The sequence below is a fragment of the Trichosurus vulpecula genome, chromosome 9 (genome assembly GCF_011100635.1).
Source record: "Trichosurus vulpecula isolate mTriVul1 chromosome 9, mTriVul1.pri, whole genome shotgun sequence".
In the NCBI taxonomy this organism is placed as follows: domain Eukaryota; kingdom Metazoa; phylum Chordata; class Mammalia; order Diprotodontia; family Phalangeridae; genus Trichosurus; species Trichosurus vulpecula.
The window spans coordinates 75,603,415-75,847,207 of record NC_050581.1 but is presented as its reverse complement, the minus strand read 5'-3'; the positions used below and the strand labels follow the sequence as shown (position 1 = coordinate 75,847,207).

General features: G+C 39.3%; 4 protein-coding genes and 1 pseudogene across 6 annotated transcripts; 2 read left to right on the top strand and 3 right to left on the bottom strand.

The window, feature by feature from the left end:
* The first annotated feature begins 8,099 nt into the window (after positions 1-8,099).
* Positions 8,100-183,222, top strand: IFT140 (intraflagellar transport 140). Its single transcript, XM_036738510.1, has 29 exons — positions 8,100-8,246; positions 15,587-15,808; positions 38,165-38,286; positions 38,454-38,614; positions 42,320-42,495; positions 44,029-44,120; positions 44,751-44,857; positions 48,565-48,713; positions 52,667-52,870; positions 53,260-53,332; positions 66,433-66,524; positions 71,455-71,582; positions 74,987-75,104; positions 82,040-82,170; positions 86,152-86,320; positions 93,059-93,190; positions 106,539-106,738; positions 165,804-165,981; positions 171,519-171,709; positions 172,715-172,810; positions 173,546-173,678; positions 173,760-173,903; positions 174,047-174,175; positions 175,721-175,903; positions 176,886-177,092; positions 178,155-178,367; positions 178,454-178,620; positions 179,751-179,892; positions 182,748-183,222. Exons 1-29 carry the CDS (start codon positions 8,100-8,102, stop codon positions 182,952-182,954), a joined length of 4,413 nt encoding a protein of 1,470 aa, XP_036594405.1. The 3' UTR covers positions 182,955-183,222.
* Positions 98,416-99,127, bottom strand: LOC118831063 (annotated as a pseudogene).
* TMEM204 (transmembrane protein 204) lies at positions 107,618-159,557 on the bottom strand. Of its 2 annotated transcripts, XM_036738509.1 has the most exons (4): positions 159,355-159,557; positions 150,428-151,079; positions 124,811-124,966; positions 107,618-109,653 (listed from the first exon to the last, which is right to left on the bottom strand). In XM_036738509.1, exons 2-4 carry the CDS (start codon positions 150,705-150,707, stop codon positions 109,409-109,411), a joined length of 681 nt encoding a protein of 226 aa, XP_036594404.1. In that variant the 5' UTR covers positions 150,708-151,079; positions 159,355-159,557; the 3' UTR covers positions 107,618-109,408. The 2 variants fall into 2 exon arrangements, with proteins under 2 accessions (XP_036594404.1, XP_036594403.1); XM_036738508.1 differs by lacking the exon at positions 159,355-159,557 and having other exon boundaries at positions 150,428-151,368.
* A 1,585-nt stretch (positions 183,223-184,807) lies between the features above and the next one.
* Positions 184,808-217,196, bottom strand: TELO2 (telomere maintenance 2). 2 transcript variants are annotated; one of them, XM_036738506.1, is made up of 21 exons: positions 217,123-217,196; positions 214,729-215,080; positions 211,174-211,451; positions 208,362-208,430; positions 201,981-202,128; positions 200,778-200,880; positions 198,972-199,040; positions 198,398-198,539; positions 198,071-198,207; positions 197,061-197,140; positions 196,721-196,837; positions 196,409-196,497; positions 195,742-195,833; positions 195,001-195,117; positions 193,575-193,646; positions 192,480-192,671; positions 191,772-191,863; positions 190,359-190,458; positions 189,665-189,729; positions 188,982-189,097; positions 184,808-185,448 (listed from the first exon to the last, which is right to left on the bottom strand). In XM_036738506.1, exons 2-21 carry the CDS (start codon positions 215,061-215,063, stop codon positions 185,345-185,347), a joined length of 2,517 nt encoding a protein of 838 aa, XP_036594401.1. In that variant the 5' UTR covers positions 215,064-215,080; positions 217,123-217,196; the 3' UTR covers positions 184,808-185,344. The 2 variants fall into 2 exon arrangements, with proteins under 2 accessions (XP_036594401.1, XP_036594402.1); XM_036738507.1 differs by having other exon boundaries at positions 201,981-202,125.
* An 11,771-nt stretch (positions 217,197-228,967) lies between these two features.
* On the top strand, positions 228,968-233,512 carry PTX4 (pentraxin 4). Its single transcript, XM_036737602.1, has 3 exons — positions 228,968-229,108; positions 229,876-230,635; positions 232,872-233,512. Exons 1-3 carry the CDS (start codon positions 228,968-228,970, stop codon positions 233,510-233,512), a joined length of 1,542 nt encoding a protein of 513 aa, XP_036593497.1.
* Positions 233,513-243,793: the final 10,281 nt, after the last annotated feature.

Below are 243,793 nucleotides of genomic sequence, written 5' to 3'. Positions count from 1 at the left end.
AAACAGGAGAGAAAAGTATCCCAAAAGTATCCAGGAGGAGCAGGTGGTACAGTGTCAAATGCGGCAGGAAGATCTAGGATAAGGATTGAGAAGAGCCCACTAGATTTGGCAGTTAGAAGAAACAGTTGGTAATTGGTGAGACCAGTTTCAGTTGGATGAAGCCAGTTTCCAGGCAGTTTAAAAAAAAAAAAAAAAGGAAGTTGAGGTATCTCCTTTAGAAGACTTTTCTGAGGAGTTTGGCTAGAAAGAGAGAGAGCTGTAAGACTGGAAACTTGGTGGTGAATATTTATAATAAATGCCATAATGATATCCATAAAAGTGTTAAATCAATCTCAGCATGATGTGTATGAAACTTGGTCTTTGGTGGAGTCATTTCAGTTTCATTCAAGTATGTTAATAAATCACTCCCTTTGCTACTAGATGACTGAGCCAACTAAGTAACCTCAGAGGTCAGGAAGTGGTGAAGTCATGGTCCCGCACACTATAGTGCATTTGAATCAGAGGGCCGGAGTTTGAAATATGACTTTGCTACTTTTTACCCGCATGACTTCCAATCCTGTTTGGGCCTCCATTTCCTCTCAAGGTCCCTTCCAGTTTTAAATCTATAATTCTATAAGGCATGTACCCCCCACCCACCTTTTTTTTTTTTTTTGGTCTGTACCTCTGATTTCATGGGGGAGGGAAATTCCAAAAGAAAACTCCAGCTACCAAGGCAGTTCAGCAAGAGTTCATTAACTTACAGTCTGAAAGAACTGCCTACATCTCTGAGAAGACTTGCAGAGGGTCACACAGCGACTGGATTTGAACCCAAGTGTCCCATACTCAGGAGCTGCCACTCTGTCTAATTAGCTTGCTGCCTCTCACCTGTAAAGCCCACAGTGAATCAGATGAGGGGATTGCCCATTGCTTCGACTAGACCAAAGGCCGGCAGGTCGGCGCAATGGATGGAGTGCTGAGCCTGGAGTCAGGAAGCAATGAGTTCAAATCCAACCTCAGATACTAAGGCCATTCATATGCCTCAGCTGTAAAATCAGGCTAATAATAGCACCTACTTCCCAGAGTAGTGAGGATTAAGTAAGATGGGATTTTAAAGCTCTTGGAACAGTAACACATCATAGGCTTCTAACAAATGCTCCTTCCTTTCCTCCCCCCCTCCCTTTTTCGTCTTCTTTCTCCTTCCTTCATTTTTCTTCTTCCCCTCTCTTTCCTTCTTCCTTCTATGCTTTCTTCTTTCTCCTCCCTTCTTCCTTTCTCCTCTCTCCCTTTTTCTTCCTTCTCTCTCCCTTCTCCTTCCCTTCTTTCCTTCTCCTCCCTTCCTTCTCCTCCCTCCCTTCTCTCCTTCCTCCCTCCTTCCCCTCCTTGGGTTGTAACTGTTCTGCTACTTCCATCCTTCTCCTTCCTGCACCCCCCGCCCCGACCCTGCCCGGTAGCAGACCTTCCACCTCTAAAGGCTGTACCTGGGCACGCCGTGCCACTTCCAGCACTATGACCCGCCCCTCCCATCACCTCGCCGCGTCTGGGCGAAGGAAGCCGATCGGTTTCGGTACTTCCCGGCATTTTCCGTCGAGGCTTCGTGGTCCTTCGTGTCCACATCCTCTCTCTTCGGCTGTTTCCGCTCTCCGCCCCCAGCCGTTGTCAGGGGTAACGGCCAGCATCGTCTTTCGGTTGAGCGCGGTCACACAGCCGAGGGGAGCCCGAGCCGAGCGAACCCTCCTTCCCCCCTCCCCAGTCCCTCTCTACTCCGCCCAGTCGCAGGCGCTGCCCCTAGCGCGTTCCTCACCAGCCGGGGAGGGGGTCCGGGGCGGGATTGCGCCCCCGCCCTGAGGAGGGGGCTGCAGAGGCCGGAAGCTGAGGAGCGGGGCCACGCTGCAGCAGGAGCCAGAGCCGTCGGTTCTGGGAGCCCGCGCCGCCCGCCTCCTTCCCTCCGCCCCCGCTCCCGAACGGCCTCCTAGGCTCCCCGGGCCACGGGCCCCGCATCGCCTCTCTCAGCCCTCCCGGAGCGGCCGCCCGCTGCCCCAGCCCGGCGCGGACCCTCGGCGGGCCCCGGCGCGGCCTTGCAGCTCTCCCCCGCGCTGCTCTTCTCCGGCCTCCGCGGGACTAACTGATGCCCGGGGCGCCGCTGCGCTCCCGCAGGTAGCCAGGCAGCCCCCTAGGGAGGAGCGCTTTGCTCCTTCCTCCCCGACTTTCGTTACTTTCCTACTCTGTGTTCCAAAGGTTAACGACCTCCCTAGAAGCGCACGTCGTCAGAGGCCCAGCAGGCCGGCGCCTAGGACCCCGAGGGCGCACCCTCCTGCGGGAATGATAACTACGCTAGGCTTTTAAGGTTTACAGAGCCCTTCCTCCCGACGCCCCTGTTTATTAGTCTTGTATTGCAGATGAAGAAACAGGGTGCACCTCTTAGAAGTGAGGCGTCGTTCCCAGGGCTCAGCAGGGTACAGCAAGGGACCTTGGAGTCAGCAAGACCTGAGTTCAGAGGTGTCCTCAGACACTACCAGTGTGACCGTGGGCAAGTCACTTAACCCGTATCTTCCTCCATTTCCTCACCCGTAAAATGGAGGTGATGGTATCTCCTAACTCCCAGGGTTATTGTGAGATCAAATGGAATATTGGTAATGGATTTGGCGGCGCACCAGCACATAGTAGGAGCTATATAAATGCTAGCCATTATCATCGTCATTATTAAAGTGCCGTTAAATGGTGGCTGTTATTATGATCGCGGTACACTCACAACCAGGAAGAGAGCAAAACCTACCCCCTAAATTTGCAAGCTGAGTGACCACCTCAAGGTTTTGCATTCATTCTAGTAGCCGCTTGGCTTGGCTTGGCTTGGCTCTCATAACGTAGCGCCTATGAACCTGTAATACCTACCTCATAGGGTAGGTTTCGAATCTCAGAAATAATGTATGTAAAGTGGCTTGCGAACTCTTTTATGAATGTCTCTCGTTGCTGTTGTTATCAGTATTGTTAAGCTCCAGGCACAGACAGACAGGCACTCTCAAAATTTACCTTAGCACAGCAGGTGATGTCGTTGCAAGGGGAAAGCTGGACAGGCATTTTAGGAATCAGCTAAGTTCATCTTTTGACAATTGAGGGAAACTGAAACTCAGAGATTTTTGTCTGCCCAAGGCTTTCTGATGGTTTTTCCTCTAGTGCCCATGCAATTTCAACTCCTAGGAGGGACCATGAAGACCATTTAGTCTCGTCCCTACCCCAGACTCCTTTTCCATAGCAGCTAAACTAAGGTCCAGAGAAGGGGCAAAGATATACACTGTTCAATTAATTTTATTCTAAAGACAATCCTTCACTAAAGTGCTTCACTGATGCTGTATTTGGTGTGGAAGTAACCCCTAGCTATTAATAGCTGCGCCACAAAATGTAACCTCTGGCAGGTCCCTGTCAAGCTGCAAAGGCTTCCAGTAGGGTCCAGTGATGGACCGGCTGACTTATGTATGTCTTCTGTCTGAGGACCAGTCTACCTGAGTTCAGAGAACCTCATCACAAAGCAAAACATTAACAAAGCAAAACAAACAAAAAACGCTTGTAACTTCGGGACGTTGGCATTTTTCAGTTAATCTGTGGTTCTATTTGGTGGGGACTCTGGAAGAAAAAATTTCACATTCAGTTCACCTCAGCCTTTAATGTTATGTACCAGCAAAGATTTTGAGAGAATAAAACATTTTACATGTAAGTATGAAGGTGACCCTAAGTTCTCAAAGACTATGGCAGCAAAGCATAGTCATCCACAAACCCTATTAAAGTAGAAAGTTGAGTATAGGTCCAACAGACAGATGGCAATGTGTCTGTTATCTGGAAGGACCAGCCTGTAGATAGGTTCAGAGAGGGACCCTACCAGAATTCTGGCCACCAGGCAATTACTTTTTTGTCCATAGCAGGGAAGAGATGGGACTAAGCAGTTATATTGTCCCTACTATGTGCTAGGTGCTGGACTGAATGCTTTTTACAAATAATATCTAATTGGTTTCTCACAACAAGCCTGCAAAGTGGATGTTATTATCTCAATTTTACGGTTGAAGAAATTGAGGTTAATAATAATAGTTTACATTTATATAGCACTTACTACATGCCAGGCACTTTACAATGATCTCATTTTATCCTCACAACAAATCCAGGAAGTAGGGACTCTTTTGTGCCCATTTTACAGTTGATAAAACTGAGGCAGGCAGGTTAAGAGACTTGCCCAGGATCATCCAGCTAGTAGGTGTCTTAAGGCTGGATTTGAACTCACATCTTCCTGACTCTAGGTCCAATGCTCTAATCCACTTCACCACCAGCTGCCTCTTAGCAATTGGCTAAGGTATGGATACATTGCTGCATGTATTCGTAAAGAGAATTCTTACGGATGAAATAACAGGTCTTTTGAAAAATTTAAGTAACAGGACATTGTAACTAAATTTATACAATCCCACTTCACTCAATCCCATTTTAACAAATTACTAGTAAACTACAGTTGCCCAGTGTGATCAATCTTTCTTGCATAATGATCACCTAAATAGTGGTTTTTCCCTCAGAGACCTTCTAAAAAACAGTTTGTTCTAAAGAAAATAATGTTTTAGCGTACGAGTTATTAGTTACTGAACCAAGTTAATTTTTAAGTTCATCTGAATAATGCTTATTCTCTAATGTGTTACCAAAGTCTTTATTTTGATAACTTACAAACTTTAAAAATCCTGGGTATACATAATTATTTTCTCTTCATGTGTTTATGTATGAAAAAGTCATGTTTGTTTGTAACGTGTTTTTCCAAAGGAAACTCATAAAAGAATTCAGTGGTCAAGTCTTAAAAACCAAAGTAAATTGGAGATAGTCAATGGCTAAGGGGTGGGGAAGAGAATAAGCATTAATATAGCACCTACATGTGCTAGACACTGTGCTAAGCGTTTACCATCTCACTTGATCCTCACGATAATCCTGGGAGGTAGGTGGTGCTGTTATCCCCATTTTACAGTCGAGGAAACTGAGATAAACAGAGGTAAATTGATTTACCTAGGGTCAAACAGCTAATAAGGATCTGAGGACATATTTGAATTCAGGTCATCCTGACCCCAGGCCCAGCACTCTGTTCACTCACAGCCTACTTTAAGTGCTAGTGATCAATAGAAAGTCTAAACCATAGTCCCTCTGTTCTCAGAGCTCACATTCCCATGGGTGAGATAACCTGCAAATAACTATGGATGTGTGTGGGGTATATAAATCATCTATTAAATTTAGAGCAGTATAGATTTTTGATTTGGGTGAGATATAGTCCCCCCTCTCCCCCTCCCCCAATCCAGATATTTCAAAATTAACAGCTGCTCAGTCATGTAGCTTTAACTGTCTCTGGCTCTTGGGGCATTTCCACACCTGCCATAGCGAAAGTGGAGTATTGACTGCTACTCTAGTGCAGGGGCCTCCCTGTTATGTCTATCTTGATCAAATTCAAGAGTTAATGTCCTCTTCTTCCAACTTGAGCACTGGAACCAACTGCCCGTCTCTTCAGCACACTTCAAAATTAGCTTCCCCATGCCCATCTGGTTTCCCAGCCAACTCCTGTGACCCAGTTTAAGGGTTGTATGAAAGGCATGCAGTGGGGTGAATTACTATGTAGAGTAAATGGTTCATGAATGCACCACTGTTTGGGGGCCTTCACTACCATTCCCTTTAAGGCGACTGAGAATTGATTGTAACTAAAATTTGTAGCCCTAGGCAAAAAAAAATACACTTGCCCAATAGTTCTTCACCTAAGGTCAAGGGCATACTTTCTTTTAGCTGTTTTTCTTCCAGATCAGTCTCCCCATTAATTAGTAATTCTATAGATAGAGTGGCAAAAAGTTGGTTTTCTGTGGTCACCTATCTGTTTCCTGGGACCAAAAAAATTTGTTGGTCTGTGCCTGACCAGATAACAGTAATCCTTATGTGACTATAGAGTTCTGGACAAGTTACTTGTCCTCTCTTGGCCTCAGTTTTCTTGTCTGCAAAGAGAGGGCATTGGACTGGACCACCTCCAAGTGTCCTTTTGAGTTTTAAAGCAATGATTCTATGATTTGTTCAAACTGCCTTTTTTCCCCTTTGGACACAGTTGAAAACTTACACTACTGTAAATTTTACAAAGGTATGTGGAACATATAGTTCCTACTTAATAGTATTTTGCTTTCCAATTATATGTAAAGACAGTGTTCAGCATTTTGAGTCCCAAATTTTTTTCTCCCTTCCTCCTTCTCTTCCCCCTCCCCAAGAAGGCAAGCAATCTCATACATGTATAGTCAACATACAGAGTTTCTAACAGTGTACAGAAAATTGTATTTTGAATCAAAGAATTCATAAGAAATTAATAGTTGAAATAATAATACCTACCATAATTTTTTCTGTTATTAAAATGAACAAAATGAATGATTCCACAAGTATACCACAGATATTAACTAGTGAATCAAAGTATAAGATTAGTAAATAAAATGAATCTCAATATTATATGAATTGAATTAAGTAGCTCTCATAAAGAATAAAAGTTTTAAATGATAATTTTAATAATTTAGAATTTGAAACAGTGACTATAGTAGGTAAAGAGAACATTAAAAATTTTATTTAAACCTTGGGCTTGCATTAATCTTACAGTTGTATACACTTTATTTAACTGCTTATATTTTTTAGATTTACATAGTCTATAAAAATCAACAACAATAATTAGTGCTAAACTTGATTTGTTAAATACTGAAGATACAGCAATAGTGTATCTCATGAATTCCTTATGGCTTCAATCTTATCTATACTTCTTTTTTTGCATGTGTTATTTCACTGACCACCTTTGCCTGCAAAGTGCCATATTCAGTGCCACAAAAGATTTTTTTGGCTACTCTTTCAAATCACAGAAATCACTGATTGAATCACCATGTGAGAAAATTTTGGATTTTTCAAGTTTCTATGTCATTGTATATATTTAAGATTTCCTTCTAGTGGTTTTAATTTGATCTCCATTCCCAGTTTGAAATTTGAGGTTCCATTTTTTCCCTTCTTTTGCAGTTGCTAATGTTTCAGAAAATAGAAGCTCAATTCCTTTTCCCCACTCTGGGTGGTAGTGCTCTCTATGGCCTCAATAGCTTAAAAAAGGTTTTCTCCACCAGGCAGCTCCCACAAGTTCCATCTGAGAGGTAGAGGAATAACTAAGGTACAGACAGTTGTGATCTGCTCAACCGAGCTTCTCCAATTCCAGCAAAGCCAGATGTTCTCCCTTTGTTTACCTTCCAAAAGGATTTAATTTAAAAGATTCTGCCCAAATTCAGGATCTTAATCAACCTTACTTAAATCTTAATCAGAAATAAATTAGTTCTTGACAACTTGGGAACATTGAGCTGTGACCAAATGTCTTCTGTAACATTATAATCAAATGAACATAGATGATTTAAGAGGATAAAAGACTTTAAGCCCTACCCCATCCTGTTTTCCTCCTTCCTTGGTCCAGTGTTCTCTAGGTGGAGAAAAAACTTCTGATTCCTATTCAGATGTGGCCATAAATTTGTGACCTTGGTCTAATTACCTTACTTCTCTGGACCTTAATTTCCTCATCTGTAAAATTCACAGTTTGAACTATCTCTGGCATTCAATGATTTTATTATTCTGAGTTTAACTTTCCTCTGAATAGAAATAAATTGGCCATATTTCCTAGACCATTCTTTTCTGTGAAGGTTATGCCTTCCTTCTTTCTACTTTGTGGTCCTGAGAATAGAAGATGTAGAAATAACCTTAGGTTGCTTTCAAAAAAAACAAAGATAGCTAATTCGGGTTCAGTTTTACATCTGTGAAACTGCTTGACTTTGTAAATATCCATAAATAATAGCTACATTAAGTGCAAAATTTCCTTGTTGCACATTTAACCAAAATTAGCAAAGATTATTTACTGTCTGTGTCACTTCCATTTATTTGTAGTAAAGACACTACTGATGTGACGATTTGAGTTTTTGAATGCTTTTACTAAAGAATGTTGGCAATATTTCCTTTTTATAAGAGGTATTTCTAAGTCTATACACAATCTGTTTTGTTTGTTTTTAATAATATGCTTGAATTTTTTTCCCTGCAGGTTTAGATACTGACCAGGTTGATACTTTACCATGGCACTCTACTTTGATCACCGGATAAAGGCTCCTGACTCAGCTGGGTCTCCTTCCCATATAACGTGGCATCCTCTTCATCCCTTGTTGGCAGTTGCTTCTGTCAGCACGACTTCTGGAGGAAGTGTAGATGTATACCTAGAACAGGTGACTTAAGTTTCCATTTTCACCTAAGCATCTTTTTCATTCAACAAATATTTATTGAGTTCCTATGATATACTCAATGCAGCTTCATACTGTGCGGAATAGAAAAAAGTTAAGACATCGATTTTGTTATTAAAAAATTTAAAATGTACCAGGGAAAAGAAAGTTAAACTGTTTGAATCAATTAGAGATAAATTAAGTGCTAAACTGTGTCTATAACATAATATGGTAATTCTTCTGTTATCCAGCATGATTTGGGCATGTTTCCACATTTTCTGATGGCAAGCTTTGAAATACACACACACACATATATATGTATAGATATAGCGCACATATATGTAGTGTGTGTATGCATATATGTGTGTGTGTGTGTGTGTATTACAATGTTCCTGTCTTGATAAACTTAAGATACTAACTACAAATTGGGCTTTTATGATGAGCCAGGGGAATCAGCTAATGGATTGTCTTATCAATTAGATAAAATGCCATTGGGCTGAATTTTTATTAATTGCAGGATATATTCTAAGACTTGCATTCTTGAACAAATCCCTGATATCAATATGAAGTTTTACTTTTTGCATTTTTCTCATAAAAATGGAGGGTAGCATGTGTAGCAACATGACTTCCCAGTCTGTAAAACTGGGATTACCTTTTTCTAAAATTAATCAGTTATCTTTAAAATTGTTTTCTTCCCACAATAAAATTATTCTTTCTTGTCTTTATTAGTATTCTTTGATTCTTTCAAAGGAATGACATGGTCACGCCAGAGCCTGGGAAGGATTCTTTTGGCTGCTATATGGTAGAGGAATTATAGAGGGGAGAGACTGGAATTGTTGAGGTTTGGGGGTGCTTGGGCCCTGAAATAGCAACACACAGGTCCTGCCCGAGTGAATTCGACCTAATTCTTCTTTCAGCCAAAGAAAAACAAAGTTTATTAAAAATCTGCTGCATTGACCAGACTCTTAAGGAATCTGAGCATTTGTAAACAGGCCAGATTGAATCTGAGCACCTTAATGAAGGGCGAAATGGATCTTGCGTACAGAAAGACTATGGGACAGAAAGACTATGGGACGGATCTTGGGTTGTCCAAGTAGTCTGGATTAGTGATTAGAGGAGGGGTCTAGGGAGGATTTTGACAGAAATGGCCAATAGGCTAGGGTGACGATGAATTAACAGAGAAGGGCCTGGAAGACCTGGGACCTGGACCACGTGGCCAAGGGAGAATGAGGATAGGATTAAGGGCAGGGAAGTAGACAGAGGCAACCTCGAGGCAACAGGACAATGAAGGCCTGGGCTAGGTGGAGTATTGGGAACATTATAGCCGCAGGCAGAAGATTCAAGGAAAGTTCAAGGGGGTTTCCAGAGCCTGTACCAGGTCAGAATCAGAGAGATGAACTGGTAGGCTCTTATGATAATACCTTTGAGGGTGATGAGGGCCTGAACTAAGGTGGTAGACACATGAGTGGACATGAAAGAATAAATGTGAGAAATTTGGGGGAGCTGGAATTGATTGGACTTGGCAACTGACTCAATATGGTGTGATGAAGAAAGGGTTTACTTAGATAGTTTATATTTCCTTATCTGTGTACGTAAGAAGGTGTATTCTGTGGGAGGCTCCTTGAGAGCAGGGGCAGTTTTAATCTTTTCTTTGCATTTCAAGTGCCCAGCACATAGTGCTTGATACATAGTTGATACTTAGCAAATACTTGTTTAATTGAGCTAAGTTCAAGTTTTGAGAGTGACTGTAAGATTATAAACTTGAGGGACAGGGCAGATGGCAGCTCAATAAAAACATGGACATTTGGAGAAGGGATAAATTGAGGAGGTGGGAAGATAATGAGTTCTACTTTAGAGAAGCAGAGTTTAAGGTGCTTATCAGGCATCCAGGAGATGTCTGACAAGTAGTTGGTGATGTGAGTGTAAAGTTCTAGAAAAATATTAGGTAGGGCTGAATTTAGGAGTCACTTGCACAGAATGGTAAGTAAACTTTTGAGAAGAGAGCTGATCATTAACAAAGAGCCTGTAGAAGGAAGAGAAAAGTGCTTAGGACAGAGCTCTAAGGGATACTCATACCTGAGAGTAGAGAAGTTAAATAATGACCTGAGGCTATAGCAGAGCAACAATAAAGGTTTTTTAGGAATGAGGTAAACTTGATTGTAGGCTGTGAGAAAGTAGTGATTATGGTAAAAGAAATAGAGGAGATGATTGATGAATTAGGTTATTGGAGGAGAATGGTTGGTGACGGGGTTGAGGGCATAAGTAGAGGGGTTCTCCCTGGCACGGAGAAAAGCTACCTTTTTCCCAGAGACCACAGTAAAAGAGGGGGAAATGAAAATGGGTGAAGTTGTAGAGAGGTTTTGCGTTGTGAAAATAAGAGCGCTCTTGCGGGATAACCTCTTGAGAGGAAGGGAGGTGTTGGAGGAAGATAAGGTTTGGAACATCCACTGAGGGGAGTGGGAAAGAAAATAAGCCAAGGATCAGTTAAAGGACGTTTATGCAGTAGTAAGAGCCCTTTTCAAACAGGTAACATGAATTTATAGTGAGACCAGTGAGCAGAGGGAGTTGATATGGTGTCAGTCCAGGCTTGAGCACTAGATGTGTATGAATTGCAAAGGAGTCTGGGATGTAGGGCAAGGTATAGGAGAACTGATTTCTATTCCAGCCTCCTCCAGAATAAGCTGATAAAATGAAATCTCATCACCATGCAGATTGATGTGCAAATTGATTGGCTTTTCATACTTACCCATCTCCTCCCAGATCCTTTCTTTAGAGAGGGCTCAGAATTTTTCAGGTAATTACCATATTTTCCATTGGTGACTCTGCTTGATTTCCCTACTTCCCACCCCATCCTTTTTAGTTTTCTTTTGTGTATTATCTTCCCCTTTAGATTGCAGGCTCCTGGAGGGATGAAGACAATTTTTCTTTTCTTACTTATATCCCTTGTACTTAGCACAATTGCTGGTACCTAGTAGTTAATAAATGTTTGTTTAATTGAACTGAATTAGAATACTATAGGTTCCATACCCTGAAATTTGGAAAATGAGGCCAGAGCAGAATTGTGTAGCACCTCAGATTTGGAAGGGACCCCAAAGGCCATCTAGTTTAAATCCTCCCTAGACATGTATCCCTAGAATGCCTAGGTAACCATCCAGCTTTGAAGACCTCCTGGGAGGAGGACCCTAATACGTGGAGAGGCCACCTAGGCAGCTTTTGGATAGCCCTAAGTTAGCAGTTGGTTCTTTAAACTGAACTTAAATCTGTCTTTCTTCAACTTTCCCCCATTGCTTGTAGTCCTGCTCTCTAGGACTAAACCAAACAGACATTCCACATGACAGCCCTTCAGAAACTTGAAGACAGCAGTTACATTTTCTCTTTTCTAAATGAAGCATCTTCAGTTCCTTCAACTGTCATCCATATGACATCTTCTCAAGACTGTTCACCATCAGATTGCATTCATCAGAATGTTCTCTAGCTGATCAATGTCTGTCCTAAAATGTGCTGCTCGGAATTGAATATTTAATAATCCAGATGTGGTCTGACCTGGTGTTTCAACAATCCAGCTAGCAGCTGTTGTGGGGGTGAAAGACCAACGGAAGCCCAACAACAAGCACATTACCAGCATACTGCAAAAGCACAGGTTCTTTTGATCTACTTAACTAAGGAAAGCAAGGTTAAGGGGTTGACAAGCTTACTTTAATTCAGCATAGAAATATCATTCACTTAGTTCAGGGGAAAAGACCAGCACACTGAACTTCAGAGCAAATTACAAACAAATTACAGACATCAACAGACAAACCAAATACAGATTCATAGTTACCAACATCTAGGTTCAGCCTGGAAGTTCAGAACAAGGGCTGGCCTAGAGTCACCCGAGCCACCACTGCTGTGGGTAAGAGCTCCAGGGAATAGAAAGCCAACCCCTGGTTTTATATCTTTTTCAGGGTCAAGGGTGAGTCACATGACCTAAAATCGGCACAAAGAGGCTACTTAAACCCAGGTGGTCTAAGAGCCTCTGATGTCCCAAACCTATCACTCCAACTCATTTGTAAACTAGGCCCTCCCCTGAGTTAGCCCCACCTTGTGCCCCACCTTAGTTATCAATCCTCACCCACATAGGTTTTACACCTAATAGGGGTTTGGCCCTGGGGCTTAGCACCTAGTTAGGCTCAATGAAATACACTGAATTACTCAAAGGAAACAAAAGCCAAACTCTTCAAGGGCCCTTGGTTGAACTAAGTGCTAAGAGCCCATTTTGCTTACCATCACACCTGGACAGAGTGTTGTGGAATTATATCACCTCTGACCCAGAATACCAAGTCTCTCTTAATGTAGCCTAAGATCACATAGACTTTTTGGGGTGCTTATGTGCTTTCAGGGCACTAAATCTCCCAGAACTTTTTCAGATAAACTGCTTTCTAGCCCTGCCTCTTCTCTCCTGTAGTTGTGAAGCTCATCTTTTGAACCCGGGTATAAGACTTTACAATGAATCCATGTTCAATTTCATCTTGAAAATATTTGACCTGATGTTGTAGCCTTTCAAGATATTTTTGTATCCTAACATGTAACCTAACATATTATCTATCCCTCCTAGATTTGTGTCATCTTCTTGAATTATTTTACCCTTTTTCTATCATACTTGGACAAGTGTGTCACCTAAACCTTTATTAACCAAGTCATTGATAAAAATTTTAAATGCATCGGGCCAAGCACAGATCTTTGGGGCACTCTAGGGACAGAGAATCCATTAATAACTATTGTTTGGCCATGTAACCATTTCCAAATCCATCTCAGTAGTCTATTGTTTTTCATATATCTCATCAACTTTTGCACAATATTATCATGAAAAAATTTTTAGATACTTTGCTAAAACCTAGTTAAACTATAGTTACTATAGACTATAGATTAAACTACATAAACTATAGTTATAGCATTCTCTTGACCTACCAACTTAGTTATTTTTTTTAATAATGGAAATGAAATTAGTCTAGCATTATCTGCTTTTGATGAAGCTCTCTAGATTTTGCTGTTCACTGCTTCCTTTTCTAGATGCTCACTAACAGTTGCTTTAATGATATGAGCTAGAATTCTGCCAAGAAAGAAAGTCAAGCTAGCTGGCCTATAGTTTACAATTATCATTTTCTTAAAAAAAAATTGAGATGTTTGCCCTTTTCCAGGCCTGTGGTCCCTATGCCATTCTCTGTCATCTCTTAAAGATCTCTCATAATTTCCTTAGTAATAAAACATCTGGTTCTTTCATTACCTTAAGATGTATTTCATCTGTGCCTTGAACTCATTGAAGGCAACTAGGTACTCTCTTACCCTCTGTCTACGTATTTTTTATTTCATTGGCCACTTTTGTTCTGTCCTTTGCCGTCCAATAATATTTTTAGCAGAGAGGACAACATGAAGTGGAACTCATAGTTCTTTATTATCATTCTGTTGTCCGCTGTGACTAGCTGTCCTGTGTCTTCCTTGATGCTTTTCTTTCCTCCAGTAGAGACTTAAAATAAAACAACTCTAAACAACATTTTAATCATCTTTTGTTGTTGTTGTTAGGTCATGTCTGACTCTTTGTGAACCCGTTGGGGTTTTCTTGGCAAAGATATTGGAGTGGTTTGTCATTTCCTTCTCCAGCTCATTTTATAGATAAGCTAACGGAGGCAAACGGGGTTAAGTAACTTGCCTAGGTTTACATAGCTACTAAGTGACTGAGGCTGAATTTGGACTCAAGTCTTCTTGACTCCAGACCCAGTGTTCTATCTGCTGCACCAATTAGCTTCCCCTTTTATTGTTCCTGACATTATTCATGTTTTTTATATTTAATCCTCTCTTACTTGCTGGTGAATCCATCCTTAAGTGTTTTTTAAATATCTGTTTGTCTGTGACCTCTCTGTGCATCCACATGGATCTCTTTACATGATGTTCCCTTTACCTCTTAATCATAAGTACTGAGGCATTGGGTTCAGGGATGGAGGTGATGGGAAGTGTGGACTAGATGTATTGATTCCCAGGGACTCTGTCTTCTGAATTTTATTTTTGAGGGCCTCCTGTCCCTTTCGGGCTGGTTTCTTCTGAGTCTGTAGTCTCCTGCATACCGTTTCACTAAATTCTTTGAAACCTGCTCTCCTCAAAGCTAGAGTGCATGTCAGACTCTGTCCAGATTTCCCTTGCTTCTCTATCACAAATTCTAATATAGAATGGTCACACCACTCTTAGATTCCTCTGATTTCACTTTCAGTAACCAATTCCTTCTTGGTGGAAATCAGGTCCAGAATAGTAGTTCTTTTTGGTTCTTCTCCCGTTTTGCAGAATGAAATTATTGTTAGGTGGGGATGAGCTTGGATAATAAGGAATTAACTAGAAAAGGTGGCAATAAAACATTTTCTCCATAAATCTGGAGCATACTTCACTGCAAATACCTATATCGTTGAAACTAGTGGATACTTATGGTGCAAGTACGTAAAAGAATAGACTTTAGTGTGATTTCGGTTGCCTGGGGCACTGAGAGGTTACACGACTTGACTTGCCTTGGGTCACCTAGCCAATATGTATTGGAACTTGAACCTAGGTCTTCCCATCTCTGAGCCTAGCTCTCTGTATGTTGCACCATGCTATCTACCTCTAACTAATTCCACTGACATTTACTATATTTGGTAAATCGCTGTGATATTTGTCTAGTTTTAAAAAAAATTTTTCTCGGTTTTTAATATTCAAGCTTTTAATCCTATGGTACTTAATGCTTATATTGTTCATTTGGGCACGTAATGTTAGATTTTTAAAAATACTTTGTTATTAAGTGATTTGAATTCAGCTAATGGTCAGATGGCACCTGAACCTTTTCTCACCAAATTTGGCATTTGTGAAGTTTATTTTTTTTCCTAAATGAACTAAGATCCTTTAGATTCTGATTCTTTTCAGTAATATTTTGGCCATGGCATTTCCTTTCTATGATCTATAACAGTTATAGCTGAACTGTTTTATGTTAGCATTTAGTCACATATGTCATCATGCTGTTATTTAATTGCTTCACATTTATGTCTTATATCCCTAGTGAGGTCACAATAACCCTTGCGGGAAAGGACTATGTTCTTTCTGTTTCCCATAGTACCAGGCATAGAGCTGAACATATTCAAAGTCTTTTTGAACTGAAACATTACAAGTTAAATTTGAATTGATACATTGAAGTTAATGAGCATTTTTATTTAACATTGATACGTTATTAAACCATCATTAGGCACGTTAGGCATATTTAACCTCAGGTTGATCCATTGATTCCTAGTGTTTTTGTACTGTAGCAGCTGATTGTTTTTTCAGTATGAGTTATTATTTTTTTTCCTGTGTAGGGTGAGCATGTGCCTGAAACACACATTGAGAGATCATTCCGAGCCATGTCTTTGAGCTGGCATCCAACTCGAATGATCCTGGCTATTGGCTGGGAAGCTGGAGAAGTCATAGTATTTAACAAGCAAGATAAAGAACAGCACACAGTCCCCACCACCCATGCTGCTGATATTACAGTCCTAAACTGGAGCACAAATGGAAATTGCCTTGTGTCTGGGGATAGGGTAAGTAAGCCAAATTTTCACTTTATTTCACATAACTTTAAAACTCCCAAAGATACTAAGCCATAGAAAAGAAGGTGTAGCATAATCTAATCTGTCAGAACTGGTGAAAAACATGAGGGCTAAGATGTGATCTCTTGTTTCCTATACTCCCTTCATTGTGAAAGTTACCTCTAAGGTTTAAGTATTGATATTCTTTCATATTCAGACCTATGGTGGGTGTGTGTCCTATGAGATACTTTTGGTACAGGAATAGTTGCCCAGGCTCACATCACCTTGTACCCTACCTTCCATAAGCTCAGGGACAGACCAGCTATCATTTTATTGTTAATCAGTAAATGAATGAGTGAATAGCAGTTATTAAGCCTTTACTATATGCTATGCACTGTGCTAAACACATGGCATACAAGTAGAAAAGACAGTCCTTTCCCTGAGGGACCTTACATTTGAGGAGCTTACAAAAAGCTTGGAAGTCAACACAAATAAGGGCATGAAGGCCAAGTAATAGTGTTTTGATTGGAGAAGTCACAAAAATGGTATGTAGAACCATAGGAGAATTAACAAATCCTTTCCAGACGTAATAGTAACATTTATTTTATTATTGTTCCCAGAGCAAGATGTGGAAAGTAAGGGATGGGGTAGTGGGAGAAAATTATGCATGTGGTAGCCAGATAGATGGCAAAGAAAATGGCTGGGTTGGTTAGTCAGATGGAATATGAAGTGTTGCCTGGATTCTAGGGCCAGCTAGATATAGTTAGTTATGTGTATTTGTGCTGTCTGATTCACCAGTCAGGATAGCCAAGGCCCAGGTTGGTGATTCCAAAGATGAGCATACCTCCCATAGCAGACCAGTGAAAAATATAGCCAGGGTTGATGGGATGAGAAATAAGAGAGTGTTCATAATTTTCCACCAGATGGCAGTGTACTCCAGCCCCCAGGCCAGTGGTCTCCTCTAGGTCTCTTGACATATATGCAAAAGAATATTTCTTTTTCTCCTGACACCTTGACCCATTGGCTTCAAAGAACTAGGCAAAAAAAAACCCCAAAAAACCAAACCCAAACCTTTGTTGCCTGGATTCTGAATTAATTCTAGGGGATGAAACGTAAAATATTGCTTCAGGATATTTAGGATATGATATCTATGGCTGTTTCTACCCCACCTCAGGGAAATTTTCTGCTTTCGGTTTTGTGATTTTGTGAAAAACCACCACATCCGTAAGATTTAGGTAAACAGCAATCATTGGCCACTTGGTTTGTTCAGCATGTTGAAAGACTAGGGAAAAGTTCAATCTTCCTACATAGACATGCCACTCAATCATATCCTGCATCTCTACTTGTACCTGCAACTTATAGAAATGGAATAATGGATTGGTGTTGGGTCTTAGCTTTGGATCCTGGACTGAAGAAGAAGAACACAAAAGTAAAAATGAGGAGGTCCAGGGGAGAGAGAGAAGGCTAGCAGGTTCTTCTCCATAGCCTCTAACATTTTTGGAAGCCTCTCTGGTTCCTAGTTATGCTTGCTCTATGACTGCTACCTCTGCCTGGTTTAACATAGATACCTGCAACAGGGAGTTCTTAAACTGACAGCTGCAATGATTTTCCCTGCCCCTGTGCCTGAATGGCTGCTAGGAAGTTTCTCTCAGGCTGTGCCTACATTGGCCGCCATGACCACATTGCAAGAGTTCCAGTGGCCAAACTCAGTTGCCATTAGGCCACCTGGGAGTCATCCACTTGGGCTTCACCTAGAAGCAACCAGATGTCCCCAAAGGAAAGAAGGATTCATCGATTTAAAGCAAATGGGATTCCTCCCATTTGAGAGAGAGAAACCATTCCCCTATGTCTGTGTACTGCTCTGTCACTAATCTAATCCTTTGATGGTATCCTCTGATGGTGTCTTGTTCACTTTGAATTCATGCTTTTCTGAAATTCTGAAAGGTGAGAGAGAAGCAGTGCCAAGTCACCAAGGGATGGGGGATAGGAATAGGGGCTCTGGGGGAGAGGCTCCATTTCCTTCCCTCTTGTTTCCAACAACCGTGGCCTGGGGCACGTGCCAGCTCAGCACAGATGAAGGAGCCTGGCATAGGCACCAGTTACAGAACAAGACTAGGAAGCTTTATTCCAGATCTTTCTCTACCATGGTATAGCCATATTATCAAGACCCTGATGATAAACCACACTCATACAGATAGATAACAGTAAAAGCTATCAATACTCCTACTTCTAGAGCAGCCCTCTTCTTTCTCCATCATTCACCAACCATATCTGCACATCTGTTAATACATTTACAAATACTTTTCCTATTTACTCCTACGATCCATTTTCTTTACTCCCATGTTATTAGTACTTTGCTGATACTTCCTATCATCCTTAAAGAGTCAGAATCGTTAAGTGTCGTTATGCATTAGTTGTATTAAGAATCCTTCATAAATTAGGCAACTTAACAGAACAGTTTCTGAGACATACACATGATACAACTTATGCATGTGTGTTGGTATTTTCTCAGTGATAGAAATACATGTACCTAATCTTTTAAAAAAATCCCAAATTATGAAGGTGTCATTTAATGAGAGCTTCTGGAGAGAAATGTTATGAATGTACCAAATGTAAAAAACCACCTTTATTATTTTTAGTCTAATTCCTATTGGCCTCTTTAGAATTCATGCTACAGAAAATCCTTATGAATATATTCAGTGTGGGAAAGCTTTAAGACATAGCCAAAACCTTACTACACACCAGAAAATCCATAGTAGGGAGAAAACTTTCAAATATTAGGAACAAGGGAATGTTTCCTCTCCAGCAGCCTTGCCAGTCACCTAATGTATCTTTTCCTTCCTCTTTGCCCCCTCTATTATGAAACCATGCACCAAAATCAAGTCAACTATGTCATTGAGCGCTACTCCCCATGCCTGTAACTTTCCAGGGCAAAGTGCCCTTCCCCTATTTGTATTCTTTCTCCTAATAGAATGTAACTCCTTGAGGGCAGGAACCATCTTTGCTTTTATATTTGTATTCCTTTCACTTAGCACAATGTGTGTTCATTCATTCATTCATTCATTCAAGTAAAAAAAATTGTTTAATAATGAGCTAAAAGGAAATAGCCCTGGCAAAAGATACTTTACAACCAGGACAGATTTTCTATTAGGTTATTTATTTCTTTCCAGTCATTTCCATAATTAAAGAAAATAGGTGAATTAGAAGAGGGGCCAGTTAATCAATTCTTTATTAATCCTAATATATCTGGGTATATGGGGCAAATGTTTCCAGGTATAAATATAAATAATATAATAAATATAAATATAAATTTTAAAATGGCAAGTTCTTTTCTCTCAAATTTTAAATTATTAACCAATGAGGACTTCGGGCATCTGGAACTTTTCCCACTAACTTTTGATATGATATGTGCAAATGGAAGTAATAGGATCATAGAACTAGAAGGTACCTTAGAGGTCATTCTATGCCGCTGTGCACCACCCGCCACTCCCCCCCACCCCGGCAATTTAACGTAAGGAAACCAAGGGCTAGAGAGGGAGAATGACTTGACCAGAGTTGTGCTGGAAGATATGATCTGAATCCAGATTGTCTGACTCCGAATCCAGCACTCTCCCTACTAATCCTTGCTGCCTCTTTGCTGTCCTGCATACCATAACTTTACTGAAGCTACTCAATACAGCTAAACCCCTCAATGTACCCCTAGGTTAACCTGTTTCTTCAGAGTTCTTTCACATGTACTTATATTTTATGGGTAAGTTTTGACTAAAAAATGTGTTATATAATCAGATTTTGTCATATATGTAGGACAAAATTATGAGGTCAATCAAGGTATATACAGATACATATATATATATATAATCATATGATATAACTTTAGCCACATATATTTTAGAAGTCTCGAGATCTTTCATTTAACTCCCTCAAGTTTATTAATATACTGCTAAATGAAAGTGAATGGCCAAGTCTTAAATAGATCCAATTTAAATTTGAGACCACAATGATACCAGGACTATTATTTTAAAATAAATTTTTATTTATATCTCTTGCTTCTTACATTACTTATGTTGTCTGTGTGAACTCTGATTGTCCTTATCTCACTTTCCATTCACACCAGCAAGTCAGATCCCCAGAAGCAGCTATATTACCTCCCCAGGGATGTAGGGGTACCCCTGAGGAGTTAAGATAGCTTTCTAATGCAATTTCAATCTCTGAGGATTACTGCCCCTCGACTCACTAGTATCTCCACTGTATTGCTGATAAACAGTTTACATCATTTATCTCTTACAAAAGTCTTTTTACTGAGAAGAAACAGTGAGCACAGAAGCATAAAACAAGCCCTCCAAACTGGGGTACACTTCCTCCTCTACCTCCTCAGGCTCTGGGGAGAGTGAGATCAGACTTAAAATGGTTGCTACACAGTATTTTCCTCACTCAGTTCACTTCCAAATACTCTGCAATCCTGAGGGATAGAGTTGCTTGCTAGACCTGTTCCAGCAGGTCGTTCCTCAGGGCTGGTTCCTTCTCAAGGTTGGCCTCTGGACATCTCATGGCCTGAAACAAAGGAAAGAAGATAAAAACAGCTGCATCCCTCACAGAAGCTTGCCTCAGAAGCCATGTGTTCCCTGGTCAGTCCAGTGAGGAGGGGGGAAGTAAGGAGGAGAAGGGTTTACATCTTTGCATCAACAGGAAGGAAAGAATGACCTCTATTTAAGCTTTTTGTATTCACTCTGTGTTCTGGCTCAGCAGCCAACCAAAAGGCCCTCTTCACCACTCATTAAGTGGATAGGAAACAGTCACCAAATACTTTTCATACATTTCGTGTCTTCACACATTCCAGAAGTAGGTTTATAAAACACATTTACTTCTGGAACTGGGCCCTCATTGGCCACCTCCCTCCCCCCCTTACATTTCCCACTTTATTCTTCTCCCCGCCCCCTCCCAGAGAGCTGTCCCTTATAATAATGAATAAAGAGGAAAAAGTTCAGCAAAACTAACCAACATAGCAAAAAAAAATTTCATTTTATGTAATATTCCACATCCATGGACCCCACCACCTACAAAGAGGGAAGGGGAAGTTTTATCTTATATCTCTTCTCTGGGGGCTAGGCTTGGTTATTATAACTTTGATGCATATAGTTTTAAATATATTATTATTGTTTATGTTCTTTCCATTTACATTATTGTAGTCATCATGTATATAATTTTCCTGGTTCTGCTTTCTTCATTTTGTTTATATAAGGCTTTCCCTGCTTCTCTCTATTCACATTCCATTACCCTTTTTTTTCCCCTAATTTTTCCTCAACCTCTCTTCTTTGATTTTTAAAGTCCTTTTTGAGCTCTTCCAAGGACTCTTTTTGGGCTTGTAACCTTTTATATTTTCTTGATTTTTTTTTCTTGATGGGGAAAGGCAGGGCAATTGGGGTTAAGTGACGTGCCCAAGGTCACACAGCTAGTAAGTGTGTCAAGTGTGTCAGTTCCTCCTGACTCCAGGGCCAGTGCTCTACTCACTGCGCCACCTAGCTGCCCCATTTTATATTTTTCTTTGAAACTTTACTAGTAGTTGTCTTGACTTCACTATCTTCTTCTAAGTTTGAATCCTGATTTTCTCTGTGAAAGTAGTATCTGTCTATGGCCGGGTTCTTTCTCTTTTACTTACTCAATTTTTTCTTTTTTTTTTTTTATTGGCTTATTTCTTGGCTGTTAACTTTATGTTAGAATCAAGCCATAGTCCCAAGGTGTAGGGGATAGTGTCTTAGTGAAGAGGTTTAAGTCAAAATGATGATGGTAGGGAACCATAGGTTTCTAGGGGTGCTCAAGACCCCAAAATACCTACATGCCGGGTCCTGCCGAAAGAATTCGACTCAAGCCTTCTCAGCCAAGCAAAAAGAGAAAGTTTATTAGGGATTCACCATAATAGGTTGTCTTAAGAAATCCCACCCTTTGAGACGCCTGTTTTCACAAGTGGGCCAGATTCAATCTAAGCTGAGCTAGATTGAACTTGAGCGCCTTCATGGAGGCAAGATGGAGATTATATACACAAAGACTGTAGGAGGGATTGAGGGGTGGTCTGGGGTGACTAGAAGAGGGGTCCAGGGAGGGTCTTGAGGAGGAGTCTAAGGAGGGCAAGATGAGGTCAGAGTCCAAGAACCAAGAGAATGGAATTAAGGGTTGGAAGTAGCAGAAGGCATGGATATTAACAGTATCAAGGGTGGGAAGTAGCTGGACAATAAAGGGCGAGGCTAGGTAGAGATTTGGGCCTAATGAGAATGTAAGGCTTATGGCCTTAGGGAAAGGCCAGATCTAGTTGGAAGATTCAAGGACAGTTCAAGAGGGCTCCCAGAGACTGTATTCCAGATTCAAGGGGGTTCCCAGAGACTGTGCCCTCATCATTAGGCTTCAGGTCTTTCATTCTGGTTTGTTTGGGTTTTTTTTTTGGTTTTTTTTTTTTGAGCTCTATCTGGGGACCTGACTTAGATACTCTTCTCTGCCCCTGAGCTGTGACCAGGGCTCCCAGCAATGCTGTCACTGAAAATGCTGTTACTCCCTGTAGTCTCTCCTTAAGCTATAAGCTTCAGCTCACCCCTCTGTCCTGGAACCAAAATCTGGGACTCTGCTTTCTTTCTAGTGACCACAGCCAACAAGGCCCTGGCCCTCTGCAACTGTGGAGTCACCAGCATATACTTGCTAGTCACCTACAGCCATAGCCTGGGACCTCATCTGGTCAGTGCACCTGCCCCCCCACCCCCACCCCCCAGTCCAGTGCCATCAAAGGGCCCTGCAGTCTTTCCCTGATCAACTGTGACCACAGCTGTCTGTAGGGTGAAAGTTCCTGCCACAAACACAGCTGCCCCAGGGCTTGTTTGTTGATTCAGTGGTCTCTGCCTGGAGGTATCTACACTTCAATTAGACCAGACTACCGCCCCTGGAGGTCTGGTCCTTCCTAATATCCTCCCAAGTTATTTTAGGCTAGACAACTGTTTTACCTTGAGTTTTAATCCTTTTTGCCACTTTAAAATTCACTTTGAGGCCTTATTTTAAATTATTTGTGGGCAAATTTAGGAGAGCCAGTTAATTTACTGCCTTATTCTGTCATCTTCTGTTTGTGGTCTTTTACCTAGAGATCATACTACTGGGCGTATACCCTAAGGTCAAAGATAGAAAGAAGGCCCCCGTATGTACCAAAATATCAGTATGCTTGAGAAAGCTAGTAAACAAAGAAAACAAAGTTGTTCCCCATTAATGGAAGAGTGACTGAACAAATTGCGGCAAATGAATTTAATGGAATATTAAATGTTAAATATGAGTGATTCAGAGAAACATACTTGTATGAATTGATGTAGAGAAGAAAGCTGAATCAGGAGAACAACATGCACAGTGACCACAATAATATAAATGAAAGCAATACTGTAAGACAGCAGAATTCAGATTAAACACAATGACTAATCTTGATTCTAGATTACTGATGATGAAATATATATTTTTTGTTCTGAGTAAAGAGAGGATGGACTACAGATACAGAATGTTATACACATTGCCAGTTGCAGTTGCTGCTACAATTTATTGGGCTTAACTGTTTTTTCTTTGTTACAAAGGAGGGTCTTTGGAGGGATGGCTATTGGAAAGTGATGGTATATAAAACCAAAATCATAAATTAAACATTAAAAAAAATGTATTTACCACAATTATTACCACTCCCTATAGAAGTTTAATGGATATAAAGTATTCACTGCAATGAGAAGGCCAAAAAAAAAATGTAGAAACCACTTCAGCCAGAAAATACATGATTTCTTTGTCAAGCAAAGATACATGATAGCTAAAGACAGCTTATTTATGGCATGATAGCTAAAGGCAACCTATTTGTGATTTAACCCATTTGTGAAATTATTAAGGAAGATAGTGGAAGATTATAATTGACTTCTCAAAGTTATCCCTGTGGCAATATCTCAGAGATCTCTACTGCCAGGATGGATGGAAGAGAATCCCAAATGTATTACCTTCATGAAGAGTTCCCAGTGTCTAGCCTAGTTACTAAAGAAAATCTGATTTAGAAAAGAGGGATAAATTTAAAGGGGAAGGTAAGGAAAGGGAAAGAATAGGTGTTTGGCCTCTGGGAGTCTCTTTGTAGGAATATCACTCTTATGGAGTAGGTGCTTGTTGATTGATGCTTGGTCACCAGCACCATCAAGAGTACTAGGCCTTGTGGTCTAGAGGACAGGAGGACAGGAAATCGATAGCAAATGGTAGAAGAGAGGACAACAGCACTGGGAATCTGAAATAGAAAGGATTAATGGTACAAGCATGGCTTTAATAAGAATACCATGTAAAACTTAGCACTTAATAATGAAGACAAAAGTAAGAAATTAATAAAAATCAAAGAAAAGAGATATCTCAATGGACAAATACAACAAAGGAAACTGAGTAAAGATCCCATGTGAAACATGAAGGTAGTGCAAAAATTCTGCAAGAAACTTACCCTACTACAGTGATAATGGAGCAACTTTAAAATGATTTGGAAGAGAATAAAATGATAAATGAAAATAAGAAACAAAGATATTAAATTTCTTAAGCAAGAAATCAGCAAAACTAACCAGACTTTAGAACAAAATACACATTTCACAATGGCATGTTCTTTTAAAAAAGAACAGAATTGAAACACAAAAAACAGGTAAGAGAAGTAATGTACCAGAAACCTCCAATAAGATTAAAATACAGAAGAGTTCAACAAAATAAAAACATGGAACTTGAAGATAAAATGTTAAGATATAATCTAAAATAATAGGCCTTCCTGAAAATCTGAATTTCTACTAAGAGAAATCATACAGAAAAATTGCCCATAAAGTATTGGAAGGAGATAAGAAAGTACAGATTATCATATTCAACACTAAAAGAAAGAAATTCCATGTTAAGATGACCAAGTAACAACTTTGTTAAATTTCAGAACTACAGGACAAAAGAACGAATTTTGAAGGTAGCAAGAAAAAAAAAAACCCTTTCCATTATGAAGAGTAAATGCAGGATTTTTCCAGGCTTACAAGAAACTAAAGGAAATATTGAAACATGATATTCTGAAGAGCAATAGAGATGGAAAAAATCTATAAAGCTAAGCTAAGGCTAAAATATCAATGAAAATAATTGGGCTTCAAAGGGAAAGATTTAAATTATTTCTTCAGAAGAGAGCAGGGTACGTACAGTATTCCAAATGACCAAGCAGCATAAAGTAAGATATTTCTAGATGTTAATGAAAACCAAAGAAATGAAGTGTTTGTTTTCATAAAGCTAGATAAAGAATTGAATGTGGGATGGGAGAGTCTGTCTGTTGGTTGATCATCTTTAAAATTTGCATACTTATTGGAATTCTTTAGGAAGGCAAAGGGGACATTCTTGGGCTAAAGAATCTAGGTAGCAGCTCAGATTCAATCTGACCTGCTTGTCAATACCAGCATCACAAAGGCTCAGATTTCTCAAGAGTCTAGCCAAGGCTCAGGCTCCTTAAGAGTCTATCCGATATGGTGAATCTTTAATAAACTTTGTTTTTCTCTATGACTGAAAGAAGGCTTGTGTAGAATTCATTCGGGCAGGACCCATGTCCTGTCAGTATTTTGGGGTCCCAAGTGCCCCTAAACCTCAACAATTGGTTAATGTGAAAAATGGAAAAGCAGCCCCCAAAATTTGATTCCTTCTAGTTCTATATCCTTAGATTCCAATAGAGTTGCAAACAACTAAGAGAAAAAAGGTGATCCTCAAGGAATTGTTTAGATAACCCCCGAAGTCCCTTTTAGCTCTAGATTTATGATCTTAATGGTTCCTGTGGAACAGGCAGCAGTTCCTGTCCAAAGATCATTATAGTTTCATCTCCTTGCCCATCAAGCAAGACTGACACACCACTTAATCAGAATGTATGTGATGAGGCTCAGGGAATAAATGGAAAAGCACCAATTAAAGTGAACCCATATTCAGTTGCAAGTCTAAAGCCAAAAGTACCTCCAAAACCATTACATCTGCAGAATTCACCTTCATCCAATAAATGCCAGACACCCAAACATAAAGTTTTACCTAGTATAAAACCAAGGATGGAGGAAGTTAAGCTTGCCCCTGCTTCTTTTATCTCAAAAGAAAAACCCTGTAAGGTATCAGAGCACATCATCCATTTTCTGCTGATATGAAGAAAGAACCTTCTGTTAGTCATAGTGCTTCTAGAGCTCAAGGAAGACGTGAGTTGACAACAGCCCTTCAGCCCAAACTCCTATCCCAACATCCACCACAGAAATAGGAAACTGATACAGACCAAACTCAGGATGTACAGAAACACACAGCCAGTGGTGTGATTGGAGCACAAAAACATATAGAATGCAAAGACAATAAATTCCCCACTGTCAGACCTGATGCTTCTAATCAAACTTTGGAACCAGTCATCTATAATAGCTTAGCAAATGGAGAAAAGGACAGAATAGCTACCGGTTCCTCTTTACCCAAAACAAATATCTGCAGACGAAGTACTGTAAATAGTTGTTGCAGGACTTCAAGTAGGAACCCCTTGCTTTTGTTGGAAGAACACATGGAAATGAAAGCCACTCTGGAAGAGAAAAAAGATGAAGAAAGCCCACTTGAACTTGAAAAGCACAATCAATCCATAGAAACCAAGGTAATTAGCATTGTAGACATGGGGCATATCCTACTAAAGAATGATTTCAAGATTCCTTTTAAAAAGGTTTATGTCAGTGTATTCTATAGAATTGTCATTACCATATTCACTAATGAATATGGATCAAAGTCAGACTGCCAGTGGATGTCTAACGTATGTAAACTCCTGTCCCTTAAAGAGAAATTACAATTCTCTGTTTATGAAGTTGACCCTGGTAGTATCTATTTTAAGATTCCAGAAGCTAGAACATTGAGATAGGCTGTGCTGCCTGAAGGCTATACATAATAGACAAAAAGAAAATGTGATTATATGGTCTAGATGTTGATTTAATAGGTAGAGCTTGTTGAGTACACGTTGTCTGTGCAATAAGGTGATAAGCACTTAGGATTTATATGGTTTCTTCCCTCAAAGAATTTATAATCCATTGAAGGGAGATAGCATTTATGAAAAAAATATCAAGCATCATTTGCAAAGTTATGTTACCCAAAAAGATTTGTTTATGGAAACATTCAAGGGACCCAGTAGACAAACCGTGGTTCCTACCATGCCTGCAACATCTTTGTCTTAATGTTCTAGTAAATATTAGACTCTTAAAAAAAATCTAAGGAGCAAAAGACCTAATGGGAAAATTCAGAACAGTAGTTGGAAGAAGTGGGATAGCTAAGTGGTACAATACGTGGAGTGCTGGACTTAGAGGCAAGAGAAGATCCTGCTTCAGACATTTTACCTGTGTGACTCTAGTCAAGTCACATACCTCTCTGAACCTGTTTCCTCATCTGTAAAATGGGGATAATAGTAGTACTTTCCTTATAGAGTAGTTGTTGTTATCAAATGAGATACCAAGTTATAAATTCATAAATTTATAGTGCTATATAAATTCTAGCTTTTGTTATAATAATAGTATCTTAGGAGGAAAAACTTCATTCCCTCATTGCCAATCAATATTATAAGTACATAGGATAATACAGAGGAACACCTTCTAGGTATAGAGAAGGTTGAAAGGTTCAGGCAATCCATGGCCAGGACTTAAGAGGAGAGTGAGGCATTCCGTTTTTCCTCCTGCCCTTAGGATGGTGGGAGAGTCAGGACAGAACACTGGGAACAGATCAAAGAAGGAGGAAGGAGAGTTGGACAGCAGTGTGGACAGAAAGGACAGCACTGTGAAGCATTCACACCGGGACTGGAAGGGGTGAAATGTAATGAACTCTGCTTTGATGAAGTGTCTGAGTAGTTGTTATCACTAGGAGAGAGAAACTGGTTGGCACACCATGGCCATATGATTTGGAAAGGGTGGAACTGGGTGACATGGATTTAAATGGAAGATGGCATGACATTAAAAGAGACAGACAGTGAGGGAAAAGGCAAAGAATAGAATCAGCCCTCTCCTGCCCCAGAATACTGTCATAAAACACTTCCTGCTGTACCCTACTGCCTATATCAAGAATTAACATTCCTGGGAATAGATTTCTAGAGTATCCCAGAAAGGAAAAGTAGTAAGAAAGAAGTTGGCATAGCATTTACAAATTAACATAACTGAAATAAGAGAATAGATGATGCACAGGCTTAAGAAAGACGGCATGGGGTTGGGGGTGGGAGGGGAGTAGACACTTCAAATCAGTCGACTAGCATTTATTAAGTATCTGCTATGTGCCGGGCATTATGGTAAGTACAGGCATACTTCATTTTATTGCGCTTCTCAGATATTGCATTTTTTTTTTACAAATTGAACGTTTGTGGCATCCCCACATTAAGAGAGTCTGTCAGTGCCCTTTTTCCACCAGCATGTGCTCGCATTGTGTCTCTGTGTCCCATTTAGGCAATTCTTGAAATATTTCAAACTTTTTCATTATTATGTTATGGTGATCTTTGATGCTAATATTGTAATTGTTTTGGGACATCACAAACTGCACCCATATAAGATGGCAAACTTAATCAATAAATGTATGTGTTTTGACTACTTTGCCAGCTGGCAGTTCCCTGTCTCTTTACCTCCTTGGGCCTCCCTATTCCCTGAGACGCAACAATACTGAAATTAGGCCAATTAATAACCTTACAATGGTCTCTAAGTGTTCAAGTGAAAGAAAGAATTGTACATCTCTCACTTTAAATTGTAAGCTAAAAATGATTAAGTTTAGTGAGGAAGGCATTTTGAAAGCTGAGATAGGTTGAAATCTAGGCCACCATCCTGATAAGTCAGCAGCCATTAACATCAAGACAAGACCCTCCACCAACATAAAGACTCACAGAAGGCTCAGATGATGGTTAGCATTTTCTTTTTTAGCAATAAAGTGTTTTTTAATTAAGGTATATACATTTTTTAGACATAATAATATTGCACACTTAATAGACTACAGTATAGTGTAAACTTTTATGTGCACTGGGAAACCAAAAAATTTGTGTGGCTTGCTTTATTGTGAAATTCACTTAATTGTGGTAGTCTGGAACCAAAACTGCAGTATCTCCAAGTTATACCTGTGCTGGAGATACAAAGAAAGGTATGCTCTCCAAGAATTCGTGGTCTAATGGTGCAGCACTAATATGAGCTGAGAAAAAGGAAAAGGAAAAATGAGAGAATCAAATAGCCTTTATTAAGTGCCTATTCTATGCCAAATTGGGCACTGGGGACACAAGTGCAAAAGTCACAGCCCTCTCCCTCAAGGAGTTATTATTCTAAAATAATTTTAAAAATAAGCTGAAGGAATTTAGGATTGGGCAGATTAATAGTAAGGAAGGACACTGGGGAGGGATCAAGTTAAAGATGAAAATGAGGGGCTAGAACAAAATCTGTTATACTTCATGTTATGATTATGACCTCAGATAAGGTACTAATAAAGACTGATAAGTAAAGAGAAATAAATAGGGAGACTATATTATGTTCAGAACCACCTCAGTCAGTGAAAAATAATATTAAACGTATCTATACCAAGTGGCATAGAGGCTGAGTTCTTAAAAGGAACACTAGATGAATTGCAAAAAGACATTGGTTAATATAAGAGTAGGAGACGTTAATATTCCTCTCATTGAGCTAAAAGAATACAAAAGAAAGATAAGCAAGAAGAAAAATATAGACCTGGGTCAGTGGTTGGAAAGATAATATTTAATAATAATAATAGCTAACATTTATATAGAATCTATGTACCAGGCACTGTGTTAAGCGCTTTACAATTATTTCATTTAATCCTCAAAACAATCCTGGGAGAGAGGTGCTATTATTGTCTCTATTTTACAGGTGAGGAATCTGAGGCAAACGGAGGTTAAATGACTTGTCCAGGGTCACCTAGCTAACAAGTATCTAAGGCAGGATTTAAACTCAGGTCTTCCTGACTCCAGGCTGTATCAGTAAGGCAAGATGCATGACCTTGAGGCTGACCATGAACATGCCTGTATGGTTCGGAATCACAAAGTATGAAAAACTCTAGGTAGAAGGCAGAGGAAATATAACATTTATTTAGACACCAAAGGATCCAATCCCAAAACCAATGAGTCCAATTCGCTATAGCAGTAATTATATTCCAAAACCAGTAAGCCCACCTCGATGTAGCAACAAGGAAATTATAACACAGTATTATAGCAAGGAATCAAGTCATCCGGTAACCTTCGCCCCTGCTAGGGCCTTCCTATAAACAATCAGTCATGAATCCTAACTATCTGTTTGCCTGCCTCCTCTCCTGCAGTTCTGAAAGCCCTGGCAGTTCTCAGAGTCCATGCAGTCTCCTGGATTCCCTGGATTCTCAGTTCTCCAATCTCTTGATGCTATAGATTCTCAGCTGTTTGATCTCTGCAACTTTCTTGTCTGCACTCTCCACTCTGCAGTCTCTCTTGACACTGGCTCTCTCGATGTCTGCACTTCAGCATCTTCTTGATGTTTGCTTCTCAGTTCTGCTGCTGTCACACTCTGGGCTCCCTTTATATAGAGTCTTAGCCAGCATCTGATTGGTTAGAACTCAGTGCACATACAATTGGCTCTGGTCTGAGCACCTCTCCTCAGGGCCCTGAGAGTTTTACACCTCTCATGACCTAAATAGCAAAAGGATATGGGCCTGGGGCCTCGGACCTAGTAAGTCAAGGGTGTAAACCTGCCTACAATCAAGCCTCTTCTAACCAAGTTTCCCTTAACTGGCTCCACCTGAGGAACTTCCCTTAACTAGCTCTACCTGAGGCTTATTGAATAGGCAGGAAAGATCTTTAATCACATTATCAACACACAGGCCCAGCACGCTATCCATTGGGCCTTGGTTACTTCTAAATGGGAATTTTAAAGAGTATACATATTTCTCCCCAGCTTTTACTTAAATCATGTTTTAGGGCACAAAGGAATCTAAGATAAATGTAGAAAGAAAGATATAATAAATACATCCTTTGTGGGCCATAATGCAATTAAACAGTAATGAACAAATAAAATATGAGCAGAAGTTATAGCCCTTAGTGAAGACCAATTATATTCTAAATACTGACTACACAGCAAATTACAGAAAAACTGATTTGCAAAGGATAACAAATCTAGGAACTTTATGCTATTTCTAGGATAAAATATAAACACCTCTTTGGGACACTTAAAGGCCCTTACAGCCTGGCTCCAATCTATTTTTTCCAGACTCATGTTCTCCTTCATGTGGTTCCTGGTCCAGTCAAACTAACCTTTTTGCTGTTCCTCAAAAACAGCATTCCATATTCCATTTGAGCTTTTGTACCAGCTGTCCCTATGCCTGAAATGTACTCCCTCATCATTTCAGTCTCTTGACCTCCCTAGTCTCCTTCAAAATTCAGCTCAAGCACCATCTTCTACATGAGATTTTTCTTAATCTCCGAAGTTATGAGTACCCCAATCCAATTACCTTATATTTATTTTGTATGTATTTTGTATCTACTAATATGTGTATATGTTATGTCCTCTGCTAGAATGTAGGCTCCATGAGGGCAAATTCTGTTTTGTTTTTGTCTTTGCATTTCCATGCTTAGCACAGTGCCTGGCAAATGGTAGGTGGTGCTTATTGATAAGGAAAAACATACAAGACTTTGTGATATAGCTAATACAGTCTTAAGAGGGAAATTCATTTCTCTGAAAAGTTTTATCAACTAAATAGAAAAAGAAGAGGTGGAATTTAAAAAACTAGAGAATGATATTGATGTAGAAATTTTAAATTTTTAAATACAGAAAAGCATCCAGAAAATAATGCACTATAATGAAATTGGATTTATGTAAGAAATGCATGCACGGTTCGGTATTAAGCAAATAATTTGTGTAATTAATCATATAAAAATGATAACAAAAACTCCATGATTACTTCAATAGGTAAAATAGGAAAAAAACCTTTGAAAAAATACAACAGATTTACATTATAATCCCCCACGAAAAAAAAGTAAGCATTGAAGGATTCTTATTTCCTATGATCAAAAGTACATATTTAAATCAAGAGGTAGCATTGTTTGCAATGGAGAAACACTAAAGCATTGCCAATAAAAATAAAGTAAAAAGTTAACCTCCCCATTACTTTTTGAAAAAAGTTCTAGGAATGCTAACTACTAGCCTAAGAATATGGAAGTAACTGAATAAAATAAGAAAGCTTTCCCACTGGGTAAGATTAATAATGGCTGCCAAATGGGAATGGTTGCCAGGTAAGAGTTAAAGTACAAGAGAGCAATAGGTAGGAGAAGCCACTAATGTGGACAAAAAGCAATGCAAGCAGTGGGACCCACTGAGCATACCTGCAGGGATTGAGACTTTCCCATGGGGTATCATGAGACTATTGAGACATTCAATCAGTTAGTGACATTTAGTGCCTGCTGTGTATCAGGGACTGTGTTGGGCATTGAGAATACAAAAACAAAAATGAAAGGAACTGTAAGAAAGCCCTTTAGTGGATACCCTTTCACACCAAGTGTGCTTCATCTGGTTCTTTTATGGGTGAAGTGTAGTATTCCATGAGTTGATTTTCAAAAAGCTGATTTGGCTAGTGGGCATACGGTGGAATAATGAATAATAAGACTGGAAAGATAGTTTGGGACCAGTTTGTGAAATATTTTAAATGCTAAACGGGGATTATATTTGATCCTGGAGATAATAGGTAGCTGCTGGGATTTACCGAATTGAAGAGTAATGTAATCATACTTGTGTTTTAAGAACGTTAGTTTGTCAGCTTTGTGAAGGACAGATCAGAAAGGAGAGCAACAGAGCAGAGACACCAATTAGGAGATGATTACAGAGGTCCAGAAAAGAAATGAGGAGGCATGCTGACCTAGGGTGGATACAGAATAGAGATCCAGGACAGGTGCAACAGAGGTAGCAATAGAAACGATAAGATTTGGCAACTCCTTTTATGTAGGCATTTGAGAATTTGAAGATGACCTTAAGATTGTGAAACAAGGTAACTGGAAAGATTGTGGTGCTCTTAAAAGAACTGGGAATTTCAGGTGAGAGGTAGGTTTGGGAAAAGATGATGAATTCAGTTTTAGATATCCTTAGGTTAAGGTTTCTCTGGTATAGCCAATATAAAATGTCTAATTGGCAGGGACTGGAACTCAGGAGAAAGAGTAGGACTGGAAATACAGTCAGTTCTGCTATAATGTGACATATGTGTTCCCAGAAATCATGCTGCAATGCAAAATTAAGCAATAAAAGCCACAAGGCTTATGGGAAAATAGGCCAGGGAAACAACACTTAAAAACTTTGTCAGTGACACAGTAAAAGAAAGATTAATCTAATAAAAATGGTAGCAGTTTTCTACATGTTATGGTTAAGAAATACTTAAGTACTACAGGAAATAGTGGTGACATCTGAGGCCTCCACCTGCCACTTGGTCTGTTCCCCAGTTACCACGGGGTCTGGACTGGCAAAGTTGAAGTGGATGACTGCAGATGAGGGTGACCCTGGCAGGCCATGGCAGAAAGTGGGGTTGGAGTACATTTGTGAAGATGAGTCCTCTTCCATCCACAGCTCCTACTACACCAGAAGATAAACAATAAATAGGCACTTTACTTGGAAAAGACCCAAAATTTTCTTGTGAAAGTGGACATTGGAAGGGTTGCAGCTTGTGAATTATTGTGAGGCAGTACAGTTTTCTGCATTCTCACTGTTTCTCATGGATGAAATTCCACATGAGAAATATGAAATTCATATTATGCTTAAATTGTTCCCTCATATTGAAACAAATTTGCTTTTTCAAAACAAGAATTACAGCAGAACTGACTGTATAGAAGAACATGCTTTTTAATTTGTTGTTGTAATTTTTAAGGGGATTGCGAGTTTTCACAATGGGGAAAAATTATTACCCTCATTGGGAACATGAATTGTGATTACTTTCTGTTGCATTGCTCTTAAATTCTAACTAGAAAAGAAGGAAGTAGGAAAAAATAAGTATAATCATCAGTGTCAAGAAGACAAAATGATCCCTATTTGCAGATAACATTCTACCATACTTAGAAAGAGATGGCTAGGTAGCACAGTAGATAAGAGTGCTGGACCTGGAGTCAGGAAAACCTGAGTTCAAATCCAGCCTTGGATACTTACTAACTGTGTGGCCTTGGGCAAGTCATATAACCCTGTATGCCTCATTTTCTTCATTTATAAAATGAGCAGAAGGAAATATCAAACCACTCCAGTATCTTGGCCAAGAAAACGCCAGATGGGGCCATGAAGAGTTGAATATGACTGAAAAACAACAATACTTAGAAAACTTCCAGAATCAGCAAAGGAACTGAGATGATTTAGTAACTTCACTAAGGTGGCAGGATACAGAATAAATCCACAAAATCATCAGTGTTTCTTTATAGTACTAACAAATACCAGGAAAAAAAATAAGAGAAGTTCCATTTAAAATGCGTAAAACATCTATGAATTAACCTGCCAAGATACAGTCAAGATTTATTTAAATACAACAAACTCTCACTGAAGAAGAGTTAAGAAGACTTAAGTAATTGGAGACACATTTATAGCCCCTGATTGAGCTATGCCAATATAACAAAAATGACAATACTGCCTAAATTTATTTACATGTTTAGTGCTATATCAATCAAATTATATAAAAGAATATCTTCAGAATAAGATGAAACACCAAAACTTGTTTGGAAAAAATAAAAGTCCTAGAATCTCAAAGGAAATAATGAAGAAAAAGTAAGAATAAGATCTCAAACTTTATCAAAAGATGTAGTCATAAGAACTTTTTGGTACCAGTTAATAAAAGAGAGAGAAAAGTATATCAATGAACAGACTAGATATGAAACAAATAATTTGAAACAATAAGTCAGTGTTTGGCAAGCCCAAAAATAAATTGTTGTAAGGACTGACTCCCCATTTGACAAGAACTACTGGGAAAATGAAAAAGTAGTTTGACAGAAATTAGATTTAGATGAAAATCTTATACCATGTATTACAAAAAATTCAGTGTTGTTGTACTTCAGTCATGTCTGACTCTTTGTCACCTCATTTGGGGTTTTCTTGGCAAAGATACTAGAGTGGTTTGCCATTTCCTTTTCTAGCTCATTTTACAGATGAGGAAACGGAGGTAAACAGGATTAAGTGACTTGCCCAGGGTCACACAGCTAGTAAGTGTCTGCCCAGTACTCTATCCACTATGCCACCTAGCTACCCCAGTAAGTTCAATAATTTTATCCAACTTGAATAAAAAAGGTTAATGCCATTAAAAAAACTAAAGAGAATATGATCAGGTACCTTTCGCAATTATTTTAATAAACAAGTCCTTAATCAAATAATTGATAGAAGAAATCAAAAGATAAAATAGATAATTTTGATTGTAAATTTTAAAAGATTTTACGAGAATGAAGTTAACAATAACAGGATTAGAAGGGAAACAATAGAGTGGAAATGAAATATTTGTATCAGATAGCTCTAAAATATGTTTGATATCTAAAATATATGGGAAGTTGACACAAATATATAGTACCAAGAGTCATTCCCTAGCGGTTGTCAAAGAACATGAACAAAACTTTTATTACCCACTCCTATAGTTTAATGCAATGTTTTAGGCTTAATGGTCCTCACCTTTCCAAGGAAGAGAGGGGTTAAGTTTTCTTATCTCACCCTTAGGATCAAGTATAGTCATTATAATTACACAATTTTCAGTTTCCTTTTTAAGTGGCCTCTTTACAGAAGAAGATGGCATGCTGTAATTGACCACGTAATACATGCTCAAGATCGCTAATCATAAGAGAAATACAAATTAAAACAACTCTGAGGTTTCACCTCACACCATGAAAAGTGGCAAAGGTGATAACAGATAGAAGGCAGTATTGGAGGGCTTGTGTGAGGATAGATGCAGTGAAGCATTGTTAGTAGAGTTATGAAGTAGTCCAAATATTCTGGATTTCTATGTGGAATTATACCAAAAAAGTGACTAAATTGACTATACCCATTACTCTGGCAAATCCACTATTGGGCATGTTTTCCAATTAAATCAGGGACAAAAACAAAGGTCTAATACATACCAAAATATTCACAGCATTGCTCTTTGTAGTAACAAAGCACTATAAAATAAATAGGTAACTATCAATTAGAAATTGGCTGAAAAATTACATTAAATGTAATAAAATATTGTACAGTAAGAAATTACAAATATTAGGAATTCAGAGAAACAGTGAAAGATTTTTACGAGTGGATGCAGAGCAAAATAAGAACCAAAAGGAAATAGGCACAGTAACGATGTTAAAATATAAATGAAATGATTGATGAAACTAAGTTAAATTGAGTCATTGAAAAACCAGGGGGATCTCAGAGTAGAAATAATGAAACACACTTTTTCTTTCATAGTAGAGAAGTAGAGAACTGTTTGAACAGAATATTGTATAAATTACATAGCTATATCAGATATTTGCTTAATTATTTTTCATTGTTTCAGGGGAAAGTATAATATGGAGAGTTTTGGGGAAATAATTGTGATGTAGACATAAAGCTTATCATTTTTTTTAAAAGTAGCTATTATGAAGAACTGAAAACAAAATAGAAATCTTTCAGTTTAAGGAATGAATGACTAAATAAATTGTGGTTTGTTGTTGAGTTATTTCAGTTGTGTTCAATTCTCTTTGACTCCATTTGGGGTTTTCTTGGCAAAGATACTGGAGTGTTTTGCCATTTCCTTCTTCAGCTCATTTTACTGAGGCAGACAGGGTTAAAGACTTGCCCAGTGTCACATTAAAATAAATTTTGGCACATAAATTTTTTTAAATGTCCCATTCTAAGAAACAATAAGCATGAAGAAAGGAGATGTGTATGGGAATATGTGAATTGATGCATGATGAAATCAACAGAACCTGGAAAACAGTAATGGCAGTTGCTATAACAATGTAAATGAAAAGAATAAAAAAGCAAAACTGAATGCAAAGTAGTTGTAATGATCAAACAATTGAGAAAATGTACTTCTCTCCCTTTTTTATAGAGGTGAGGAACTACAAGTGTGAAGTATTGCACATACTCGCATACTGTTGATATGTTGATTGGTTTTGTTGAACTGCTTTTTTTTCTTTCATTTAAAAATCTTTATTATAATGGATGGCTTGCTGGGTGGGGAAGGGATATATTCATAATGTAATATGATGTAAACACAAAAGATACTGAATTTTTAAAAATTAAAACAACTATTATCATTAAGAAAATTTGTGATTAGAAAAGGAAGTAAGCCAGTCAATGTGGGATAACAGATGGAAAGCCAGAGTACAGTCCTCATACTTACTAAATGTTAGAAGTCCTGGAGGAAGCTTCCCAGAATGATGGGTAGATTTCATATGGAAGATTTATGGGAGTACACTATTTAAAGGAGTACCCACATTGGTAAAATCATGGATCCAGTGAAACATTAGAGTGTATTATATTTGTCTTATGTCCTAAATTGTCATCTCCTACCTGCACTTAAAATCATAGATTCAGTCATAGAAACATGAGAGTGTGTGTGTCCATATATATGTAAAGATATCCATATATGTTTATCTATATGTTTTTCCTCCTCAATTGTTATCTACTGGAGTGAAGGAACCGTGTTTTATATACTTTTGTATCATCCACAGCACCTTACATATAGTAAGTGCTTAGTAAAGATTAGGTGAGAATCATAATGATCATTAGCAACTCCCAGTGTAGGCATAGCAACAGTTAAGTGCTTCAAAGTTAGGATCTAGAACTAATTATAACTTCCATGGTAAAACATTGAACAGCCCTCTTCTCCATGAGTGTAAAAAGGGCTCTGTTCAGTGAAGTCACCTGACAAGGCATTTTTTTTTTTGAGTTTTGTTCTGACAGCTCAATTCGGTTTTTTTGTTCCACATAGTTTCTGTGTTGATACTAGTTAGTCGCATTTTTATTCAGCTTCTAGGATGAAGATACTGGGGAGAAATTCTAAATTGTCAGTCTTAAAAGTTAATAAGGTATTAAGCAAAACAGCTTTTGCTGTATTTGACATCTTTGTTTGGCGGAACTTAAAACGTTCTCTGAAGAGTTCTTGGCATTAATAGCACTATGAGGGAAGTGGTTGGCAAGTACATTTATCCTAATTTGTTAATGATGACACTGAAGCACAAGTTAATAATTTGGTGAGGGGTATACTAAATTATTTGTAGGGCTAGGACTAAAACCTAGGTTTTCTGATTTCAAGGCTATTGTTATACCTACCAATATCTATAATGATTTTTTAAAAAACGCTCTTGCAGAAGTGTTATCTTAGCTACCAAATTTCTCCATTTTCAGAAATATATTCATTAATGACTTTTAAATTTTTCCTTAGCTTGGTGTTCTGGTATTATGGAGGTTAGACCAAAGAGGCAGAGTACAAGGAACACCTTTACTGAAACATGAGTATGGAAAACATTTGACTCATTGCATCTTTCGGCTTCCCCCACCTGGCGAGTGAGTACATTAAAAGTTTCACATCTTCTCTCTTAACAAATTATTTCTCACTTTGGGTCAGAGTGAAAAGAGCAGTATCATTGTGCTTAATAAGAAATTAAATCACAGGATAACATAAATGAGACAGCTAAAATAATCTTGAAACTGTGTATCTTAATTGTTTGCAGGGACTTGGTTCAGTTGGCAAAAGCAGCTGTGAGTGGTGATGAAAAAGCACTGGACATGTTTAATTGGAGAAAAAGTGGCTTTGGCGGTTTCCTAAAAATGGGATCTCAGGAGGGATTATCCTTCTTTGTCAGCCTGGTGGATGGTGAGAATCAAAATTTAGGTATAAACCTACAGCATTATGCAATTCATTTCTTAGCATTTTACTGGGGGATTTTTTTAAGCCTAAGAAATCATGTTGCAGGTTATAATAATATACTGTTCATCCCTCAACCAAAGGGGAGAAGTTAACTGATAGACACAATCTAGAGTGACTTGTTAACTAGTTTTTTATGTTTATTAACTCAAATGATTTTTTCACACAAATCTTAGTTCTTCATTCTCATCATGTAAACGGTTCATCTTCTTTTTCAATTAGACATTTCTTCAGTGACATCTTTTTCTCTGTTTTTTCTTTATAGTTTCTTACTTTTTGTGTATTGTGCTTTGCTTACCTATAGCCTTGCCTCTGCTTCTTGCAGTGATGGTCGATTTTAATTTTTTGAAGACCGTCATTTTTCATGATTCTTAGCATATAGCAATACAGGCAGAAAGACACATAAAAAGACAAATAAATATACAAAGTAATACATAACTAAGTGTCAAATAAGTGGTATAGAATTTCAGGGCTGAGAATGACCACTGAGAGCTGGAAAGTCAACAGAGACTTTATGGAGGAGGTAGGCTTTGGACTGGGCCCATAATAATAATAATAGTAATAATGATAATAATAAGAATGTCAATTGAGCTTAACAACAGTCCTATGAAATAGCTACCCATTTTACAAATGAAGAAACTGAAGTTGAGAGATGTTAAGTGATTGGTTGATTAATTAATAACTTAGCTATGGCATCACATAGAAAGTAAGAATCAGGAAAAATTTGAATTTAGGTCTTCATGACTCCATGTCCAAAATTTTGTCCACTGTATCTGGGAAAGTTGGAGACTCAGATAATTTTGATGGTGGTTAGAGATATAATATAAGCTGTTTTGAAAGGCCTCAGAAAAGGTTTTGCATTTGTTGTTATTCAGTCATTCAGTCGTGTCTGACTCTTCATGACTACATGGACCATAGCACACCAGGCCCTTCTATCCTCCACTATCTTCTGAAGTCTGTCCAAACTCATGTTCCTTGCTTCCATGACACTATCTATCCATTTCATCCTGTGCTGTCCCCTTCTCCTTTTGCTTTCAATCTTTCCCAATATCAGGCTCTTTTCTAATGAGTCCTGTCTTCTCATTATTGGGCCAAAGCATTTAAGCTTCAGCTTCAGTATTTGACCTTCCCGGGAATAGCCTGAATTATTGCAATAAAGCAACTTGAAAAATGGATATTGTAAGTTTTGATTTATGGTTTTTGTCCATGATCTGTGGTTTTGTCAATATAGAAAACTCCCTGTGATGAAATTCCTCCTATATTTCTAGGGTTGTAACTATTCTAAAATTTCTATCCTTAGGAGGATCCTCGGGGGCATTGAGAGGTACAGCAGCTTGCCCAGATTTACACAGTGTCAGAGGCAGGGCTTGATCCTGCATGTCCATGACTCAGAGATCAGCTCTCTATAGACTCTATCATATTGCCTCTGTGTATTCTAGTATCCTGCATACATTGATCACAATTGTGGGATAATCAATGCTTATTTCCGCTACGTTTTTCTCTGTTGGCCTCATTAGAATAGAGTTCTAGAACTAACCCAATGGGAAAATGTCGTTCAATTTTTTAAAAATGTAACAGAGAGAAATGAGACACAGCATGATATGGTAGGAGAAAGCACTGTACTTGGAGTCAGACTATCTGAATTTGTGCCTTAATTCCATCACTCACTTGTCCTGTGATATGATTTAAATGATGACATTTTACAGATCTCTCTGGTCCCATCAGGTCATTTAACTTTAATAAGATTCCATCTCCTCCTTTGTAAACTGGAGATATTAATGCTTGCCTTATGTACCTCCCAGGACTGTTGTGAGGAAAGCACTTTATAAATTGTAAAGGGCTATATGAATATGAACTTAAAAGTAAAAATGTGGTTTTGTACCTGTAAATAAATTTGTAGGTGAAGGGTGGTGAGGATGGAAAGTAATAGATAATTTTAATGAAATTATATGAATAATTGGATGCCTGCCTACCTACTTGGCATGTGTTTCACTTACAATTTTCCTACTCCCCTTTTAGAGTCCAATTTCATGTAAGATAAACAGTGTTAACCTGAAAGTTTGGTTAAAGGAGGCAAACAAGCTAGGTGATAGAGAAATCCATATTGTTTATTATTTTCCCTTAAAGCATAGCAGAGCTAGCTTACTTGTACGTAAGAGGAGCCAGAGCACAAGTTCTGACCACCTGAACAAAGAAATGAGAAAGCTTCTATACATTATTTTTAGCAGACTCAGCAAGCCTGTGTTACTTCACTTTTATGATCCCCATGTATGTTTAACCATGATACAAGAAGAGGATTTTCCTTAATGGAATAGGTTGCAAATACAATAAGTCAAGATAGTTGACAAAGTGTCAATTGAAATTACAACCCAGGATCTCTGTGTTTAATTTACCATTAACATTCCATAACATAGTGTATGCCCATAAAATATTAAGATAAGAAAAGTCACATAATTCAAGATAATTCCTCAGGGCTAAAGGTCTCATCCTTAATGGCCATGGACAGAGGAAAGAATGCTCCATCTGGGCTTGTTGACATAAGATTGAGGTATTCTGAGTTTACTCAGAGAACAAAGAGACTGTTAGGATCTGGCTTTTCTTCTGATTAATCAGTTCAGACTCTGAGTCTTATTGAAATTACAAAAATTTGATATAAAATGTTCATCAACAGTAAAGTTGCAGCCTGCAGCCTGAGAGGGAGAAGTCAGGATAGAAAATTGCAACATATATAGAGAGAGACAAGATAGCATTTGTTGTTATTATTTCAAGTATGACTTGTCATGTCCTTTATTGCTAACAGATTTTATCTTTTGCTTTTCTTGGTCTTGAAAAGGAATTATCTGTATTGTCTTTGCATTTGTCTGAAGTTGTTTTTAATTAATTCTATTGTTTTTCATTCTAATATAATTCTGTTGTTTTTCTACTGATTTTAATTATTTATGTTATATATGAGTGTTACTGAAATATATACTTTGTACCTTTTTGGTCATAACTACGTCTATAAGATATAATTTAATTATAGATAATGAGTTTTGCTTACATATTACAAGTTCAAAGAGTGTAAACACTGTGTGGTTTATCTTGCTTTGTAAGAAATCTAACACAGTAGCACATGTATACAAACATTTGATAAAATATTAGTTATAGCTTTTCCTCTTACTCACAGACTTCTATCATCTTAAACTATTTCTTGGTTTTTTTGTTACATAGAAACAATAAAATATGTACTTTTTACTAGTTTTGATACATACAAAAAAACAAATTAAGGTTAACTTATATGACTTTATTTTAAACTGACTTGCTATTACTGTTATTTAAAATAGATCATTAAAGTAAGAGAGGTAGCATGGCATGGTAGAGAGAGGGCTGACTTTGGAGTCAGGGAAACTGGGGTTCAAATTCTTCCTCTAACAAACACAGGCTATCCGCCCAAAGGGAAGTCTTCTGATTTCCCACAGATCCTGGGCAAGTCACTAGTGTTATAAGTGACAGGTTTTTGGATCAGTAAAGGAAACTTCTAATCAGTAGTTCCCTTACACTGAAGGACTCATAGATCTAGATAATAAAAAAATTAAAACATCTATGGTTTAATAGAGTAGTAGTATCTCTAATATTTGTAATCCTTATCTGTTCATCTAGATGTCCCCATCAATGATGGTGTTTTGTCTTTAGGAACAGTGCACTATGTGGATGAAAAAGGGAAGACTACGCGTGTAGTGTCTGTCGACAGTCCGATCCAAATGATGTTTTATATCGAGAAGAGAGAGGTATTGGTGGTGGTGACGGAGAATCTTCTCTTGTCACTTTATACGATCACTCCCGAGGGGGAAGCTGAAGAGATCTTGAAGGTAAGACAAGGAGGATGAAGGACATAGGAAAGAAGAGGTCGTGAAGAGTGTAACATAATAATATTTAGATTCATCAATTTTCTCCTTTTTTGTTGAGCATAAATACTACAGTTATCATCGTAGTCAATAGGTATATTACATTATTATTTTAATATAGTTATTATTTGGAGCATAGGTTACTTGTTTGGGGTCAACATACTTTAAGGGCCAAATCCAGTCTGCTATCTGTTTTTATACAGCCAGCAAGCTAACAATAGTTTTTAAATTTGGGGCGGGGGCGCGGGTGGGGGGAGAGGGGGAGAAGCAATCAGAGTTAACTAGGGTCATGTAATCTAGCTGTCTGAGGCTGGATTTAAACTCAGGTCCTTCTTACTCCAGGGCCTGTGCTTTATCCACTGTGCCACATAGCTGACCTTAGTTTTTACATTTTTAAATAAAGTTTTATTGTATCTAAAAATGTAAAAACCACTTGTAGCTCAGTTTGTACAAAAACAAACAGATTTGGCCCTCAGGCTATAGTTTACCAACTCCTACTTTAAATTATTACTTGTAGCATAGGGAACCAGAGACAAAAAGAGAATGAAATTTTTCCAATTTCTCATGGCAAATCAAAGAAAAAAATGAAAAAGAGGACTTTACGCTCAACCCTGTAACATATTTTAATTCTTATTGGTTTACCTAGTTCTTATGTAAAATCTAGATTGAACCTCAGGCAGTTTGCTAGAATTGGGAGATATAGATAAACACTTGTAAGTGTCTAGAATGTTGTAGCCATTATCTTATTTAGGAGATGAGCTTACCATTTGGGAATCCCTGAAATATAGAAAATTTTGTTTTTATAGTGTCAGATGATGACTTTACTCATCCAGTTTGCCGTTCTCCCCATCCCATTTGCAGTTAGCCCATGCATTTCCTCTAATGTGTAGATTTTGCTATTATTGAAACTGTAGTTATATGCACTTTATTCATTTCCTATTTGTACTACAGTGCAATGTATTTTTGTTATCTTTGGAGAACACTTAGATGTCTAGAACAGGGGTTCTTAACTTGGGGACTGTGAACTTGGTTTTAAAAAATATTTCCACAAATATATTTCATTATAATTTATTTCCTTTGCAGTCCTACATTTTATTCAGTATTAAAAACATTATTCTGAGAAGAGATCCATAAGTTTCACCATGGGCCAAAGAGACACATGACACAAAAAGGGTTAAGAAGGCCTGATCTAGAGCATGCTCTATGAATTTGAATGTTTTGTGATCTGGTAGGGTTTCCTGATTGAATCTGAGTTCAAGTAAGGATATCACTTTTGATTTGTTAAATTTGTTTGCAGTTGAACTTTTCTAGCTTGAAAGGTATTTCCTTAATCACATTGTGCACTCACAAAAATCAGCTACTGTATAATCAGTGCACACATGCACACACACATACACAAATATTCAGTATGGAAAAAATCATTCTAGTCTTTATGTGAATTAGCTACTCTTATTTATGAGTAATGTGTTTTCTGCTCATTGTTGGTTCTGTATACAGGTCAAATTGAGTGGAAAAACAGGTCACTCTGCAGACATAATTTTGATTGAAGGTAGTCTTCTCATTACAGCAATTGGGGAAACAGTCCTCAGGTAAGTCCTTCATTTTTTGGTGAATATTCTTTCAGTGAACAGTCTTTTTAGTCTTGTTTACTTCCTTTATAAATATAAAATAGTAACAAAAGTATATGTTTTCTTTTAATGAAGGAAGTTTCTATAATGCCAATTTTTTTCTCTTACTTTGAAGATTTTCCCTATGAGTTCATTGATATAAAACTAACCCAACGAAACTGAAGGAGAATTCCTTGATACAGATAGATAAAGCACTTATTATCCTCTTACTATGTGCCTGGTGCTGTGCTAAGTGCTGAGACTATAAATACATAAAAACAAAAGGGGTCTGACTTTCAAGGAACCTGCATTTTAATATGGGAAGACAAAATATAAAGGGGAACAGGAATGAGGATGGGTAGAAGGAAGGGCTGGTGGGAAGTATGGCCATCAGTCTGGAATACATGTACGGCTGGCAGTGAAGATAGCAGTATGGCTGGGGCCGTTAAAGAAATGGCAATCATGGCCAGGGATTCACCAGTCAGGAGAGTAGGCCTCAGCTGAAGCCCTCTACCAGATAGCTGGTGGCAAGGTTGAGTAGTCTAGACTTCTGGATTCTGTCATTAACAAAGTAGCTTAATTCCAATAATTGTTTCTTTTTGTTACTCTTAGATTATGGGACTTGGAACGAGGAGAGAATTACGTGCTTAGTCCAGAGGAGAAGTTTGGTTTTGAGACAGGGGTAAACATAAACTGTGTCTCTTACTGCAAGGCTAAAGGTGAGAATTTTTGCTTTTCCTGGAGAGACTAATTGACTTATCCTCATGTATTACGATCATAGTGAAAACCTGGAGATTTTCAAGGAGTATCTAACATAGTTAAAGCTGGTCACATAGCTAAAGTCCACCCAGACTCAGGAAAGTACAGTAAAATCCTTGGGATCCAGCATGTCAGAGAATAAGATTTATCAAAAACTCCGGTTCACAAAAATTTAATTTGTACTGTACCACATGATTCCACTGTCATTGCTACCCTCTTTAGAAGGAAAGAGAAGTGATCTACACATTGGTAAATTGTAGCTTTACCTGTAGACATTAGAGGTAATTTAGACTAACCCCCTCATTTTACAGATGAGAAAACAGAGAGATTAAATGTCCAGGGTATCACAAATAATGGATAGAGCTATCTTTGTTTGTTAAAAGCCCTAGAGTTACTTTTCTCCCCTGAATAACAGTCTTCTAATGATTCTATGAACTGTAACACACCCAAGCTCTTCTGATTCATCTTAGAGGGATACTATTAAAGATTCGTTTGGAAAAATATTGGTTCATAAAGCTTTCTGGCTGTTATAGTGCTGTCTATACCATGTTAGTTTTTTTCATTTTGACAATATTAAATTATTTTCCTCAAATGAATTGTCTTTTTAATTTATAATGGCCACAGGCTTCATTATCAGCTCTTAGGTCAACAAAATGATATTTGTTGAACTTAACATTAGTAAATTGTAATTGTATTTATGCTGCTGTTCTAAAGGCCAGTCATTGGTCTCTTTTTTAAATATTTGGTGCTATTCTTAAGAAGTTGCTATTCACAAGAGCTATTTATGAGTCCAATTAAATTAACCATTCTTTTGACAATAGTACTGCTAGAATTGGAAAATAATTTGCTGACCAAATGCAAGTTCTTTATAAATTTTTAGTTGGAGCATAATCTATACTTAGTATAGTGTTGCATATAAATATTTGGTATTAACATGTAACATTCAATAAGTTTAGGTTAAAGTTTGTTAAAGCTTAAACTTCATTAAGACTTTTGAGATGCTCAGTATTATGTGCAATAATGCAGACATGTTTTAAGTTTCTCAAATTTTTATTTGTATCCTAGTTGCCTATAAGTAGAGGAAGTCCTCAGAAGCTCAAGGACTTAATAGAAATATTTGTCTATAACTAACTTCAAAGAGTAAAAAGTGGGATTGGCACATAGGTGCAATGCCTCTGAAACTGAGCCACTTTAAAGGTTCATATGGATAGGCTGTCAAAGTATTATATAAAACTAATTTACTTATTCAATGCCAGTTTGACTGGTAGTCAAACTACCAAAAATTCTTTTATAGAGCTAGAAAGTATCATAACAATACATCTGGAAGAACAAAATTTCAAGAATATCAGGGAATCAATGAAAAAAATGCGAAGGAAGATGGCCTAGCCAAACCAGATCTCAAACTGTTTTATAAAGTGGTAATCATCAAAACAATCTGGTATTGGCTAAGAGATAGAGTGGTGGATCAGTGTAATAGATTAGATGCATAATACATTGTAGTAAATGACCATAGTAATTTAGTGTTTGATAAACCCAAAGAACCAAGCTTTGGAGACAAAAACTCACTATTTGACAAAAATGCTGGGAAAACTGGAAAACAGTATGGCAAAAACTAGCTATCGACCAATACCTCACACTGTGTACCAAAGTATGGCCAAAGTGGGTACACAATTTAGACATAAAGGGTGATACCACAAGCAAATTAGGGGAGCATGGAATAGTTTACTTGTCAGATCTATGAATAGGGGGAGAATTTAGGACCAAACAAGAGACAGAGAGCATTACAAAATGTAAAATGGACAATTCTGATTATATTAAATTAAAAAGAGTTTTGTACAAACAAAATGAATGCAACCAAAATTAGAAGGAAAGTAGAAAACTGAACAAAATTTTATAGCAAGTGTCTCTGATAAAGGCCTCATTTCTCAAATATATAGAGAATTAAGTCAGATTTATAAGACTACAAGTCATTCCCTAATTGATAAATGGTCAAAGGATATGAACAAGTAGTTTTCAGACAAAGAAATCAAAGCTACCTATAGTCACATGAAAAAATGCTCTAAATCACTATTGATGAGAAAAATGCAAATTAAAACAACTCTGAGGTGTCACCTTACACCTATCAGATTGGCTAATGTGACAAAAAAGGAAAATAAATGTTGGAGGGGTTGTAGGAAAACTGGGACACTGATCTAACCATTCTGGGGAGCAATTTGGAACTATGTCTGAAGAAGCTATAAAACTCTGCATACCCTTTGATCCAGCACTACCACTACTAGGTCTGTATCCCAAAGAGACTTTTTTTAAAAAGGGAAAGACTTATTTGTACAAAAAATATCTATAGCAGCTCTTTTTGTGGTGCCCATCAATCGAGGGGATGCCCATCAGTTGGGGAAAGGCTGTACAAGTTGTGATACATGATTGTAATGGAATATTATTGTGCTATAAGAAATTATGAAAAGGGCGATTTCAGAAAAGCCTGGAAAGACTTACACGAACTGATGGATTGTAAAGTTAGCAGAACCAGGGAAACATTGTACATAGTAGCAGCAGTATTATATGACAAACAACTGTGAATCACATACTATTCTCAGTATTACAATAATCTAAGACAATCCCAAAGGACTTGTGATGAAAAATGCTATCCACCTCCAGAGAAAGAATTGATGAATCCTGAATACAGATTGAAGTATACTCTTCCTTCCTTCCTTCCTTCCTTCCTTCCTTCCTTCCTTCCTTCCTTCCTTCCTTCCTTCCTCTTTTCTTTCTTTCCTTCTTTCTTTCTTTCTTCTTTTCTTTCCTTTCTTTTCTTTATTTCTTGTTTTCTTCTATAAAATGACTAACATGGAAATATGTTTTACATGATTTTACATGTGTAACCTATATCAGATTGCTTACTATCTTAGGGAGCGGAGAAGGAATGGAAGAAGGAATAGAATTTGAAACTTAAACCTTAAAAAAACACGAATGTTAAAATTTGTTTTTACATGTAATTGGGGAAAAATAAAATATTACTTTAAAAATATTATACATTATATAAAACTTCAGTACTTATAATAATATTAAGTGACCTCTGAACTAAGAATCCAATCATTTGGGGTTTAGTCTTCAAGTTCTGTGACTTCTATGACTTTAACAAGTTATATCCACTTTCTGAGCCTCATGAATAGAATCAAGAAATGAGATGATCTCTTATGTTCCTTCCAATTCTTAAATGTTAGGATTCTAATTATTAGCCCTCTTGCCAATAGCCTTTCTAATTTCACTACATTTTTCACCAAGAAAATATTTCATCCTTTGGCAGGTAAGCAGAATTTTTTATAAAAATACCATTTATCAAAACAATGAGTTGTCATCTTAGAGTTCTAGAGCCACACAAATTTAGATTTGGAAGAAATATTCAAGATAATCTGGTCCAACCCACTCATTTCATAGAAAAGAGAACTGAAGCCCAAAGGGGGGAATTGACTTGCTTAGGGTCACAAAACTAACTGGTGGCAAAGTAAGAACTACTAATGACAGCTGACAACTGTGTGTCATCTTTGCAACGACCTTATGGGGTCAATGGTAAAAAGCCAAGCATTCTTGACTCCCACTTCAGCTCATCTTCTTGTTTACTTTTTTCCTTGTGTTTATTTTTTTAACCAAATTTTTTTTTTAACCACAGGTCTTCTGGCAGCAGGTACCAATAAAGGACAGGTTGCTATGTGGAAGAAAGTACCAGTGGGCAGCCAGAACTTTCATGTCCTAGAAGGCAAGGACAAGTGGACTTTGCAAACCCCAACTGAGCTGGAAGGGAATATCACTCAGATAAAGGTCGCTGAAATGTCTATTTCCAGTCTATGTATTTGAGATAAAGGATATCTTTTTTCAGGCTATCTAGTTGAAAAACATAACTCCTTGAAGATAAATTAAATTTTAATTTCACAGTTACTAATTCCTATGTAAATCATTCTGTAAAGTTTTTAACCAACCAGAATGTAGCCTAAACGGCTTTTCCTTTCAATGTCTCTATGTGTATGTCTGCATATATATATGTTCCATGCCCTCCCAACCTCCCACTTCCACCCCCCACCCAAATTGTCAAAATACACTTTTTTGCTTTCCTGGATACTAGCAGAATGAGGTAACTGGTCAGCTCTGGAGATTGTTTGCCAATTGAAATGAAAATGCAAAGCTGAGGTTGATTAAATTGCAACCTGATGGTGATGCCAATAGTGAAGTCAACAAAGCGCCTACTTTATGCCAGGCACTGTGTTAAGCACTGGAAGTACAAAGACAGGCAAAGGGCAATCCTTGTCCTCAAGGAGCTTGCAATCTAATGGGGGAGACAACATGCAAACAACTATGTATATGCAAGATATACACAGGGTAAATTGGAGGTAATTTCAGATGGAAGTTACTGGTATTAAAGGAAACTTGGAAAGGCTTCTTGGAGAAGGTGGGATTTGAGGAAGCCAAGGAAGGAAAGAGGTGGAAACTAGGGGGGAAAGAATTTTAGGCATGAGGCAAAGTCAGTGAAAATGCACAATTGGGAAGTGGTGTTTCTTATACAAGGAACAGACAAGGAGGTCAGTGTCATGGGATCACAAGGTAAATGGAACAAGTAGGTGTTGGTTGTTGTCCTTCATTCTCGAAGAGGACCAAAATGACATCACTATGTAGGAAGGAGAAAGACCACCTCTTCATATGAGACAGGAGGGTTGGAGGAGATAATGGTAGAAGGCATCTGAGTAATATAAGATTAGGAGGAGGGGAGAAGTAGCTCTTGGTGAATATTTTTTTTCAGTAAAATATGAGGCAGAGTTCTCATCAGAATCAATTTTTTTCAGTAAAATATGAGGCAGAGTTCTCAGCTGGGATGGTGGGGTAATACAGAACTATGGGATATTTAAGGAGAGATGAAAAGGTTTGGAAAAGTCGCTGTGGTAAATGGGAAAGTAAATCCATTAGGGAGTTGTAAAAAGATTGCCTTGCCAGTCAGGGCCCAGTTGAGATTATGTAACATAAATTTGTAGTAGACACAGGCCACACAATTTTGTGATTTTTCTCCAGCCTCATTCAGCAGCGCATGAATAGAAACAAAGGCAGCAAGTAATGGGACTAATCCTAGTCTAGGACTTGGCAGGGTAAGATTGACAGTAGGATAAGGGGACAAGGAACTCCGGAGTATAGTGCAGAATTAAACTGGTTCATCATGATGTTAAGATGGAAAAGGAAGTAGAATATAGCTAGTGCAAGGGTGATGGCCTAGGAAAGAATTTAGGGAGGGAGAGACTGGAAGTCACAGTGAGGATGAAGAATAGCATCTTAAGGCAAAAGGAGAGCTGGAATGACAGTAGGTTATGATCATATACAAGGAATTCCAGATTCCATAAACATGGAAGCAGAACACTTGTGGGTGACGGCAAGATCAATGGTATGACCATCTCTGTATGTAGTTAAGGTAGAATGGAGAAACTGGTCGTGGGAAAATGAGCTTTTAGAGGAACTGAGAAATTAGGGAGTTTTAAGGAAAATCAGTATATATGCCGAAGTCCCCTAGCATGAGGGTAGGAGTTGGAAAGAGGCACTAAACTTATTGAGGAAAGAAGGAAAGTATCCTGGAAACTGGTAAATAACAAGAAGGAAAATATGAGCAAGTAGTCTCTTTCCCTTCAAGCCTGTGCAACTGTGTAACAGAGGGAAGCTATTTTATGTCAAATGGTTCCTGATAAACCTTTAAATCATAACGAGAGACGAATTTGCTTTTGAAGAAAGAAATTTTAAAAATCCATGTCCCTCGAGGTGTTTTTTTTATCTTTTAAAACTGGAAAACACTTAAGCCACAGGTTTAAAATTGTATCATATTACAAATAACACAAATTTGTAGACATTCATTCCCATTTTTTAACCTCTTGATCTGACTTCATCTTCTATTATATTGATGAAACATTGTGATATCCATTAATGGACTGTGAGTCAAAGGTATATGAAAAGATCCTATCATATGGATGACTAACAATAGGGAAAATACTTTTATACTATCCAGGTGTCTATTAGGCACTTGAACCTGTATGCTTAAAGCTGAATTTCCCAAATTTCCATTTGAACCCTACCCATTGTTTGGAGAAAGATTCTGTTAGACAGTTAGTGGTGGTGATCTTAAATTAAGGGTTCTTCACCTGAATACATGAACTTAAAAAAAAATTCTGACAACTGAATTTCAGCACAATTGGTTTCCTTTGTAATTTTGTGAATTTTGTGCATTTAAAGACATTCTGAGAAGTGATTTGTAGGCTTCACCATATTTTTTATAGAGAACGTGAAAAAGGTTAACAATAAATTTGTGTACTTTTAAATACAAAGGAAAGTATTTAGTTCTGATTTGAAGAGGCAACCATATGAGTTAAATTTTGTTTTTTTTTCTTTGCTTTTTGGCAGGGCAGTTGGGGTTAAGTGACTTGCCCAAGGTCACACAGCTAGTACATGTGTCATGTGTCTGAGGCTGGGCTTGAACTCAGGTCCTCCTGACTCCAGGGCCGGTGCTGTATTCACTGCACCACCTAGCTGCCCCTGAGTTAAGTTTTTTAAAAAGCTAAAGAAATTAAAACAACAAATCACAACCTATTCAATTGTTACATGTATATATCAGTTCCATTATTTATGACATTTCTAAAGCAGAACTATAGCATTCATTTACATGTTAGCATGTGCTTATGATTATTATAGGCATTTGCAACTATATATTTTAGGAGACTAAACAAAGGAACATTTTCATCAACAATATAGTTTCTGTACAAAATTGGAAAATTATACATCAGAGATAGGATTTTATTGATTAAGAACTCAACTACATCTTTGTATATCCACAGTGTTATCGATCTAAATTTTAAGAGACATTTTAAAGATTTTTTTTTAGAGAATACAGCTTGCCCAGTCATTTGTCTACCATGTGGCTGCTTTCCTGGGATCACAAATGTGCACTATATAACTTGAAACGGTGACATAGTAGCAGTTATAAAGTGAAGGAATTACTTGTGAGATAATTTTGTTTATTTAGACATAAAAGCTTATCTTATTCTGGTACACTAGTTGGGCTCAGCTTTGGCTGACCATAATCTCAGAAGAGGCCTGGTGATGATCTCTAGAATAGATGCTTAGTCTAAATTCTTTGTACTCTCTGTTGCCACATTGGTGGAGACTTTGGGTATTATATTGAGTGTTATACACCATATTGAGAGTGGTAATTTTTACAGTAATGACCCTTCTCATTTTTAGAGGTGATTAAATGGTGCAGCAGAGTATGCTGGGTTTAATCGTGCTTTGTCACTCACTAGCTGTGTGATGTTGAGCAAGGCACTTCATCTCTGTTTGCTTCAGTCTCTGTAAAGATGGGGATAGTAATAGCACCTACTCCTAGGGTTTTTATGAGGCTCAAACAAGCTTAGATTAGTACAGTACCTAGCACAGCACCTGGCACAGAGTAAACACTAAATGCTTATTTCCTTTATGAATATCTATTGAAGTGAAAAAATCCCTTCATCACTACTTCTGTTTTTTTCTTAGCTGCTTCCCCATTTGTGTCTTGAAATCAAGAAACAGTTTTCCTAGGGTAAAATTCTTGGTTATCCTAAGTTTGGAGTAAACATCAGTCAGAAAATCTATTTTTTCTAATCCCTAGAAAATTATTTATTAACTATAGATGTTAGTAATCAAGCATTTTCCTCTTAGTATCTCCCTATTCTTTTTCAAATTCCTCCTGTTTCTCTTTCACTATTTGAATGCAGTGGGGTTCCAGGAAGAACCTTCTGGCAGTGAATAGCATCAGCTCTGTGGTCATCCTCAGTGAGCAGGCGATGTCATCCCACTTCCACCAGCAGGTGGCAGTGGTTCAGGTGTCACCGAATCTGCTGAATGTGACCTTCTTCTTCACTGGAATGACATACAGCCTGCGCACGGAGATGCACATCAGTGGGGCTTTTGCCACCAAGGTAATAAGAGTGATCCTTCATCTTGGATTAAATGGAATACATTCAATTTAGACTAGATTCCATTTGGAGTATGAGTCTCTCTAAGGATGACAAGTGGCCATTCCTGATTCTGTTCTTGAAATTTCTCATGCTCTTCCTACATCTCAGTTAGCATCTTTTCATGGATGCACACCTAATCTACCACCTCTGCACTGAAAATAATATTTTAAAAAATGGGACTTATTTTGAGTATTGTAAACACAGGCTTAGCGTCTGCTCTCAGAGAACATGCAAATAATAAGATAAAGAATGGGAAGGAATTACTGAATAAAACATGGAGAGAAAAAAGTTTCCAATGTAAGGGCAGAGTCTCACTTTAAAAAAATTTTTCCCTTAATTATTCTTTTCAGGATGCTGTTGCAGTCTGGAATGGGAAGCAGGTTGCCATCTTTGAGCCCTCTGGAGCCACATTACGAAATGCAGGTAAAGTCCATTTCTTTTCAAAAATGAATAGAGTTCCAGGCTAATCATTTTACCTTTCTGACGAAGGTCAGATGGGTGTGTTTTTGCAAGATGATCTCTACATAAGAGAAGAGAGCAGGGAATGGTGTCAGGGGTTTCAAGATAAAGAAAAGGGGAGAAGAAAAGCTTACATCAAATGACCTAAATTTTCAGTAAAGCAAAGTTTTAGCCAAGGTGGGGTTGGAGAGAGAAAGAAAGAGGCTTAAAAAGGAAAAGAAGATTTGGAATAATTTCTGTGAAGACTTGAAAGGGAATCATGGAAGTTAAAACATTGCCTTGCTGCAAGGAGGGGCTAGCTGAAGTTGAGTAACATTCCCAGTCAAAATGGTTATTTGATTTCCTTTAGTTCTATTCAGCAGCATGTGATTAAAAGTGGAGGAGGCAGATGGTGATGGTAATCCAGGTTTGCCAAGGAATCAGCAGTGATAGGGCAAGGGGGTGAGGGCTTCAAGAGTATATGACAATGAGAAATTGAATTGGCTAACTCTAGGGTCAAGATTTGAAACAAAGAAAAGTGAAGCTAGTCCAGGGTTAAGCTCAGAGAAAATTCTGAGTGTTAGAGGGATTAGAGGTCACAGTGAGGGCAAGTAATAGGTTTAGGAGTGATGTCACAGAGAGAGATTAAATGATGGGAAGTTATGGTCATATACAGGAATGTCAGTTTTTGGTTAAGGAAGTAAAACATTTGTGGTTAATGGTGAAATTCAAAGTGTAAACATCCCTATGTGTGGCTGAGGTAGAATGAAGGAATAGATTTTGGGATCTAAGAAGACTGAGGAATGGGAAGGTTAGAGAATTTATGAAAGCATCAGTATTGATGTCGAAGTCCCCTAGTAAAAGGCTAGGAGTTGAGGAAGAAAGGAAGATAGTAAGCCAGGTGCTAAATTCCTTGAGAAAGGAAGATAAAGTTGGTAATAGGAGGTTCTAGAAGTGGCTGTGTGGATAGTGTGACCCCTCAAGTACCAGTAGTGTGGGATGGGAGGAAAGGGAGAGGTGAGGGAAAGTATAGCCTTTGCTAGAAAGAATGGCCGGGGATGGAGTACTATCACAGCAGAGCCAGTTGTCATTGAGGGCTAGTAGAGGGAAGGAGGGAGTGTAAGAGAAAGAGATACAGAATAAAGGTAGATTTGTTCACAATTGTATGGCAGTTCCAAAAGATACAGAAGGGTTGGATCAGGTTGGAATTGGGCATGAGTGTACTTTAGAGTTGAAGAGGATGGAGATAAGAGAACAGAAGGTAAGGGTGTCCTAGTGCTTCCTCGGCATACATGTAAACATATCTATTATGTGTATACCTAGATAGGTACAGGTGGAGAAGCAATTTGATGTAATGGATAGAGGGCAAACCTTAGAACCAAGACAACCTGGCTTCAGGTCCCACCTCTGTCCCTAGAGATTTCACTCAATCTCCCAGTGCTCTAAGCAACTCTCAGTAACATCTGAAGGTGCTGACTTGCATTGCTATAAGGAGTTTCCTTGTCCAGGAGTTTTTTATAACAATGAAATCATAGGTCCAGTCCCTGTTCCCATTCCCTGTGTACATGTTGTTTTCCTCCAGCTAGACTGTAAGCTCTTTAAGGGCAAGTACTCTTTGCTTTTATCTTTGTATCTCTAGAGACTAGCATAGTGCCTGGCACACAGTAGGCACTTAATTAATGTTTGTGGATTGGTTAAAGTATAATTAAACAAAAATTTAGCCCACTAGCTGTTTCTGGAAATTCCTATCTTATTCTGTACTGCTAGTCCATGACTTTTTTTCCTAAGACGTTGCTGCTATGTATTACCATTTGTCTTCTGAAATCATGATTGGTTACTGTGCTGATCAGAATTCTGTAGTCTTTCAAAGTCATTTTCCTTTTCATTGTTGTGGTCACCGTGTAAATTATCCTCCTGGTCTTGCTCATTTCACTCTAAATCAGTTCAAGCCTTTGTAAAAATGTTACTTGCAGCTACTGTGGCTGTGTAAGGCCAATAACACCAGCACACAGGAGGTCTGCTAGCACAGGTTCTTTGATCTGCTTTTCTAAGGAAAGCAACTTTAAGGGGTTTACAATCTCACTTTAATGAAACATACATATATGATTCACTTAGTTCAGGGAGAAAAGCCAGCACCCTGAACTTCAGAGAAAACATAAATAGAAATTACAAGCAGAAATTATATAAACAGAGCAAATTAACACAAATCAACAGTCCTCTAACTGTCCGACAATAGCAATACATACACAGTTACCAGAGAGAGAAGCACCAATATCTGGGTTTTCAAAGCTGGGGGGCTCCTTAAGGGCTACCCAGAGTCTTGTCTGGCAAAATCACAAGAATGCTCTTCCAGTGAGTGAACCCCAGAGCAAAAAGTTAACCTCTGAGTATATGTGTGTATATCTATCTATCTATCTATCTATCTATCTATCTATCTATCTATCTATTATCTATATCTATATGCTTCTTCAGGGTCAGAGGGCTTCACAACCATGTGACTCAAACTCATGTGACTTAGGCTTTCTTGTGACTTAAGCAAGTCATCAAAGACTCTTGATTCAGTCAGACTCTTGATTGAAACAAAGGCAAGACTTGAAGGTACTTGATTGCCTTGCTGCTGAGAAGCACTCCAAAACAAAAAACAACAAAAAGTCCTGCTTTGCTTGCCATTACAGTCTTGCCAGATTTTTCTGAATTTGTCATATTCTGTATTTCTTATGGAACAAAAATATCCCATTACATTCATGTGCCTCAGCCATTCTCCAGCTGATGAATACCTACTTGGTTTCCAATTCATTTTGCTACAACAAAAAAAATGATGATATAAATATTTTTGTACATATTAGTCCTATCTCCTTACTTTCTGCCTCTATGGGAGTATTTGCCTACTACTCTTATTGCTGGGTCAAAGGGTATGCACAGTTTAGTGACTTTTAGTGTATAGTTTCATATTATTTTTCAGAATGATTGGACTAATTCATAGCACCCTCAATAGTGAGTGCAATACTATTCTTGTCTTCCTGTGGCCCCTCCAAGAACTGCCATTTTCATCTTTTGTCATCTTTGCCAGTCTGTTTGGTGTGTGATGGAACCTCACATTTGTTTTAATTAATACATTCTTGAAGAAGAAAGTTGAAAGGTATTGGATATGGTGAAAACCAAATGACACTTAAAAAATAAAATTGACTGTATTTTAACTGACAGAAAACAACTGATTATAGACATAGAAGTCAGTTCAGAATCAGTGTCTGTGAGCAGTCAGAATATCAGCGGGTGAGTATAAAGGTAAAAGTCTATACCAGACTGGGATAAAGCATAAGATGAGAAGAAAACAAAAGTTGTCAATGTAGACAAAGCTATTGACTTTGTATAATGAGGAATGGACAAAAGTCAAGACATTGATTGTTATCATCACCATTTCTTAGAGAGGTTAAACCACAACAAAAAGGCCAAAAGAGCTGAGAATCCCCTTTGCCAAGCAGAGTCATGTGGCAACCAAGGGCAACAATAGTTTGGAGTACATACTCATTTGTAAAACATAGAAGAATATGATGGAAAATTGTGGGTGGCATCACCTTCTAAAACCGTGTAAAGCAGGGAAGATGTGATTGCAAAGAGCTTGGCACAAGGCTTGGCTAAGCCAGATAATCCCAAGAGTATTTGTAGATTACAGTGGAAGGAGAACAACCAATAGACATAAAATGAAAGAGAGCTTTTGATATTGCTATGGTCTCCTCTATGATTATCGTGAAATGACTTCATTTGGATTCTGCTGCTACGGTGCCTGATTCATGTTGAGCTTACAGTCTGTCAGAACCCTCAGATCTTTTTCTTTTATGTGGTGATGCTGAGTTATACCTTCCCTAGCCTGTCCTTATGCAGTTGTTTTTTTTTTACCCAAATGTAGAACTTGACTTTTACTCCCTTTTAAGTTTTATCTTACTAGACTCAGCCTATTATTTTAGCCTGTCATATCTTTTTGGAATCCCACTCTGTTATGAAGAAACAATGCCTCTTAAGATAAAATCATGAACAGCATATGGACGTAACAAAATACATTCAGAAGAAATATGAGCTGTAGTTAGAGGCACACAGGACTTGATTTTCAAGATCTCAAAAATAGATCTTTTCCCAAAGAGAAGATCCTACATGATTTTTTGAAAGGTGACTAAGAAGGCAGCAAATGCTAAAAAACAAGTTTACCATCTTATCTTTATGAAATATTTGAGAATGTTCTGTGTGTGTATCTAGTGATGCCAAGGGAACAATCAGTTTTTAGCAGTTGATTTTCTACAGATTACATATTCTGCAAGTCTGCATATTCATAATCACACTACCAACTTAAAAGAAGAAATAATGTAATATTCCTCTATGTCTATTGTTTGTTGATTTTTTAAAAGATGGATTTGGTAGAACAAAATGGAAGCTTAAACTCTCTTTCCAGACACATTTGTCAAAATCATATGAGGGAATCCGCAACAAATTCAACCATAGAGATAATTTTGGTCATTGATCCAATCAATAATATAAAAATTCAGGCAAGTCATAAAATAGGGAAGTTTATTCACCTAAGGTATCCAGCAGTATCATGAAGGATATCCTAAGCCAAATCCAAATCAACCCTAAGTGATAGCAAGGATCTTCAAATCCTCCTATTCACAAATGACATTGTACTAACTTTGCCAAGTCTTAGAACAGCATTTATTCTCTACAGCGACATCCATATTTATTTGATTTGGCCTAACCAAACTAATTTAATTTAGAAGACATTTGCCTAAATACTAAAAAAAAGATGAAAAATTAACACTCAAATTACAGCATGTAGCTGTCCCTTTGAGTTAGTGACTAGTCCATTAGAATATAGCTATCTTGAAAATGTGCTACAGATAGTCAATGACCTGGGCCCAATATTGGATAGGAGAGGGAAATATGGACAGATTTCATTTGGAGGATTTTCAGTAATCCAAGTTGCTCACTACCACAAAACCCATATTTTAAAATAACTGTATCCTCCTATAGCTATATGACTGTGAGTCATGCAATATGATTTTCTGAGGACAGTTCTATTCTGGGTGGCACATTTTAGAAAGTATGTTGACAGCTTAAAACATGTCCTGAGAAAGACAGCTAGGATGGTGAGAGGATTGGGTGGCATGTCATACGCAAATTGGTTAAAGGAACTGCCAGTGTCTATTTGCCTGTAGAAGAGAAGTCTTAGTGAGTGCATTACAACCACCTTCAAGCCAAGTTCAAAAGAGATTAAAGTTGTTCTGCTTGGTCCCAGAGAACAGTAGATAGATTTGGAATTTATTGAAATAAACATGTTTATTGGAACCAAACCAAATGGAAGGCTCTTGTGTAGGAACCTAAGGATCTGGATTTATGCATCGGTGCTATTTCACATTTTTATGAATGACTTGATGAAGGCATAGTTAGTATGATTAAAGCCAAAATGTGTAGATAACATGTTGAACACCAGAGCCACATCCTAGAAAGATCTCTATGGGCTAGAAATTTGGGGTATGTCTAATAAAAAAAAAATAACAGGAATAACTGTAAAGTCCTCCACTGAGGTTCAAAGCATCATCTGTGAAAGTTCAGCATGGGTAGTTGAGGGAAATGTAGCCAGACGATTGATCAGACAACAAGAATTTATTAAATACCTATATGCCAGGCAGTGTGCTATGTTGTGGGAATACAGATACAATGAATGAAACAACCTCTGCTCACAGGGAGCTTACATGCTAACAGTACAAGTGCATCTGTAAGTATATACCAAATGTCAAGATAATAGATACAAAGTAGTTAAACGTCAGGGAGAGACAGAGACAGACAGAGAGTGAGTGCACGCCTTGGTAGTCATGGGAATCAGGAAAGTCTTCATGTAAAAGATGGTGCTAGAACTTCATCTTAAAGGAAGAAAGGTCTTCTGTGAAGCCTAAAGGAGGGAGGAATAACTTCGAGGCAAGAGAGATAGCCTGGGCAAGGCCTGGAGACAGGAGATGAACGGTCCAGTGTGAGGAGCAGAGGAAAGGCCAGTTTTCACTGGATTCTAGAATGCAAGAAAGGGACTAATACTTGGTGAGGCTAAAATAATAGGTTGGGATGAGATTTGTAAAAAGCTTTAGAAGCGAAAGAGACTTTATATTTTATCCTGGAGATGTAGGGAACTACTGGAGTTGTTTGAGTAGAGGAGTGACATGATGTAGCAGCAATTTCGAGTTGAAGATCTTTCCTACCCATTAATAGGCCATGTGACCTACCTAAGTCACATGTGGTGGGAGGAGCTTCCTGACAGGAAAAGGAAATTATATCGTAGGAGGTTGGGGGCGGGGGAAGAGAGAAAGAGAGAGAAAGAGAGCAGTTATGGTGCTAATGGCTGCTAATGGCCACCATCATGATAGTTAGAGCTGAACAAGCTGACTGAGCTGTACTGTGAGCTTGTTTTTGGGAAGGCCCCAGCAGGGGGTCGGAGAGGTTTTGGGATGGCTAGGCTCCGTGTTGTGATATTATGTGTGAATGTTTTACTGCTCTGATAGATTGGATAAATGGCTTGTGGGATCTGGTTCTCTGGTGTCTGAATAAATACTTCTTCTACCTTCTATGTGGAGAGTCTCGTGTACTTTGTGATACAGAACTACATAGGCATTTTGACAATTGTCATCTACATTATTATTCTTGCCTTGCTGATATGTATGGTCAAATCTGCACTTAAAGGCAAGCATGTAGAAGATAGACTGGAGTACGTGGATATTTGAGGCCAGGAGACTGATTCCTTAGTAGGATGCTGTAATCATCTAGGCGAGAGCTGGGAAGGAGCTGAACTCAGGTAGTGGCTGAGGGACCAGAAAGAAGAGGTCAAATGTGAGAGATGCTGTGAGATAGAAACAGCAACATTTGGCACCTGGTTGGATGGATGGGGTGAGTAGAGTGAAGAGTCAAGGATAATACTAAGATTACAAAACTGAGAGAGCAGGAAGATACTGGTTTCTTTGAGAGAAATAGAGCAGTTTAGAAGCATGGATTTGAGGGGGGAATATAATGAATTACTTTTGGAAATGTTGAGTTTGAGATATCTCTAAGATATAACATTTGAAGCATCTAATAGGCAGTTGGTAATACAGAACTGCCACTTAGAGAGATCAGACTGGAAATATAGACCTATAATTCTGTGTAGACATGATATTTAAAGCCATGAAAACTAATGACATAGCCAAGAGAAAGTTGCCGAGATTGACAACCAATTTAATTTGGGTTAAGGAAGAGTGAGGCATTAAGGATAGTTACCAGATTACAAACCTAGGATATTGGAAAGTTGGTGGTGCCTCCATGACATAGGGAGGTTTAGAAGAGAGATCAATTTTGTGGAGAAAGAAAATGAGATCTGGGGGTTTGGGTGGACAGAAAACTCAGTATAAGTTAGCAGTTTGACATGGGGTCTAAGAAAGCTAAAGATCTTATGCACCATTTAAAAAAGACATTTTCCAGAATAAGGAGGGTAATAGTTCTGCTTGTACTCTGCCTTGGTCTGACTGCATCTGAAATATTGTGTTTATTTCTGGTAGACATTTTTGGAAAGACATGGATAAGCTGGATTGTGTCCAGTAGGGTGACTGAGATAGTGACGGTGCTTGAGTCCATGCTATAGGAGAAGCATTTAAAAAAATTGGGAATGTTTAGGCAAGAGAAGAAAAAACTTAATGGAGTCATGATAGCTATTTTTGCAAGGCGATCTTTGGAAGAGGAATAAGACTTGTTCTTATTGGCTCCAAAGGGCAGAGTAGAAACAGTGAGCTGAAGTTGCAGAGAGATAGATTTTAGCTCAATTCTAGGAGAATCTTCCTAATAATTAGAGCTGTGACAACCAGATGCATGCCTTGATTAAGGGACTTACTAGAGGTAAAATGGCTTGGCAGATGTCAGAACTGGGACTCAAACCCAGATCTGTTGACTGCCTGCCACTTACATCCACCCCTCACACACTTTTGTAAGCCTATCCTGCCTAAAATAAGAGTTGTTCCTACCACAGTACAATCCCCTGTGTGTTCCTTGTTCCTGTCTACTTGCCTGTCCTTGCTAATGCTTTTCCTTCCTCCCCAGTTGCTTTGCTCCCTTACTTATCCAAGCACACTTTGACCATGAAATCTCAATAAAATGTTGCAATTCACATTTATCTCTCTCTTCTAGCCAGAGTATGAAAAGTATGCACTTAAACTATGCACTTAATAAATGTTTGTTAAATTGAATTTTATCATGAACCATACAACAGATGGTCTGTATCATATAATGCTAGAGACCATGCCTTTATATTTCTGACAGGAACTACTCAGATGTTTTGCATATAATAGATATTCAACTTATATCTGTTGAATCTATTTCAGTTAATTATATGACACCTTGTATTTTTTTTCTCTTTCATGGACATTAGTGTTATTTCCAAATTATTTTCCCCAACTGTAGTCTTTTTGAAGGTGTAGAGCATTTCTTACACATTTTTAATATCCATCATAGCATGTAGCACTTTTCAGCAAATTTTAGTAGAAAAATAGAATCTGAGGGCAGAGCCAATATGGCAGCAGGAAAACAGGGACTCGCTTAAGCTCTCCCCCAAATCCCTCCAAACACCTGCAAAAAATGGCTCTGAACAAATTCTAGAGCTACAGAACCCACGAAATAACAGAGGGAAGTGGGTCTCCAGCCCGAGAGAGCCTGGATGGTCACTGGGAAGTATCTATTGCACTGTACAGGGAGTGGAGCGTAGCCCAGCATAGGCTGCACCAGGACGGACCAGGTGCTGAGGAGATCAGACAGAAGAAGCCATAGGGCCCTGAATCAATGAGCTATGGCAGCTACCAGACTTCTCAACCACAAACATGAAAGACAACTTAGCAGGTCAGTGGGAAAACCTCTGGACTGGGGTGAGAGGAGTGTGCGGTCAGCCCCAGCCCCGGGGGCAGTGGAGGTGGTGTGGTGCAGCAGCTGCAGCCACACGAAGCTCCTGCAGCTGCTTCCAGAGCTCCAGCTGCAGTTGCTTCTGGCCCCAGGCCCACCCAGTGGGAGGAATCAAGTGGCCAATCAGAGTGGGAGTGCAGGGAGCACTTTACTGGTGCAGAGTCGGGATTCTCTTGCTTTGCCCTGCTTGGATCTGGGTCATGGTCCTGGTTGGTGGTTCTTGGGGGAGGAGAAGCACTGGTGTGGCAGAGCTTGCCGTGTAGAAGTAGCTCTGAAAACCGTAGCACAATGCCTCTGAAGCTTGGAACAAAGCACTCGGCATTCTGAAGGCAGTCCAAAAGCTCAAAGGTCAAGTACTTGGCTGGGAACATGAGCAAGCAGCAAAAAACTCAGACTATTGAATCTATTTTTGGTGGCAAAGAAGATCAAAACATATAGCCAGAAAAAGTCAACAAAGTCAAAGAGGCCACATCAGAAGTCTCCAAGAAAAATATGAATTGGTCTCAGGCTGTGGAAGAGCGCAAAAAAGATTTGGAAAGGCAAGTAAGAGAAGTAAAGGAAAAATTGGGAATAGAAATGAGAGTGATGCAAGAAAATCATGAAAAACAAGTCAATGACTTGCTTAAGGTGACCCAAAAAAAATACTGAAGAAAATAACACCTTAAAGATAGACAAAAGAGCTACAAAAAGCCAATGAGGAGAAGAATGGCTTAAAAGGCAGAATTAGCCAAGTGGAAAAAGAGGTCCAAAAGACCACTGAACAAAATACCACCTTAAAAATTAGAACGGAACAAGTGTAAGCTGGTGACTTTATGAGAAATCAAGATATTATGAAACAGAACCAAAAGAATGAAAAAATGGAAGACTGTGAAATATCTCATTGAAAAAACCACTGACCTGGAGAACAGATCCAGGAGAGATAATTTAAAAATTATTTGCACTACCTGAAAGCCATGATCAAAAAAAGAGCCTAGACATCATCTTTCAAGAAATTATCAAGGAAAACTGCCCTGATATTCTAGAGCCAGAAGGTAAAATAGAAATTGAAAGAATCCACTGGTCGCCTCTTGAAAAAGATCCCAAAAAGAAAACTCTTAGGAATATTGTCACCAAATTCCAGAGTTCCCAAGTCAAGGAGAAAATGTTGCAAGCAGCCAGAAAGAAACAATTTGAGTATTGTGGAAACACAATAAGGATAGCACAAGATCTAGCAGCTTCTACATTAAGGGACTGAAGGGCTTGGAATATGATATTCCAGAGGGCAAAGGAGCTAGGATTAAAACCAAGAATCACCTAACCAGCAAAACTGAGTATCACACTCTGGGACAAAATATGGATTTTCAATAAAATAGAGGACTTTTAAGCATTCTTGAAAAAGAAAAGACCAGAGCTGAATAGAAAATTTGACTTTCAAACACAAGAATTAAGAGAAGCATGAAAAGGTAAACAAGAAAGAGAAATCATAAGGGACTTAGTAAAGTTGAACTGTTTTGGTTACATTCCTACATGGAAAGATGATGTGTGTAATTCATGAGACCTTTCTCAGTATTAGGGTAGTTGAAGGGAATACACATATATATATATAGACAGAGGGCACAGGGTGAGTTGAATATGAAGGGGTGATATCTAAAAAAATAAAATTAAGGGGTGAGAGAGGAATATATTAGGAGAAAGAGAAAGGGAGAGATAGAATGGAGCAAATTATCTCATATAAAAGTGGCAAGAAAAAGCAGTTCTGTAGGAAGGGAAGAGGGGGCAGGTGAGGGGGAATGAGTGAATCTTGCTCTCATCAGATTTGACCTGAAGAAGGAATAACATACACACTCAACTGGGTATCTTACCCCACAGGAAAGTAGGGGAAGGGGATAAAAAAGGGGGGATGATGGAAGGGAGGGCAAATAGGGGGAGGAGGTAATCAAAAGCAAACATTTTTGAAAAAGAACCGGGTCAAGGAAGAAAACTGAATAAAGGGGGACAGGATAGGATGGAGGGAAATATAGTTAGTCTTTCACAACATGACTGTTATGCAAGTGCTTTGCATAGTAACACATGTGTGGCCATGTTGAATTGCTTGCCTTCTCAGGGAGGGTGGGTGGGAAGGGAAGAGGGGAGAGAATTTGGAACTCAAAGCTTTAAAATCAGATGCTCAAAAAAAGACAAGTTGTTTTTGCATGCAACTGAGAAATAAGATATATAGGTAATGGGGCATAGAAACCTATCCTGCCCTACAAGAAAGTAAGGGGGGTAGGGATAAGGAGGGGGGAGTGGGGCGACAGAAGGGAGGGCTGACTGGGGAATGGAGCAATCAGAATATATGCCATCGGAGTGGGGGGGAGGGTAGAAATGGGGAGAAAATTTGTAACTCAAAATCTTGTGGAAATTAATGTTGAAAGCTAAAAAATAGTTTTAACAATTATTTTATTTAATATTTTATTTTTAACAATTTTATTATTTAATATTTTAGTTTTTAACAATTATTTTATTATTTAATATTTGAGTTTTTAACAATTATTGTATTATTTAATATATTAGTTTTTAACAATTATTTTATTATTTAATATTTTAGTTTTCAACATTTCTTGAAAGATGATGTCTAGGCTCTTTTTTTTGATCATGGCTTTCAGGTAGTCCAAATAAATTCTCTCTCCTGGATCTGTTCTCCAGGTCAGTGGTTTTTCCAATGAGATATTTCACATTGTCTTCCATTTTTTCATTCCTTTGGTTTTGTTTTATAATATCTTGATTTCTCATAAAGTCACCAGCTTAGACTTGTTCCGTTTTAATTTTTAAGGTAGTATTTTGTTCAGTGGTCTTTTGGACCTCTTTTTCCATTTGGCTAATTCTGCCTTTCAAGGCATTCTTCTCCTCATTGGCTTTTTGGAGCTCTTTTGCCATTTGGGTAAGTCTATTTTTAAGGTATTGTTTTCTTTAGTATTTTTTTGGGTCTCCTTTAGCAAGATATTGACTTGTTTTTCATGGTTTTCTTGCATCATTCTCATTTTTCTTCTCAATTTTTCCTCTACTTCTCTTACTTGCTTTTCCAAATCTTTTTTGAACTCTTCCACGTCCTGAGACCACTTAGTATTTTTCTTGGAGGCTTTTGATATAGGCTGTTTGATTTTGTTGATTTCTTTTGCCTGTATGCTTTGATCTTCTTTGTTACCAAAAAAAGATTCTAGAATCTGAGTCTGAGTCTGAATCTGTGTCCTTTTTCTCTGCCTGGCCATGTTCCCAGCCACCTACTTGACCTTTGAGCTTTTTGTCAGGGTATGACTGCTTGTAGAGTAGATAAAGCTTTGTCCCAAGCTTTAGGGGCTGTGCTGCTGTTTTCAGAGCTACTTCTACGCCACCATCACTGCAAGTGGTGCCACAGCAGGTGCCAACCAGGATTGCGACCCAGATCCAAGCAGGGCAAAGCAAGCCCTGCACTTCCCCTCTGGTCTGCTGCTTGATACTTCTCAATGTGTGAGCCATGGACCCTGGTAGCAGCTGACGCTGGAGCTCCACTGCCACATCACCTCCGCCACCCCCAGGGCTGGTGGCCAGACCGTTCTCTAATGCTGTAGCAGTTTACCCACTAACCTGTTCCATGATCTTTGGCGTTTGTGGTTTGAGAAGTCTGGTAATTGCCGCAGCTCAATGATTCATGGCCCTAAGGCCTGCTCTGGCCAACTCCCAGTCTGGTCTGTCCTGGTGCGGTCCACGTTGGGCTGTGCTCTGCTCCCAGCACTGTGTGATAGACCCTTCCCAGCCATAATCCAGGCTCTCTTGGGCTAGAGACCTGCTTCCCTCTGCTATTTCATGGGTTCTGCAGCTCTAGAATTTGTTCAAAGCCATTTTTTACAGGTGTTTGGAGGGATTTGTGGGAGAGCTTAAGCAAGTCCCTGCTTTCCAGCCACCATCTTGGCTCTGCCCCCCGAAAACTAAAAAATATTAAATAAAGAAATGAAGAAAAAAATAGAATCTAAGACTTGGAAAGGACCTGATTGATCATCTCATCCATTCCTTATCTGAAAGCCTGATTGACTGATTGATAATGCCTTTGTAACTGCACCATATTTCAAAAGAGAAATAAAAAGAGGTCTTGATTAATGAATCATTGCAGTTCTAACATACTATTTTTGTTTTTTAAGGGTCCTTCCCATGTGAGTCTCCTGTGCTGGCAATGCATGAAGAAAATGTTTATACGGTGGAGCCAAACCGAGTTCAAGTTCGCACTTGGCAGGTAAATTGCTGATAAGATGGAAGTGGGAAGTGCTAATAGGGAATATTAGACAGAGTAGGAACCTGCTTCTGAATTATACCAAAACCTTATTTATATTTTCTCACATCCAGTTCACCCCATTGTGTTTCAATCTTTAAAATTTATTCTCGGTGGGGGCAGCTAGGTGGCGCAGTGAGTAGAGCACTGGCCCTGGAGTCAGGAGGGCCTGAGTTCAAATCCAGTCTCAGACACTTGACACATGTACTAGCTGTGTGACCTTGGGCAAGTCACTTAACCCCAATTGCCTTGCCAAAAAAAAAAAAAGAACAGAAAAAAAATTTATACTAGGTGACTGCTTTAGACAAGACAAACATCTATTTCTTTTTAGTAAATTATAGTTTACATCCATTCATCATTAATTTGCACCTGATATTTTATAAAATTGCCTTTGCCACACAGTTATACCTTACACAAGAAACTTACTTTTTGTAAAACACAAATGGTCACGTTTCCTTAAAATACTGGTTCTTAACCTTTTTTTGATTAGCAGATTACTCTATGAGGGCAAAAGACCCCCTAGGTCACCTATACCTTATGTGGCTTCTGCAAAGAGTTGAATGTCAGGACTGAAACTATAGTTGGCCCTGGGGCTGGAGCCTTTTCTAGCGGAAGGGAAGATATCTTCTGTCCCTTAAGTAGGAACTTTTCTAACGTGGGTCTTTCCTCCCCTAACCTTCAAGGTACTAATATCCTTTAAATTGGTGCTTCTGGTTGAGCACAGAATGTCTGGCTTTGTTTGTCCAGTGAGAAATTGAAGGGAAGAGAGAGGCTGAATTCTGGATGGGTCAGAACTAGCGGTTTGAAGGAAGCAGCTCATTTTTTAAAAGGGCAATGTTTGAGGGAGTAGAAGAGGTTGGGGGAGAGAGAAACAGTAATTCATCAAGTTTTTACTATGTGCCAGGCACTGTGCTAAGCAGTTTACAAATGTGATTTCATTTCATCCTCACAAGAGGAAAGTGATATGAACTCCATTTTGCAGATGAGACCACAGTTAAGTGTTTAAGGCAGGATTTGAACTCAGATCTTTCTGTCTCCCAGGCCCAATGATCTGTCAACTGTGCCTCTAGCTGCTTCTAAACTCCCATGTTTGGGGTTGCCTTCTGTATACATATCTGAACCTTCACAGGCAGTACAGGGCCAGCCATTTTTCCCATATCTGCCCTCCACCCTTAACAAAACACACCATTAAAATGGAGGCACTGCCGTATGGAGCAGTAACAGATATAGCCATGTGCTGACAGATGCCTACTGCTTTTACATCGAGGAACTTGCCTACTGGATTGAGGTGATGGAGGATCTGATATCTCCTCTCTGGTCTCCATTCCTATAACATGTTATGCTTCAACTGTCTTCCTAACTTATGAGAAGTGATAGGTAAAAATCATAAAAAGCGAAGTCAGTAAACAGGGTTTAATGATACCAAATAGCATTTGATCATTTGTATAGAAGGACACCACGTAGTTTTCTACTTTTAGAAGGTGGAAAAGAGACCAGCAGAGGCTTACAACCCCTTGAGATGACAACTTGGCATCATGAGAGTTTGTGTCGCTTGCATTGTGGAAGCCTCAGTCTAACTGTGGTAGGATTCAGACTGCCCAATCTGCTTTATACTACTTCTAGTTCCTCTCTATAATGCTCTTGGAAAATGTTAGCTTACCTAGAGTTTTTTAATTGACATATTACCTTCTATTCATCTTCCTGATTCTACTCTCTTTAGAACCAGCCTGTATTGGATAGCAATCTAGAGAAGGAAGATCATTTGGGTCACTTAATCTGATGTGATAATTACTAGAAGTTTATCACTTATGCATTTTTCTTACCACCATAATCATGGGCTTTCATATTATTCTTTTTTATGATAGAGAATCTCATGAAATGTAAGGGCGATGGAATAGTTTTTTTCTTTTAGACTTCAAGAAGGCTGAATGTAAGGGGCAAAAACAGACATTAAAATATGAAGGGAAAACTCTTTTGGGAGGCAAGCATTCTACACCCTCGAAATAGTGTGAGACTTGAATAGCTCAACTATATATGAAATAATTCATTTGCCCTCTGTGCACAGACTACTTCAGTAGCTGTATTCCCAGATATTCCTCTGCATAAAATCCGACAGGAACTTGAACCCTTGGGTGGTCATCATAAATAAGGTGGAATCCCTCATTGAAGGAAAATACTTTTGACCATGATGGTGTGTTTAATAGGACAGGCTAGACCTCTTAAACCCCTGACTGAAGATGACAAACCTCAGAACAGGTAAAAGAGGAGGTTTTCTTCTGCCAATTCTGGGCCAGGTGTCATCAGTCTGAAAAGCATGTTGTAACATTCCAACTGAAAAGAGAGTAACACCTTGCTAAGCCACAGGCTCAAGGTCATACAGACTCCTGCTGTCCTTCGAAGACCGCGCCCAGAGAATCTAGCAGATGGACCCATTTTGCAGAAAAATTATGCATTGAGAAGAACCCAGTGACTAAGCAATCTGTCTGGCCCAGTCAAGGAAGCTGCAGGCCAGCACCTCAGTGTCCTACCTGTCCTAATATGGCAGTATCTGCCCAGCATCTGAGGGTCCGGCCTGTCCCAGCCCAGGAACAAATGAGCCCAGGGGAATGCCAGTGGCAAACAGACCACAAGCTCAGCCTCACCCTGCAATAGCTCCCTGTCCAGCAGAGAGGCTGTGTCCTTCAAGGAAGGAGCTAGCCAGCAAAGCAACCAAGGGACTTACTGATTGCTCCCAAAATGCCCCAAAGAGAATTGTGTGAGAATTCCCCAGAAAAGGAGACCATTGAGGTCCTAAAGTTATAGAGTTGTGAGTCACCAAGACCATTGTGTGTTCCCCAAATCTGTGCTTCACTACCATTGTTCTTGAAGTTCATGTCAACTCTTCCCTTCACATACTCTGTGTGGATTTGTGGGATTCTTCACCTCAGGTTTTAGGGAAAACATCTTGTAACTATTGTTCTTGCTAAGACATTTGAGTAATTGGCTTTAATGGAAAACTAATTGAGTCTATTGGCTGACTTTTAAGGGGGAACATACAAATGAGAGTTCATGAGCTACAGTGTTAGGGTCATCCCTAGAACCCTGAGAATGGTAGTAGCCATCCATCGGGGGACCCAACCTGTCATTGCTGGGGGGTGGGATTGGGGGTGAGGAGACCAGCCCAGAGAGAGATATAGTTATTTTTACAAAAAAACCTGATAAAATCTAATATTGAGTAAACTAAAATGTAAAGAAAATGCATTATTTTAAATGAACTACAAAACTGCATACAAGAGATTATTTTGAAATCATGGGCAAACCAAGATTAGAAGGAAATCAGAAAGCTGGGAAACAATTTTTACAGCAAGTGTCTCTGCTAAAGGCTTTATTTCTCAGCTATATAGAGAATGAGTCAAATTTCAAAGAATACAAGTCATTCCCCAATTGATAAATGGTCAAAAGATATGAACAGGTAGTTTTCAGACAAAAACATCAAAGTTGTCTACAGTCATATGAAAAAATGCTCTAAATCACAGTTGATTAGAGAAATGCAAATTAAAACAACTCTGAGGTATTACCTCTTGCCTATCAGATTGGCTAATATGACATAAAAGGAAAATAATAGATGTTGGTGAGGATGTGGGAAAACCAGGATGCTAATATACTGTTGGTAGAGTTGTGAACTGATCCAGCCATTCTGGAGAACAATTTGGAACTGTGGCCAAAGGACAATCAAATTGTGCATATGCCTTGATCCAGCAACACCACTACTAGGTCTGTATCCCAAAAAGATTTTTTAAAAAAGGGAAAAGGACCTATTTGTACAAAAATATTTATAGCAGTTCTTTTTGTGGTAGCAGAGAATCAGAAATTGAGGGGATGCCCATCAGTTGGGGAATGGCTGAACAAACTGTGGTGTATGAATGTAATGGAAGAATAAGAAATGAAGAGCAGGTGGATTTTCAGAAAAACCTGGAAAGACAGTTCGTATGTGAACTGATGCTGAGTAAAGTGAGCAGAACTGGGAGAACATGGTACACAGTAACTCTCAGCAATACAGTGATCCAAGGCAATTTGAAAGGACTCGTGATGAAAGATACTAAAAACATCCAGAGAGAGAACTTGATGGAGGCTGCATGCAGATTGAAGCCTACTGTTTTCAATTTTTTTTGTAGTTTTTTTCCTTTTGGTCTGTTTTTTCTTTCACTATATGACTAATATGGAAATATGTTTTATGTGATTATACATATATAGCGTATCAAATTGCTTACCATCTTAGGGAGGGTGGGAGAAAATTTGGAACTCAAATTTTTTTTTTAAATGTATGCTAAAAGTTGTCTTCACATGTAATTGGAAAAAATAAAATACTATTTAAAAAATCACTGGCATTATATAGAATAATGAGATGTAGATTTTAAAAAATGTTTCTTCTGTCTCAAAAATAATTGAATTTCAAAAGTATTCATACTAGTAGATCATAGGAAACATACATAAATATGGCTAAAATAACATGAACCTAAATTAAGCTCTGGTGCTAAAAGAAATTGAAGCAAATATGTAATTACCTTTTTCTTATTACTTTCTAATAATCTTTGTTAAAACACACATATGCCCATCAGTCAAATTAAAGTGAACCCTGAGGAGCAGTATCAGTCAACTTAAAAAGGAGCTGCCTCATTTCACCTTAAAAAGAGAAAAGAATTGCCTTAAATTGCAAAGAAATGTCATACCCACACCCCACACACACCCCTACCAAGTATTTAGTCTCACTCTCATAGTGGTGTGGAGCATTAACAGTAAAACCCACGTGCCTAGAGAGTCGAATGAAGTAGAATTTCCTGACTGACTGATAAGAATACAATGCACCCTTCCTTAAGTTCCTCCAATGATTTTTTCTTTTTTCTTTTTTCCTCAGGGAACTGTCAAACAGCTGCTAATGTTTTCAGAGACAGAGGGAAACCCATGCTCCTTGGATGTCTGTGGGAATTTCCTGGTTGTAGGAACAGACTTGGCTCACTTTAAAAGTTTTGATCTCTCCCGAAGGTACTGTTGATGCCCAAATAAGAGTTTATATATTGTTTGAACTTGGTTAGGAGACAGGAGAAAAAAAACTGGGAGATAAGTCAGGGCAGCTAGGTGGCTCAGTGGGCAGAGTGCTGGGCCAGACTCTCTTCCTGAATTCAAATCCAGCCTCAGACACTTAGTAGCTGTGTGACTCTGGACAAGTCTCTTAACCCTGTTTGTCTCAGTTTCCTCCTCTGTAAAATGAGCTGGAAAAGGAAATGGCAAACCACTTCAAAATTTTTTGCCAAGAATACCCCAAAAGGGGTCACAAAGCGTTGGAGACTATTGAAAATGACTCAACAAGGAGACAGAAGGGAAAAAAGACTGGGAGATAAGCCAGGAACAGACCTTTCAGTTTTGGGAGCCGCTTTTGACTTCCTGTGTAATTTTTACCTCTTCGCTTAAGTTCTCAATCTTTTCACCTGTGTGAGATAATCTGAAGACTTTGACAGAGAGCCAGTATTGTATGATGGAAATAGTTCTGGACTAGGAGTGAGGAGGTCTGGGTTCTAGTTCTGGTTCTGTGAACTAGCTAACTACTGTCTTAGGCAAACACTTAACCTATTTGGGCCTCAGTTTTCTGATCTGAAAAATGATAATGGAGTTTAGATCGCACTTGAAGGTTTTTAAAGTACTTTACGAGTATCTCATTTGATTCTCACAACAACCTTCCTAGATAGCTGTTATTGTCCCCATTTTATAGGTGAGGAGCAGTTAGAGGTTAAATGACTTGCCCAGGGTCACATAGCTAGCATGACTTCAAGTCTAGTACTTCATCCACTGGCTCCCTGGCTGTCTTCATGAGAGAACTGGACTAAATGATCTCTCCTTCTATCTTAACATACTACGTATCTACTTGGATTCTAGGCAAGGTTTGCAGGTTGTATAAATACTTGACTTTTTGTACTGTTCATTCGAATTATCTCAGTACTAACATGACCACAGTCATAGATTAGAAATCTATGGCTGTGGACAGTCTCTTGACTCATCTACATCTTCCAAATTTGTGCTGTTGTTAATGAGGGGACAGAGACAAAAAACTGGATAACTATAAACTTATCACTGCTGGAAAAATAACTCCAAGTCTAGACTTAATAAATCTTAGGATGAGACCTAGAAGGGATCTCAGAGCTCAACTCCCTACCTTGACAGAAAAGGAAATTGAGTCCAGTCAGGTTCAGTCACTTGTCTGGAGTCAGAGAAGTAGTACAGAGAGCCAGTTTTTAGACCTCTGTCCTCTGAATCCACATTTAGCATTCTTTCCACTACCAGAAGTGTTGAACATACAATGCCCACGATTCTCCTAGGCATGGCCTAAATCAGATTAAAATGTAATTGGGAAATAGTTGACAAGATAAATAAAAATACAATAAAATACAGATTAAATTACATTTTAAAACTGTCAATGTGTGGCTCTCAAGTACACTTATCAAAGATCAGTGGCCCCTGTTTCTATCTGAGTTTGACATCACTGCCTTCCACCATGCTGCCGTCTTTATATTTAAAACAGCACAGTAACCCATTTATGGTTTCCTTCATTTTGCTTTCCATCTTTTCCAGTCTTTGTTTTTTCTAAAAACAAAACAGAGTGCATAATTGCATGTATGAATCTATAAGTATCTAATTTCTTATGTAGTATGACATAATCAGATTATCTAACAGTTATTAATCAGTTGCAATTTTAGAAGCAAATATGCATGTGTTTTTCCTTTAAATAAATTTATTTAATTTTAGTTTTCAACATTCACTTCCATAAGATTTTTAGTTTTAAATTTTCTCCACCCCTCTCCAAGACAGTGGCATGCAATCTGATAAAGGCTCTACATATACATTCTTATTAAACGTATTTTCACATTAGTCATGTTGTAAAGGAGAATTAGAATGAATGGGAGAAACCATGAGAAAGAAAAAACAAAACGAAAAAAGTGTAAGCAAATAGTATGGTTTGATCTGCATTCAGACTCTGTAGTTCTTTCTCTGATATGCGTGGCATTTTCCATCATGAGTCTTTTGGAGTTGTCTTAGACCCTTGCATTGCTGAGAAGAGCTAAGCCTATCAAAGTCAGTCATCGCACAATGTGGCTGTTACTGTGTACAGTGTTCTCTTGTTTCTGCTCATTTCACTTAGTATCAATTCATATAAGTCTTTCTAGAATTTTCCGAAGTCCACCTGCTCAGTGGATTTGGTTTTAAAACTAAGTATTAGTTTTTATGTCAGAGGAGTGAGATATCCTTGAGGGTGGAAAGATAAAACAAAGAATATTTTCATGACACATTTTAAGATGGGTATTACAGTTTTAAACATAAACTCATTTTGTCTTCTGATGTTGGTATGTTGGTGGGCACATAGCTACCACTCAGAATTTAGAGACTGATTTGTTGACAGGCTCCCAGCCCAATGAAAAAAAGCCCCATACTGTCCAGATGAACAGCTATTTTGTTCTGTGACCTAATATTTGGATACCTCACTGGGTCTGTGCTCTCATCATAGATGCTCTCTACTCCCCATCTAAACCCGGTCATCATTTGCAGCTCTTGTCTTTGATATCCCTTAAATCTTCCATAGAGTGTCAACCCAGCCTGCTGGGTTCCTTCCTGTAATAATGATAACAGTAATATAAAGTTCTCTAAGATTTACACAGTGCTCATTTGTACTTTTGTTTACTACTTACAACAACCTTTTTAGGTTTTGCTATACATATCACCCCCATTTTACAGGTGTAAAGGTTAAGCAACATGCCCAGAGTCATTCTGAGATGTGCACTCAGGTCTTCCCATTTCCATGCCCAGCACCCTGTCCACTGTACCATGGTGCCTTCTGATTCCTTGACATTGCATAGCCACCAAAGGAGTCTATGGAGTGCTCTATGGGTCATCTCTCACTCCTGCTGCAAAGCCAGCTCATCTTCTTTTCTGATCCTACATCTTTCTGATTATCTTTTATACCACCTGGCCTGTGCAGCTTTTGGTAGTTCACACCCACCATGCACTTCTTCCTTGCCTTTTAAGTGACTGTCAGTTATATTTTGTAGAAAACTGATATTCCATGAGGTATAGCTATACAACTGCCCTGAAATAAGATTGTTGCTTAAAAGGTGAGCTTTTGATTCAATAGACAGTTTGGGGCCATTAAAAACATGGTGCCATTTCCCAGAGTGGCCTGTTCCCACGGTCTGTTCAGATTTGAGCCCTTAGGCGTTTTCAGGGTCTGCAAGAACTAATGTACTGATAAGTTAGTCCTGTGCATCATCCATCCACCTAGTGTCCTAGTATAGCCAGTGGGCATTCTTCATCTACTGAGTTGTTACCCATCGTTGAATAATAAGTATTAAATACACATGACAGTAACAGTTGTGTTGAAGTAATTTTGTTTGATTCCACAGAGAGGCCAAAGTGCATTGCAACTGCAAGAACCTGGCGGAGTTAATTCCAGGCATAGGCGGCATTTCTTCCATCAAATGTAACTCCAATGGTAACAAAATCAGCATCCTCCTCCACAAGGTGAGGCCGGAGGCCACAGTGGATTCAGTGCAGAGAGATTCCACTGAGGAAGTGACATGAGGAAATGGGTCCTTACTTCTCTGCTTATTCTTACTTCTCTGCTTCTTATATTCTTGCTTGTTTCAACATGACTTTCACCTCTTTTTCTCTTTGCCTTTTCTTGTATGTCCCCTTTGCATCTTGCTTTCTCCCAACTTTTCTCATTCATCTGTAGCCTTTTCATTTCACTTTCTGTCTTCAACATTCTTCTCAGTTTCTAGCCTACCTCTCCTCTCCCCTCCTCCATTCTGCTTCTTTAGCACATTTTTTCCATGTCTGTGGTGCCTTCCTACTTTCTGAATTGATTGCTCAGCTCCTTCAAAATGGTGTCTTCTGTATCCATGTACTTGGTCTTGTCTAGCTGTCCTGCTAATCTTCATTTATTCCACTACCATTTCTATTTCCTGATGTAGCATAACAATGTGATATTAGAGAAAAGTGTGGTAGTATCTCTTCTTTTTTTGATGGTGAAGATTTTGTTTTAGAAATCATTAAGTATGTCAATACTCTCACTCCTCCATGGCCCAACCCACCATCCCTGTGAATTTGCAAACCAAAACACCCCTCCCAGGTCACCAACCACTGGTATGTGTTATCTCTCCCAATTGGAGTTGGGCTTTTTGAGGGCAGGGACTTTTGTGTTGGTGTGCTTTGAAATGGTAAATGCTTTAAAAATGCTTTTTCATTCAAAAGAAAATAAGAAAGAAATCTTTAGCGGTCTTTTCTACCATTCATTTCTTTTTTGCCTTCTTTCCTGTTTCATCCTTTAATACTCTCCGGAGCACTTTGCTTCGTTGGGGCCCACACCAAGCTCTCTCCAAACTTGTCTATTCCACCACTGATTTTGACTTTTATAAGGCCATACTATTCATGATCTTCCACTGGTATTCTCCATTAGATCTTACAAATTGACGTGCTAAATCACTCTTGTCTTGCCTTGCCATATGTCTTTGCTTAGCTAAGAGCTCAAATGTTTCCTAGTTGAGGAGCGCTCAAAGCTCTTTTTTTCACATTCATAAAACTTCATACATCTTTTGAACTAATAGATATTTATACTACTAAAATCAAACATGCATCACTTTCAAACATTCTGATATCATGATTTATATGTTACATCATGTAACACCATTCTTCCCCAAAACAAATTTTAATCATACATTTGCACCATTCTCTTTGGATTTTTGATCTCTCTCTTCATTCTTCTTCTTATCCTTCTTAAGAACAGTATGAATCTCATCTATAACTGTGGATAAATTTTTGATTGTCTTATTTTAGTTGATTCTCAAATGGCAAATTTGCATTTTCTGAAGTCTTCAGGTTTTCCTGTAGCTGACTGAGGTCCCTTTTGATTTTTCTGAGTTCACAAGTTGGGCTTTTGTTAGAATTTTCCAAATGTAAAAGGTCTTCTCATTCTCACCTGTTTTATCCTCCAGTAACTAGAGCTTCCGCCTATTTCAGCTCTGATCAGAGTTCTTTTACTGTTGGTTGAACTTCTTTAAGAAATTTTTATAAATCTGTGTCAATGTCTATTCCATTCATTTCCTGTTTTTATTTTCAGTTTGTTTACGAGTTGAAAGCTAGGTAATTAATTAGAAAGATGTCAGTGTAGTTGTTTTCCGTATATGTCCCCCACTCCATAAACAAATTACATCAAGAACTGTACCAAAATCTATAGTAATTAAAGATGTAGCAAGAAGAGAAAAAGATGGTAACAACTCCACATAATGTAATGCCTTCAGATAGAATGGTGTCCAACTACTTGACATTCCCATTCATCCTAAACACCCCAAGGGTACATGTACAATTGCCAACAGTCTAAGAGGCTTTACCGAAGTAGTTCCTCTCTGTTCGTGTCAGGAACTTAATATAAAACCCCTGTATAAAATAGCTGTCTATTAACAGAACAGAAAGGGAACATGGCAGGAAAGAACAGATAAGTGGAAAGGAGCTTCTGTACAGAGGAAAAGGCAGCTAAAAACTGAGGTGTATTCCTCTCCCCATAACAGGAACCCAGACAACCTTCACACTTTAACTCCAACTTAAAAAGGCTGAGAGGCCAACTAGCCCTAAGATCTGTACAGGAGAATACATAAACCAGGACTATGGAAGAATAAGGAGCCAAATACTGAGAATGACTGATTCGGGGTATCAGGAATAGAAAAGAAAGGGGTGGGGGAGAGACCTAAAAGAGAAAACTTGGTATAGTCTCTTCCTCCAAGAAGATAAACCAATAACAAGAGTCATAAAATGGAAGGGAAAATGAGCAAGCATTCTAGAAGAGATCACAACATAGTGAATAAAAATTACGTTTTGAAGGAAAGGGGGAAAAAATCCCTAGTAAAAAAAAATGAGCAAGAAAATATATTCTGTATGTTCCCAAAGATCATGGAATAATTGTAAATTCCAGAATGGTTCAAAAGAGAAATTTTAAAGGAAGATATAGATTGGTCAGAAATCAGTAGACAACTTGGAACACAAAATGGAGAATCTCTCCAAAATCTGAAAAACAGATTTGGAACTCAGAAATGTAGAGGTGGAAGAAAATTTGGCAGAACAAAAACAAAAGACAACAACTGGGGAAGAACAGAGGAACAGACTAATACAACTGACCTTGAAGACTGAATGTATAAGGAGAGTCTTAGCATCATCTATCTCTCAGAAAATAATGAAATTTTAAAATTGTAAGTACTACATTGAAGAAAATAATATAAGAAAATTGTCTAGAAGTATGAAAAACAGAAAGCAAGGCTCTAATGGGTAGAATCCCCAGATCACTGGCAAAGAGAACCCCCTGAAACATATAGTGGTTAAATTCCAGAGTTTCAGTGCCAAACAACAGTTATGGAGGCAGCTGAGTGGTGAGGTGGATATAGTGCTAAACATGGAAGCAAGACAACCTTAGTTGCAATCCTTCCTCAGACACTTGCTAGCTGACTGACCCTGGGCAGGTCATTTAACCTCTGCCTGCCTCAGTTTCCTGATCTGTACAATGGGGATAATAACAACACCTGCCAGACAGGGTTTATTTGTGAAGATCAAATGAGTTAACATATATAAAGAACTTTGCGAATCTTAAAGTGCTATATAAATGCTACCTGCTATTAGTAATAAGCTACCAAGTCCTTCAGCTGTGAAGGAAAGTCAATACTAATATCCTAGTTCTACTCCTCACCTATGTTATGATGTCAAAACAGAAATTGGAATTTGCTCTTCTGAAAATCAAAGCAAGATACACTCCAAAATAGCATCCTGAAAAGCTGAACCTAGCAGTCAATTTTTAAAAATACCCCTTCAACAGAGGAGAGGCCTTTGAATCATTCATCCAGAATGTAACAAAGATAAGCAGAACATTTGCCTTAGCCAGTATACCCAAGCAAGGGAAATACAAGAAAGTAAGTAAATATACTGTTAACAAAACTAAGCAACGAATTCAGTTCTCATCCTTCCAGAGTAAGATGAATCTGTTAAAGAGAAAACAAGGAAGAAGCACCAAAGGACAAAAGGATATAAGAGGCTGAAGAGATTTAGTGGAAGAGAAGAAGGAAGAGTTGAATTCATATTCTGTGGGCTAAAATCTAAATTCTCCTAAAGTGAATGTTTTTTTTTTAATGGAAGGACTAACAAAGAAATCATAGGAGGAGAGGCACTACATAGAGGAAAGCTAGAGATATCCTTCCACTTGGCTTGAGTGAAAAGAAAAAAGAGGATAGAATTTCTTCAGTCTCTCACTGAGCATAGGGAGCTTCAGGTGAAATCAATGGAAAAGAGGGACAAAGGGCAGACGAAATGGGCAGGTTGTCTCTTTGTAGAATGGGGAATGATGTAGCACCACTGAAGCATATTCCCATGGAATAGAGTGACAGGAGTTCCGTACTAGCTTTTGTTTTGGGTGTATGGGAAACTTAAGAGACCATCTTCTTTAAGGAAGGGCCATGCTTCTCATGGTTGCCTCCTACCCAGGAAGCTTCTGGACCCAAGTCCAGAACAACCTCAGGAGAACCAATTGTTAAATTTTCAATGTGAGCACTTTGAAAGTATACAAAGTATACAATGAGTACACTTTGAAAATTGACAAATGCTACAAATCAGGGCTTAATTTTTTATTTTTTGGTTGATTGTCTAGTTTTGCGAAAGTGATGGAGAAAATGGTAATAATGCAGATTAAACTTCAAAGTCTGTCCTGCTTACTTTTTTCCCTTTGGAGATCAAGTTGTTAAACATTTACTAGCATACCCCTGATCCTACTCCACAAGAAAAGATATATGGGTCCCTGTTGGTCATCAGCAGCTGTGTGGTAAGGGACCACAGATCCAAAAGTAGGTTGTACTAGCCATTGCAGAGGTGAATGGTGAAGGTAAAGGGAGGGAGTCAGCTTGAGCTTCATAACTCAGGACATAAAACAACAAATCCCACTACACCACACAATCTCCTTAAATTGATATTCATGGGAAGGAAGTCTAGTACTAGAAACTGCATAGTGGAATGGATTAGATTAAGCAACTTCTATTCACCACACCTTGTCTCTCTCAATGCATGCTTATTAAGTAATTGTTTGAGGAGATAGTGAATTTGGAGACAGCAGATGTGGAATGTTGCTACATGGTCAGATGCAGTAACTCTTTGGGCATTTTACATGGAAGGGGTGTGCATATCAGGAAGTGCCTATGTTCTAAAAACAAATGATAGCAATAAAACTTATTTTAACTAGAGGCTGTGGCTTTTTTTTTTCTTCATATAGTTTGGCATTCATTTTGCTCTTTCCTCTAGTGAGCGGGAGTTGCAACAAATATCTAACAGATGTGACTCCCACATTGACGTTGTCTTCTATTCCAGTCTTTTATGTTTCAGTTTTGTTACTTGTTTTTGCCATGTCTGAGGCCTCCTCACCATTTATGTAAATGGAATTTTCAAGCTGTGTAGGCCTGAGGCTTTTGTGTAGTCTTCAAATCTTTGGCCTCTCCCTTTTATTTTTTTTAACCATTGAACCACATTTTACAACTTTGTAAAACCACTTTTCGATGTGCCCACAATTATGTTAAAGTCTCTAGATCTCAGAATATGTATTGATTTACTTTGGAGGCTTTTGTTACCTTTTTAATAGAATTTCTCTACTTCCTCTGCAATAGATGTTGGAGCATAAGCTGCAATTATTCTTATGGTAATATTTTTGCATATATATATATATATTATGAGCATTGCAATATAAATTGACCAAAACACCTCATGAAATGATGCTTCTTGTTGCCTCAGGATACACAGTAAAGTCAATTCCACCACCTCTTTTATTAGGCTTTCCTAGGAGGACCTGTAAACCATTCTTCCATTTTGCTGTTAACTTCCTTTTGTCTTCTGGTTTCCTTTTTAGTGAGAATGCCCAGATTCTTACAATTCAGTTCCTCCAGTACTATGTCAACTCACATGTCATTTTATGAGTATATCACACTTACCAACAGCTAAATGCTTTTGATAGTCTAAAACAGGGTTTCTTAATCTAGGGTCTGTGAACTTAGGGTATTGTATACTTTGATAACTATCTCAGTATAATTAGTTTCTTGGTAATCCTGCATATTTTATTTTATGCATTTAAGAACATTATTCTGAGAAAAGGTCCATAAAGTCCATAGCATAAAAATTGCTAAACACCCATCTAAAATGTGTAATTCTTAGTACTCAGCCCATGTCAGAAGCAGAAGACTGCCACATGGCTCTAACGGCCATTTTGTGTTCTTTCTTTCATAGGTTGTCACGTATAAATAATTCATCATTAAATGGGCATCCTAAAGGTGATCTCTCCATACTTAGCTAGGTTGGTTCTTGGAAAACAATGTAATTGGGACCTTCTGTGAAGCCTTTCTTGCAAGAGAAAACCTGTGAAAGCTTGGCCTTGCAGAACCCAAGGTTACCTCTCCTGCCGCAATGGGGCCTTGGGATAGGACTAGGGTGTAGGGGTTGTGATGTCTTCAAATCTCAGAAAATAGAGTTTTCAAATGTCTATTCGTTTCTGGTTTTCACTCTAGTTTTGCATTTTTTTTGGTGGGGGGGGAGCGGCATAACCCAAGGACTTCATCTGACTGCGTTTTGATTGTATTAGTTTTCACAGCTGTGTCTGAGACTTATATTTTGTACACAAACTCTGGTTATTTTGATGCCATTTGGGGATGGGAGGAAGAAATGTAAAAACAGGGAAAAAAGATCTTGTCCAAATCAACCTAGTTCCCTTTTTTTTTTAGTTTCAATTCATACACATGCACATACACAAATGCACATGTACACACACAGACAAGGAACAGGAATGTAATAAAGTAATGTGAGGAGTAAAATAGGACTGTGATAAGTAATAGACATAGTCATAGGGACGTAGTAAAGAAGACAATAGAGGAAGAAGTGGAAGGATGCCAAAGAGTGGGGACATAGGTAAAAGAGGGTGGGGAAAAGAGTAAAGAATTCCTAATTGTCATAGCTCTTAAGCCCTAGGGAATAAATGTCTCTGGCCATGTTGAACCAAAACCCACAATTTTTTATGTCCCTTTGATTCTAGCCACTTCCACTGGAAAAACATCCCAAATAAGTTGTGATAATAGTTTAATGAACTAGTTTGATATTCAGAAATCTTCAGTCTGTTTTCTTATTCATTGTAAACCATGATCAGTTATGAAAAATAATAATTTAATGACTATAAGGAGTAATTTAAGGCTTAAAATGTGAAAGGCACCAGATGTACCTGAATGTTGTTCCCTGAAAGTCCTGAGTACTCAGTGGGCCAAAATAATGTAAAACATGTCTCTTCTATCCTCAGGATTGATCTCCTTTTAATTTGAAGCACAAAGACCTAGAACAAATGCACTTAGGTAATGGAATCAGCATACATGAGCTTTTTTTTTTCTTTTTCCCAATAGCCTGACAATAGTCTTGATTCCAAAATGTGCTTCTATGATGTTGAAATGGACACAGTCACTGTTTTTGACTTCAAGACTGGACAAACTGATGGAAAAGAAGCATTCTCCTTTATAGGAGAAGAGAATAAAAAGTAAGAAATCTTGGTTTGAGTGTATTAAACTGTTTAATTTTTAGAATATTACAATCTACCATTTTCCAACCTCCAGACAGTGTGTCTTGTTTAAAACCTTTTTTTTTTTTGCACTTTGCTATAGAGACAGGCATTAGTTGGCCTCTGTTGGCCAACTACTAGTGTGTCTACTAGACTCCCACCAGAAGGAATAATAATAATACAAGTAATAATAGTTAACATTTGTATGGTGCTTTACAGTTTGCAAAGCCCTGTGCATGTGTGTGTGTGTGTGTGTGTGTGTGTGTGTGTGTGTATGTATATGTATACACATACATACACAAATATATATGTGGGTATATATACATATATAATTTAAATATATATATATATGTATATATGTGTATATATATGTATAATGTGGGGGGGGATGTGATTCGAACCTCACAATAATCATGTGAATCAGCTACCGTAGATATTATACCTATTTTACAAATATAAGAAACCAAGTTTCAGAAAGGCTAAATGATTTGCCTACAAAAAAGATAGTGAGTGTCAGAGGTAAACTTAAACCCAGTTCTGCATGACCACAGCCCCTTCTGTTATGCCACACCATCTCTGTAGGGAAGGAAGCCTGAAACTGCTGTTGGGAAGAGTCTGTGGGTACATGTCTCTGCCCCTGAACTATGATAGATAAAAGCCAAGATACTGGCCCTAAAAGAACATGATATTCCAGATATGGCTTTACTAGAGCCCAGTACAAGCAGAACTGTCACCATCCTTGTTCTGGACTACCCACCTCTTCTAATGTAGCCTGTGATTACAGATAATACAGCTAAGTGGCGCAGTGGATAGAGCACTGAGTCTAGAGTCAGGAAGCCCTGAGTTCAAATCCAGCCTCAGACACTTACTAGATCTATAACCCTAGAAGAGTGATTTAATCTTTGATTGCTCCAATTTCCTCAGCTGTACAATGGGGATCATAATAGCACCTCTAGGGGTTGTTGTGAGGATCACATGAAATAATATTTGTAAAGCACATAGTAGGTCCTATGCAAATGATAATATTATTATTTTTTTTGTAGCCTCTTTGACTCATTGAGTTTTCAGGTAACCAAAACTCCCAGGTCTTTTTCAACCCTGCGTCCCCTCATATCTTGGACATATATACTTGATTTTTCAACCCAACTGTAGGACTTTGCATTAATCCCTATTAAATTCCTTATGATCACATTTCTAACCCCATAGCTCTATAGCCTGTTGAGATCTTTCTGGATCGTGTTTTCAGCATGTTATCTCTCCTTTCAGGTTTCATGTCATCTGCAGCTTTGATAAACATACTACTATGCTTTAATTCAAGTCTTTAATAAAAATGTTAACAGCACAGAAGTAAATGAAGATCTTTGGGTCCTACAATATTGGTGACTTTCAACCTTGACCCATTAATGACCTTCTTTGCTTCAGGTCATTCAACCAAGTCCAAATCCACCCAACCATACTAAGCCCACATTTCTATCTTGTTCTTGGCAAGGATAGCATAAGAAATTTTTGCCAAATCCCTTACTGAAATCCAGGCATCTTGTGTTACTTCTAATAACACTGTCAAAGAAAAAGAAAAGAAGAAGTAATATAGCAGGTGTGACATTGTTGCTGAAACCATACAAGTCCTTAAGGATTGCCACAAACTATCCTTTTCACAAAACTCCCTAGAATTTCCCTAGGAATCTAAGTAAAGCTACCAAGGCCCAGAGGAGCTAAATGGATCATATGAGATCTCATGGCTAGTTAGGGAAGCTAGTTAACTGGGTAGCAGACCTTCATCTTCCTTCTCCTAATTTAGTGTTTTTTCCATTGCATCTTAGGAGCTAAATATCTTATTTAAGTTAAGATCTCTTGGAAAGGAAGAAAATATGCAGGCATATATTAAAAATGATTATATAAAATTACTGTATTTCAAAAATGTTAAAAATTTCAGTTTAAATACAAATATTTTGTTCTTTTTTATCACTGCTTTCTTTGTCACCTCTCTCATCATCATTCTCTTCTTCCCTGTCTTCTCACAGTGTTATTTTCTTTTTTCTATATAAATGTTTATTGTTATCTTTTTTACCTCACCTAAATTTTCTTCCATACCGCTTCCCCTTTCTAGAAAGTCATCCATTATAATAATTTTTAATGGGGGGAGAAGAAGAGCACCAATGGCCCTTCCCTTCTTCTCCTCCCCCTGCCATCTGCCCCCATCCACATCCACAGGAAAATGAGAGGAACTGTTTTTTCATATGTCTTCTTTTGGGGCTAAGCTTGCCGCAGTGTCATTTTCACACCATTCTCTAACTAAAATTGGCCTTATTTTTTATCCAAACCATTTGGAGGGGGAAGGGGAGAGTAAAGGTGGGAGTGAAGGACTATGTTTTATATACTTGATGAAGTTGAAAGCCCTGAGCTGTAGCATTAAATATTGCCCAGCAGAGTTCACTGTACAACTGAGTGTTTGTACCAGCTGGTCCTGGGAAACGAAAACTCTCAGATCTTCAGCCTTAAAGCAAGGTTCACCTATAGAGACAATGTGGCATAATTGATAAAAGCATTGGACCTGGGCTCAGGGAGAGTCTACCTCATTTCAAATCCTGCCTCTTATACTTATTTGACCCTTAACTAACCTTGAAAAAAATTTGACCCTTGGAAAGTCTCTTAAACTCTCTCAGTCCCAGTTTCCTCATCTGTAAAACTGGGACAGTAACATTAGTATTTTTCTTTCAAGGTACATTTAAGGTCAAATGTTATAATGTATGCAATAAGTTAGGTAACTTGAAAGTGCTATATAAGTGCCTATGTTTTTATTATAACATTTCAGAGAAGCATTTGTGTTATTAAAAAAAATTAATTCTCAATTTAACAAATACAAAAAATGAGCATTTTCTTATACACAGTAGAATAGGAGAGGATATGCATAAGACTGCAAATATTCAATATATAGAACCTAATTTTATTTAAAAGTACATAGGTTCAGTATGTACCTTTCAAAGCTGCCCTGCTTGTCTGTGATTCCTTTTGGCCTTTTTTGTCTCTGCTGTGCATTTTAAAAAATGCTTCAATAAACCTTCCTTCTCCTTTTTTTTTTTGGCAGCTCTATCCTTATTCCCCTGTTCTATTCCCTATTGAAAAAAAAGAAAAGCAAAACCCTTAAAGAAAATAGACATAGTTAAGAAAAACAGATTTCTATATTGTCAATGGCCAAAAAAGTGTGTCTCATTCTGCATCTTGAATCACCCCTCTATTAAAAGGCATGCCTCATAATCAGTACTATAGAATCATGGTTGGACGTTGGCATTGATCAGAGTTCTTAAATTTTTAAAAGTTACTTTTTATTATCATGATTTTTATATTGTTGATATATAAGTTGTTCTGGCTCTGCTCACTTCACTCAGCATCAGTTCATACAAGTCTTCCCAGGTTTCTCTGAAACGATTCCTTTTGTCATTTCTTATATGATATTTCATTACATTCATGTGCCATTATTTGTTCAGCCATTATCCAATAAGTGGGTCCCTTTTTATTCTAATGTTCTCATAATTATCCAAAAGGGAATAGAAATAAATACATTGTAATGATGGCTATAGCCTTAATTTACACTGTATAATTAATTACTGTACAATAGTACTACTACAATAATGTATGTAAAGTGCTGGTAAACTTTAAGGTGCTTTATAAGTGCCCAGTATTAGTACACCATTCCAGATAAACATCTAATATGTTCTTCTACATTTTTTATTCTTAATTTAACAAACACTAGATTTTCATAATTTTATTACTTTTGGCTAAAAGTAATAAAGGGAGGATCACTACAACACATAGAATCTGAGTGTCTAAGTTGATAGTCTTTGGAAAAGATAAGACTATGTTATATTGCTATTTAGTTTAGGCCTTGTTGAAGTTCATGAAGCGAATGTAGTAGTAATGTTCTTCCTGGTATTACAGATATTTCTTCCTTTTTCCATCTAGAAATCCTATTTTGGGGGATCTGAGTCTACTTGATCATATTCCAATCAGCCACTTCTGGGATCAGAGTGAGCCAAGACTTTTTGTATGTGAAGCAGTCCAGGAAGCTATTACTCCCCATCAACAACCTGCTGAAAAGAAACAACCACCCACAGAGAATTCTAGCAGCATGGTACTCCTCTCCCCTGTCTCACTGACTTAGTCTTGCAAGGAGCTAGTGTCATTTGGTAATGTGATTTGTGAGTATGAAAGTAGGCAACCTAGAAAGTGTTAATGATTGTTAGTGATAAAGGTAATTTTATTTGTGGCGTTCTGGATTCACCGTAACAAAGAGAGTAAAGATCAGAAGGTGTTGGTTATAAAGATCAAATTGAAAGATGACCAAAGAGTTGATAAGGGGTTTATAGGTGTGAACCACCATCTGACCAGCATTTTTCTTGCTCCTCATCCCCTATTTTCCTACTGATTGACTTGACCTTGCCAACAGGAAAAAACTAGAGTGTAACTAACATTAGCCAATTTGTGACACAGGCATAAAGACAGACACGCAAACTAGGACATCCTACCTTATTGGCCTGAAGCTTGAAAAAGGCAGACTTGAGGAAAATAAATGGAATTACTAGTTTATACAATAGGTACTAAACTAACATGACTCATCACTATAAGAAGCATTGTAAATGAAGACAGGTGAGATGGTCCATTTGTCCTTCAGTCACACATCTGGCCCCTTCCATCATCTAGAACAGAGCAGAAGCCACAAGTAAGCAGAAGGAAAAAAAATGCAGTTTATTCCTTAAGTGAGAAAATCAAATATTCTCTCAACCCCCTTGAAAATATTAGATAAAAAAGCCTTATTATAGCTTCCAAAAATGATTTGGGTCAATTCATAGATGACAAATCATGCCCTTCCACAAAATATCTATTTGTATTTGAAAAATTTTAGTTTCAAAGATGAGCAATAGATTGTTATGTTGGATGTACCATCCATTGACCCAGTAGGGAAGTTCTTACATAATGTAATCTCAGACATCATACCATCATATTGTTTTCCTGTGTGGTAGGAAGTGGCAAGGGTTCTTTTTATGTTTTAATGATTTGATTAATGATTCAAATACCATACTTTTCAAAAAATAATGTCCCTTTTCAATTTTCTTTCACTCACAATTTCTCATCTGAATGACTTCTTAAAATTTCAGGAATTCTTAGCTGTCAGAGAGGTAGTTTTGTGCTAAGTATTAGGTTCTATATAGTTAAGGGTCCTTGGTGGTCAACTAATTTAGCTAACCCTATTATTTTATTTTTTAAATCATTTTTTCATTTCATTTTTTTGGAGGGGGGAAGGAAGGGCAATTGGGGTTAAGTGACTTGCCCAAGGTCACATGGCTAGTAAGTGTGTCAAATGTCTCAGGTTGGATTTGAACTCAGGTCCTCCTGACTCCAGGGCCCGTGTTCTACTCCCTGTGCCACCTAGCTACCCCTAAATCATTTTTTTTAATCAACAGTATTCTGCCTCCCACCCTCAATTGAGAAAGAAAAAGAAAACACCTATACATAGTCAAGCAAAAAAAAAAAATCTAGCATTGTCCATCTCCAAAAAAGTCTTAATCTGCACTCTGAGTCCATCACCTCTCCATCAGGAGGTGGCAAGTATGTTTCATTATGAGTTCTCTGCAATCATTGTTGGTCATTGTGATGAGTCTTTGAGAGTTTTGTTTTTACGATATTGTTGTCATTATACAAATTGTTCTCCTAGTTCGGCTTACTTCATTTTGTATCAGTTCATGAACATCCTCCCAGGTTTCTCTAAAATCATCCCTGTCATCATTTCTTATGATAAAATAGTATTCCATAACATTTATTTACCATAACTTCTTCAGCCATTCCCTAGTTGATAGGAATTTGCTCAGGTTCCAGTGCTTTACCACTACAACAAAGCTTCTATAAATATTTTTGCATATCCTTGTTAAGAGTTTGTTTTGCTTAGGACTAATACCTTATTTAATTTACTCTCCCTCTTATTCTCCCATTTCCCTTCTTCCCTTACCCTGCTGTGTTGAGTGAAATGTATTTCCATACCTAACTGTGTGTGTGTATATTCTTCCCTCCTTTGGACCAAGTCAGATGAGAGTGACGTCCAAGTGCAGCTGTTCACTCACCCCTTCTTCCATGTTTACATAAACATACTTGTGAATCTCAATTATGTGAGACGATTTTCCCCATCTCTTTTATGCCCCCTTTTATTCCTCTTCCTCTCTATTCTTCTTTTAAGATCATCAAAACATAAGAGAACCACTCCTAGATCCTTTGTCTATTTAGACTCTATGACCTCTGATGGAGTTCTGAGGGAGCACATGTATCATCTCCCCCATATTATAATGTAAACAGTTTATTCTTGTTTAGTCTTTTACAATTGTCCATTCATATTTATGTATCGCTTGACTCTTGGGTTTGCACTTCAAAGTTTCTACTCAGCTCTGGTCTTCTCATCAGAGATACCTGGGAGTCCTCTGTTTAATTAACAATCCATTTTTTTCCCCTGTAGGATTATACTCAGTTTTGCTGGGTAAGTTATTTTTGGTTGTAATCCTATATTCTTTGCCTTCTGGAATATCATATTCTTAGCTCACCATTCCTTTATAGTAATGGCTGCTAAATATGATACAGTCCTGATTGTGGCTGCTCAATTCTTAAATCCTTTCTTTCTTTTCTTTCTTTGTCTTAGGTTGCTTGTGCAATATTTTTACTTTTACCTTGAATTTCTAGATTTTGGATATAATGTTCCTAGCAGCGTTTATTTTGGGATTTCTTTCGGGAAGACAGCAGTGGATTCTTTCTATTTCTACTTTGCCTTCTGGTTCTAAGAGATCTGGGCAGTTTTCCCTAAAGAGTTCTTGCAATATGATGTCTAGGCTCTTTATTTGGTCATGGCTTTCAGGTAGCCCAGTGATTCTTAAACAATCTTTCTTCAATCTCTTTTCCAGGTCAGTTGTTTTCGCTGTGAGATACTTTACATTTTCTTCTATTTTTTTCAGTCTTTTGACTTCGTTTTAATATTACTTGTTGTCTTGCAGTCATAATCTCTTTGGGCTGTTCCAATTTTCAAGGAGTTTATACAGCTTAGGCAAGGTTTTGTGTCTCTTGTGCCAGGGTGTTAAATTCTTTTCCAGTTTTTTCTTCCATAGCTTTCATTTCTTTTCCAGATTTTTTTTAGCAGTTTTATTTATAAAAATATTTGAAACTTTTTTAAACTCTGCTTCATCCCTCCCAGGAATCCTAATTGAATTTTTCCGAAGCTGCGTTTTTCTTGTAGTCTTTATATGTAGATCTTTTGAAGTCATTTTCTTCATCTGGGTTTATGTCTTGAGTGTCCCTGTCACCGTAATAGCTCTTTATGGTGGGATTCTTTTTTTTATTTGCTCATTTTTCCACCCTACTTTCTGACTTTAGATTTTATGTTAGGGTCAGACTCTTCACTTTTTTGGAGGAAATCTTGGGTCTGAGCTTGTGTCCTCTAGGGTCTTGCTGCTGCTTTCTTAGAGCATTAAATGTTGTGTTATTCCAGAATCTCAGGGACTAGTCAAGCTGAAGACCTACAAGCTAGGCTTCAAAATAGTCTAGTCCTAGCAAAGTCTGATCCCTGACCTTTTGGTGTGAACTCTATAAGTTCCTGACCTGGATTTTGGTTTGAGCAACACAACTGTGGGTTTATTCCTAGACTCAGCTACTAACAGTTAACTGGAAAGCTGTGCTGGTTCAGAATGAAAGAATTGCAGGCTTCCCTTTGTTCTGGGATTCCTGCCTGGTTTATTCCACTGAAGGCTTCAGACTGGGATAGGAACTAGAACTAAGACCCCACTCACCTCGTGAGGTCAGAGTCATGTGACTGTAGTTTGCTTCTGAAATTGCTTCTTTCTCAGTATACAGTTTAAGGCCTAGAACTTCTTCTCACTCTGGAACACCACTCCTAGGTACAGGTACCCTCCTCATTCAGTCCTGGATCTATGACTCAATATTGAGTAGTAGAAAATAAACCTGCCAGTTGGCACTCTGCACAAATTTAGGCCCCTATAAGTTGTGTTCACAATCTTTTTGCCCTGGGACACTGCCTCTCCCTGAACTGAAGTGTTCCTTGCTGCTATTATTGATGAAACCCAGGTCTGAGAGTTCTCGTGACCCTCTTTCTCCCTGTTATAATCTTGAGTTGCTGAGATCTCCCTATGAAGACTCTAGGGTGTTTTCTAAATCTGTTTTGAGGAGTTGTGGTATAAAGGTCAGCCTTGCTTCTTCCTGCTACTTCACCATTTTGGCTTCATCTTGCCAATGGTTCTTAAAAAGATGAATTTGAGAAGGATAGGTAAACCTGACAGGCTGCACATGGAAAAATAATCCATGCTGGAAGTATATAATTTTATTTTTTAATAATTTTTTTCTAATTACATATAAAAACAATTTTGAACATTCATTTTTTTTTTGGAGGGGGGAAGGCAGGGCGATTGGGGTTAAGTAACTTGCCCAAAGACACACAAGTGTGTCAAGTGTCAAACATTCATTTTTTAAAATTTTGAGTTCCAAATTCTCTCTCCCAATCCCTACCCTTTCCCTTCCCTAAGATGGTAAGCAATTTGATACAGGTTATACATGTGTAATCATGCAAAACATCTTGGAAGTATATAATTTTAAATGTGCTTAACGACTGACTTTCAAGATGTCTCCAATAGTGGAAGATTTCCAAAAAATGCAAAATACTAAAAGGTGGTATTTTTATTATTTTTTAAAGTGACCAAAGACATTAGCAAGTGACCCATATGTCTACTTTCTGACCTCTATAATATTTTGGTAAGAATGAACTATACACACATCAAAGGTATCCTTGATGAAAAAGAGAAGGCAGCAGCAACTAATTTTCTTCCACAAGTCTACATCTTCAGTTACATAATTTCCTGAGACTTACAGAGTCAATCACTCAAGAAATATTTACTAAGTGCCAACATGTGTCAGGCACTGTGCTAAATGCTAGGGATACAAAGAAAGGCAAAAAGATAGTCCTTGCCCTCAAGGAGCTCAAATTCTAGTGAGGGAGACAAAATGCAAACAACTATGGACAAAAAATATAGATACAGGCATACACACACACACACACACACACACGAAATAATCAGCAGAGGGAAGGCACTAGAATTAACAGGTATTTCTGTAGAAGGTGGGTTTTCAACTGGGACTTGAAAGAAGCCAGGAGGCAGAGATGGGGAAGGAGAACATTACGGGAAAGATCATTCCAGGAATTGGGAACTGCCAGGGAACATGCCCAGAATCAGAATATGGAATGTCTTATGAGAAGAACAGTCAGGAAGTCTGTTGTTTGGTGTCACTGCACCAAAAAGATTGTGTGGTGGTATGAAAAGACTAGAAAGGGGGTGGGGGTGGGTCCCTGAGTTATACAGGGCTTTAAAGGCCAAACAGGATTTTGTATTTGATCCTGGAGATGTGATAGAGATCCACTGGAGTTTACTGAGTAGGGAGATGACATGATCAGACTTGTGCTTTAGGAAGATCACTTTTCACAGTGGAGTGGAGGGTAGACTTGAGTAGGGAGAGACTTGTGGCAGGCTAGTGTAAGAATCCAGGCAGGCAGAAATGAAGGTCTGCACTAGGGTGGTGGCAGTATCAGAGGAGAGAAGGGGGCGTATTCGAAAGATGTTAGGAAACAACAAGCCTTGCCAGCACTCCTTGGCAACTGATGTTGTGTTGATTGCATCAAAACCTTTAACAATGCAGTACCTCCTCGGCAAGATCCACAGCCACTTAAAAAACAATTTGGCCAAGCCAGCTACACAAGGAAAAACAAATTAGGTGAAGAGTACATATTTCCCAAATTATGGCATGTCGTTAAATAGGTGACCACCAGTACATATGTCTTGACAGGTAAAGACTTTGACAAGATGTTGGTCTTTTCCCAGAATTGAATAGGATAAGAATATCAAGCTATATTTAACTTGGAAAATTATGCAAACTTTTCAGTGATTTCAAGTGTCTCACTGACAAAAGCCTGTCTTTTTTTAAACACCAATATTCTCTAATGATGCTATATGGCTACAAATCATGATCTCAGAAGAATTACAATTTCAGGTGACTCAAAGGGCAATGGTAAGTATAAGTAGGTTGTGGCAAATTACCAGTGATGACTGGTATGTGACAAATGTCACAGTGAAGGGTGTGTATGACTAGAAGAGGAAGTGGGTTAGTCTTGTAGAGAGAATAAGAGTGAACAGATGGATAGACAATACAAGTATTGCACTGAAACTACACCTACGTGTATCTATAATATGCATGTATGTATGCACATATACCTGTGTGTATACATATGTATGCATATATCTTTTTTCAAAACAGTGGAAGACCTCTAGTATCTTGGGTATGTCTACGTATACGGAATCTATGAAAAGGAACAGAAAAGAACCGTTGAGAATGAGAAGGCAGAGGTGGATTGTAATTCACAAACCAGTGGAGGGAATATTGACACTAGTCTGAAATCATGGGGGCATGGAAGTATGGAAGGAAAAAAGACTTAGGAATAGATATCCATTTGAAAACAAAATAGAAGGTCTTGACAGGAAATAAGACTCAAGTTTGCTTATGTTTTTTCTCTTCAGAGAGATCATTCCTTTTGCTCTAAGGGGAAAAAATGTAGAATGATGTTTTGGCCCTTTGCTTTAATGAGGAAGCTGTGTGTGTGCGTGTACATGTGCATGTGTGTGCATGTGTGCGTGTGTGTGTGTGCGTGTGTGTGTGTGTGTGTGTGTTTTCCTTTTAAGTGGATTCTGGGAAGTGAAAATAATGGAAAATAAAAACAAAATTTAAAAAGAATATTGCCACATCAAAACCAAAACAATACTTTTTCTCCCCCTTCTAGGCAGATGTTTTGATTATATCATTCTTCAGCACTGAAGAACATGGCCTCTTGCTTCAAGATAGCTTTCCACGGCCTTCTACCTACCAGGCTCTTCTGGGTATTGAGGTGCCACATTATTACTTCACAAAAAAAGTGAGTCTTCCATTGAAAAGATTAATTTTCTGATCTTTTATTTCCCTGGCTAAGCCCTGGTCAATACCAAGTTTTCCATTGTTCTAAAATATGAGTTGGCTCCACAGCGTTTATTATTTTGAAGACCATATGCCATAATTTAGCACCCAAAATGTACGGCAAATACTAAGGATTTCATTTTAGAAGTCTTATAATGAAAGAGTACTGAAGTGGGAGGAGTGAGGCTTTGGTTCTAGGCCTGGGACAGGTTGAGTGCTGGAGTGGAGAGAAGGCTCACCATCCAGAGAGGCTCCAGCTTAAATCCCACTGGATAACCAAGGGCAGCTCCTTTGATCTTTCTACACATTAGCTTTATCATTTGTAAAATGGGAATAATCAATCCTACCCACCTCTTGGCCTGTTGTGATGCTTCAATTAAATAATATTTGGAAAGCCACATGGAAACCTTGGTGTGCTGTCCAAGTGCCAGCTATTCTCCTCCACCCTCCACATAGAGCTGTTATTAAGCTCTATGATCTCAAGGATCCCTTTCTGGATCCTCAGTTTCCTTACTGTTCAGATGAAGGGAGTTGAACAAGGTGTCCCCTAAGGTCCCCTACACCTCTAGTTTTCTGTGAGTCTATGATTCCTATGTTTTTGGCTAATTTAAAGGATATAAAATGTCCACAAGGAATGTGGACACATATTCATAGATGGCCATGAGAGATTTATGAAACCAAACAGGCATGTCTAGGAGGTATACAATATAGGTGTATAATTGTTGTGAAGTCCCTGAGGAATGTAGTGTATACATCTTCTTTGGGCTGTTCCTTTCTCCTTCAGAGAACTCTAACCCTGTCCCTCTGACTCTAACTACCCTAAATTCTAATGCTGCTCTACCTCCTGAAATAAACTTGTGGGAGGCTTTCTCTTCTGATCATTTTTTCTTTATTCTCCTAATGGAAAAAAAGAGTTTTTAAAAATCTGTATAGGCCTTTGCCTGCCTGTTAGGAGAAGGTACTTTATAATTGGCTTAAGAAAAATTTCTATCACATCTGGAACCAAGTGTCCAAAATGATTCTTCGGCTGTCCATTGGACTTCCTTCCAGAAGTCACTAAGTGCTTAGTATCAAATGATCCTGGTTATCATCAGAAAGATGTAGTTTGACTTCTTAATTTGTGAGAGCACCTTGGCTTGCCTAAGCTGAGCCGTATCATAATGTTTCATTATAGATTAGGATATATCTTTTTAAAACAAAAAATCTATATATAGATTCAGCATATCCAAATTTTCTCATGTCTGTAGATGAAAAAAATCACAAAAATGACCAAAGTATGTTTACATTTTAGAATAGCGTTTGCATAAAAAAATCAGATTAAGTTGTACTTATGGATATTTTGGATAAGAGAAAAAAATATTGAAATTAACCGAATAAAGAGATGTGCTAGTCTTAGTCTCTCAAGCTTTTTGCTCACAGTGTAGGTAGAAGAGGTGTCATTAGATGGCATCCATTAGAATTTCATTTAATTTTTCTGCACCCTTTTTCCTCGTATTTTAATTAGAAAACAAAAAAAATATTAAATACTCTTAGCGCATTTCATCCAGGACTTTTCATCATTTCTAAACAGCATATCTTTTTTCATATTTATACATTACTTGGTTTTTTTTCCCCTTTTCTCACTTTTCCTTTTTTATTTCCAATGCTCATAGTTGTTGTTCCACAGAGGATGTATTTATAAGGCATTTGTAAGTATGCACTGTCTTGTTTGTTTGTTTTGTACCTTTCATTTTTCTGTTTTATCCAAGATTTTTATTTTAAAGTGTAACAGTCCCGTTTGACATATTCTTGTGTTTAGCAGCCATGTCTAGTTTTAGCCATATATTCAAAGAAACTAATATGAACATTTTTCTTCAGTTGAGGTGTCATAACTCAATCAAAATTTAATTGAATGTCCTGTCATTTCTAGCTCTACACTTGGTGTATGACTTTGAACAAATTAACTTCACTTAATTTAATTCCTGTGCTTCTCTATTTATAAAAGAGAAAATTACTAGTAATTTTCCCCACAAAATGATTTTGAGGAATAACCAATAAGAATTATATGCCTTTTTTTTCTCAGTTATTAGGCTATGCCCCATTTTATCAGCTCAGTATTTCTGTTTTGGTTCAACCTTATTGCCTTCACCTTTATGTAGGAGTTAAGGAACTAGGGGAATATGAATGAATGAGTGAATGAATGAATAAATGAATGAGTCAAAAAGCATTTATTGCTTACTATGGGCTAAGCACTGTACTAAGTTCTGGGGATACAAATACAAAAGTAAAAGCTGTCCCTGCTCTTAGAGAATTTATATTCTAATAAGGGTTGGCTGCACAAATATGGGAGTGGAGGCCCAGGTTGGGTATGATGGTTTGAAAATTTGCAGAGATGGTGTGTTGACAGGGAAATAGAAAGGAAAGTAGATGAGAAGAATAGATTAACATACCCTGATTTGATTATGATTCTGGTTTGATTATGATACTGATTTGATTATGGTTCTGTAACTAAAACTGGCAAGAGAAGGAACTCCAAAGGATATAGAATTGAGAGTCTAAAGGGTATGTATGTGTCAGGAGATGAGAAGATGGTATGGGAGAATTGTGAAATATGGTGGAATACACTTAGACATGGCAGGCTATGTGAGGGACTTGAGAAAAGTCCTTAATAAGAATTATTTTCTGGCGGTGACTTAGTATCAGAAAATATATGGTATAGTGGAGAGAGTGCTGCAATTGGAGTCAAGAACAGACCTGGGTTACAATGCCATCTCTGACACTTGACTAGCTGTGTGACCAGGGGGAAGTCCTTTAATCTTTCTTAGCTTCAGCTTACTTATCTCTAAAATGGAAAAAAATATAATGCCTGTTTTTCTGCCTCACTGGATTGTGGAAGGATTAGAGGAGATAATGTGCTTAAAGTGCTTTTCAACCTTTAAAACATTATGTAAATGTCAGTTATTGATATCAATCAAAGCCACATTACAATTAATATTATTGTATGTAGCAAATTATCCTTGAAAATAAATTCTGCTTGCCTGTAGGGCAAGCTGGTGAGCTTTAGTGATAATTAAAGTCCTTTTGTCACTTTATTATGACTTTCAGTGACATGATTCCAGTCTATCTCCTAATCTTCTAGTTTCTTCTTCCCTATTTATCCACATTTACCACACTATGGGTGAAATCTTATCTACTTTGCCTTATCATAATTCAGAACTGTTCCACCTCTTAAGATATTGAACTCCGAACATCTCTTCTCAGACTAGGGTTTCTATCATCATCATCTGTTCCTGTTCCATTATTCCTACTGAAATGATTCTTCACTTTCATCATGATCTCAACCACTCCCTTCCCCCCATTATCTTAATCTATCAGCTCTCTTCTGGATTGGGTTGCTTTTTTACCTTTTCCAGGCCACTTGGTTAGCGATTTCAACAGTATTCTCACTAGCTCGCTAGAATCCTTTACTCACTCTAACCTTGTGTGGTGCCGGCCATTTCAACCCCCAAGCACTAGTAACTTCTACCATCAGCTTTTTTTTTATTTCTACTCAGAGCTAGAGAGTGTTGCTTAGAGCAAATTATTTTTTTTCTTTAATTTAGTATTTTCCCCCATTTACTTCTAAAAACAATTTTTAACATTTGTTTTTAAAACTTTGAGTTCCAAATTCTCTCCCTTCCCACCCACAGCCCCCCCATTGAGAAGGCAAGCAATTTGATATAGGTTATATATGTGTAGTCATGCAAAACATTTCTATAGTAATCATGTTGTAAAGGAAAACATAGACAAAAAACTCAAGAAAAATAAAGTTAAAGAAAAGTATGCTTCAATCTGTATTTAGACACCATCAGTTCTTTCTCTGGGGATGGATAGCATTTTTCATCATAAGGCCTTCAGAGTTGTCTTGGATCATTATCTTTCTGAGAATAGCTATGTTATTTGCAGCCGATCATCTTACAATATTGCTGTTACTTTGTACACAATACATTTCATTTTGTCTCATCCCATGCAAGTCTTTCTGGGTTTTTCTGAGAGAATCCTCGAGCAAGTTGTTAAATCATGTGTACTGTAGTCTACAAAGTCATGCACATTGTTACTCATCGATCCTTTTACACATTTTTTTATTTAAGAATGGCAAAATAACCTTTATTTAGAATATTAAACAATACAAGAGTCTATGGGATTTACTATAATGACTTTTCCTAAAAACTTCCAAGACAAAAGCCATAACTCTACTAAAGCTTTTCAAGGATGTGTTCCAACAGGAGATTTATGGTCTGGTAGTGGCAGTGACATAATGCACTGTTTCAGAGTACAGTTCATTTACTTACACTTCTATAGTGAAAATCTTGCCCATATTAATCTTTGATCCAGCTTAAATGGATATAGAAATATGCAATTTGAATTACACTCACATTCAATGCCAAGTGTGAAGTAATCATAATACATCTGTGGGTATTTTTTGTTTGTTATGTTCTGTTTTTTTTTTTTTTTACAAATAGGCTCAAAGCATCTTGTCAACTCATAAAAGTAGGAATGCCTTATTTTGTGGTGTTCAATAAAAAGATGCTCCTCTTGAAAATAAAAGTCAAGGGATCTATGGCCTGATAGAAACAATTTCAGCTATTGACAACATGTTGAATTAACACCTCTCATCACTAAGATCCCAAGAATGCATGTACGGGACAAACACTATTCAATTGCATGGTAGCATCTATGATAATTTTAAACATGGACATGAATCCTTAGCATAGAACTTTGTTAAGAGAATTAAGACTCTAAGGCAAAGTTTGTTTCTTACTATTTATAAAGGACCACTATTTCTCCCCACTGTCTATGACTCTTAGAAAATAAACTGTGCCTCCATTATTGCTTATTTAAAATTACATTTTATAGTACTATTTAGTACCTGACACAGAAAAACAACTACAAGTAATTTATTTTTAAGAATCATTTAACATGAAATTATACAAATGAAATTTGTATAAACACAAATTCACATTTGTCATAACAGATGGCAAAGGACAAAGCAAAAACAAGAAAACTAAATCTCTGCTATGCACAGTTGGACACGGTTACGTCATATACCCTAAAAGTCTTTTACAAAATAGTCATCTCAGATCAATAGAAAACCACTCTCGTTTCAGTGTCTTCATCCTGCAAGGCAGCCTGCTGCAGTCTCTGCAGCTGTTTTCTCCATATCCTCCTTTAATATGGCCAGTGATTGTTTGGGTGATTACCACCCCTTCGGGATGCTTTGCCATACATCCAGCAGCTGCAGAGCCCCTCTCTCCTCTCTGTTGTTGCTGTTGCTGCCTATATACCTCTTTGGGCTGGCAACTTTGATTTCACACTTCCCAGAACCAATCTGATGACATCTGTTTTCTAATAATTTCTTTACTGGTTCTCCATCTATATATGGGATAAAACAAAATCCTCTTCTTTCATTTGTTTTTGTGTCCAGAGTTCAGTATTCTCAATCTCACCAAATACTCCAAAATATTCTTTGATTTGTTCTTCAAATGTATCTGGGCTCAATCTAACAACAAATACCTTTTTAGAGGGCTCCTTTCCCTTTAAAGCTTTGACCTTCTTGGAGTCTAGGTTGCAAGATTTATTGCCACTGGCAACATCTTTGAAAAGCGCAAATCCGAATCCCCTTGATTTTCCCATGAAGTAATCTAATTTAATTGTGCAATGTACAATCTCTCTGAAAAGAGACAGATATTCAGTGAGATCTTTCTTGTTCATCCCAGTTTGACCCTCCAATAAACATTTTACTGTCATCCTGCTAGTTCTTGCTCGAATTGATTTTGGAGCCCTCAACGAATTCCTCCATGTTGCTATGTGTGGTGGTGGGGCTGTTGACCAGGGACAGGTGGCTTGGAGAGGGAGGAGCCACAGACTTCTCCCTCTTCATAGCCTCCTTCCCACTGAATTATTTGCCAGGTTGAGATAGTTTTTTTCCGCAATGTTTTCCTCATCTTTTCCTTAAAAAAATTCTACTGTCACTACATCGATGCATGATTTTATTGCATCTTACCTGCACCATTGCATTAGCTTCCTGAGTGGTATCCACTGATGTAGTCCCTTCTCCTTCCCAATGCAAAACAATTGAGCTCTACTATGTGAAAGTTAGGGATGCAAAGACAAAAACAGTGTTTGCCCTCCAGGAGCTTACATTCTACTGGAAGCTGAAAATATGTAAACGGATAAGTACATACATGGTTATTTGATGAGAGAGAGAGAGAGAACCCTACCAATTTGGATGGAAAAGGCTTTTCATAGGCAGTGACACATGAGCTGAACCTCAAAAGAAGATAAGAAATATAAGAGTCAGAGGGGAGGCTCATACAATCAATCAATAAATAAATGATAGGATACAAAAAGAGGCAAAAGACAGTTTCTGTCCTCAAGGAGCTCCCAATCTAATGGGAAGTATATTCAAGTCCCAGAGGTGGAATGCTGAGTTTGGGGAAAAGCAATTTGACTGGAACATAGAAAGCATGGAAAAGAATAATATAAAATATTCCCATGAAGGTTGCCTAGAGACACGATGTGAAAAGCTTTCAATGTGCATTTGAGGAGTATTTTACCTTAAAGGCAATAGGGAGGTTCTTGAGAAGTGGAGTGACATGATCAGACTTGTGCTTTAGGAAAATTTTTTAAATAATATTTTTTATTATGATCTTAACAAACATCAAATAAAATGAATGTTTCCATATACGGAGTATAACAGGAAGAAAAGATCATGCATGAAGTTATGAATATCTTATTATATGCAACTCACTTTTCTTGTAGAATATATAAAAAATCCAACATGTAACTTTTTTTTGAGAGGGGAAGGCAGGGCAATTGGGGTTAAGTGACTTGCCCAAGGTCACACAGCTAGTAAATGTGTCAAGTGTTTGAGGCCGGATTTGAACTCAGGTCCTCCTGACTCCAGGACCAGTGCTCTACTCACTGCACCATCTGGCTGCTCCTGACATGTAACTTTCAAAGCAATGCTGCTTGTCTGTGATTCCTTCTATTCTTCCTTTTCTATTGTCAGCACTAAAAAATTGTTTCAGTGGCCTGCTTTTCTTTCTTTTCCTTTTTTTTCTTGGATTCATTTCTAAGAATCTAAACTCCAAGGGGGTCAGGTTTGCCCCCTAGCTCTCCCCATCACTCCAGGGGAAAACTCCACGGAAATCCCTAAAACAAAGCTTAGATGTGGCTCATATCTAGGATTTCCTCCTACAAAGATACTTATGTACTATGTGGTTATTGGGTATGGGACAGCTTTTTATTTCCTTCACCACAGAAACAGTATAAGATGTGTTATTTAATATATTTAGTTTTCAGCATTGATTTTCACAAGAGTTTGAATTACAAATTTTCTCCCCATTTCTACCCTCCCACCCACTCCAAGATGGCGTATATTCTGGTTGCCCCGTTCCCCACTCAGCCCTACCTTCTGTCACCCCACTCACCTCCCATCCTCTTTTCCCTCACTTTCTTGTAGGGCAAGATAAATTTCTATGCCCCGTTGCCTGTGTATCTTATTTCTAGTTGCATGCAAAAACTTTTTTTTTGTTGTTGTTTTTGAACGTCTGTTTTTAAAACTTTGAGTTCCAAATTCTCTCCCCTCTTCCCTCCCCACCTACCCTCCCTAAGAAGGCAAGCAGTTCAACATAGGCCACATGTGTATCATTATGTAAAACCCTTCTACAATACTCATGTTGTGAAAGACTAACTATATTTTGCTCCTTCCTATCCTATCCCCCTTTATTCAGTTTTCTCCCTTGACCCTGTCCTTTTTTGAAAGTGTTTGTTTTTGATTACCTCCTCCCACTATCTGCCCTCCCTTCTATCATCCCCCCTTTTTTGTCTTCTTCCTCCTTCTTTCCTGTGTGGTAAGATACCCAATTGAGTGTGTATAGTATTCCCTCCTCAGGTCAAATCCAGTGAGAGCAAGATTCACTCATTCCCCTTCACCTGCCCCCGTTTCCCTTCCTACAGAACTGCTTTTTCTTGCCACTTTTATGCAAGATAATTTACCCCATTCTATCTCTCCCTTTCTCCTTCTCTCAATATATTCCTCTCTCATCCCTTAATTTGATTTTTTTTTTTAGATATCATCCCTTCATATTCAAGTCACCCTGTGCCCTCTATATATATATACACACACCTGTACATATATATATGTGTGTGTGTATATATATATATATATATATTTATATTCCCTTCAGCTACCCTAATACTGAGGTCTCATGAATCATACACATCATCTTTCCATGTAGGAATGTAAACAAAACAGTTCAACTTTAGTAAGTCCCTTATGATTTCTCTTTCTTGTTTACCTTTTCATATATATATATACACACACGTATTTATATTCCCTTCAGCTACCCTAATACTGAGGTCTCATGAATCATACACATCATCTTTCCATGTAGGAATGTAAACAAAACAGTTCAACTTTAGTAAGTCCCTTATGATTTCTCTTTCTTGTTTACCTTTTCATGCTTCTCTTCATTCTTGTGTTTGAAAGTCAAATTTTCTATTCAGCTCTGGTCTTTTCACTGAGAAAGCTTGAAAGTCCTCTATTTTATTGAAAATCCATATTTTGCCTTGGACCATGATACTCACTTTTGCTGGGTAGGTGATTCTTGGTTTTAATCCTACCTCCATTGACCTCTGGAATATCATATTCCAAGCCCTTCAGTCCCTTAATGTGGAAGCTGCCAGATCCTGTGTTATCCTGATTGTTTCTCCACAATATTCAAATTGTTTCTTTCTGGCTGCTTGCAGTATTTTCTCCTTGACCTTGGAGCTCTGGAATTTGGCAACAATGTTCCTACAAGTTTTCTTTTTGGGATTTTTGAGGAGACGATCTGTGGATTCTTTCAATTTCTATTTTACCCTCTGGCTCTAGAATATCAGGGCAGTTCTCCTTGATAATTTCTTGAAAGATGACATCCAGGCTCTTTTTTTGATCATGCCTTTCAGGTAGTCCAGTAATTTTTAAATTATCTCTCCTGGATCTGTTTTCCAGGTCAGTGGTTTTTCCAGTGAGATATTTCACATTGTCTTCCACTTTTTCATTCCTTTGGTTCTGTTTTATAATATCTTGATTTCTCATAAAGTCACTAGCTTCCATTTCCTCCAATCTAATTTTTAAGGTGGTATTTTCTTCAGTGGTCTTTTGGACCTCCTTTTCCATTTGTGTAATTCTGCCTTTCAAGGCATTCTTCTCCTCATTGGTTTTTGGGAGCTCATTTGCCATTTGGCTTAGTCTATTTTTTAAGTTGCTATTTTCTTCAGTATTTTTTTGGACCTCTGTTAGCCAGTCATTGACTTGTTTTTCATGGTTTTCTTGCATCCTTCTCATTTCTCTTCCCAATTTTTCCTCTACTTCTCTAACTTGCTTTTCCAAATCCTTTTTGAGCTCTTCCATGGCCTGAGACCAGTTCCTGTTTTTCTTGGAGGCTTTTGATGTAGGCTCTTTGACTTTGTTGACTTCTTCTTGCTGTATGTTTTGGTCTTCTTTGTCACCAAAGAAAGATTCCAAAGTCTGAGACTGAATCTGAGTCTGTTTTCGCTGCCTGGCCATGTTCCCAGCCAACTTACTTGACCCTTGAGTTTTTTGTCAGGGTGTGACTGCTTGTAGAGTAAAGAGTACTTTGTTCCAAGCTTGAGGGGATGCACTGTTGTTTTCAGAGCTATCTCTATACAGCCAGCTCTGCCACACCAGCACTCCTCCTTCCCCAAGAACCGCCAACCAGGACCTGACTCAGATATTCAGCAAGCTCTGCACTCCTGCTCTGATCTGCCACTTAATTCCTCCCACTAGGTGGACCTGGGGCCAGAAGCAACTGCAGCTATAGTTCTGTAGCTGTACCACCTCTGCTGCCCCTGGGTTGGTGGCCAAACCGCGAACTCCTTTCACTCTGTCCCCAGCAGCTTTTCCCACTAACCTTCTCTGTTGTCTTTGGTGTTTGTGGGTTGAGACGTCTGGTAACTGCCACAGCTCACTGATGCAGGGCGCTATGGCCTGTATCGCCCGGCTCCTGGTCTGGTTGGTCCTGCCACTGCCCACGCTGGGCTCCGCTCTACTCTGCTCCCCTCCGTTCCCAGCTCCGTGTATGATAGACCTCACCCAGAGACCATTCAGGCTGTCCTGGGCTAGAGCCCTGCTTCCCTCTGCTATTTTGTGGGTTCTGCAGTTCTAGAATTGGTTCAGAGCCATTTTTTATAGGTTTTTGGAGGGGCGTGGCGGGGAGTTCACGTAAGTTCCTGCTTTCCAGCTGCCATCTTGGCTCCGCTGAGAACACATTGACATGCACAAACTCGGAAAATAAAGAGCAATCAAAGAGCCCATTACCCTCATTGCTTACCTTTTGTGGAATTGTTCAAAAGATCTTCCCCATTTGCTTCAGACCTGCACCAAGAGGTCCAGATCTGTCTGGCCTTGACACTTCTTTTGTCCATTAGCTATGGACAGTCCAATGAGACAGTGTTTCTTTTTTCCAAAAAAGCATTCTGTTAAAGGCCCATCTTCTCCCTCTGGGTGGCTGGTGTCCAACTCTCAAACTTAGGAACTCTCAAGTTCAGAATTACCTATAAGGAAGTGATCCCAGGTTTGAAAGCCACCTCCTCAGGATCATTAGTCTCTAACCTCTGGTTAGGAAAGCTAACAGAAAGGTAGAAGAAGGCTGTTAGGCATTCCAGGAGCTCCAGTCATAGGCTTCCTCGAAAGCATGTCTCCTATTTCCATATGCTTCTGCTGTCAGTTACTATTTCTACTAGGAGAGGGGAGGGAGAGACATCTCCTCCCACACACACCTCTCTCAATTTCCAAGGGAGAGAAAGTGTATTAAAAAAAAAAAGGTCTCCCTGGTTAATTAGTGGAACTTCCCACTTATAAGTGTAGGACAGGCATTTTCTCATTAAGAGTCCTTTCTCCTGGACCTCAGTCAATCCTCAGTGGGAAGTCTAGTCCCTGGGGATCAGTTAGAGGTGTTCACTAGTGTGTTCTCCCAGCAAGGGCCTGTGGTGCCTGTGTTTTAGCCACAAGCACATGTATAGCTCCTTGCAAGGACCCATATCCTACAATCTCATCAAATTGATTAGGGTAGAGATTCAGATCAGCCCAACATTACACTACCACCAGGTCAATATTCCTTTATCTGACCTTAACCTCTTGCTCTTCCATCTCTCTCCCTGTGTCTTTCCCCTCCTAAACTTATTCCTTGTCCATGCCACAACCTCTGGTTACCCCACCTTCACCTCCCATTTTCTCAGTTTATCCTTCCTGTGTTGGCCTCACTTTTTTCCCTTCAAAACCTTGACCAATGACCATTTACATTTTTCCCCACTCTCTCCCCTGAGTCCCCTTCTTATTGTCATTTATCCCTTTCCAAACCCTATCTACTTCCACCATCTGCTTTCTTTGATCATTACATCTGACTACTACTGGTAGGACTAGCTCCACTGTCTTTATAGTTTTTTACAACTTTATCTTATCTCAACTCAGTCCTCACTGAGGCATGGCAATGCTTTTACTCTTCCCTGATTGACTGTTACATTCTCCAGGGAGGCAGCTGGTGGCTCAGTAAATCAACCATGGGCCTGGAGTCAGGAAGACTTGAGTTCAGATCCAGCCTCAGAAACTTCCTAGCTCTGGGACCCTGGGCAAGTCACCTCACTTCTGATTCCTGACAAAATGGATCCATTGGATCCACTAGAGAAGCAAATGGCAAACCACTCCAGTATCTTTGCCAAGAAAACCCCAAATGGGGTCGGGAAGGGTCAGACATGAGTGAAATGACTGAACCACAAAAATTCTCCATAGTATTTGTTCTAAAACATTCCTTCTTTCCTCAGGCTAACTACACTACCACTTCTCCACTCCCTCTCAGCAGCGAATACTTGAATCAAGAAAACTGAGACATTCTCTCTCCTTTGTATCTCAAATGTCCTCAATATGGTCCCCACTCTCTCCTTTGCTTCAATTTCTAATGAAAAGGTAGCCCTCCTCGCCAAGATAAACCCCATTGATCCAGTGCTCTCACATATCTAGGAGTTGTCCCCTTTGATCATCTCCTCTTTCTTCTTTTGTTTTTTTTTTAACTTGCCTTTTAATATTTTTATTCTTGTATTAACAAACATCAACTAAAATAAATACTTCCATATTCATTGTAGAACAGAAAAAGAACTATAAATGTGAATCTCAATTATGCACAGCTTGCTTTTCTTTTTACATATATAATAACTTTTAAATCTGTCCTTCTTGTCTGTTATTCCTTCTGGCTTTCCTTCTGTTCTCTTCTATACAATTTAAGAAAAGATATTTTAATGACCTGCTTTTCTTTTACCTCTCTTTTTTTTTATTGGCAACCCTATCCCTAAAGCCTCCCTCCATTTCAAAAAAAAAAAAAAAGAAAGAAAACTTGGACAAAAAGAAATTTCAAGGGGACCCAAAAGGAGTATGAATGTGTGTATACAAACGTAAATAGTTATAAAGCATATTTAACTGATTTTGTTGATGTTTTTAGTGTTAATTACAAAGTTATTTCTTAAAATAGATAGAACTTACCACTCCCTGGCTTTTGAATAAAAAACTGTCCTTGACAGTATTTCTTTTCCTAGGAGATTTACTAAGTGTTATCTTACATAACTAAGGATTTCACTATTGCTGAGGAAGCAAAAAGCCATAGAAAACCAAATGAACATCCCTGTATCTCCTCCAGTACTTGACAATATAAATTCATTTTTTATGGTGAATGTCATATTCAGCAATGTGGCAGGGAGGGAGTGTGGCACAGTGGGAAAAAGACTAGACTTGGAGCCAGAAGAGACTTATCTGTAAATAATATGGATAATAAGGGCAAATACCTCACAGAATGAGGATCAAGGGAGGTAACATGCAAAAAGCTTTGCATGCCTTAAAGCACTATATACATGCTAGTTGTTATTAGAGAAACAAATAAGCACAATCTATAGCAAAGAGAAAGATTCTTAGGAAACATGGAAGCTTTGAGAATGTAGCTTTAAGGAGTTAAGCAGAGATAGAATAATTGAACTACTTCCCATTGGATAGGATTTTATTTGCTTGTATTATGTGTTAGAAGTAACAGCCAACAGCCCTAATGGTCTTTAACTGGGTTTTAAATTTTGCACATTCAGGCAGGACTACTTGGTCCATTTGCAAATAATTCAGTCTTCCTGGAAATGGGTCAGTTTTCTCATATGGGCTATACCAAGTATACTTGCAAAAGTTGAAATTAGAGAATAGGTATTGACAATGTAGGTAAATTAGTCATTAAATGGTGCTCTTTACCATGTAGCCAGGTGAAACAGATAAAGATGATCAAGTAGATGCTACAACTCACCGAATCCCCCAAATGGTCGGCAAGAAACCCCTACGAGATTTTATTGGGCTGGAAGAATGTGACAAGACGACCCGGGAAGCCATGCTAAATTTTAGCTTCTTTGTCACCATTGGAGATATGGATGAAGCTTTCAAATCCATCAAGCTCATCAAAAGGTGAGGATTATTTTCACTAAAGTTTTGAAAGATAGTATAGGATACCCTTTGAGGTCCTTCCATCGAATTCTTTTCTTTTTAATTAGATTGAAAATGATTAACTCTTTTGTTACAGTTTCTTCACAGTGTATTTTATGGTTTTGTCACTCTGTGAAATTCCGTTGAGATTAGTAGAATGCCAGGACGTGCCTCATACATTGTGTTGCACAGAAAAGGGGTTCTATTTAAACACATCTGGTGGTAGGAAACAGATGAACAAAGCTCTTTTGACTCTTCAGTGCTCAGCTCATCACAGCTTACTTATTTAATTATTTTGATTTATTTAAAAGGGTTTTGAATATTTTCTAGCTAAATGTCTTACAGTTGTTATTCACCAATAATATTTAGATCTTTGGTCTACTATACAAATAGATACCAATATTGATAAACAATAAATAGTAAAACAAAAGTAAAAAGGTAATTAAAATGATAAAATTTGCACTTCACTCCAAAGGGATTCATAAATTTAGGCAGAGGCTCTCTGTAAACAACTTTCTGTCAGTACCCAGAAGAATATGGAGTTTGTTGGCAGGAACAATTGGCAAATCTTACTATCTGAGAGATGGAAGGTCGTCATTAATAACAGAACTAAAGTAGACAAATATGAATGAAATAAAGTCATTTGGAAATGAGACCTAATACCCTCTGCTAGGATAGTTCTGTATAATATGAAGCACCTTTTGAAATATCACATGAATCATAGATCATAGTCCTTTTCCCCCAATTCCTTTTGTCCCCAACCTGCTTTGCAGGAATTAGGGGACTGGTTTTTCCCACATTGGCAACACTGACAACATACCTTTTCAATTATCTGGGAAAGCAATAAGTGACTTAATGGCATAATGTTGTCCCACCTTTTGATACTTTATTCATTTAATGTAAACACAGTGATATTAGATTGTTTCTAACCACATAGCTAATTTTTAACTTTAATGTTCATTATAATAGCTCATATACAATAATATTAACAAAAATGGTATAATGTCTTAAATATTCTATTTTTTCATTGCAACTATTTTAGTGCATAATCTTTAATTAAAACAAAAAGTTTTCTGGAATATAAGTCCAGCAGAAGTATGACAAGACCTATAAGTGTTTATTCAGGTCCTGATGGGAAGCTGTGAAAATAATCATATGCTCTGGTGTACCCATTTGTGTGGTAGGGACATAACAGGTGACTGGTAAATATTTATTGATATATGTTTTTCTAAGGTATCAGTGGTTTAAAAAGGTAGATGAATTGTATTTTTTTTAAATAAAAAATTCTAGTGTAGACTAAAATATGAGATCCTGCTTGTTCATTTCTTTTCAACAGTAGAACCAAAAAGAAGATCCTATGTTAAGTAGCCTTGAGAGAAATTTCTGCAAGACATATTTTATTCCAGTTAAATGGGAAGGTTCATGTAGTGATTTTAGACCCTATGCCAATTTGGAATAATGGAGGCTCAAATTTCAGAAGTCTTTTATTTACTCATAACAGAAATAATACTAGGTTTCACACCTTCATATATTTAGCAAGTTGGTTTTCTTGATCATTATGTTGACATGTAGTATTAAGGTTTCTTGTACCTATTCAAAAATAAGTTGGTGAATAGACTAAAATATTTCGGAAAAAGTGATTGCCATTATTTATTTATAGTATCACTATTGGATTGTTATGGCTACCTAAACATTGGAGCTAACTCATAATTTTAAATGTATATATACAAATATAAATAGTTATAAAATATAGTTAATTGGGATTTTTTGATGTTTCAAAATTTTTTAAAAGCAAAATAGGATAATTTTCCCCCTTAACCTTTAGACACCAAAACATATCATCAAAGAGGAACTCAATTTTCATATTCTTTGCAGAAACCATGCTTTGAAAACTCATTTGTATAGAAAATGTAAAGAAGTAGATATCACCCACACGTTTCCATTTAGCTTTCCAGAACATTATTTTGACCCTTCTATAATGGGCCCACAAAAATGACAAAATAATACAAACTCAGTTCTTTTTACCCATATAATTTTATAGAGAAAATTAAACTTTAAAAAGACATTTCAGTATGATCATCTTTTATTTTAACTTAGAAAAATAATTGGGGCATAATATAAGCCAATGACAAGGTTCTTTAAAAAAAACCTTAACCATTTGATTATAAATGCAGCTACGCTTAATGTATTTCTCTGACATTTTCTAAGTCTTTCTTGGGTGCTCAGCATTCCCAAAGTTGAGGCCTTACCAGGACTGAGGTATGGCCTCTGTCAGAATAAATTAATCTAAAAACTAAGATGGAGAATAAAGTGGTTTCACTTTGCATATTTCTTTACTTATATCACAAATTTTGGCTTGCTGCTACACTTGAAAAATGCATGCTTGTGAAATTATGTGACATAGTAAAATTTTATCACTGTACAAAAGTAGGGGTAAGGGGCATATAATCTATTTATATATAATATACATATTATTTATGTGTATCATACATATGTATATAGATGTAACCCATAAAATTAATAATCGAAAGCCACTTCACAAGTTATGAAAATGACCTTGTAAATGTCCATCAATTTCTACCGTATTAAATTATCATATGAGTACATAGACAATAGCCTGATAGATGTCATAGTCACTCCCTCTGCTGGCTTTCAGCATGGTGATTCCACATAATCATTTTCTAGCCCGCGACGAAATCGAGCAGTTAAGGTACGACTGATAACAATAACACGAGGTGCCATACAGTCATCTCTCCTGTGAAGAATATTCCAGATAAGGATGGCAGCTGCTAGGGTGGCCAAAAGACAAGCTCCAATGTTCAGGTAGCAAGACCAGGACAGGTTGGTGTAGGGACCGATTCGGTAAAAAGTCACTAGGCCAATGACCAAAACAAAGCCTGGGAAAAAAAAAAGAATTTCCATAAAATATTACAAAATTTTGAAAAATTAAAATTCCTGGTTTGGCATATAAATAAAAATGTAAGTTCTCTAATTTTATTTCCCAAACTTTTATCCTTTTATAATTAATTATGGTAGCATAGTTAGCCTCATGATCTACATTCCCACCCTTATTTCACATTACTCTCCTTTTACATTCCAGCCAAATGGACTTCTAGCTGTTCCTTAAACTTCACGTCCCGTCTCTTGTGCTTCTTTGCTTTTACATAAGCCATTTTCCATTCAATATAATGGAAGTCTATAAAGCATTCTAAAGTTTTCAAAATGCTTCATATCTCATTTGATCCTCATAACAACCCTATGAAGTAGGTATTGTGGGTATTATTATTTTCATTGCACCAATGAGGAAACTGATAATAAAGTTAAGTGATTTACCCATGATTACACAGCTAGGAAATATCAGAGGCACAATTCAAACCCAGGTCTTCCTGACTCTAAGTCTAGAACTGTCTTCAATAAACGTCCCTGCCTCTCGGTTGTTAAGTATTCTTTTATGCAGGGAAGGTACCATGCTAGGGTCCTGGGGATATCAAGGCAAACATGAAGCATTCCTGCCCTCAGAGAACTTACCTTTATTCTAAGGGGATGCAACTTGTGCACAGCTAAGTAGATGCAAAATACGTCCACGTGTCTCCTCTCTGCTCCTAGGTAATCTTTATCTCCCTTCAGAGTCTGGCTTGGGCTGAGAGTCCCCTCACTTGTTAGTGTTCTCCATCTCTCTCTCTTCAGATCACCCGGTATTTAGCTGTTTACTCATCAGTTTACTTACAGCCCACCTTTCCAGCCTTCCTTCCCATTCCTCCCCTTCCATATTGCAGCCAAACCAGGTTTGTAGCTGTTACAGCTGTTAAACTTCACATCTCATCTCTTGCTTTTCTTTGTCGTTACAAAAGCCATTTCACCTAATAGGATGCAGGCTAATACAGGCTTAGCATAGGAACTATTTATTTTTGTGTTTGTATCCCTACTCAGTATCTTACGCAGTACTTTGCACACAGTAGGCTCTTAATAATTACTTGTTGAATTTCATTGAAATTTTGTGCAGTCTTGTGTTAGATCTTTAATATGCAAATCTGTCATGATCTGGAAAAATGGGTTAGAGGGCATATTTTTGAAAGGGAATGGCGCGATCCATATACACACTAGGGAAATCATAGAGCAGGCCAAAAGAAACATCTGTTCTTGTTACAGTTCATACTGATGCTGTTAATAATGCTTGTTAAATGGAGTTGAATTGAGACATTTTTAGACATCTCATTCGGAGGACTGGGGGTGAGGGGAAGGTGCTACAGGCATTCTGATTTTCTGGTTTTGGGTGACTATTTCTGTTCTCTCACTTATAAATAAAAACATGCCACTCAAGTACCTCCCCATCTTCTTTTCCTTTTTGTTCTTCCTTTTCCCTTCTTCCTTTTCCTCAAGAATCTAGATACTAGGGAGCTAGTGGTTTCCCTTCCTCTAGCCTTTTCCCCCTTTCTTTTCCTTCTCCCTTCCACCCCCTCACTCTAGTTGTTGTGTTCCTGTGCTGGAGCCTTCCAACTATGAAAAAGAACTGTCTGTGGCCTAGGGGGGAATAATAAGGATGCTTAAGTCCACAAATACTGAATGCCAAGGATAACCAAACGTGCTTTGAAAAAGAGCCATATTCCTGTCCATAGGAAGACGACCATAGGCCCATTAACAGCAAGCATTAAGGCTGGATTTGAACCAGGGTCCTTTGTACTTTCCACTTCATTAACAATGATACTAATAATGGTTGACGTTTATGTAGTGCTTTGAGATTTACAAAGCATTTTGTGTGTATTATCTCATTCAAGCAACAACCCGGTGAGGTGGATACTACAGGTTTTGTTATGATGGGATAGGCTCCAAAAGGTCAAGAGATCATGGCCGAAGAGCTACCAAGAGTCGGAGGTGGGATTAGAACTCATATTGTCCTTCCTGTGAGTCCAGCATTCCTGCCATTATGCAGTCAGAATAATCAAAGAATTGCAGAAGTAGAAGAGTCTTTACAGTCTAGTCCTTGTGAACCTCGTCTACAGTAAATGATCATCCTATTTATAACTGAAGAACTCCAGTGACGGGAAAAATCACTACTTCCTAAGGCAATCCATTCTCATTTTCCACAACTCTTGTTAGGAAGTTTTTCCTTCTTTTAAGTTTACATAAGTATCTCTCAAACTTCCATGTATTGGTGCCAGTTCTACCATGAGGCCAAGTAAACTAAATCTAATCCCACATCTGCATAAAAGACCTACAGATAGAAGACAAGCATCATGTCCCCACGCCATCCCCAAATGGGGGAAATAGATCTTCTAGGCTAAAAATTACTAGTTCCTTCAACAAATTCTCATGAAATATGTTTAACATCATTATACATGTATAACCTATATCAGATTGCTTGCTGTCTTAGGGAGGAGGAGGGGAGGAAGAAAGGAAGAAAAATCTGGAACTCAAAGTCTTACAAAAATGAATGTTGAAAACTATCTTTACATGTAATTGGAAAAAAAAATACTATTAAGTGGGAAAAAGAAACAAATATGGCATGGTGTTCATTACCCACTATCCTGGTCACCTTTCTCTGCACATTCCCCAGCTTATGAATGTCTTTCCTAAAGTTCAGCAGCTAGAACTGAATGCAATATTCCAGATGTTCACCGACCAAGAACTACAAACCCTCTTATTTTGTATGCTACAATTATATTAATTTATTCTAAGACTACATTAAATTATTACTCTTGGAGGGCCGTACTACTTGTGGATCCATCCTCAGTATTTCTCTTGTTAATGCCCTTCAGTCTTCAAATTAATTAATCTTTTAACATTTTGAGACAGTTGCTGAGTTCTCCAGCCATTTCAGTATTCTGATATAACTTTTTCTTTTCTTTCTCATCGGAATACTTTCTGTTCATCATCAGTTGTGGGTGCAGTGGGTAGAATGCTGGACCTGGAGTCATGAAGACCTGAGTTCAGATCTGGTCCTTAGATGCTTGCTAGCTGTGTGAACCTGAGCAACTCACTTAACTTTGTTTGCCTCAGTTTCTTCAACTGTAAAATGGCGATAACAAAAGCCCCTATCATCCAAGGTTGTCATAAGATTCAAATGAGATGGTACTTGCACAAAGCCCGGCGCACAGTGGATACCATCCAAATGCTTATTCTGTCGTCCCTTCCCCTCATAATCAGAATGGTGTTTTCTGGAGCATTCCATCCCCCTTGAGCTGACTTCTCCAATAGGATTTTAGGTCATGGGATCCTTTCTCTGAATCTTTTGAAATCTAGTCTTTTTAAAAATATTTAATTGCTGCTCCTTTTTTCTCAGTTGACTGCTCCAGTCCTGGCCTTCATAGAGCCCTCTTTGTAACAAGGAAGTACAGTAAGTGAAACAAATAAACACATTGGCCACAGCCAACAATATATGGCTCATCCCATACCTCTGGTGAACCACTGGCTGAGGAGTCAGAGGACCTGAATTCGAATCCCACTATGTGTGTGACCTTGGGCAAGACACTTAATATCTCTGGGCCTCACTTTCCTCAACTGTAAAATGAAGAGTTTGCACTAAGATCTGAGGTGTGTTCTAGCTATATCATCCTATAATCCTCTGCCCTCTCCCAAGGGGTGGGCACAGCCATGCCTCACTTAAATCTGATTCACCTGCAAGTCAAGACATCATCCCCCCACCCCATGTCATTTGCCCTCTGCAAGAATGAAGGATGAACAGCGACAAGTGGTAAATGTGGTTCACCATCAGCCTATGAAGCCACGACTGGTCAGTACATTGATCAGAGTTTCAAGTCCATTCCTCCCAACTTTAGGCTATATATTAGAAGATGCCTAGTTGTCCTTCTTTTATTGTCTCCTATATGCAAAGCACTGACTTAGGTGCTGGAGAAACAAAACCAAAAACAAAAAAAAGTCCCAAGGACCTTATGTTCTGTTGGAATTCTAATGTTAGTCATTGCAAGCAGCTCTGAATGATTTCTTTTTATATTCCCACCAAAAACACAAACTGGTACCCAGAAATTCATTGAATCAAATAAAACAAATAATTTTTCCCATTAAGCTCCTATTAATATGTTTGCTACCATTAGTTTTCTTGAATTTGTAATATGAACATGGAAGTTTTTATTAGTTAATTTATTTCTACTTTTCAACATTCACTTCAATAAGTTTTAAATTTTCTCCCCCTCCCTCCCTCCTTCTTCCCCAAGACGGCATGCAATCCAATATAAGCTCTACATATACATTCCTATTAAACATATTTTCACATTAGTCATGTTGTATAGAAGAATTATAGGGGCAGCAAGGTGGCACAGTGAGTAGATCTCCAGCCCTGGAGTCAGGAGGATCTGAGTTCAAATCTGCCCTCAGACACTTGACACACTTATTAGCTGTGTGACCTTGGGCAAGTCACTTAACGCCAATTGCTCTGCCTTCCCCCCTCAAAAAAAAAAAAAAAGAAGAATTATAATGAGTAGGAGAAACCATGAGAGAGAGAAACAAAACAAACAAAAAAAAAACAAAAAAGAAAATAGCCTGCTTTGCTCTGCGTTCAGGCTCCATAGTTCCTTCTCTTGATGTGGATGGCATTCTTCCTCATGAGTCCTTTGGAATTATTTTAGGTCCTTGCATTGCTGAGAAGGGCTAAGTCTATCAAATCAGTCATTGCACACTGTGGCTGTTACTGTGAACACAGAGGTATTGAGACACTTTTTTTCTTTTGTCAGACCTTATTTTTTTTTAGAGCATCAAATTACAGATGACTTCTCAAAATGTGGTGTACTCGTTAGATAAAGTAGCTTTGGACAGTAATCAGAAATTGACCACAGTTAAGTCCACTAAGGGAAAGTTTTGACTTCCTTAAAAACACCCAGCAACATCCTGGCATCTTCAGTTTTTATAGGGCCTTCCTGGAAATATGAATCAATCACCTGGCCACCTTTTTTGCTTCTCACCTGGACAGAGAACTGCACAAAGCTGCTGCCTTCAACAGATAATGATGACTCATTTCTGTGTCACTTCCTGATAGTGTTGTCTCAGATTCTTATATACGTATGCCAGGGAGAGCTTGTAAGAGGTAGTGAATAGTGTGACCTTTTCTATGTGAAAAGCTTATGGGCATTTCCTTTTTATGCAAATGAATTTGTTCTTTCTCCAAGATTTTACTTGTTGATAAAAGTAGATACAACTTTGGAGTTTCTTTGTACTGATGTGATGTACAAAGTACTTTGTATTCTACTAACAATTCATTGTTACTTCTTTTTTGATTAATAATACAAGGGAATAATGCCATATTATTTTAGGTCATAACATGCAGGTGCTTTAAATAGATTTCCCCCAAATTTCAATCCATAACTTTGGCTGAATGTGTCAACTTGTTAACTCTCATGCCCTATGGGAGTGAGTGAACAGATATACATGGTGACCTAACTATAGTCAAGCAGCAGTCCCAAGTAGAGGGTGAAACATGGAAGTTATTGATTTGAATTTCCATTAAAAAAATCATCCTATGACACTTTATCTTTCCTAATAGAAACATATCTGTTTTTTTCCTGCTTATGAAGCACACTTTCTATCCATTACAGAAATTTATGATTAATAGACTATATGAATGAAATCTTAGCATCACTAGTAGATGAATAAAGAAAGGGTCTGGAGATAAGGATTTTTGTAAAAAGAAATTTTAATATGACAGTTGTTAGCACTGAATTATAAAAAACTTGAGTCTAACCCTATGCTAGGTTGGCATTTTCATGGAAAAATTAAGATAAGTTTATAGAAAAGAAATAAAACAAAATTTTTGAAATACACTGATTTCAGATTCTTCAATAAACCAATTTTTATAGAGCACCTACTTTTAGTCTTACGTTTTGCTTAGGCTTTTTTGTAGAAACAAAAAGATGGTTTTAGGAGAGTAGTGACTACCTCCATTAATAGCTAACAAGGGTAAGGAAATGAAGACAACATTTGCATAATGTTATGCATAGATATTTGCATAGTGTTATGAAGTTTATAAAATACCTTCTTAAAATTACACTGTTAGGCAGGCAGTGTCAGTATTGCTATTCCCATTTTACAGATGAGAAATCTGAAGCTCAGTGTTGAGTGACTTGCCCAGGGCTGTAGAGCTAGCAAATGTCATAGCTGAAAGTAGACCTCTACTCCTCTTAGACCAAATGTGGCATTCTTTCCACTCTACTACATTGAAAGGAGAGAAAAAAGGAGTGAGAGGGAGCAGGAGGGTTAACTAGGTTGTTATTTTGTTTTCAGAATAGGGAGATTTGTGCATATTTGAAAGCACAGGGGAAAGAAGTAGTAGAGAAGAAGAGAAGACACTGAAGACACTAATGGGGAGAGGGGTACCATTGAAAGGGCAGGAAGCTCAAGGAGAGAGCAGGGGAAGAGGCTTGAGAGTGCAGATGCAGGACTTAATCTGAGAATCTGAGAAAGAAGGAAAGATGGCATTGGACCTGTGCTTTCTAGGTGAGGAAACTCCTGCTACCAATGTGAGTCTCTTGTCTTGAATAGTTGCCTAGAGCAGAGATGCCCATAACACTCCAAGAGGGCAGCCAGAACCAGATTAAAATGTAATTGGGAAATGTTTAACCAAATAAATAAAAGTATAATACAACATAAAGTTAATTTCTCTCTTCCTATGTCAATATGTTGGCAGCATATTGATCCATGTCTGTTTAAGTATGACAACACTGGCCTAGAGCAGTAAAAGAGTAACTGACTTAATGAGGGTCACGCAGCTAGTAGATGTGGGAGGTGGGACTTGAACCCAGGTCTTACAGACTTCAAGGCCACTTCTCCATTACACCATGCTTCCTCTCCATGAGATCCGTATCTCAGACTTTTGAGAATAGGACAGACTGTTTTGTTGCTACTTTAAACATTATAATCTAATTGTTAATGTGTGGCATTTTCTATATTTAGCCAAGGCCATTGAAACAGGCACAAATTGCCTCCACTTCATAGAAAACAATCATCTTTCACTTAGTGTGTGAAGAAAATGGATGATATGTGGATGCTCTAATTAGAGGAACACACAGTTTATTCCTAGAACATACTTAAAACCCACATGTTATCTGTGGATAGTTGTATACATTCTAAACAGATAAAAAAGTGATAGGATTGTGGATTAAACATATACATATATATGATATATATATATGTATATATATATCATATATATGTAGTGTCTAACAAATTAAGAGTTTGTTATAAATCAAGTTTCTGCTCTCCTACATAATCTTCCTCAAAAATAATTATTGAAAAATGTATTTTTTAAAAGGAAAATCTATGTACAGATGATAGAGTAATAGCCATAATTATCAGTGCTACAAGAATGTATGATTTCATCTCTTTGGATGTTTTCTCCACCTATTGCATAGAGCTAGGGCTAGACAATCTGTACTTTGCCCCAGAGCATCACAATTGAGAGGACGTAAATAAGTGTGAAATAGTGATTTTGAAAAGTGTTTAATTTTAGAATATTTACATTTGCATTTTGAGAGAACTTTTACTTCTTCAGCTGCAGAGAAACTAGTTAACAAAAATAATGAGTTAAAATAGGAAGCTCCCAGATGGCTGCTTCATTCCCTGCACCCTCTTTCACCCAACTGGCAGCACACTAGAAAAACTCCTTTCTGTCCTGGCCCCAGCCTGCTCCTCCCTATCTGCAGCCTCTTAATAGCTTGGTGTCCTTTCTTCTTCTACTATGGTGCTGTAAAAGGTTTTCCTGACCTCTTTATATGAGGATGCATGTGGTGCTACTCACCCAAGCAGCTATTTCATGCTATGAGATGCCAGAATGGCTAATTAGAGTTCTATCTAGATCATTATTTCTTGACTTGCTCTAGTCAAAAAAGGGATAAACTTGTGCAAACTTAGGTAGGGACATCCTCTGAAAACAGACACATTTTTCATCATTGGTCCCCATATTCAGATCTTCACTAAAGTCCTTTTTCCCAGGTCTCATTGCAGCAGTGAGAGGACCTTAGTTTTTTTAAGGCAATCTGAGTGAAGGACAAACTTTAGTAGCTCCTACCACGATGTTTATGTATTACATATTGTGAATGTTAAATCATAATTGTAGCTATCTTTAGCAGTCTGGAAGCAATGTATATATCTCTTTGTTTTGAATTACACATGGAACATGGTTAAAAACCATAGGTTATCCAGAGATAGCCGAATAAAATTTTAAAGTACAGATAAAAAAGTGATGGGATTGTGGATCAAATACGTATGTAGTCTCCAACAAATGTAAGGTTTGTTTTTTTTTTATAAAGCTTCTACTCTCCTGAATCATCTTGATCAAAAAATACTTAATGAAAAATCTACCAAAAAAGAAAAGAAAATCTGTGTATAGATGACAGTGCAAGCTCATTTCAGAGCTTCATAAGGTCTTTCTTTCTCTCTCCATCTGAAGTTCAGGAATTTCGCCTTATACTTCTTTGTTTCTTATTCTCCACAATGTCTAGCACAGAGTTGGGCAATAGAGAAAGCCCTATAAATTCCTGTTAAACTAAAAATGAGAAGACAAAATTTGTGCCAGTTTGGACCTTATAACCTTTAAGTCTTCTCAGAGGAAGGTACTATCAAAATACAAAGAGAAGAAAATAAATATGGATACCCTTATATTTTGGTTTTTTAAATTGTGTACACTTCATTTTGAAGGATACCCTATGGTTATAAGTCTAGTCTGTCTGTTAGACGTCTATACCTTGGCAATATACAATTAAGTACTGCCCTATGTTTCCCGCCCCGATAATAGTCAATTCATGACCACTTAGCCACTACCCCCCGGCCGTCCCCCACCCCAGTCTTCCATTGCAGTTGACAGTCTTGTTCTTCTAGTAGATTGTGAAGGTGAATTCCTTGATGGGAGAGTTGCTACCCGGAAGCCTCTGCCCAGCCTCCTTCCTTATATTCCCGTGTTCAGGAAGAAGGTGTGAGAGGCAACATTTCACCTTTGGTGACCCTGTCTACTCTCCTGACTTGTTATGGTGTTTCTTCTGTTACAATGTTAGGATGTGGAAAAGGGTTTGAGAGCTAACGGGAGAATAGAAGACAAAAGGAATGAGAGCAGAACAAAATATGAGGAGAAGGGGAAAAGGAAGAAAGAGAGATGTCAGGGAGTGACAGATGATCAGAGTGCAGTCGACAGGAGGAAGGAAGAGCATGAAGCATGAGGTTTTCCCACAGTTCTCTTCTTAAGGGAATAAAAATTCACTGACTCTGTTGTGCTGCTGTCTACCGCCAGGTCACTGCCTTCCTTAAAGGGTATGTAGTGTGCACTGAAAGGGGCTTAGTCTCTCTTGGTGCTTGGGTCAGGCATGCTGAACAAACTGCTGTGGCCAAGTTAGGTGACCAAGTACCAATGAGTACAGGCCTATTGTGTGGGTCATTTGGTTCTTTAGAAAAGTGTATGTAAAAAACTTTAATTTTAAGCATTACATTTACACACACACACACACACACACACACACATCCTATTTTCTTTAGAATGAAAAAGAAAAAGTCTCCTGGATCATTTGAATTAATACTTAATATTTATGTCACTTAAAGTGCATCTTATTTTATATGACTATTAAGACTTTCTAGTATTTTTAATTTAGCATTGGAAGGTTATTAAAATGTAATAAGCCAGAATTTTCCAGACTTTGCTCATAATCCTTAAGAACAATGTCTTTTAGCTGTGATCTGTCAACTTGCTTTTATTAGTATTTTGATAACTATATTTCAGTATAGTTTCCTTTGTAAGCCTGTGTTTTTTACGTTAGGCATTTAAAAACATTATTTTGAGAAGTGTATGTCCATAGATTTCACCAAACTGCCAAAAGGGTTCATAACACATACAAAAATTAAGAACTCATGACTTAGAGCTGTCTGAAAGTGGAGTTAGCTGCCTTACAATATTAATAGTAATAATAATAATAATAGCTAACTTTTATATAGCACCTACGCTGTGCCAAGCATTGTGCTAAGCACTTTACAGATATTGTCTCATTTGATCCTTACAACAACCTTTTGAGGTAAGTACTATTATGATCCCCATTTTACAGTTGAGCAAACTCAGGAAAACAGAGGTTAAATGGCTTGCCCAAGTTCACACAGCTAGTAAGTGTCTGAAGACAGCTTTGAACTCAGTGCTTCCTAGCTTAGTACTCTGTCCACGCCATCACTTAGCTGCCTGAGGAGCTAATAGATTCCCTCACTAGAAATCTTCCAGCAAAGGCTGGATCATTTGTCAAATATATTATAGAGGAGATTGTTGATCAGGATTAAGTTGGACTAGAATCAGGGGTGGGGAACCTGCGGACTCGAGGCCACATGTGGCCCTCTAGGTCCTCAATTTCAGCCTTTTGACCGAATTCAAACTTCACAGAACAAATCCCCTTAATAGAAGGATTTGTTCCGCAAAACTTGGACTCAGTCAAAAGCCGAAATTGAGGACCTAGAGGACCACATGTGACCTCGAGGCCACAGGTTCCCCATCCTTGGACTGGATGGCCTTTGAGGTCTCTTCCAGCTCTTAAGATTCAGTGATTCTATGACATATAAAATAGAAGCTCAGGTGAAAAGGGCAAATGTGAGCTGGACTAAACAGGGAAGATTTTATGTAGTTAGGTCTCAAATTGGGTCTTGAAAAGTGTGTAAGTTTTAATCAGGTAGAGAGGGGCAGGAGGAGCTGACAGGCAAGGGAAACAGCATGAACAGAGGCAAGGAGAGGGAATGATCATGGTATAGAGGAGGGGGCAGAGATACAGTGAAGAGACCTCCTTGGCTGGAATGGAGACTGCATGTTGGGGAATTATGAAAGATAAAGCTCTGTGTATACATTAGGACAAGGTCACGCCATAGTCCAAAAATCCAGGGAGAGAAGTTCATACTTGAAGCAGGAGAGTGAGCTGCTGGGGTGGCAGGAAATCAACAGAATATTATTATCGTTAAAGAGTGGGACAGATCTTTCAAATGATTAAGCCAATGGAGAAATATTTGTATTAGTCAAAATCCAGTGTGAAATCTTATATGTACATCATGTATGCCTGATTCTAAGCCCATAAACCATACATTCATCTGATCTCATTTTTGCTCTTGGAGTCTGGCATAAATAAAATTGCAGTCATTTGAGTATATGCACTGTTGCATATGTTACTTTTCTGTGGTGATATTAGCTTATTGCTTTTTTTACTTGTTTGTTGCTGGCAAAAAAAAAGTATATGCCTGTAAAAAGTAGGCCAAGAGAGAGGTAACAAGGAAAGGAAAGATGGGGCTGGGCTGAGAATTCAGTCTTTCATGTTACCTTGTTTTTTATATTAAGCTTCACTTTCCTTTCCATGTCTTAGATATCTTAAGTAATTTCTTTGGGAACAGATGGTTATTTTTCAACATTTACCACATTTTAGGGAAAAAGAGAAAAATTATGAACTGATAAATGAAATTCTGCACATGGTATTGATTCTATCCTCATAAATTCATTTTCCCAAAGCAAACAGTTCTCTTCCTGTGAGCTGGGAGGTGTGGAAGCCCTGAAACCCTGGAGTTGTGTGAATTACAGTTCAGCCTCCGGAGCAACACTGTTTCCTCTCTCCTTTCCTTCCTGCCTACTTCCTAGGGCTTCATTTTCTGTCACAGGGTCATCCTTTTTGAATGACTGTCAAATATATATGCAGGTGGCACAGATCAGAAAGACTGGAACACCCCTGAGCACTGAATGCTTAGTAGCCGTGTCTGATTGGTCAAGGCTTTATTGTAGCACTATTATGAATGACAGCAGTAGAAAAATGAAAACTTTTAAAAGCAATTTCAAGTAACTGTGATTTGGTTGGAGTACACTGGTTTCCAAGGAGAACCTCAACTAATGCAGCATATCAATTGAAGAGAACAGTCTCTTAAAGCATTACTCAGGCTGAAATTTTCCAGCACATGGTAGCTACAAAATAATGGCTCTTATTCAAATGTTTTTCCCTAGAGAGAATTATTCTTGGAAAGGAAAAACTAGAAGACAATAATTTATAAGCTCATATGCTTTCATAAGGGTCCTAAAGCATCTTCTGGGTGATTTATGGCTTCTATTTAAGACTCAAAAGTACCAAGAATGTTTGGAAGAGAAAAAAAAATGATGTAGTTGGTATTTAAAGGAAGTATTTGGAAAATGTAATCAGAATTCAGAGAAGCAAAATATAAAGAGCAAATTGAAAATAAAATGTATAAAATTCTTCACCAGCATGTGCAGACGCAGATACTATAAACCTCATTGTCCTTGTGATATCTCATAAACAGAGTCCTAATAGGTAAATGGAGACCAAGAGGTCCCTATTTATGTTTGCTGGTTCTGTTAAGATGAGAAAAATAATCTTTTATATTTACTTAGTCTATTCCAGAGTATGAACCAGGTTCTTCTGGTGTGGGCAAGAATCAGTGGACTCAGTAGACATAATTTATTTTAACTTGTAAAAAGGCTTAGAAATGTGTTCACACCAAAGACTATTAAAAATAAAGTTATGTGGAATTGAGAAAAGTATTTTTTTTAGCATGGGGACCGGGTGGGAGAAAGAAAAAAGTAGGAATGAAGTACTTCTCTGGATAGAAAAGTATAAAAGTAATATCCTTTAGTGAAGTGAGATCTTGTTGTATTGAACATTTATAAGGAACCTAGAAGAGAGCATTTACAACTAAATCTCTAAGTTTATAGCTGACATTGACTCTTCTGATGAGTGAAAGATGAATCTGAACTCCTGTAAGATCTCACAAAATGTTTTACTGGGCAGAAAATTGGCAGACAAGTTTCACTGTAGACAAGCATAAGGCAATGCATTAAGGGGAAAAATAATCCAAATTATCCTTCTAACATGGAGAGCACTGAATTGTCATTTGCAGCACAGAAAAGAGAGTGAAGAGTTGTCCTAGACTGCTCCTGAAGACAGTTGGCTCAATATGCTACTTTGACCAGGAGAGCCAAGAAAAGCCTGTATGTTATCAATCATGAAACAAAACATAAAATTTTATCCTACCTTTATGTATAATCAAAATATATTTTTAAGTGCGAATATTTTTTTCTAAAAACTGTACACCTAGAAAATTCATGAAACTGGAAAAAGTTTAGAAAAAAAATTATAATGATCCAGAAGGATTGAAGAACTTCCACTTTCTTTTTTGAAAAGCCTCTTCTCATTTAGCCATTTAGGTCAATGGCTAAAAGAAGACGTGATCAAAATTTTTTAAATCATGAAATATATTAAAAAAGTTAATTGGAATTAGGGAGCATGATGAGGTAGAGTATTCTCATTGCAGAAAGTTGTATATCCCTTTACTTAGTGATCAAATAGTAGAAACATATTTGAGAAGCTACAGTTTGAGGCTCCTGCATTGAATATGGGCTTGGGTTTGTAGTCGACTCATTTGAGGACCACAGGGCATTAATCAATAATAAATATCATTGCCTGCTCTTCTTGTTTTCTTGACAGTATTAGAAGCAGAGATCAACATTGGTTTGTGTGATTCTTTTCCTCTACAGGGATTTAAAAATTATTGACAACACATATTTATTGAGTATCTATTATGTGCAAGACTTTTCTAGATAGGTTTACGATACTGTCCCTGCCTTCATGAAGGTTACAGTCATGAAGATTATAAATTGGGAAGAAAGAACATATGTGTACCTACAAAGTAAATATCAATATAATTTAGTTATGTTATATTTAGCACTTGTTAAATGTCAAATAAGATTATGCCCATAATCATACATAACAATTGCTTCCATCTAGCTCACAAGAGAAAGAGACTTTTCTTATGGTATATTTAGTAAATTAGTAATGACATTTAGTAATTACAGCCCAGTAAAACAAATGAAAAAGAAGCTCCAATGAACAGAAAGACCCTTACATAACCACAAATGGAGCCATCTTTGATGGATAACTTTACATTCTTTGCTATTCTCCTAGAAACCTTTTAAAATACTCTGTAGACTATTTGTGAGGCTTGTAACTTTCCTACAACCTTCTAGGGTTTTTTTTTTCAGTCTATTTAGTTCATGGTGAAGTATTTTTTCCTCTCTTCCTATTTTTATTAACATTTTATTAATCACTTCCAACTCTTCTTCTCCAGCCCTACCCCCCATCTCCCCACCCTAGCACTAGGGATTTCAAGGTTCAGCTTGCATAACAGGTAATAGCAGGCATTTCCTTCTCCTGTGACGGGATATCCTGGCGCCCTTCAGTCTCTCTCTAACTCTGTTTAAAACAGACTCCAGCACAGGAAAAAAACCTCAGTCTAAAATTAGCAGTTTGATAGAAGAAAGGCACATGGCTGTCCACTGTACTGTTTGTCAATGAAACAACAAGTCTAAAGAGGGCCAAAATGCATTTCCTTTTTGGGCAAAACAGACCTATTGAGCCTCAGGGGGTGATGGTGGGGCCATTAAAGGAGAGAGACACACCAACCACAGGGAAAGTATCTTAAACTTTCTAGGCTACAACACTGTGCTCTTTCTTGGCTTTCCCCCCCAAACCATTCTTGGGAGATAGATACTGCTGTTTTAGGAACTGCAAAAAAAAAAAAAAATCTATTATACCAGAAAAGGGGAATGGGACACACCTATTTTCACTGTTATACAAACTCCTTACCAAGAAATTTCTCATTGATATAGGAAAAATCATCTCTTCTCCACCAGTGAAGCTATGAGACAATGCAGTTTGAGTTGTGAAAGGAACTTTTTCCATTTTTTTCCTATTCTGAAATGTTTTTTTCCCCATTCTGAAACAATAGCACCTAAAGACTATGTAATTTTGATAAATGACCAAATGAATTCCATCAGTCCTAAATAGTATTAGAATTTGTTATGTCCGTCATTCTTCTACAGTGGCTACTTTCAAAGTTTCTCAACATTCTGACCTTCTTTTGGAAGGAGAATTTCTCAAGAAAGCTAGGATCCTGGGAATTATTTTCATATCTTTCATTATTTCCAGAGTGATTCATTTTAGACTTCCAGTAATTTCCTTTCCTGGATGCGTCAAATCTATTCATTCATCATTGTAGAATAAAGTAGTTTTCAGTTCTTGCCTTATCATTAAGTAAGGTACTTACTTGCAAGTTGGAATACAGCAGCAATGGCTTCCTCCCACCATTGGGTGTCCTGTGAAATGATGGGCAAGTCCATCAGCCCCATGACAAAGATGAGCTGTCCTGCAGTGAGGGCAACAGTAGCGATCAGGTTACAGGCCCGCATCATATCAAACTGCACTGTGAGGGACACACCAAAACAGAAGAAGACTATATTAGACCAAAGACTGGGTTTCAGACTGAAATATTAGATGAAGCAATTCAATATTGCTGACCTCACAAAGAAAGCTCTGTATAACCTGGGCCTTTATTGCAGTTCTGAGTAATTATTGAATTTGATTTCTAATTCATTATTATACTTTTAAAAATAATATTAACATCCTCTTATGTTTTCATAGTTTCTTATACTTTTCAAAACGTTTCCCTTCTATCATGTGAAATTTATTGAAGATCTTTTCCATTACATCAAGTGGTGCTATCAAAGAACATTTCAGTGTAAAATAAGTAGCCTTCTAGAAGTGGAGCATTCATTATTTATACCACTAATACTTCTCTGCTGTCTAACAAACTGCAATGAGCTCTGTACATGGACACCTCTACTCAGTTACCTTCTTACCTACTGGACCCTGGGATAGCCCGTTTTTAATGTTTTTATCAAGATTTGGCAAAATCATTGCTGTTACATCCTGATAATCAAGCACTTTCTCTTGAAAGTACAAGAGAACTCATCTTCAAATAAGAAAATGGAAAGGAAAACAGAATGTCACCCCAAGTTTAAAGCATTCGGTTTAATGCCATACAAAGATCATTTCTTAAGTGGCTCCTATGTGTGAGGCACCACGGTCAGCACTGAGGGAAATGGACAATACAAAACAGTCCTGTCCTCATGGACCTTGCCGTTTACTGGAGAACACAACAAAGATGTAGACAGAGGTAAAGCCCATACAGAGTAAATGTGATTTATATTAATAGAAGGTAACAAAAGCAGTATACAGCACAGGCAGCTTTATCACAGAAATTCTAGCAGTTCATCGTAATATGAACTGAAGAAAATAGTATACATTTATGTATCATACAGCTCATTTGTGTATCCTAGGCAAGGCCTGAAGATTAGACTCTAACCCCTATATTTGAAACTCACATCCCTTTTCTGGGTATGTTACTAGGGTACAACTTAGTATATTATAAGTACATGTCACAAAGACTGGACATTTTGGCATTAAAATGGGTGCATTTTTTTTTCCTTTTTAAAAAATAAATTTATTTTTTATTTTTAGTTTACAACAGTTCCACAAGTGTTAGGGTTCCAAATTTTCTCTCCATCCCACTCCTCCACCCAGCCCCCCAAGATGGCTTGTAATCCAATGTAGGTTCTACATATACCTTCACATTGAACTTATTTACATAATAGTCCAATTGTAATGAAGAATTATAACCAATGGAATGAATCATGAGAAAGGAGAAAAGAAGGAAAAAAAAGGGAGCAAAAAGTTTGCCTCATTCTGCATTGAGACTTCCTAATTCTTTCTCTGGATGCGCATAGCTTTTTCCGTCATGAGTCTTTCAGAGCTATCTTTGAACCTTGCATTGATGAGAGGAGTCAAGTCTGATAGTATCAAAGTTAGTCCTTACAGATACAGTGTGTCTGTAATCGTGTATAATGTTCTCCTGGTTCTGCTCCCCTCACTCAGCATCAGATCAGGTTATTATGAAGTCCACCTGCTCCTCATTTCTTACAGCACAATAGTATTCCGTTACATTCGTATACCACAATTTGTTTAACCATTCCCCAATTGATGGGCATCCCCTTGATTTCTACTTCCTTGCCACCACAAAAAGAGCTGCTATAAATATTTTTGTACATATGGGTCCTTTTCCCATTTATATGATCTTGTTGGGATACAGCCCTAGAAGTGGTATTGCTGGGCCAAAGGGCATGCACATTTGTATAGCCCTTTGGGCATAGTATCCAAATTGCTCTCCAGAATGGCTGGATCAGTTCACAACTCCAAAAATGGGTGCATTTTTAAAGTTAATATTAAGACTTAGACTTTGTTGCATCCCTCCTGCCTCCCACTCCCTCATCCCAACCCTTTTGTACCCTACATAGATAACTACCCACATTGTCTAACTCCTAATCCTGACTGCTTGGGTTGCACAGATGTTTTAATATGTTATGGCAGTTTGTCTTGTATCATAACCTGCTATAACTTACTGAACCAGACTTTGACTGTAGGTGTGTTAGAATTTTACAGCTATTAAGGGGAAAAAAATAGGTGAAATGAATTCTTGACCTAGGTCTTTGCCATTAAAGAAGTTAGAACTTCCATTCCAAAACTGTCTCTTAAAATAGATTATTTAGCTTCATTAGGGAAGATATGTGAGACTTTGATGCTGCATTGTCACCTAGACATTTCAAATAACATTTCCCAACTCTTTATTGAACCTTGGGAAGTAGGGTTTCATATGCTGAATCAAAGCAAAGAAACTCAAAACTGTTTCACTTCCAAAATCGCCCAAAGAAGAACATCACTCTCCAAAGGAGGAATGGTGATCTAGATTGTTGTGTTGGGAAAAGTTTGGGGACAGTTTCCTCAGAAATGTTTCTAAAATACTTTTGAGGGCCTAAGATTTGAGGATGGAGACCAGATTTCGGAATAATTTACCAAAAGGTATAAATAAAGTGTAGAAAAGACTAGATGAGTAGCTATGCATTTCTGACCTTTCTGTTCTTTTTCCTTGACGACCTTTTTTTTTTTGCCAATCTTTTTGTTATAATTTTTTAAAAAGAAATTTTGGCAAGATGATTTTCCCTTCCTCGTTTCACATTTTTAAAGAACACTTTAAACTTTGTTTGCTAAAGTTAATTTGAAACCTTTTTATCAGCACCTTTATTTATATAATTTTCTCTTCTGCAATATTTTCCCTACATCGTCTCCTTTGCTTAATTAGAGCTTGCCTTACCTTCAGAGCCCAGCTCAAATTCCACATAGAAGACTTTATTGACAATGTCAGCCCACAACAATCTCTCCCTTTAGAAATCCCATAGCATTTACTGCCTAGATAATTTGCTTGAGACTCATATTGCTTCATACAGTTATATTTATCTTTTATGTTATTCCTATTTCCTCAACTGAAGTGTAATGTCTTTTAGAGAAGGGATTATGTCTTACTCTTCTTGGTATGTCCCAATGCCTTATCTATCCAATAAAACATATTATCTATAATGAGAAAATGTTGGTTGATTAACTGATAAACAACACCTGATTAATCTATCATATTTTTCCCATATAATTACATATTTTGGTGGATTTGTGATCTCATATATGTGGACAGTCCTTCTAGTCGAACAAATAGTACTCCATCAATACTTGCTTATCTTGTAACCTTTGTCCATAGTTTCCCATAAATCCTCCACCGGGTACTTACACATCATTACAGGGGGCCTTCCTTTAGATCCATGGTTTCCAGTTTTTAAATTGCCTCTATCAAAAAATGTTTAAGGATTCTCTCTCTCTCTCTCTCTCTCTCATATATACATATATGTGTGTGTGTGTGTGTTTATAAATGTGCTACTGTATTCATGTTGTATCCACTATAAAACACAGATAAAAATAGAAATTTAAAGGATAATATGAGGATAAAATAAATAGTATTCTAAAAAATTTAAATTTTATTAACAGTAAAAAAACATTTTTCTATCACTTAAGATACCATCATTATTAACATTTTGATGAGAGAAATTTAAACAAGTGTCAGTATTTTTGGAAAATCTTGGTTTAACTCTTCAATACAATAATTTAGAAGTCTTATTCTACGTTTATTTTGATACTTGTTAATGACTGTTAACTAAACGGCGAAACCAAAACAAAACAAAACCTCACAAAGATATGTCGAACCAAATGAAAGAAGTATGTTGTTGGATGTGCTTATGAAATCATGAAGCTCATTTTTTAACCCCATCTACCAACTATGCAAAGATTTTGTTGAAATACTGGTAGTAAATTTCCATATTCTTAGATATTAATCAGTTGTTCTTCTAAAGTATTTGGAAAGTATTAAATTTTTTATTTTTACAGATGGGTTTAAAACCCATTAAAATGCTTCATTTGGAAGATTTTTAAATGGGATAGAGGATTCTGTTCCAGATTTTTAAAGTGTATGTATATGGATCTCTATAGGCCACAAAAGTTTAATTTTTCAATGTCTTGCAAATCAAAATGACTTGCACTATTAGTTAATATCTTAAAAGGCACAATGTCTACTTAGGGCAAGGTTCATCATTAACAACAATATACCATGTTAATCCATGTTTCTAAGAATCTACTTGGTAATTTTGAGTTTTTTTGACTGACTTCTTGTTTTTTCTTTATAATTTGGTTGATAAAAGGCCTGTATTAAAAATGACTGCTCTACCATTTTCTTATTGTTCACCCTTGCTCTCATTAGTATTGTCTTCGATCTGAAGTTTCTTTGCTGGACTCCTAAGGTCACTTGACCATTCTTTGAAGTTTGGCTTTCTAAAAACTAGATAATATAATGCCTAGATCCACTTATACTCAGATATTTGTAAACTGTATGATACATCAAAATATATTGAAAGTGAAAGAATCAATGAGGGCTCCACTGTCAGTGTCTCTATGTCATAGCATTCCTACTCTTCCTTCAGGGTAACTCATAGATAATAACATAACATAACACATAACCATTTGACTTAGAGACTAAGTGAAGGCACCAGTGACAATTGGTATCTGAAATATTGGTAAAATTATTTATTTATTTATTGTATTTATTTAGGTTTTTATTTAATTTTAAATTTATTAATTTTATTTTTTAAATTTTATTAATTTTAATAAAATTAACATTATTGTATAAATTATAATAAATAAAAATGGATTTACTAATTAATAAATTTAATAAATTAAATTTTAATTAAATTAAAATATTAATTTAAATTTACTTAATTTATTATATTTAGATATAAGTAGAAGTTCTAATATTTTCTTCCTGCCCTCCAGAGAGCCATCTTACATTCTCCAGTTTAGAGACAACTGCTCTAAGATCTCTTGATGTCATGAGTGGAACACATAGGCATATCATGGAACATGTTATTTTTCTTTTCTTTTTCCTATTTTTTTAGACTAGTTCTCCCACTAGGGAAGTATGATGGCCACTCATGGACTGGACCCCATTGAGATTAGCACAGAACCTGCTCAGTTTCTGATGTAGCCCAATTTGCCTCTCCTTAGGCAGCCTAGTATCTCTTTTGGTGCCCCTCCCCTCCTCTCAGGGGTTCACAATATTGGTGCCAGACTTAGAGCTGACACCTGATTGAATTTAGCCCTACTTCAGGACTCCTCAGTGCAAGGGATCCACCAACCTTAGCCTCTCCAATAAGAAGGGACCCCTGGTGTGTGCCACTGCATCCAGCCTATCTCTCATTTTCACTGCATAACCAACCTACCTTTTTTTCCTAATAACATATTTCTTCAATGATAACCTTGTACTAAATATAAGGCAATTTAAGAAAAAAGAAAAACTTTTAAACAAATTTAAAATAAAATTTATTTTTTATTCCTGGAAATGGTCTAAGGAGAAGATGCTCAGAAAGGGAGAAGAATTGTGGGTTTATAATACAGAAATAGGTTAAGGAAGAATTCTGGAGCCTTTCTACCTTCCTTTTTGACCTCTCCCTCCCACCATTGGCTCTCTTTCTTCAGTCCTTTATGGCACAAATGTCCTCTATACTATCTTGTTGTCCAAAGCCATCCCTATAAATGCCCTCTCCAAAATTGCATACTCTCTTATATGGATTAGCCGGTATCAAAATTCTCTTCCTCAGTGAAATGTTAGGAAGAAAGAAATCTAGCTAAATTTCTCACATCAATTTGTGAATTTCAGGGATTTGAGAAACTGAAATGATCGCATCAGTCAGGGTAGGGTAGGAATTATTTGGTATTTTATATGATAGGATAAATTTTTTAATTATAAAAACTTTCCTTCTTTGTAAAGCCAGCTCACTTTAAATTTTAAGGTGTCTTATTTTTATACCACTGTTATTAGAAATGAAGGTCTAAATATGAGTGTAGCTAAAAGAAGGATCTGCAAATATCATTTTTTCATTTAAAGTCTTTATTGTTATGTAACAAATATCAACACACACGAACATTTCAATATTCAAAGAATGACAAAAAATAATTCTATACAAAATTATGGACTTCTCTACTTCTATTATATATTATTTGCATTTGAAGTGTGTATCAAATTTCATGACAGTAATAAAACTGCTCTGCTTGTCTGTGTTCCCTCCTGAACTTTTGTGTATTTTAATATATTTCATTAATGTTATTCTTTTCTTTTCTTGCATCACTATCAGTACCTTATTGCTTCTTTCTTCCACAACTTTCTCCCTAAATAGAAGCCCTCCCTTGTAACAAGTAAGTATAAACAAGTAAAACGAATTCACACAGTGGCTGCTCCGAAAATGTGTGCCTCATTTTGCACATCTAGTCTGTCATTTCTCTCCCAGGATATGGGAAGCATGCTTCCTTTCAGTCTTGTGAGATCATGATTTTTTGATTAACATTCTTAAGTCCTTCAAAGTTGTTTACCTTTTCATTATTGTTGAAGTATAAATTATTCTCCTGGTTCTGCTTACGTAACTATTCATCAGTTCATTAAAGTTTCTCTAGGTTTGATTGTGGCAGATGAGTTTGAATGTGTACAAAATAATGTATTTAGGGGGAAAAACACCTAAAGGAGTATCTAACAGCATGTATCTATATTTACTTGTATGTGTTTTCTTATATTTACTTATATGTATAACTTATTTGTAGGCTATGTACATGTACTACTTTACTAATAATTATGTACATTATAAAGCTTTTACCAAAAAATAGAAACTAAAAAGATGAGATAAAAATGAAATTACAGTTGATCCAGGAGTCGGTAGGTGAACACTAGAATTTATTAAGGAGAATGACCTGTGCTTTAGAAAAATTGCTTTGGCAGCCATATAGAAGAAAGATTGGAGAGAAGCACCCGAGGCAGAGAAACTTATTAGGAGGTTTTTGAAGTTGTCCAGGAGAGAAGTGATGAGGGGTTGAACTTGAGTTGGTGGCTATGCCGGTAGGGAGAAGGGGTGATGTGTCAGTAGAAGTAAGATTTGGTAATTGATAGGTCAGGATAGGTGGGTTAAGGGAAAATGAGGAGGTAAGATGATACTGAGATTGTGAGAACCTGGACGACTGGAAGGACAGTGGTGTTATCTATGGTGATAGGGAAGTTGGGAAGACGAGTGGATTTTGGGGAAAGAGGAATGTCATGATAATCTGCAATACAGATCACAGTCCACCCATGCCTGCTCATGCTGTGTGCCTTACTCTGTTCTACCAAAAATGAAAGGGGAGAAGGCAGGGCTTTTACTCATGGGTCACATTACCCTTGAGCTTGCCCCCTGAGGACATCTGCCACCTAAGGTAACCAGTAGTTGATCTGGGGGTCAAGGGGTGAGGGTAGAATTTTTCCAATGGCACCCTCATAGCCGCTGCTGTGGGGTACCAGGGACCCTTGTCTTCTTTGTTGCTTTCTCTTACTTTTCCTACATTCTAAAAGTCCTTCCATTCTGTGGTCTTCTGCCATTCTCCCTAGTTATATTCTCTCACAGCTTTTAGCTGTCACCTCTATATCTCTAGCCCTGACCTCTTGTCTCAGCTCAAATATATTTTTCACGTTTATATATAGCTTCTGCTACAGTAAGTGTCCTTTTATCATCCATAGGTTATTAAAACTTGTTCATCCAGTAATGCCCCCAATTGCAAAAAGATTGAAAGTTTAATAATGGAGAGACTTTGTATCAAAATATGGCAACATCTCGTTTATCTGGCATCATTTAAGGACAGATATATTCCATATAAGTCAATTTTCCATGTAACTTAAGCCTACTTTTTTAATTGTCAAAACTTGCAAATATTTAACAATACTGATATAAATCTTTCTAAAATATATTACATATTTTTCTGCTTTCTCGAAGAGAGTATAGACAACCTAACAACTCAGGATTGTCATTCTAAGACAGAACTACAATACAATGAGGTTCTCAGAGATTATTGAGATATGGATGACCGTTTGCCACTACACTAAATGGGTCCATGATGTTTTGTTTTTTAAATTCTCAGGTCATGTTTTTTTAGTTTTTCTACCTCTTCCTCACTTTTAGACTGCTTTTATTTTTTGCTCTAGCAATACCTCCTTCCTTTTGATTTGCTGTGTCTAATCTACTTTGGGCTGAGAGATCAAATAACCAAGTTTGTTAGAGTATATCAAAAGTAAAAATAACCACCCACTGAGTAAAGATTTGAGAGACTCTCTTCTAATCAAAATGCACGAGCTTCAGTAACATCTTTGTTCACTGCTGAGGGACCTTTGGAAAAGCAAAAACAAAAAAACTTTAGAGTTGCCTGCAGTTTGCTGGATGGCTGAACTTAGGCTACCTGCCAGCGAACTCTATGGAAGTAAGGTTTTACCCATTCAAGTAACCTTTGTGCCAGTATAGTAAATCTTTTACCCTGTAAGTATACTGAATGTAACTAAGTGTTTCTTAGGAAAATCAGAGTTGATGAGCATTGTCTGAATTGTCATTTCTCCCTCATAAAGTCTTATTCATTAAGTTCCCACTGAGCCACATATAAATTGCCTTTGACTCCACCCTATATTTCATGATGAAAATGTATTTCTGTGAATCCTGTGCTGAGGATGGATAAGCGTTTATATTGAATCCTTGTGAAAGTCACGTAGTCACAGGCCCAGCTTTGTGCCACTTCCTGTCATGACATTCTTTTGCCCGTGAAGAATGTGAAGGATTATCTTGTTCCTCACATTGTATTTTAGAATTGCTTCCCTCCATTGGTGTTCTGTTCATCCTGTTCTGAGCTCCAACTATCTTTTGCTCACCTGTTTCCATTTTCTCTCACCTGTCTCTCCCAAACATACATGATAAGATACATCAGACCATCATTATCTATTGGACCAATGAGGATCATCTCAGACTCCTCACAAAAATCCACACAAATAGAAGACTTACTTAGTTTTTGTGAATGGCTTTGTAGATTGGAGAACCACAAACTAAGCTAAAGAAAGCTAAAATAAGAGTCAGCAGGGATACTGATATGGGATATAAGGTGTGTATTCAAATTCTTTCTGTTTTCTCTAGAGCTACAGTTCCTTAATTAAACAGAACAGTGGGATAAGACTTCACCTTCTTAATCGGGGATGATATTTCTATCATTTTATAGGTTTAGATAGTACTCAAAAAAGTTGTTTATTTCTTCTTGGGTATTTGGTTCACAGACTATGCTCTCCCAAGGCGAGTAGAATGTAAGTTCCTTAAAATCAGAGACTGGTTCACTTTTGTATATTTCTTTAGTACATAATAGGTATTTAATATTTGTTGATTGATTTCTTTACTTATGACCTCATGGTCTAAACATTCAGGTTGTTTAACTGAGAAAAAGAAAAATCTTTTTTTTTTAACTCACCATCCTCTTTCATTTAATAAAATGTACACTTTTATTAGGACAGTTAACAAATCCATATCCTCTATAATACGTTCTCCATTTGGCTACAAAAATAAATCTTTGGTCTAACTATGTCACTCCCTTTCTCAAAAATTTTCAGTGGTTCCATGTTGCTTATAGAATTAAAAGCCCTTCAGAGCTGGCTTCGGCATATACCTTTCCAGACTTAATCCATGATGTTCATCTTTGTTCAATCTGTACTTCAGCCAAATTTCCCTACTATGTTCAAGGTGCTGAAGAATTCAAAGACAAAATGAAAAAGTGTTCCTGTCCTCAAAGAGCTTACATTCTAATGGGGGAAACAACATTTATATTACCTACATAAATACAATAGAATTTGAGGACAAAGAGAGCACTAACAACCAGAAGATCAGGAAAACCTCACGGGAGGTGCCACTTGAGTTGGACCTCGAACAAAGCAAAGAATTGTAAGAGTTGCAGATGAAGGAGTTCAAGCTAGGCATGTAGTGGGATAGCTAGTTATACCTCTTGAGGCAAGAGATAGAATCTTAACCCCAGTGTCCCTCCCAGCCTCCCCAAGCTTTTTACTTGTTTACTTGGGCTGTGTTGATGCCATAACATAAAAACATTTAAGTCTTTGGGACAATGTTGATGATAATAATAGTTCTTTACAGTTTACAGTATGGGCTCAGTGCTAGACTGCATATCTATCTAAGCATTAAACTAGCTAAACTCAGAGAGATTCATCATGAGAAGATGATGGCTACCATTTTTATGACTACAACAATTCTTCAAAAGCCACCTACTGAATTCTAGAGGTGGTATCATAAGACTTGATTGAGGAAGTACCAACAGAATTACAGTCAAGTCAACAAGCATTTATTAAGCACCTACTATGTGCCAAGCACTATGTTAAGTAAGTACTAGGGGTACAAAGAAATACAAAAGACAGTCCCTGTTCTCAAGGAGCTTGAAGTCTAATGGAAGAAACAACATACAAATAGCTCTGCACAAACAAGATGTTTACAGGGTAAATTGGAAGTCAGCTCAAAGAGAAGACACTAAAATTAAGGTGGTCTGGGAAAGGCTTCTGGTAGAAAGTGAGACTTTGGCTATGACCAGAAGGAGGCCAGGGAAGCCAGGAGTCAGAGCATTCCAGGCATGGGGGTCAGCCAGAGAAAATGCCCTGGAGATGGAGATCCTGGAAGCACTTGCTATTTGTAAACGGTCTCCTTATTACAGTCTTATGAGGTAATTCATGCAGCATTGTCATTCTTATTTTGGAGATTAAAAAAACCAAGAACTCAGAGGTTAATTAGCAGCTGACATGCAGCTTGCACATAGTAAGTATTTAATAAGTGTTTGTTGATTTGAATTGCCCAAATTTATACAGGCAGAAAGTGACAGAGCTGGGAATCCAAACCAGAGAGTCCTCTGCCTCCAATCCATGGCTCTTTTCACTATATCATGCAGCCTCTTTATGATCTACAGACCCACCCATTTCTCTTTCTTGTAAGTTAATTAAAATAATAAGTTAATTAAGGTTAATTAGTTAAACAAGTTAATTAAAGAGAAGCTGCATGATAGAGTGGTAGAGTGCTGGACTTGGAGTCAGGAGGACCCGAATTTGAATCCTGCTTTTAGATGAGCTGTGTGTGACCCTGACTGAATCACTTCCCTTCTCTTGATCAATTACACATCTGTGGAATGATAGAGTTCACCAAGATTGTAAATATTATCCCTTCCAACTTTAAGTCTATGATCCTGTAAATGCGTAGGCTGCAGGAAATGAAATTAATTTCATTTCACTGAGGCCATTTTTTATTAAGTACAGCCATCATTTACAAAGAATTCCAAACCCACAACCAGTACCTATTGGACTGTTGCAAACAAAACATAATGCTTTGGGTGCTCTCTGTACTTTACTAAAGAAATTCTATAGATCATAGGATAGAGAACACACCCAGGAGCTGAAAAGGATTGACTGACCCAGCAGTGACCTGATGAACATGGTTGTGCTTGCCACATTTTCATGTTGTACAATTATCATGGTGTATATATTACAATTAAAAATACACAAAATTGGCTGCTTTCTTTTCCTTTTTGAATCATACATCCACAAAGTAGTTTTTATCTTCCTCTGCACTGCAAAGGCTGGAAATTGTATGGAGGTGTTTTCTGTCTCATCTGAGTCTAAAGCGTCTGAGGTTCCGTAGCCTGCATTCAGTAACAAAGAGACTTGTTCTTCCTTTTTCCCGTGATTAGGCTGGATAATGTAAAGGTGCCACACAAAATGAGAGAACCACGAAGCATATTAAATTTTGCACTGGGAATTGGCAGTTGGTCCAACGAGAAAGCAATTTGTAATAACTAAAATATCTACTAAGCACGTCCCCAAAAGGTCAAAGACAGAAAAGAAGGCCTCATTCACACCAAAATGTTCAAAGCAGCTCTTTTATTGCAACAAAGAAATGGAAATAAAGTAGATCCTCATCAATTAGGAAATGGCTTAGCCAAAAATGGCACATTGATGTCATGGAATGTTATTGTGCCACAAAAAAATGCTGAATATGAAGAATTCAGAAAAGCATGGGAAAAAGTAATTGTATGAACTAATGTAGAGTGAAAGAAACAAAACCAGGGAAACAATATACACAATGGAAAGCACAAAAATATTGAAACCAAATTCTTTGAAATTATGTTGAAAAAACTTGGCCCCAGAGAAGACTTGAGAAAATACACCCTCTTCCCTTCCTTGCAATAGTGGGATACTATGGGTGGTGGAACATAGCATATGTTGTCAGCCTTGGCTGGCATGTGGAATACTTCTGCTGATTTGCTTTTTGTGTGGAAGAGTTCCTGGACCATGTCAGATTCCTGAACCAAATAGAAAAGGGCTTTAAAACTCCTAAGGGAAACTGGAGACAGAGAGGTCAAGAGAAGATGCTGAGAAAATCCTCACCTCTGCCCATAGAGCAGATATTTCTCTCTTATGGTGGTGAATTTCTTCCTTGCTATTAGAAGGTTTCAAGTCCTATTTATGCCCTTTTCTTTTTTTTAAAAAAAAATTTATTTATTTTTTAAAGCACAGAGGTTTTGCCAGGTTTCTCTGAATACTATCCCTGTCATCGTTTCTTACAACAGAGTAGTATTCCATCACATTTATATGCCATAATTTTTTCAGCCATTCCCCAAATGATGGGCATTCCCTCAGTTTCCAATTCTTTGCCACCATGAAAAGAGCTGCTATAAGTATTTTTGTATATATGTGTCCTTTCCCTCTTTCTTTGATCTCTTCGGGATATAGCCCTAGAAAAATCAATATTGCTAGATAAAAAGATACACATAGTTTACTGGCCCTATGGGTATTGTTCCAAATTGCTCTCCAGAATGGTTAGATCATTTCACAACTCCACCAACAGTGCATGAGTGTCCCAATTTTTCCATATCCCCTCCAGCATTTTATCTTCTTCCTTTTTGACATCTTGGTTGATCTAATGGGTGTGCGATAGCACCTCAAAGTTGTTTTAATTTTCATTTCTTTAATTATTAGCGATTTATAGCATCTCTTCATATGACTATTGATAACTTTGATTTCTTCCTCTGAAAACCACCTGTTCATATCTTTTGACCATTTATCATTTGAGGATTGGCTCTTATTCTTGAAAATTTGACTCAGTTCTCTATGTATCTTACAAATGGGACTTTCATCAGAGAAATTTGCTGCAAAGATTTTCCCCCAGTTTCCTGCTTTTCTAAGTTTAACTGATTTTGTTTCTGCTAAAATTTTTAATTTTATGTCATTAAAATTATCTATTTTGCCATTTGTGAACCTCTCTATCATTGATTTGGTCATGAACTCTTCCCCTATCCACAGATCTAACAGGTAATTTCTTTCCCATTCCACTAATGTGCTTGTGGTAAAATGTTGAAAATCATGCACCCATTTGGAGCTTTTCTTGATATATTGTATGGGATGTTGGTCTATGGCTAGTTTCTGCCACACTGCTTTCTAGTTTTCCCAACATTTCTGTTAGATAATAAGTTCTTGCAGCAATAGCTGGGATCTTTGGGTTTATCAAACACTAGGTAACTGCTCATTTGCTTCCATATATTATGTACCTCATCTATTCCACTGACCAACCTCTACTTTTTTTACCCAGTACCAAATTGTTTTGAAGATTGCAGCTTTGTAGTACTGTTTGAGATTTGATACTGCTGGACTCCCTTCCTTCCCTTTTTTATTAATTCCCTTTATATTCTTCTTCCTCCAAATGAATTTTGTTATTATTTTTTCTAGCTCTATAGAATAATTCTTTGGTACTTTGATTGGCATGGCACTGAACAAGTAAATTAATTTAGGTAGTACTGTAATTTTTATTATATTGGCTTGGCCTACCTGTAAGCAATTAATATTTTTCCAGTTGCTTAGATCTGTTCTTATTTGTGTGAAAAGTGTTTTGTAATTGTGTTCAAATAGTTCCTAGGTTTGTCTTGGCAGATAGACTCCCAAGTATTTTATATTGTCTACAGTTATTTTAAATGTTATTTATCTTTTCCTGCTAGGTTTGTTGGTAATATTCAGAAATGTTAATGATTTGTGTAGGTTTATTTTATACCCTGCAACTTGGCTAACATTCTTACTTGTTTTGACTAGTTTCATAGTTGATTCTCTAGGGTTCCCTAAGTATATCATCATATCATCTGCAAAATTACTTTCCAGAAAAACTGGATCAATTCACAACTCCACCAGTAGTATCCTAGTAGCGATTTTACTTAGTGTATGTTTTTCATATGTGTGTGTATATATATACATGTGTGTACATATATGTATACACACATTGTCTTTTCCAATTAAGACTACAAGTTTCCTGAGAATAATGATTGTTTCACTTTCATCTTTGTATTTCCTTCACCTAACACGGTGGCTGGCTTAAGTGGGCACTTAATAAATGGTTATTGAATGAACAAATGCCTGTCTTCCTCACCAGCACTGACAGATTAATCTTTCTAATGCTTTGTCAGTTCACCCTTGGCTCTGAAACCTTTGATTACTCCCTGTACTGTCTGTAGGATAATATCCAGAATCTTTAGTCTGACCAAAGGGGACTTTTACAATATGGCCCCAAAGTATACCTATCCAGTCTTATTTCTCACTCTTCCTCCTCTATGTTTACTGTACGTTCTAGTCAAACTGAACTACTCAACTATGAAATTATATAATTTTATTATTTATCCTACCTCACCATCTTTGCTAACACCATTCCTTCCACTAGGATGTCCTTCCCTTCATCCATATCAAAATCCTACCTATTCTTCAAGTTCTGTCTATTTCAAATACTATTTTCTTCATGATGCCCTTCTTGGACTCAGATGGCTGTGACCTCAATCCTCCTCTGTACCTCTGTGTTGCTTTGTATCAAATGATATACTGGATGTAAAAACATATCTAAATCTGTCAAATATTATAAAAATGTAAGATAGTAGTAGTAAACTCTCTTATTGGATTCATATTCTGTTTCGTATTATATTTATGTGTATACTTATCCTGACACCCCATCTGCATTTTAAATGCCATAAGAACAGGAGACTATATTTTACTCATTTTTGTATCTCTCCAGCATGTAGCAAGGATGCCTTGTGCATAGCATTAAGCCTTCGATAGATTTTGCTGAATTGAATTGTTTCCACACTAAAAAGACTCTTTGTGTTGACATATTAATGTATATAATTAATAACATGCAAGATAAGCTTTGGAGTTAGTTTTTTAAAATTAGTTTACTTTAACATGTTGTTTTATATAAGCAAGGCTAATTATCCATTTAGGAGGCTTATCATTCATATTCAGTCTGCCTGTACTTCATCATAACATACCAGCCAGCCCTTTCTGAAATAAATTTCTTCTACCTAGTTTAAGTTTTTTAAGCATCATATCAGGTTTACTATCTTGTGTATATTGAAGAACTGACTATCCCTTGGATATGTGCCGTCTTTTAAGTTTTATGTTTAAGAAAAACAAACCCAAAACCAACTTGTTTGGCTTGTCATGGATCATCTTCATATTTGCTTCAAACTCTCCTTGTGGCTTCATCTTCTAATAAATTATTTACTTCTAGGAACTTACTAGAGACTTAGCCTTGCCATTTTATGTCATTGATGGTATTTAGGTGATAGCAGAATCTGTTCAATAGATAACATATTGTTGGTAGTGGATCCAGGTTTCACCCTTTGAGAATACTTAACGAATGGCACTTTTGTCTAGTTCTGCTTTGCTACTGAGAACTCTGGATAGGAAGTGACCAAAAACCTACAGGCAGCATTCTCATTCATGTTCGTCACATCTAGTTCCCTTCTGTGCTATCTGAACTACCTCCCCTCTTGCCCTCTTCCTGCATCATGGAATATAAGTCCTAACTTCCTGCATTCTCTCTCACACTATAAAAGGATGCCCAGGCTGTCTCCATCTAGATGTTTATTGTCTGTTTGTCTAAGAATGTTTGGGGCATGTGTATGGATTCAGCTTTAATCATTTCCTACTTTGTCACTCTTCTGATGGGAGAAAGGTTTGAATCGTGAGCAAGATTTCAATTGATTTAATTAAATTAATTAAAAGGTTTCTTTTAAGTTCATTAGGAATCTGAATCTTGTAATGTAGATATAATTTCTCGGAGGTATTTTACTATGTAGAGAGGCCCAGGACATTTTAATGTGGCCTTCTACCTAATAGGCCTCATTTTTCCTTATAGTCACCCCTCAAGATGGAGAATCTGAACATTGTTCCTCTGGTTTTAGGTTATATATTTTGTTCATTTTAAAACATGTAAGCCACTGCATTGGTCCAGAGAGCTGTACTGAAGATGTCAGTTTTTAGTCAGACTGGCTGTGCTATACTTTCTTTAGATAGGAAACTGGAGCTTTAGTGTGAATATTGGGAAATGGCTAGTATATTTCATCATATCTCAGGCTACTTAATCAAAGGTATGGAGATCTGGTGAAAATCTGAAAAATTTATCTTATGCCAGGACTTAAACCACATAACATTTAAAGGAAATGGGAATCACTGGGTCCTCCGGCCCTGCACTCCATCAGTTTTTTGTTTCTGACTACATGCCAGACATTTCCACCTAGATGTCTTGCTATCAGTACAAAGGCTTTCTTTGCTCTGCACTCTTGCTCATTCTTTTCCTAGTGCTTGAAACACCCTCCCTTTATGTCACCTGTCAAACAACTGCTTATCTCAAGTTAGGCACTTGGCATGTTTGTAATTATACTTAGTGGATTATAAGTCTATGTGGTCAGTCTGTCAGACCACTCACACTCTGATGCTCTAGGTTTGCTTGTGTACCTTCCTCTCTACCCCAGAACACTCTCATGTGCAAAGGTAGCTGGGATCTTAGCACCCTGTCCCATCTGACTGTACTCTTTCATCACTGTCCCCAGAACTGGAATTGCTCTGTGGAAAGGGCACTGGGATCCTCATGCACCCAACTCTATCTTACCAAAGACTGCCTCCATTCTACTTTAATTCTTACTTTTCACGTGCTTCCTAAAATCAAAGTTCATCATGGGGGCAAACCCAACCCTCTTAGTATACATACTGGGATTTCCCCATAAGCACACATACCAAACTGCTAGGCATCTATACTCAAACATATCCTTGAACTGCCAGAGAGCTGAACTGAAACTAGCCCCACTCATTGACAGCATACTGTGAACTCACTTTTTCACTTATACCACAATTCTCTGCATCAACTCACTCAAACCACATTAACTTTTTGTTTGTGCTCCATTCTCCACATGCTCTGTTATCAACACAGTGTCACATACCCCCAGAACCCAGTTTTTAAAGTACAGTTATTCTCCTGATTACTGGGATCAAGGGGATGTCCTGGCCTAGGGTTATTAATTATTAGCAGCTTCAGCCTAGGTCAACTGCTCAGACTCTGAGCAAACAAGGGTGGTGTCTTGTCATCTGGCATGAAGGAGATGCTTAATGTTTCTTGAATTGATTTTCCACCAACCAGATGCACGCTTTCTGTCTCTTTATCTCTCTAAGTTAGAATTTTCTACTGCTTGTATTTTGAGTTGTATTCTAGTTGTGGCTTTATTTTATTAACCCTCCTAGCCTGTAAGCTTCTTCAGGACAGGGACCTATTCTTACTCATTTTTGTATCCCTCAGACAAGAGTTAACCTAGAAATACACACACACACACACACACACACACACACACACACACACACACACATATATATTGCACATATACACATGTGAATTCATTGATTACCTACTATGTGTAGAGCATAGGACCTCAGTGAATATTTGTTCAGTTCAATTGAAATGAAATCTTAACTGTTGTCAATTTATATAGCAATATCCCTTTTTGGTATGTTAGTCTTTCTCATATGCATATGCACTGGATTCTACTTTATGCTATTTAAATTATTCATTTGACTATACTAAGGTGTCTTATTATTAAAAAAAAAAAACTTTAAAAAGCTATGACCAGGCTGACATTGAGAGCAGATTATTTGTGATTAAAATAAGATTACAGCAAATAACCATTCTTTCTTCTGAAAAGATCTTATTTGATCTATTGACCTATTTGAGTAGGTCAGTGCTGTACCCAGCTCCTTTCATTAGATATTCCCTATTTCCTGTAGGATAAAATGCAAACTCCATAGCCTGGCATCTAAAGCTTTCCTCTATTTCCTATTGGAAGCCTATCTTTCCAGGCTTATTTCCCTACAAGCCCTCTGTATTGTAGCCAAACTGAACACTGCTTTGAACAGCTCTCTGTTGTCTCCACGCTAATTTCTGCCTGCTGAAATCCTTTTCTTTCTCTTCAAGACAGCCTAGGCACTACGTCATCCTTAGAGCCTTCTTGTATGTCTCCAGCCAAAAGTGTTCTTTCCCTGCTCAGGTTTCCTTAGCACACTTTCCTATGTGTGCTCTCTCTCTTGCACCGTCATACTTATACTTATTTGGGTACATGTTCCGTTCCTCCTAGTAGACTGAAGAGTAGAGAGTAGTAGTTAAGTAGTTCCTTAAAAGGAGAGACTGCATAATCTTTCATCCATATACACTTGCCACTTAGCACAAGTCTGGTACATGATGGATGATTAATAAATGTTGAGTTGAATTCCTTGAATTTGAATATGAGTTTTTCAGGCCCGTTGCTTAGAAGAGTAACAACTCATAGTAGTCAGCTAATCAAATTTGTTTCTTTGTTCTCTTTCTAAATTCCTTCATTGTCCTTTCTTATTTTCTTTGATTAACATTCAGTATAGATGCCAACCAGCTAAGTAGCATCTATGAAAAGGGTTTTATTTTTCTTTCTTTTTCAATGAGAGAGAGAAGGCAGATTTTCATTGATTGGAAAAAATAAAATTTCATTACAATTTAAAAAAAAATAATACTTTGTAAACTGAAAAAAGAAATAGTGCTTGTGAGGAGCACTGAGTCCCTCTGGTGGACTGAAGGAGACACAGGCAGAAAAAAAGGAGAGCGGGCTAGGGGTAGGGGAGAACAAAAGAGAGCAAATAGAAGCAGAATGGAGAAAGCACAAAGAGAAAATAGAGGCAAACACTGGTTGAAAGTTCAAAGGGTAGAGAGTAAAATACCATCAACATTTTTTGGTGGTAGTCTCAGGAGGTGATTGGAAATAGCAAAGCTTCCAAAATTCCTTCATTAGAACATGGCTAGCATGAGTATAAAACAAGAGCATACTGACTGTACCTTCCTAGTTAAATAAACAAAAATTCTAACTCACAAACGTGCTATAGATCTTCATTATGGAGCTGCTGAACTTAGCCCTTTTGCAGTCAAGTGCTAAGTGATGTGAAGATACCAGGTGCCATGGAAGTTCCAAGAAGGCAGGGATATCTGGGGATCAGAGGTCATTGAGGAATTGTGTAGGAGGTGGGCTTGGATGTGTGTGAGCTGGACTTTACAGAAGGTAGAGAACTGGGTAAGCTTTGAGGGAGGAGAGAGCTTTTCATACTGAGGGAGCAGCTTGTGCAAAGCACAGACAAAATAAGTAACTTACTTCTGTGATTAATCAATGTCCCACTGTGTAGGAAAATAAGGAGACTGCTCTGACTAGAATAGAAGGTGTGAGCTGGGGAAATCAAGCTCCATAGATAGAGCAGGACCAGTTATGGAAGCCAAGCCTCCCTAAAACAGTTTAAAATAAAGAACAAGCTGGGGGAGAGTTGGAAATCAACACGAGTTGGGCTTTAGTGGAGGAAGTAGTCAATATAACTGAATTTTTGTTCTGCCTTTTGAATGATATGAAAGAGAACTATAGCTGTAGTTCTCAAGCTAATACTGTGCCACAGGTGATATTTGTGAAATGGGAAATGTACTGGTAAAATAATCTTTTATCTTCTTATGAGAATCTTAATACTACACTAATGAAAATGCAGGTACAGGCTGGTAGGTTGTGTATTATTTGCAAAGTGACAGTAAATAACTGGTTTATCTTATAGACCAATGGTGATGTACTGGCTTAAAAAAATAGATATGTTCTAGAAAAGTTAAATATAAATCATTTTTACCTTATTTTTATTGATGCCTTTAATTTTTATATTACGTTCCTTTACGAATGTATCTTCCCCCCTCCTTCCTCTACCCATGTCATTCCTTGTAATAAAGATCGAAAAGAGAAAGATCAAAAAAAGTAACTCAGCAAGACTAGTCAGCACAACAGTTATGTCTGAAACTATATCAGAATTCCACGTCCGGAGCCTCTACCTCTGAAGTGAAGGGAGGGAGGTGCATTTTCTTAACTCTACTGTGGGGCAGAATGTGGCCATTATAGTTACACAGCATTCTGTATACACAGTATTTTATATGGAACAGGGGAGGTCTCAAATGAAAAGAATTATATGGCGAATACTTCAATAAAGTAATTAACCTCTAATTTATCAACTTTGTCACTCTGCTTTGTCACATTCATTACATATAGCACTTTATAGGTTATAGAATGATTTCCTCACAACTAAGTATTGCTAGTATTATCCAAATTTTACAAATGTAGAAATTGAAGTTTAGGGTTAAGTGATTTCCTGTGGTCTTTGATAAGACACAAAGTCAGACCTGCTGGGTTCACTTTTTAGTTCAGTTTGGTTAGCCCCCAAAATCAGCAAATGTCTTACTCCTTTATGAATCTATAACATATTCCTCTGTGTTGTCTTCCCACAAATTAATGCCTCCCACTTCTCCCTTAAATTGTTTTCAGCCACAGTATCAAAACTAGCCAGTGAACAATCCCACTAAGCAAGCCAATTTGGAGATGTAACTAAAATCTGACCAGTTTGTATAGTGTTAGCTGAGCTTCCCTCTTGCTTTTCCTATTCTATAACCTACAGAGTCATAGATTTAGTGCTGGAAGGATCTGTAGAGATCATCTGTGCTGCCCCATCATTTTACAGGTGAGCAAACAGAGGGCCCAGAAAGGCTAAACAATATGCTCAGAGTCACATGGTAAGCAGCAAAGTCAGAATTTTCAAACTAAGCTCTTTTGGCTCTAGATCTGACATTTCTCCTACTATGTCACACAGCTTCCTTTCTTTAGGTTTGATTCCTGGATTAAATCTAATATTTTGACACACTTTTTTTTTATCCTCTCCCATCTATGTTAATGTGGGCTATATATGCTGAAATTCCTGTGTACTGTATTTCTAGCTATAAGATTGGCTATATAGTAGTCAGGATCAAATATAGCTAGAAATATATAACATTTTTACATTCTAGTAGTTTCTGTCTCTGCCCCCAGCAGAACTCTGTCTCCTGTGTTCTTGCCTTCTCTCTGGAAAAGGTTAAAGTAGGGCAGTACTGAAGCAGTATTAAATTAAAAGGGATTTTAGATTAAAAGGGATTTTAGAGGTCATCTAACCTCTACTAAAAAAAAAGTACAGCGATAGGAACTCACGACCTTACAAGGCAAACTTTTCTAGTTTCAAACAGCTCTACTTGTTTTCACATTTGATGTAACTGCATCCCTGTGACAGTGGTCTCAGTTAGGACCAATGGAGCCATGCAAAGTTAAGTCTCCTGCTCTTCTATTCAGCTCAATTCAACAAGCATTCAGCTGCCTCTTCCTTACCAGGCAATAAGCTTACATCCTATGGGGGGTAATAACAGGTACACAGAGAAGTAAGCACAAATATGTGAAAAATGCTGTAAAGTCTTTCCAGGAGAGAGTAGATCAGAAATGTTAACAACTGGAGGATTCAAGGAAGGACCTTGTAGAGGAGCTGGAACAAGCAGAGACTTGCATGGAGCCAAGGATTCCAAGAGATGGAGGCAACCTTTGCAAAGGCATGGAGGCAAGAGATGGACTGTCCAGTATGGGCCCTAGCAGTGAGGCCAGATTGGTGAGAACAGAAAGTGGGTAGGGGGATAATAGGAAACAAGTCTGGAATAACAATTGGAGCTAGATTATGAAGGGCCTTAAATGCCAAACACAGGAGTTTGTTCTCAAGGCAATAGGAAGCCGTTGAAGCTTTTTGAGCAGAGGAGTGATATGGTCAGAACTGTGCTGGACAATACCAATCCAGCAGCTGTGTGGAGTGTGGAGATCTGAGGTGGGGAGACTTTGGAAGGGCATTACGATAATTCAGGTGAGGAGTGGCTAGGACCTGAATTAGGATGGTTTCAGTCTGAGTGGAGAGAAGGGGACAGATACAAGAGATGTTGTAGAGGTAGAATTGATATGGCAAATGATTTCCTGGGGAAAGGGAGAGGGAATATTTGAAAATGATTCCAAGGTTATTAACCAGGGGCTTGGGAGGATGGTAGTGTCTTCAACAGAAAAAGGAAAGTTAGAAAAAGTGATGGATAGATTTTAGGGGAAAATGAGTTCTTTTTCTATTTGTTGATTTGAGATGCCAGTTGAGCATTCAAGTGGAGATGTCCAGCAGGCAGTTGATGATGTAGGACTGGAGAACAGGAGAGGGAAGTCTTTCACATAGCCCATATATCTATTATAATGATTGTGTCCTATGTGATACAGTTGTGTATCCCCCTAACTATTTTGGTTGCTTTCCTTTGAATATCTTTAAATAGTCTAATACGACAGGTGCTGCCTGACTTTGAACAAATTACTTAATTCTCCTGGGCTTCAGTGTTCTTAGCTATAAAATGATGGAACAAAGCTGGATAGCCTCTAAGGTCTCTATTATCCTGTGAACTTCCAGCTCCTAAATATCCCTCTTAAAATGTGGTATCCAGAAGGGAGCACAACTCCAGATAGGCAGAGTAGAGCAGAACTGTTACTTCTCTTGTTCCAAACATTATGCTTATGTTAATTAAGCCTAACGTAACATTGTTTTTTCTTTGTGTGGTGTTGTTATGTTGGGGTGGGGCAGTGTGTGCAATAATCATTGAATATTATTGACTCATATTTATTAACTCACATTGAGCTTCTAGAAAATATGAAGTACTTTTTTCCCCATACATCCCCCATCTTGTATTTTTACACTATAAAATGTCATTTTTTATGATTCAGCTGATCATTCCAACCTATTGAGATTTTTTTTGGATTCCTAATTTTGTCATACAACATATTAGCTATCCTTCACAGTTATGGTCATTTGCAAATTTGCTAAGCATTATATCCATGCCTTAGTCCAAGTCACTGATAAGAACAAAGTGAAACACAAAATCCTTTGGGACTCTGCTAGAGCTCTCTCTCCAAGCTGATCAATCTGTTTATCACCTTTCTTAGGCTCTAGCCAGTTCTGAATCCACCTAACTCTTCTTGTCCACAAGGATATGATGAGAAACATCATGGAATGCCTGGCCGAAATCTAGAGATTTTCTATTTATAGAATTCCTTTGATCCAATGGTATAGTTACTCAAAAAGAAAAAAACAGGTGAAATTCTTCAGTGAGGTGCAGCAGAAAGAATGTTGAACTTTTAGGAACAAAACAAGAGTTTGGATCCTGACTTGGACAAGTGAGTTCATCTCTCTAGACCCCCATGAGGGGGGTTCGACTAGATGATCTTTAATATGTCTTCCATCTCTAGTTTTATGATCCTGTGATCAGGTAGGCTCTTAATGAGTCTATGCTACCACTAAGTTCTCACCAATTCACTTTCTATGTGTTTACAAACCATACATTCTAGTCATACTAATCTATAGTGGGAGATTACTGGTAAGATTGATATTAATTATAAGTCAGAATTATCATGAATTTAATATTGCTCTCTCTGTATGTGGGTTTGCTGTACATTTTAGGGAGGTAGTTTATGGTTATTTTTGCATCTGATAACAAAATAAGATTCAAATCAATCACTGTTCCTAGACTGCTTACTCCCTAGAAACATGACTTTCTGCCAAAACTTAAAATCAGTTAGAGTCTGTGGTGTTCTTGAATGCTAATTTCTTATTATTGTTATAATTAGTTCAAACAATAACAATAATCTCAAGTTGCATGAAAGCACCCTTTCTAACATGAACTTTCTAGAAGAAAGAATTACCTGCTAAATATATGCATTTTTAAAATTCAGCCTGTATTTGAGTATTTCATTCATCTGAAGTTAACCAGATAGGAATTTTCCTTGAAAACTTTATTTGGCAATCAATTCATTTGACAAAAAATTATTGAGCACTTTTGTACACAGCATCATATATAGTCACTGTTTATATGGAGTTTGTGATCTAGTTGGGGAAAAAAGACATACATGAAAATTAAATAATACTAGAAAATATGCAGAACATCCTGCTTACATACAGTTTTTGAAGTGTGAATACATTTGTCTGATTTGTAGAAATAATTTCCTCTCTACTTTTATTGTTTTCAAAAAAATTTTCTATCGTTAACTCCCTTAGGATGTCAGTGCAACCTAAATTAAACTAAACAAAAAAAATGGAAAACTGAACAGAATTATTTGAGGAGTTTTTTTGGAAAAAGGGCTAAAATGTGTTATAAAAGTCACTACATGAGCTTTAAATATTTCCTTTTTAAAGTAGATTATTTATAAAGCAAATACATGGAGAAATTCTTAAACTTAAAAATTTCACCCAACATTTTAAAATTTTGATTTTTAAACATGATTCCTGTGATAAAGATATTTAGTCAAATTTTGTTCCAAGTGAATCATACTCACTGCATTTGAAAATCTTAAGAGTGACAGAATAGTGACTTTGGAAGATAGATTTTTAATAAAATTAAAATTGTGAGTAAGGGAACTAATAGACTTTTTGATTTATGTAGCACCTCCTAGTGTGTTCAAAATACTTTACATATTTTAAAAACGTAATTAGTCCTCCTAACTTCTCAGAGTGGAAAAAAAAACATACAGAAAAGTAATTTGCCTGACAGCCCATAGCCAAGTATCAATTATTTAGGAGCAAAGCTAAGAGTCTTGCTCTCCTAACTTCAGACCAGTATTGAGTCTCTAATCTGTGTTGCCTTTCTATCAGTTATTCTCATCATCCTGGTCCTCTTCTGCCACTTGATTCCAAAATTCAGTCCTTGCTGACTGTCTTTTCTACCTCTCTACTTTGTCTCTCACATGTTCTATAAGAGACCCTGCAAATCTAGGAAGACAAATCATTAACTGAATATTTTTTGAAATATACTATTTTTATTTTTACTTGTGTATTATTAAAATATTTAAACTTTTTTGTTCAGCTTCTGATCTTTTTAACCAAAAAAAAAAAATGTGTTGGGTTTTTGTTTTTTTTTTTTTCCAATTTTGTCGTTAGGAAGTTATATGTCTTTAAACACCAAAACTAACACTACCGATCAGTAAAAGGAAAAAAACCAACCCTAAATTCTTTATATACTTTATATACATGCATAAAATATCTTGGAGATAAAACAAGTGTAGGGTAGATTGGCCGGAAGGGTAGATATCTCTACTAATGGTTTTAATATTTGGGTGAGTTTCCTCCAAATGAGTGAAGTACTTCCCCTTGCTGTGTATAGATGATCATCAGGCGTATTCCATGGTAGATACTTTTACTCCATTGCGCTACCTGATGGCCAGATGCTGTATCAACAGCTGAGCATTTCACTTTGGCCACCTACCCATATACTGTCCTATTCCATTAGGCAAAAAAAAACCCTGGAAAAGTGAATAGAAGACTTACATTTGACGGTACTTCGAGATTCCTGGAATCCTGCTGAATCTGACCCCCAGCTCAAAGCTTCACACTCTCGATCTTCCCCTTGTCCATTTCGGGTTCCACTGCCTGCCCCTCCTTTTCCCTTATCTGCCAGCCAGCATATCTTCCACAGTCCCACACTTCGCTTGCGCCCATCTTCTAGGGTCTGGTACACCCAGTTGGGAGTAAAGGCCGCTGCATTATTGAGAATTAGTGAAACTAGGGCCACTAATACAGCCGTGGCCACCAGTTTCTGGACAGTCATATCTGACTGTCAGTTACTGTCAGTGTATTTGCAGAAGATCCAAGGGTTCGGCCAGCTGTGGCACATTGAAAAAGAACTGTTAATGAAAGAGCCACCAGATAGTGTTAGGGGTGGCTAGAGAACATCACCGTTCATTCTCAAAGTCAGCTTCCAAGTCAACTCCAATCAAGCAAATTAGCACATTCTGAGGTAGACGGGAATATTCCATAGAAGAAGTCTGAGGTGTAGCACTGTCCTGATGACACGGCCCTATCCTCCTGCCTGCACTTTGAGTAGTGCCAGTCCTGTGCTGAACCAGGCTGCAGAAAGGCCCATCCCTTAAAGATCAATGTGCCCCCACAATGGGTCCAGAATCTTGAGCTTGTGGTCTTCCTAGGGGGAAAGAGTATCAAATAGGTGTTAGCCGAATGTCTTGGTCTTCCAGTGCAGCAAATACAGGAAACAGAGGATCTCTTCAGAGGCAGAATAGCATATTGGAAACCCCTTTTCCAATACTACACGACCCTGATCCGCTTTAACCTAGTAAATAAAACTGATAGTCGTTAAAGCACACACCCCAGACAGGAGTGTAATGAAGAAAGGACATGGGCTTTGAGTGGCTAAAGCTTTCCCTGCCCAGGCTTCTTGCCCGGTGTCCCAGCAGCCAGGAGCAGATACTGAAAAGTAGGGATTCGGCTGCAGGGAAGTGTGCATATGGTCTTTTCCTCTTGTCTTTCAGCAAAAAGGAAATGGTTGTTTTTGAGGCTGTTTTTGGTGAGCTGGAGGGCGTAGCCAATTGCAACAAACAGAGGCTCTGCCACAGCAGCCAGACACTAACAGGATGTGTTTCCTGAAAGGAAAAGACTGGGGAGACTTCTAAAGTCTTACTCCCAAACCCACCTCCTTTCACTGCTCCCTCTCCACACCTTCCTTTCCAAAAAGGAAAGGCCAGGGATGTTGTGGAACAAAACAGCCTGATTCATTTTCTCTTGAAACCTATCAGTCCAGTCCCCAGTTACTGGACTGGTACCAAAGGCATGTGTTAGCACTTCATTCAGCAGTGAGACTCCCAGAGACTTAAGCATAGCAACTGACATCTTAAGAAAGCCGGAGAATTGCTGCAGGCCCAATACCCTATTTGCCATCTGTTCCAGCTTTATTATTCATCTCTCTAGCACACAGACTGTCACTGCTACTGCACACTGACGCTTACCATGGCACATAAGTATTGTCACCCTCGCCAAAACTATATCCTTGCCAAGGGGAAATGACTATGTATGTCATTTTCATCCCAAGTCCTATACTTCCTGAAGGCAGGTGTACAAAATGTTATGCTGTGAAAAAGATACTTTTGGAGGCTTCTATCAGCTTTACAACACTGGACCATCCTCGTTCCCGGTTATCTTACTCTGTGGACCACTTACCCACATGGCCACAAGTTAAATAGTGTAGAGTTCAGTGCTGAATGAAAAACAGCACTGAATGAAGGGGTGAGTACATAGAGATAAATGAATCTTATTAATGGTTCTTGGATCAATAATTACATAGGCCCAAAGTATAGCACTGAAAATAGTAAGCAAGTATAATAATAATGATGATGACAACAAAAACAATCCTTCAAATCATATATAACAATAATGAAAATAGTAATTGCTTATTTTATGTAACATTTTCTACTTTCTGAAGTACTTTACTTGTGAGGTATGCACCAAAATTCCCAATGATGCTGAACCAGATTTAATTGTAATTTGGCAATGTTTAACAAACTAAATAAAAATGCAATGTAATACAGATATACAATGCAAATTTGTAGTTTTCTAAGTGAATATGGAGCCAGCAGCAATATGTTGCTATTTGAGTTTGACATCCCTGCTTCACATTGTCTGTTTGCTCCTTCCAACAATCTTGTTTGGCAGCTGAAAAAGCTAAGTCACAGAGAAGCAACCGATTTTCCCAAGGTCAGGTTGCTTATTTGTGACAGTACTAGGAAGAACCTGCATCTCACAGCTTCTCTTCCCAGTTCCAATTCTCCTTCCATTAGACTGCATTTCTTCTCGGAGCATAAGTTCTGGTAACATCATAATCTTTATCATAAGAAATACCATTAGCAGAGATTTTCAAGCCTTACAAATAACTAGTTCTGGGTCACTTTACATTGATGATGGAAATGATAAGAGAACAGAGTCTACCTCCCAGACTCAAATAAGAACTAAGTAGAATCATTCCTTCTATCCACAAAATTTTAAATATATTTCACAGACTCAGAGTCTCATTGCAGATCAAATCAACAGTAATACATATGTGTTCAATTGAAGTGAAAATTTTAAACGCATATTTCAGGTTTACAGCATCTCAGAACTAATTACAAGGACCTCAGACCTCATCTAGGCCAACTTATACCTGAATAGGAATTTCTTTCATACGTCTCCAACAAGTGGTCTTCTAGCCCCAGCTAGTGATGAGAAACTCACTATCTCCTTATGCAGCCCATTCTTCCCTTGGACAGTTGTAATTATGAGGAAGTCTTTTCCTGTTATTGAGTTGACACCTACCTTTCTACAGCTCCTATCTAGTGCTCCTGGTTCTGACTTCTGGGGCAAACAAATTGAGCCCAATACTTTTTCCACATGACTGTCCTTCTATATACACACACACGCATACACACACACACACACACACACACACCCCTCCAGCCCTAATTTCTCTGCTGAGACCTGGGCTGACATCATTAGCTACCAATTTTACATTTCAAACCCCTCCTCTCCATTCACATCCTAGTCACCATGATACTTTATGTCCTCATTATCTCTCTACTGGACTGTTACAGTAGCCTTATGGTTGGCCTCCTTACCAACTTACCTCAAGTCTCTCCTCCCTCCGATCTATTCTCTCTCCAGCCTCCAGACTGGTTTTCCTAAACCATAGGACCAATCATATCATCTTCTTACTCAGTAAACTCCAATGGCTCCTTATTGACTTTAGGATAAAATAGAAACTCCTGCTTGGCTTTTAAAACCCTTCACACCTGGCCCCAACCTCCTTTTCCAGGCTCATTATACATGGTGTACCCAAACTGTTTGTTGTTCCTCACATAGGTCATTCCACCTCTCCTCTCTGTACTTTGCTCTGGCTGTCCCCTAGGCCTGAAATGTCCTCCTCTCTTCACCTTTGTCTCTTAGAGGCCTTTCTTTCCTTTAAGAATCAACTCCAGTGCTGCTTTTTACATGGAGCCCTTCCTGATTCCCTCCCCACCCCCAGCTGCCAGGATACTCTCCTGAAGCTGCTTTGTATTCATTTACATATATCTGTGTGAGTGTACATATATAAACTTATATATTATATATTTACATATTTTGTCCCGTTTGAATGGAAGTTCTTTGAGGGCAGAATCTGTTTTGCTTTTGTATATGTATCCCCAGTCCTCAGCAGAGTGACTGGGCATATAACAAGCATCCAGTTAATACTTATTTATTGACTGATTTAACCTCCGTGTAAGACTTCACATGTGATTTAATTGTTCAGAATTCAGCCTAATGTTCTAATCTGTTGTGATCTTTTCAGTGTGTTAGCTATTCCTTCAAGCATTGTCATCTACACATTTGATGTGCCATCTATGCCTTCATCTAAGTGATTGATAAAAATATTGAATAGAAAGGCAGAGCATATCATTGGGGCACTCCACTAGAGTCCTACTCCCTTAGGTGACATCTCTCCATCAATCCACAATTCTTTGGGTCTAGCCTTTGAATCAGTTCTAAAGCAACTCAACTGTATCATCTGGTCTATAGCTCTCTCTCCTTTCCTGAAGAAACTTTGTGAAATGCCTAGATGACTTCCAGATGTACTCTATCTATAGTAGTTCTCTCATTTGCCAATATAGTTATAAGCCACATGTAAAAAGTGTACAGCAACATTATCAAGCATCTGTAACACTACTTTTGTCAATTTGATGAAATCTATACTAAGCAGTATATTGTATAACACCAATATCTGCTTCTACACATCATTATCAGTCAACTGAGCAGATAAGCAAGTTTATCAAGTTCTGAGTTACTACCCCGAAGTGTCCACCTCTCTTATCCCCTCCTTTGGGGAAACTACATCAAGAAGTCTTCAAACACTGTTAGTTTAGAGATTTTAATTTAGAATTGGATTTTCCTACTATTACAAAGGCAGATACTCTTTGGGTATGACTAATTTCCAAGGGAAACAAATACAAGTTTGAAAAATAAGAGTAAATATTCTGAATTTTCCCTGGGAAGTAGCAGCACCTGTAGTTGTACCATTCCATCATTTTCCATTCCTTACAGTTTCTGAAGAATGGTGGCAATGAAGAAGGGGTGGGGCTGTTGATGTTTGTGCCTCTAGGACCCAGCCCAAGGTTCATCTGTTTAGACTAAGTAATTATTCTAATCCTGGAACAGATGAGATTTTCCATCATTAGGAGGCAAACATTTGCTCACCCTATTTTCCCTGGGGGCACTGCGCATTCCTGGAATTTTCTCTTTTAGCAGATGGTAAGCTTGCTTTACCTTGTCAGCTAAGATTTGTCTCCCTCCATAGAGTGAATTATTTGTGGGGGTGAGGGTAGGGTGGGAGGATTTGGTGGGGAGGTGGTTTGAGGCAAGGAAGGAATATGTGATGATAGGATAGTATGAATTCTTCTGGAATTGAATGAGAAAAGCTCTGGGCCATAGACTTTGTCATAGATAAGAAAACATAATTTCTATACACCCTAAATTCTAAACCCAGAGAAATCGGTCTTCATTGAGCCATAGGCATCCATCCTGCCAGAATGGGAAGGAAGGACCCATTGAAAAATGTAAGATTTTAGTTGGTAGGTTCTGAGTCACAGAAAGTGATTATTGCTTTGAAGTGAGTCTTCCTCTTTGGGAAATGAAAGTAATCAAATCAGATTCATTAAGCACACATATACTTGGGAACATCTCCACAATAAACTGATAAGAGCATCTCAAGAACTATGTATAGTCCACCTCTAGGCAAATAGTATGAGATCCTTTGATACCTTTCCTTGTCTGCGGCATCAATAAACTAGAATTTTTAATAGAAATTCATGAACTGAAGGACTAGCACAAAACTTAGCTCTAAGAATACATGTTCCTTTCTTATAGGAAGAGGACAAAGTGCTTTTCATTTTTGAACAGTTGAAGCTAAAGACAAAAACAGATCTTACTTTTTCGTTAACCTGAAACCGCTGCGTAGCATTCCATCTATAGCACTTATGGTCAATATTAATAGCACAACTGGAACAGTCTTGATTATCCTAAGAATAACTTTTATGGGAAAGAAGAATGAAAAGGTTTGGCACCAATTCATATACAATCTTATAGTGAAGCAGTTAGTCCTCCAGTCACACTTTGCCTTGGGAGAGAGGGCCTCTGTGACTTATTAATGTATTCCAAACAGGATCTATTCCTTTCCAAAAGATCCACATCCATTTTAGGCCCTTAGTCCTCTCCTGCCCCATCTGCTTTTTATTAGATTCCCTGTTCAGATTTGATGAAGTGCAGCTGTACGTTCTTTTTCCAAGTAAAAGCGCAGAGAACAGGAAATTCTCCAGAGTTGGATGGAGACAGAGGCTGCTAAACTTCTCAGAATGCAATGCATTCTGGAATCTGCTACAACAAGCACAAATCTTAGGGTTTTCTGGTCCTTTATAATTCTTACAGATTTCTCTGGTAGTTTCTCTTGGTAGAAGTAAGATCAGGACTATTCTGTTGACATGGCAGCATAAGAATCATGTTGTACACTGCATGTACCAAGCCAGGATTCAGCTTTTTCCCTTTTTCTTGTTTAGCTACTTGTAGCAGATCAGAATTTCAGCTGGCAAATTTTGAAAACAGGTGTTCATAATAAGCCCCTAACATATACTTAACTTACCCCTTATTCCTTTAGCACATTGCAAGGCAAAAGATGGTAAAGTGTGATTCAGTTTTAGCTTTATTCTAGAGAGTCTTTTACTAGTGCATGAATTTCTTTGGGATTTCCCAAGTGTCAGGGCTTCTCCAAAAAGCCTTCTCAGCTTAGGGAAAGGTATTAAATGATTGGAGATAAAAGCAGTGGTGATAAAGTAAGAAGTGACTCTTGGGAATTCTACACATTTATGCATACAGTATTTCTAAAGGTTTGGTAATGAGAAATCCCTCCAAAAATTAGAGTGATCTCCCAAATCACTTAGTGGAAATAGAGTTTGGATTATTATTACTACTAGTAATAATAGTAATCATGATAATAATGTGGTGTTTTCTAGGAAATACAAATGGTTTCGCTGTAAACTTAAAGCTCTGCTCCCAGATTGGTTCATTTCCGAGATCCACATATAGGTGGAGAGGAGTGATCTACTAATTTTGAAGTTGTCGGCAGATCGCTCTTTAGAGTAGTTTTCAAACTTAACCATACATGAAACAAACTAAATAATCAAAAAAAAAAACGAACCCCAAAAACAAACCCTGAAGGGAATCCCTAAAAACATATAAACATGGTTTTGTAACTGACCAAATTATTGTGGAGAAATTCACCCAGCCATGTCTTATCAGAATCTTAAGCTGTCTTATAAATAGGGTTAAAATTAATGCAAAATGTTAGAAAAAGTGATCACCTGCTCACTAGATTCCAGTATTTGGCAAGTTTTGAAAAAGGGAAAAGGCCAAAAACTATAAACTTTCTTTCCCAAATGTAAGTGGAAAGGAGGGCCTCCTCTTTTGATATATCTGTCACGAGATACCTGATAGATTTTTGATTAGCAAAAGAGTTGAAAAGTCTCCCACAAATAATATCTTTCCAGTTGAAATCATCTAATGATGTTAATTGGATATGAAGAAGTTTCATAAAGCTTCAATGAAGGCATGATTTAGAAAAAGATTATTCTAAATTACCAGACTTTTATAAATTGACCCAATATCCCATTGTTTGTTGATATTTCAATAGAATTTCCCTGCCAGATACTTAACTCTGTAATAGAGACAGAAAACAAGGTTTTCTGTCCATTTTATAAAGATGGAAATTGAAATATACAGAATTCCTTGCCCAGCGTAATCTAAAGAATAAGACGAATGCCCTTCTTAATAGAAAGAATCTTCTTTAAGAGTGTTATGTCTTAAGGCCATTTTTAAATGCCTGTAGTTTTTGAGCCAGCATGAGAGGTGGCCCCTGTACCAATTAAATCACTAGTCTTGTCTCCACTTCCCCCCAAAAAAAAAAGAAATTCTGAACCATCTACCTACTGTCTATAGAGGCATGTGGCCATAGTAGATACATTCTGGATTTGAAATGTGAAAGACTTCATATCCCATCTGTAATACTTACTAGATTGGTGAGCATGGTCAAGTCATTTAATGTCTCTGAGCCTCAGTTGCTCCTCTGCAAAATGGGGATAATAATACCTGTGGTACGTTCCCAATAATAATAGTAACAGCTGGTGCTTTAAGGCTGACAAAGCATTTTATAAATGTCATCTCATTTGATCCTCACACCAACCCTGGGAGGTGGATGTTACTGTTATCCCCATTTTACAGAGGAGACTGAAGTTCACAGAGTTAACATTAAGTGAGCATCTGATGCTGGATTTGGACTCAGGTCTTCCTGACTTCAGGTCCATATTCTGTGCACTGTTTCACCTAGCTGCCTCTGGTAAGGATATTTCTGTAAAAGTCAGTAATGATTGGGTAGCTTTTGAATTCTCCAATTAAGATGCAAGGAATGGAATCAATGATAAGATAAAAAAGATAATTATTCTAGGGTTAAGTTTAATTAGTATTTTTTTAAAGCATTTAAGTATTCTCAAACTTGTCTCAGTGCCCTACAAAGTCAAATGAGGATCTCCTTAGGATTTGTGAGAACACCCAAATATCACCATTAAACCAAAATAAATAGTTGAGAGAGGTTAAGCCCACTTCCAAGTAATTTACATTGACATTGGTGTTGTTACCTCAAGGAATATACCTATACTTAACAAATTAACTTCATCCACTGAGCTTCATAAATTCACTTAACTTTAAAAAAAGCTATAGAAAAAAAGGCAATGCTGTAGTGTAGGGACATTGTAAAAATGAGTTATTTTTATTTGAAAATGGATCTTATTTCTTCTCAGCAGTAGAAACTCAGTAAACTTATTTTTACTAACTAAAATGCTTCAGTCTCCCTGCTCTTTTGCACAGTAAACCTGTGACTCTCAGGAAACTTGAAATCACATATTGCAAGAAAGGTATAAGTTACAGACACAAACAGTAAGAATTTGTATATTCTTCACACTAAAAAAGTGGACAAAGTATTTACCATCCTGGCCACAGACAATTTTTTCAGCATGCAAGAGAGTTGATTGAAGTCATCTCTTGATTTTTCCCATTTCCCAAAACTATTTGGATAAACAATAGATCCTCTGTGTGTTGTAATAATGTGAGGCTCTGGGATTCCCATTCAGGATTGGGTCTTTCATTTATCTGTGAACCCAAAGGATAAGAAAACTGAACCTGCCATATTCCTCCAGTGATAATCCTTTCCCTGTGTCCCACAGGGTCCCCAAGAGTCAAGATTTCTGGTAAACAAGGTTTCAGAATTCCTTATTGAAAATCTGGAAATAAGTAAGACCATCAGGAAAAGTGCCAGAAAATAGCATTTAATGTAGCAAATCAGTTTTCAGTGAACTTACTTAGAGTATCTCCTTGTTCATTCAGGGACAATATGGCCCAAAGCGTGGGTTTCCCCTGAGGCAGCTTCCCTTCCACCTTCCTGTTCCTCTCAGAGATGGAGTTCTTTAGGTCAAGAAAGGGTGGTTCCTCCCCCTGTTCGGCAGGCTTCCTGCCTCTGGAAACTCGTCTTTCCTACCAGGTGGGAAGAGAGAATCAGATCCTCTTCTGCCTCCAAGATGTGCTGTATCAAAGTCGAAGGCTGACAGTTTTATCTGGGAGGAAGGGGCCTCTGGGCAGGAAGCAGAGTTATGGAATGCAAGGGGAGGGGCCTCCAAGTTTAGAAATCAACTCAAGGTCTCTTTCTTTGCTGAACGAATCCTGCATCACAACCCCCACGACTCCAAAGCAGATTCCCCTTGGTTTTATTTGTAGAATGATCTGTAAGACTGATTTTAATCCAAGAAAAATAGCTAAAATGATATCTGTTTCTTTGTTACTATTGATTTTTTTAGATTATATTATTTGTTAAAAGTATACTCTTTTATCTTCTCATCCAAAATGACTAATATGGAAATGTTTTACATGATTGTACATAAATAACCTATATCTGATTGCTTACCATCTCAGGAGGTGGGAGGGGAGGGAGGAATAGAATTTGGAACTCAAAACATTAAAAAAATATTTAAAAATTGCTTTAACTTGTAATTGGGGAAAAATTATATATACAGATATACGTATGTGTACATATATACATATATATATATCTGTATATACATATATATATATTTTTAAAGCATACTCTTTTCCTGAAGGCCTAAGGGCTAGATCCAAAAATATAAAAATGCAAAGCACATCAGTGAATTCCCAGACAAAGTTTCTGATAAAAAATTGTCAGATGTTTTCCTGCTGACGAACTAAAAAGACAAGTATCACAGGCTTACGGATGGGGGCTGGAAGGCACATTGGAAGCCATCGGACCCAGCTTTCTCATTTTACAGATAAGGATACTGAGGCTGAGAGACACCAGCTTTGGGGGAGATCAGGAAAGGCTTGATGTAGAAAGTGGCCCTTGAGCTGACTTGGAGAGAGAGAAGGAATCTTTGAGGCAGAGACAAAAGGGATCATATTCCAGGCACGAGGCATAGCTGGTGCTAAGACATGGAGGTAGAAGACAGAATGCCATTCCTGAGGAACAGAACTGTCATTTGGCTAGGTCGTAGATTACGGTAATAGATGATAAGACTAGAAAGACAGGCTGGGAGCAGGTGGTGAAGGGCTTTCAATGCCAAACAGTGGAGTTTCTGTCTTATCCTCGAGGCAGTAGGGAGCCATGGGAGCTTGTTGAGTAGGGGAGCTCAAGAGCTACCCTTGAGAAGCATCCCTTTGGCAGCTGTGTGAGTAGTGATAGGCAAGGCAGGAAAACTCATTTGGAGCCCACTGCAGCAGTTTAAGTGAGAGGTGATGAGGGTTTGGGCTCAAGTGGTGACTGTGTGAGTAAAGAGAACGGGTCAGATGGGAGAGAGATGTTCTGGAGGTATAAAAAACAGTAGAGATAGAAACAGGTCTTTAAATATTTTTTCCAACTACATATAAAGACAATTTTTAACTTTTTTTTCTAAAATTTTGAGTTCCAAATTTTCTCCTTCTCTCCTCCCTCCCTAAGACAGTAATTTGATATAGTTGGGTACAGCATATATCCATATTAGTCATGTTGTGAAAAAAAAGTTCGTAAGAAAAAAATTACAGATAAGCAGTTTAAAAAAACTTGCTGCTAACGGATTGCACAAAAAAAAGGGAGGATCTTAGTTTTCACTTAGCTCTCCAGAGGAGGCTTGACATCTAGAGCAACATCATGTCTGGTTATACTTACTTAGGACAAAGTTGCATACATTCAAGAAGTCAGATCTATGGAACCACAGCCTTGAAGCCAGATCAGTTTTTCTTGAGCTGTTTTGTCTATGTGGCCAATGACTCCAAGGAGCATGGGGACCTGTGAGCACTCTTCCCCCTTAATTTGTATAGGAGTTGGGGCTGTAGGAGTGTAGGCTTCCTGTATATGCAGTAGGGAAGGAATTTCCCACCCACTGGATTCCTCTTCTCTCCCCTCTGAAAATGGAGCCAGGCATATGTAGTTGGGAAGTTTACCCACAAGCAGTTTGTGGGCACAGACAGTTTGTTCCCATTTACCCTTTGAAAGACCGACCTCCAGCTGTAGACAGGCACAAATGCTCTGTTCACTTGAGAGAATTCAGCATTGGTTTTCTGGAAGCCGAAGTCCATTGCCTTGCTTTGGCAAATGGGATCAAGGATGGGGACCATGTCTTCTGATACCAATGACTCAGCACCCCATGCAATCAGAAACTGTGAGGGTTGAAGGGATAGGGCTTGCTACACAGGGAGCAACCACAGGGAGGCAGGGCTGATGCATTTGGGGAAGATTGAAAACAGACGATTCCCAATGGCAATAATAACAAGCCTGCGTCCAGAGGAGACTGGCCAGCCCAAGGGCACTCATGCAGGAGGCATTACAGAGCAGGTGTGTCTGTGTTGGAGATAGAAAATGGTGGCATGTTGAGTAAGGAACAGAACGATTATCTAGCCACAGGACTATAAGGACTGAATCTCCAGCCAAGACTCCTGGGTGGTGGAAGTGGAACCAAGGGATCCAAAAGAGTTGTATTTAGAGGCTGAGAAAAGGAGGCCCATGAAGCTACTGAGCCTGTAAAAAAGTCTGAGACTGAAGTTTGGACCTCATACCATTCACCTCCTGACAGAGAGGTAATGCACTTAAAATGCACAAAGGGATATGTCGTTTTGGGGCATGGAAAATGTGAGGATTCGTTTACCAGACTATGCAGCTATGTGTTTTAGGGCTTTAATTTTTCATATTTTTTTCTCAATGCAGATAAGAGCAATGGGAGGGAAATCTTTTTTCAGTTGTTCATTAAAAAATAAAAACAATAAGCTGAGACCTCACTAAGGCAATGCTACAAGTCAGTGTCTGTGTAAATCTGAAGGATTGAATCTAGAGGCCATCCTTTCTTTTACTTGGCTTGGGGGGTACTTCAGAAGTACCCCCAAATGGAGGCAATGTGCTAAGCCTGGCTCCTTAGAGGCCAGACACAGTTCTGTCCAAGCTAGGCTGTCTATGGGCCACAGGACAGTGACCCCAAAGATGTCTACTCCCAGCAGTGGAGAAACTCAATGTATAAAGTTCTTGGATAATCCAGCCAGTGACCAGACTGAAGCACAACATCCTGATCATGATATGTAAGGATGGCACTTGGATAGCCAGGCAGTGCCCACTGGTGCATCCAGTAGAAGAGCCTATACAGATTTAAAGCATATGAGCTGAATGTATGTATCCTCAATCTGTAACCTACATGTAAAAAATTTCCTGTTTATATGATATCATCTGCACCTGTTGTTCAGTGCCCTGTACCACCTATGCACCTCTAATACATTTCACAAGGGACTGCAGATGTTTTTAATGAGGTTAAAGTGGAATGTAGCTGGCACTCCTGGTCTTATGGGGATGGTCTGTGAACTCTCTTCCCAAGGTGAGGTTTTCCATGCCCATGTGGGAGTGGGGACTTGAGTTTCCTCCTCAGCTCTTCTCACTCCTTAGGAAACAAAGTGAGGGTGGACAAGAGAGGTTCATGAACATGCATAGGTGTGGGAGAGGAGTCTTCTCTCAGTGTAGGTTGTCCCTCTCAGCTCTTGAGAAAAACCTTTGGGTAGAGAGAGCTCCCCACTGAAGGCAGAAGTGTGTGGAAGTGGCTGCTACTTAGCCACTAGCTGACTGATTGAAATTGTTAAGGCATTGGCTGGGTTGATCATTGATATTCCAGGCTTCCTAGATGGAAAACCACGAGGCTTGAGACCAATGAGAGGACCAGCTGAAAGAGGCCTGTAGGAATCTGCCAGAGGGGCCAAATCTGACTGGAGAAGGGATCAGGGAAATACTCAGTAGAAGGCCCAGGCAGCTTAGGAGACCCAGAAGTTCCTGTCCTCAACTAAATCTGACATACTGAGGATAGAAAAGCAGGCTTAGCTGCAGCAGGCCCCAAACAAGAATAGGCTGAATGAATATCACAGAGGAGAGGCAGATGAATGTCTAGGAGATGCAACCTCTTCAATGCGGTGTTCACTCTTACTAAGCACTAGAATTTTGAACCTCATTTGGGGAGGAAAGCTAACCAAAAAGCCTGTTTCTTCTGCCTTTTTCCTCTACTATTCATATCTATTCACAAGCCTGTCTTCTATTAAGGGTTTGTGAGTTTCAGTGTCTCTGGGAAGAGCAAGGCCCTTTGAGAGAGAGGAACCTAATTCTGATGTTCCAAAAGGCTGAGCCATGATTGTGTTGGTAAGAAATCTCCAAAGATCAAACTTAGTCAACATGGTCACAAAGCTAAGATCCTAAAACGCAGGTTACCTCTATGACTTGCATGTCAAGGCTTTCTTCAGGATCAGGGAATAGGGAAGAACAAGAGTAAAGAAGGTAGAGAGAGAAGGGAAGAAAAATAAAGAAATATATTTAGAATCATTGGCTTTCAAATTGGAACCTAGATCAACCCTCTTATTTTACAGATGAGGAAACTGGTGCCTAAGGAAGGTATACTACTTGCCTAGGGGGGACAAATAGGAATATTTAGAAACTCTAGAATTGACTTGTCCAGTGATTTCAAACTCAAATGGAAATTGGGGACACTAATCTGGACATAAGAATCCCTGTAGGGGGCACCTAGGTGGTGCAGTAAGTAGAGCATGAGCCGTGTAGTCAGGAGGACCTGAATTCAAATCCAGCCTCAGACACTTGACACACTTACTAGCTGTGTGACTTTGGGCAAGTCACTTAACCCCAATTGCCCTGCCTTCCCCCCTCAAAAAAAAAAGAAAAGAATTCCTGCAGGCCGCACATTGATTGAGTTTTTAAATGTAATGTTATCTATGTTTTGGTGTATTTTCATTTATTTTGTCAAATATTTACCAATTACATTTTAATTGGGTTCAGGCTGCAATTGAGGCTGTTGGGGGCTGCATAAGGCAGGCTATGTGTTTGACACCTCTGGTCTCATCCAACCCCCTCATTTTACAGGTGAGGAAACTGATGCCTGATGAAGTGATACTTCTTGCTTAAAGTAACACTGGTATTAAGTAATAAAGCCAGGACTCAACTTCAGGTCTTCTGATTCCAAATCCAGTGCTCTTTCCACTAGACCATGTCAATATGGCCAAGATGACTTTGAGAAGGAATAGCAGAGTCAGGATTTGAACCTTCCTCTTCTGTCGCCAGGTCCAGTGCTTTGGAATAAAGGAGTAATTAGCAGCAGTCCCATAATAACAACTGTTCTGTCCCAGATGGTACCTTTGGTTCATAAACTAGGGGAAGGGAAGGGAATAAGCACTTTTATAGTGCCTACTATGTGCCAGGCACTGTGCTAAGCACTTCACAAATATTATCTCATTGGATCCTTACAACAACCCTGCAAGGTAGGTGCTATTATTATCCCCATTTTTCAATTGAGGAAACTGAGACAAACAGGGTTAAGGGACTTGCCCAGAGTCATACAGCTTGTTAGCGTCTAAGGCCATATTTGAACTCCAGATGCCACCAGATGCCTCTAGGACCCCATTCTGTACTATATTCTTTTATATCTGTCTCTGAAACAGTTCTCAGAGGAAGAGCTATTGGAAAGGAAAATGTAGTTTGATATACTTTCTGAATTCCAAATAGTTGGATATTTTGCCTCTGAAAAATTGAAAACTTTATGTGAGAGTAATATTCTGTAATCCAAATGGAAGCATAATTCCCTTCCCACTATGAGTCACTTAGAAGACCCTGAAGTGCCAGACAATAAATGAGTTTGTTGCTCAGTTGAGGAAACAGAGAGTTCTTTGACAAAACTGTTTGTTATTTGTGTGTGATAGAGGAGAGCTATTAGACTCTCTTGAACTGGAGTACAGCTGGCCTTGTGAAGGTCAGAGCACAAAGATACATAATGGGCAGCCTTATTCAAAGATAGCTCTCACTTTTTCTAAAATGTCCATCTTGAGTGGTATAGAAAAGACAGAAGCTAATTGGATAATTTCTCTTTGTGACCCTTTTTGGGGTTTTCTTGGCAAAGATACTGGAGGGGTTTGCCATTTCCTTCTCCTGCTCATTTTACAGATCAGGAAACTGAGGTAAACAGGGTTAAATGACTTGCCTAGGGTCACACAGCTAGTAAGTGGCTGAAGCTGGCTTTGAACGCAGGTTTTCCTGACTCTAGGCTCAGCACTTTATCCGTTGCCCCATTTAGATAATGTGGCAGGTTTTTATTTGTGAAGCAATGCAAAGAATGGAGTGAAAATACTAATTAATAATATTGATGTTGAGGTAAGGATTGTTATGGGAAGCTGGACCTTTTAGCCTTCCAGAGGATAAGCTCATTAAGTATAACATCCCCTATTTCCATTTCTCCTGTAGTGAAGCTGTCTGGGAGAACATGGCCCGCATGTGTGTGAAAACACAGCGGCTCGATGTGGCCAAGGTGTGCCTTGGGAACATGGGCCATGCCCGAGGAGCCAAAGCACTGAGAGAAGCGGAGCAAGAACCAGAACTGGAAGCAAGAGTGGCAGTCCTAGCAATTCAGCTGGGCATGCTGGTAAGGCCCACCTGGGCACTGGGAAGGAACAGGCCAGCCTGGCCATCGTAATGATGGGGAGGCAGGCTGAGGATGAGAATGATGACCTGTTTCTTTGCCCTATGGTTAATAATAATATCCAACTTTTATGTAATGGATGGATTGTACCCTCATTGGCCAAGTCCTCCCATTACACTTCTCTAGACTTGGGGCTCCTCCTGAGCAGGAAGGGCAGGAAGTCAAAGGTATTCAGAATAAAAACATCAATCAGGCATGGAACGAGCTGTTTTATTCCCACACAGAAAGGAAACACTACACAGTAGAGATGCAAAATGATTCCATTTGGTTGAGAGGCTAATGTGCAAGCTTGTTGGAACCTCTGACAGCCTGGTGAACACCAAGGGGTTCTCTTCTTTGTGGGGGTGGCTGTTTCCCCTTCAGCTGACCTACTGCTGCTGCTACCACCACATGGCTGCTCTAGTTGTAGGACCCTGGTGCTTGGTGGAAGATACCAGCTGACACAGCAGGCAGGCAAATGGCAGACACAAGACTGCCTAGGAAGGCATGAGCTCACGGGGTGAAGGGAGAGGCATCACCTACCCCGAGGGTCGTGCTTACACTTCAAGGCCAGCAGAGCAGGGAGGGAGAGCTCCTCTACTGGAGTCTTTTCTATGCGCCCTGCAGCCAGTTAAAAGGCTTTTCATCTAGACAGACTAAGCCAACAGGAGACAATTAAAAAAAGGGTTCTTGCATCACCCAGCCTCACACATTTAAGCAATGAGAAAGCAGTGGCCAGCCTCCTGTTACACTGAGACGACACTTTAAGATTTTCACAGCATTTTATATACATCGTCTCATTTGATCCTTACAACGGTCCCATGAGGTACCCATTGAACAGATGAGGAAACTGGGGCTAACAGGAGTTAAGTGATTTGTCCAGGTTAACAAAGATAGGATTCAAACTCAGAGCTTCCTGACTCCAAGTCTTGCACCCTGTACACCCCATGCCCCCAAACTGCCAGGCACAAAGACTCCACTAGAACTGAACCTCTATGGCAAGCAGGAGTTTGATTCTGCTTGAAGGAATCAACTTTAGGAGCAGCAAGGTAAGATTTACTTTAAATTTCTTCATCATGTAACTAATCCTGATACATTTTCCTTTGACTGGCTCTGCTGAGGAGAAATAGACGTCTACTGGCACTAACTAGAGCCTTTTCTAAAGAGAGACAGAAGAATTTATAAATTGTTTTTGATTTTTTTCTCCCTTTCACCTCCTTCTCCCCATTGAAAAAAAAAAGGAAAAGAAAAACGTAACCCTTATAACAAATTATTCCTAGTCAAGCAAAACAAATTTCTCCGTTGTCCATGTTTAAAAAACATAAGTGTTATTGTATATCTTGAGTCCATCTCCTCTGTGAGTAGGGAATATGGTTCATTATAGGTCCTCAGGAATCTGGGTTGATCATTGCGTTGATCACGATACAAGATGAGATCAGGAAGAAGTCTTTTAATGTTTATAATGTTGTTGTTTTAAAAATACTTCTCCTGCTTCTCTTCACTTTTCTCTGCATCAGTTCATGCAGTCCCAGGTTTTTCTGAAACCATACCTTTCATCATTTATTAGGGTACTATAGAATTCCATTACATTCACGTACCATAATTTGTTCAACCATTCCCCAATTGATGGGCATCACTTTGTTTTCCACTAGCACTTCTAGGTTTATAATATCTTGAACTGAGCGTTTCAAAAAGAAACCACATATGGGGGCAGCTAGGTGGCTCAGTGAGTAGAGCAGTGGCCCTGGAGTCAGGAGGACCTGAGTTCAAATTCGGCCTCAGACACTTGATATACTAACTAGCTGTGTGACTTTGGGCAAGTCACTTAACCCCAATTGCCCTGCCTTCCCCCCTCCAAAAAACCACATATTAAGACTAAAAGAATCTTTCTAAGGTTTCTCACTGGGATTTCTATGACGCTGGCCTACTGAATTGTCTTGGCAAATCACTAAATGTCTCCACGCTTGGAATACCGATGAGTCTTATGAGGATTCAACTCATGTGGAACTTAGATTACCAAGAGAAAGTTGTTGCTGGTGGTAGGACTGTAGTCCTCATCAGAGTCTGATGCCTTTTTCTTCCTTCTGTATTACTGAGGGACTGCAACTAAATTGGTCCCAAGACCCTTATGGTAACTAGAAAGCACAGTGGAAAGCTCTGGATCCGGCAGTAGAGAAACCTGAGTTCAAATCTGGCCTCAGACACTTAGTAGCTGTGTGACCCTGGGCAAGTCACTTGACTTCTGACTAGTTTCCTTATCTATAAAATAGAGATAATAGTACCCACCTCTCAGGGTTGTTTTGAGGATAAAATAAGATATTTGTAAAGTACTTTGTAAACCTTAAAGTACTAAATAACACTATTATTATTGTTATTAGGGGGGTCACCACAGTCTACTTCCTTAAAATATGCACTTAGATTAAAAGACTATCAATTCGATAAACATATTAAGTGCCTACTATGTGCAAGGTCACACAAAGATGAAAAACAACAGTATTTATCCCCAAGGAACAAACAGTCTAATAGGAGGTACAAGAACATGCTCAAAGAAATAGGATACCAATTAGAATGTGGTTGGAGCAAAGAAAAAGACAAAGTTCTCTAGGAAGACTTAGGAAGGAGAGGGATCAGGAAAAGCTTTGCGGGAAAGATAGCATTTCATTAGAGCCTTGAAGTTACAGAAACGTCTGGGCAGATTGGGGGATGAGGAGAGAATGTATTTCAGACATGAGGGATGGCGTGTGCTAGTGCACAATTCCAAGCTGGGCTTGATGCGGCTGTGTCCCCTGGTATTGGGTTTAATAATGGAACAGCATGAGATACCCTGGTTGGTTGTTGTCCTTTGCTCTCGTAAAGGACCAACATTTCATTACTATGCTAGAGTCGAGTTACAGTGTGTCTGACTGTGGCTGATCAGACCAATACAAGCTCGGAATGCTCTACCACAAGTCGGCCACAAATAGTCTGCGTGAATATTTGGGGTGGATTCTCTAAATCTGCACATCTTGCATTTCTTTTGAGCAACTTCAATTCTTCTTTGCTGATAGAGCACAGCATCTTCTCTGATGAGGGCACACCGTGCTGGGTGGTCCTGTGCCAGTGTCTCCCATGTCACACAATCAATTCCAAAGTTCTTAAGAGAGACCCTGAGAGTATCCTTGTATTGCTTCTGACCACCATGTAAGCGCTTACCCTGTGTGAGTTCTCCATAAAATAGTCTTTTTGGCAAGCACACATTTTGCATTTGAACAGTGTGGCCAGCCCATCAGAGTTGTGCTTTCTGCAGTAGAGTTTGAATGCTTGGCAGTTTAGTTCAAGAAAGGACTTCAGTGTCTGGTACCTTATCCTGCCAGGTGATCTTCAGAATCTTCCCAAGATAATTCAAATGGAAGTGATTCAGTTTCCTGGCATGGCGCTGGTAGACTATCCAGGTTTCACAGGCATACAACAGTGAGGTCAGCACAATGGCTCTGTAGACCTTCAGTTTGGTAATCAGTCTAATATCTCCTCTCTCCCACACTTTCCTTTGGAGCCTCCCACACACTGAGCTAGCTCTGGCAATGCAATAGCAGCCCTGAGTGAAACAGGCTGGCAAACGCAGGCCAGCTTACTGAAATTGGAGCTGGATACACATTTTTCTGGAGTGGCCACAGTGAAGGGGAGCGCCGTGAACCTGGTATAGGTTTTGCAATCAAAACTAATCTAGTCAACAAGCTTATATGCCTACCAGAAGTAGTGAACAACAGGCTCATGACAATGCTATTGCCACTTGCAGGGGAAAAAAAACACTAAAACAAGGTAGATTATCTAGTAGTTGACAAAAAGAGGTTGACTTAATCATAACAAGAGCAAGATATTCAATAAAGATTTCTGTCAAAGTTACCCCATGTTGACTACCTCTTAGTTGCCCATAGTGGTCCAACCATGGCCAGCCACCATCAAGGAACACCTAGAATTCCATGTGGCTCTTTTGTACTCAGGTGACCAAGAAGTGATGTCAACAGTCTGAGCCTTTAGTCCCCTGAGCCAATTAAATTTTGACAATGGTTTCAGTACCTTTTAGGGGAAAACTAGCCTAACTTGCACAGGGGCATAGGGGTTAAGCTCCTGCTCCCATCACATGAGCAAAGGCAGAAGGGTGCAGAAGGAGATCAGGAAGCAGCTAGTAGTCCAGTTTGTCAGGAACATAAAGGGCATGAAGGTGAGTGATATGAAACAAGTCTGGAAAGGTAGGCTAGAGCCAGAATATGGAGGACCTTTAGTGCCAGCCTGAGTAATTTGTATTTTATTCTGTAAGCCATGTTTTTTAGTCGCTTTCAGTTGTACCCAGTTCTTCATGACCCTATTTGAGGTTTTCTTGGCAAAGAAATCAGAATGGTTTGCCATTCCCTTTTTCAGCTCATTTTATAGATGAGGAAACTGAGGGGAAAAGGATTAAGTGACTTGCCTAGGGTCACTCAGCTAGTAAGTGTCTGAGGCTGGTTTTGAAGATGTATCTTCCTGTCTCCAGGGCCAGCACTATCCACTGTGCCACCTAGCTGCCCTCTGTAGGTTGTAGGAAGGTAATAATGGAATCTGAGTGACAAGGCCAGACCTGTGCACTAGGATGGTTATTTTGGCAGCTGTGTGAAGATGGATTGGAAAAGGGAGAGACTAGAGGCAAGAAGATCAGTAACAGGTTATTTATTATAGCAATCTAGGTAGATACAGTAATAAGAATAACCCCAAGGTTGTTAAGGTATTTGAATAACTTTTGTAGTAAAATAAACTTAATAATACTCCTCCCTCCCCCACTAAAAAAATAAATAAAGGAAGAGAGGATAAAGAAGGAAAAAAAAGGAATTGTGAACTCTACAAATATTGAACAAAAAGGATGGGGTAGAAAGGCAGGGGTAAATATTTAAAAAGTGTTGGGATAGACTCTGGGAAATTTGTTTTTTAAGAACATTGGGATTTATTCACAGCTGGGTCACTCTTACTTGACTTAGCTTTTCATTTTATGTTTAAGCTGTTGTGAATGTCCTCTAAATATCTGTTTGTGGCAGATCTTTCAACAGGAAGCAATTCTATCAATAACCAGATTATGTGTACTTTTGTTTTTAAGTATTCTGAATTTATTTGCACTTTCATCCTGACTGTTATAGGTTCCTTCAGTGCAAAGACCCTTTTGTTTCTTCAGCCCAAGGCTCAGCACTTGTTATTAAATGGCTGACCATTTGTTCAGTAACTATTTTGTGAGTGTTTGCTGTGCAGAGCAAGGGGCTTCCCCTTAAGGGGAAGGACTAACAGACTCAGATACTGATCCTTGTATTCAAACCACATGAACTTCCTCTGTATACCAGGAGTTTTCTTATGGTAGGATGACTTGAGAAATTTGCCCGTCCAGTTTGATTGCATGTTCATTCTCTCTCCCTCTCTGTCTCTCTCCCCCTCTCTGTCTCTGTGTGTGTCTCTCTCTCTGTCTCGCTTCCTCTCTGTCTCTTCTCTCTCCCCCTCCCTAGGAGGATGCAGAACACCTGTACAAAAAATGTAAACGCTATGACCTACTGAACAAATTCTACCAGGCTTCAGACCAGTGGCAGAAAGCTGTGGAAATAGCTGAGACCCATGACCGAGTTCACCTCCGTACCACCTACTACAACTATGCCAAGCACTTGGAAGCAACAGCAGATTGCAGCTTGGCACTGAGCTAGTGAGTGATCAAGAGCAGGAGTGTTCAAGCTTTGCCAGTGGGGAGAGCACAGGAGGGAAGCATAGGAAGGAATGTGGGTGCCCTGGCTCTTCCTCAGACTAATTCTGGGATTTATTTTTTGGCACTTAGCTAATTAATAGCTTTGGGCTTCGATTTCTCTCTTTGTACCCTGATGAGATAGACCTCTGAAAATATTATCAAGGCATGGTGTCCACTGATACAGACACCATATGCTAAGATCACAAGAGAGCACTACAGAAGAATTTGTAACTTCATGTAGTAGACTAGTCATACTTTCTGCCTTTAAAACCTAACCCTCCCACCCCAGATTTAGCTCTGATATTCCAGGAGCTTCAGGAGAATTAATAGGCTCTTTTTTCTCTCTCTTTTTTTTTTTTTTTTTACATTTTAACAAATGATATGACTCAGTTTTCAAATAGGCCAAAGAATACACAGCTGAACATCTTTTTTATGAGCTTCGAGAGTGGTTGAAGCCTCTCTCTGTAGAATTAACATATTAGTTCACTTTAATTGTTTTATTTATTGGACTTGATATTTTTTTGTGGGAGAAACTGCCCACTTTTGGGAACATACCTTTTATAGTCTTTCCCCAAAGCTCAGAAGGATATCTCTACCTCCAGAAGTGGAACAGATTATACCCAAATGGGTTTCTTCCCCATATGATTTGATTCACTGACATTTATAAGTCATGATGAGCATAAATAGTATGCTGAGCACTGAAACAAGCTGGGCCTAAATATAGTCATTGATTTTACAGTCCTAAAAAATCCACAACAGAGCCATAGACCTAAGTACCAACATTCAACCATTTGCAAGTCTTTACTTGCATTTGCTTCTGTTGTTTCCTACTTAATTTATTTCCTACTTCTGGGGAGCAAAATGGGGCGGTAAAGGAGTAAGATCTTGTAATGGACGTAAAGCACTTTAAAATGCTACTTATGTGTGTCAGATCTTACTGTTCTTTTATTATGATCTTCTGAACAGCTATGAGAAGTCAGACACACATAGGTTTGAGGTACCAAGGATGCTCTCAGAAGATCTACAGTCTTTGGAGATTTACATCAATAAAATGAAAGATAAGTAAGTCCTCTCACTGGGCAGCCCCTGGAGGTTTGGGTATTGGGAAATCAGAAGTGTTTCTAACATGACTGAGGCTGTCATAGCAGCTGCTTTCTCTGCCATTGTGATTCAGCTTTGAGCCTGGTGTGCATAGGGCCTATAAAGAAGACACAGAATCTACTCTGGGAGACTTCGTTTTTAGGTCTTCCATATCGTAAGTCTGTAAATGGACCTAATTAGAGTTTCTCATACAGAAGATTTTCTTTTCAAATGAGATTTTCTCAGAACAGTAGGAACAACATTCTCAGCCATCTTCCATCTAGTTTCCTGAATGGGTCATTTGCTATATAAAACATTCTTTTGGGCAGCAATATGAAGAATGGTCTGGGATTGATGCAGAAATGTGGCTTCCAACAAAGAGGGTAACTATAGAGAAATCCAGCCCCTTTTTCTTCTGTGCCTTCTAACATCTTTCTTCATGTCACCTATAGTGCTGCATAGATGACAGTGTGACCTCTCAACAATGAAGATATACCCTAAGGAGCAGAACCTGAACTTAGGCCTCCTATCACTGACATCTGGTGACCCACATTTTGAGGCTATGAGATTACCCCTAAGGATGGGAAATTAAGACTAGAGTGTTTTTGAAGCAATAAGTCAAAGCCTAGAGAGGCTTCATTTTCAGATGAGGCTGGGAGGCCAGGACTAGATCGCATGGACAGAAAGTGGAAAATGTGATCTTATTGTGCTTTGTAGGAGCCTGTGGAAGTGGTGGGCCCAGTACTTAGAAAGCCAGGCAGACATGGACTCAGCACTGAGGTATTACGAATTGGCTCAGGATTATTTTTCTCTTGTCCGCATTTACTGCTTCCAAGGCAACATTCAAAAGGTAAGATCACTTTTGGAGCTCTTTGACCATGCTTAGGTAAAAAGCAAAGCCAACATCAGTTTAATGTGGATTTCTTTGCAGGCTGCTGAAATAGCCAATGAAACAGGGAACTGGGCAGCATCCTATCATCTGGCCCGTCAGTATGAAAGCCAGGAGGAAATCAAACAGGCCGTCCACTTCTACACCAGAGCCCAGGCCTTTAATAATGCCATCCGCTTATGTAAGGTAGGGGCCTGGACAGAGACTCTTTCAGAAGCATGGTGTAGAGTAGTGTAGATGTACCATCAGAGGATCACTCTCCATAGAGAAGCTAGAATATATCGGAGAAGAAAACTTTACTCAGAGACTTATCTTTCTCTTCTTGCCAGGAGAACAATTTAGATGACCAGCTGATGAATTTGGCTTTGTTGAGTTCCCCAGAAGACATGATTGAAGCAGCACGATATTACGAGGAGAAGGGAGAACAAATGGACAGAGCAGTCATGTTGTATCACAAGGTAAATAGGGAGCCTATGGGAGCCTACCCGTTACTGAACTCTGATTTGAAGGATATTGACTTCTGGTATGTTCAGGGTGCCTGAGTTAACTTCAGGTCCTCTAGGTGACTATGGTAAAAGTGCTTGTTTTCACTTGAGTTGAGTACCTCCTTCGGGATACTCCCCTTCTCTGGATTTTGTGACATTCTTTCCTCCTGGTTCTCCTCAGTCTCATTCTTCCTCAGTCTCCTCTGTTGGTTCATCATCCATATCATGTCTCCTAAAGTCTTCCCAAGGCGCTCTCTTGCTCTCTCTTCTCACATGATGACCTCCTTAGCTCCCATGGTCTACATATCATCTCTACGTTGATGATCCTCAGATCTAGCCCTGGGCTCTCTCCTGGGCTCTAGTTCCATATCACAAGCTGCCTGTATAAAATTGTATCACAGAGACATCTCAAACTCAACATGTCTAGAACAGAGTTCAGCTTCTTGTCCAAATCCACCCCTTTTCCAAACTTCCCTGTTTCCTGACCTTCCAGCCACTGAAATTGACAATCCTCGTTATTATCCTTGACTCCGCACTCTCTTCTCACTCCACATAGACAAACAGTTGCCAAATCTTTTGTATACTTCCTCCGTCTGCCTTGCCTAAGTGTCTCTCTCCCTCCTTACACAGCCAGCAGCCTTGTTTAGGCTCTTATCCCTCTTCTGGATCACTGCAGTAACCTACTGGACATCTTGCCACAAGTCTTTCCCCAGACTGTCACTTCCCTACTCTTACAGCTTCCTATAGCAAGAAATAGTAACTCTTGTTTGGTATTGAAAGCCCTTTACAACCTGGCTGGCCCCTTCCCACCATTGAGCCTAATAAAATTCTTCTCTTCCCATATTCTGCAGTCTAGACAAACTCACCTCCTTGCTGTTCCTCCAGTACTAAGCTCCATCTCGCATCTCAACACCTTCCCCCTGGCTGTGCCCCACACCTGGAATGAACTCTCCTCTTCTCTGCCTCAGAAGCCTGCTCTTTCTTCTGGACTCTTTTTAAGCACTGCTTGATCCCCTGACAGCCAATATCCTCCCTCCTTAAGCCAACTTCTATTTACTTTGAATTAATTCTAGATGAATGGGTGGGTAGATGGACAGACAGGTAAACACACACAACACACACACACACACAGGTACACACACAACACACAACACACACACACAACACACAACACACACACAGGTACACACACAACACACAACACACACACACAACACACAACACACACACACAGAGGTACACACACAACACACAACACACACACAGGTACACACACAACACACACACACAGGTACACACACAACACACAACACACACACACACAACACACAACACACACACACCACACAACACACACACACACACACACACACACTTTCCCCTGATAGGCTGCTCCTCGAAAGCAGAGACTTTGTATTTTTGTCCTTGTTTCTCCAGTACCTATCACGTAGTAAGCACTAATAAATGCTTCCTGGATACTTGGAATGCCAGCTCTAAGGGCTATTCTGTGTTTTGCAGGCTGGCCACTTTTCCAAGGCTTTGGAACTGGCATTTGCCACCCAGCAGTTCGTGGCTCTGCAGCTGATTGCCGAGGATTTGGATGAGAAGTCAGACCCGGCCCTCCTAGCTCGCTGTTCTGACTTCTTCATTGAGCACAGTCAGTACGAGAAGGCAGTGGAACTGTTGTTGGCAGCCAAGAAGGTAAGCAGCTTCATTCCAGTCCTTCCTAAGCTCCCAGATATGGAAGGAGAGAACGAAAAGAGGTTAAAAAAAAAAAGAGGAAGCCAGGCCATTTTTTAAAGAACTGCCCTCATCCTTAGCCTCTAGCCCATACCTCCCTGTAGATTCAGTCACATTTCAGACTCCAGTTTCGTCTTTTTTATCCTACAATCAAAATGCACTCTTGTTCATTGCTGTCAAGGTAGCCTTACATGGTTATCATGTAAAGAAGTAGCCAAGCAGACACCATCCTAAAGGTACAAAGACGAACAGAAAATACATTCCCCTTTCCTCAGTGTTTCTGGAGCTCACTACTGTAACTGTGAGCAAGTGTACTTTATGATCATAGCCTTACATGGTAGCCAGTGAGCAATAAGAATTATTTTTTTAAAAAGTTCTTTTCAATTGGAAAAAAATTTCCACAGACATTATATGGTTTATTAAACATAATTAGCTTAAGCAAGATGAAAAAAATTCTCATTTCTCATATCCACACTGAAAATAATTCACAAATAGGCAATGCCTTTGCCCTTCTAGCTTCTGATATGTTAATTTCCTCTGTGATTCATCCACTTAAGTGCAATTTGTGTCCCCTCCCCTCTTTTGGGGGGCTATTTCACCAGTATTTTATTTCAGTCAAATCAATACCCTTAACTTCACATCTTCTTCCAATGAAAATGAGGTTGCTTTTCCCATAATAGGTGCCAGGCAGAGCTGGAGAGGGTCCCACCATGTTGCCAGGTCTTGGTGGTATCTACAACTCACACCTTTTCCCTTGGAGCCCTCAGAGACTTAGCCATTGAGGTTAGTCACCATCTGAGCAACCAATAAAACTTGCTCTTTCTGAAAAGAGAGAAGAGTACCTAGGCCTGCCCAGAGATCCAAGGAAAGGACTAAGGCAGATTTGAGCACACTGCCCGAAAGCAGCTATCACAGGGTCTTGGTTTCTGTGGTTTCACTTCAGTACCAAGATGCCCTTCAGCTTTGCCTAGAGCAAAACATGATTATCACTGAGGAGATGGCAGAGAAGATGACAGTCGCTAAAGACTCCAAGGACCTGTCTGAGGAGTCACGTCGGGAACTGCTGGAACAAATTGCAAACTGCTGTATGCGGCAAGGCAACTACCACTTAGCTACCAAGAAGTATACACAAGCGGGAAATAAACTGAAGGTAAAGCATGACAGAGTGGCTGAATGGGCTGTGGATCTGGGTTATGAGGTGTTAAAGGGATTTTAGATGTCAGGGACAGCACTGAAGATAGCCAGAGCCTCTCTCACGTATAAATAAGAAAAAGCTGATTAACCTACAGCCTTTTTCCCCCCCTTACTTAGCTACCACCTCAGTTCAAGCCCACATCACCACTTGCCTGATTCCTGATTTACCTTCCTACCTCAAGTCTCTACCCACTCTAGTATATGCTTCTTCACACAGCTACCAAAGTGTTTCCCTTCAGCACAAATCTGATCATGTCACATCCCAAATAAACTCTCATGGTTACTATTGCTGCTATGATAAACTACGAACTCCTCTGTGTGGCTTTTAAAGAACATCATAATCTGGCTCCAGCCTATCTTTCCAGCCTTAGACAATACCCCATTCTCCCGTTCTCCAGTCCAGCCAAACTGGTCTCTTTATTTCTCAGTTGTAGCATCTGTCATCCATCTCGGTTTCTTAGCATTGGTTATCCCTCACAACTGGAATGCGCACCTTCCTTCCTTCCTCTGACTCAGAGATTTCCTCACTTCCTTCAAGACTCACCTTCTTCACAAAACCTTTCTTGACCCTCCCACTCCATTCCCCACCTTGCAATAATTCTATTCCCATGTGTAGATACTGCCTCCCTTGAGAGGGGAGCAGGATACTTTACTTGTCTCTGTGTCTACTGCACCTGGCAGAGCTCCTGGCACATGCACATGCTAGGTGGTGAGGAAACGATTGTGGATCATCTCTGCAAGCAGTAGCAAAGAGCTTCTCTGTATTTGTGTATCCTGCAAGATCAGTGAGAAATTATGTGGCTCTCTCACCAGGATGTGTCAGAGAATAATGAAGCAATTCACTCTGAGTACACAATATGGACATCTCCCCTACCTAGGCAAAACAAATAATCCTACAGTTTTTGAGATTTTCTTTGAGGAATTTAGCACAGCTAGAGAACTTCCCATTCAAGTTATCTTATCTCCCAGCCCCATCATGTTAATTTTGACCTCTGATGTCTTACCTCTCTCTGTCCAGGCCATGAGAGCCCTGCTGAAGTCGGGGGACACCGAGAAAATTGTATTTTTTGCGGGCGTCTCTAGGCAAAAAGAAATCTATATCATGGCCGCCAACTATTTACAGTCTCTGGACTGGCGCAAAGAACCAGAGATTATGAAGAACATCATTAGTTTCTACACCAAAGGGAGGGCCCTGGACCTTTTGGCTGGCTTTTATGATGCCTGTGCCCAGGTACATATCCTCTTTCCATTTTCTTGGGTATATAGGAACATGAGAGAACAAATCTCATGCATTCCTCGTTGGTTTTATCTGGGCAGGTGGAGATTGATGAATACCAAAACTATGACAAAGCCCATGGAGCACTGACTGAGGCCTACAAGTGCCTTTCAAAGGCCAAGGCAAAGAGTCCCATGGAGCAAGAGACCAAACTAGCACAGCTACAAAGTAAGATGACTCTTGTGAAGAGATTCATCCAAGCTCGAAGGTAATTCTTATTATATAATGTTATAGAATCACAGGAAGAATTAAATTTGTTCTTTTTAGACCCAGAGTGCCAAACTAGGAGCAGTGCTGGAAGTTGCAAAGAGACACGTTTAGTTCTGATGTTAAGAAAACCTCCTAACAAACAGAACTATCCAGAAATGGAATGGACTGCCTCAAGAGGTCGTAGGGTCCTCCCTCCTTGGAAATCTTCAAGCAGAGGCTGGTTGACCACTTGTCATGTATGATGGGAACGCTGAATGCTGGCATTGAGAACAACCACTGAGATCCCCTCTACCAAAAACTAACGACAGCACTGGGGTTTTTAATATCTTTCTACTGAATAAATCACTTTTCAAAGCCATATAACTTATTCTGGTAATCATCTCCAAAGCCAGCAGCACATTCTTTTATATAAATCTTCATTGACAATAAATCTTTGTCCTTTGAAAGTAGAACAGATATCTGATAATAGCTATAGTAATAGCTAATATTTATATGGTGCCATGTGCCATGCATTGCGCTTAATGCATTATAATCATCATCTCATTTGATCCTCACAACAACCCTGAGAGGACAGTGCTATTATATTATCCCCATTTGACAGATGAAGAAATGGAGGCAGAGGTTAAGTGACTTGCCCAGGGTCACACAACTAGTGTGGGTCTGAGGCCGATCTTCCTAATTCCAGGCCCAGCACTGTATCCACTGCAACACCAAGCTCTAGCTAGAAAAGTAAGATTAGACTACAGTACTGGCCTTGGAAAATAGCCCTGAAAGCGTCTCCCAAAGGAGGATTGCCAGGAATTTTTTTGAAGAATTGAAGCATGGCTGCAATGTTCTTCCAAGGTGAATACCCCTTAAGGAAGAGCATGAGCATATTTTGATTTATTGTTTGCTTAAAAAATCTACCTCATCACCTTTATATTCATAAGGAAAGTACTTTGACTAAGAGTTTACCTGTGAGGAAGCTCTAAAATAGTTTCACCACATCTAGGGCCTGGAAGTTACTCCTAGGGACAGTCACCTGGCAAGATTTTACATGCTTTATGAGCCAGACCAGGTGGGAAATTTGGAACCTTTATCTGCTTTATCAGGAATGTGGGATTCAGAATGACCCTTTCCTCTCACCAGGACTTACACAGAAGACCCAAAAGAGTCAGTTAAGCAGTGTGAGCTTCTCCTAGAAGAGCCAGATCTGGACAGCACCATCCGCATAGGGGATGTCTATGGATTCCTTGTTGAACATTACTTGCAAATGGAGGAATACCAAATGGTAAGTGTTGAGGTAGTAAGACTCTTCTTAGTAAGATTATATAAGCAATTTGTTGGTTTCAATGGTCACAATTGTGGGAGTTGAAATTGATCCTAACCTATAGTATTCCAATATTCTTGTGAATATGCTTGTTTTTCAAATCAGCTTATCAATAAGCATTTATCAGGCAGTAAATATATGCAAGACACCATGCTAAGTGCAGTGACAGAAAAGCAAAAACAGTCCATGAAAAGATGCATAAGAAGAAATAAAATACCAAGGATATCTAGGGAAATGAAAAAACAGGGATGATGGGGATTTGGCATTGCTCGATTTCAAATCCTATAATAAACTATTAATTACCAACACTTTCTGGTAATTGATAAGAAATGAGAAAAGCTGCTCAGTGGACAAAATTAGGTAAGCAAGCCATAGGAGGTAATGCTTACAGTACTCTGATCTCTGACAAAGTGCCAGGGAAAGAACTATTTTAACAATACCTGCTGGCTCTATGGCAAAAACAGTTGTAGACCAGCAGCTTACACAATAAATTCTAAATGGAAAAACAAATTTAACATAGTCATACTCCTAAAGAACTACAAGGATATGTAAGGTTGTATCTCTCATAGTTGTGACAAGGGGCGAGTGGATTTGTAGCCAGCAACAATAGAGAAAATATTACAAAACACAAAACCGATTTTAAAAGCAAAAATCTTTTGTACAAATAAATGCAGCCAGAATAAGATAGACTTTAACAAATATCTGCAAAAAAGTATCTTTAATGAAACTGAAATAAATCTTAATATTATGAGCCATTAACTAAAAGATTAATATCAAAGGATATAAGCAAACACTTCTTAAAATATATGCTCAAAATAGCCCATCATCAGAGAAATGAAAATTAAAGCAGCTCTGCGATACCACCTAAAACCCCTCAAATTGGCAAAGATTGTAAAACTCATTGTTGATAGGGATGAAAGAAAACAGGCACTTCTTCCACTACTGGTAGATCTATAAAAACAAGAGATGAAATTGTGCTAGAAATTTTTGACCCAGCAATCTCACTGTTGGGTTTATATTCCAAGGAAGTTATTAATAAGAAAAGACCTTGCAAATAAAAATATTCATAGCAACACTCTTTGCAAAAGCAACAAATTGGAAACATACTATGGGCCTAATTGGGCAATAGCTAAACAAACTGGCATGTAAAAATAAAAAAATGGAAGTCATAATAAATGACATATATAGGAATTCACTTCATGAAATGGTAAAGAATGAAACTCAGTCAAAAGAACAATATATGTAATTACTACAACTATGTAAATGAAAACAACTTTAAATGGCAACAAAACTGAGATAAAAAAGATTGAACAACATGTATGTTAATTTGTGAAGCCCACACCGATCCTTTAACAAATGGAAACATACTAAAGTGTGAGCTTCCATGTACTATCAATCACAATTACTCTTTTATGTTATTTTGTTTAATTCTTTTCAGGAATGTTACAATGTAGGATATTCACTTGGAAGTATTCTATGGGTCATTTAATATATTGAAACACAATTATCAAGATTTAAAAAAAAATCTTCAGTGGTTCTCCATATCCTATGAGAGATCCAGACATTGAGGACCCTACATGAGCCCTGGACTGTACTTAATCTGGCTCGTCTACTCCAATGTCTCCTGAATGCACTTCATCCTTCCATAGCTCATCTTTTCTCATGCAGTTCACACCTACATCCTTACTCTTCTCTGCATAAATCCCATCCATTGTAAAAGCCTTACTTCAGTCCAGCCTCCTTAGAAGTGGTGTTCCTCTCCTAAACTCTTTTAGTAATAGATTTTTTGTCAACACATACTGTATTTTCACAAATACATGTCATATTCCCTACCAGATTATAAACTTTTTAGGACAATGACTCAAATTTTTGCAGCCCTGGTGATATATATCTATATCTATATCCATATATATATGTAACATAGATATTTTTCAAATGTTGGTTGGTCGGCTAGAAAAAAAACAATTCTCCCCATATTGTCTCTCTCTCTTAAGAAACAGCAGATAAGGTCCAGCAAATATTCCTGTACAAGTGGAACTTTTAAAAGGCTGTTTTATTTTACCTGAACAAATATGTAGACTAAGGCAGGTCCTCAGTGGGGTGGGGCAGGAACCCCTAGGAGTTCTGTGCTCTCGAGTTATCTTTTCCTATCTGTTTTTAAGCCTTTGTTATCCCTACATAATTGTGTTCTTGCTTACCCAAGCCCTCAGGAGCCATCCCTGTACAGATAGTTTTGTTTGCAGTGCAATGTTCTTATTTTTAAATATAACAAAATCTGCAGAATAGTAGGTAGTTAGGTGTACAAAGTTGTTGTTAAAAATTTATCATATATTTTATATATATACATATATATATATATTACATAGCTTTGGAGCATATCAAAGCAAGTGTATAAAAAATGGTGTTCTCAAACTCATTGAGCAGCTTTTAGTGATCTGGTGATATGCCTATCACTGAGTTGATATCAACCACTGAGTGTGAAATATTAATGCGTGTCACACTAATAACTTGCTGACATGACACCACAGGCTCTTGACAAAAGCTAAGCAGTAATTTCACACTAACTCCTAGGTGTGATAAGGTTCTTCCATTCATTTAAAAAACATTTATTAATTTACTAAAACTATTCTTGCCCCATTCAGCAAGGACTCTGAATTCTTTACCAAACCTACTACAGTGAATAGGTTTTCCTGGCTCATGTTAGCATGGTACACAGAGAGGATCCTCATTTGTGGTTTGAGTATATAACTGTCTAAACCTACCTTAGTTGTTATACCCTACAGTGGAAGGCAAAAAACTAGCTGTTTTTGACACAGGCCTACAAATACCTGGAGGAGATCCGGAAGAGGCTTCCATCTGCAAACCTGACATACTATGTGAACCAGCGGACCATGGATGCAGTACATCGAGGACTGGGCATCCCACCAAGCCGCATCATGCCCGAGCGAATCCGCCATAATAGTATGGAAGATGGCAAGGAGGTAGATGAGGAAGTGATTGAGGAGGTGGAGGATGACTCCTGACTGCCCAGGTACACAGCAGTTAGCCTCAAGAGAATACCACATCATCTACTTGCTTTACTTGTTTACTCCTACAGCTGAAAAAGCCACTTCTTGCTGGGAAAAAAAATTTTCTTATTTAAGACCCTGGCACTGCAGCAAGAACTAGGAAACTTCAGGCATGGAGGTGCCTGAAGAGAAGGAAGACTTTGCTGCTGCTGGTGGTGGTGGTTTTGTTTTTAAATTTCCACATTTTAAAAATTTCTGATTTTATATTTAAAAAGTTGTTTTCATACCTTTATGCCTCCAAATCTTTGCCTTTGGATGAGAGGCTCCATGGCTCACATACATACCATTTGGGTTCCAATCCTCACAGAGTCAGCCTCTCTCCTGACATTTCTGTATTAGGATGAAAGGTACCCAAGGAACAGAATGCTATTGTCTTTTAGGGTTCAACCAGGGGTGGGGGTGAAGGGTACAAAGCAATTCTGTATAAAAAAAGATAGGATTAGAGATTGAACACATGATTTCGTGTGTGTGTGTGTGTATGGTTCTCTCAAATAAGGAAACTCCCTCTACTAGTACAGGGTAGCACCTTCTCTCTTTAAGAGTTGCCTGGAGAAGTGGTATCAAACTGAAATAGTAACAGATCCCTGGGGGTGACATTTTGACTTGGAAAATAACAAATTTACATGATTGTTGCATTTTTATTTTGTTACGTTTCCCAGTTACATTTTCATCTGGTTCTGGCTGTGCTGGGCTCTCTGCTGGCGAGTCTGCCAGCTTTGACCTAGATCACCAGAGGTTAGATTACATGCCCGAGATCCCACAGCCAGCATGTGTCTGAGGACTTGAACCCTCTCTTCCTGACTTCAAGGCCAGTTCTATATCTATTATACCAACATAAGGACAAGGCAGAGCTGAAGCTGAAGCTACTGGCGATTGTGGTGGGATCTCCTTGTATTGGGGGGGTGGGGGTTGAGACAATGATGGACTGGAGGCTCTCTGCTCCAGCAGGAGGGGTGGCTGGCTCTTAGTGCTACTTCCCACATTGGCATTTCCTTAGCTCTGAATCCTTTCCCTGGAATTTTTTGGCACAAAGAAATCTCATGATAATTGAATTCAGCTGTGTCTAAAGAATCTTTGCCAGCCTCTGTTTAGCTTCTTTAATAGGCAGGTCTAGCAATGTTTCCCTATGAGTGTGGTGAGTCCCAGGACTCCATCAAGAACCCCTTCATGGTGTGTGGAAAGCTAGGTGCCCCTTATCCTTGCCCTTGCCCCACTCTAACTCTGGCTGTAGAGGCCCTTGGCCCTTTCTCTTTTCTCAAGGTCACCACAAAGCTTATGTCCTCTCCTTTGCAACAGACTTGAAGAGTGTTATAGCTATAAATTTGTCAATGTGCAATGGAATGAAAATGACAGGAAATTAGCCTAGCAAACTGATGACCTCAACAAATCCAGTCCGAGCAAAGATTGCCCCATGAGTGTGCGGCAGAGACCACTTTAGGAAAACCAGCCTGGGCCAAGCCTTGCACAGACACAGGGCCTATACCTTCACTAAACATACCCACCCCTTTCAAGACCCTGGAACTTTGCCCTGGGTGGGGGGTGGGCAAGCAAAGAGGAGAGCCTTTATTCTGTCCTACAGCTGTACCTTTGGGAAAGAGAAGATGGGAGAAGAAAAGCAGCTTCAGGGTAGGAGGTCATGGTATCTACACTGGGGAAGGAGGTGGGGGCCTCAGATCCAGTCCTGGAGAGGGTGTCTTCAAACGGAGAACTAATCCTGAATCAGAAGTGACTCACCTTGCTTTTCCATTCCTTTCCCTCCCAAGCCTTTACTTCCCCTTCAGTTCCTCTTACAACAAAAAAGCCCGGTGGCTGAGGAGGGTTTTTTAATATAAAGAAATTTCACAGAAGGTAAGTGTCTGCTAAGCCCCTTCCTTCTTTTTTAGTTTTATGACCAAACACCTTTCAACCCTAATAACAAGAGTCAGTGAAATGGTAAGAGAAATCTTGGACCTGCTTCTTAAGGCATGGAGGTGACTCCTTCCATAGCCATCAGTGACCAGTCCTCTGCTCCTGCTGTTTTCGTACAGAGGCAGTAGCTGAACGGGGCTTGCTGTATTTTTAGCTGAAGACTCAAACTTGCCAGGCTAAAAATAGCATATTCAGTGTGCAGGGGGAGGGGAGGAAGACAGCAACTCTACTGCGTTTTCCTGCATCTGTACACTCAGTACCGGATATCAATATTTCACAGAGTTGGCTGCCACTACAAAGCCCAGATGTCAGGCCAGGCTCTTGTTTCTTTCTGGCTTTCAGTGAAGGCTTCCCTACCTTCCTCTTTGCCAGCCAGGTGATAGCCCAAAAATCCTATCAGGCCACCTGTGGGGCCAGGTTAAGGGCATCTGGATTGACTAAGAAGAACCTATTGGGAGTTTGTCTTTTAGCTTTTCCATAAGTAGGAGTGCCTGCATGGCCAGCTTCCTACAGTCTTCATCTGGGTCATTCTCTGTTACAGCTGCAAAAGAAACAAAATCACATGTTCATGACACTTAAAATGGAGAGAGACGTAGGCCCTTCCCTCCATCCATCATCTTACGCATTCAAAGATAAAATATTCTCTCTAATTTGAAAACTAGTGAAACTGGAGCAAATTGGCCACCTAGTGAGCCTGGAAGTTGAGTTCCATAATACACTCTTGAGTCCCAGGGACAGATACCCAGGAAACAAAAACAAAGCCCAGATAACTCCATTGAAGCTCCCTTCAGAAAATCACAGCTCAACTTGAAAAAAATTTGAGAACAGCCCCACAGCTACTTTGGCTCTACCCAACTCCAGCTCTAACTAACAGGTAATTACATAGATTCTTCCTAACTCTGTGTGTCTCTTAGGCTCCAGGAACCATCTTTAAGAAAATGATTTATACCTTCTTACTAAAGAACTCAAACCTAGCTGCTATCGTGGCAATGGTAACAAGGGCAGAGAAAGGGCATGATAATTCTAGCAAGCGATGTGAGTTAGGGAGAGGGCTCTAGCTATCAGTTTCCTGAACAGTCAAGGGGCTATTCAATGGAAGAAAGCTTCCTCTGAGAGGGGCTTTGAGCAGGCTTTACCAATTTACCAGTGGAGTTTTCCATGAGCCAACTTTCTCTCCTATCTAGTCAATCTTAACTAGAGATTAAAGCAGCCACGGAGAGGCCTAGACTAAAACAAGTGGCCTGAATTTTACCTGAAGATTAGCTCTGCTGACTCTATTCTGGGGGAAGAGTTAGTCAACATTTACTGAGTACTCACTGTGTGGAAAGCTGTCCATAATGATGATTCTACGGTACTTTAAGATTTGCAAAAAGCTTTACAAATATCATGTTTTATCCTCAACAATCTTGGGAGGTAGGAGCTATTGTAGCCAGTCTACAGTTGACGAAACTGAGGTCGAGGTTAACTGGGTCTCACAGCTAGCAAGCATCTGAGACTGGATTTGAACTCGGGTCTTCTGTAGACATAAGTACCTACCCTTGAAGGGGAACTCTGCCATCTCAGCCATAGGCATGTGAAAGGCTCAGGTCACTGAGTCAGTGCTAATGCTGTGGAGCTCCATGGGAATGGTTCTATGGAGGTCCTCCACCCACCTCAAGAGACCTGACACCTTTCAGGATGATGCTTCTATTACCTCAGACTATGTAAGCAATGGGCGCACAGTAAGGCACTTCAAATATTTATTGAGAGTGATAAGAGAAGAGGCACTATCTCTTTTCTTGTATGTATGAGGAATACAATTTGGGGACCTATTCAGGGAAATCTGGAATACACTCTAGAAATCTTAACTCCTCAACACAAAAGCCACTTATCTCCTAGACCTCTTGCTATGCATGGGAATCTTTGCTGGCAGCTATTATTCCAGGGGATTTTAATGAGTTTGGCAAAGTAAAAACCAGGATGCTCTCAGGATGTCCAAGTGGGGAGAGACTGGAACATCAGGGAGGCCACAGGAGGAAATCCTGTACGCACAGGCCATATGCTCCCGACACAGCCTCGGGTCCTGCCCAGCCATGCTAGGGAGTGGGATTATTTTTGCCAGTCAAGTTCCAGCCTTCTGACCCCAACTCAACACTAACCTGGAAGCAAAATAACAGGACCAGAGTCCCCACTGCAACTACAAAGTGCCTCAATGTCCCTTTAATGCTCCCATCTCCTGTGTTGCCATCATAGGGATGATGATGATACTCATGCTTATGTAGGTTGTACTTACATGCTGTAAGGGTTACAAAGCACTTTCCCCACAATGTGAACTAGATAACAAATTGTTATCTCTATTTTGCAGTGGAGGAAACTAAGGCACAGTGAGTTTCATTTGCCTGACATCACCCAGCTACTGTCAGAGGCAAGACTTGAAGTCCAATCTTCTAAATGAAATCAGTGCCCTTTCCAGGTCACTGTACCAACTGGAGCTGCTCCGGGAGAAGGCTCTGCCTCACATGCTGGTGCCAAGCCTGCTGCCACAGCTCTGGGCACTCTAGAGGAAGGAAGGCAACCCCAAAAAGCCAAGAATTGAGGAATCAAGTCTTCCCACCACCTCCTTTAATGCTCCCTAGTCACTCTGTGGCTCCATACCTGCCAAGAATAAGAGGGGAATTCCCTCCCTTGAACTCTGGCAGGAAGCCTGTCATTTGCAAAGAACAAATTTTATGAGAACAAATTAAATCAATGTAGGGAAAGGGCCACGCTGAACCAAGGGAAGTCAATGTACAAAGGCAACAATGGGTTCAGGGATTAGAATACCTCTTTTACAGACAGTCCATCCAAGACTGACAGAGAGGAGGAAGGAACAGGAGGGCTGTCTATGTTAAGAAAATCTATGGAGGATGTACTCAGTCTCCTCTCAGTGTGGGGCAAGACACATGGGAAATCAGCTACCAGGGTTCTCTGCATGCTAGCCACAGGTTCCAGGGTGAGACACCTAAAATGAGCTAGTCATACTCAAGCCCTATTCATTAAAGCTCAGTTAAATAACCTTGGCTTGTTTTTTCTAAAGTAAGACACTGAGAGAGCAACAGGTATCATACTGGCATACCACCTATCTCTGTGCATTAGGACTGAGGTCTGGAGTTTGGGGGCCTGGGTATGAAAGTTCATTCTTCATAGATCGTGTCTTCTGAACTAACTTGATGTGATTCATTAAGTCACTCAAATCACTGAATTGGCTTAAGAATTTCCTAGGGAAATACAGATTCAAAAAGGTTGACCTGTTAGAGCCAGTGAGTAGATTTTGGAAACAAACTCCCTGTGATGACAGGCAGTCATGTCCTGCTGCTCTGGAAGGAAGCCCTCTGGACCCACCCAGAATTCCTCTCCAAAGTCAGCAGTGTCATTTCAGGGCCTCCCTCTTCACAGGCACCACATAAGCAGACTAGACAGTCCAAGTCAGGACCACTCTTTCCACCTTCCCGTGATCTTGGGAAATAACTGTGAACATTCGCTCACAGAATCTTTAAACAGCAGCAATAACAAGGAATTCAGAACTTCCTGTTCCTTTGATGTACTCAATACAAGCCGGTGGTATAGTAGTTACTGTTATCTGGCACTGATGACGTGTATCTGGAATGTGGCTATGAATGCTGTGTGCTGGGCCCCTGTGGGAACTGGACCATGACAACATGACAGCATGGGAAAGCTCAGGAGACCCAGACTCAAGAAAAGTCCTTACTCCTGGGTGACCATGGACAAGCTACTTCCCTCTAAGGCCCAGTTTCCTTAGCTGTACATTTACACACAGCTGCTATGAAGAAAATGCTTTATAAACTTACATTCTATATAAATTTGAGTTATTACTATTAGCACCAAATCACTGAGTTCAAGAGTCAGTCTTTCCCTCTACCAACAGCTCAAGCCTGCTACATTTTGTTCAGTTAGCTATCCTGATCCACAGTCTGTGGCTTCTTTGGGGACCCAGATCTCCAGCTTCCCAGAAGACTGCTGTCCAGTAAAGAGCCCCTCTCCTGGTCACCTCCTTTCCTATGCCAGGCAGGGCTCAGTTCTCACAGTGAAGCTTACCTGCCAGCCAGGACCTGGTTTCTAGGAGCTCATCGGTCAGATCCCCCAGAAGGCGCTCCGCAGGAACACTCCAGAGGACCGAGGAGATGGAGTACAGGAGGCCTTGACGCACATACCTACCATACAGTGATAAATGGATAAATCAGGTCCACTTCAAATCTCTTTCCCTCCACCCATGTTACATGTGCTGCCTTTAACTTTGTCAGGTTTCTGCAGATGGAGCCAAGTTCCTAGCAAATAAAAACTTGTTCACACTGTCGTAGAGTGGCTGGCACACTAGAGGGCCCTTCAGGAAGGGCAGATTTCTACGCAACAGAGACCTTTTTTACTGTGCACTAAGGTTGACTCCAACAGCTCATTAGGCAGGGTACTAACAGGCTTCTAAACTTTTCTACTAACTACCAGCTGCCAAAGGTCCTACAAAAGAGACCAGCAGGTCACCTGGTAAAAGTGTCTACTTGGACCCCTAAAGAGATGGCTGTTCCTCATCTACCTCAGTGCCTTTGAAGACTTGCTTGCACACTTCTCTCTTCTGGAAGAGGACGATACGATGTTTAAGCAGCTCACTTACACTCTAAACTGCCCCTCACAAAACAGTTCTCCCCCAGCCACTCAGTGTATCTCAAGTGCCCTATAAATGCTCTTTGAAGACAGGAAGGGATCCATACAAAAGGCATACTCACGCATCTGTATGAAAACGAAGTGTCCACACAAACTCCAACAGCGCCTTCCCCATTGGCACAGCTGCCTAGAAACACACAGATCACAGCTGTTAGGATGTGTGCCACCCCATGGAATTGGCATGCAAAAGGTAAACACTGAATGGGACCTGTACAGAGAGGATCTAGGGCTGGCTTTTGATTCAGTTCTCTGGATTCATTAACAGACTATTCAGGCTCCAGAAGAATAACAGAATCCCACTATAGGGCTGACAAAAGTTAATTTTTTTAAGTTACCTGGCACTGAACACGTGTGTCTGGAGTACTTTTTTAAAGTACTTCCTTCTCTGAACTTGGAGGCAAACCGCCATCTACTCAGGAATTAAGACTGAGACCACTCCTGACCCAGTCCAAGGATCAGGCTAACCTTGAGCGAGGTTCTTACTGTCCCTGGGCTTTAGGCTTATTCAAAGTACAATAAAAGGGTTAGAATAAATTATTTTTAAGGTCCCTCCTAGCTCTTGCATGCTATTATTATGGCATCCTGTACCCACCTGTAGTCAAATTTCAAGCAGAACTTTATTCCTAAGGAAGCTGAAACCTCAATCCATCCCCTGATCAGGGTTTGTAATTCCATTTCCCCAATTCATCTGATGAAGGCAGAAGCTCTAAGCATTATAAGAACAGGTCAAGATCTCATACCTCCCTCTCCACTTACTGTGGTATTAATGGCAAAATACATCAGGATTCCCACAGTGTGAACTAATCTTCCCAGGACCAAAGAATCCTCTCCCAAAAGGTCAAAAGTCACAAGAGGTCTGTAATACAGAACAATTGAATGAGTTCTCATATCTTGACTGGCTAAACTTTGATTCCAAATATCAGGTCCATTCCCTTCTAGACCCATTCAAGGAGAAGCAACTGGCTTTTCTTGGGAACTCTTCTAGCAAAGTTCCTTAAAGCCTGCCTCCTGCATCATATGAGGCAAAGAAAATGAGAAAGCTGCCCCAAGGCTGGAGCTGTGAGCTTTCTGCACTACATCAAACCCCACACCCACACCATCTGCAACAAAACTAGAGAAACACAGCTTCCCAATTCCTTCTTTTAGGGATGAACAACTTGAAAAGGGATGAAATGATAAGGCCCCCTGGTGGCCTAATTTCCCACACAATTGAATTAGGGCCAACAAAGTGAACACCCACTGAGAGAAGCTCAGCCTCCTCTCCACTATTCTGTATTCAGTCCACTATGGACACACCAATCCATTTCTCTAGTGTTCACAGTAGCATCTGACCTGCACAGAAGAAATTATTTCTTTGTATATTCCTGGCAGTATTCTGTACTAGGGGCTACAGGAGCTACAAAGTAGCTTTCAATATAGCTAGACAAAACACACACAAGGGAAACAAAGGTAGCACAGCAGAGTGGAAATAACCTGAATTTATACAATGCTTTAAAATGTGCAAAGCACTGCAAATACTTTATCTCATATGAGCCTCACAAAGCCCTATAAGGCAGATGATAAAGGCATTATTCCCATTTTACAGATGAGGGAGTTGAGGCTCAGAGAGTAGGAGGCATTTGTAAGACGATGGAATCAAATGCAGGTACTCCAGCTCCACCACTTCGTCTGCTGTGGCAGGCTGCTGGCCTCCAAGTCAGGAGAAGTATTGTGTTCTGGGCCTGGCTTTGACACTAAACAAAAGTGACAGCTGGAAAGCCATTCTGCCTCCTCTCTTAGTCTGTTTCTTCATTTGTCAAACTAAGATAATATCCAGGGAATAATTTTGAGGATCAAATGAGATGAAGATGTGAAGCCCTTTGAAAAATACAGATAAAGTACTATTATTAACATGTACAAGCAAGCCCTCCATCAGTACAGGAGAGGAGGTGATGCCAGTCCTTCCCAGTGACCAAACTCTGGACTCATTCTATTCTTCTGCCAAGGAGACTGCTGCCACCCATGGGAGGGCAGAAGCTACTTCTGTTCACCTCTGAATCAGCACCGAGCTCATGGCCTTACATACATTAGATGCTTGGTGACCATACGGTGAATCTACTAAATTCAACAGTATGCCCTCCGTGGCTCCCATTCATCCTCATACACAAGCATCCAGGAAACCCCACTCACCTGTCAAAACGTTCAATGAGAGGGAAGAAGAAATAACCGACCACAGAATTAAACTTGTTGGGTCCATTTGCTGTGCTGGCTCTGGAAGAACCCTGCCATAAAGAATGAGGGTTAAATGGCAGCTCCTCCCATTCCCTCTCTCCCTACCTGACCCTTGCCAAACAGAAGGCTGGTTCTCCCAAGACTGGCCTTATCCTGAGCTTCTGCTACTGCTAAAAATGCACATCTTGATTTCTCATGACATTTGCCCTATGTCCACTCCAAAGATCCCATGTGTTCAACCCACTGTGGATCAGAACCAGACCACAAATGATGGAATTGGTGCCAAATGGAAAGTATACAAAATAAATGGAACTGCACAGGACAGAGAAAATCCCCCACCCCCTCTCCTTACCCCAGGGGCTCATGCTTCACCAAATGAGATCATATAGCACAACAGCACAGCCTACTTAAGGGAAGGAGCTAAATGCTACTGATATAGATACATGATTTTTTTAAATGTTAATATAAAAAAATAAAATTAAGGATGACTATCCCTAAACCCCGTATCATATTGCTCAGTTTGTAACATTATAAACTTCTGAATTCTAGAATGGCAGCATTAGTGTCGTGTTACTCTCCAGATTTACCCTTCCTGCTCCTGACACATACACACACACGCGCGCGCGCTCACTGGTCCTCTTCTCCACCCCCAGGTCCTGGCCCTACCTTGGCAAAACGACGCGTCTTGTTTTTGATCCTCTCCTCCACAATTCTCCTCCAGTCCTCAGAAGGAACTTTGTTCAGACTGGGGGTCAGTGGGGCAGGCAAGAGCTGGACACCAGGCTCCGGAGGACCAGAGATCTTGGCTTTTTCTAGGCTCCTGGGGCTTGAGAGTTCCTGAGCTGCAAGAACCAACACCTAGGAGGAAAGGGATTACCCCAGGGAAATTATTTTAATGAAAGTCAAGTCCATACACATATATAACTTATATCACATTGCTTACCTTCTCAATGTTGGGGGGGAGGAAGGGAGAGAATTTGGAACTCACAGTTTTAAAAACTAATGTTAAAAATTGTTTTTACATGTAATTGGGGGAAAATAAAATACTAAATAAATTTTTTTTAAAAGTCAAGTCAAGTACCAAGTCCAAAAACACCCATGCCCAGACCCAAAGGGAAAAATTCATCTCCAAAAATTAACATGTTATGTAATCAAGGATGCAAAGTGACCCAAACAAGCTACATACAAGATACAATATCTATTCTCCAGAAATTTTTATACTTTGTATGCAAAACTTTAACTCTAGAACCATTAATGTGACCCTACTCTGTTGTCATGTTTTGCTATTAGGGGTGAAAAGGCAGAAGATGCAGAAAAGGAGCTATAACTCTGTCATGGCACCTTCACATTATTCCACAACTCATTTATCTGCTCCTTCCTGTTCTCTCCCTACTGTTTCCATCCCTAAGGGAACCCTGGGGAACTAACAAACATCACTACTGGATGCCCCATTTCCTCTTTCTCTTAAGAACACAATCTAAAATTACCCACTTCTCCCACTTTTAAATCCTCTTTCATTTTTCAACCAGTGTCTGCAAAACCTTTTTTTCTTCCATTTCAATTGCAAAAGTCTTCCTGGAGGTTCTTATCCCTGCCCACTTGGACCCTGACAACATCTACTGCCTGGCCCTCAAGTGAGTTCAAAAGAGATACCCCCTAATGCCTGATTCTTCTATTTTGTTCATCTGCTGTTCCCACATACTACTTTCATGCCTCCTGGAGTGATAAGGGAGAACATAAAGAAGCCTGGGTACCACTTACATCTAGGATGTCCATCCGCTGCCGAAGGCTGTAATTCATGGCATAGAATTGGGAAGTCAGATATTGTGCAACCTACAGATGGCAAGAAAAAGAAACCACAATCCAGTGCTTTGCACAACCCAAAGAAATTTCAGGCACTCTCTGCTAATCAGCAAAGCTCTGGACATGCTTACATTGTACTCTACATCTGTAGGGACAGGGATCTTGTTCCTGGTCTGGCTAGAAACAGCCCTTTGCAGGAAGCAGTCAAATGGGAAAAATCTTTGCACCAAATTTCCCTGATAAGGGTTTGGTATCCAAGATACATAAGCAATTAACACGTATGTGTGTATGCATACGTGAACGTGCATGTGTGTTGGGGGGGATGTCATGGGAAAATAATACTTGTGCTTTGTTGGTGGAATCAATACAATCATTATGGGAAATAATTTGGAATTTTGCAAATACAGTGACTTAAGATGTTCATACCCTTGATCCAGACATTCTGCTTCTGGGCTTATATCCCAAGGAGACCACTGGTAAGCAGAAAATCCCCATATAAACCAAAATATTTATAACAGCACTTTTTGTAACAAAAATGAGTTAGAAACAAAGTAGATGCCCATCAACTGGAGAGCAGCTAAACAAATTGTGGCACATGAATGTAATGGAACACTAGTGTCCTCTAAGAAATGATGTGTGAGATAAATACAGAGAAGCATGGAAAGATCTACATGAACTGATGCAGAGCAAAGTAAGCAAAGCTAAGAAGACAACATACACAATGACTACGAGTAAATGGAAAGAACGACCACAAAAAAATCAAAAGCAAATGCTGCAAAATTAGAAAGAGCAGGTGCTGCTCAAAGAATGGAAATGAGAAGACGTCTCCCGGTCCATCTCACCCACCTCGACAGAGGTGGAAGGAGGAGCATGGCTGGGGTGTACTGAACATATGATCAGATTTCTCTGATGTACTAATCAGTTAAACTATCTTCCTGTTCTTTTTCTTCCTTATTTGTCTTTAAAAAACATTGTCACGTGGGATGGCTCTGGCTGGGGGCGGGAATAGAGGAGGGAGACTTGAGAAAATAATGGCAACATTTTGAAAATGACATCAATAAAATTGTATTAAAAAAAAAAGAAATAAATAGCCCTTCCTAAGAATACACCAACCTTCAGGTGCCACAGGATTAGAGACTGGAAGGAAATGGAATCTGAAAACTATAGGCCAATGAGTTCTATTCCTAGAAAACCTCCTTAAAGGGATGGTTTGGGATCCTTAGAAAAGGTAGGAGTCATCATTAAGATGACAAAGAGGATTTCATCAAGAATTGGTCATGCCAAAATAAATTCATTAAAAAAAAAAAAACCAACCATACCATGCCCCCATCTTGACACTCACCATCGAGATTCTAAGGACATACTATCCACTGTGGGGACTTACCTGTATTGGGTCTGTGACAGTGACAGCTACCAGGGCTCGCTGACGCAGCATCTCAAACCCCTCCATGCAAGTCTTCTCCTCCAGATGGAGCAGCACCTTGACTAATTCTGTACTCACCTGCTCAGAGTACACAAAGACATCAGAATTGCCAGCTGTCTACTTAGGAGTGCCCTTTCTCTTCTGACTCTTGGGCCAATGAAAATGGCTAAACCCTGGAAACCTCACGGTAGCACAGAGTACTCCCAGGGTGCTCGAGATGAAATCTCTAGATGCCGCTGATGGTCTAGATTCTAGATGCCCTACCAACCTTTCCATTGTCTAGCCTTGGCCAGAAAAAAAAAAGTAAAAGAATAGAACTTGGATTCTAGCAACTCTTCCTTCCTTGCCCTTCAGTGAGGTCCAAGGGGATGCTCTACTGGCTCCCTGAGCCACGCTGCTCATGTGCTGCTTCCAGTGACTGCTTCTATGTCCTATTCTTCAAGCGGCTGATGAAGGCAAAGTACAGAGGAGTCCATGGCAGAGAACCTAAAACTAACTGTGGCAGAAACAGAAGCCAGATCCAGATTTCCTTGTTGCAAGCTACTGATCCTTCTACCATCTTCCTATCACCACGCTGAAATCCAAGCAGGGCTTCAAAGATTCTGGTTTGTACCTTCTTCACCATCAGTATGTCATCCACATTGGGAAGTCTGAACACCCCTCACCTCAAGTGGGAGGGTCACTGTCACTAGGAGAGCCTACCTCTTTTGTTGCCACTGGGCTCCTTTTGATCAAGCTCTCTAGAACCTGCAGCGTTACTTCCCAGCGCTCCACATCCTCTGAGGTTGTCAGTGCTGCATGAAACCAAAACACCACACACTGAGATATGCTGCTCTCAGCCTCAAGTGCACCCATCAGAGTCTGTAAAGATAAGCTATAGGAACTGGCTTCTCTTCCATACCTCCAAAGCAAAGGAAGGACTTCACTGCTCAGTGGCACAAAACAGTTGCCCCAAACCAGGGAAGGCCCTAGAAGTGTGAAAGTTTACTAAGGAGCTAGTTTCTTCAACACAGTTATTCCAAATTAGTGCTAAGGAAGGGAAGGGGAAAATAAGTCTTACACAGGGCCCACATGCCAGAGACACTAATTGCCAAGCAGAAACAACTAGGCAGGATGAGGAAGGAACCTATGGGGTGGGTAGGGCATAGATACAGATGGTGGAAAAAGCAAACCTGGTACATAGGGAGCTCTGCCTGACTATCGCAGAAAGAAAGTCCTATAATTAAATCAATGTAGGATACTCTGTGTCCACTCTAAACATATCCTCTCACTGTTGATCAAAGGCAGCATCAGGGGGAAAGGCTGAGGACAGAACTAAAGGGGAATAGCTGCCACAGGCTGGACAAGTGACCCCACAGAAACCTCCAACCTTCCAGGCAGTCCCGGATGTACACTGGAGCCTTGGTGTTCTTCAGCTCTTTGTCCCTTGACATATCATATGGGACAAATTCATCATCACTGCAAAAAAAATCAAAGGAGAAAATCAACAAGAACTCTAGAAGTCACAGACAAAGGCCAGGAGCACTCCACAGCCATGTGGACACACTCACTCACAGCTGCTTTCATTATCACAGCCCGTGGCTCTCTGCCTTGTTCCCAATATATGACTCTCACGGGGCCACCATCACTAAGGTGGGTCTGCTCCACTATGTGCTCTCTGGCAGCAATACAGACACTTTACCTGTCCAGATCCGAGTCAGACCCCTTGTGTTCTTCTTCGTGGTGTGCTTGGGCCTCTGGGCTCAGACGGGCTGGCTGGGTAGCGGGTGCTGGCACGACAGGGGAGCTTGGTGAATCCCTGCGGACAATGAAGAAAAGATCAGTCATGGGTCTGGTGCAGGTCTCTGTCCCTCTGAGGTAACAATCTAAATTCACTAAGACAAAGGGGCTCACTGTCTCCTATTTATTCCGCCGACACTCCCACATTCACTACTTCAAAGACAGAATACTTTCTAAAATGAACAGGATGATGTGTCAACTGTAACACAGAAAAGGAACAAAGGGGTGTGGGAATGAGTTACCCAGAAGCTGGAGGGCTGGCTTCAGCAGGCTTCAAGTTCACCAAGGACAACAGTTCTCTGGTCAGTTTATTTTCTTCATACTATAATAATAATGATGATATCAGCAGCTAACATTTACATAGTGCTTTATAAACATTATCTCCTTTTGTCCTTACAAGGACTCTGGGAGGTCCTCTTCTGTAAGATAAGGAAACTGTGGCAGAGGTGAAGTGCCTTGCCCAGGGTGGTTCCTCCCCTTATAGATTTATTCAGCCTTTAGGAAGAGAGCTCATTACAACTTGGTCTCATTTGTAACCCTATTTCATGATGCTGATCCTACTGACCACATTATGGTGAGTTCTCTATGTACCACGGTTTTAAGGCCATTAAATGCTTCAACTAAGGAGAGGTCCTTTAATGTTGACTCAATAGGTCCTGGAGTCTCAGAAGTTCTCGTGTGGAATCCAGATCTAGCCCCATGTTCAGGGGACTCCCACATGAGTGAAGTCAGGAAGTTTTGCTCCCTCGCTTCCCATCTATTCTCCACTGACTGGCTTAGACCACAGCATAAATTGAAAAAACAAATCCACAGGCACTCAATGACCTCTGACAATGATACTGTTTCCTCTGCGCTAAGAGAAGAAAACTACGAACATCCAGAGAAGTAATTCTAGGAAGGATTATGATACAACAGAAAAAGTAAAAGTTTGGGAGTTAGGAGAATGGGGTTCTTGGCTGACACTAAATAGCTGGGTGACCTTGGGACAAGTCATTCTCCTCTTTAACCTTCAGCAATCTCATGTCACTTGGAAAAAATAAGGCCTGTTCTGCCTGCCTTACAGAGTTGAGATGAGCATAAACTAAGAGAAGAAACACAAAAATACTTTAAAAAAGATAAAAGTGTTATAGAAATGTAAGGCATCAGCATTATTATTACTTGCTGGGCTGGAATGCACAGTAAAATAAATAATCACATTTATGTAACAATAAAAAAACACTAAGAATGAAGGGCCTGCCCTCACTCCTTTCACCTGGAATTTCAGGTGGGGCCCTTCTGAGTGTATTCGGGAACTGATGGTCTCTGCTACAATCATTCCCAGATGTCGGACTTGGGGCAGACTACTCTCGATATGGCACTGCACACCTCCCATCATGGCAGTCAGAAGCTCTGAAATGAAAGCAGTATAGAACAAAAGGAGAACTGAGGAGCTGGACTCCATACTTCCTAGTCTAAACATCTCCCCTGATGCCCCAGACAGAACAAGTCAGCTGTCCCCTCTTTCAGATCAGCTGGAGTCTCCCCCCGCCGCCATCACTCATATACTAGGTAAGGACTGTCCCTGGCCCTGCTCCCTCACCTTCCCTGATGTGCTCTATCTCTGACTCCTTCAGGTGGGACAAGCAGATCAGGATGGCTTTGCTGACATAAAGCTGCTGCTCCACTGGAGAGTGTTTGACGGCACTGCTGCTGCCCCAGGTCTCTAAGAGGTCCTTCAGCACCTGGTCCATGTAGGCATCAGATCAGGTATAATCTCTAGTACTGAACTATCCTTTTGTTCCTCTCATAGGATACAGTCTCATGTAAACACACACACACACGGCCCCCACACCCCACTCTGAGATATCAGACTGGAAAGAAAGGACAGTCTCAGCTTTGTTCACTGGAGATATAAGAGAATAAATATGAAGGACAGAAGCCGATAAGCCAGCTCGCAGCTGGACAAGAAGTAACAGCTTTGTTCCACTGGGCAGACTGTACAGACTGTCTTCCTCTTTCCTCTGTGCTTCTGCCCAAGTGGACTTGACCACTCTCAGACAAATGACTTTCCTCAGAAGAATTAACTGTCCCCGTGGATCATGGGCCACATGTCTCTTGAAGAGCTGCCTCGCTAATGCCCAAAAAGGAATGATAAGGGAATTAACAATAGTTACCTGTAAGAGCAGGGTGCGCCGATGGCTGTCCAAGGCCAGGTACCCCAGGAGGTTTTGTAGCACTTCAGTCTGCAACAAAAGTCTTTTCTAACAAAAAATTCCAGGACTCAAGCCCTACCCACATCTACAGAGCCCTGAAGGCTAACTGTTCACCTATGCAGGCATATAAAATCAGGTGCCTATCATACCCATACCTGCCTAGAAATGGGTTTAAGGCAATGGACGAAACATCAAAAATGCAGGAAGCCAGTCTCAATTCTGCCAGTGAACCATTTCCTGAACAAATGAAGAGAGACCTCTCCATCTACTCTGGACCATCAACTACCCTAAAACAACTTGCTTAATCTTCTTGTCCTCTCTCCCTGTAGGAGAAAAAGGAGATTCTATATTCCTCATTACATTCATGTCCTATCTTGTCTATGTACAACTGGTATCAACATCAAAATAAAGTGAGGAAGGTCCCCAGCACATCAGAAAGCCTACCTATGGAGAAGTTATGAGAGGACATAGACAAGGGCCGCACAGGATGGACAGGTATGAATGGATGACTCTTGGTGTCATTGGAAGAAACATCCAAATTGAGTATGTCGGTTGGGCCCACATCAGGGAGACTTGTACATGAAATTTTATCATGCCCTTCAACATCAAATACTCAAATAAACTTAGACTTTCCCTTCTATGGAAGCTCTATCAACTGTGGAATAAAAACTTGAAATCTCATCAGGGAGGAACAATATGTTCTAAATGGTTTATAAAGCCTTTGGCATACTCTGGACTCCTAAGGACAGTTGTCCTGCACTTTTCAGTGTGTAGACCCCTTCAGTAATCCATATTCCACCTCCCCAATGTCATCCACTCCCCAGTTCTGTAAGCCAACCCCAGAAGAAATGGTCACCATTAACAGGCTTTCCTAGGCAAATGGCTATTTCAGCGGCTATATTTTTCATGGTAATTTTTGTGAGTGACTTAAAGATCAAGGGGGAGAAGATGAGGAGTAGGTGTAAAAGTAGGCTGCGATGTACTTCCTATGGTGACCTACCAGCAAGAAGGCATATCATCAAGAAAATACATGACTGGAAAAAAAGGTATATCAGTCATGTAGCAAGACCTCAGAATAACAAAATGAGCCTATGAAATGTAAAAAAAAAAAAAAGATGTAGAAGACAGGTTTTGAACAGGCTGGGTACAACCTCCGTGGAAGATCTATAAGAGAATATGGAGAAGAACTCTACAAGGTAGGAGAACACAGATGTGTTACAACCTGTGCCAGCAGAAAATGTGCTCACATAGAAAACCTTACCAATCTATTAAAGTATTTTGATGCTTTGTACATTTCAAAGCTTAGCTTTGACTTTGAAATAAAATCTAGACCTGGGATCTCACTGGTGCAAGGGACTCCCAGTGTGGAAACTAATCCCACCTCCCACCCCCTACCCCAACAGATTAGCCACCTGTCTATAAATTGTAAAGTTAGGGAGCCACCTACTGGCCTAAAGAAACAAATGACTTGTCTGTGCTCACACAGCTGGTATGAGTCAGAAACAGAACATGACCACGTCTTCCTGACGCCAAGGCCTACCTTCTATTCACTATGCTGGGCTATCTCTTGTAACAGAATATACACATCATGCAAAAATATGTGCCTTTTTAACAAGGACAACAAAAAATATACTTGTATAAATTGCCCAAAGTTTTGTGCCTGTGGACAAGCAAGCCACAGACCACTCAGATGAACCTGCAGACCACCCTCTTCGGAGGTCCCCAGAGACCATTTCCAGTGGCCACGTGTCCAATGCATAATCTTACTGAGTATCTGTACTGCAACAACAGGCATTTCCGGGTCACCACAAACTGGGCTTTCTTGTTCTTCATCACTAAGTTCCCCAGTAACTGAGACAGAACTCTGGCCCTAAAAGAGACAGAAGAGCAGGCTAAGAATACAGCAGTCACCTGAGCTAATTAGCATTTCTGGACATGTCCAAAGGGAAACTGCTCCATACAAACTCAGGGCTATTGGCTCCTCTAGTCATGAAGAAATAAACGGGGCCTAACGAGGAGCATGGTGGACTTACTGAGGGAAAGGTTCACCTGAGGGCTCTGGCCACACCAGAGAAATCCCTCATATCCACCATGGGACTCCCAGCCTTCCCACTCGCTGTGTTTTGGCTCGGATGTTCAGGAGAACTTGGGGACAAATCTCCATGCCAATAGCGATGCCTCTGCCAGCAAACCTGTGCTGGAGCGCAATGGCTGCCTGGGTCCTGCGCCTCAGAATCATCAGGCACAAGAACAAGTGTCAGGAAAAGATGATACTGCTTCACGAAAAAACTCAAAGGGCCCAGATTGAGAGCTAGGAGGGACCTCAGAGACCAGCTAACTCGGGCATGTCCAATTCAAATGGAAATGAAGGGCACTGAAAACACATGTAAGGATCCTGCAGGCTACAAACTAAGAAAACCACTTATGAACATTATCTATATTTTGTGGTACTTTTATTTGTTTTGTTAACTATTTCCCAATTACATTTTAATCTGGTTCTGGCAGCACAGTTCACAGGCCTGTGTTCAACATCTATGATCCACACCGACTTCTTCATTTTAAAGATGAGGAAATGAAGGCACAGAGAGGTTAAATGACCTGCCCAAGGTCAGGTGGTATCAGAGGCAGCATCTTTGTTAAGGCAAACAAAATGCCCATTTACAAACATTTGCAAAAAGGAAACATCAACAAGAAAAACTAAGGTGGCCACTCCATTGGATCCTATTATAATCACATGAGGTAGATTCTAAAGAAGCAAAAGGAGGTATAATTAATGTATTAGCCAAGTGAGTCAAAGCTCTTTCCCATGACTCTAATTTTTAAAGCAGCAGTAGGGATATAGGGAGAATGGCCAGAAAAGTTCCCAATACCAGCAGAGTCTCCCAGTGGCACCACTATCATCATGTGAAGGGTCTGGGCCAATGCTCTTCAACAAAAATGATTTCTGGAGGTGTTTTCTTGATCTCTTACCCTCGAGCTTCTTGGATAAGTCCGGACACTACAGCCTCCATCCCCCGATCTGGCACGCTTTCCACGAGACGCCAGCTGAGTCTCTGCCAGATGCAGTCAGCCTGGGTGAGCTCTGTCAAGCGGGGCACCAACACTCCTAGAATTTCTTCTGAGGGAAAAACAGACAAAAAGACAAGTAACTGGCCTGTCAGTGACCTGATGTCCTCCTCAGCCAGGCTCTCAAGGAAGGTTCATCTAATGTGTATATAATTGAGTCAGGCCAGAAAAATAAAGTCCTTCCCAGGGGCAGAGACTGTGTATCTTCCTTATATTGCAAAGCAAATACTTCTAAGAGCAAGTTTCTAGGGACTCTTCCTCTTCAAACCTTATCTAACTTGGTCCACATATTGATCAAAGAAAGGATGATTTGAATCACAAAAATACAGAGTTCAAAGGGACCTCAGAAGCCATTTAGTCCAACCCTACCTGAAAGAGACACTGAGGTGTAATGAATGGCACTTGAGTCCAGGCCAGGGAGACCAGGCTTCTAAGCCCATTCTTGAGCACTAACTGGCTGTGCAATCCCCAGCCTGTCACGGAACTTCACAGTGCCTCAGTGCTCATCGGAAAAATGAAGGGTCCCTTATGGTTCTAAGTCTATGGGCCTATGACCCTGTGACACCAGCTGGTCATCTTATCCCCAACTGAAGACCTCCAGTGACCTTGGCCACAAGCAAAGATTCAAAAGTGAGGGTAGGTCATCACTGGAAAGTAACTGACACTTTTTAAAAGCATAAATTAAAAAAAATTATTAAAAGAAAAAAGGCCTCTTGTGAGGAGAAGCCCTGCCTCCAGGGTCAGCCCAATCAACCTCCGGATAGCTCTAACTGTAATGAAGTTTTTCCTTACAACAAAAGCTGAAACCATCTCTGCAACTTCCAGCCCCGCTGATCCTAGTTTTGTCCACCGAGACCAAGAAAAAATCTAGTCCTGGTCCCCATGGCAGCCCTCCAAAGACCTGAACACCACTCTCAGGTCCTCCTCCAGCCTTCTCTTCTTAGGCTGAATATTCCCAGCTCCTTCCATCAATTCTTGAATGGGTCAGATCTGAGATGTCCAGCTATCCTGGTCACTTTCCTCTGGGTGAGCTCCAGCTCACCTTCATAAAATGTAGCACCCAGAACTGAGTCCAAATGGGGTCTGAACAGGGCTACAGGCCCTGTACGGGCCATAGAGAGGACAGCAGAACTATCACCCCCTGTACTCTGGACACTATGCTTCGTAATTTAACCAGGCCTGAACTGGCTTTTTTAGGTACCACATCATACTGCTGACTCACATTGAGTTTACAGCCCAAGAATACCCCTAAATGGAAGAATGGATAGATGAACAGACACAGAGATATACAGACAGAAAGATGAAGCATTTATTAAGCCCTCACTAGGTGCCAGGCACTGTGCTAAACTTTGGGGATGTAAATATAAACAAACCAAAGAAGGTTACTCTCTAATGGAAGAAGACAACACATAAAGAGGGAAATGAAAATCATAAGCAATGTAGCAGATTAAGAGGAAGAGGTTTCTATGGAGACAGTCCATGTATGAATGAGGTGAAGCATGGTTGGGATCCTTCCTAAAATGGTGGTCCAAGGGAGGGAGTCACCAGAAAAGAGAAGGCCCCAGGCAGAGGCTTCTCAGAGTGCCAATCTGGCTGTCAAAGGGAAGGATGAGTATTCCATGGAAAGAATATAGCTGTTAGTAAGGCAAAGCATAGATGGAGTGCTTTCTAAAACTTTTTCCCATGAACTGTTTGTGAGTTCTCATCTTGGCTTTACCACAAATTTGCTATATGGTTTTGTAAAGGCAATCGGTGAATGGGAAGATCTTCCCTGCCCATTTGAGTGGGCTTTGGGCGGGGCGGGGGGGGGGGGCTCTCAGGGTCCTGGCGGGACTGGCTAGGACTGGAGCCAATGGCAGGCGCCTGAGTTCTAGTCCACTTGATGACATGAAGCCTGTGCTGGGAGGAGCTTGCTGAACAGTTGGAGCAGAGCTAAGAGGCAGTTGGTGAGAGCAGTTAAGAGCTGAAGGAGAGAAGAAGCAGTTAGCTAGCTGGAACACAGCTTAGAGATTGCGGCAGAAGTGGCGGCAGGCGCTACAAAAAGCAGGACTGACCCTCGTGGAGACCGCAGAGTGCTGAACAGGGGCTTGAGGCCAGTGGGTAGTCTTCTAGCTGGAGGGCCCTGGCATTGGGGGGAGCACCAGTATGGCTTGGCTTGCTGTCATAATGTTTTTCTGTGGCCTCCTGGTCACTATTGTGAGATGGGCATACTGGTCTTGGAAGGTTCTTGCCAGGATGTCAAATTGGGGACACTGGTCCATGGGTCTGCTACTTGTGAATTTCAATAAATGCTTTAACTCCTCTGCCTTCTACTTAGAGAATTCCTTATATCCTGCGATACTAGACCATTCAGGCATATTCATGGTTACTTTGAAGTCATGAATTCTGCCTTAATGATATAGGCTTCAGGCAAATAATTTCAAATCTCTGATCTTTAGTTTTTTATGCATAAATAAGTAAATACTAATCAATGGTAATAAATGACAAGAACACCTGTAAGTGACATAATATATAATTAAATGTGTTCTGCTTCCATGAAAGAAGCCTGGGGGGAAAAAGCACTTGACCTAGGTAAGCAAAAGTAAACTGAGTAGATAGTTTAGACTAGTGAAGTAGGTCAGAGGTTGAATTTGAGAAGAAAAATGGAAAAACTTAGGAGAAAGTGAGTAAAATTTAGAGGATAATAATCTCCAAAACAGACATTTGTCCCAACTCCTCTTCCTGGTGGAAAGAAGAGCAGGATCAAGGACAATCAAGGCAGCTTTAAAAGGATTAAGAAAAATTAAAGAAGCTCAAGGAGGATTACAAAGTCCCGCAGGACGCCTCAAGAAGTTTGAAAAGGAGAAGGCAGTTGGGGAATGTGCTGTAAGAAATGAGAAAGTTTCAGAAAAACCTGGGAAGATCTGTATGAACTGATGCAAAATGAAGTGAGCAGAACCAGGAGAATGATTCACACAATAACAATAATATTATAAAGATAATCGACTTCGAAACACTTAGTGATGCTGATCAACACAATGACCAACCACAGTTCCAAAGAACTCCTGATGAAACATGTTATCCACATCCAGATAGAGAGCTAATAGACTCAGAGAGCAAATTAAAGTATATTTTTTCCTTTAATTTTTTTGGACGTGGTCAACAAGGGAATTTATTTTGTATGACTATACATATTTGTAATAGGTTTTGTTTTTCTCGTCTTCTCAATGGATGGGAGGAGGGAGGGACATAATTCATAACTGAAAATAAAACTGAAATTTAAAAAATAGCTATTATCACTGTCCCCATTTTACAGTTGAGGAAATTGAGGCAGACGGAGGGTAAATAACTTGCTTGGGAGTCATACAGCTAGTACGTGACTAAGGCTGGATTTGAACTGAGGTCTTCCTGACTCCAGGTCTAGCACTCTATCCACTGTACTACTTAGTTCTCTCAAACCTGTAATTCCAGAAGGAACCTAAAAAGTATTACCAATAATTATGGAGTCTTGGAGAAGAAACTGAAGACATAGGGGGCGCATTTATGTTTTCTTCAGTTGCCCACTGAAAGCAACGGACACAAAAGAGAAAAAATAATTTAGGACGTGCACAGCTGGCTAAGAAGGTATTATCTGAGAATGGGATTTGGACACCAAATGAAACTATAAGAATAAGAGATTCCTGGACAAAAATAGAATATACCTAACAGAGGCTAGTAAAAATACATTTAACAGCTAATAAAAGCTAATCAAAAGGGCTTTAAACTAAAAATGGTGAGGAGAGGGATAAGACTGACTCTGTATCTCCCACATTAGAGAACACAGAGAGTAGCTACAATGAATAAAAAATAGCAGTTGAGACACCCAAAAGTTTACAGGAGACAAAAACTAAGAAAGGAGCTAAACCTAAAACCCATGGCCTCAAATATTGATATGCAAATGCCCAAAGTGTAGGCAACAAGCAAAAGAACTGGAGATCCTAAATGAAAAGAGGCAACTTTGACCTCATAGGTATTACTGAGACTTAATGAGATGAAGCCCATGCCTGGACTATGGCTTTATGTGGGCATATCTTATTCAAAAGAAACATGATACATAAAAGTGGGAAGGAGCAGCACTTTATTTTAAGAAGGTGTACTCATGGGATGAAATCCAGGAGCCAGAGTAGTGGAAGCACAATGAAGAGTCATTGGGCAAAGGTCAACAGAGAGTGAAACAAAAGTGATTTTGTCATTGGAGTATACTAAAGACCACTGGGACAGAAAGAAGAAACAGATGAAGAGTTTGGACAAAGGATCACAGACATACAACCGCAATTACAGAAAGTACAGAGCTGGGTGCTGGACCTAGCTCTCTCTCAAAAGCACAGTAGCTAATAACTTGCTGACTTGTCTTAGTGATAATTTCATCCTTCAAAAGGTAGAGGAACAAACAAGGGGAAATTTTAATCTGGATGTCATTTTCACTAAGAGGAAAGACTTGCTTCCTGGTGTCCAAGTGACTGGAAGCCTAGGGAGATGTGGCTATTCCCTCCCTTTGTTTGTGGTAGAGAAGAGGAAATCCAAGCATAGTCTGACATGCACCCTAAACGGGGGGATAGCAAAACAGGTAGGATCCCATAGACTAAAATTCTACAAGCAAAGTCAGCAGGAAGGATTGGAGATACTCAAGAATGAAATTCTGAAGCAACAAAGGGCAACAATTCTAATGAAGAGGAAAAATGAGCTATGTCTGAAAAAACTGATTCAGATCCACTAAAAATGTACTGAAGATGGAAGCTAAGCCAGGCCACAGAGAATGACTAGAAGGGTATGGAAGTTCTATACAAAGTGTGAGGAGGGTCATTTCTTAGGGTGAACTGTGACTAGGGAGAGAAGCTAAGGACAACAAAATGGGGTAGAGGGGAGTGGTTTAAGCAACAGTGAGAGAAAGAATAGGATAAAATAAGGGCCAGGCCCTTTGCTTGAATGAGACAGTGATAACTAACAACAGAGAGAAGACAGAACTGCTCAGTTCTGATTATGCTTCTGTTTTCTCTGCCAAGAATATGACCTTTGCACTGGATGTGATGGAAGAAAAATAACTACCAGAGAGCCAATGTCCAAGATAAGTAAGGAAACAGTAAGAGAGTACCAGTCCCCTTGGCCAGATGAATCACATCCTCAAGGACTGAAAGAACCTTCAGGTAGGATTACTAAACCTCCATCTGTGACATATGAAAGATAATGGAAAATGAGAGAAGTACCACAAGCTTGAGAAGGGCAAACATCATCCTGATTTTTTTTAAAGGGAGTCTACAAACTGCAGTCCAGTGAGCTAGACTCTGATTCCTGGGAAAATCCTAAAATGAATTATTAAAGAGATAGTTAATGACCATCTAGAAGGAGAAGCAGTGACTAAAAAGAGCCAGCCCGGCTTCATCAAGAACAGCTCATGCCAAACTAATCTCATTTCTTTTTTGGACAAGATAACTAAACTAGTAGATGAGAGAAATGGTGTGGATAGTTTACTTAGATTTTAGCAAAGCTTTTGATAAAATATTTCATATTATTCTTGTGAAGAGAATGAAGAGATACGAACTAGATAAAAATACAATTAAGTAACTCAAAGAATAGTTGATAATGGCTCAATGTCAGCATGGCAGAAGGTCTCCAGTGGAGTGCCCCAGGGATCTGTACTTGCTCTTGTGTTATCAATGATTTGAATTAAGCTATAGATGACATGTTAATAAAATTTTCTTATCACAGAAAGGAGGGAGAAACAGCTAACATCCTGGCTAGCAAGGGAGAGAACTGGGCTGAATCTAATAACACAAAATTCAATAGAGATACATGTGACGTCTAACACTTAGGTATAAAAAGATTAACATCAGAAGCATAAGATGGAGGAGGCATGGTTAGAAGGCAGGTGCTCTGAAAAAGACTGAGAAGCTTTAGAGCGCTGTGAGCTCAGGAGAGTCAGCAGCTTCATTGTGAAGGAACAGGGGAAGGGATGGTCCCGCAGGACTCCGCCCTTGTCAGATCTCAGCTGGAGGAGAGTTCAGTTCTGGCCATGGCAGCTTAACAAAGACATTTATGAGCTGCAGAGGCTGATCAATGACCAGCTGTTGGGTATATTATAGCAGGGATTCCTTTCATGTACAGTTTGGACTAAATGGATGCCCAGGTCCCTTTCAATTTTCAGATTCTGAGATCCTGTAATGCCTCCCTGCATAAAGCATGGACTGGAATAATGGATACACAAGAGCTTCAATAAGTGTAAATACTATTATAAGTTGTTCCTATCATTAAGATTACCAGGGTACTCACTTTGTCTCCCATGGATGCAGACTTTCGCTAGTATTTGAGATAAAAAAGAAATGGAACAATCCGAGCCTCCTAGAGTAGGAAAAAAATACATAAAATTAAGGGAGATTAACATGCTTTTTTAATTATTATTTTTATTTTTAGTTTACAACATTCAGTTTCACAGGTTTTTGGGTTCCAAAATTTCCCTCCCTCCTTCTTCCCCCGCCCAAGACAGCATGTAATCCAGTGCAGGTTCTACATGTACATATACATCACATTGAACTTATTTACATAACAGTCCAGTTGTAAGGAATTATAACCAATGGAATCAATCATGAGAATGCAGAAACAAAACCAAAAAAGAAGGGAAAAAAAGAGCAAATAGTTTGCCTCAATCTGCTTTCAGACTCCATAATTCTTTTTCTGGATGCGCATAGCTTTTTCTATCATGAGTTTTTTGGAGCTGTCTTTGAACCCTGCATTGATGAGAGGAGTCAAGTCTATCAAAGTTAGTCCTTACAGATACCGTGTGTCTGTAATTGTGTATCTTGATCTCCTGGTTCTGCTCCTCTCACTCAGCATCAGTTCATATAAGTCATTCTAGGTTGCAATGAAGTCTGTCTACTCCTCAGGAAATCAACATACTTAATAGCCACCCCATCCCCACGGAACTCTCCTGCTGACCCTGATATTCACTCATCCATTTACTCAACAAATATTTAAGTGCCTACTATGGACAAGGTCCTGCACTAGGCACTAACCAACAACAGCAGAGGGACCCAAAAAACAGTTGTGAACAAATTACCAAGTAGGAAGTACAGATCTGTGTGATAGAGGTCACACATATGGCTATTTCTCTGCCTTCAGGGCACTTATGTTCTTAAGGGATAAGCCCCTAAATCTGCATAGGGGTGGCAAGAAGAGCCTGAGATCAAAGAAGGGCGAATCTTTCTGGTCCCCTACCAACCAGGAACTGCAACAACTGCTTTTAAAGAAAAGCACCGACAAGTTCATAGAGTTTTCCTTATCCACTTCGAGAACCTTCATTTACAAATACTGCAGTACACTTTCAAATATGTAAGTTATTCTTTCCAGTGTCAACATTTTATGAGTTATGGCAAGGTAAGGGGATGCCACAGGCCCATGCTGCTGCTGCTGGGGATGGCACTTCTATTTGCTTTAAGGTTTACAAAGCACTTTACAATAGCATCTCAATTTATCCTAACAACAGCCTAGGAAATAGGTGCTATTATTATCATTCCCAATTTATACATGAGGAAACTGAGGTGAACGAGGTGAAGTGACTTGACCCAAGTCACACATCTAGTGTCTGAGGCCAGATTTGCGCTCAGACCTTCCTGACTCAAGGTCCAGTGCTCTCTCCACTGCATCACCTAGCTGCCTCTACACAGAAAAAGATAGTAACAGATCAAGTATTCCAATCAATCAACAAGCAAATATTAAGCACCTCCTATACTCTAAGCACTGTGTGAGGGGATGGAACATTCCTTGTCCTCCAGAAGCTTTTGGGGAAAGACGACATGCACACACAAGATAAATACCAGGTAAAGCAGAGAACCAAAAGCTCACACAGAGGCAGCCCCGCACCATGCAAACCTTACACACAGCACTGACACTTGACTGTGATAAAAGAGATGAAAACCATCAACCCAAAGACAAGAACAACTTTATGACACAGAACTAGAAGCCAAAATGAGGCTGATCACCTCTTCCCTTTGGAACTGCTGCTGCGGAGCCTGTCGTTCACAAGGAAGGGATCTGTGATAATCAAGGAGTCCTGTCTGGGCAAAGTTATGGCTCAGGAGCCTGGTCCTACAACTAATGAAAATTTCTCCAGAACTTATTCTGATTCTCCCTTGAATACATAACTAGAAGACTTCTATGCTTACCTTTAAAAGCTCAGAAGACCCTGAATTTTGCACATTCTACTTTCCCATCACACTGTGACTATGCTGCATGGTGGTACAGTCAGAAGCCCTGGGTTCAAATCCAATCTCTACTGCCTACCACCTGTATAATGTGTGGCAAATCACTCAACCTCTCATTACCTCAGTTTCTTCAACCGTAAAAGGAGAGAATTGGACTAGGGGGCCTTCAGGGCTCTTTCTATCTCTAGGTCTATGACTTTATGACTTCTGTACATTTCACTCAATAATGTTAATTACCAAAGATATATTAGGTAACATTTTCAAGAACCAACACGGAACAGTAAATGAAGACTCATGGAAGCTGGCCACAGAAAAGAGAAAAGAAGGAATCTCTGCTCCTCTACTATAGAGAGCTGTTACAGCAGAAGGTGACTTCCCCTTCGACCAAACAAGGCTGAGCTGAGCTGGCTCTCTCCTGACCTGATGAATTCATCGAGAACTCGCTAGTAAAGATGGCAGCCATGCTGTCCAGAAGTCAAAATCTAAGCAACTCACACTCTCGATGTTCACTATCTCTGCCCTGAGGAATGGAAGCTGGGAAAGACAAAGGTTCCCTAGTAAATCTGGGAATTTTGGGAATCCATAAGGTGGTGCAATGGATAGAGTGCTCATCTTCCTGAGTTCAAATCAGGCCTCAGACACTTACTAGCCTTACTAACCTTTGTCTCAGTTTCCCCTTCTGTAAAATGAGCTGGAGAAGGAAACAGCAAACCACACCAGTATCCTTGCCAAGAAAACCCCACAAATGGGATCATAATGAGTTGGACACAACTAAAATGACTGAACAAAAAAAGTAAATCTGGACACATGGCCAAACAAATCCCAGCTGCCTTTTGCAGTCACTGAATGGTTTGGAAGGAGAGGGATCCAATGGCCATGCTCACCTCTGAGGGAGTCAGAGATCTTCTGGAGCACCTGGATTATCTCTTCCCCAAGCAGAGGGAAGTAGTTCTGGGGGAAGAACAGGGGTGTACTTTGCTCCTTCATCTGGTTACTCAGGTGGTCTGGCAGACACACAACTTTGCTGAGAAGAGTCTCCTGGAGAAGGGAAGAGCCACGGGGTACCTGCTGCTGAGACATCTCCCACATCAGCTCTGCCAGTCTGCCCATCTTCAGGAACCTGGTGAGCACCTGGGCCATCTTCATCAGAGGATAGCTTGGACTGTAATCAAAAGAGTGGTTGAAGGAAAGGCCACAATAGGGAAGCAGATGGTGGCTACTGGCTATGGCATCTCTGAATCCAAGAGGCATGAGCTAGAAGTCACCACATAATCCTGAAAATCTGAGCTTCTCTAGAAAAAAAGAAACTTTTGGTTATTGTTTTTTGGTATGGACCTATGATTTCATGAGTAATGAGTAGAGAGCCCCTGCATGAGGAAACTCCCAATGTGGATCTTCAACTATTCTGAAACATGCAGTCTTACAGATGTGCCTGGTATGCTGAGATGCTGAGTGACACAGAGCCAGGATGTCAGAGGCAGGGCTTAAACTCACATTATTTGAGGCTAGCTCTTATGCTAAGCCATGCTACCCCCAAAGAAGCTGTCTACTATAAACACAAAACAACTAGAAAGTCTGTGATTTCTAGGCATGTCTTCTTTTACAGGATGGTATTGCTCTAGAAATACAATTCTGACTCCAAGGGTAGATGGCTGGACTAGGACAGGCTCAAGCACTCTTCTACATATGGGTCATTTTACTGCCAACTCAAAGAGTCAGCTCTGTATATAACAGCCCAAAACGCTAATTCAATCTTGGGCTGCATTAATGAAGCAACAGTGTCCAAGCGAATGTAGATGACAGTCCCAGCACGTTGTCCCCTGGTCAGAGCACCGTGATGGGTTCTGGGTGCCACATGCTAGAAGGGACAACAAACTGGAGCACATCCAGAATGCCAAGGAGTCTTAAAATTCTGTCACAGCAGTATTAAAGAAACTGGGCTGGGGGCAGGGGCTTAGCCTGGAGAACAGGAGACATTATCTATGTCTTCAAATTACTGAGTTTTCAAGGGCCAAAGGGTTTAAACTTAGTCTGCTTGGCCCTGGAGGACAGAACTAAAAGCAAAGGGTAGAAATTAAAGGGAGAGAGATTTAGACTCAATATTAAACAGGTTTTCCTAAGAATGAGAGCTATCCAAGAACAGCATGTGCTATCTTTCAAGGTAGTAAGCTCCCTATCGACAAAGGTCTTAGATTGGAGGCTGGATAACCATGGACTAGGGATGTAACAGTTGGGACTCATGCTTTGGCACTTCTAAGATCTCTTCCAACTCTGAAATTCTGATAATTACAGGATTCCACAACTCTGGCAAATATTTTTGTTTGCAGGAAAAAAAACAATTATCTACATTTTTCGTAGTAGTACTCAAGACCTCTGGTTTTGTAAGTCAAAATGCCTGTGTTCAAGTCCTATCTCTGACAGGAGACCCATAGACAAATGGAAACATGGGCAAACCACTTAACCTCTCAGCTGTAGTTCCCTTATTTGTAAAATGGAGATAATGATACTTATACTATTTACCTCACAGGTTCCTGTGAAGAAAGTGCTTTGTAAACCTACCTATAAGATCAGGGGTGAAGCAAGGATCCCCATTATCACCACTATTATTCCATATAGTACTAGAAACATTATAGCAATAAGAGAAGAAAAATCAAAGGAATTAGAATAGGCAATGGGAAACAAAACTATCATTCTTTGTAGATGATATGATGGTATGCTTAGAGAATCACCCCAAAAATTAGTTGAAACAGTTAACAACTTTAGCAAAGTTGCAGGATATAAGAGAAAGCCATATAAATCAGCAGTATTTCTTTATAGGACCAATGCAACCAAGATTAGAAGGAAAGCAGAAAGCTAGGCAACAATCTTTACAGTAAGTGTCTCTGATAAATACCTCATTTCTCAAGTATATAGAGAATTGAGTCAGATTTACAGAATACAAGCCATTCCTCAATTGATAAATGGTCAAAGGATATAGACAGTTTTCAGATGAAGAAATGCAAAGTTATCTACAGGCATATGAATAAGTGTTCTTTTTTGATTAAAGAAATACAAATTAAAACAACTCTTAGGTACCACCTCAAACCTATCAGATTAGTTAATATGACAAAAAAGAAAAATGATAAATGTTGAAGAGGATGTGGGGATATTGGGACACTAATACACTGTTGGTGAAGATGTGGGGAAACTGGGACACTAATGCACTGTTGGTGGAGTTGTGAGCTGATCCAACCATTCTGGAGAGCAATTTGGAACTATGTCCAAAGGGCAACCAAACTATCCATACCCTTTGATCCAGCAATACTACTATTAAGCCTGTATCCAAAGAGATCATTAAAAAAAGGGAAAAGGACCAACAGGTGCAAAAATATTTATAGAAGCCCTTTTCGTGGTGGCAAAATATTGGAAATTGAGGTGATGCCCATCAATTGGGGAATGAATGAACACGTGGTGGTATATGAATGTAATGGAATACGATTGTGCAATAAGAAATGATGAACAAGTAGGTTTCAGAAAAACCTGGGAAGACTTGTACTGACGCAAAATGGAATGAGCAGAACCAGGAAAACACTGTACACAGTATCAGCAACATTGTGTGATGCTCAACTACTCTTCTCAGCAACACAATAATCCAAGACAAGTACAAAGGACTGGGGAAGGAAAATGCTATCCCCATCCAGATAAAGAACTGGTGGACTCCGAATGCAGATCAAAGCACACTTTTTTCACTTACTTTATTCTTTTTTGTGTTTTTTTTTCCTTTTGAGCTATTTCTTCTTTCACAACTGTGACTAATTTGGAAATATGTTTTACATGATTGCACATCAAATTGCCTACCATTTTAAGGAAGAGGGGAGGAGAGGGAGGGAGGCAGAAAAACTTGGAACTCAAAATCTTGTAAAAGTGAATGCTAAAAATTGTCTTGACATGCATGTAATTGGGGAAAAAATAAAATATTAAAAAAAGATAAAATGTCAGACTTGGAGTCAGGAAGTTCTAGGTCTAAATAAATAAATGTGAACTGCTATTAATAATTCTCCTCATAACCAATGATGAAGTAGATTACCCACTTCCTTACAGAGATAATGGACTATTGCCTACATCGAGATGATGGACTCCCTCCCTCCTCCCCAATGTGGGGGGAGAGGGAGAGAAAAGGATAAAAAATGTTTTTAAAATTAGTTTTCTTCTGTTTATCTATTCAGCCTAGTATTGCCCCCATGATGCACATAAATGTTTGAAAGAGGATAAGCCAGAAATGGTCCAATTTTACAGTTACCAGATAAATGTTTATTAATAGGAAAAATCAGGATGGTTCATTATTCATAGAATTAGGATCAGTAAGCTGGTAACCTTTCATGGCTTACATTGTGTATGACATTGCTTAAACAAACCAAAAAAAAAATCTCAAAACACAAAATCCAGCTAACTATGCTTACCCAGCAGTAGCAATGATAGATTCCATCAAGACCAGAAAGGCTTGGTCAGCTGGACCTTCTAGAAAAAAACTATCCCACAGCTCCTCTAGTTGGCCAGCAGGTAGCAGTTCTAGCCAATCAGGGCTCAATTTGTTGACAAGACACCTAAGGAAGGTAGAAAAGTAGATCTTGGAAAATTCTTCCCTTTCTCTGGGTAGGACTGTGTTCTTCACTCCATTCAAGTAGAGCTTCACAGACTTCAGAGCCTCGGATATTTGGACCCCATCCCTGGAAGATGAAAGAGTATGGAGTGCTTCTTGTACGGTGTGGCGGACCTCAGAGAGTTCAGGATCCATTGTGTTCAGAGTCAGAGCTGAAAAAACGAAGGAAAAAATATTTAAAATAGAAGCATTAGACAGTTCCAATCATAAAGAAAAGGGGTTAGGAATAAATATGACCTACAATATCACATAAAACTATTATCTTTTTGGTTATTACTGTCTCTTAAAAGCCTCTTCCTTCTCTCCTTTACATATAAGCTCCGTAAGCACATCACTTACATCAGGTGTCTACCTCTCATCTACCTCTATTCTTTCCAGTCTGCTTTCTTTCCCTTGCCATTCTACCAAAGCCACAACCACTAAGAAGCCACTTCAAAACTATGTTCTAAGGCTGTTTTCCCAGTCAAATCACCTCGTGGCCTCTCCACTGCCCTGTTCTTTATGCCCCTTTCCAATGTGAAGTATCAGAGAACCTTCACTTGATGCTTCTTACTTCTCCAAATATTTATCAGCAGTTTGCTTTTCTTTTTTTTAAAAGATTCTTCCCCCACTACGAGTTTCACTAAATCATGGCACCTAGAGCTACAAGGGACCTCAGAGGTTCCCCTGGCCCAAACTGTCATTCCATGTAGGATTTCCCTCTACAAGCAGTCCGAACAGATAGTTGACTTTCCCTTGGTTTTAAACAGTGCTGAAAATTCCTTGAAAACAGGAATCTTTCATTCCTCTATCTGCTACCACTGCTAACACGGTAGTGGGTGCACAGCAGATGCTCAATAAAGACCTGCTGAGTTGAAATGACACAGTTTGAGTGGCATACCTTACTAATCCTTTTCTTGTATTTTAAGAGGTCTAATGGAAGATCACATGAGAAAGCTATCTATCCACAAAGTTCGATCTATGTCATTTATCTGCAACTTCCTGCCCAATCTAATGTGGGTTTCAGTTTGTAATAATCTCTTTAGCACTTTGCAGTTTACAAAGTACTTCTTAACAGCAAATCCCAGCACCTAGTACAGCGCCAGGCACAAAGCAGGCACTTAATAAATGTTTACTGATTGAACAAACTCCTAAGACGGATAGTTTGGATGCAATTAATTATCCCAGCCTGACCTAATGAAAGACTAAAAGCCCCAGCATTATTACTGATTCACTGTGTGACCTGGGCCTTCTCTGGACCTGTTTCTTTTTCTGTAAAAGGGTGTAACTGGCATTAGATAATCTCTAAGAACCTGTCCAGTACTGACATTGTATGATCCCCCACGGCGTGACAGAAAGGGCGCTGGATCTGGGGTTAGATGATCTGCGCTGAAACCTGTTATTTACCACCTGTGTGGCCTCAGGCGGGTCACCTGACCCTTTTCTGGGCCTCAGCTCATCAGTTTTATTCTCATGGGACTCTCTAAGCCGTTCCCTGGTCCACTCGTTTGTGGAGTGGACCTTCAGAAGAAACGACCTACCTAGGATCGCACAGTAAGAGACAAGCTGAGCCTCCTCAAAAACAGCCCTTTCCCATCCCCCAAGAAAGCCGCCTCGACCGGACCCAAAAGGCTTATTTAAAATCCACCCTGGAAGTCCCACGCACGGGACGCTCTCCTCAGCCTCAGACACGCGCTAACCTGGTAGGGGCGGGGGTTAAGGGCAGAACCACCCCTACTCCCGCCTCAAGAAAAAGAGCGAGGCGGGGGAAGGCGGGGCTTGGCTAACACCAGCCAATCAGTAACGGCAGCGTACGCTGCCTGAGCCTACCCTCCACAGCCTTTGGGCCAGGGTCAGCCAATCAGCCACTGGGTCCCGCCTCCCAGCTCCTTAGCGTAATAACCGTCCCGGAAACGCGCCGACTCAAGCTCCGTAGAGTGCTAGATTTCATCTAGGGCCTATCGCTCCACCCCACGCCAAGCTGTGCTGACCGGCGAGTCCCCAGCCGTCCCCGGCGCTCAATGGCGAGTCCCTGTGGCCACTTGCGCACCACCCGACCTCATCCCCGATTCGACGCCATCCACCTCTGCCCCGCCCCTTGGTTTTACAATCTTGTCCAATTCCTTTTAATTCCTCAAGCCTGAATGGAACCTGTGAAACAAAATACAAACACAAAACCAAAGGGGGGAAAACACTGAATGAACGGCTGGCGAACCTGGGTGTCTTTTCTTTTCTCTTGTCGCTTGCTCCTCCTATGACGAATCAGCGGATGGTTACGCACGCCTTTTCCTCGGCGTTCGCGAGAACACGGGCGTGACTTTGGGGCTCGCGAGAGCAGGGTGGGGCTGCTCCTGCAGAGGAGGCAAAGAGAAAGTGTGCGTCGATCGTAGCTGGTGGGGCTGAGAGAGTGGTACCTGTTATCTCTTGGCGGGTGAGGGAAAGGGGGATGGCTGAGGTCCCAGTGACGTAGTCAAGACCGGGTTGCAAGGGACATTACTAATGAATCTAATTCAACACCCTCATTTGACAGAGAAGGAAACAGGTTCAGTGAGAGAGCTAAACTGCTCCCAGGTTACACAGTAATTCAGGGCAAAGCCAAGACTAGAACCTGAGCCTTGTTTGTATAGGTTTATACATTTCATCTTTTCACCCCTTGTTTTTTAATATCTTAATATCCAAATGTGCCCTTCCCAGAGAGTTATCTCTTGAAAAAGAATGAAAAAAAAAATTAACAAAACTAACTGGACTTGAAAGTTTTAATCCTCATCTATTAGTTTATACAACTCAATTCTATAGCAAGAAAAAATCTGTAGGTAATTAAATGGACCTGCAATTTCATTGGTGTAGGTACTACCAATGAAGAACTTAACCTCATTGATTTTTCGTCCTATGTAATTTATACCTATAGCTTTTTTTCCTGTCTTACAGAAAGGATCTGGCCAATTTAATGGAGGTTTTTTGCTAGTTCATTTAATATCCCATCTGTTGTCTTTCCTTCTCATTACATGTCTGCCTTCTTTTCTAATTGCTTATGTCCTGGTCACTTTTGTGCTACTTCTCATGCTCGAGTCATCATTAGTAACAGGCTGCTGCTTCCTTAGGCCCTTCATTCATTGCCTTTTGAGTTACTTGTAATTTTGATCCTTCCAAGACTGGTATGGCATTCCACGTAGCCATGTAGCACCACAGGGAGAATATTGATAAAGAAATGTGCTTTTGTAGCAGCATGCAGTTCGGAGTCGCTGAAAGAACTGTGTAACTTCCCAAATGCTGTTCTACCTAATTTCCTCCTTACATCTGATTCCAACTCATTGTCAACCTGTAGCACCTGTCCCAATTATTTATATAGAGCAGGAGTTCTTAAATTGGAGTCCGTGAACTTGCTTTTTAAGTATTTTTGATAACTGCTTCATTATAATTGCTTGCCTTTCCAATCCTGTTTTATCTTATGCATTTGAAACATCCTCAGGCCTCACCACACTGCCAAAGGGATTCATGACAAAAAAGAATCATGAAGAAAAAAACCACCAAACGTAAGACCAAATAATATTTATCACCTCTATGAGTCCTATTTTTAAAATATACTTGTGGTCTAAGTACTTGAGTGGGGCTATTATTACAATGAATTTAGAAAATTATAGTTGGGAGGCAAGAAAACTGCTCAGAAGAGAATAAGATATGAGATAGCAGGAGCTAAGAAAGGAGGAAGAATACATGTCAGCAGCAAGGAAATGCACATGGAAGATATCAAATGGGATTAAGGTAAGGAGAGAGCGCCAGTGGGGACTCCATATTTTGGCAAGTGGGAATGGGGATACATAAGACCTCGGTTTCCATCGAACATTCTTCCAAGGCTTGGATTCATTGTTCCTAATCTATGTGCCAGTTAATGAGAGGTTAACACACAGGGACAGATTCACTCCTTTTTTGATATTTTGTGATAGCTTCTTTTTCCCTTCCTTAAGCTTGCAGGGAGCCATAAAGTCACACCGCCTTATTTATCCTGCAGGTTTAATTATCTGTGTGCAATATTTGAGTTGTCCACCAGGTGGTGCCACACTTAAACGTCCAGCCCAGTCCCCTGTTCTTCTTGTTCATGCACAAGACATTTTGTTGTTCAGTCATTTCAGTTATGTCCAACTCTTCGTAACCCCATTTGGGGTTTTCCTGGCAAAGATACTAGAATGGCTTGCGATTTTCTTCTCCAACTCATTTTACAGATGAAGAAACTGAGGCAAACAGGGTCAAGTGACTTGCCCAGGTCACACAGCTTCTAAGTGTCTGAGGCCAGATTTGACAGGAAGATGAGTTTTCCTGACTTCAGGCCCGGCACTCTATCCACTGCACCACCTAACTGCCCCAGCCATTTAGTAATATGACCTACATTATAAGCCTGGCCCCCCTAGTCAGCTCTCAGCCTGCAAAAATCTAAGCTCTGCCCCTGTCGTAGCAACCTGTGCTCAGCATTTGGCTCTGAGGCAACTTCACTTAAAGCTTTGCTAGTAGGGTTCTGATAAAACATAGGGCAGGGATTCTTAACTTTTTTGGGGACCTCTTTGGCAGTCTCGTGAAGCATATGGACCTCTTCTCAGAGGAATGTTTTTAAACAATTGAAGAAAATTATGTCAGAGGTTAGTAAAAATAAAGCTGTAATTTTTCTCCCATTCAAATCCATGGTCCCCCTGATACCTACAGGGGTCCATGGATCTGAGGTTTAGAATTCTTGATATAGAGGATGAAATAGAAGGTTACTCCAAAGGTTAAAATGTGAACTTTGCTAGCTATAGATGGCTGAGCTCTCACACTGCAGTATTTTATTTTCTCAAATCATTTCTCAATGTATTCATAGATTTGGAGACCTAGCATATTGTCATCACGCAGTTTATTGTACAAAGAGGAGGCACTGGTCTGCACCTTATTTTCAATAAAAATACCACAAACACATGCTTAAAGATCTATAATTTCAGAAATGCTCATTGCTGAACGGGCTAGAATGGAATAGAATGAATAACAGAATCAGAGTTCTAACACAGAAGACAGAAGAAACCAACTAGTCCAGTCCATACCTGACCAATTATCCCCTCTACCACAGCTACAACCAAGAATTATTTAACCTGTTCTTGAAGATTTCTAGTGGGGGAGTGGGAACCACTCTTTTCCCAAATCTGCCTATTCTATTTTTGAATAATAGCTCTGATTTGTTACACTTTGCTTTATATCAAGCCTGAATCTGCTTCTAAAAACATTCATCCAGGGAGCAGAGCCACGATGGTGGAGTAAAAGCAGGGACTTGCTTGAACTCTCCCCCAAATCCCTCTAAACACCCGTAAAAATGACTAAACAAATTCTAGAGCTACAGAACCCACGAAATGACAAAGTGAAACAAGTCTCCAGCCCAAGATGGTCACTGAGAAGGGTCTATCATACCATGCTGGGAGTGGAGCACAGCCCAATGTGGGCCACACCAACACAGATCAGGCTGGAGTGGACCTCAGGGCACTGAATCACTGAGCTCTAGTGGTTTCCAGACTTCTCAACCTGCAAACACCAAAGACAACTTAGCAGGTCAGTAGGAAAACTCTGTTGGACCTGGGTGAGAGAAGGGCATGGCCTAGCCCCAGGGCAGTGGAGGTGGCAGTGGTGGCAGCAGCAGCAGCAGCTTCCGGAGCTCCAGGCCCACAGATGGTGGGAGGAATCAAGTGGCTGATCTGAGCAGGAGTACAGGGATCTCTTTGCTGGCGCTGCCGCAGGATTCTCTTGCTTTGCCCTGCTTGGATCTGGGTCACAGTCCTGGTTGGTGGTCCTGGGGTGAGGAGGAGCGCTGGTATGGCAGAACTTGTAGCTATGGAGAGGGAGTCCTCCTAGCAGTTCCAAGGCAGAAAAGAGTGCTTGAGGTCCCTCACAGACCAGAGCACAGGCCAGTAGAGGAGTAAACGCCTCTCCTTGGATCATACCACCTCAGAAGAACTGAAAATTTACAGGTGCCTACAAGTAGCTAAGAAAACAGCTGTGCAAAATCCCTGAAGCTTGGGACAGAGCACCCTCCACTCTGGAAGCAGAGTCATACCTTGACAAAGACTTCAAAAGTCAAGTAATTGGAGGGAAAATGAGCAGACAGCATAAAAAAACTCAGACTATAGAATCTTACTTTGGTGACAAAGAAGATCAAACCATACAGCCAGAAGAAGACAACAAAGTCTAAGATTCTACATCAAAAGCCTCCAAGAAAAATATGATTTGGTTGCAGGCCATAGAAGAGCTCAAAATGGATTCTGAAAATCAAGTGAGAGAAGTAGAGGAAAAATTGGGAAAAGAAACAAAAACATTCATCCATCGTTCCAATTTCTGCCCTCAGAGCCAAGAATGAGTCTAATCACTGTTCCACATTAGAGACGTTCAGATACTCAGACATCTTTCAGGAGTTCCCTCCTGGCCCCCATCCCCCTATCTTTTCCAAAGTATAGACATCATATTTCCAATTCTTGCAATCAGCCCTTGTAGGGAACTCTTCATCATCCTGGTCCCTCTACTCTGGATATTATTTTCTGCATATCAATGTCCTTCCTAAAATGGTATGCCCAGGGTAGACTACGTATTAGTATGCTTGAATGTGCTTCTCAAAGTAAAATGCTAATTATCTGGCAATATTGAGAAATTTCTTTTTCTAGATAACAACCTTTTCTCTTTAGGCAACATAACTTTAAAAAAAACTAACTTTTGATGGAATTCTTTCTCAAATGTACTTTCTTTTTTAAAAAATTATTTATTTATTAGTTTTCAACATTGACTTTTATAAGATTTTGAGTTCCAAATTTTTTACTCCTTTCCTCCTCCCTATTGCCCCCTCCCCAAGACAGCAAGCAATCTGATATAGGCTATATGTGCACAATCATATTAAACATATTTCCATATTAGTCACATTGAGAAAGAAGAATTAGAACAAAAGGGAAAAAACCACAAGATAGAAAAAAACAAAAAAAAGTGAAAATAGTATGTTTTGCTCTGCATTCAGACTCCATGGTTCTTTCTCTGGATGTGGATAGCATTTTCCATCATGAGTCTTTTGGAACTGTCTTAGATTATTGTATTGCTGTGAAGAGCCAAATCTATCAAAGTTGATCATCACAAAATGTTGTTGTTACTGTGTACAATATTCTCCTGGTTCTGCTCACTTCACTCAGCATCAGTTCATCTAAGTCTTTCCAGGTTTTTCTGAAGTCCACCTGCTCATCATGTTTTATAGCACAGTAGTTCAAATGTACTTTCTAAAACTACAAAATTAGAACATAACATAATTTGTTGGTCACAAATACAAAACAAGCCGTTTTGATGAACTGTTTTCAGGCAAAGTGTTTGAGGAGAGGTTGTGTGTTTGTTGCAATGTGTCTGCTGCTTCAAAACTAAACGTATCAATAAAATAAATGTATCTGCCATTTCCTTCTTATGCTGAGTATGCTTGCATGCATCAGCGTATCCTTGATTACATATTTGTGGGTACTTTCTCCTTAAGGGTAGATTTTTAACCTATCCATCTACATTTTTTTGGTAAGCATTTATTAACCTCCTATTATGTGCCAAGCATTGTACTAAGCACTCTGTTGCTGTCATCAAGTCATTTTTCAGTCGTGACCCACTCATCATGACCCCATTTGGGGATTTTCTTGGCAAGGATGCTGGAGTGGTTTACCATTTCCTTCTCCAGCTCAATATACATATGAGTAAACTGAGACAAACAGGGTTCAGCGACTTGCCCATGGTCACACAGACAGTAAGTATCTGAAGCTGGATTTGAACTCATGCCCTCTTAACTCCTTGGCCAGCACTCTATCCACTGTACCACCTGGTTGCCCCAAGCACTTTACAATATTTGATCCTCATAACAACCCAGTGACATGAATGCTATTATTATCTGCATTTTAAAGTTGCTGAAATTAAGGGAGATGGATTAAGTTACTTTCCCAGGGTCATACAGCTAATAAGTATTTGAGACAAAATTTGCATTCAGGTCTTCCTGACTCCAGGCCCATCACTGTATGCCCCGCACCACCCAGCTGGCTTATTCTGTGTAACTCTCATACTCATCTTCCTGTAAATCATCCATAAAGGATACACTGAGTATTTTGGGGACCTTCCACCAGATCCGATTAAGTGGGTGGCAGTATAGCACTTGGACTATTCCTCTGTTATTCCTCATTCTTCATGGCTCAGGCCATTCCCCCCCCCCCCCAGTTCCCAAATTGGGACCAGCAGCAAAGAGCTGTGGAATATTTTAAATTTTTGAGGGAAACAGCAACACTCAACATCTGTTTAACACTGTGAGCTACTAGCTTGAGGTAGTGGACAGTTTCAATATCAGATTGTACTATGTTCCTTTTGATAATGTTCTCATAGGTTTCAGATATGTTTTGTTTACTTGTACTTTCAGTTACAACCACTAACTTCTTGAGCTTTCTCATTTGCAACACCTTCTCTTTTTGAAGCTGGGCTTTCAGCAGTTTTTGTAATAAAAAGCAAGTATGGAATGAAAGGGTAGCTAGCTGGTGCACTGGATGGATCACTGGGCCTAGACTCAAGAAGCCCTCTGAACAAGTCACTTAACCCTGTTTGCCTCAATTCCTCATCTGTAAAATGAGCTGGACAAAGAAATGGCAAACCACTCCAGTATCCCTGCCAAGGAAATCACAAACAGAATCACAGAGTGTCGAATACGACTGAAACAACACAATGATAAAGGAGTGAAAATTAGTATTGAACAGGAAACAAGGGTGGTAGTGTCCTATCTGATTCCATCATTTGAGAAGCCATGCAGTGCCCAACAGGCACATATATCCCATTATTAAATAATTGTGATCATTTAAGAATGAAATAAAAATATTCTTTTTTCTTTCAATTTATATGTGTTAATTTTTCACATGGCAACTAAATCATCAGGACATAATAAATAATTGTTAATTTGTACCTAACTGCTTAATAAATGGAACCATTAAGTATTTCTTTTTGTCTATGGACACAATAAATAATTACTAAGACACTAGTTGCTCAGTGAACTGAGAAACTCTGGGTTATCTATCTATTATCCTTTAATCTTGTTATATGACTGACCCACACCTTTTTCCAAAAAGTGTACTGCACATGACTTTTATCATTTCTTCACATCATTATTATGGGCATCACTTTCTATACTACAGTATAATAGAATGCTATCTTCAAGAAATAATGGTGTTTGTCTTAAACCTGTTTGTGGCTACACAAAATCCAATCCAAAGAGTTTGCTAATAAGGGTTTGCTAATTGCAAGAACTGGGACAGGGAATAAAAAGATAAAATATAAAACAGTCCCTGCCCTCAAGGAGTTTACAGTCTATGGAAGAATACAAGTAATAGAAAGAACACTGGACTAGGAGCCAAAAGACTGTTTCTACTCCTTACTAACTGTGGGATCTCTGACAGTCACTGAACCTCTCTAGCCTTCACTTTCATCCTCTGAAAAATGAGTTGGTTTGGACAACAGCCTCTAAGATTTTTGGTTCTAAATCTGTGATACTGCAATGGACCAGAGGTTCCATCAATAGATTTCAAGACATTCATTAACTATGGAGAAAAAAAATTAAATCTATTAATTCAATATAATTGGTTTCCTTTTCAATCCTATATATTTTATTTTATGCAATTAAAAATATGATTTTTAAATAAACATATACAAATTTAAAATATACATACATATATGATTCTCAGAAGGGGTCCATAGTCTTTGCTAGATTGCCAAAGGGAATCTATGATACAAAAAAAAGTTTAAAACCCTTGAGGTAAGAAATTTGCAGTGGTGCTGGTGGGCAGAGTTGTGTGACTTCATCTCGTACCTTTCAGAGGCATTAAAGCTTTCGTTCATAGAATCATAGGTTTAAACTTGGACCTTAGAGGGTATCTCATAAAATCATCTTACTGTACAGAGGAAAGAATGAAGCCAGGAAGCTTAATTGTCTTGTCCAAGTTCACACAGTAAATATAATCATGTATTTTAACCCAGCTCTTTGACTGCAACTCTAGCACCCACCCCACTTTTGTCTCTGTTGCCAGATGACAAATTTTCATGCTGTCATGAGAGTGCTGTTCCTAATCTGATGAAAATATTTACACACAATTGTCTGCTGAGAGCCAGAAGGTGGTGAGAACTGTGGAGCGGCTTGCTGGGGTAACAAGGGCTTTTGACGGCTATTTGGCATTCACAAGCCCTTTACAAGCCCTTTCAGGCTACATTCTAGATAAGTGAGTCGCTTGAAATCTGACTTCTGGATAAGTACAGCATGATGTAGTAGTATTAGCATTATTATTATCATCATTACCATTTCCCTTCACTCTTGCGTCCTTGGGCCATCTCCACTTGTTCTGATCAATGTATGGCCACCGGACCCAGATGGCTCTAGAGGAGAAGGTGAGGCTGCTGGCTTTGCACAGCCCTCCCTTTCTCAAATCAAATTCAATTGCAAGTAATGTCATCGTCTCCCTGATGTCATGGTCCTCTTCAAGAAGGAAGGACAAACCATGCAACAACCACAAGCACAGCCCCAACATTCGAGTCTAGGGTGTAACTTTATAGTACCAGCTCTGTAAAGAAGGTAAGTACTTTGTTATTGCTCCTTTTTGAGGTACTGAACTTTGGAAGGCTAAGCGGGTGAAGTGTTCTCTTTCTGTTTCATGTAACGAGCTGGACACAGAACCCGGGAGTCCTAAACACCATCATTTCACTGGGCTCTGGTTTCATGTGTTCCTGGCTCCCAACTGTTATTTGCATTTTTAAGCTCAATCCAGCAAACTTTTACCAAGCACCCAATGTAATCAGAGCACTGTTCTAGGACAAAGAATGGCTACAATGATTAGAAGTCACAATTCCTGCCCTCCTGAACCTTAGAACCTACTGGATGGATATGACCCATAGACAAATAACTATAATACAAAGAAAGAAGTGGTGAGTACATAGGAGAGGTGAAGACCAATGATTTTGTGAAGTCTAAAAGGGAAAAGATCATTACCAATTAATGGAATCAAGGAAAGCTTCATGGAGGAGGTGACATTTGAGTTGGGGTTTAATAAACAATGCCAAGATTTCAAATGTGGGAGACTGGGTTCACGGTATTTGAAACTTTGGTGTTATCTTTGACTTCTCCTCTTCCTTACTTCATTTAATAGCACTTTTGGCAAGGCCTGGCCTGACTGCCTTTAAAGAGAGAAAAGAAGAAACCGAGATTAGGGCTGGAGGGCCAGAGTTTCCTTCCCACCCCTCACTAACTCCATCAAAATTTTTAAGGATCTCTTGAGGGAGAGGAAAAGGGAACCATAAAGGCTAGGGGTATGGTTTAACTTCACCCCTCTTCTTTTGCCCCCAACAGAGAGACACAGAGAGATGGACACAGAGAGGGAGACAGAGGGAGAGAGAGAGAGAGAGCAACAATGGGATTTGGTGGCATCAACATCTTCAGATCCACTCCTCAAACCTAAGCTTCCAAGGGAGACCTTGCAAAGTGAAAGCTAAAGGGACAAGCTCAAAGGTTTGACTGTTTTCGTGAAGGATGATCGTTCAGGTTGCTAGAGTGCTAACAGAGAGGAACTGGCATTTCTTATCCCATTCTCTGCCTTCCTTCAGAGGGGTTTAACTAGCATGTACATATATGTGTGCATATATGTATGTATACACACACATATACACATATATGTCCTTTTATTCTGTTAAAGACTGTATCAGATTGATCTCATAAAAATCCGTGGTTAACCTTGTTCTTTGCATTTCTTTGTGTCCCATTGTTATGTCATGAGGGCACCAACAGCTCTGGGAGGCCACTCAGCATGGAAGATTGAATCTTTTTATAAACAGTAACAAACTGCGGAACATGGATTACAAACACATTAGATCTTTTGATTGTATAATTGCACTATTACATAAAAAAATGTCAAGGAGTACAGGAATAAGTTGGATGTACCAGAATATTTTGAGAAACACTAACTGCAAAAAAAAAAATTAAGAAAAAACATCACGTTCAATGTCAGTGACTGGATAATAGCCAGATAAAATATGGTATATGGATGTAAACTAGGCAGTAAGGCATGGGAAGGAATTCAGAAGTTGGTGGTTTTAATATGTTTGGAAACAGGGAAAGGTGGTCCTACATGTTACATTATTTAATCTATTTTGGCTTGCACACCTATTCCTTTCCACTCCTATTTTTTTTTGATAGAGAACACTTTAATATTGAACTATCTGACTGTGCCAAGGACTTGAGATAGATAGACTGGGAGGCAGGAAAAGGAGATCCAAACCCCATCCTATCCCTGAGATACTGAAGCCACTCAGCTTAGAGAGACCTTTCCTAGCAGAAGGCTGGCATCCAAACCCCCAGGTTATTGTTACAATTTTCATTCTTTAACTGCAGGAATAATCAGGAGCCAATATGTATTTCATAACCACACTTTCAAGTACAGATTCACTGCAAATTGGAGGCCTTTTAAACCTGCCTCATCAGACCACAAGCCTGCATAGCAGCCCCTGGGGTTACACTTTCATATCATAATCAGTTACCAAGGCCTGTTGATTCTATCTTTGCAGTATCTTTCAATCTGTTTCCTTCTCTCTATTGCCACTGAAACCATCTTATTACAGGCTTTCATTACCAATTACCTCAATGGCTTCTTGCAAATGGCTTCCTAAGGGAAGCCTCTATACTTTCTTCTCTTTAACTTACCCACAATTCCACTGCCAGACTATGAGACTATACACTGATATTATACCATGGAAAGAGAGCAAGATATGGAGACAAGAAAAGTTTGAATCTCAGCTCTGGCACTTACTAGCTATAATATGACAATGAGCAAGTGGCTTTTCTGAGACTCAGTGTCATTTTCTTAAGGGGGAGGTGGGGGGTGGATAGTAGTACTTCCACTACTGGCCTCACAGGGTTGTGTGAGGAAGCATGATAGAAAGATGAGCTGTTATTATTATTTCTATGCATCACTCTAGTCATGGCACTTCTCTGCTCAGAAATCTTCGCTGATACTGTCTAAGAAGCAAATTTCACACTCTTTTGTCTGATATTCAAGGACCTCCATCATCTGGTAATAATAACCCTACCTTTTCAGCCCCATTTCATACAATTCCCCATCAACTTTTATATAGTCTAGTCAAAGTGAATTACTTTCTACCACTCTGAAAAAATGACTGTCTATAATGTGAAAATATATTTAATGTGAATGTATATGTAGAACCTATATTGGATTGCATGCCATCTTGGGGAGGGAGAGAAGGGAGAGGAGAGGGAGGGGGAGAAAATTTGAACTCAAAAGCTTATGGAATTGAATGTTGTAAACTAAAAATAAATAAATAAAATTAAAAACAAATGATTGTCTACCAGTCCTTCACTTCTGTGCTTTTGCTTATCCATGTTGCTTGCAATGCCTTCTCTCCCTTCTTACCCAGCTTTTACCTGTCCTTCAAGCATCATCTCCACTGCAATTCCAACCCCCATAAAAATAGTACCATACCATCTAGTTTCATGGAATTAAGGAGAGAGTGGGTAGTTAGGAAGCAGAGAAACTGGATAGAAACAACTTTTTTTGAATTTGTAACTTAGAAAAGCATGAACGGATGTGTGAATCAGTAACTCTATAGAGTAGAAAGTAGAGTGAAAACAGATACAATATGGTCTCTATTAATGCTTAAAAATCCCAGAATGACACTTAATGAGTGTGAGCTAGACAAGGGCTTACATCCAGACTAATTATTTCCCAAGGAAAGAATTTGCCTCTGTTTTAAACTCTTCTCCTTGGGGAGTGTTAGAGTCTGCAGATTCCATTTGTTTGAAGGCAAATCACTGATTTTGTTTAAGGTAGCAGGAAGAACCCAACTCTTAGCCAGAATCTGAGAATGAAAAGACTAAGAAAAACAGGCCAAGATGAGGAGGTGGGTGGAGAGTGGTGGAGAGTGAGATATATAAAACAGACTCCTCTTTTGGGCTCATCCAAGGGCTACTGGAGAAACTGAAGAAATCAAACTCCCTTCCCCCCCCCCCCAGAATGGGCTGCTGGAAGGCTGAATGTTTGTCTCTTTCCTTAGTTCTTATAACTTTCTATCTACAGGGAACCTATTTGCAGAGAGCTGATGAAGCAAGACAAAGAAAACCATTTTTTGAGAGACTCAGAAGACTAGAAGAACAGGTAAATATATATAGTTCATTGGGAGTGATTGATTCTTTTTAAATTTCCAAATATAGCCTCTCTCCCTCCTATAACCAGAGAGCCACCCCTTGTGACAAAAAAGAAAAAAAAAGGAGTTCAATAAAACTTACCAACACATTGAGCATGACAGTATATGCAATGTTCCACACCCAGAGTGCCTCACCTTGGTAAATAGAGGAGGTGCATTTTTTTGGTTCATCTTTTCTTGAGGCACAAGCTTGGTAATTATAATTCAGTTTCAGGTTGTTTTATTCTTTACATTTCCATTGTTGTAGTCATTTTGTATGTCATTTCCTGGATCTGCTGACTTCATTTTGCATTGGTTTATGTATCCTCCCATGCTTCTCTCAATTCTTCATGGTCATGGTATTTCTTATGACCCAGCAATATTCCATTATTTTCATAAACCACAATGTGTTCAATCATCCCTCAATTAATGGGAATCTAATCTGTTCCCAGTTATTTGCTTCCATAAAAGGTGTTGGTATGAATATTTTGGTGTATGTGGAATATCTCTTTGATCTCCTTGAGATATATGCCTAGCCACAGGATCTCTCTGGGTTAAAGGATATGGATATTTTAGTCACTGTTGGGGCAGTACAAAAACTTACAAACGTACAACATCATAAAATGTCCCAGGTGAAAGACGTTTTCTTTAAAAACACAGATTGTAACTGGACCCTTAAACAATGTGGCCCACTCTCTTGATACCATAAATAGGTAAGAGTTGTGTTTGTTGTTTGCAGTTCCGGAGATTTCAAGAGGTGGCCCTAATACGTCTCCAGGGGATTGCAGAAAACTATAATGTTTCCTATAACATCAACACCAGATTCCAGAACCTGACAGATGAGTATCACTCCATGGCTATATCTGTCAATGAGTCTCAGGCAGCAGTGCAAATGGATCTGAACCAGCTGAAGACCTGGATGAAGAAGATTCAGAGAAGATCTAGGAAGGTGGACTCTAAGCTCCTGGCCTTTGAAAGATCCTTAAATGAAAAGAGTAAGCAGAGCTCCCAGGAGAAAATGAAACAGAAGGAGCAGAGCACCCTCCTTGCCAATCTCACTGGGACCATCAAACGGGATATTGGTGTTCTTCAGAACAGTCAAATCCACATGCAGACAGAAATCGAGAAGCTCCAGAATGTGATTCACGGCCAAGGGGCCAGGCTGAATGCTGTAGAAGAGCAGCTGGAGAGAGTCTTACAACATGCAGCCTTCTCCCCAAACTTAGTCACCGATGCTGCACTCCTGCCTCAGCCTCGCAAGAAGCAGCAGCCAGGCCAGCAGCTGCTCCATGCCAAGCACAGGCACAGCGAAAAACTACAGCAGGACAGGCTGGAGCCAGGAGCCCAAACAGAAAACCAGAAATTGTTTCAGGATTTGAGGAGACCTCCTCTGGAAGAGAAGGAACCAAACACACAATCTGGCAGACAGACACTTCCCAGTACAGATGAGATCCTGAAGGAGCCACAGCAATCCCAGGCTTCCCAAAAGGCAGGAGAAAGTAAGTAACTGTCTTCATTCTCTTTTTCTCATGTATATTAAGACATGCTTCAAGGCTCAGCTCATGAACCTATGAGAAGCATTAACAGAGCAGATATGGCACTTTATTCCAGGAAAGGTGAAAGGGCAGAATTAAGGCAACTTGATCCCCCTCCTTGTTGGTTCTCTCTCTTTAAATTGTCATATAATTTATATATATCTTATCTATATATACATATATACACACACATATACAAATACACACATATGTGTATGTGTGTATGTATATATATATGTATATATATATATATCAGTTATATGTGTCACTTTTTTAAGGAGAATATAAACTCCTTAAGGACAAGGCAGTATCTCATTTTGTCTTTGGGTCCCCATGCCTAGCAGAGTACATTGTACTTATGACACACTCGTTGGTTGGAATGGATATTGAATTGGATGTCCAAGTATGGCTAAAGAGGTGCCATTTACACCATTTCCCAGATTTTGGTTCATGTCTGCTTCATAGATGGGCCTCCTAGTCAAGGGCAAGAGTCCTGCCTGTGCCAACTGGGACACTATTCTCTTTCCATACAATGCATGCCTTCTTCCTGCCCACAGAAAACTGGTTACCAGTATTCAAAGCTGCTTCTTTGTAACCACATCCTCAAAATCAGACCACAGTTTCCTTAGTTCTAAGTAGTATGGAACTCTTTAGCTATCCCTGCTCACAGATGCCCCCTTGTCCTTGCCAGGGTTATTTCTCTGCTTCTCAGTTCTTCACTGAGTAGAAGCTTATGCAGATAGCCTGAACGTGCATGTGGATGTGTCTGCATTCCCTGGAATTCCTTGAGGCCTCTAGAAACAACCTGGAGTTTTTGCCTATTATTTCTAAACTCCCGAGTAACAATAGGATTGCTCTCTGCTATCCCTTTCAAATGATATAACGTGGGCAAAATTGGAGAAGAAAATGGGAGTATGGGCACAGAAACATGTTTTCCTCCAAAAGCCCCTGCTCCAAGATAATGTATCATCTCAGCTAAAATTTGGACCCGTGCTGGACTCTTAAGTCAGTTTGATGTAGCAGGTATCTGTCCCAGTAGCCAACTGCTTCCCCTCTTCCTATTCACCCCTCGTGGAGGAAAGTGCAATGACAGTCTATCAGTGCTTCTGCTGATGCTTCCATTATGTAGTTGAATCCCTGGTTCCTGTGGATGTTACTTCTGCCTTCCCTTGTCAGAGTCCTGGCCAGTTCCTGGGAAGAACAACCGAAATTTAATTGAATTTAATAAACATTTAAGATAAACCTATACTGTGCAGGGCTCTGTACTAGGGACACAAAAGTGAAAAATAGCATAAATCCCTGATGTCAAGAAATTCATACTCTAGTAGGGGCAAAGACCTAGCCATAAAATAAGCACAATACAAGTGAGAATATAATGAGAGAGCCAGTGAAAGGCAGCATGGCACAGAGAATAAAGGGCTGTTATTGGAGTCGTGAAAAACCGGGTTCTGGTAATATCTCTGATATATACTAGATGTGTGACCAGGAGCAAATCACAGTGTCCCAGCCAATGCTCTGAGATTATAAGTTTACAAACAATTGACTCTCTCCATCACCAGAATTGCACTTCTAAGCACATGAAAGCATGGCTCTGGACCAAAACAAAACAGAAAGGCAGCACGATGTGGTGGAAGGAGCCCAGGACTCAGCATTAAAGGACTTGGGTTTGAATCCTGGCCCTGACAACAACCAGCTGTGTCGTGTTACCTTGGGCAAGTCACTTTACACCTCACTGTTTCCTCATCTATATTTAGAGTGAGGACAGAGGACTAGATGATCTTTGAAGTTCCTTTTTCCTTGGAGTCCTCCAATCCTATATCCTAAGTGCCCAGAAGAATAGAATCAGGTGGGGGAAGAATCATCTCTGGCTGGGGGGATCTGAGAGGAACTCATGAAGAAGGTAGTCCCTGAACTGTACCTTGAAAGAAGCAAAGAATTTGAACAGTTGGATTATAGGTTCATAGACACAGAGGGAGTCTGTTCCAGTCATGGGAGATGCATAAAATGAATAAAGGAGGATTACTATGAAAAAAGGCTGGGAGAGTCATGTGAAATGAATTTAGAAAAGTAGGATCAGACCATGGAGGGCCTTGAATGCCCAAATTAGGAAAATGGTTTAATTCATGGATAATCTTTGGGGAGGGGAAAGGGAATAAAATGTACCAAGTCTTGATATCATGATTCCTTTCTCTATCTCCAGTTTGCAACGTAGGGTCCATGCTTGTTTTTCCCAACACTTCTACTGAGAATGTGGTCTCCTTCAGCCCAGGTTTCCTCACTGGGCTCCGGGAACTATCTATCTGTACCTGGGTCCGGACATCCTCCAGCTACCTGGGTACCCTACTTTCCTATGCCACTGAAGAAAATGACAACAAGCTGGTGCTGCATGGTAGAGACACTCTAGTCTATGGCACTATCCACTTTGTGATAGGAGACCCAGCCTTCAGGGAGCTGCCAGTGGAACTGCTTCTGGACAGCAGGTGGCACCATATGTGTGTGATATGGTCTTCCATCCAAGGGAAATACTGGTTCTATGTGGACCGGAGACTGGTGGCCACTGGCTCCAGGTTCAGGGAGGGCTATGAAATCCCTCCTGGAGGAATACTGGTGTTGGGACAGGAGCAAGATACTGTGGGGGGAGGCTTTGATAGCTCTGAAGCGTTTGTGGGAAGCCTGGCAGGCCTGACTGTGTGGGACCGGGCCCTGTCACCAGGTGAGGTCTCAAGCATTGCCACTGGAAAGGCACTGCCTAGGAGCATACTCTTGACCCTGGCCAATGCCTCCTCTTTGGATGGATTCGTGAAGAGAGTAGTTTGTACTTGCCTGGAGCACTGCTCTTAAGACACCAAGCTAAAACCAACAACCAACCATGCCTTCCTTCATCCTGTAGCTTTTCCACCTCCAATCTAATCCAGTAAGCATGTATGGTATACCTACTATGTGCAAAGCACGTGTTAGGTGCCAGGAATAAAAAGACAAAAGGAAAAACTATCCTTATCCTCAAGGAGGATTTGTGTATGCAGATCGAACATGTAAACAGCTAAGTTATATGCATGATCATTCAGAGATGAGGGAGTTTCTCCATTTTCTTTTGTGTTTAAGACAGTGCACTCATATAGGTCGCTATGAACTTTGGCCACACTGATCTGGTCAATAGGGGCATATGAAGACCTAGGAGAAGAGGGTAAAAGCTCTTCCCACCTTTCCCCATAGGACATGACGGCACTCTAACACAGAAAGACAGTTCCCATCAGGGCAGGTGACATTTCTGCGATGTTAAAAAGAATTGCTACGGTATTGTAAATACATCCATTATCTCATCGAATTCTCACAATAACCCTGTGAGGCAGGTCCCGCAGTATTATCATCTTCATTTTACATATGAGGAACTAAGCCTAGAAGGAAGAATTTGAATGCAATGCACGTCTTTCAGATTACAGTTCAGAACCACTGTACAGTTATCCCTTCCACGCCTCGGGGAGTTAGGGGTGTGGTGCCCCTCTCCATCTGGAAAATCCACGTAAATTTTTTTGGCCCTCCCTTTGTACCAGAGAAGAAATCTGAATGATTATAGTATTAAAAGATAGAATATGCTGATATTATACAATACTATACATATATTTTAGGCATTTCTGAGTTTCTAAACTTTTTCTCTGTTATCTGCTGGCCTTCAAGTGTCATCTGTGGCTTCTGCAAAACTCCAGAAAAATTCCCATTTAATTTTTTATGCCGACCCTTGATGTATTGAAACTGCGATGGGAAAATTTGTGATGTAGAAGGGATGACTGTAGCTCAAACTATAATCTGAATACTTTATCCACCCCCTTGAACTACACTGTCTCTTCAAGTACTTAGTATAAAAAAACCCACAAAAAGACTAGTCACTTTGCTCATGAGATGATACATCACAATATTGTTGTAACAGTCCTTGTCCCAGCCAGACCCAAAGGGCTGGTCAGCAGACAGTACGATCTCATGTAGCAGAATGTGAGCTTTATTGGGAAAAGGACTATTTTTTCCCTTTCTATTCCTAAACTAATGCAGTGTTTAGTATACAGGCACTTGATAAAGGCTTATTGAACCAAATTTAATTGTAAATCAATTTGCGTTGTTCAAGAGACTTCCAGAGTCCACTTGAAACTGAAGGTATCAGGTTGTCAACACTCTTATCGGAGTCTGACTTGGAGAAATGCTTTTTGAGAGATTTCATGACAAATGGTCATTGTCCTGACATTTTCCACACAGAGTGACTACTACTGCCTAGACTTGATAGCTCGTGACCCCATTTCATCCAGGGACAAAGGGTCAGTGTCATCCAGCCAAGTCCTGAGCAATCATACCAATATCAGCTTGGGAGGTCCAACATGTATTCAGTCCAACATATTAGAAAATTCTAGAAATATGGAATGATGGAATAAACCTACCCCAGAGTAAAAGAGAGGTCTCTAACACAATGACAGCTTTTTCCAGGGCCCTATTTTATAGGGTTTTTTTTTTAAAGAGAGAACCAAATCCAAACACAAATCTAAGTCAATTGGAAGAAAAAACCTCATTTCTTTTTTCTCTTCCTTTTTCTGAAGCTTCAATGAGAGGTTTCAATAAAAATGAAAATCTTCCCTTATAACACAGGGGATTTCCAAAGAAGTATGAAAAGTCAAGCCCCCAAGGATCAGAAGTGAATTAGATTGACTACAGTGAAAATGAAAGCTTAGTGGACTGCTTCAGTGTTGCAAATAAGACTAAAAAAAGACATTAAGAAACCCTTAGCCTTTCTGGTAGAGGGAGTTAGAACTGGAGAAAGGGATCTAAGTTTGTTCAATTGAAAACACAGAAGCAAAGTATCAGGGCCTAAGTCTCTTTGCTACTTATTCTGTTACACTCATCTGTCTTCCATTAATTAAAAGAAATAAAGGAAGAAAGAAAGAAAATTATTCCAGATCTAAGTGCTTCATGCCAGCCCCTACTCCTTACTCTACACACACCCACACACACACCCCCTCCCTGGGCCTCAGTTTGCTCATCTCTAAAATGAAAGAGTTGGACTAGATCAGTTCTAAGATCCTTTAATACTCTAGATCAAGGGTGGGGAACCTGTGGCCTCGAGGCTACATGTAGCCCTCTAGGTCCTCAAGTGCAGCCCTTTCACTGAATCCAAACTTCAGAGAACAAATCCCCTTAAAAAAAGGATTTGTTCTGTAAAACTTGGGACTCAGTCAAAAGGCCACACCCAAGGACCTAGAGGACCACTATGAAAAATGAGTTTAAATCTTAGTAATCAGTGTTTTGGAGACTCAGTTTCCCCCTTCCCCCCACCCCCAGCCCCCCAGTTCCCTCCCCCTTACAAATTCAATATCTCCTTTAGAAGGACATTACTGATGATGAGATTGTATTATATCTTGTCCTGGTCAAACCTGACCCAAGCCTGAATTGATTTTTTCCTATTCAGGCTTGGATGGAGTTAGATTCTTCTGCCTAGATAGCCCAAGACTGGGAGTGGTCTGATAGAACAAGTATTCCCTCTGAAGACAGAATGATAGCAGAAGGATATCAACCCCTGTTGAAAAGGTATCGTACCAAGATTAAGTGACCTAAGTCACTTACTCCAGACCTCATTTTAACATAGCCCACCTCCCAGTGTGTTGACCAATCAGAATCGATTGGCATCTATTCTTTAAAGGACATATAATCCTGTACCCCCCAATCCCAAATTGAGCCATTTCTCAACTGGCCCCCTTAGGGGGGCCCAGTTTTGAACTTAACTCCCATATGATGCATGTCAAGCCAGCTTGAGAGAAATTAAACCGTGAACACACACATACCCTAATTTCATTTGTCTCTTCTTTGGAACAAACTCTGTTTTAAAATTGGGGTTTGATACCACATATGGCCTTGGGGCTACAAGTGCCCAACCCCTGCTCTAGATCTATGAGCCTATGGCCAAGGGAAGCTAGTTACCTAGCATACTTGCTTGTCCTTTCATTGTTTCATGATTAATATTTCCCTGTTAACAGGAATGCAATTGATTAACTGGTTTTATGAACCTCCAGGGCTTTCCCTCATGTTCCCTTCTTAGATAAAAGCCCATCCTCTCATAAATGTTAGTGAGTTGCCCTACTTAGCTTCTATTTGGGCCTCATTTGTCAGTGAGTCAAGATTAGAGAGAAGTATTTTAAGGTTGGAAACAACTAGTGAGAACATGATTAAGTCCTTTAATCATCACATGCCCCTGCTTCTCTCTTTCTTTCCCCAGCTTTCTCACGCTGTCATGACCTATGGCTTCTCAAATATTTTCATTCTCAGATTCCTCTGAAATATTCTTGTTCCCCCATCACACTCCATCAAAATAAAATATCTAGTAGGATTTCCATGCTGTTGAAAAGGTGAGAACAATGAAAATATCTTTCCACAGTAATTTAATTAGGACAGGTACTGAAAGGGGGATGCAAAATATGACTGGGTGACTGCCCTCAAGGAGCTTACAATCTAACTGAGATGTTTGCTCACATGAAATAATTAGGGAATAATATTAGACAGTATACAAGTCAGTACTAAATGTGTTCTCCAGATAATAAGGGCTATTAGAGATCAGGAAAAGGAAGGTCATTATCATTGGGGCAGCTGTTAGAGGAGGAAGAGGAACTTGAGATGAGCCCTGAAGGCTCATCTTTCCTTAGTCTAACCCATTCCTGAAATGATCTAGTTCTAGAGTGGGTCTGAGGTGCTGGAGACCAGATTATATTGCACACCTACATAAAAAAAGAAACAGGATAGTAGAAAACTTAAATAGTTCCATTTTTTAAAAGTTTTATTGTTGCCTTTTGTTCTTATAGCAGAGTCATTTCCTCTTAACCACCTTGAACACCCCAATCACTGAACCTCTTCTCTTATAGCAAAGATAAACATTTAAGCAAAATAATTGACACATCATTGTTATCTGACAGTGGGTACATATCATTCCATGTCTGTAGTCCTTACCTCTACTGAGAGGAGCAAGGTGTGTTTCTTTATCAACTTTCTGGGACAATTCCTCATATATGTTGGTTTTTATGATGCAATAATATTCAATTATATTTATATGCCAGTTTGTTCAGCCATTTCTCAGTCAATGGGCATCCATTTTTGGTTCCATCATAGAGTGATGCTATGAACATAAATAAGATCAGGTCTACAAAGTGCTTTGCAAACCTTAAAGACCATATAAAAGACAGTTATTACTATTATTATTTTTGTTATATGTAATATCCTAGTGAGCCATCTTAACAATACAAACAGCTGTTATACCATCTGAAGGTCTTCTCCACACTCCTCCTCCAAACTTCTCCATGACCCCAGCTTCAAGAAATACTGCAAATTAACATTTGAAGCACTTAAATTAATATTGTACTTATGTCTAAATGTCCTTGTGTCATTCATAATATGGGTACATCCATACTTGTTCCATTTGATTAGCATTTTATTTTAATCAAAAGGTCAAATTTTTCTTCCAGTACTTATCTTTCAAATTTTTCATTTATTATTCTAGTGACCTAGCTAACACTAAATTACATGTTTCTCTTTCATAAAAGGAGACCAAGAATTGTTTAGAAAACTTAATTTCACTGGAACAACCTAAAAAAATACTTTCAAATTTGTAATGTGTACGTATATTATCCAGATAATTCATTGTTAGTCAATAAACATTTATTAAGCTCCTACTATGTGTGAGGCACTGTGCTAAACACTGAATGACTCTTGTTCATTTCCTCCCATAAATTCTCCACAGGAGGTCCACCCAACATCCCAAGCGTGCCTGTGGACCACACCGATTTTCCATCTATCATCCTTTGCACTTGCTATGTGAGCAGCCCATCTATTCCTCCCTCCTTACATTCCCCAATGACATCTTTTACTTTTTCTATGTCAAAGTAATTCGTACAGGGGCAGCTAGGTGGCGCAGTGAGTAGAGCACCGGCCCTGGAGTCCAAATCCAGCCTCAGATACTTGACACACTTACTAGCTGTATGGCCTTGGGCAAGTCACTTAACCCCCATTGCCCTGCCTCCCCCTCTGGAAAAAAAAAAAAGTAATTTGTACAGGCTGCTCACACCTCTCCATTGCCCACTATGTGAGATTCATTTTTAATTCTTTGGAAATTGTAGTATTTCCTGTCTAGCTGCCCTTACATTAACACCAATAGAATGTTGGTATTAAAAAGATGGGCCTTTGTTTCCATGGAAAGCTTGTGAGTCCCTTAAGGAGCTTAGCAATTTCCTGAAAGCAATCCAGTCTTCTGTGCTCCTCCTGTTCAGTTCCAGGACCAAATCACATATTATAAGGGGATCAAAGTCTGCCATTTGAAGAACAGCTTCCAGCTGTGAGCAGGTTAGATTGCTCCTAATACTGGGATGAAGTTAAGAGGAACCTTGGAAAGCTTCTTCTGTAATCTTTTCCTCATCCTCATGGCTTCAATTTATGCAATCTTCAAAATTAGATATAAATAATGGTGTCAAACTTTTTAAAGTCATTTGGTATAGTGATGCACTATTTCTCCTTGATTTTATACCTTAATAACCCCCAAAGAGATTTTATGGCATTTTTAAATACTAAAGTGATTTTAAAACAAAACAAATTTGGCTTTGGGCAAATCACTTGGCCTCCCTGTGTTTCAGTTTCCTCATCCGTAAAATGAGAGTTATGGATTCTGTAGCGTCTTATGGATTTAAATCTATGATCTTATTAGAAAATAAAGAGGAACTTCGGCCTTTCCTCTCCAGATTTCAGAGTTGAACATACTGCCAACTTCCCTTTTTCCTTTAAAGCTAGCCAGCTCATCTACAGGGTTGGGTGAATTTTCCCCCGGCTTTTTTCATTCACTGCTGGCAACATTTGGATGTACTCCGGTGATTTTAGCCCTGTTCTTCCTCTTTTGTTATACTTCCCTCTTTTTTCCTTATCGTAAACCTTTAAATTTTGGAAAAAATGGTTAAGTATGGGTCATGACCTAAAACAGGACTCTCAGACCACTAAGAGCTTATCTAGTTTCCAATAGACATGGAAAAAGCGATTTGTCCCAGAGTCCATTTAAGCAGCAAGACTTTGAAAAAGCAGGAAGGCAGCAGACCCCCGGGACCTCCTTGGTTCAAGAGCCTTAAATTTATAAATCTGTCTAGGATCTCATTCCCATTAGTGGTAGCATGCCATAGTTGACAGCCAACATTGTATTTCAAGTCATAGGACCTAGGTGCCATACAGACTGTGTTAGTCACCATCTGTGTGACTTTGGACATTCACATACATCTATGATCTCTGATTTCCCTTCCAGTTCTCTATCCTTTACTTTCCATTTGGAAGTCTCCTTCTCTGTAGACTGTGGGCCAGTCACTTCATATCTCAGTTCCCCAAGCCTCTAAAACTCTATATTCTAGACAGTTGTCTATTTGCATTAGTGAAAAGACTTTTGAGGAGAGGTGTTGCTTACACAAATGAAATCACAGATACAGACCAAAAAAATATAATGCAATATTCATTCACGACTTGTCATCTTCTTGGCTCTTAACTATAATTAATTCATTTTTCTTTGACCATTGCCTATGTCAATTACATTTACTTCCTACTTCTTGAGAAGTATAATAGTACTTTTCCTCCAAAATATTCTTTATGTTTTTCCCTGTGTATATGAATATTTTACAGTTCTGACTATTAATGTACCAATTTATTTTTGTCCTGCTCTTTATATCCTACACTTGCAAATATGCAACAGTGTCCATCTTAGACCATAAGCTCTCTGATGTCGGGGACCAAAATGATATGATTCTCAGCTTAAATTTTCTTTCTGTTTCTATCAGGTATTTTTGTTTGCCCATTCATTCTGTTTCATTTTTCCTCTTGCTCTTCTGGTTATGCTTTTTTGGGGGGGGCAGGTAGCTGGTGGTATAGTAGAGCAGGCAATACATTGCTGTCAAACCTCTTAGATTTGGATAATAATGATGATAGTCTTTCATCTGGATTTTTGTGCATTTGCTCACACTAAAAATTAAAGGGTATTTTATGAGTAGAGAAAAAAAGTGGAAAAAATCTCAGAGCTGGAAGGAACCTCAGGGTCCACCTATTTCAACCTATTATCAAATAAGGGTTCATAGCCCGATGCTAATAGATTCTTCCTCCAGTTGTGTTTGTAGCATAACTTTTTTAAATTGAGGTAAAATAGATCCAGCTATCTCATTACCAAGCAATGTTGGCTCATTTCATAGCCATGACAGAGATTCCTAATTTCTTTTGTGATTCTCTCTATAATAAAGGTAATAAGTAAGCTGGAATTTAAATGGGGAAATTATTTTTGGTACTGTTTTAAACTTGTATTTTCATTTTGTCTATATTTTATATTTCCTTAATCTGTGTAAATGTAGCTCCCCCAATCAAATGTAAGCTCCTTGAGGACAGGAACTGTTTTGCTTTTGTTTTGCATCCCCAGTGCAGCACATGATTCCTTGGGCTTAGCACATTCCTAATAAATGCTTCTTGAATGAATACATGAAAAATTATGTTTTCTCCTCTATTCTCTTTGCATATATTAAACTCCTAATGCATGTTTTCCCACTGTCATTATTCATCTTAGCCAACCAGTAAGCTTTACAAAGATCTTATCAATATGAATTTCAAACCATTTTATCCAGACAACATTACCTTTTATTATTTTCATTCCTGTACTGGGTGGAATGGACTAGGGTTTATACATAGTGAATACATAATTATATCTGACATTTATTTAGTGCTTTAAGGTTTACAAAGCATTTTATATGAATTATCTCATTTGTTACCTGTGGATTAGAGCATCTGAATATGGTGCTTATAAAATGACAGAGTCATAATGTGAGCAAGGAGAGGATGGAACAGTCTGACAAGAAGTAGAATTTCAAGAAACTAAATATTTTTCCATTAGTATTGATGTATGAAAACAAATGTTTTTCAACCTTTATGCTTAAAGTAAAAGATTGTATTTCTTATCCAAATACATTAAATGTATTGTTTAGTATCCCTACGTATGCAAATATATCTGTTCCTTAATGCTGTGACACTTAAAATGTGTGCTTTTATTTCTCACTTGAAAACAACAGCCAATTTATTTAGTTGACTGGCTCATCACTTAAGATCTAGAAGGGTTGCAATCTGGGTGAGTGAGAGAAGAGAGGAATGTGCCCTTCCTTGCCCATGAAAATAAGAAAGCCTGTTGGAATATCAAAATATTTACTTGATACATCTGAAGTGAGGCTCTAAGGGGGGTTAGTAAGCTAGAAGATGGAACAAGCACATATAGAGGCTAAATACTGTGCCATTGCTTGGGACAAAAAGTGTTTCAATGGCTGTGCCCTTGCCCGTGAAATTTTTTTAAAAGCCTGTTGAAATATTGAAATATTTGATCAATAACGCATTTGAAGTGAGATTCTAATGGGGAAGGGGTTAGTAGGCTAGAATAGGGGAGCTAAATAGTATGCCACTGGTTAAGACAGAAAACATTTAATTTTAAAACCGATTTATTACAAATAATATTAAATATCAATAGAATCTATTAAGCTTACTTTGTAACTATTTACATTTAAATAAATGAAATTCACCCCATAAAAATGGCATTATAGCTTAAATTTCCTTCTGTTTCTATCGGGTATTTTTGTTTGTCCATTCATTTAATTTCATTTTCCTCTTGTTTTTGTTTTTCCTTCAGCTGGTTGTGTAGTAGACAGAGCACTAGGCCTGGAGTCAGAAAGACCTGAATTCAAATGTGACCTCAGATGCTTGCTGGCTGTATGGCCCTCGCCATGTGCATATCACTGCATTATTTCCTAAATGTCTTTTCAGAGTCCTACATATTCTTGATACTTGACAATATTAGTTGCTATATTGTATTCCATTATGTTGATTACCATAATTTGTCTAATCTTTCTCCTTGTTATTAGATATTTAGGATTCCACAAAGCTTTTTTCATAATCTTTGCCACTCTTCCAGTGTTTATACAAAGATTTACTTTCCCCTTTGGGAATGTGAAATGAGATACTTATTAACATTTGTCTTCCAAGAAAAGAATTTTGAATTGATAGTATTCAAAAAAGCAAGCTAGGGTGGCACAGTGGATAGAGTGCCAGTATTGGGGTTAGGAAGCCTAATCTTCCTGAGTTCAAATCTGGCTTCAGACACTTACAAGTTTCATTATCTGAGGAAAGTCACTTCACCTGTTTGCCTCAATTTCTTCATCTGTAAAATGAGCTGGACAATGAAATGGCGAACCACTCCAGTATCTTTGCCAAGAAAACCTCAAATGGGGTCACAAAGAGTTGGATATAACAAAAACAACTGAACATTCAGAAAAGCAAAGAACCGTTTACAGTCAGCTCTGAAAGTTCGGAATACTGGGCATATGCTTGCCAGTTGTGAAACAATATTGTCTTTCTGTATTCTGTAGGCAGAAGGTCACTATTTCACACCCCTCCTCTTTCATCAGACAGGCTTAATGCTTCTCTGCAGTTACATATTTGTCATCACGGCTCTTGGATCCCACTGAGCTCCACCTCTTCTATATGGTTTCACTCAACTAGTCGCAAAAATGTTTCTGGATTTTTCAGCTAGCTAACTAAAGATATTTTCGGAGACAAATTCATTCTCCCACCCTTTTACCGTGATGAAAGTGAGATAAAGTTAAAGACTGCTCTTTCACTGTTTCTCTACAGTTTTCCAAACCGTGGGGCCCACCTCCCCCTCAGTGGGGAAACGTCAGATCTTGTGAGGGGAGGTGGCACGAAGCAATGACCAAAATCATTGGATTTTTTGAGTACAACTCCTGTATAAATACACACGCTTAAAAAAATGAAAGCAAAGTTTAAATCAAAGTCAACAAAAGCAAGATTAATAGCTAGCATTTATATAGTGCCAACTAAGTGCCAAGTACTATGCTAAGTGCTTTATAAATATTATCTCTTTTGATCCTCACAACAACCCTGGAAGGTAAGTGCTATTTTTACCCCCATTTCATAGTTGAGGAAACCAAGGCAGATAAAGATTGAGTGACTTGCCTAAGGTCACATAGCTAGTGAATATCTGAGACTGAATTTGAACTCAGGTCTCTGGGTCACCTAGTTGCCCCACAGAACAGT

What these genes read in the sequence shown, in the direction of transcription:
- IFT140 (XM_036738510.1), top strand. Translation starts at nt 8,100, where the DNA reads ATGGCACTCTACTTTGATCACCGGATAAAGGCTCCTGACTCAGCTGGG. An exon ending in GCCTTGTGTCTGGGGATAGG is followed by an intron (nt 15,809 to 38,164) that starts GTAAGTAAGCCA and finishes ATTTTTCCTTAG; the next exon opens with CTTGGTGTTCTGGTATTATG. An exon ending in ATTATTACTTCACAAAAAAA is followed by an intron (nt 93,191 to 106,538) that starts GTGAGTCTTCCA and finishes TTTACCATGTAG; the next exon opens with CCAGGTGAAACAGATAAAGA.
- TMEM204 (XM_036738509.1), bottom strand. Translation starts at nt 150,707, where the DNA reads ATGACTGTCCAGAAACTGGTGGCCACGGCTGTATTAGTGGCCCTAGTT. An exon ending in ATCTCGAAGTACCGTCAAAT is followed by an intron (nt 124,967 to 150,427) that starts GTAAGTCTTCTA and finishes TGTCCCTCACAG; the next exon opens with TGCAGTTTGATATGATGCGG. An exon ending in TGCTGTATTCCAACTTGCAA is followed by an intron (nt 109,654 to 124,810) that starts GTAAGTACCTTA and finishes TTTTTTTCCCAG; the next exon opens with GCTTTGTTTTGGTCATTGGC.
- TELO2 (XM_036738506.1), bottom strand. Translation starts at nt 215,063, where the DNA reads ATGGATCCTGAACTCTCTGAGGTCCGCCACACCGTACAAGAAGCACTC. An exon ending in AGCGGATGGACATCCTAGAT is followed by an intron (nt 192,672 to 193,574) that starts GTAAGTGGTACC and finishes CTTTCCTCCTAG; the next exon opens with GTGTTGGTTCTTGCAGCTCA. An exon ending in AACCAGGTCCTGGCTGGCAG is followed by an intron (nt 185,449 to 188,981) that starts GTAAGCTTCACT and finishes TTTCTTTTGCAG; the next exon opens with CTGTAACAGAGAATGACCCA.
- PTX4 (XM_036737602.1), top strand. Translation starts at nt 228,968, where the DNA reads ATGGGCTGCTGGAAGGCTGAATGTTTGTCTCTTTCCTTAGTTCTTATA. An exon ending in TCAGAAGACTAGAAGAACAG is followed by an intron (nt 229,109 to 229,875) that starts GTAAATATATAT and finishes TGTTGTTTGCAG; the next exon opens with TTCCGGAGATTTCAAGAGGT. An exon ending in TTCCCAAAAGGCAGGAGAAA is followed by an intron (nt 230,636 to 232,871) that starts GTAAGTAACTGT and finishes CTCTATCTCCAG; the next exon opens with TTTGCAACGTAGGGTCCATG.